Source organism: Sus scrofa, chromosome 2 (assembly GCF_000003025.6).
Source record: "Sus scrofa isolate TJ Tabasco breed Duroc chromosome 2, Sscrofa11.1, whole genome shotgun sequence".
Taxonomy (NCBI): Eukaryota; Metazoa; Chordata; class Mammalia; order Artiodactyla; family Suidae; genus Sus; species Sus scrofa.
This window is the reverse complement of record NC_010444.4, coordinates 25,603,393-25,891,750: the sequence shown is the minus strand read 5'-3', so window position 1 is coordinate 25,891,750 and position 288,358 is coordinate 25,603,393. Positions and strand designations below refer to the sequence as shown.

Sequence of the window (288,358 nt, the reverse complement as noted above, 5' to 3'; positions counted from 1 at the left end):
AGCTTTTATACTGAAAGTTGCCTCATTGTAAGTGTCTAATTTTTCAGGTGGCTCTGAGAATCCACATTCTCCACCTTTTCCGTTAGTAGCCTCTTTTCTCCCTTCCCAGCTCTAACAAGAGCTTCTGAAGGAGATCTTCCTTCCTAAAACAAACTGACTGGAATAAAATTCAGTGGAAACTAAGACTCAATGGACTTAGCATTTTTGCTAGATCAAGAATCAGAAAGGGATCAAAATTTTCTATCTTTACATCTCTTCATGACAAGAAAGATTTTAAGTAAAATGAATGTGTGGCCTTAGACAAGTCACCGAACTTACTGAGTCTTGGTTTGTTTATCTGTAAAATAGGAATGAACTTTTCATAGGGTTGTGGTGACAATTAAATGGCACTAGGTTTGGCATGTACTAAGCACTGGTGATTGATTATAGTGTTTTTGTTCGTGCGTTTTTTTTGGGGGGGGCCACACCTGTGGCATATGGAGGTTCCCAGGCTAGGGGTCAAATTGGAGCTACAGCTGCCGGCCTCCACCACAGCCACAGCAACATGGGATCTGAGCAGCCTCTTCAGCCTACACCGCAGCTCATGGCAACACTGGAATCTTAACCCACTGAGCAAGGTCAGGGATCGCATCTCCATCCCCATAGATATTAGCGGGATTTGTAAACTGCTGAGCCACAACGGGAACTGTTATCTGCAGTGTTCATGTGACGGTGGTGGGGGGGGGGACGGTAGTAATAACGATGGTAGCAGTGGGGGTGGTAATGATGGTGATGACGGCTGTGGGGGGGGGTGGTTAATAGTGGCAGCAGTGGATTGGTGATGATTAATTATGTTAACAGTGTTTCAATATTGCTCAGCACCTAATAGTCACACAGTAAATGGATGAAAAAACAAACATTTTCAGACACTCCCAAGGATATTAGCCACCATTATATATCAACCATGGATGTGACCAAAGCAAATCATGCTTAAATCTTCATTAATGCAGCTCTCTTAAAAACTTCCAATAGATGTTTAAATAGCAATTTGTATGATGTAGAGAGAAGATGAATAAATAAGAATTTTTGTTACTACATGTACTTAAAAGGAATACTTACATTTCTTTTCAATAATAATACCTACAATACAGACTCACTTGTCTTCCTCCTGATTAGCTTATTACATAAAGTTACACATCCTAAATTCAAATCTCATCTCCAAATCTCATCCCACATCATAAATTCAAATCTCATCTTCAAAAATTCCCATTTCTGGAGTTCCCTTCGTGGCTCAGCAGAAATGAAGCCGATTAGTATCCAGGGGGATGTGGGTTCAGTCCCTGACCTCGCTCAGTGGGTTAATGATCTGGTGTTGCCAGGAGATGTGGGTAGGTCGCAGATGCAGCTTGGATCCCGTGTCGCTGTGGCTGTGGTGTAGGGCAGCAGCTGTAGCTCTGATTCGACCCCTAGCTTGGGAATTTCCATATGCCACAGGAGCGGCCCTAAAAAGCCAAAAAAAAAAAAAAAAAAAAAAAAAATTCACATTTCTAAATTATTTCTAAATTATATATTTCTAAATTATAAGCTATGCAATTGTGGGATCTGGTTCCTAATGGTGTACCATTTCAAGGTCTGTGTAAAGCCCTTTGCAACTGACAAGGACATACCTAGAATCCATAGGCACCCCGTCTCCTTGGTCTTTCCATGATGCACCAACTACTCCAGCTGCCACAGTTTGAAAGCCTTAGTAATCCTAAAGGTTCAGCTCCGCAGTCACACTTGGTTAGCTCAGGACCAATTAGTCACACAATGTTATTTATTTATCGTGAAGATTGCTTCCCAATGACCAGTTTATTTAGACTTCACTAATAATTATTTCATGAGAGCTGTTTCACCGCTGCTCGTGTGCATGTATAGAATTCACATGGTGATGGTGCTCAAAGAACGGATTTTTTTTTTTTTTTTTTTAGTTGAAGCTGAACCAGAATGGCACTTTTTTTTTAATGTTAAAATGGGGGAGGGCACTGTTTCTTTATTTTGCCAGATTTTGCTTCTTCTCTGGGAGAGAAGAATTGAATATTGTCCCTTTAAAAGAGCCTGGTGGTTTGCCGTGTTCTTAATCCTTGAATTCCATGATTCCGTATCCTGTCTCCCAGCCTTGCTCCACACATGCCTGCTAACATTTGCTTTAGATCTGACTTCTCTTTGCTTAAGAAGAACAAGATTTATTCCCAGTCAGAAGCCAGCAGGCCTCAAAATTTTAGGAAAGCAAAACAAAACAAAACACAGTCTAGTCTGCCAGAGGGAACCACACTTGAGATTCCTTGGATCTTTGGAGGGTGGTTATGATGCTGCTGCTTGTGTTTGTCTAAAAAGTGTCATGTCATCCAAGGGCTTCTACCTATTGGCTTATTGATTCCTGATGTCACCCCCTAAAGCGTGTTGGGAGGAAAAAGAACAACAATTATGCAGGCATTTGTGCAGTGTTTATTTACTGAGTGCAGTACAAACACCAGAGACAAAGAGTTGTCAGGCATGGAGAGCTGAGTATGTACTGGAGCCTAAGATAGACAAGGCACCAAACTCAGGTATCCTGGAGCAGTAGGGCTGTAGCTCTATGGGAGAGCATGTGCTTAGCATGCATGAGGCCCTGGGTTCAATCCTTGACACGTACAGCTGAGAGGTCTTTTAGTTTCTCACTCAGGTAGCTGTGGAGCTGGTAGGTCGTGGAGTCCTGATGTCCTCTTTCACTTGCTGCTCAGGACAAACTGAGAAAGTTCTTACTAACTTCATTTTGTGGAGATTAAGTGACTGGAATAAAGTCACTGGCAGGGGAGCTGGGCTGCAACAGGGGCCTCCTCATCTAAGGCTGCTGAATGTGTCCTGGATTCTTCCCAAAGAGTATAATCTCACCTCGACCAAGAACAATTCAAGCTCTCTTTTTCACTTTTCCCACATTGCATGCTTTGGCTTTAAAAAGTGTCTGCCACATATTCCAGCAGATATCGAGCATCTAAAATGATCGGTTTTGAGGATTTAACCTTATGGGGCTCAGAGAAGAGCAGAAGGAAGTCTTGGCGAGACCAGCCTCGTGGGCAGAGAGGGGGTTCTCGGGAGTGGAAAGGGGTTGGGGGAGGGGTCAGCTCAGATTGGTGATCCCGGATTTCCCAAAGGCTGGCCCTGACTCAGTCAGTCATCAGGTCAGTGTGAAATGAGTCACTTGTGGCATGGGAGGGGGGCAAACAACCTCCATCCCTCACTCAACTTTCGGGAAGCAGGTGGGCCAGAGTTCCCCTGGGAGGAGAATCCTAATTTACAATGCCGAGAATTTGCATGCCCCTCTACAGTTTGCAGAACACTTTCACACCCTTTTCTTTACTCACGGGATTGTTTACGGCCCAAGTGCAGAAGGGGCCAGGGTTCAAGATGACCTAGTCTAATGGTTTTTCTACATTTTTTTTCAAAAGTAAAATCCTTTGTCAAAATGAAATCTCACTCAGTAGTCTAAAATTGATGCAAGTGGGGCTTCTGTGGCTGAGATGGGCACAGTCATGGGTGGGGGAAGAGAGTCCATCTGAGCCTTTTTTAAAAACATTTCTTTTGAGAGTTTATTGAAGTACAGTCGATTTACAAGCTTGTGATAATCTCTGCTGTACGACAAATAGATTCAGTTATACATAAGCACATATTCATTCTCTCTCAGATTCTTTTCCCACATAGATCATCACAGAATTTTGGGTGGCGTTCTCTGTGCCATACAGCAGGTCTCCATTGCCCAATCATCCCACACACCTCAGGGTGCACATCCCAGTCGCAAACCCCCAGGCTATCTTCCACTTTCCACCTGTCCCCTTTGGTAGCCCTAAGTTTTTCCAAGTCTGTTTCTGCTCTGCAGATAAGTTCATTTGTATCCTTTTTTTAGATCCCATAGATAAGTGATATCATACATGGTTGCCTTTCACTGTCTGACTAATTTCAGTTACTATGATAATTTCTAATTGTACCCATGTTGCTGCAAATGGCATTATTTCCTTCTTTTTTTTTTTTTTTTATGACCAAGTAACATTCCATTGTCTAAATGTATCTAAGCCTTTGCTCTGACCTCTGTGGTCTGTTTCTGAGGGGGTGGGAGTGGGGGCTCCAAGGAACTGTCTAGTTCCATGAAACAGAAAGACAAACATTGTTTCTAGGGTTTCTAGTGAACATAAATACCCAACCCATCTTTCTTCCTCCTCCAAAAAAAAAAAAGAAAAAAAGAAAAAAAAAAAAAAAAGAAAGAAAAGAAAAAAGAAAGCTGAAAGCCCTGTAAGTGACATGAGGTGGCCAAGGCCATTCTTGTCTAGTGTTCTTTCCATGGAACTCACCAGGGCTGGTTTCTCAGGTGGTCAGAGCCTGAAGATCAACCTGGGAGCTAGTTGGTGCTCAGATGTTTCAGGAGAGAGTCCTCTTGGTCAGAGACAGCAGCATGACCAATTCTGCTGCTATAGGCAGCATTTTTCTTTTTCTTTTCTTTCTTTTTTTATTTTTATTTATTTATTTATTTTATTTTTAGGGCTGCACCCAAGGCATATGGAGGTCCCCAGGCTAGGGGTCAAATCAGAGCTACAGCTGCCATGCTGGCCTACACCACAGCCACAACAACACCGGATCTGAGCTGGGTCTGCGACCTAATAGCTCATGGCAACGCCAGGTCCTTAACCCACTGAGCAAGGCCAGTGATTGAACCCACATCTTCATGGATCCTAGTTGGGTTCATTAACTGCTGAGCCACGAAGGGAACTCCCAGGCAGCATTTTTCAACGTGCCTGCTGGGCAGGTGGGGCTCAGAGGCACCCTCTTCCTTTCAGATGGGCCACCCTATGAGTGGTTTGAGTGTTTGGGGAGTAGTAGGTCCAGTGATTTTTCGGCCCCCAAACCTTCTCCCTGAGAATGCAAGAGGAGTAGCCTGTAGTCAAGGAGGCTCTCCCCAGCTCAAAACCTTACCCTGAACTAGATAGTGTTTATTAGCTAGATGTTTGCTTTTTTTTTGCTTTTTAGGGCTGCACCTGTGGCATATGGAAGTTCCCAGACTAGGGGTCCAATTGGAGCTATGGCTGCCAGCCTGTCAGGGCCACAGCAAGGCAGGATCCGAGCTGCCTCCGTGACCTACACCACAGCTCATGGCAATGCTGGATCCTTAACCCACTGAGTGAGGCCAGGGATCGAACCCACAACCTCATGGTTCCCAGTCGGATTCGTTTCTGCTGTGCCAGGAAGGGAACACCCCCCCCCCCCATAGATTCTTACGTTGAAATCTTAACCCCAGTGTGATGGTATTAGGAGGTGGGGCCTTTAAGAGGTAATTAGGTCATATGGGTGGAGCCCTCATGAATGGGATTAGTGCCTTTATAAGAAGAGACACACAAAAGAGCTTGTCCTCCTCAAGCTCCCTCTCTCTCTGCCCCCACCCCCCGCCCCCCTGCGAGGCTAGGAGAAAACTGACAAGATGACCGCCTGCAAACCAGAGTGTTCTCACCAGAACTGTACCATCCTGGCACCCTGATCTTGGACTTCTCAGCCTCCAGAACTGTGAGAAATAAATTTCTGTTCTTTAAGCCACCTAATCTATAGTATTTTGTTACGGCAGCCTGAACTAAAACAGTGCTTGCTGATGGCTGCGTAATTTTGTGCCTGTACTAAACGCTACCTAATGACTAGCATGTCAAATTTCATGTTATGTCTATTTTAGTACAACAATAATAATAAGCTTATATTAGCTCCCTATTTCTTAGGAATCAAGCTCGATCTTCCCAGTAAAACTTAGAAATGGCTCACCCCACTAATTCTCATGTCTTGCTGGCCCCCCTCAACCTCTTCCTCTGATCAAATGTTCAAGTCATTCCAAACTGCTCTCCACAATCAAAAGGTAATTACTTTCCCTCAGAAATTCTGGCACAGCTCCTTCAGGGTCTTTTTTGTCAGAATCACTGGTAACCACTGTCATTTTCTGTATGTCTCACCAGGCAAGAATTCCATTAAGATTTACTTTCAGTAGTCCACATGAGCAACAAATACTGCTTCTGCATTTCACATATTAAATCACAGTATATTACGGATAGATATGACAGTGTGATATAAGGTAGGGTTTATGCCTCCCCTGAAGAATATGACAATTTCCTCCTCCTTTCGAGATTTGTTGGGTAGCCTAGATGGAGGAAAGTGGATTAACCCTTGCATAGATAGGAATATACATGGCAGCAAGAAAGAAGGGATAGACGCATGGGTGGGTGAGAGGGTGGATAAAATGGTGAATGGATATGTGGAGGATGGATGGGTGGATGGGCGAATAATGGATGGATACATGTATGATGAGATATACGGGTGGATGGAAGGAGACGAGGACAGTGTATAGATGGATGTGGATTTACAAAGAAATATGAGGAGTTCCCGTAGTGGTGCAGTGGTTAAAGAATCCGACTAGGAACCATAAGGTTGCAGGTTCGGTCCCTGCCCTTGCTCAGTGGGTTAACGATCCGGCGTTGCCGTGAGCTGTGGTGTAGGTCGCAGACGCGGCTCAGATCCTGCGTTGCTGTGGCTGTGGTGTAGGCCGGTGGCTACAGCTCTGATTGGACCCCTAGCCTGGGAACCTCCATATGCCGCGGGAGTGGCTCAAGAAATAGCAAAAAGACAAAAAAAAAAAAAAAAAAAAACAAAAAAAAAAAACAAAGAAATATGAAAAGATTAAGGACAGCTGGATGAGAAGCTGGATGAGAGGGTGGTTGGAAGGATATGTGGTTAGATAAATGCATGGAAAGAAGGATGGATGGCTGTGAGTGTCTACTGGATGGACAGATGCACGAGCCCTGGAGGGAGGTAAGGTAAGATGGGTAGAGAGATGAATCAGTGGATGGAAGGATACTTGGGAGGATGAATGAGTGTGTGAGTGAGTGCGTGGATGAATGGGTGGATGGTTCCAGGTGCCAGCCTGAGGCTGGATGATAACAGGTGGGTCAGTGGCTGGTTATCATTAGCCTTCTCTGAGTGGTCCTGATAAGAATCAAAAATCCACCTGAGGCTGTGAACTTCCTTCTCCTTCGAGGGAAGAAGAATGTGCACTTCCTCTCTTCCCTGGGAAGAATCACAAGCTCCCCATCATGGGCAGGGAAGCACCACTCTCCAGGGCAGGACCTGGCTCTGTCCCAGCTCTTCTCCCAGAATATCCAGCTGCCTCTGAAAACCCAGGGAGAAGAGCTCCCCAGCCAGATGCAAAGAGAAACAGTAAAGAGGAGAAGCCAGAGGCTGATCCCAAAGGGCTGAAGTTTTACGACTCAGTCATTCCCTGCTGCGTCCAAAGGCTGGGCTCCCAGTCGCCTCTGGAGCGGAAAGCCGGTGCCTCCCGGTACGATGGAACCCCGCGGCCCCCCGGGGCACCCGCTTTGGCACCCGGTGTTACCATCTCCGTGGAGAAGGGGGCGGGGGCAGCGAGGCCAGCGCCAAGGAGAGCCGGTACGTCTTTAAACTTCTGCCGGCTGCTTAGTCACAGCCCCCTCGCTTGGGTGTGTCCTCCGCTCGCTCCCTCCCTCTTAGGTCACTCACTCAACCCTCGAATAAAAACTGCACCCAACTTCCCAGGCGCCCTCACTGCCAGCCGGACCCCAGCCTCGGACAGGTTCTGGCGCCCTGCTCGTCCAGTGCTCTGCCGGCCCCCGCCCAGCGCCCCGGCCCTTCCATGTCACCCGCTCACTCTCTCCGTCGTTCCGACGCCATGGACACCTTTTGGTGGCGCGCAGCTTGGGGACTCTGCCTCGTGCAGCTGAGCCTGGCGCAGATCGGTGAGTGCCTGCCGAGGCGGTGGGAGGGAGTGACAGGAGTGGCCGGGACCCGCCGGCAGTCGCGCGGGTTGAGTTGGCCCTGGGGCACCTGAGTCAAGTGGGCGGCGAGCGGCTGGGATTTGGGGAAGGAGAGCCGGGCACGGATTTGCGCTAAGCTGGTGGAGAGCCTGTTGGTGGAAAGCACCGTTTTGTTGAAAAGAGAAAGAACGAAGAAAAGTTTGCTGGGCAGGCTGCCGGCGGTGGCGCGCAGTTTTGGGTGAGGTTGTTGGAGCCCTAGAAGCACAAGGCAGAAAGTAACTGTATTCCTGGGCGCGCACAGCCCGCGCGTCTGGACTAACAGGCTCTGGTGCCCAAGGGCGCTGGAAGCCCGGCTGGGCTGTGGCCGGGCAGAGCTGGGCAGGGCAGGGACAGGGGCTAGGGCAGAGGCAGGGCTGTTGGCGAGGTGGCCATAGAGGTGGGCACAGTGGCTATGTGTGAGGGCTGGTGGCCATGAGCTTTCTAGAAAGGGGTCCTGGGTTCCAAGGCTCTTACAGTTGGCTCCAGTCACTAAGGATCTTAACACTGTGGGAACCTGAACCAGCACTGTGGCAAGGTTCTGGGTCTCCACGAGGTGCCAGCCTGGGTCAGGGAGTGTGAATAGGAGAGGCACTGACTGGGCCAGCTGCTAGGTCCTGGCAACCTCCTGCTTCTGCCGATCAGTTAGGGGAAATCCAGCCAGCAGCGATGTGGCTCGTATTCCCTGCCTGGCAGCCTCTAGGCAGGATGGGGGAACCTGGGCACCAGGGTGGCATCAGGAATCCTGGATCTGGGGCTGCCAATATCCCATCCCAATAGGCTCCATGCCCTTCAGTGGCTGTTGGGGGGAGAGGCTGTGTGTGATGTATTGGTGAGGCTGAACTCCAAGCATTCCTTTCTTTTGTCTATAGAGGTACAGATAATTACATGGCTGATTTGGTTATCGCTAGAAAAATTAATTATTTTTCTTTTAAGAAGTGCCAGCTGGGTCATTAGAACAGCTCAACCTATGGTTAATTCCACTCAGCAAGTGTTTATTAAACACAACCCTGGGAGTACCAAGAAAGTAAAAGACACAATCCTAGTTGGGTGCATTAGAAGGACATGTGGGGATCTAAGATGTAGATTCCTCAAACAGAACAAAAGTAATCACCGATCATAATAATTAATATTAATAGGGATGACTGCACTAGCTACTATTTCTTATGCACTTTTGCTGTGCCAGGCACTGTGCTGAATTCTTGACTTGGGTTATCTCATTTCACCCTTGTGATGGCCCAGTGTGGTGTTGTTAGCCTTTTTTTTTTTTTTTTTTTTTTTTTTACAGGAGGGAAACACAGTGAAGCTCAGAGAGGTTAAGTGACTTGCTGATGTTCACACAGCCAGAAGGATGGGTGGTCGTGTGAACCAGACCCCTGAGCCTATTGCTTAATCAGAATATGTTAGGCTGGGTGTGTGGCATAGACAGACTCTCAGAAAAGATTTTATGGAAGGTGGGGTCGTGGTGGACCAGAGCCCTTAGAGGAGGCTTTCAAAGGCAAGGAACTAGACCTCCAAGGAGCCGTGGAAAGGCAGAAATGCTGGGGCGGGGAGAGAAGAGGGGAAGATTCCAGGGGGAGCCCTGAGCCTGGTCTCAGTGAAGAGGAACCAGGTTGGTGTCTCTGTGACCTCTAAGGAAGTTTATTTGTACATTATGTTCCTGTGTCATCTTCTGCTTTGTTTCTGAGAATTCTGACTCCTGACTCCCTCCATCCTGTAGCCCTGATTCTTCTTAAGGGCCCCATCCCCCAATATTCAGCACTGTCTTGACCCTTGAAGTTCCTCCCCAGACCAGCAGGCTCTCCTGCCCGGAGTTTTTGTGGTCCCTTTGGGCAGCATCATTTGGAGGAAGCGCCCAAAAGTGCCTGTAGCAATAACTGCTGGGGCCCAGGCTTTCATGTGCTTGTAAAGTTGTTTGAAAGGAACTGAGACTTGGAAAGGAGACGTGACTTAACAGCAGGCTTGGGCTGGGCAGGCAGAGAAGGGAAGGAGAAAGAGGAGGCGGGGAGGTTCTGCTGTTGCCCCGCTGCTAGTGGAGGCAGTGGGCTCTGGAGGACAGTGAGGAAACTGTGGGAAGGGGCGAGGCTTCGGGAAGGAAGAAAGCTCCCATCTCCCTACTGGAGAGCAAGAAGTGGCGATGTGGCCGAATGCACTCAAGCAGCATTGGACCCAGACTCTTTAAGCTGGAGAATAGATCTCTTGAACTGGGTGTCACAGTGGGAGGAATAAAGTAGCCCTGGGTGGCGGGCATTGGGGGGAGCCCTCGTCCCTCTCCTTCTCCTCTCCTCTGTGGGTGAGAGGTCATTGCTAAGGAATTTCACTCCTGGTGTTTAGAAAGAGGGGTGCATCTGACAGTAGTGGGGTTTGGGGGTGGCAGGCAGCCTGCTGATCCCTCTGAGCTTTAGAGACCCCCTCTTCCAGGAGTTGGACTTTGGCTGTGTTGTCCCAGGCAAAGAAGCAAGGAAGCAAAACTCCATCAGTGCTGAGGTTAGTTAGCATCAATTACTTCAGATGTTCCCCAAATAGACACACAACGGACATCTTACTTCCTGCCAAGGCAAGGTGCCAAGTAGGTGTGTTTGAGGCTAGCAGCTCATAGGAAAAGTTTCCATTCTTTTTCCAAATTGCCCCACGCAGCAGAGGATGCTGGGCGGCATGAAATTCTTAGTTTATGACAGATCCCCTTCCATTCATTCAAGAAATATTTCTTGACTCATTGCCATAGACTCAGAGATGGGGATTCCAAGGATCATTTAGAAAAACCCTTTCTTTTTCCCGAGGAAGAAACAGATCCCCAAAGAGAAAAGTGACTTCCCCTCTCTCGGACAGAGAGTGAGCGCAGGACACTTTCCCAACCTCAGTTCTCTGAAATACCTCGATCCTCCAGGACTGCTGTGAGCCCCACCTCTGCCCTCGTCAGTGGGCAGGAGAGCATGGGTCCACTGATGTTTGTTTCATGCCTTGAATGCTATCTTAAAACACTCAATACAACTTTGCATTTTCCTCCACAATATTCCCAGTTTGACTTTAATATAAGAATAAGGAGCTATCTTATTCTCGATGATAGCTTATCATCAAGCAAAATTGCTTCCTGGGGAGGAGCCTCTGCACTGTCCAGGGTCTCCTGGAGTGTTGTTGCTGGAGAGTGTTGCCAACTTTAAATTTAAATGCCTGACACTCTGCTCCTGTGCAAAGTAGGGCCCTAAGTCCCCAGCAAATATCATTTACTCAGCACTGACTCTGGGCTAGGCATTCATCCAGAAGCTTCGAATAGGTTATCCTGTATAAGCCTCACAGCAGCCCTATGCACGTTTAGCACTTTCATTTTTTTTTTTTTATTATTTTATTGGCGTATAGTTGATTTGCAATGTTGTGGTCATTTCAGGTATACAGCAAAGTGATTCAATTAGACCTTTGCACAGATCCATTCTTTTTCAGATTCTTTTCCCATATAGGTTATTTACAGAGCACTGAGTAGAGATCCTTGTGCTGTTTAGCACTTTCTAAATTCCATTTTCTAGAGAAAGAAACTGATCTTGGGATAGAACATGATGGAGGATAAGAGGAGAAAAAGAGTGTATGTATATGTATGACTGGGTCCCTTTGTCATATGGCAGAAATTGACACAACATTGTAAATCAACTATACTTTAATAAAAACTTAAAAAAAAAAAAGAAATTGAGGTTCAGGGAGATTGCTTGCTAGGGAGTGGTGGAATTGGGGTTCCTCATGGTCTGACATCCTCCGTGTTAGACTCCAATGCCTGCTCTCCTTTGATTCATTTCTTTGCCTCTGGGGGACTTTGGAAATTATGTGAGGCCAGCAAATGGGAAACCTGGTGTGAGCAGCTCTCCTCTTCCCGCTGGCAGGCTGAGGCCTTTTGGCTGCCCTGCTCTGCCCTGGCCTGTCTCTCTCCAAGCCTGGCCCCAGCTGTCAAGAGATGCCAACCTAGTTATTTGTTACTAAAATAAGTCCATTCCCTTATCAGCGTCCAGCTGCCCTTCTAGACATGCTCTCATTTGCAGCCTTGGAAAAAAAAGGGAGAGGCTGTTCCTTGTCTAAGAGACAAGTCAGGGCAATGCCTTTTGACTGGGGATTAAGAAAGAGGCCCTGCGGAGGCTCTGACCTGTACGCATTCTGGATGCAGTGACCAGGAAGCCCCCTCGCCACATGCTCCGTGGAAACCGGCAGTGTTGAGCAGGTTGTGCGTGCCCCAGGGAGGGTGAGTCTGGAGAACCCCAGTGATCCGGTTCTCTAGGAAAGTCAGGGATCTTGAATGGAAAGTCAAGGTGGGGCTCCAGGGGACACGTGGCCACTCAAGTGAGATTTCAGTTTGGCTTCGGGTGCCAGACCGTTTCCGGGGGTAGGAGGGTAACTGATGGAGAGGAGGTGGTGAGAGGGAAGCCCGCTTCCTGGCCATCCATCCTGGGTGAGATCCGGGCTGTCCTTGTATTTCCCCCGCACCTCCTTTTTAGCCAGCTCCACCGGAGCCTGAAAAGGAAGTGGCTCTTGTGAAAGAATGAGCTGAAGCAGGTGGCAGATGCTGCCAGACAAAGATGCAGTTCTCTAAGGGGATCTTTTCTGTCTGAGAGAGAAATTCTGGGGGTTTGCACCGCAAGAAGCTGATGACTCAATTTCCTTTGTGTCCCCGCTTGAATGGGAAGCACACAAGTGTTCTTTAGAATCACCAGGGTAGGCTGGTGCCTCCCACCTTAAATTGGAACCCCACTGTCACTCACTGTGCAAGCTGACATTTTCCTTACCGAGTGTCCTCCCCCAAAGCTGGCCAGCATGTTTGAGAGGCAGCCTGATTGGCCAGCCTACGGAAGCGGGGCTTTCCTAAAGGTTGCGCTTGTGCAGTCTGGCTTGGCTGGGACACAGTGGTTGTGTGCGCCAGATTTTCCAAGAGAGTCAGGATTTGAAATATGCAAATACTCGACCAGTTGAAACAAACAGGGTGTATAGTTTGGCTAAATATTTACATACTATTCTACAAATAAGTGCATGGCTTTGTGTGATTAGAAGTCAGAAAGTTGCATGGTTTTTTGCTTGGATGAGTTCACATCTCTACAACTTCTGAATCAGTCTAGTGTCCGATTATATGGAGATGTGTTCCGAAAATATGTACTTTTGGAAAGGAACACTTAAAAACCTCTGCTGTCCATTTCTGGATCACCCCAATTTGTGAAAAAAGCTACATACTGGATTCTTGCCTGCTAGGTGTGGACACGTGCGTGTTATCATTGTGATCACAGGTGCATACACACCTGAATGCATGTGTGTACACGTGATGTGGGTTTGGCAGGTCAATCCTTAGGCATTTCTAAGGTGTCTTCCATGGGTCCCTCGCTGTGTTGAGTATCTCAGGGGAATTAAATGTGTGAGACATGGGACTTCTATCCAGGAACCTTACGGTTATATATGTGTCACAGTGCAATCAAGTGACAGCCTGGCCCCCCCCCCTTTTTTTTTCCTTCCCCCATCTGTGCCATATGGAAGTCTCTGGTCCAGGGACTGAACCTACATCAGGACAGTGACCCAAGCTTCTGCAGTGACCATGCCAGATTCTTAACCTGCTGTGCTACAGCCTGGCCATTTTAGGCTGTAAGGCTAACAGCCCTGCTGAGCTAAGGCACAGCTGGGAAGGCTGGGAAATCACTGATGGGAGGAGGTGGCAGAGTGTGGATGAGAGAGGATTTGAATATCTGAAGAAGACGGAATGAGATGGGGGCATGTGTATTTATTTCTATTTCCCCGCTGTTCATTTACCCACTCTTCGAGTAAATTCATTGCCTGGACAATATGCTCAACAAATGTTCAGGCACTGCCTATTCAGTGCTCCCAGGGGTTATGTCCTGAGAGCTTGTGGTCGGCAGAACACAATCCTTGCTCCCAAGGGGCTCACTATCTAGTGAAAAGTTTCCTAGGTTATAGCTGACTCTGCGTCTCTAGCTTCCACATCCTAGATTCTGGTAGTGCACCTCCCCCAACCCCGCAATGACAACCATAATTGCCTCCAGGCATTGCCAAATGGGGGGTGGTTAAAAACCACCCTCAGTTGAGAATCCCTGGTGTAACTAGGTGGTGGCCGGTTCCCAGATTCCCAGTGAATTACACTAAAAGCTGCACCAGAAAATCAAGATAAATAAGTATATTTCTCTTTGGGGACCAAGGGGTGCTAATGACCTTCACACTTCTCCCTGAAGGAAACCCCAAACTGGACTCTCTTCTGAGTGCTACAGGAACCCCTGACTCCAGGGATTGTATTGTGGTCCCAGATCCCAGTCTCGGCTCATAGTTGTTACCAGTAACTGTTGAATGGAAATGAGTGCCCAGCATATAGAAATGACGGGATCCATGTATATATGAATATGAAAACCTGCTGGACAGTCTGCCTAAGATGCTGATGCATTTAACTGTCTGTGACACCATTGGCGATGGCCACCTTGTTAAGGGCAGGGCTGAGAAGGGCACTTGGTTGGCCAGCTGCCCACCATAGGGCTTGTGCTTGGTCTGCCCAATCAGAGGGATCGCCCGTCTGTTTGTGGCTTTGGTGGCTGCTTGCTGTGGCTGGGGATATCTGTCTAAGGACAGGGTGACTAGCTTCTTGGGCCAAGAAGGCAGTGGGAGCCAGGCAGGATGATGACACCAACCCCCAACCGGAAGCCTCAAAATAAAACCCTCCCAGGCTATGGCCTGCTTGAGCTTTGGTTATTTTAGAGATGCTGAGCTGAGGTTGGACTCCTTGGGTGATTGGCCCACACCCTCCCTTCCATCCTCCCACACCTGCTTCTGGAAGGTGGTAGCAGGTGGGAGAGAAGCAGAAGTTCTTCCCAGAAGGTTCTGGCCTTCGCTCTGGGTCTCCTGCAGCTGCTAAAGGTGTTCAGGGAAGCCTGACATCTGCTGGGGAGCCACGTGGGCAGCGGTAAACCATGCCGCCTGTCCATGGACCTTCCCAAGCGAGAAGTTGCCCACAGCTGGGGCAGGACCTGCCTACTTGCCTATCTGCCTACAGATCATCTGCTCTGGGAAGCCTGGTGACAAGGAGATGGGGGTGGGGATAGGATCCCATGCGGCCGGATCTCCCTGAGCTGGGGGTGTCCTTCTGAGGCAAGTGTCCATCCTAAGAGCAAGTGTGGGCAGACAGGTCCCGGGTGGGTGCGGAGGCGCTGAGTCACCAAGGGGGTGATTTGCAAAACTCAGAGCCCCCAAATCTTTCCCGGATCTTCAGCTTTTGAGGGTAAACCTTAATTGCAAAACTCTGGGGAGAGAGAGACCAGTAATTTTGAGCATTCGCTATGCTGTCATGGCAAGTCTCCTTGAGCTGTGCCTGAAAGTGCAAATTTCTTCCCCTTGACCTTTTGCGAGGTAGAGCTCGTGGACTTTTTGTATTTGTTTCTCTGCAGCTAGTTGTATGTATCTGAGATACCATTCCTGCTGTTAGTGAGACTAACCAACCCAGGGTACCATCCACATGGGGGCCCATCCTAAGTGTTTCCTCTGTACTAACTTGTTTAATCCACGCACTAACCTGAGGAAGGAGCGCTATTGTTGTCGCTCTTTTACCTCTGAGAAAACCAAGGCGCGGAGAATTTAAGTCACTTGCCCAAGGCCACAGAGCTGGGAAGTGATAGAGCAGGGATTCAAACCCAGGTGGTCCAGCGACTGGGTTCATGCTCTTGGTCACGGCATTGCTGTGCCTCCCTAAGTGTATCAAGATGTCAGGGCACCCCAGAAACCCAAACAGTGATACCTGGTGGTACCCTGGTTGTCTTCATAAACCTGGTTGAAGAATCTGAGGCAGGCCGGACCATAACAACCACAGAGTGGGTTTTGCTCTCCTTTTTACACATGATGCCCGAGGAAGGGGCTGGAATTGCAATCGTGAAGGAGAACGAAGTTGAAATGGAAACCTCCCTTTTATGCTCTGAGTAGCTCATTCATTCCAATTCCTGGCTAAAAGTTCTGCTTTCTATTCAGCTGATGGGGGTGGGGGCGGTGGGGGAGGGTAGTGATGGACAGGGTAGGACTCCAAAGGACGGTGACTTGTTTGTTCATGACCGCTTTAGTACTGTCCCCTGGCTGGAAGATGAAGGTTGCTGATTGGTCTCTCTATCATCTAGGCGCATAGGAGGATCAAGTTGGGAAATGAGCCAATCAAATAGCAGCAAAAATGTTTGCCCTCAGCTTAAGGGTCCTTGGTACCAGGGCCTCCTCTCTAGCAGCTAGAATCGGTAAGGGAAAGAGGGAAACTTGGGAGCGAAGGCCATCAGGAATCAGGCTACGCTCACTCCGGGCACAAGGAATAGAGCAAAAGCTGGAAGTGTGCTGTGGTCCTTCTTCCCAGCCCCGGCACAAACCCTGGCTTCTACTGGGCCCAGCAGGTGACTTTTGCATGGAGGGGTAGGGGTGGGGAGCGTTTCCTCTGGGCGCCCTGCCTGAGAAACAAGCCCCCTGGAAGGGAGGGGGCAAAGCCCCCTAGAGTCATCTGACTTGGTCTGTAGGAAGGGCAGGGGCTCATCACAGGTGCCCATCTGTTTCGATTTCAGTACATCTCTTTGCACTGGAGGAGGTCGGCAGTGCCTTCGAGAAGAAACCACACACCAGTGGTGGATCTAGGCACCATCTTTATCTACTTCCTCTCTCAAAGCGAACCCAAAGTGTTAGAGAGCAGATAAGGTTTCTCTTCGCAAGTGTTCACCATATGCAAATATAGACGCCAGGGAGAACTTAACAATTCCACGCAGCTCAGACCTGGTCTTCTGCCTCTGGCCCAGAAAGTCATTTTTATCCAGGCCCCTGGCCCCAGTCTTCCTTCACTTCAAAAGTATTAAATGAGCAGTTACTCGACCCGGGTCACAAGTGCCGCCATCGTTGAATGTGTCCTGTCACCAAGCAGATTCTGGCGGAGCTGAGCACTGTCCTAACAGTTGGCAGGAGACCAGTCAATGTCACTGAGTCCGATCCCAGAGCCACCGGTGAGTTTCAGGGCCACACTTCCCTACAGGGGGAGGACAAGTGTCTAGGTACCCACCAGAGTGACAGTCACACAGGCGCAAAGCAGAGTTTAGAGAGAGAAGTAACACTACTATAGAAATCTCCTGCCCAGAAATTCATCCTTGCCATGGCTCCTCTGTGATGGAACGAGTTGATTTCCCAGTGTCAGCCTTAGCGGTCAGGGGCATCCCTCTAGACTTCCCAGAGTGGCTTTTACTTCCCCCCGTCATCTACATGTTGTATCTCCCTGCCACTTCATAAAATCGCCACGAGCTTATCTCTTTCTTAAAAAGAAGTTCAAGGGATGCTTCTGGGCTGTATCATGATGCTCTGTTCTCTTTCACTGGTGAGCATATAAGCTCCTTAGGGTAAAGCTCCTGCTTTATGTGCATTTCTGTATATTCTGTACAGTGTCATTTTGCTGTAGTCCCCAGCTGTCAGTTCCTCAGTTCTGGTAGATGTTCAATAAATATTGGATGACTGAATGAATGAAATTTCTAGATTTGGCGAACAGAGCCGTCTTTATCATTTACCATCTGTGATCTTGATAGGTTCTGGCTAATTCTTCTTCATCCCTTCTTTCCTTTCTGGTCTATATAAACCTTTTAATTATTCTTTTTTTCTAGTGCCTCATATACTGATTCTCACATTTCCTGGAAATCACCTTTCTCTGTGTTCCGTCTAACATGAGTGTATCTTTCTTCAAGCTGGACATGACAGGCCAGGTGAGAGAAGTTTAGTGCTCACAGAGTTTTGTCCAGGAAGCCAGGAATCTTCTTGATTCCCTAGAGGTCTGTCTACCTCTCTGCCCCAGGACTTCCCTCGTGTATAAAGAACCCCAAGCCTCAAAATCATATTCTCATGAACAGGAAAAGAGGTTGCCTTTTTGGCTGCTGTGTTAAAAGGGGGGAGGAAGGGGGAGGAGTTGTTTATTTCAGTGGTTTAAAGACGACTGGTGCTGAACCAGCTGTTTGGTGGGGTGGGATGGGAATGAGGAGGTTGGCTTTGGAGGAGGGCCATGCGGAAGGAGTAAGGCCTGTGAAACAGGCTGACTCTCCCTGCTCAGGTGGATGGAGGGCAGCGGGAGCCTCGGCGGCCGCACATGGTAAACATCTAGAACAATGTTCGGCACGTAGTACTAAGTGTCCGGGACACAGAAGTTGCATCAAGCGTAGAAATGACTGTGCTGTTTTAGTTCCTCTCTGTTACTGATCCACTAAGTGATGCCGAACCAACCATTTGTTCCTCTTCGCCTCCAGTTTTCCATGGGCGAAATGGGACAACAGGGTTCTAGTCGATCTGTCAAGTCTTTTCCAGGTCTCATGTTCTACAAGCCCTCATTCTGCAGGCCCATGAACACCTGAGCCTCAGAAAACTTAATGGAAAGAATAAGGTGACTGTAAGGCAGTCTCCACCCCACCCCCAACACACAAAAGTGATGCGTGGCTTGTGTTAAATGTCAGAAGTGAATTATTAAGCCACCCCGGGAATAACAAGCATGTGAACCCAGTTGTACTCTAACCTGCAGAGGGAAAGGATGCTTCCGGGGCCAAGGGGCTCTGCTCAGAGGACTCCACCGAATCCTCTCAACCATTTGCCAGTGAGCAGATAAAGAAGCTTGTGCCAGAGAAGGTAGCACTGGGTCTCAGTCACACAGCTAATAACTGCAGGAGGCCCGTCCTAGGATTGTCTGCACGCTCAATCTTCCTTGCTTTATTTCAGTGCAGTACTCTTTACTTTGAGCAAACATTGCTTCGGGAAGCCAGAAAAGCCAACCCCCAAAGAAAAGCTCGTGTCCTTCATTTCATCAACACGTTGAATGTCTCAGCTTCCCTCAAGGGAACCCTGCCACATGTCAGTGCAAAAGGAACCACGGTACGCAGCCAAAACCGTGCTAAGAGGACAAGTTCCAGTATCCTCAGGAGAATCACTAGGGTGGCCGTGGGAATCGAAAAAAATAATCAAACCAAAGCAATCAACAGACAAATAAATATGTGCGTGTGTGCGCGCGCACACACACACGCCACCCCCCCAAGGCACCAGGCAAAGTAGACCTTTGAGATAGTGAGTTGCTGCTTCTAGATTCCTACTGAGATGTTTATTTCTTTTTCATGAGACCAGAGAAGCTCTTCCTGCTCTGCGGGGAAAAAAAAGGCGGGGGGGGGAGAGTTATAAAGACTGCATTATTTAGGATTTCAAGTGGTGGGTCAGAGACTAAACACCATGTTGGGGTCTGACCTTCTACGAGTCATTGCACATCCTTGTCAGACCACACTCCATCCTGGGTGTGTCAATCTTATCTGGCATCCACCAAACAAGACGCTGAAATCCAACACCAGATGAATTCAGTTCTCCTCTCCTAGGCAGTGCCCGCAGTGATGCTGGACATGGTTCATTCATCTGTATCTCCAGCCAGTCCTCTAGACACAGTGTTTGAGGAGAAGTGAGAACCACATGTGGCTAGCAGAGGCTCAGCATTTCTCCATCTTAGTCACAGGATGACCGTGGGCAAGATTCTTCCTTTATTGGTTGCCTCTATTTCTCCAGCTGTAAAATGGGGATAAACTCACCAAGTCCTTGCATAAAAACTATTTATGTGGAAAGAAGTAGAGAAGCAGAAGGGCTAGTTCCTGTCCTCAGAGAGCTTACAGATGGATGAAAGAAAAGTGAAGCAGATGAAACAATGATACAGGATAGCAGACATCTCCTGCCATAAGTGTCATTTGTGTAGCGTGGCTTCATGGAAGGAGTAGAATTTGAGGATGAATTGAACGTGGGAAAGATGATGGCCAGAGAGGGGAGAGCCACCCAGGGAAGTAGAAAGGATGAGATGAAAGTGGGGGAAATAAGTCTGGTTTGACTGAGGTTATAAGGGGGCTCGGTCTGCCTGAATAGGAGAGGCCATGCTGAAGAACAGTGAGCCATCAAGTGGACAGATTCCAGGCATCAAGTAACAGTGGCACCATCTATGAGACTCTGTTTTCTGCCCCAGAGACGCAGAAGTTCTCATGACACTCTCTTCAGACAGTGCTGGACAGAGTTCAGAAAATGGCCAGCTCCGACATTGGTTGAGATTAAACTTTGGCAGCTTTGCTGGGGTGGTAATTAAGAGAATCCAAACAGGCTCTAAGGCAGGACAGCAATAGCAGACAGATTTCAGCTCCTGTCCCATTTCCCATTGATTACTAGAGGCTGCCCCACAGGCTGTGCTAAGAAGCCAAACCTTGGCTCAGCCATAGAGTGCTGTGATCCATTGGTGATGTCTGCCATGAGCACAGTATGGTAGAGGTGATCTCTTGTATCACATGGACATCACGTGGTAAAGCAGTAGGCTTTTCTACTCTGCCTTTCTGATAGTTGTGTGCAACTCTGGGAGTTTAGCCTGTTGAATCCAGTCAACTAGCCATACGGTGGATGCCACCTCCTTCCAGAACAGTATAAATGCAGTCTCCTGAGCCTTCTCTTATGACTCATTCACACTGTTTTCCCATCACCCCAAATGAAGTAAGATGCTGGGAGCCCGGAATCTCCTCTGTTTGAACCAGGGCCAGACTTCCTGGCAAAGGGCATCTTCTCACATCAGCTTCTCCATCTGCAAACTGAGAAGACAAAAATGATGCCTCACCCATGGGGTGATAGGAGGCATAACTAGCGAATGTGAGTAAAGCCTTTGAAGATGAAAGGGTTATATGCACACGTTAATTACAACTTTTATCAGCCCTGGAGCCTCTGCATTCTCAGCTGCCACTGGGGCTCTTCTTTGCCTCCCAAATGCAAACGGTAGCAGCATTCCACAGACTACCCCCCCCCCCCCAGTTCTATTGGCAGCATCCAAGTCAAGAAGGCTAGATTCTGAACTCAGGCTGGTCAGCCCACTCTGGGCCACTCAAGTTTCCCATTCTTCAGCCCCAAGGGAAAAAACAAGCTCACTACCTGGACAGGTAAGATAAGATAGAACCAAGGTATAAACAAAAGGCTCCATGAAGAGTCTACTAGAAATAGCCCCTGGGTAAGATTAGGACACTCTGCTCTAATTCCCACCATGTCAAAGCCTAATTGTGTGACCTTGGGCTACTGGCTTTATCTGTCAAATGCTTCTAAACACCACCGTGAACCACCTGGGGATAATAATCCGTCTGCCTCCCCTAGACCTTTCCACCTTTGCCTGCTGGTGTGAAAGTGTTTTGTGCGGGTAGGTAGAAGCACGTGATGTAGACCTCCAAGGTTCTATTATTACCGGAGGTTACTTTCACCTTTATCTCTGTCTCCTGTTGCTGGTTGACCCCAATCATTGAAACTGTATTCTTCGGAATGCTTCCCCATCTCCTCCCAGCTGCCAGCCCCTCCTGGGCAGGGCTCACCTAGGGGCCCTGGAATGTGCTTAGGTTCTTGGTTGTGCTGTTTCCTGAGGCAGGCAGAGGTAGCCAACCTGCAGGGGACTGGGGTTACCCAGCTGAGTTGAGACCCAATGCCCCTGGCTAGGGTAACTCAATAAAAGTGCTCAAAAAGGGTAGGAGGGTTTTCAAATACCTTGTTGGGGCTTAGAAGGTGGGAGGCTGAGCTGGGTCCCTCAAGCAGCACTAAAGTACGGATCCAAAGAGGAGAAAGGGAGAAGAGCCTAAGTGAGATGTTCTCATGAGCTGGTGACACAAAGCCAATGATGATAGCATGTCAGGTGGGGGAGAAGTGCTAGAAATTACATAGTCCGCTTGTTTGATTGGACAGATAAGGGAAGGATGTCAGGAAGACAGAATGTGACTTGCCCAAGGTCACATCACTAGTTAGAACCAAAACCCTGGTTTCTGACTCTCAGTCCAGTGCCCTTCCATTGCATCCTTTGAGATGATAGAGGAAAGGCACTAAACAGGAGGACAGTGGCTGACCAGGGCAAGGAGACTTGGAGTGACAGAGAGGGAGATGAAATGGTCCTGTGGTCCTGTTTTTGTTTGGTTGGCTGGTTTTTTTGTGTGCATGGCACAATGGGAATAGTGTAGGTGTTTACACTCTGCTGGGCCTTTCACTGTACCTAGATCTGGTCTCCTGTGCAGTATCTTATGCATCCGTATTTGGTGTTCATTTTGATCCTTTTTGACTTAATGAGCGTTTGGAAATCAGAAGGCCCAGCATACCCTGGCCTAGTGCTGGCCCAGCCTCTCTGAGCAACAACTGATCTTCACGTGAGCCATGTTCACTCCACACATATTTATTGAATCCCAGTATGTGCCAGGCATGTTGCCAGGTGCTGGGAATACAACTTGAAATAAGAGAGACGCAGTTTCTGTTCTGATGGATCTTACGGTGTATCAGGGAGACACAGTAAACAACAAATTACCCCCTTATTTAATTACGCTTATGGTCAGAGCTCAGAAAGGAGCTTGTGAGAGCCTGTCCCAGGGAGACCTCATTTGATCCAGAGATCCGGGAAGGCTTCTCAAGGATGAATAGCAGTGACTGTGTTTGCAGGAAGCCCACAGTTCCTTGGGTAGGGGGCCTACTTGTCAGACTTCTCAACCCCACCAGCTCTCAGACCAGGGACAGTCTGGTGAGTGGGGTCAAAACTCCTCAAAGCAACTCCAGCAGGGCAGCTTCTGCTCTGGCTGCATCACATGTAGGTCATCTGAGTAAAAGAGCAGAAAAGAAAGTTCTAGTCCTCAAAATTCTGTAAGCAACTTGTTTATCTAAACTGCCCTGCCACAGACAGTGGGGGAAAGAGAACCCCGGGAAGCCCCAGACTGACTCAGACTTTTAGAAGCACGTGTTGGGGGAGCAAAGGAACTCAAAATAAAAGGTGTCATATGAGGTCAGAATTATTTTAAGCCATGGGGGAAAAATTCATAATTTGCTTGGGAATCTTGAGCGTTCGGTTTTGATTTAGGGTCAGATCTCATCCATTTTATTGGAAGTTTTGTGGTCTTGTTTTGAGCTCTTTGGTGGCGAGCACTTGGGCCCAGGGTTTAATTGATATGTGTGTTGACAGGATGACTTCAGAAGCTGTGCAGGTGCAATGGCCAGGTGGGAGGAATAGGCAAGAACTCTGGGATATGGATGTCCAACCATTTGGCTACAAGAGCCTCACTCTTTTATCTCCTTTGTTGGTGGTAACTACTAGGAAATGCCCAGAGTGGACTCTATCAGAAGAGTGAGATAGAGGTGGTGAGAAAAATCAAATCACTTAGGATGGTTTCAGATGAAAGTGAACGTAATGATAACGCTATGTATCCATTGGTAGATAGAGGCACCCGTGCTCCAAATGGTCCATTATAAACAACTGGGCCTTGTAAACAAGAAGAGATTCAAGATATTCTCCCAGTGATGATGACATCCTTTCACTTTTACTCCGATGTGCTTTCTTGGGTAGGAGGGATAAGCGTAGGGTTGTATCTATCTTGATTGAACATCAGCCGCAACCCATCTCTGCATCAAACCATAGTATGTCTCCCCATGTAATTGTTATCTGTCACATGTTTCTGGGTGTATCCACATCAATGCCTGCCAGCTGGGTATCTCTGAAAGTCACGGAATAATCAACCATCATAAAATGTTATCTCCCGCAACAAGAAGTATGGAAGTCGGGCTCTTCCGGGGCTCAAAGATCCAGTTGTCTTTCAACTTTCCCTTCTGCCCCTCTCAAGTGTTTTCCCATAGTTTAGCCTCCTCCATTGTTCCAAATTGATTGCCACAGTTCCAGGTATCCTATGATAACAATCTATATCCAGCACCAGCAAAAGGAATGCTTATTCATAAGCATCTCTTCTGGGGGAAAAAAAAATGGAGGAATGGCTTTTCCATAAGGCCTTAATTGACTTCCCTTTACCTCTTGTTGAAAGAATGGGGTCCCACTTCCTGAATACCCACAGTGAGCCCGTCACAGGCAAGGAGAACTCTGACCACAGTGCTTGGCTTAGACCAGTCATGACCCACCCATTGGAACTGGGAGCTGGGGTCTTGCCTCCTCTGTAGCACAAGTTGAGAGTCTGAAATCAGTGTTCAATTAGAAGAATTTTACTGCATTGGTCACAATGTCTGTTACAATGAGTAGAGCCCCAAAGGGAATCTATGCACCCGGTAGAGTTGTGGTTTGAGACTCTATAGAGTCCAAAGAAAAAAAGCAAAGCTAAGTTCTTGTGTTCCTGAGCCACACCTTCAACCTTATCCCGAGAAGACACACCTCACAGACTGAGTTCACAAGGGGGACACTCTGCAGTTTGAGGCTGAGATGGTCCAGGCTTGTCCTCCATCACAATAGCTTTAACTGCATCCTTTTCTCTCTCCAACAAAAGCATATCAGGGGATAATCTTAAACCTGCTACAATTTATAAGCAGCATTCCATCTTTTGCACATTTGAGTACTTATTATTAGAAACTCATTATTGCAACCCATCTCAGCACTGCTGGGGCTGCACCGCACGTAAGGACCATGCATCTGTAGTGATCCACTTGAAAAGAATTACTATGACCTTGGCTGAGCATCTCTTCCTGTAAATTATGAGACGATGACCCTCAAGGGAGATGACCTGCTTCCCTTTTCAATAACTACACTCCCGGAGTGTTTTAATGTGTGTGAAGTGTTTGCAGTGCCATTATCAAATCCAGCCCTCACATTAACTTCGTGGTTAGCATTGTTCCACTCCTGTAGAGAAGTTTAATGACTTTCCCAGGGTCGTATGGCTAAGTGGTGCAGATTCAGGATTGGAAGCCTAGTTTCCCACCCTCAGACTTGATGTCTCTGTCACCCGGGGGATCTGACTTGCTTTCAGGGAATCAATAATTGACTGCTGCGTTTTACATTAATAATTGCTCTTTCATAAGCCGGAAAACTCCTTCCTAATAGTTTCTTTGAGCCCAAAGCTCAAGGGCCCAACATCTCAGCATTTTCACGAGCCTAAAGAGAAACACGTGGCTTTCTGGGCCAGGGCCCTTTCTCCGTGCAGTTCACCATGGATCAAAGAGCGTGGAGAGAAACATCAGGACTTCTGTTTTGTTTCATGTTTTTTCCATTCCTTTTTTTTTCACCTAAATATCATTAAAGGATTTATAATGACTGAATCCTTTAATGACATTCAAGAGAAGCCCAGGGATGTTTAATGTGGACCTCAAGGATGTGATTGCTTCTTACACAGGAAGGGAGCTGCTTCTTTTCAAAATACAATAATGAAAGAGCTAGAGGAAATGGGTTCTATCAAATTGAAATGATTTATGCTTTATTTTGAGGGTGAATTTCCTGAGCGTGAGGCCGGCTGCACCTGGCCTGCTGGTTCCCAATCTATCCTTCCTTCAGTTGTCAGCTGAAGTGGCACTGCCTCGGGGAGGCATTTCTCGGGAACAGCCAGCACCTTGGGCAGGAAAGGCTTCCCTTTAGACTAAGCACGGAGCACCCTGTGCTGCGTTAATTGTGCTGTGCTGTTGACCTGGTGAATGTCTGTCTTCTCCCCTGGACCATGGTCTCCATTGCGACGGGGACCTTGCCAACCTTGTTCGATGCCTTTATCCTAGTGCCCAGCACCGTGCCTGTGGGAGGCACCAAATGAAACCTTTTTGAATGAATCAATTTGGGATTGGTGTTCTCTTTTCTGAAGGCCTGTGTCCACTTTAATGTTTGGCTGGATTTGTGGGATTGTGGCTTACCATGGTGGATTCCGGCTGTGATGTCCAAGTTCAATTAAAAAAGCAATGTTATGTATGTATGTATGTTTTCATGTATCTCTCATCTATCACCTATGTCGTCTGTCTATCTATCTGTCTCTCTATCATCTATCTATATATCTATCATCCATCTCTCTATCTTTCTATATCTGTTGATTGGAAGAGACAAGTACTTAAAAAGCAAATGAGGGTTAGCAAGCGGAGCCCATACTTTCTCGTCTCTTGATGGCTGTGCTCCACTCCCATTCCAATCCCTTTCCCTTGGCTGGCCTCACCGAAGAAACAGTCTCTTCTACTCACCAAACAGAGGCTGAGTATGTGCATTATTTGACCACTCAGGATGGATGTGAAGGACAGGGAGGAAACATGCCCTGTTGAGGGATAGGAATGATGGGGTAAGGTTAGGAAGTAAGCCTTGGACACTCTAGACTCTTCTTGCTGGACACAGAGGGAGGGGCTTCCTGTGGCTCCCTTCCGGAACATGTTTGGGCAACTCTCTCCTTCCAAACATGCATCATCAGATAATCTCCAGCCTTCCTTTAGGACTGTTTCTCAGGGTAGAGGAAAGGTACCCTATTATCTGTTGGAGCTTCCTGTTCTCTGTATTGTTTGGAAGGCTAAAGTCAACAGCTACTTCTGTATTCTGCATTGTTTGCATTGTTAAAACTTTTAGAAAACTCATCCGGTTCCTTCTCCAAATGAGCTTCCCAGGCCCCCTGGAAGATATTTAAAAACAGGCCTCGCTTCACATGGGCCAGCAGGGAATATTGTCTCTCAAAATCAAGTTTTCTATCTTCCTCTAGAGCCTAGATTTGAGAGTCCTTACTCATCCTCTGTAGTTCAGCCTCTGGACCGAGCAGAGGGCTCAGGGATGCGCAGAGAGGTCTGAGTCTGGTAGCTCAGGCTCTCAGAAAGCCATGTGGGTCCCAGGTTTGAGTTCTGCCCCTCATTCCTGATGTGGCCTGAAGCAATTTGCTTAACACTCTGAGCCTCAATTTCTCACCTGTAAAGTAGAATAATGATTAGAGTTCCCATTGTGGCTCAGCGGGTTAAGAACCCAACATAGTGTCCAGAAGGATGTGGGTTTGATCCCTGGCCTCGCTCAGTGGGTTAAGGATCCAGCATTGCCATGAACTGCGTTGTAGGTCGCAGACACAGCTCGGATCCTTTGTCGCTGTGGCTGTGTCGTAGGCTGGCAGCTATAGCTCCCATTTGACCCCTAGCCTGGGAACTTCCTTATGCTGCAGGTGCAGCCCTAAAAAGCAAATGAATAAATAAATAAATAAAGTAACGGTACCTACCCGCAGAGCTGTATAAGGATGACAGTGATCCCGTGTGGCATAAGCATCATGTGTAATCACTACCATCACCGTATTATTAGACCTGGGACGTCTCCCTTCCCATTCAGCCCTAACTTTGTTCCTGCTGCACTTGAGAAAATCTTTGGAAGAGTTTCATTCCATTGCTGGGCAAAACCTTCACCCCTAAGATCTCCTTTAACTGGGGTGGGGGGAGGGCACGCCAGAGTGCTGACACCCACGTGCTTACTGGAACAACCACTGCCCTGCAGATAGAGCAGATGGGACGTTCCGGGAAGCTTGGCTGTGGCAGAAGCTGGGGAGAGTGAATGAGGAAACGGGCTCCAGGTCCTGTCTTTACTTGCATGGTGACAGTCAGTCTCCCTGGGTTGCTTGTCTCAGCAGGATCTGCCTCTTCCTGCCTGGCAGTTAGCGGAGGGGCCAGAGGAGGAGATGGGATTGTTCCTCCCTCTTGGGTAGAAGTGTTTCTCTCCAGTGCTGTTCCCTGGCCACCGAGAATTACCCTTAGGGGCAATTTCATGCAGTCGCTTCCTTCTCATTCTGGAAATTTTGATGTTTCCCGATGCCCACTTCTTCTCCAGAAGCCAGGCTTGGAATTTCCTGGTTGTAGATGGGAGACCAGCTTCTGAGCGCATCAAGTGCCCACCCACCAGTCATGGCGATGTTCAATTCTCTCATCTCCCGACATACCTCTAATTGCCTTTAACTGCTTAGTTCTGCTCTTCTGCTCGCCTCTAAAGAAAGAAGATCGAGCCCCTCCCAGCCACACCTCAGAAGTGACTAAAGCTTTTGCACCTTTTAATAGGAGTGTTTGCATTTGGGTCCAGCTCTCATTTTGTTTTTGATTTCACGAGAGCGAGGTTGCAGACTGTTCCGGCTAAACGGAAGATTATCAAACACAAATGGTTGTTCATGGCATACATACACTATCAGTTAGAACCGAGGGGTCCCCTTGGTGTCTGAGGGAACTGTGGCCAGTCGTCCAGGGGTTCATCTTCCCGTGGGAGAAGGAAAAAGATGGACATTTCCTAAGCCCCTGTAATGCACCACATTCAGTGCTGGTGCTCTCCTTGAGTTGATTATCTAACTCCCATAAACCTTCCTTTGAGGTACAAATATCCTTTGACTAAATGAATGGCTGAACTTCCCCAGAGCCATTTTACAGGCTGAGAAACTGAGGCTCGTAAAGATGAGGTAATTTGCCCAAGAAGGCTCTGCTGTCCTGTGGCAGGGCTGGAACTCAGTCCAGGGCTCTGCTCTCCCTTTAACGTTCCCAGCATTCCCATTCAGCTTTAAGGGGCCCATCCGTTCCTCCATCCCCAGGACTGGAGGCCTTGAATGCTCAAGGCCTTTTCCTGAGAATCTGGATGTTTCTTGAAAGTAAAGGGTCTTGAAACAGTTTCGTGCCACTGAAGGTTATCTTGGGAACAGGAGGTGCCTCTTTGCTCTTTGCCGGGGCAGTGGGACCTCCGAGACCCAGAGAAATCAGGGAGCCAGTGGGGGTGGGTGTCTCTCCACTTCTGGTTGCACAGGAGGGGAGCACCTTGCTTAAGGATTGTCTCACAGCTAAAGAATGATTTGCATTGGCCCGCGATGCCGAAACTCACTGCAGGGAGTGCTGGGGCTGTTTGCAGTCATTTAGGAGTAGTCTCTTTAAGGAAATCAGCCATCCGCTGTGTTTCTGTTAATTGAAACCATTTTTTCCCTCCAGCTTCCATGGGGCAGGTTCTACTCTCTGTGCTGGAAGGCATTTCGTTGGTGTAATTGGAGAGCAGGGTGCTGCTAACACTCTGTTGTGTCTATTGTTTCTTTTTGTTGGCCTCTCCAGCCTGTGTGAGGCATCATCACACCACCACCGCCTTGATTCCAGAGGGAAAGGCCACCACCCTGCAGGCCAGAGGGAGCCACTCTGGTTCCTGGAGTGTTTAGAGAACAAATTACAAAGAAACTTCTGGAGTGTTTAGAGAACAAGTTACAAAGTAGACTTCTCCTTCTAGAGGCAGTGCAGGCTTAGCCAGGGACCTAGTGATCACCAAAGCCAGCTTCTTCCTGGTCAGTCAAGAAACTGAAGGCTTCTTCAAAGTACTGACAGCTAATCAGTGAGAAGTGCAACACTAGACCTCAGGTCTCTGGACTCAGTCTAATGCCTTTCCCACTAAACTAAAGAGCCATCCGTTGCGCACCATATTGTACACCAGACGTGGTGGCTGTGAAGATGCACAAGGCATGGTCCCAATACACCCCGCTTTGATTATATGGGTTAGTATCACTCGAGGTAGACTTCTTCCCAGAATAGTGTTTTTTATAGATAGACAGTGTCTGTCTATCTGTCAGTCATCTATCGATCCATCCATCCATTCATCTATTTATTCATTCATCCACGTCTTTTTCTTTTTTCTCTTTTCTTCCTCCCTCCCTCCTTCCTTTCCTTTCTTTTTTCTTTCTTTCTCTTCCTTCTTACTTTCTTTCCTTCCTTTCTTACTGTCTATTCATCTATCCATCCGTTCATCCACTTTAGTTTTCTTTCTTTCTTTCCTTCTTCCTTTCTTCCTTCCTTCTCCCTCCCTTTCCCTTCCTTCCCTCCCTCCCTTCCTCCCTTCTTTCTTTCCTTCCTTACTGTCTATTCATATCTATCTATCATCTAGCCATCTATCTATCTAGAACATATATTCTGTAGAGTAGGAGCTCATGTATCTGGATAATTAGGCTCCTGGCTCCTAACTGGTGGCCTGGAGTGGCCATTATCACTGAGTAGCTGACCAGTTCATCAGAATTGTCATAGTATGAGGCTCTTATGTTTAAGTTGCCTTAAATACACTTTAACATTTGCGATGGTCGGCTAATGTTGATCAAGTACCAGCCACTGTGCTAAATGTGAAGTACTTTGCTAAGTATTTCAGGTGCATTTCCTCATTTACACCTTAAAAGCAACCTGCCATAAGTAGGCATTGCCTTCACTTTACTCATGAAGAAATCTGGCTAAAAGATCACTATTTAAAGTGTTTTCTTTATCACTAAAAAAACATGGCATGCCTAACGTTCTACAGGAGCCCAAGCTGGGCTTGGACCCAAGTCTGTCTGATATGAAAGAGCATGAGCACGGCCACTGTGCCATCTTATAACACCACAGGCGTGGATCTCCCCATCTCCAGTTACCAGGAACTGTGAGCTAAGGGAAGCCGAAGATTCCAGGAGCCAGGAGATTCTTCTGAGTCCTCAAGGGCTGGTGAGTGGATGCATCACCGTTGCCCTCTGAGGGACTGTTCTGTCACTCTGATTTGGCTCCTTGAAGTTCAGACCATGACGCAAAAGGGGCAGATGCATACCCCACTTGCATCAACTCTGCACCCAGCCTCTGACCCAAATGGAACTCTTGTCCCCGAAGCAGGCCATTCAGCTGCCGTAGCCTTTGCCTTCCAAGTCTCCCATGTCTACCCCACTACATCCAAATTCTAGGGACATTACCTTATGGATCAATTCCAAATCCGATTCAGTGTGTGTGTGTGTGTGTTGTGTGTGTGTGTGTGTGTGTGTGTTTCCTTTCACTGGGTATCTGATCTCACTAGGAGCCTCACAGTAAATAGGTAAAATATGCCCATGAGTTCACAGAAGAGTGAGCGTCAGACTGGACATACTCTGACATTCTCTACTACAGCGTCCCCTTTTATTTTTGTGTCACGCTATCACTCCCTGAAATTGCCTTCTTTATATGCTGATGGTTTACTGTATACTTTCTGTTTCTCCACGCTAGAACACAAGCTCTTTCAGGACAGGGACCCTGTATGTCTCTTCAACACCCTGAATTGTATCTGGCATGTGAGTCGTATCTTCTAGAAGGTGCTTGGGGTAGACGCCTTGCCCCGTGCCCAGGGCCTGGGGTGGGGTGGGGACCAGTGATGATTTGGGAGGTACAGCCTTCATAGGAAGAGGTCGCATCCTCATCCTGATGTTTTCTAGAATGCCTCTCATCCTAAGGGGCATTTCGCCTTTACCCAGATGTGGTCTCTTGTCATTTTGGTTGGCCATTTATTTGAAGGAAAACCAAGATCTTATTTTCTTTGACAACTTCACAGCAGGGTCATTTGTAACTTCCTCCATTTCCCAGCCTCCTGGCTTTTTGCATGAGCCATGTTCCTTAAAAGCAGCAAGTTATGGTTGGCCCATGCCAGCTGTGTATGAAATGGTAAAGATTTTGATCCAAACCTTGTGGCTTGAGTCGGATTTAAAAGCTTGTCAGAAATGAGTTCTCTGGAGCCTGGCATTTGCCAGTGGCATCTGTGGTTACAGATGAGATTTCCCAGATTGAAAGTTCAGGAAGAGGTGTGAATTACAAGCCGTTAACTCCCGGGGCCCTTGGAACTGTACTGAGCCTGGAAACCTTTTGGCTCAGATCTTTAAAAATATCTCCACAATCCAGCCTCTTCCTTTGTGGGGTTTCTGCTTTAAAACACTTGTGTGACTCTTAAAAGCATCTGAAGAATGAATAGTGGGAGGGGGCTGGGACTAGGAAGGAGGTGTTACTCCCACGAGTGTGCACACACACCTGTTCTCATTTTAGGATCTGATAGAAGGAGAGAGGGAGAGAGGGAGAGAGAGAGAAAAAAAATGAGGAAAGAGAGCAACTGAGTCATTAAAATATGACCTGATGATTTCCGAGCCCTTCTGATTCAGAATCACTGGAAATTCAGACCTCTCCTTGGTCACTTGTGATACTTGTTGCTGCAAAGAAATACTTTTGCAGCTATATCACTTCACTGCTGACGTATTTGAAGAGGAAAGGGCTGCCCTAAAGGCATGGTTCTTGTTCTATCACAACCCACCTGTCGGTCTAGATCAGTTGTAGGTGAATTGTAAGTGCAGAGCTACTGGCAACTGAGTGCCAAGGGTTATGAAAGACTTTCTTTTCTTATAAACTGCAGCAGACTCATGGCTTTCCTAGAAAAACATGCATGATCCCTCACTTGCATTTGGGTAAGATTCTTTTTTTTTTTTTTTTTTTTTTGAGTGACAGGGAAAGAGGCCACTGGGGATGGCAAGGCACCTAGGGTCCATTGGAGTGTGATGGCATGGTCCCTCCTATGAATGGAAGCGGTGCTGTGAGGGAAAGAAGGTAAAAGCCATCAATCTAATGAAGCAGGTACCGTCCGTCATGGACAGAGCAGAAGTATTGAGCTGCTGTCACAGGCAGGTGGAAATCCAAGCCATTCATTAGGCTTCGCCCCTGACTGTGGTCCTGAGACAGTCACCTCTGTCGAGGGCTCTTAGGTCCCAGGGCAGGTCTGGTTTTTCCATCTCATTGGGTCTAGTAGTTACCCGGAGGGGGAGACAGTAGGAACCAGCTCCCATCCACCAACGCTATTAGCATGGCCCCAGCAAATACAGATCCAGGGGTGCTCAAACCATCTGCCAAGAGGCATTATCCTGCGACTCCCTTGGCATCTCCTGAAATTAAGCAATGAGGCAGGCATTTCTGTGCTGATGTCTGAGAGGGGCCAGGCTGCCTGACCCCCTAACAGTGTAAACATGGATCAGTTTCATAACTTCTCTACACCTCAGTTTTCTTATCTGTAATAAGCTCTGATGTCAATAATAGTCCTTCTCCCATATGTGAATTTTGGGGATTAAATGACATAATCAGAGTGAAGCACTTAGCACACAGTAGGTGCTCCAGGAGTGTCAGTATTGCCGGGGAGCCCAGCCACAGGCTGGCAGGAGGACCTGTCCCAACCACAGCCCACAGGGCCCTTGCCTTTCCAGCCCCCAGGTGGAGAATGTGTCCCCAACAGAGGGGTGTGGCTTTGGTAAGCAGCTGGGCAGACTCCCATCAGAGACCAGGGAGCGTCCCAGCATTTGACTCGGCACCCTGCCACTTTCACAGAGAATGTTGAGTCAGTTGTGATGTGAGCCTCCCTTGTTCTGTCTGCAAAATGGGGTGAATGATGTGACCTCTCAAAGCTGTGCTGGGGATCACAAGGTATGACATCTGTCACCACCACTAAGGTCTGATGAGGAATAGCAGCTCCATGCATTCCGGACTCTTTTCTTTATCACTTGAGAAGATGCTGAAAGAGACAGGAAAGAGGCAGTCAAGGCCAAGCTGGAGACACCTTGGACTGCACAGTGATGCTGAGCTCTGTGGGCCTTGGTGGTGGCCTTTTGCTCCCCTCCATCTGGAGGGCTCTGGCGTGAAGAACAGCAGCCTGCTCTCAGTTTCTGAATCTATAAATCCTGCTGAGTCCACTGTTCTCCAGCCTCTGTCCCTACAGAATAGAGTTGGGAAATCAGACTTTGCTATCTCCTCTCTATAAGGTGAACCAGGGGTCGTCTTTAAGAAGAACTTTAAATTGCAAGGTGTTTTTATTCTTGAGACTGGGGGGGGAATAAAACCATAATACTAAGTCCATAGAGGTTTTAAATTGTCTTTATACAAGGCATTTCATTTTGGCTGTCGCCTTTGAGCTGCAGAGCCCTGTGTCACTTACTTAAACCTCTGACTCTCGGCTTCCATGGCTGTCATATCGGGTGAGTAACCGTCTTAGATTCTCCGAATGCTTTGGAGGCCCTGGCCCATTGCAGGCCTTGCCAAATGGTATGATTCGCCCCTGTTGCCATGATTTCCAGAATGTTCCACGCAGCCTTGGAGAGCATTGTGGAGGGTGTCAGGACCATTGGTGGGGTGGGGTGGGGGCTGGGCAAGGATGAGTAGCTGGTGGATGCAGGGTTTGGCACCTGCCCTCCCCGCTCCCTCCAGCTCCCATTGGGGCACTTCTGCTGTCCCCTATCCTCAATATTGCAGTTTCACCTGAGAGCTCATGGGGCGGGGATAGGAGGAAAAGTATGAAAACCATCGCTCTTGTCTCCGAGGGCTGCCACTTTACCCCTTAGCTTGTTTGACAACCCAGGACGGAAAGGACAGCACCGCAGGTAATGGGGACCATAGGAAGACCTTGAAAATCTGGGTTGAGGGCTTGGTTTTACTCCAGCTCTGTAAGACTTTGGAGTCACTGCATCTTTTGCTCCTTAGTTTCTTCATCTGTAAGATGGGGCCATAGTACCTACCTGATACTTTTGGACATGGAAGTGCTTCCTAATTGGAAAAGGAAATTCCCCCACAGGGAGATGACTGACGCTCACTTATTCTGCTGGGTTTGGAGCCCAGGGGTGTCTTAATTAATACTGGATTTGTGAGAAGCCATCTGAGGTGTTTCTACCATGCCAGGTGTGCATGGCACTCCCTTCCCTTTATCCCACCAGCTCTAAGCGCATCCTAACTTATTTCGTCCTGGGAGGTGGGTGTGAACCTGGGAGCTAGAATGACTCATTCAAGGGCACACAGCTTATGAAGAACAGGGTTTAGACTAGAATCCATTCATCCTTGACCCAGAGGGGGGCCCCTGGCTCTTCAGCATGTCAGCGACCCACTAACCAGCCCCAAACACTGCCATTCCCTGTGAGTGACAGTCTCAGCCTTGCTCAGCTTCCTTGAAGAACTTCCTCAGACCAGACTCAGCCAGTTCCTCAAAGATCTGGTGACAGGCTGGAGCAAAAGCTGTACCCAGACTAGGTGATGTAGCCATACCTGGAACGAGCCCCACCCCCACGCCCAAATCTAGTTATGAAACAAAATAACTAGGCCTCTTTTTTTTTTTTTTTTTTTTTTTTTTTTTTTTTTGACTTGCAACAGGAAAAAACCCCATGTGGGCCCCTGAGATGCGTTTTCATTTCGTTTACCACATCCTGGGGTTTGTGTTCATCAGCCTGCTAAATAGATACGATCTCTCAGGGCCAGAGCCAAACATGTCCCGGTTGCCATGGCAGCACGCAGGGGCACACGTGATGGTCCCCTTCCGCCAGCTGCCTTCCCTTCCGGGAGACTCTCTCACCAAAGACCACCTGGCCTTGCAGAATTGGGCACTGAGCTGACAGTCTTAGGACCCACACTGTCCTTGGCCAGAAAGTCTGTTGGATCAGGAGTGGGGGCCTTAAAGGGCCTCCCCCCCCACCCCCCCCACCCCCTGAGTTCCCATCACCCCACCAGGAGGTAGGGGTGGGAGTCTTTCTTTCTTCAGACTCTGTGAAAACAACCAAAGAGCTGCCCTGGGCCAGTCCTTGGGTGGCCCCCACTGAAGGGCCAGAGTAGCGGCTGAGAACACCACCTGGTGTTCCACTCTCCTCTGACAGAGTGGATGTGACGGGCCCTTGTTGGTTTCATGTTGGCTGCCATGATGGGCTCCTTGAACAAGAGGCTGAGAGGTCAGGGGGTCCATCCAGGCGCCAAGAAGTTGGGGTGCATTTCCTTTCTGAGTGCCAAGAGTTGAATAGCTCAGTTGAAAACAACCCGGGATACGTTCTGGAGGAAATTCTCTGGGTATGATGGTGTGCAACTATTTTCTCTGCTCATTAAACCCTCACCCACCCCCAGGGCAATTCCGGGAGAGACTGAGTCACTCAAGACTCATGGTCTGCCCGGGCAGCCAAAGGCGATTCGGCCACTGAGTGTGATGTTGGCCTCATTCAGGAGTGGATGCTGAACAATAGACCCTTTCACCGGGCACCCATCACATGGGCGTCAGAGGATGGGGGCAGCAGGAAGGCTGCCAGCCTTCTGGACTGGCAGGCTGGGTGGCAGCAGGGGCTATAATAGCCAGGAAGACTCCCAGATGGAAACTTCTGGGCTGGGAAGATATCAAACAATTACAGTGAGGAACAGAATGGCTTCTTCATGTCCCATTAAGACAGTGGATTGTGACTTTATTGGAACGGCTTGCTCAGGCCTCTTATAAAAGCAGTTCAGTAGTCAGAGCGCTGGACTGGGGGGTCAGGAATCTAGCAATTAAGGACTCCAGAGGTCCTGCTGTTCTCAAAATCTGGCTTGAGACCGTCTTCAGTCATTGTGGGTTTTGTTTTCTGTTGTGTCTCAAGAGAATTTGGGTAGAAGTTGTCTGTCATCCCTCTTGGCTTTAAACACAAATGATCCAATTAGCAATAGTGCTTTTAAAAAAATACTGGCCGTTTCTCGGCCTCCTTCTGATCAGAATCAGTTTGGTTGGATTTGCGAGTTGCATAACATTTTTCAGACATGAGCTCAGCAAATCAGAAGACAGAAACAAAATCCTGGCTCTGTCATGATAAACACCATAAAGATGAAAAATGTGGAGCATCCACCGGTGCTCTTGGCTGCCTCTGCCCAAGAGGCTCGCACGTGACCGACTCCAGGAGCTTGATGGAGTAAGATGCTGTTGGCCTGGAGTACCATGCTCCAGCTAGCACAGCCTGGTCTGTGGAGAGTTTCAGGTTGGGCAACAAACATCTCCAAATATTGTGAGGACATCTCGTGGTCTGGCATCCCAGCCTTGGGCCAGCCCTGAGTCCGGGGTCCTCTCTTCATGCTGCCGGACCTCAGCCAGAGCCCTTGGGCTGTAAAGGGCAGAGGAGCCCTGAGGCTGCAGCTGGGGCTGGAGTCTCTGATCCCCATGGGGATCCTGGGAAAAGGATCCTCTCCTGAGAGACCCGGCCTTAGAAGGGAACCCATGACAAGATGGGAAAAGCGCAGAGAGAATGAGAGCGAGTGAGCCAGCCCACCACTGGGGAAAGCAGCGTGCCTGGGGGCCTCAGAATCTCCCCATGGAGAAAGGGGATGGTCCATTAGGGCAGGTTTTCCCACTGCTGTCTTACCAGGCTCTTGGGCAAAGGGCTCTGCCCTTTTAAGCCTTAGGGTCCAGAATCAAGAGACTTCTGATCTAGAAATAGTATTTAATAAGCTCACATTCCTCTCTCCAGGGCTCTCTTTTAATGGTCAAGTTTCTGCACTTTAAGAACTACATGGAGAATAAGAGTGTTTCCTGTCACGTAGCATCTGTCCCACGGCCAAGATGTCACTTAACTACAGCGTGATCTGGGGCAGTGCCCAGTCTGAAACCCTGGTCCACCGGCCCCTTGCTCGGGTTATTCGTGTCTTCTCAAAGAGTTAGTCCCCTCCTGCATAAAATGGGCGTAATAAAAGTGCCTACCCCGTAGGATGGTTGTGAGAATGAAATGAATTCTTAAGTGTAAAGTGTTGGAAACCTCGTAGGGGCCAAATGAGGCACTGGGTGAGTGCCTGCAGTTGTTAACACGGCGGTGGGAACCACACAAGCCATGGAGTTGCAGGAACTGGCTTTGTTCCCATCTTCGAGAAGACCAGCTTCCCAGACACATAGACTACTCGAGACCAAATCAGTAGGAAGAAACAAAAAATCTAATTCTGCCTCATGTCTCCTGAGGAGATGATAAAAGGGACCAGGAAGGCATATCTAGGTGGCGCCTGTTGGAAAATACATTAATTCGTTTTGGACCATCTGGGGAAGTCTGGTTGGGAGAATGAAGAGCGTCTGGGTGCAGTATGATCATAGACCGTCTTCGGTGGTCCTTCTCTGGGACACACTGCGTTTGCCAAACTCTCCTGAGAGACCCGGCCTCAGAAGGGAACCCATGACAGGATGGGAAAAGGCCCAGCTCATCTCTGAGATGACAGCTGCCAAGTCCAGGCAGACAGAGCCAGTCACAAAATTGCAAGTTGGTCTCTGAAACATTTGCTTTCAGGGCAAATGCACAGGTTCTCAGAAGCAGACGCTGCAGGTTAGAGACATTTGAAGGGTCCACTAGGGAATTCTCAACCAGGCCCAGCTATATTTCTTTTAGACGTGATGTGGAGAGCGAACCTGAGCGCTGTGTTCTCTTTGCATCCCACAGTCTCCTTGTCCTGTGTGTGTGTGTGGGGGGGGGGCCGATATTAACTCATTCATTCATTCATTCATTCATTCATTTGTTCCACATGTGCCTGCTCTGTGTGGTGCTGTGCTGGGTCCTGAGGACACAGGCTGAGGGAGACATGCAGTCCCTACTATCAAGAAGCCCACAAGGAAATTCCAAAATGCCAGAATCCTGGAATTTCTAATTACTGAGAGACCTTAAAGATAATAATATCTTGTAATTATTTACATGTGTCTGGCATCTTTGAGAAGCTGGTAGAAACTGAGGGATGCTGTATCCATCAAAACCCCTACACACACACACACACACACACATGCACGCACGCACGCACATACGCACACACACACATGCACACACATGTAGAATACCCACGCAGTCTTGCATGTCATTTCACAGGTTTATAGACCCTCAATGATCAACTCATGAACTCCGGGTTGAAAACCTCTTGTCATTCAGCTCTGCTAGTCAGCCGTTGGACACCCCTACCCCATCCCTATGCATCTCTCAGAAAATTTGGAGGCATGTGGATAATGGCAAGTTGAGTAAAAATTACACTGTGTTCTCCTCTCAGCAGAGGCTGGGATTTTCTGCCACTTACGAAGTAACTGGGGCAAACCAAGAAGCTATTCATCTCAGGCCCTAGGCAAGGTTTTGAAATGTGTTGGGGTGACTTTACTAGAGAGATCTATTTTCCTTGGTGTGAGAAAACATCAAGGAAAACATAGGTAAGATTAATGGTGTATGGGTCAGCACTGGTTTTTCCAGGTAAGAATGAATTTATCCAGAACCCTGCACAATTGGCAGCATAGCACAGAAGTTGGAACCTTGACTCTCCGACTTGGGTGACTTTGGGAAAACTATCTGGCCTCTCTGTGCCTCAGTTTCCTTGTCTCTACAATGGGTTTAGCAATAGTGCCTACTCCCATGGCATTTTTTTGGTGAGAATTAATTTAGCTGCAATGGATCAGTCACCTCATAAATATGCAATACCCACTGGCTCTCTTTAAGTGCCAAACACCGTATCAAGTGTCTGACATACCTTATCTCATTTCACAGTCCCACAAACCCGGATGGCATTGCCATCCCATCATCAAGAAGGCTGAGTGTCAGCCAGGTTAGGAATGAACTAGCTGTGTCATCTGGAGTGAGAGCAGTGTCGGGATTTGAACCCAGCTTTGGGTGGATCTCATCTAAGCGGAACTGTCAGCCTTCATGTGAGTTGGTGCCAGAGAGTAGGTTGAACTGTTCTCTTGGAGAGCTCCTTTTTTGGGGTCTCCCTGACAGGTCACGGGAGGATCTGTTCCTGTGTGAGCACTGAGATCGCTTGGTGCTGGGCCCAGGACCCCTCTATCCTCCTAGCAACCCCCTAGCAACAACAACTCGCCCTCCAGTGAGGCTCCACCTTGAACCTGAAAGTGGCTTCTGACAGTTCATGTTGAGTGTTGGGTCTCTCGGAGGGAGGAGCGTGGGATCATTCCTTTGTTACATGACACAGGAGATTTATCAGAGACAAGCGGGCTCAACGGAAAACGTTCTTGATTCATGTCCAGTTGGAGAGGCTTGTTTGAGAGATGCGATGGGCCATTTAACAGTAGGCTCTTGAGTCCCAGCCGATCCCAGATCCCAGAGGTCTCTGTTCTTCAGGAGAGATGCACAGATATCTTGGGAGTCCTGCCTCTCTGCAGGGTTGCACTGTGGCCAATGCCATGGCCGAGAACATGAATGCCATCCAGTGGTCTGTGGTCTGTGGCTACTCATGCCTAGCCCTACTCTAACTTCACCTAAACCTTGGAAATATTCTCTGCTGCACGTGGGGAGGTCGAGAGGGCATAAAATATTACCTAAATCAGGGTCAGGAGTAGCAGGCTGGAGGTTGATTAAGCCTGTGGACTCCTGGTACCAGACTGGCTGGGTTTGAATCCTGGCTCGATCTTTACTAGCTCTGTGAACTCCTGAGCATGTTTTTTCTCTCTGTGTGCCTTAGTTTCTGTATCTGGAAAGTGGGGATAATAATATCACCTACCTCATAGGGCTGTTTTATACATACAATGAGTTAATACTTGTCAGATGCTTAGAAGAGTGCTTGGCATATACACATAAGTACACAGTATGCCTTCGCTGCTATTATTGCTGTTAGTATTACTAATACCCTTTGGGGTAATAATTTCCGTTTGCGTAAGTGTTAAGGAAGCTTGTTGGAAAGTCTTCATAAATTATTAGGACTTAACTAATACACAGCCCTGAAGGCTTGGTCCCTTTTAAGGCCCGAGGGATGCAGAGGGGAGGAACCATGAACACTCAGAGAGAGTTGACCTGAAATGAAGCTTTTGGCACCATTTGTGGAATTCCTAGATGGCGAAATGCCACCAGGGTTAGGAGTTGGACCCTTTTTTGTGAGATTAAAGATAAATGGAAGCTGTGAAGTTGGCACACGGCATAGAATTTCTTCATTCATTTCGCAGCCCCTTGCAGATCCCCAGTGCAGGCCCTGTCGAAGCCTCACAGTCCAGGAAGGTTGCAGCTTGACTACATCTGTCCCTTCCTGTCTCGGCTGACGGCAGCACACACAGCACACACTCACAACTTGCATGCACAGCTAGACACACACACACACACACACCTGTGATGTTGACTGCTTTCCCTAGAACTCAGGGGAGTTCCAAAGTCTCAGGTTGAATTGTTTTTTTTTTTTTTTTTTACATTTGCATATTCTGGGTGCCAGGTGGCAAATGCAAATTCATTTTAATAAGACAGAAACTTCCATTCAGCGCCAAACCGCCATCCATGCCTCAGACTCTATTTTCAGCCCAGGAGCGACAGCAGCCACCTGATATCTACTGAAGTCTCCCTTCTCAGCCTCACCTCTAAGAACTGATTGGGAAGTGGCTTTGTTTTTCTTTTGTAAGCTGCACACAGAGGGCTCCCCCTCCTCCCCGGAAAGACGGTCACCCAGCGTGACAGTTTCCTTTGGTGACGATTGGCCAACAGAGGCCAAAGCTGAAAATGTCAGTAAAAACAAACAGTATCTACAGAGGGCCTTGTGCGTTTCCCTCTTCTGCACTCCCCTTGCCTCTTAGCCAAGTACTGTGTGAGCAGCTTCAGAGAACACCATTAGATCCCAAAAGAAATGAATGGCATGGGAAGACAGTGTCTCCATTTCACCTAGTTCAGAGGCTTTTAAAAAGCACCTCTATGCTAATGATACAAAGAAAAGAAAACCATGTGTTACTGGCTTATGTCTTTTCAAACCTCCGTGTCTTGTTTATTCTTTGACTATTTTCAGAGTCGAGAAGGTGGTACAGAAGTTTAACTGTCCCCTTATCTCGATTTGCATTTGCCAGACAGTTTTCTTAGTGGTTGGAACTTGCTTCCTGCTCAGAAAGGAGAAAGCGGTTGTTGGCTGCACATTTCCGCAGCACTGACTCTAGCTTCGTCAGTACGTGGCAGTTGTTTAGGTGGATCTCCTCCCTCCAGAGCCCAGACCTGCTCTAATGCGATGAAGGGGTCCTTGGGTACGCAGCAAAGTGATCGCAGCGTGGGTTTTGGCATCAAACAGACCTGAGATGGAATTCCAGCTCTGTCACTTACTAGATGGGTGACGGGAAAGGCGTTTCATTTTCTGAGCTTCAATTTCTTCACCTGTGAATAATATGTACATTCATACATACAAACACACATACAAGGCACCTCTCAGGCTTTTGTTGTTGTTGTTGTTTTCTTTCTAGGGGCAAACCCACAGCATATGGAGGTTCCCAGCTAGGGGTCCAGTCGGAGCTGTTGCTCCCAGCCTACGCCACAGCCACAGCAATGAGGGATCTGAGCCGTGTCTGTGACCTACACCACAGCTCATGGCAACACCGGATCCTTAACCCACTGAGTGAGGCCAGGGATCGATTCCAAAACCTCATGGTTCTTAGTCGGATATGTTTCCACTTACCACAATGGGAACTTCTCAGGGTTCTTGAAAGGTGATGTAACACGGAATCCCAAAGGTGCTGCAGTCATCGGCCTCCCCTCCCTGGCTGTCAGCTCAGCGATGTAGAACAAAGTAACAGGGATCCGGGAAGGCAACCACAGCCTCTGGACAGCTGTTCTTACTTCCTTGGGCAACTGACTTTTCTGAGCCTTGTTTTTCTCATTGACAAATAAGCAAACTCTCCTGACAACCTCTGGACCCACCCACATGAGAGAAAGAGGGTCTGAGATAAAGCTAAATCTGTCTAAATGGAGACTGGCCCGGGCCTGGCACAGTAGCATCTGGTCTGGCACATGGGCCATCATGTAGTGGGCCCAGAGTCAAGGTCAGCAGGCTTCCTGAGAGGACTGTCTTTGAGACTCAAGGCAGTGCTCAGGCTCCCCTGGGACAGCTTCAAGGACATAGCCTTTCTGTGTTGGTGTTTACTCAAGTGCAAACGGGACGTTCTACAGTGAGTAATGAGTTTTCTAATGTCTCTGAAGTCTTGAGATTATTACAAAAGGATCAGGTAGCACCAGGCGATTCTTTTCAGCCCCTTATTGAGAATTCAGATTCATGCCTGCCAAACTCACAGAAGTGCTAGGACAAAATCATTTTTTAACTGGTGGATAGCAGGTTTCATTTTGGATGCCGTTAACTCTTGAGAGCAAAGAATAGGCCTTGGACTCTCTGTCAGTGTGTTCAAAGTGTGTTCATTTTTTGAGGAAATTCCAATGAGTCCTTTGTTTATTCAGCAAATATTTATGGAGCATCTACCCCTTGTCAGCCACTGTTGTGAGTGTTAGAGAAACAGCTGTGAATGGGCAAAAGGCCCTGCTCTCTTAGAGCTTCCATCATGGAAAGGGCAGAAGGACAATAACCACAAACACAAATAAATAGGGAGGTTGTTGTGAGGACATGAAAGCAGAGTGAGGTGAGAGAGATGCTGAGGGTTGAATAAGAATGTTCAGGGAAAGACCCTAAGATGACTGGGAAATCAGTCATAGATGTTCAAAGGTGGGAGAGAGCTCAGAAGGATCAAGGAACTGAAGGAAAGCTTGTGAGCTACTTAAAGGTTAGAGAGGGACCGAGTTCCATTTTGGCTCAGCGGTAACAAACATGACTACTATCCATGAGGACTCGGGTTCGATCCCTGGCCTCGCTCAGTGGGTTAAGGATCCGGCGTTGCCGTGAGCTGTGGTGTAGATCGCAGACATGGCTTGGATCTGGCGTTGCTGTGGCTGTGGTCTATGCCTGCAGCTATAGCTCTGTTTTGACCCCTAGCTTGGGACCCTCCATATGCCATGGGTGCAGGCCTAAAAAAAAAATTCGAGAGGGAGGGAGGGCCATGTCAGGTGGGTCTTATCAGCCATGATAAAGAAATTTATTCTGGGTATGACTAGAAGCTGTTGGAGGCTCAGCCAGGGAACACCACCATGTGATTATGGGAAAAATACTCAGATTAAGTGGGAAAAAGATTTCTACATCTCAAATTGTATATTTAGATTCTGATTCTTTCAGATTCTTTTTGTATATGGGTTATTAAAGAATATTGGGTAGAGGTCCCTGTGCTGTGCAGCAGGTCCGTGTTAACCATCTTTCCAAAAAAGGATGTGTGTATATCCATAACTGCATCACTTTGTTGTACAGCAGAAATTATCAGAACATTGTAAATCAACTATAATACAACAAAGCTTAAATAAAAATAAAAGTACCAATTCAGGCAAACTATTATATATAGAATGGATAAACAATAAGGAGGTACTGTATAGCACAGGGAACTCTATTCAATATCCATAATGGAAAAAATATAAAAAACAAAATTGTATATTTTGTACCACTTAAACTATGCCCAAATGTATTTGTATATGTATATATACACACACGCATATATGTATATATATATATGTATATATACACACACCTTCAGAAATAAACTGAAACAAGATACAGCAAAATATTTGTTGCAATAGTTTTATTAGAGGTGGACTTGCTTTTCCTTCATTACTTCCCTGAATCTTGTAAGTTTTCCACAAGTTTATGGTACTTCCGTAATCAGAAATAAACCATACGCTTTTTAAAACCTGGGTTGTGAGTGGTATGTGGTGGGAGTGTAAGAGCGATGCTACTTGATCGCGTCTCATCTCAGATTTGAGCTTGAGGTAGTGGCGCTTTGAAATGCTGCAGTGCCTGTTGAAGGGTCTGGCCAGGAGGGAAGTTTGTTTGGCTTTTTAACGAGGCTGCTCGAAAAGAGACTTATTACTCTTTCCAAATGATTCATGCCGAAGAATCTAACCTTTTTGTTTCACTTCATAGATCTGAATATAACCTGCCGATACGCAGGTGTATTCCATGTGGAGAAGAATGGTCGCTACAGCATCTCGAAGACTGAGGCCGCTGACCTCTGCAAAGCCTTCAACAGCACGCTGCCCACCATGGCCCAGATGGAGGCGGCCCTGAACATAGGGTTTGAGACTTGCAGGTAAGGGACCAGCATGGTGCACAGAAGAAAGCTGGCGGCCTGGGCCCAGGGGGCGGGGCTTCGACCCGGAAGGCTCCTCCCTGCCAGCTGAATGGCTGATTGCCTGAAGAGTCGGCCCCACCCATTAATTTGGCCACGTCAATCTGGAACCCGTATGACAGCTGAAATTGAAGGCCGGCTCTAGAAACCTTTGTGAATCATGGCGGGGTTGCCGGGAGGAGGCCATTAAGAGGCACGGGTTGGACTCCGCTTGCCTGAAGTGCTTCCACAGCGCGCTCTCCGGGCTTTGAAGAAACGTGCAGTATCATTGTCAGAACCACACGAAAACAGTGTTTAAAATAAATAGGTACCTGGTGGAGTCTTGACCGTGTAGACTTGGCTAAGGCTAGTTTTTCAAACTACTCTGCATTTTATCTCTCTTCTGTGTTGCTCTGGTTTGCGAGAAAAGGGAGTGAAAATTGTCAAGGTGTATTATTACCAGTGATTGGAAAGCGACCGTGGGGTAGGGGAGGGGGGACCAAGAGAGGCCTCCTGAGATGCCTCCTAGCAGATATCAGGGTTCTCAAGGAGCCGTCCTCAGACTCTTTGGCTCCAGGACGTTCCAGGCGGGCTGGCCCTTATTGTTTAGAATTTCTCTTGGCCCCGTGGTGAGTGGGACACATTAGGAGCGAGCAGTGGTGAGCCCTATGGTCAAGTGTTTTGGTTTGGTTTGTTTGCATTAAAAGAGCTCTGGGAAATCTGGACACCTGCTCTCTGCTGCTTCCACCCCAGCCTGCGGCTCCCGCTCTGTGCTTTTCCAATGTGATGTCCTTAGGTAATGGCGTTGGTTCCCTTTTCTCCTTAACGGGTGCGCGCATACCAAACACAGACTACTCCTTAAAAAGTCAAGCTGCAGAACTCTTTACTGAAACCATTAAATGTGAGCTAAATACATCTTTCCCCTGGACTTGGTTACAGAGTAAGCCACCCAGGGTATGGGTGGGCGCTGAGTCTTTTGCTGAAAAAGATAAGGAAAACCTTTACAACTGCACTGTCTGGTATGAGAGCCACTAGCCATAGCTAGACATGGCTATTTACACTTAATTAAAAAGAAATAAAAACTTTCTGTCTTCAGTGGCACTAGCTACATTTCAAATGCTTGTCTAGCTACAACATGGCTAGCGGCTACTTGGACAACATAGATTATGGAACATTTCTACTGTCGCAGAAAATTCTAGTGAGCCGCACTGCTCTAAATCAAAGAGCAGATGTGTACCGACATCTGTAGCTGTTCAGAGCTAGGTCTAGGAGAATATAAAAGGAGCAGAAAGCCCTGGTAGCTGCTGAACCTGAGCTGTAGGCTGCAAAGAAGGAAACCTAATTAGTAGATCCATTTATTTAATTCCAAGGCTAATTGTTTAAATATGGCCCTGACTAGGCCAGTGGCCTAAGAAAGTGGATTTTGATTGTGAAATGCAGACAAGGCAAACTTAATGAAATAGGGAATGTTTTCTCGTAGGCTGAAACAAGGGAAGTCCTTGCTTTCCCCCCGGCCAATCATGGAACACTTATTAGAGGTGGGCTGCCCCCAGCCCACCTGTCCACATCTCTCACTTAAACCTCAGACTGCACCACGAGTCAGTTATGTTACCCCACTTTATAGAGGAAGCAACTGAGCCTTAGTCCTGCAGCCTGCCCTGGGCCACATCACTTGTACAGGCAGGAGTCCGGATTCCAGACCTGCTTCTGAGCCCAGGGCTAGATTTCATGACCCAGCCCTCCCGAAGGACTGAGAGCAAAAGGGAGATGGAAGTATGCTGCATGGGTGGATTTGCTGAGTGTTTCTTTCCTCCCTGGGAACAGCAGCCCACGCATGCTGCATACACACGTATACATTTGAATATCCCCAACTCATGGACAAGGCGACATGTAAAACGGGCAGTCGACATGATGCGGAATAATTTACAAAAGGAGCTAGAGATTCTAGAATGTTGGTGCTATAGGAACTAATTGAATGTGTTGGGAGTGGGTGAAGAGAAGGCTCACTAAGGAGTATTATTAATGTAAAAGGAAGAAGAAAAACTGTGCTTAAGATACCTATCGTTCCACCCATAGCTGCTTTTAAGTGTTGCAAAACTCATTTCCATAATTTCACTCAGGTAGCTATGAATCAGATGCCTGCCATAAGACAGATGGGAGAGTCTCACAGGTGACGATTAAACCTGAGTAGCTATTCTCATCTGTCTGCCCCACCCCGATTAGTAGCAATTCTCAGATCCCGGGAAACTTATTAACATTGAATTGCGCCCCTCCTCCCACCGAGCTCAAAAGTCTTTGCAGAAACCAGTCTGGCCGTTCAGATGAGGCATTAGTCATGCCCTGCTTTTGCAACTTAGACAGAATGAATTCTATGTGCTTAGAAAATTCAAGTTCACAGCCATTTCCCTGGGTCTTTCAGGATAATGCAGTCTGTACTGTCGCCCATGTCAGGGAAGATTAAAAGGATTTGCGCTATGCATTTTAGGCGGAGTTGCATTTTCAGAACCCCGTTGGATTTAGCTTCTCCCTCTCTGCGCTCCCCTTGCCACCACCTCTTCCCTTGCAAATGGTATTTTCTCAGCCCACATCTCATTTTTTGAGGCATTTTATATTTGAGAGAAATCGTGCTTTGCGTATGCAGCCATTGCAATGCTGGTGGAAGAGGCTGGGTGTTGTGTGTTATATCTGCAGGCTTCCAGCTCCAGCATGCTCCCAGAAGCATCTTGACGGGGACAGGAGCTTAGGTACTTCTCTTACTGCTGCTTTTGGAAAATTCCTGGGCTCATGAGACATTGCTCTCTACTTAATCACGATTACTACCATTTTAATGACAATTTACTTCCACCAGCCATGGAATTATGCTCATGGGGCATGAGGCTTTGTATGTGGCATACAAACAAGGATTCATCTTTAGAGCAGTGAGGTCCGACATGAGGAAAAGGGAAGGCCAGGAAAGAGGAGGAGGGGTTGGGAAACAGGTTTGCCATTCAGGAACTGAAATGGAGAGCCGCCTAGTCCCATCTGATGGGAGTCGGTCATTTCCTGTACTTTCTGGAAAATGGGAAGGTAGTGGTGGGCCAGAGTAGGTCTCGCATCATGACCTGATCATTCTATCTGGGACTTGGGCTGCTCTCTACTTGTTCAAATTGGCCTAACTGCTGACCACAGATTTTATTTGGAGCTAACCTTTTTTTTTTTTTTTTTTTTTTCGTTCAGAATCTATTTTTTTAAAAGCCTTTTATTAAGCTCTTAAAAAAAAAATCCCACTTTGTCTCCATCAGGCGTGTTGATCTCCTTCACGGTCCTTCTGCTGTTATTTTTGGCTTCCACATAACTCAGTTGTCAAACCACTAGCATCCCTCCCTTGAAGGAAGCCTTGCACTGCAAGAAGTGTCATTCATGGGTATTATGAAATCCCTGGCTACAGCCTTGCAGGTGGATAATCTCTGGATTTTCTTTTGCAGGTATGGGTTCATCGATGGGCACGTGGTGATCCCCCGGATCCACCCCAATGCCATCTGTGCTGCGAACAACACAGGGGTGTACATCCTCGCATCCAATACCTCCCAGTATGACACGTATTGCTTCAATGCATCAGGTTGGTTCCAAGTAGACAGGCTTTGTGTTGGGGTTGCCTTGGGCCTGCCAGCCTTTGGCAGCGTGGCTGCAGATTGCCGCTGAAGCAGGGATTTGTGTAGCCTCCATTCATATAAGATAGGCTTGCTGAGCATCTTCAGCAGGAGAAAGGTTCCTGTCTTCAGGGTGCTTACCTGCTAAGTGGGGAGGCCAACTGTAAACAAATAAATAACTTACATGAAGTCAGAGAGTGTTATAAAAAAGAAAGCAGGACAAGGAGCTACAGAGTTTCAGGGTCCTCTTGAGTGTCCTCACACGTTAACTGAAAACCTAACAACTAGAGAATAAGAAAGCCCAGTTAGGATGTATATTCTGGGCAGCTGGCCAGACCCCCTTCCCTGTGTAAAGGACTTGTTTCCAACTACTAGCCTGGAAACTCATGCTTACAAGTCTAACAAAGGCCCTAGAAAAATTTTACAATTCTATACATCATGTGTCTTCAGAGGTCTTCTGAGGAGAGTTAGATCCATTGGTGTCAAATTTTTGAAAACCAGCAATCAAATGTCTTACTTCTTAAACTAAGCCTTCTGTTCCCCTTGAAGGTTTAAGATTGTGTGAAGGGGTTTATATGAGGAATCTAAAATATGGCACAAATGAACCTATCTACAAAACAGAAACAGACTCAGAGACATAGACTTGTAGTTGTCAAGGAGGAGGGGAGAGAGCGTGGGATGGACTGGGAGTTTGGGGTTAGTATATACAAACTGTTACCTTTCGAATGGATGAACAACAAGGTCCGACTGTATAGCACAGAGAACGATATCCAGTCTCTTGGGATAGAAAATGATGGAAGATAATACAAGAAGGGAATGTTTATATATGTATGACTAGGTTGCTTTGCTGTACAGAAGAAATTGGCACAACATTGTAAATCAGCTATACTTTAATTTATAAAAGCAACTAAGCACATAAAAAAGATGATCATGTGAAGGGGAAGATGAAGTCTTTTTTTTTTTTTTTTTTTTTTTTTTGTCTTTTCTTGGGCCACTCCCGCAGCATATGGAGGTTCCCAGGCTAGGGGTCAAATTGGAGCTGTAGCTGCTGGCCTACGCCACAGCTCACGGCAATGCCGGATCCCTAACCCACTGAGCAAGGCCAGGGATCAAACCCGCAACCTCATGGTTCCTAGTCGGATTCGTTAACCACTGGGCCATGACGGAACTCCAGAAGATGAAGTCTTAAGGTAAATTTAACCCATCTTATTGACACTGTCAGTTTCCTTAAGATGCGAAGTGGATGTCCAATTCGCTGGAAAATGACTTGACATTATCTATGTGAGACAGATATTATGACATGATGACTTATGACATTGTCCTCATGCATATAAAGTCTGCATGGACCTTTAAACTTAAGTAGGGGCATCTGAGACGTTGTGAGATCACCTCAGTAGCTTTGGGCTATGCCGCCACCCTCCCCCCCCCCCCCCTGCCCCCGCCCCTGCGGACTGGGTGGAAACTGCAGAATGTTTACTCTTCTATTACATAAGCACAGAACATAAACAGAGTTTGAGTCCACCTGAGGCTGAACAATACATGATTGATACCCAGTCCCCATCGCATACCAGAAGGTCCATTGCAATGACTTGATAAAGAGAAAGACTCCATGCAAATAAAAAGGAAAGAGACACAGAGCAACATGTGCTCGAGCTATAGCTAAGCTTAATGTCAGAGGTTGGAGGAAGGCTTTGGAAAGGCTTAGTGCTTTAGAGGAAGAGGTTGATCATGTGAGAAGGCTGGTTCAAGACTGCCTACTCTCCAGCCTCGGGCCCTGCCTGTTGCTTCTCCCGCTGTATCTTGCTGGGTGAATGTGTACAACAAATTATGTGGTTGCGTATGCATTGTCTCATCTGTTTTACAAGTTGGTATCCCTTGCTGGAAAGAACCTCCCTCAAAAAGGTAGAAGCTCCTACTATTTTATTGCCTGGAGTTCAAGCCATCTAAGCCCATTGCTCCTGACTTTTTCCCTTGCTCTACTTTTTGGCCATAAGGTTGGGCCCATCTTCAGAAAAAAGAGTGAATGGTACTGATGAACTTTGCTCTTCTTTGGGAAGTTAGTTCCTTTGAAAAGCTTGAGAAGTCCGGGGGCATTTTGCATCCCAAAGTAGCTGTATTAAAGTTTGCAGTGATGGTTTTCCTTTTCTCATAAGCAAATTCATGCAATATGGTTAGAGTGCTTTTTATCAATTTTCTATACGTTTTTGTTTGTTTGTTTTTTGTCTTTTTTGGAGGGCCACATCTGCAGCACATGGAAGTCCCCAGGTTAGGAGTCGAATCAGAGCTATGCCATTGGCCTACGCCACAGCCACAGCAATGCCAGATCTAGCTGCATCTGTGACCTATGCCACAGCTCATGGCAATGCCAGATCCTTTAACCCACTGAATGAGGCCAGGGATGGAACCTGCATCCTCATGGATGCTAGTTGGGGTCATTATCACTGAGCCGCAATGGGAACTCCCTAATTTTCTAGATGTTTTTAAAACTATGTATTGATCAACTGCTTATGCTCAGTACTGGGCTGGGCAGAGTGAAATGAGAAGGAACCAGAGGCCATTATTTCTTGTCTTGGGAGTTAATCTTGTTGAAGTAATGAGATGAAGTATCAAGGAGCTGGGAAGAATGTTTACCTAAGGATAAATGAATCCACAATGTCTTGGTTTGGAGTTGCATGAAGGGAGTGTTAAGTGAGCTACAGATCCTGAGAACCTTCTGGTCTATGCCAAGGCTCATCTTGGAAAGATCCTTGAATCCAGCTTAGCCTTGTGCCCTCCAGCGGGTGATCAAGACTCAGTGATGTGATTCTCCCACACACTGGCTACAGGGAGCCATGCCAACTCCACCTTAGCAGCTCACTTCCGTAAGCTTACAATTTTAGCAGTATTTTTGTAAAACATGGCCTGTGATTTTCAAATGAACATAAAACATGACCCTGAAAAGCCTTGACAACTTTTATTGCCTCTTTTCTGTGGGGTCAGGCCCAGCCCAAGCTTGGTAACTTCTGTGTTAACACAGAGAACTGACCTGAATTAGTTCATTTTTGAAGTGTGCTTTCAGTAAAATGTCTCATTCTCTTTTGAAGGAGGAATTTAGGGGAAGCTTCTACATTCATTTACTTAGTCCTTCGCTCATTCACTCAGCAAGTATGTACTGGCTACCTGGACTGTACTGGGCATCCAGGAAGGTGTCTTTCTCTCTATTGAGAGCCTGGCTAGACTGAATAATTAACATGTCTCCTGGCTTTTTTGGTGGAGGCAACGTTTCTGAGATGCAGAAGCTCACCCCAGAGTCTTTCTAACAAATCCTTCAGTTCAGGAAAACCTCAGCAGGCCTGATTTTTCCAGCAGTGCGATGCTCATTAAACAGAATGAACGGCCGCCCAAGGAGGCCCTGCTATCTGACATGCGAGCGTGCTGTATTAACTGAACATTTGGGTCACTGTCCTTCTCCGTGTGCTTGCCAGACTTGATGTTCGTTATAAAAGTTAGGGTGAATTGGGGCGTGAAGGGGCTCCATTTGAACAAACGCTCTAGCCATTGGCAAAACTCTCTTAGTGATTTTGACATTGTGCTTCATTCTGTTACAGCTTCACTCCTGGAAATTCCCAGGGCACTGCTGTTACCTGCAGCTGTGCTTGAATTGGGACCCGCTTATTCCATCTCTGCCATTCAGAGGCCAGCATCCAAAGCCTGTGGCTGGGTCTGTGCAACCCAACCATATCAGGAACATCTCACTGGTCAGGCCCCTTCCTGGTGGTGTCCCCAAAACAGATCTGGTAGATAACTCTTCAAGATCTCTCAGGTTGGCTGCTTGCCCTGATTTTCAAATCAGGGAATCACTGAGAAATTTTTTTGAAAACCGTACACATCTAAAGAAATGGTCGTTATTATTGTCCCCCGTGACCTGTGAATTCCTCAGAAGTAGGGACAGGAGCACGTTCAGCTTTTTGCTCCTTGTTGATAAAGTGATCTGTCATGTGTGTTGAGTGAATGCCAGAAATGAATAAAGAAACTGATAGATCTGAAACTTCCTTTAGTTCTTATGGCCTTGTCATTCAGGGTGTAATCTGAATGTTTCTCGGTCTGTTTGTATTTGCAGACCACTTAGGTATGTTTACTGGAAGAATAGGCTTCTGGGAAATTATATTGCTTTTTTTTTTTTTTTTTTCCCCATCCTTTCAACGAATATTTGAGTGCCTCTCTATCCCCATCACACATATATGTTCTGGTCAGTAAAGATGAGGTTACTACTTAATCTTGTGGAGTTGACATATTTCTATGGAGGTGGGTGGGTAGCAGAGGGCAGGGGATGGGAGATGTGCCGTCAAGTAAAATGAACAAGATACTTTTCGCTAGTGATGAGCCTGAAGAAGAAATGAGAAGAAATATGTGATGCTGGTGTGGGTGTAGGGGAGTAGTGAGGGGCTGCTTTAGATTAGGTGGTGAGCCTTACCATGGCGGTGACTTTCTCTTTGAAGAGTCTCTCTTTTGAGAAATCTTGTAATTAACCCTTGCAAGAATAGCTGTTTCTAAAACCTGCTTTGTTTCCAGTTGGATATATAAAGCCGTCAGTTAGTTTCACTGTGAGGCCAAAGAATAGGCAGGTAAAGGGTATCCCCTTTATCTGTGGAAAAAGATGCTCCTAGGAACAGAGAAGCCATCAAACCCTGCTGTGTTCAACTTGCGTTTTTGGTCCAATGTCACGAGTACCCAGCAATTGATGGCAGGACCCTTAAAATACTTGTGGTAACAGACTTCCTTGTGATATAAATCTGCCTGCCTGCCTCCGTCTATCTGTCCACCCATTCATCCATTTTTCTATTTATCCATCCATCCATCCATCCATCCATCTCGTTGTTCCTTCCTCTTTGTCAAGAAACAACTCTGGAAGAAACCAACCTAACGAATAAGTTTCCATTTTACACAAACACACCCACACAGAATAGAAATTTAATACACAAGGAAGGTTTTCCAATGGGCCTGGAATCACTGCGGAGAGATTGGCGATAGTTCCCTGTGCTATACAGTGGGGTCTCATTCCTTATCCATTCTAAATGTAATCGTTTGCAAAGTTCCTAGGTTGAAGAGCGGTTCAGAAAAAGGTGATTTGGGATGAGTTATAATAAACCGCCGTCCTACCTAGTAGACATGAACATCAATTAGGCTCATATTTTTCAGCGTTCTCATGCCTTTTTTTCTTTTCTGCATCTTAGCTCCACCTGAAGAAGATTGTACATCAGTCACAGACCTGCCTAATACCTTCGAAGGACCAATTACCATAAGTACGTATCGCTTCTAACCTGGATGGAGTTTCTTCATCCTTGAGGAGAGAATCAGGCGCATTTTGTATGTTTTGTATTTGGCTAAAGTAGCACTCATCTCCCTAAGGCTAGAGACATGGACTGTGATTTACTGTCCCTTCCCCTTTTCCTTCTGTGACTTGGACCTGCTCTCTGGTTTAGCCCAATGCATTGTTCCCCGATGTCAGGCATTTGAAAACTCCTTTCACATGTTTTAGCATCTCTGTGGACACAGCACCATCATTTACTTGATATTTTTTATTTAGTTGAGCTATTCCTTTCTACTTAAAATACATTTTTAAAAAGCTTTCAAGTGGAAAACCAACATCCCTGGTCATAAGTAGAAGGTAACCTTAAAAATAAAGTTAAATGTAGGAAAATTTAAATACTGTTCTTAAATTCTAGCTGATGGGGGCTTTGAGTCTGAGCTGTGCTCTTGCTCTCAGAGATGGGGATTAATAAGTGTTAGGGGTAGGGGTATTCCAGCCCCCTAAATTTTCTGTTTGATTTAACTGGAGTGTGGAAAAAGGATAACAAAGGGTACAAACTTCCTGGAAATGTGTTCCAACATTATTTACACCACCTAAAATCATCTTGATTATCCTCAGACGTAGGCATTCAGCACTGCAAGACAGGATACTTCAGCCAGAACTTTCAGATAGGTCCACCTATTAACCCTGATCTGATTGCCTCTGAGCCTTATTTTCTGAGAAGTATCACAGCGACGAGGAGGCTGGACTTCTGCCTCCTAAGAGCCAGACTCCTCGGTATGCATGGGGGCAGTGGTGGTGGCCGGGGAACCAGAATCTTCCTGGACCACACAAGTCCAGCCCCCCATGGTTAGTAAGAGATTCCTCTTGGACTGTAGTTTGCAAAAGGAAGGGGAGGCCTGCAGGGTGAGGTGTGCTGAGTCCATCAGGCCTGGCTGGAAATCCTAGTTCTTTACCATCTGGGTCAGCTGAGCCTCAGTTTTCTCTTCCGGGTAATGGAACAATGTATGAGATTTGCCATGAAAATGAAGAAAGAAAATGTATCTGATGCCCTGCCCATAAATGCCCCATTTTCTTGGTCCTTACAGATCTCTCTCCTCTCTCTCTCTCTCAGTCCAGACATGTTCAGGTTTGGTCATAACTTCTTATCAGAGCTTCATCTGTGGAGATTATTAGGGCAAGTGAGAGTTGGCATGTTTTTTAATTTCTGGTTTATTAATACCTCTACTTGGACAAGCTGGATAGGGCAACAGAGGAATCTTTAGTCCTACCAAGGCAATACAGCAGAAAATCATGTCAGCTAAAGGTACCCTTGGACAGGGAGTGACCCGTACCTGAAAGCAGATAACCCATTGAGAGGGGAAGAGTGAACAAATTCCTTCTTGCGCTTTCTTCTCCTGTCATTCTAGTCATTTGCTTGTTTAAACCAAAGATTTCGATCTTTTTAGACCCCCATACTTCTTCATTTCAGGTTGAATTTCACAGGAGATGACAGAGGCTCTGTCAATATTTAAGTACACCAATTTCTTAGCCAGGATGGGAGTTCATTTAAACTGACAAATGGGCCCCTTAGAAAGAAAATCTCGTTCTTCATGACTCTGCAAATATACAGGCTTACCTTGGAGATATTGCAGGTTCGGTTCCAGACCACCTCAATAAAGCACATATTGCCGTACACTTTTTGGCTTCCCAGCACATATAAAAGGTACATTTACACAACATTGTAGTTCAAATGTGCAATAGCATTATGTTTAAAAAAAAAAAACAATGTACATGTCTTAATTAAAGATATCTTATTGCTAAAAAATGCTATCTTTAACCTTAATTAAAGATATCTTATTGCTAAAAAATGCTAACCATTATCTGACAACACAGGGTTGCCACAGACCTTCCGTTTGTAAAAAGCACAATATCTGTGAGCTCAATAAAGTGAGGCACAAATAAATGCATTATGCTTGTATATGTCCTGTTGAGACCAACAGTCTCTCTGTCGCCTGTTTCAAATTCTTGCTTGAAATAGATGAAATTAATAGCAATACATATTACATGTATTGAGAAGGGAGGTAGGGACCAGGCGGGAGAAAGACCATTTATTGAGCACCAACTCTATTTTGAATAACTACACCAAGCCTTTTCCATGCAGTGTATCATATCGTGCTCATAATTGGAGGTAGTGTTACCCATATTTTACATAAGATGAAACTGAAGCTCAGAGAGTTACCCACCTTGTCAAGAGCCACACAAAGTGGGATTCCAGGAATTCCCTTCATGGCTCAGTGGTTAACAAACCCAACTAGGATCCATGAGGATGTGGGTTTGATGGTGTAGGCAGGCAGCTGCAGCTCCGATTTGACCCCTAGCCTGGAAACTTCCAGATGCCCGAGGGTGCGGCCCTAAAAGAGCTCTAGACACCCTCTTTCCCTGTCCCCATTTCCAGGGTGGGTGGGTGAATGGGGGAAGGTTCATGTTCATAGTGCACTGTTCACTCTGTGCCCCCAACAGGAGGTAGGTAGTTAGATGTTATTTTGCTTAACAGAAACAAACAAAAACAGCTTTGAAGTCACTGCCTTATAGGATAAGCCACAGTCTTTCCTATAGTCAGAGAGTGTCAGCGGCCAAGTTCTGAAAGTGCCTTCTCTGTCTGCCAGCTATTGTTAACCGCGATGGCACCCGCTACACCAAGAAAGGTGAATACAGGACCAACCCCGAGGACATCAACCCCAACATGGCTCCGGAGGATGATATGAGCAGTGGATCATCCAGTGAAAGAAGCACTTCCGGGGGTTACAGCATCTTCCACACCCACCTTCCGACTACTACGCACCCAGACCAAGAAGGTCCTTGGGTCTCTAGCAACCCGGAGGATACCCCAGCTACCAGTAAGGAGAATGAATCCCTGATCTTTCCAATAGCGATTCGTTTGCAAAAACAGCTCTGATTTTCCTCGTGCGTTGATTATCCCTGTCTCTAGAAAGTGGTGACGTCATGCGGCGGGGCTCCTGTGGTTGTCAGTGCGCTGTATGCGTGGACAGCTACTGCCAACAATTTTTTTTTTCTTTCAGTATACTGGAAGTGGCATATTGGAAGTTTTTTAGAAGAACTTCCCTTGTTCTCTTGTCCCAGAAATATGGGGACAAGTCAAGCCTGATGCAGAAACTGTTTTCATTTTTGCAGGTTTCCTTCTTGTTCTTATTCATTTATGGATAAGATTGTTTTCACAAATTTGGGATCATAGTGTATGCTTACCATTTCCATTTGCTACTTTTCTGCAGCTTAATTTTTTTATTTTTATGTTTTAGCCTGATGTATAGTCATATTAATTGTGTAATAATTTGTCATATTCACTACCCATGATCTACTAAACAATTCCTTTGTTTTTGGTCTAAGGAAGCATATCTGAAGGAGTTATCTGGTCAAATCAAATCTCCTTCAGAAACTATATTAGTGCCGTTGGAACAATCAATTTGGTACATTGGTGAAAAAAAATCTGCTTGAGTTTTATATTCCAGCTGGTGGGGAGAGGCTCTTAAAACTTGCTTGGTTTCGTCTGTGAACTCATTACTTTGGGACTGCTAGAGTGGAGATACGTAAACATTGCATAAGATTTCTTGGGGTTCTGGCCCCTGGTGCTTTACTTTCATGGGAAAGTGTTTACATCTTCCTCTGGTCTCCTTCTCTGCTTCTCTCTTTTCTTTTTCCCTATGGTTTGTTTTCAGACGGGTTTCCAGATTGGCCGTGTTCTTCTGTGCAGGATTATTCAGACTCGAATAGGCCATCTGCTTCTTTAGGAGCTTTCTTAGTATGATGTGGATTTTCTCTTTCCCTGGCTATGGCTCTTGAGGGGTAGAACTCTGGGCTCCAAAGAGTGTGGTGGAAATCTTCTGGTTTGCAAATGCTCAAGACGGGGCCCTTTTCTATTCCTCACCACCCAAAAGCCAGGGAATTGGGAATTTACCAGAGTGCTATGATGTAATGCAATGTTACTTTCTCAGCCTTTTAAATTTCTGTTAGCATCTGGCTGAGGGGGCGGTACAAATAGGGTTGGGTTCTGGTCATTCTCCGTAGATGCTTTGAAACATTCCAAAAAACACGTTTTTCAAATTTCCCATGATTTCCTGGAGTATTGGCTCTCTGGAGATTGTTCCACTGTATTATCTATAATCCCATGGACCACCCTTCTTGAGAGAGAAGCTTCTGCAAACCAACCGTGTGGGGCTGCCTGTTACTCGCTGCTTCTTGACTTCTCTGCCTTTTGCAAATTAGCCACATCGAAGGTACTTATCATCAGGGCACGTGATTTTGTCCAGTGTTGGCAAACATGACAATTAGAGGTTTCAGCAGGAGGCAGATCAGATCTGTCCTAAAGGACCATTTCCCCCCAAAGGAGAACATCGTGGCAAAATATGAAGAGGAAATGAACATTTAAGCTGCTAACAGACTACATAAACTAGTGTGCATTTCATATGTGCTTTAGAAAAGGCAATGAGGACATTTTATAAATATTCATAGCACATCTTTTAAAGACTGCACCTTTCCTACCAAAGTTAGTCAGCAAATATATTTTGAAGACCTACTATGTACCAAGCTATTCTAATGCTTGGGATCCAGTAGTAAACACCATTAGAAAATAATATTGAGGAGATGTAAGGATTATTAAGCTAGTCATTCATTCAACGGATATTTGAGGTCTTCTCTGTGCCAGATGTTGCTCTGGTTCCTGGGGACGCAGAGTTGGACCTACTTTCCTGGAGCCTATAGACTGTTCAAAAATCAAGGAAAAGATTAAGCTTATCATATGTTTCCTTAATAAAACATAGTTCAGGATTTCAGTTGAGAAAAGAATCATGCTTTCCTCTTTCAGAGCACGTAGGTAGCTAAGTTTCTTTTAGTAGTTTAGGAAGAGAGAGAAGTCTGTCCAGCAGAGTCAGTCCAGTGCCAACCTGAGAGTCATAGTGGAGTTCTAGGATCCAATATGTCAGCTCCAAATAAATCAACTCCAAGAAGGTATCAAAAAAAAACCAAAAACAATCAGGTAGAAACTTAAACATAGCATATGGCGTACTTGAACAAGTTAGCGCTAAAAAGTTCCTGAATAACCATATTTTCCAAGCCCAGTGAGGAGAGTGCCCAAACCTCATGATTCAGGACCAGGTGTTGGGACTTACTGAGAAGGAATGATTGCAAATCCTCCCTAATGCACACAGGAGGGCAGAGGTCAAGAGGCGGGCTGCCTGAGCACACAGAAGTGCGTCTTTGGCTTATGTAGCTCAGTCCATCCTTAAGGGTCCTTAGTGGGTGGCAATAGGGAGAGCCAGTGCGAACAACCATCTAGGTAGGTTTTGACTTCCAGCAAGCTTTTTATTATAAATGTTTTTGGAAGTGCCTTCCTGGAGGAATGTCATCAGCCTCTTTTCTGTTGGTGATCTGGAATTCTTTGGAATCCAAAAACTTTGGATTCTTTGGAATCCAAAAACTAATTTGGGAAGTAGACTCCTGCCTTGGAAAACCCTTTCCTTGTCTTCTGGTTGTAAAAGAAATATATGTATGTACATATATTTTTTTTTCTTATTCTTTTTCTTTTTTTTTTTGGTCTGGCATGATCTACTCGGTTGGAGAAATTGAAAACTTCTGGTGAAGCAGCAGCTTTTTTCATTTTCCCTGAATATCATAAAACTCATTTTAGGAAAACAGAAATAATGCCTATTTCTGTCTTTCTCTTGTATATTTACCTCCCATTGGTCTCCACCTAATGGGCAATGGTGGCTGGAGTTCTGCATCTTTAATAACATTTCTGAGGTACCAATGGGTGTCTATAGATTTTCCAGGGAGGATGTCCAGGTTTATCTGAGGGCATCACTGGTGGAAATGACTTCTATCTCTTTAGTCTGTTCTGTGCAAATGTGTCCTTTGTAGCATAGCACATATTGTGTAGGTGGTTGACATTGGGTGTGTATAGCTTTTAACCTGGAGTAGGTTCTAGTAGTTATGACAGGCATTCAAGAGCCACCAGAAAAAATACGCAAAATGTTGAAAATATGTGTGTGTAGGATCTCGTTTTAAAGAAGAGAAGCCATGATTTATGTCAAGTTTTCAAAGGTGTATGACTCGAAATAGTTTTTAAAAATCTCAGCTAGGGAGTTCCCGTTGTGGCGCAGTGGTTAACGAATCCGACTAGGAACCATGAGGTTGCAGGTTCGATCCTTGGCCTTGCTCAGTGCATTAAGGATCCGGCGTTGCCGTGAGCTGTGGTGTAGGTTGCAGACACGGCTCGGTCCCGGTTGCTGTGGCTCTGGCGTAGGCCGGTGGCTACACCTCCGATTAGACCCCTAGCCTGGGAATCTCCATATGCCGTGGGAGCGGTCCTAGAAAAGGCAAAAAGACCAAAAAAAAGACAAAAAAAAAAATCTCAGCTAGTATTGATGTTTATCCTGATGATCTTTGCCATTCTTCTTCTACAGGGAAAACGTTCTGGATTCAAGTCCAACTCGAAAGTCTAGTGGGAGATTTCAAATTGCAAAATCACACTGATTATTCTTGTCTAATTCAAATAGAGTCCAACATTTCTCTCATTTGGGCAGTTGTGTTTCTTTTCTGGGAACACATTCTGAATTAGAATTAAGAGGGACGGAAAGTGACGGATACTTGAGAAAGCTGTGTCTGATTTCAACACTTTGAACACATACCCTTTGCAAAATTCTCACTCAAGTAAAAAACTTGACTTGAGATAAATGAGTGTGGGTGAAACTTTGAAATGCTAGTTGTCATCACAGGATACCTGGATAAAATGACAGACCCAAAAGATATAAGCAAGCACTTCTGAAAAAAAAAAAAAAAAAACCCTCCAAAAATAAATGAGTGAAAGCAACTTTATGAAATGCTGCAGAGAAGACTTTCAGTTGATGGCTGGATTACCCAATCAAGTAGATACAAAATCTCTTTTCCATCATGGGTTATGAAGTTGCTACTTGATATTGCTCCCTGTATCCAGGGAGCTCAGGTGACACTGGGTAGCACTGAATTGATACTCATACAGAGTTTGCATTTCTGAGTTGTGCTTAACAGTCTAAAGAGTTGTGCTTAACAGTCTGAAAAGATAAAATCAGTCCTCCGTCTTCTTTCTTCTCTAATCTTTAGCCTATAATAAATGCATATATTTTATATAGATGGGACTGAGAGAAAAGGTTTTCTAGAAAGACCTCACTAAATATTTTCATAATTGATCCAGTTACTTCAGCTGTGCCCTCAAACAGCCATACAGCAGCTCACATGCCATACGGCCGTACAGCAAATAATTGGATGTGGTCCTGGTTTGGTAATTCCCAGTCTAAGACTCAGGATCAGACAACAACCGCAACGACAGGTAAACTGTTATGTCTCTTGCTTATCTGTTGTCCAGAACCCCAAGCTTTTCAGTGTTAGGGGAGAGGACACCTACGATCATGTCAAAGTTTCCTCCCGATGCGCCATCACCGTCCCGAGTGAGGACAGGGCCTGGGACCCTTTCATTGATCAGAGTGGCCCATGGATCTGGAGACATGACTGGATGCTCCTGAGAATGTCCTCCTTGGTTTCCCTTTGTCAACATGCACAAAAAAATTCTAATAGAATGATTTTTCCTTCCAAAGCTTCAATGAGGAGATTGTGTTCTCTGGAAAGAAGTCTCTTAGAAAACGCATACTCCTGCTTTCTGCTGATCTAATGATCACAACCAATAAGACTAAAGTAAAATACTGATTTACGGATGGAAAGTGTAGGCCCTGGACACTTGTGTGGATGTCTAAAACCTGAATTTCCAGTGTAGGAAGTGACCTGTTGCTTTATGTCAGAATCTAGGCCTCTAACAAGCTCCCTGGATGTTTGACTGTTAACTGTAAATCACTATAAGTGTTTTGACTTGAGAGCTTTTTTGGGAAAAGATTCTAAGTCTATAACAGTGGGAGAGTTCTCATTTCATTTAACTTTTGTTGATGGAGGATATGGCCATATTTCAATATAATTAGGTGTATTTTTCTGCAGAAGAAAAGTTATAAAGTGGTCGTTTGCATTTGCTTAGCTGCCAATGCATTGAATAAATTGTATATTTTATTTTGACAAATACCCCTAGGAAAATAGTGCTGATGTTAAGTTGCAATTACATATAATTAAAATAATGCTGGGGGTTGTTGAGAGAGAGAGAGAGAATTTAAAATGCAATTTTAAAATGTTTACAATGTTTATCTTCCTAGGATAAACATTGTGAAGGAAGAGGTCTTCTTGTCAGTACTTCATCTTGGGGCCATTTCTGGGCTTTCTTGATAGCTGGAAAAAGGAACTCTAATTCACCTTTCTTTTGTATTTGGGAATTTAATGATGGTTTTGGCCTCTTGCTTGAATTTTTTTTTTTTTTTTTAAATCTACTCCTGTCTATTGTTTTTCTGATGCCCGTCATGGCTGCAGAAATGGCAGTCTTTGAAGTTTGCAAATCAAGACTCTTACCTCTGGTCTTGTTAGTGAGATCATTGGGTCACTTTGCCTCTGTCTGTCTTTCCCGGCTGGTCTCCTGCTTTCAAAAACGGGGTCTCAAAATGTTGCTTCTGCTTTGCAAAATCTGGTGTTGATATAAAAGTGACCATGGGCAGGGCTGCTAAAGGATTTGGATTGTAAATGGAGAAAAGTGAAACAGCATCTTTTTCAGTCTTCTACTTCATGTGTCACTCTGCCATGTGTCTGGGGTTGCTGGGGCTGCGTGTCTGGGACTGCGGGCAGGAATGTCATACCCTACATTCTTGGAGGATGATATCGGTTGACCAAGACAGAGAGTGTGGAAGATGAAGGGCTAGGACTCTGAAGAGCTGGGTTTTAGAATCAGGGACTTTCAGATTTGGAGAGGATCTTAAATGGTGTCGTTCAGTCAACACTTCTAATCGTTTAATCGCCGACACAATTTTCCTGCTAAATGATCTTTCTGGTGGTGGGGGATATAATACTTTATGTAAACCCTCATTGTTGGAGAGTTCAGATTGTTACCTTTTAAAATCCAGCATCTGGAAGGATAGTCATCTCCCTGAAACCTTACCACGTGTCCTGGTTTGGCTTTGGACACACAGACAAAAATTTAACCCTTCATTTACATTATAGCCTTCAAAATTCAACAGCAGTTCTTGTGCTGTCCTCAAGACCTGTTGCTTAATGGTTCTAACTTCAGACAAATCATGGTCTACCCAGCACAGTTTTATTCATCTTCAAGATGAGAAGTACGAACCAAATGCTATTTAAGGTCCTGGCCTCTCTGATATGCTATGAAATCCCGTTTTCTTTGGAAAGAAACGGAGCTTCTGTGCGTCTTCCCTTGCTTTCTGCCAGCTATGTCAAGTAGAGATGACTCTTGAGTAAGAAAAGAGTGAGAGCATATACAGTGCTCTTTCTTAGGAAGTGATAATTAACCTTTGGCAACCAATTCAATTATGGTCACAACAGCTTTGGTGAGCACTAGCGGTACAACTTCCAAAACTGCAACCAAGAGGCACGAAACCCAGGACTGGTTTTCATGGTGGTTTCAACCATCAGAATCCAAGAATCATCTGCACACAACAACAGTGATGGCTGGTAATGAGTTATTATTATCATCTCATTTCATATGTTTTCTTGACAGTCTTTAATAATTCTCATTGACCTTCGGGATACTCTCAGAGTGTACAGTCCATGCTGGTCTCCCACATGTTTCCTTAAGATTTATTTTATTAAAATACAGTTGATTTACAATGTTGTGTTAATTTCTACTGTACAGCAAAATGATTCAGTGATATATATATATTACTTTTCATAGTCTTTTGCATTATGAGTTATCACAGGATCACAGATGTTTTTGATGACTTTAGAAAGATCACGAGCTCTGAGATCTATGTTTGATTTTCTAGCACTAAGAAGCCGATTTCTTCTTTCTTTTCTATAGCATTAATGTAGCCCAGGAGGAAGCTAATATGAAGGAGCTATAAAAGGGGGCTGGGTCTTTCTTGCTGACAGAACAAAATTTTGACTCTGAAAGCTATTCTCCAGTGATCAAATGGATACAATGTCTTGACATTTTATGGGAAAGTAAAAGAGCAGAGGTAGAGCTAACAAAATATGGAAAATCTCCATCATCTCCATCAGTGGAATTGTTCTGGGATAAATACTCATAGAATGAAAAGACAAATGGTCATCTTGAAAAGAGCATGAATCTCATTCAGAAATATAGGAAACCCCTGTCTAGTGAAGAGACCTCTACAGCAGCCACTGACAAGACGTGGAGGTGGTCATCTCTTCCTATGCTTGCATCCAAATGGGAAAAAAGTGAGCGTTTCCCCAAATACTGGCTGCAGACCCCTCTAGTCAACTTTTTTGGTTGATAAAAAAATGCCAAGCATGAGTTCTCTGTTAATTGACTACCTTTTTTTTTTTTTTTTTTCCTTCTGTATGCCAAATTATTGTTGGGAACTGCCACGTAGCTGTCATTTGCATTCGGAGCTACCTTGATCATGTGCTAGAGAAGAGCAAAAAGGGAATTAGCAAACTGTGAATACAACCAGGGGATTTTAGAAATGATTGACGTGTGTTTTGATTCCAAAGTTTTTCTGAAGGTGGCTCAGCAAAACAAAGGAGCATGTGTGAAACCTTTTCATTCTATTCTTGACATCCTAGCTTTCCACGGCATATGCTTAATAAGTTAATAATAAATGCATCTGAAAGCATGGGGGAGTGTTTATTAGCCTGTTTTTCTTTTACTTCTTTGGTGGGTTTATGTCCATATTTATTATTTTAACTTCCCTAAGGAGAGTGTTTACTTGTAAAAATTATAGTCACATGTTTTTAGATCTATATATTAGCTTCAGAGACCAGAATATAAGAATTGGGGGTATACAAGTCCAAGGTCGCCCTTTTTTTCTGTTAATCTTGGGAATGCCGTTATACATTCTGTGCCTGATTTTCTTCCTCTGTGAAATGGGTTTCTTGGCATCTAGCTCAGCCACTAACGCAAGTCACCACAACAGGTACGGATTCAAATATCATCTCAGCAGGCTGGGAGCCAACTGAAGACAATGAAGATGAAAGAGACAAACACCCCAGTTATTCTGGATCAGGCATTGATGATGATGAAGATTTTATCTCCAGCACCAGTAAGAATAATCAATTCCTGTAGAACCATCTATGCCAGGCTTCTCGATTAATCTGAGTGATATCCAATGGTATCTATCTTAGAAAATAGTTAATACGAAGAATGAGCATAAGCCTGTGATCACAGGTTAGTTATACCTTGATGAGATTGTGTTGGAAGAAATTGATTTTTTTAATGGAAGCCAAAACATCTGTAGAGGAGAAATGGGAAAAATATCTTTTATAAAATTCCTAATGCGTCATGTACTTCCTGTTTTCTTTATTTCTGTGTTAAAGCTGAGCTGTTACAAAACAGTGCCAATTCTTAAAAAACAAAGAGTGAAACTTCTGCATAATCATATCCAAATTTGTGACAATTATAAAGCTTTTTGAGACAGAGATGGAAATTGAGCTGAGAGGTCCTTAGAAAAAATTCAGAGATTAGTCTAATACTCTGCTCTATGACTGAGCTTCCTATACTTATTGTAATGATCTAAGATATTGCTGAACAGAGATGAGAATCCTGAGCCTGATTCCATCATAGCTTTGCTTTTTTTTTTTTTAAGAGAAGATGTGCCTTTGGGGTGCTACCTGAGATCTGCCAGGTCACTGAAGTCCTGTCTGTCCTATTGAGAGCTGAGAGTTTTGCCCCCCAAAAGACAGCACCCCAGGAGGGAGGGATCCAAAAGAATAGCTTCAGCCTGAAGGCATCTGAGTATTCGATATCAAGACAGAAAATACTGGAGATGAACTAGATGCTTATAGCCAAGCTTTTAAGCAGTGGGTTCCTCAGCTGGACACCTCTGCAGACCTTTGTTTAGAGAACAAGGAACCTCTCTTTCGTAACTTTAGGAAGAAAACCAAATAACCCAGATCACTGGAGCTTTACTATTATACTGTCTCCTGGGTTCAGCATGTGGCCACATCTCCTAGGTAGGGCCATCGGTAAAGATGTGGCCTTAATACTTCAGAAATTAAACTCTCTTGGGCAGCAAGCCCAACAGATCAACCTAGAAATAAATCATATGATCAAACTCCAGGGGAAAACTTGGAGATGTTTGTTCATCTCTGTGGCATATTTTCCAATTTTAGCTCACTTTTCTTCTTGGCACCTGTGCACATCATTCAGAAGGATGCCCCCTTTCTTCTATAGGGGTGTGGTTACCACCACTTTTTCTTGCTTATTGAGAAGGTGGTTAATGATTCTAAACCTGATTTTATTAACCTATGAAATAGAGCTGATAACATTCTAGGTCTGAAAAGAGTTTTGTGTTATTTGGGTATCAAAATAAAGTTCGAAAGAATCAGGATGGACTCACAAATAACCTTTCACAAAAGGCATTAATTCTGATTTTGTCATGCTCCTTCTGTCAGGTGCATCTCCTCTTCCAGCCCTATCATTTTGGGTGACAGTATCAGGGCACTGGTGGCTGTATGCTTCTTTTTATTTTCGGGGAGCTGCTGCGATGGTGATTGGGTTACCTGTGGTGTTTTTCTATTGAATATGCTCCTTGGTCTTCTTTCATTGGCTCCGAATGGCTTGATCATGAAATGCTTTGTATTTGATGAGACTACGATAGATATTTGATAAATATTCAGAAATGTATAGCTAAATCATACAGCTGTTCTAGGCAGACGTTCTTTCCTAGAATCATCCATGGGAAAGCTCTGGCTGCTTGGGGTGGTTCTTTCTCCGCTGAAACTACTAACGAAGCAAAGTGGCGATCGTGGTAGAACTTTCAGGTCTCTACTCTTCAGCCTGAGGACCTCCATGTAGCGCAGTTGCCAGTGATACAGATTTCTTGGGCTTTCAAGTGCAGAGGGTCATTACAGACTGCATGGACGGGCAAAGCTCTGACGTCTTTGGTTATCCTCGGTGGAGGGCTGGTGTTTTCAAAGCTGTTCTGCCTCCTGCTGCAGCGTCTCTGGCTGCTTTCTCTGGAAGATCTCATGTTCTGACTCCACCGTGTTCTCTCACAGAAGGCAAAGGACACTGACATGCTTAACAGTATGGCTGAATCAAGCTGAAGGCACTCCTGCTTTTCCTCCGTTTCTACTCAACCATCTATACAGCCTGGTATAGATGATTTACCCTGTAGACTGAAGAAGGGAGAAATGTGCAAAACACGTGGTGAAGGCTCAAGAAATGGCATTTTCCTAACTATTTCAATCATCATTATCACAGTTTCAACCACACCAGGGGTTTTTAACCACCTGCAACAGAATGAGGATTGGACCCAACAGAGCCCAGGCCATTTAGATCCAGAAGTATCACTTCAGACAACCACAAGGATGACTGGTAATGAGTTATGCATACTTAAAGATCCTTTTTCCTCAAAATCTTTGATGCTGCAAAAGTCAACCATTGGGACACAGTGGGAAATGTAGTTAATATCTCATTACAAATTCTTAGTGAACTTTCATGAGGATACTCAGTTGAACTTGGGAGTCATTTATTAATTATATCATCTGGGCACAAGATATTTTGTTGCTTCACTGTCAAAATGAGCATGTTAAAATGGTTTGCAGTGCTGCCCTGGACAAAGTGGTTATAGTGGAATAATAGGTAATGGTTAAGAAATTCCATGTCTGTTGGTTTTCTCTTGGGAGAGATTAGTGAAGTCACTCAAAAGGATTCAGAGGAGATGCTCAGAGGTACTATTGAGATGGCATGTCCTTTAATGGAAGAACAGAACCATCAAACATTGGTTGATAAAGTCACCATGTATTTAACCGTCATCACGACAGATATGGACAGAAGTGGCACCAGTGCTCATGGAGAGAACTGGACCTGGGACCCACACTCTTCTCTCAGTCACCATGAGAATCATGACGAAGAGGAGACCCAGCATCCTACAAGCACAAGTAAGAAGGATGGCGGTCGGCAGTTCTGGTTTAGAAGAGTTAGTGAAGTCAAATTGGGAAGACTTTCTGGTAGACATTGGCTGCATCTTCTATTTCCACGCGTGATTTCTTTTATGCCCAGAGCATGAAAAGCTGCCAAATATGCATATAGTTTCTTTAAAAATGGGAAGAAAAATGATCATGTGTCAGGTTGCCCCAAAGGCCAAAGTGTTTAAAAATATGTGAGATGGGGTTTTTGTGTTAAAGATTTGCAGAGGTTCCACTTGGGTAATTCGTGTGTTTTTACGGACAAGTATGATGAAGAGTGTGTTCTTTCGGTGCTTGGTAGTGAGATCTGGAAAGAAAGCGTGACGAGTGCAATGATCTTTGGAATCCTTTTTTTCCATGATGATCTTTGATGTATCCAGATTCTTTTTCACATTCCGTTCCTCAGTGCATTGTAGGAAAGCAACTCTTGTACTCTTTGGAGGAAAGGCAATAGCTCAGACGGTCTACATTGAATTCCATGAGTGTTCTTTCTGTTTTTAAGCTCTGGGTAACTTGGGGAGGGCTTCGATGCTGTTATTTACGTGCAGACACCTCAGGTTTCTTAAAACATTGTCAAGTCTTAGTACTGGCCTATGAGGATAGGACATAAAAAAAAAAAGAAGAAGTGTATACTCTTTTTTTTTCTCTCTCTCAGGGAGATGCCTATGGTGTTTAGAACAAAAGAAGCTTTATTTAGGATGGGAGTTTGTAGCATTTTAAAAATTATGGTTCAACCATTGTTCTCATAGCCTTGAATACCCTTAAAGCAAACGTATAAGCAAAAAGTACTTGGAAGCCAGGTTTGGTTGGAGGATGTCTTCAGACAATAAAAGAAACGTTTAACACATCAGTTAGCACTGAATAGGTTCACAGGTCCTGGGTGTTGTACCGAATATGCCCAACAGACCTACATCTCATTACTTATCCCAATAGATTTGATAGACACGTGAGAATTATGGGCTGAATTATAAGAGTCTTCTGCTAGAAGAAGGAAATGAGAAACAGAAGTCTCTTCAGAGTGGGATTGTGTACCCATCCCTTTGGGTCCAAACAGTAGGTCTTAGAAATTATTTAAGACAGTTTGTGCTTGAAAAGCAGAAAACTATTTCAGAGGCTTGGCGTTAATGAGCCTATTGTCAAAAGATGGTGGGGGAGGGGCAGGGTTACTAGTTGAAAAATGGGACATGACAGATCCTAACTGGGAAAGCAGCAGCTGCTAGAAGAGAGCCAACCTTCACATTTCCAATGGAAATCCTATGCTTTGCTGACCCATATGTTGAAAACAAGAAGGGATTTACTGGATATTTAAGGGATCATTGTGTTTATGAAGACAGTGATAGGAAGAGTATAGGACAGTGTGTGTGTGTGTCTGTCTGTCTGTCTGTGTATTTTCTTTTTCTTTCTCATTTTAGAATTTAAGTGGGGAGTCTATTTTTGGATTAATTTTTCTGTTTTTGTGATTACACCCAGTAGTTCATTATTTGTCAGGAGGTAGTGATTTAGCCAGAGGTGAGGGAGAAAACTTAAGATTTGGGTTTTTGTTTTGGGGATTTTGTTTGCTTGTTTGTTTGTTTGCCATCCCCCTGGATAAGCAGTTATCCCCAGGAATGTTTTGGCCAATGCAAAGGTAAACCAAGAACAGAAAGTTTTATTTTTTTTAATGTCTTTGCTATTAGCAGATCACACATATTTTATAAAATAATGGAATAAACCAGTTTTACAAGTTGCAAAATTCACTTTTACTTGGCAAGTTAATACACTCTCATTTTCTCGATGAACTAAAAATTTGCCATTAGTTGCCATGGATGATAATTTCAACGGCTTTTTGGTTTTTCTCAAAGGCACCCTGATGCAGTTTATTTCATTCATCCTCTCCTCTTCAAACCTGGGCAGTTATGACCCTGAGTATTTGAAGTTTTAAGCCTGCCACACACTCTTCTTGTTTATACAGTGCCAGACTCTGGCTAGAGAAGTTTTCTTCCACTGAATTAATTTTGTTAAAAAATAATCTTGGCACTTTTAGATGCTCCATAGACAGAACCTCGTACTCTGTCAGCGGAGTAGCCTCGCAGTCATTCCTGACAGCTCTCATCCTGGGCAGACCCCCTGCTGGTGCAGTTCCAGGGTGCGATTGTGAGTTATGTGACCACACTTAAGCAGGTGGCCGTCTAGGCTGATCTTGTCGTGATTTTTTTTTTAATTTTAAAAATATTTCTTTTTATTTTCTTTATTTTCTTTGTGGCTGCACCTGTGGCATATGGAAGTTCACAGCAACGTGGGATCCTAGCTGTTCTGTGACCCATGTGGAGGCTCGTGACCATGAGGGGTCCTTAACCCACTGAGAAAAGCCAGGGATTGAACTCACAGCCTCATGGACACTATGCTGGGTTCTTAACCTACTGAGCCACAATAGGAACTCCTGGTCATGGTTGATATATAATGTATTGCTCCCTCCAAAATCACTGGAAACAAGAGGTCAATTTTTTTTTTCAAGACCACACCTGTGGCATATGGAAGTTCCCAGGCTAAGGGTCAGATTGGAGCTGCCATAGTTCATAGCAATGCCAGATCCTTAACCCATGGAGTGAGGCCAGGGATTGAACCTGAATCCTCCTGGGTACTAGTCAGGGTACCCCTGAGCTACAATGGGACACTTCTAATTTTTTTTCTCCTTGGAGTTTTTATTTTTAAGATTATTCGTGAATTATGTAATTTCAAAATGATATTAATCTTTAGGAAAATGTGAGGAGTTGACTTTTCTTTTTTTTTTTTTTTGTCTTTTTGCTATATCTTGGGCCACTCCCGCGGCATATGGAGGTTCCCAGGCTAGGGGTTGAATTGGAGCTGCAGCCACCAGCCTATGCCAGAGCCACAGCAACGCGGGATCCGAGCCGCGTCTGCAACCTACACCACAGCCCACGGCAACGCCGGATCCTTAACCCACTGAGCAAGGCCAGGGATCGAACCCGCTACCTCATGGTTCCTAGTCAGATTCGTTAACCACTGCGCCACGACGGGACTCCAAGAGTTGACTTTTCTTTAATGCTTTTATAGCAAAAGGATTTAAATTTTTAAATAGGGAACATTTTGCATTTAGAGTACATTTTGGAGCATCTAAGCTTTCCCTCACTTCCTGGACACAAGGATGCAAAGATAAATAAGACATAGTTGAAGACGTTAGTTTTTTTAATGAATGGTCTCCCAGACAGGATAGATGTGGCCATATACTCTAGTACAACAACAATAATAATAATACTAGAAACTCATAGACTGTGGCTAGATGATTTTGTACAAATTGCAGCGTCTTTTGGCTCCAGTTTTCACATCTGAAAAACGAAAGGTTTGAGCCATTTGATTTCTAATATCCCTTTCAGAGCATCTATGGTCTCTCTCCCAACTGCTTTCCTGTTCTACCTTCTCTCCCACATGTATATGCTCTTGGGGTAGACAGTTATGTGTTGGCAAGGAAATCATTTGCATGATAACAGCTCACACTTGACATTCTTCTCACAGCCCAGGCAATCCCTAGTAGTACAACAGAAGAAACAGCTACCCAGAAAGAGCAGTGGTTTGAGAATGGATGGTCCGGGGGGTATCCCCACACACCCAAAGAAGACCCTCATGCAACAGCAGGGACAACTGGTAATGCATGCTTTCACAGACAAACTTGGGTGAAACCTTCCTCTGGGGTTCAATGTTGGGCATTGAGAACAGTGAACAAGAAGAATCTGATGGAATCATCACAAGATGTTAAGGTTCCCTAATCAATGATGATGTAGAGCCAACCCTTAGATGCTTGTAACACATCACCTGAACAGAAATGGATACAGGCACATAAAGTCACACCAAGCATAAGCCTTTGCATGTGTCACTTCCAGATCTAGTTTGGGGTATCTCCTAGCGAGACCATAGCAGAGACTCTGATCTTATAAAATACTCCCCTTGCTTTTGTAAGGGGATTGATCTATTCCAACCCAGTTCTGTGAAATCCGGGCTTGTTAGAAAGCATTGTTCAGAACCCCAGCAGTCAAAAAAATGGAGCCAAGCATTTTGAGAAAAATAACCTATCTGGTGTCATGTTTGGCCCCCATGTCATGTTTGTTTGGAGGTTTCTCCTTGAATGTACAATGTTTTCTTCTTAGAGCCATAAAAAAAACACCTCTTTTTTCTTCTTGAATTGTGGGATGGGGAGATTGTCATCATTTCTAAGTGATGCCAGATGACTTGGCTCTGCCACCTCTTATGTAGGATTCTTTTGTCTGTGTGACAGAAACACTGACGTGCACCCTGCCTTGTAAATGCATGTGAATTACATATTCTTACTTGGTGTCCGTGAGAAATACTCCTGTGCGTACCCCTGCAATATAGAATATTACGCCTACTTTTCTTCTGGTGTGTGGAACTTCTGAATTCATATCTGGCAGAACAGTGGACTCGGTGACTGGCTATGTGGTGGGGTTAATGCAAAGGGCCGACTGCTGTCATCTTTTCTACCTGTACTTCTTCTTTGGCTCAGAATGAAGCAGGAGCATGTCTTATCTATCACTTGTGCCATTCATCTCCTTGTTAGAAGGTAATGCTTCTAATGGATTCCATTCATGTTTTTGAGATGAATGGGATTTGCTTTCATGTGTGTCTTCTGGGAAGATGTTGCCTGATTCCTTTGCTAAATCACTACCAGCCTAATGTGCGTTTCACTGGGATGTGGTTGTCTAGGAATGACGTCATGTGTTTCAGCGCTCACACCTCCTCCTTCAGGGGATGGTGACAGCGTGACATGGGTAAATAGCTACTACTTCTCCTCATCTTTTCTTAATGTCTCCAAATTATCATCTACCCACTGGAGAAATCATTAATGCTTTTCTGTCCTCTAGTTCACATGCCTATTGCCGGGAAAATGAGCATGCATGAACCCATAACTTCCAAAACATTCCTCCGCATTTCTGCAGCTTCCTGGCCCCCCATACCCGGAAGGCGGTTTCATTGTCTTGTGTAGAGAATAAAGTCTTTAACAAAACCAGTGTATCCCTGGCCAAATGTCAACTAACACTTTGACAATTGCTTGAACTGCACTGTCACAGCAGCCTCAGCCCATGACAGCCATCCAAGTGAAAGAGCGACCACACAGAGCCAAGTGGACAGTTCCTGGACCCATTTCTTCGACCCAGTCTCACACCCAATGGGACGAGGTCATCAAACGGAAGAAAGGATGGGTAATAACCTCTGAGCTTTTTTGTATATTATGTTTTTGAAAGCCACAAATGGCTAAGTTTCTTCAAAAATGAGTTTTCTTGGTAAGAGTGATAATGCACATTTGTCTGAATATGAAATCCTGGGTGAGAGTGGAGGATTTAGCAGGAGGGTTAAAGAAGAATTAGTCCTAAGGTGATGGGAGTGAAAGTCATTTCCTCTGAAGAGGAGCAGTCTCAAGACTTCTTTTCCATTTACTTCTAAGTGCCGTATTTAAAAACGAGTGACGTGATGGATCCAGTGACTCTTTCCATTATAGACCTAAAGACATAACTTGTCTTTGGCAGAGGAGTTCTGAAATAATAACAGTTAAAATAGTAATAATAGTACCAACCTGGATTAATATTATTGTAATGGCAATAATAATAATAATGAATAGTAGTGATTAATAATTATTAATTATTTAAAATTAATAGTAATTATTATTATTAAATAACAGAGTAAGCCGCATCATGTCCTACTCTTTCCTTTTTACATGTAAAGGCTACAGTGTAGATGTGGGTGCCTGAGAGTCCAGTGTTTCCCTCTGGGGTCATCTGGAACCGATTAAATCTCCCCAGAGGCAGCAGTGTGGGTGGACTCTGAATCAGAGAGCCAGCAGTAATGACGGTGTTTATGGCTTGTGTGGCCTCTATTCACATAAGACTTGTTATTTCAGCAGAATCGATTTGTGATCACTCTTAGAAACAGCTTCTATAACTATTTCCATGAAATTTCTGTACCCTCCCTGATCATTGTACACATTAATTGCAAAGACATCTCCTGCTTGTGTTTATGGGAAGAGTGATTCATTGGCACCCACTGCGTCTTGCTTCTTGCCCTAGAATATCCTGTGGCCTCCATCTAGGTAGGGTTGGATGATGACTTTATGTTTCGTGAAAGAGGAGCAAATGTGGGAAGAGGGCTGTAACAAAAGCTCTTTTGCCACGTTGGGGGGATGTGACAAATGGTGCCCGAACCAGGGTCCTCTGTCGTTCCTCCACGTGTTAGGTGGCGTGTATGGAATGGACAAGTCACACGTGGCTTGTCCTTCTGTCGCTCTGCAAGGCTTGGGAGACTCATCATGGGTTCATTAGCATCCTTCCAGACTCAGCAAAAAATGAGCAAAAATCGTAGCTTTCGTACCACTCAGCCTTTAAATGAAAGCTGGTTGCTTCTCGGGCTGCTCTTTTGGAAAATGATCATCTATTTCAATTCCGGGGACGTGAATTTGTATGTGCTTTCTTTCCTCTTCCCCAGGTTTGAATGTAAGAATAATTTGTCTCTAGACCATAAACCACCCGCAGATTGTAGTTAGAAAACCACGCAATAACACTGGTTTAATTCCTTCAGATGAGGACGCCAGCCATAGTACCACGCTTCAGCCTTCTGCAGATCCACACACAGGTTTGGTGGAAGACTTGGACAGGACAGGACCCTTTCAGTGACAGCTCGTAAGGATAACAGCCTTCAGTCTCCCTCTTGACCTGTCTTCCTGCTTCAGCTCTTGCTCTCATTGGTGGCGGGATGGCCCACGCGGTGCGGTGTGGCTTGGCTTGTAAAAGCTGAGGCCGTAAAAGCCATCTTCATTGTGTGTTCTTGGTGGTTCTTTAAATCTGACCATCCCTTCCTCTTGGTGCTTTCCAGATTCCATGACTTCATGTTAACACACAAATAAAAAGGCTGTGGGGCTCCATTCCTCTTGATTTTCCTTCTCTGAGTAGTTATGTCCGTGAAATCCACGACCACGGTGAGGACAGTGGGTTCTCTATGGTTTAACGGACCATCTCCTTTTGATTCCCATCTCTCCTCGAGGCTGAAGAGAGGTAGGATTGTCTCGATGGTCGTAAAAAGCTGTCTGGGGGCCAGATAATCGTGAGAGTAGGGAAATCATCACCCAGAGAAGCAAGTCATGCTGACAGGTGACCTAAGCGGCAGGCCTGGGAGCAAAAGAAGAACACGGGCTCATGTCTCTCCCTATTACTAAATATATGGTAGAAACAATGTGAAACTTCCAGTAGATTTACTGTCCACTCTAACTACAGATACAGCTATCCTAGAGATCACCATCATTCATACTTTCTTGACAGAGATGAAAGAAATCTAGAATGAAGAGGGCCTCCTTTCACTGCTAGCTGCCTGTAATGGGCAGAGGTTTTTTTCCTGTGAGCCCTTTGAGACAAAGGGAAAAATCAGGAAGCGTGTCTTGATTGTCAGGAATGTAAACAGCATAGTGTTAAGCATTAGAGGAGATGCAGAGAAGCTTAAATATGGTCCCCGCCGATGGAGGGGCTTGTATTCTTACTTTATGTCCCTGTTGATGTTTGTTCTGATGTTGGGTTTGGTGTTGGGTGAATGTCTTTCTCCCGTTGTAGCATTCACTTGGTGGTGGACCTGGCGGCGTGGTGTGCCCTATGGAATACTTGCACCTGTAACTCAGAGGTCAGTACCTTTCTTAGAGGAACGCTCAAGAAATGAACTCAAAGCAGTCAGAGCCATTTCGGACATGGGCAAGGGTTCAACCTGAAATGGATAACCTATCAGTGAGGGCCCTGCGTTTGCCCAGACAAGCATCTCCTGGCGTTTCAGGGCCGTGATGAGAATCCTCATCCAGAGATGAGATCAAAAGCCTAAAACTTGAGCACCATGGTAACTGAAGTTCATGTTCTTTGAAGCGACTTAAGTGTTTCCTTCTATAAATTTGATCTGAGTTACTTGAGCAGGTTATTCTACATGAACGTCTTCCTCTTTTGTGGCTACAAGTGTTCTACCTGCTGTGATGGTGTTTATTTTCGCTACACTCACACTTCCTGACACACAGCTAAGGTGCTCTTGACGTTGGTGGGAACACTGGATCCAAACGTTCCTTTCTCTATCTCTGTGTGTTGTCTGGTTTTCTGGAATAACAGGAAGCAGTGCTATCACTGGGCCAGGATGATCCGGTGGTGGGGGGGGAAACAAAGTTTTGGCTGTGATTTCACCTTGGCCCTCTATCTTGTTGATTATACTGGAAGACAAAGCCAGTTGGGGGCAAGGCAGAATATCCTGGTGCGTTTCTGTCAATCAATCAAGGAGGATGGTGTACACAAACTTTGGTATTCCTGTGTATCTACCCATGACCAGACTCTAGCTAAATTTCCCCCACCCCCATCAGCAGATAACAGAGGGTTTATTTCATGGCTTCAAATTAATACTGGATTCATCCTTTACTGAAACAGAGCAGAGTGATACTCAGAGCTCTTCTACATCACATGGAGGCTTGGAAGAAGACAAAGACCATCCAGTGGCTGCTACTCCAACATCTAGCAGTAAGGACTGTAAAGCCCAGGTGGCTTCAGCTATTGAAAAAAAAATCAATAAACTCGGTGCTTTTGCAGTGTCTTTGGTGGAGTTATATCAGCTGGCTGTTGTTAAGCTGTTCCTTATGATCAGAAGGTGTGGCTGGTGATGGTTCTCTGCCTTCTTTGCTTTGTAGATCTCATAGAAGCCTCTGTGCATTAAGTACAAACTTAATTTTTTAAATGTTTTTAAGGTTGGGTTTCTCAAACTCTAGAGTTAGTGTCTTCATTTAAAAATAACGAATCACTTATATATGATTTATAATTGGGGAAAAGATCTGAATGATATCACTTATTTTCCTTCCATTCGTATTATTTTGCCATTTATCCTCTGGGCCATAAATCCATAGTGCTGGTGACTAGGAAGCAGTGCCCTCTGGCAAAGGAGAGAATAATCGAAGGCTCATGTCTTTGAAGCTTTGCATTTGCTTCCAATGGCAGGTAGCAAAATTTTGCCTTTCAATTCAGTAACGTACGTGTTTCTTCCACTTCATCAAAGGTGGATCCAGCTGATAATAGTCAAGATTATCTAGTACCTGCATTGACGTTAAAGTAACAGTTCTGGTGGCATAAACCTTATTTTAATAAACCCAGGCAGGTGTTGCACCAAATGTCTCTTCTGAGTATTAGGATCACCAAAATCTCTTCCATTGAGTGATACCCAGTTGGTGTTGATTGCAAAATATCGATTCTGTTCAGTAGTGTAGCAAACTGCACTGCTCACCGCTCCGTGTTCACGAAGAACAAGTGGAAAGCTTTTGCAGCAATTGCACATTCTGAAAACCAGCACATGATGGGTAGTGGTCTTACGGGTGTGGGTTTACCATTGATTCCACCTCCGCACAGATAGGAATGATGGCAGAAGTGGAAGAAGAGGTGGAAGTCTTCCTGAAGACTCAGCTACGTCCGTGGAAGGTTATACTCTTCATTCTCCAGACACAAATGAATATAGAACCCTCATCCTGGTGACCCCTACCAAGACTGGGTCCCCTGGAGTTACTGAAGTTACTATTGTTGGAGATTCCACCTCTAATGTTGATCTTTCCTCATCAGGTAATTTGGCCGTTTGTTATCTGGTTTGCTTTCTAGAGGGAGAAGCAACACATACTTTCATACTTAGGGATCACTTCTGTGTAGGCTACGATGAGATGGATTTGTGACATGGGGATGGTTTTTATCACACATCATCATTCTAGTGCAAGTCAACATTTATTTTAAATAATGTTTTTATGTGCCCATGTAATCTCTGTTTTTTGTGACTTGGTTGTTATGGTAGAGTTTCTTTCTTTTTCTTGTTCCTGATCTTGTGACATATTTAGTGAACCATATGAAACGGATATTTTTGTGAGTAAAAGTAGTCCAGTATTAGCAATTCCATTTGATTCAACTAATATATGCTGCCTATGTAGCAGGGTTTTACCCATCTTGTGAATAATTTCTGTATACTGATGTCTTTGCTCTGAAATTATTCTCTTTTATTGGTGATGGATTGGTGAATTTTACTTTTGGTGAAGGGCTGGTGGGTAACTTCTTCTAGTTATGGTGCACACTTAAAACTTGATGATTTAGTCTACTGTTAATGAGCAGGCACCATTTCTCTTGTGATGGCAAAGAGATGACCAAAAATGACTTATTCAATTAAGTTAGGCATGCACCCAGCATGAGCATGTAATTCTTTTCCCTCTCAAATAAGCAATCTTCCGGAGTTTCCGTCGTGGCTCGGCGGAAATGAACCTGACCGGTATCCATGAAGACACAGGTTTGATACCTGGCCTCGCCCAGTGGGTTAAGGATCCGGCGTTGCAGTGAGCTGTGGTGTAGGTCACAGACATGGCTCGGATCTGGCATTGCTGTGGCTCTGGCGTAGGCCGGTGCTACAGCTCCTATTCGACCCCTAGCCTGAGAACCTCCATATGCCGCAGGTGTGGCCCTAAAAAGCCACATTTTTTTTTTTTAAAAAGCAATCTTCCCTACTTCTGCTTTTATTTGTTTCTCCATTTGTATTAAGAAACCAATACTCAAGAAAAGAGAACTGCAAAATACCTTCGCAGGCTAAGAAACTAAATTCAAACTTTCTCCTCCTGATGCCAGTTATGAAAGTGTCCTTATCACTCAGTCATAAAGGTATATTAAAGATTAGTGATATTAAATTATATATATATCATAGCAGTTAAATATATTAAATATATATTAAATTATATACGTCATAGGCATGTATGTATGTATGTGTATATGTGTATAGATACACATACATACACACATGTATAGCATAGGTCCTTTCCCTTCTCCCTCCCCCTCAAAAGAAGAACAAATCTTGTGAGAACTCAATATATAAAACAGATGACAGCTGTGATGCTCTGACTGGTGTGGAACAGAAAACCCAGAATGCCAAATGCTTGGCCTCTTTTCTCTGGGCTGCCCATCTCAGGGCTTTAAGGAAAACCATTTTGAAAAATGCTAATCCTAAAGCAGTACTGGCAAGCTAAAGCCCCCTATGCTCATTGGTTCTTTATTCAGTGGGGTTCTACCCTCCGTTATTGAAAATTCCAAGTAGCCTTGTGGGGGTTCTTCTGGAGAAATGACTCTTAGAGCCCTGCCTGGTGTCTCGGCAAATCAGATCTGTGATGCCACCTAATGAACTTGAATTTTAAATGGCAATTTTAATAGTTACTATAGCCTCAGAGGATTACATAGCCTATTTGTTAGTAAATAAAATGCTTTCTAGAAAATTGATATTTCCATACCCTGATTCCTTCTACATTCCGCAGTGGTACAGACAGATTTCCCATGGTTCTCATGGATTAAAAGATCTGACTAGCATCTTTAGTTTTTTTTCCAAAACACTCAATTAAGACTCATTTCTTCTCATACATTTTTTCCCCTCAGTCTTTATGCTTAATGTTAAGAATGAAAACACGTGGAATTGTGGGAGTGGTGGTGGTGGTGATGGTGCGGGTACACGATGGTGGTGGTATTGGTGTCGACATTTCAGCGAATGCTCTTTTCAGTTATTCTGACCATCAGCCAAGGAACAAAAACCTGTCTCCTCTGTTCCGTTACCTGAGAGATTACATTGCTTAATCCACCTGCCTCCACTTCTCTAAACAAGGACATGGCGAAGATCAGATCACTGTGTATTCCTTGTGGGCACCTTTCATAATGGGTGACAATAACCATTTTATGAAACTCTTGTCCTATTTTGCTTTAAGATTTCATTATAGTTTTAGAAAATGTATTGGGGGGGGGGAGAAGAGCAAGCATTTCCATGTGCTGAATCCAAGATTTGGTCTGTGGATGCAGATTTTTAGCAATTCATGGACTTATCCTTATCTAAAGCCTTTTGGTGATGGATGTTTGAGAAGATGGGTTGTCTTAACTCTTGGTGTTGAACATCCAGGTTTAATTTTTGGAAAATGTTATTTGAAACATGTTCTAATAACCAGGTACACCTTGGGCTTATGCCAGTTCTCGTCTCCCCATGTCTTTCTCAACTTATTTTCAGACTCGTTTTCTCTAAATAAGCAGTTGACTTTTCTCTCGGAATTCTCACACAATTCAACCCCAGGATCTTTTACTGCACACCAAAACATTTTTCTGTTTTTCGCTTCAGAGAAATCTCTTAAATGTCTCATACCCTAAACCACGGAGTACATCCATTCCCATTTGTCATAATCCAAAGCATATGATCCTTTGTTCAAAGACACAGTGTCAAATTCCAACCTCTGACTTTCAAAACCTTATAATATTTTTGTTAGAGTGTTACAGGTTGCGGGTTTCTACTAAAGCTACACTTCTATGGTCACCTTGATGGACTGTGTTGTCCCAGTTTTTTAAATTTTGATTTGAGCTCTAGCCCACTCACAGGTGGATTAAGTAATTCATATCGTGGACCCATTCAAAACTCCTTTGTCATCTTTTTTGGTTACCTTTAAAAGACCAAACAGAATTCCTGCTGTGGCAAAACAGGATTGGAGGTGTCTCCGCAGCGCCAGGACGCAGGTTCAATCCCCAGCCCGGCACAGTGGGTTAGCGGATCCAGCGTTGCTGCATCAGCCGCATAGGTGGCAACTGCAGCTCTGTCTGATCCCTGGCTTGAGAACGCTCTATGCCATGGGGCAGTCAGAAAAGGAAAAAAAAAAAAAAGAAAAAGGCTAAACTTTGTGATGCGCTGCATGAAAACGCAGATATGAGGAAACACAAATGGCAGTGCCACTGAACACACAGTACTAAACCTTTCCTTATTGCTCTTTACAGAAGACCAAGACCCCTACTTTGACCCCAGCGGGAGGTCCTTTACTACTCACGGATCTGAATCAGCTGGTGAGTTTGAACTGCTTTAGTCATTTACTGTTCTCCTCAGGGAACCTGCAGATTATTCATGACGTGTGAGTCCGTGTCTCCCGAAGACTGGTTCTCATACATTCTGTGTACGCATCACCACCACAGGGAGGGCTTATCCAGCTGCATTGCTGGGCCCCATGCTTAAAGGTTCTGATGGGTGGGTCTGGGGTGGAACCTGAGCGTTTGTATTTCCAGTGAGTTCCCTGGGGATGCTGATTCTGCTGGACGGGGACTCCACTTTGAGAATTACTGTTGTTGAGAAAATTCTTCCCTGTGAGAGGACCAGGAAGAATTCAGGCAGGGTCTCAGTCTGACACTGCATCACACCAGGTGATGAAGAATGTGGATTTTGGAGAAAGAATGGTGTGGGTTTGATTCCAGTTCCTCCACATGCTAACTGGGGACTCCTTTAAAGGATCTGAGAAGTGGAATGATAATCATTGTCACAGGGCATTGCTTTAAAGTCTAAATGATGTATACTTGTAAAGCGTTTAGCATAACCCCTCGGCACATGGCACGCTAGCTAGCGTTTATTGAGAATTTACTGTGTGCTGGTGGCATCGTTCTAACACTTTACACATGTTAGATTGGACCATAAGAAACTGCCATTTCTGTAGGTCAACAAGTATGGGTGATTTCATGTTTCATCTATTATTAACTCATTTAATTATGTCAGTACTTTTATTTTCCCAGTATTACAGATGAGGAAACTAAGGCTCAGAGGGGCTAAGCAACCTGGATGAGTTGGCATGACTAGTGAGCTGAGGGGTGGAGCCAGGCTTCAAGCCCAGGGGTCTCATATTACCTCTCAGAAGCATGATCTGGAGAAAGTACCCTGTGATGACCATAATCACAGCCGTAATTACTGTAATCATCACACCCCTAGAACTTAACTCCAGGCAGCAAAAGTCTGCCATGAGGCCGGGTGACTTGTGATGACAGATGCTGGGGCTACTGAAAGGTTCCGCAGGTGCTGTCTGCCTGTGGTCTCCCTGAGCATCACTGCACCAGGTGGCTGCATGTGAGCCAGGTCCTCCCCTTTATGCCCAAGTGGGAAAGGGTTGCCTCCAGGCTTAAGGGTTCACACACTTAAAGCAAATATGAAGATGGATATTTACATGGCAGCTTCAGTAATAATCTATTACCTAAGAGCACAGGGATGTAGAGGCCCAGTAGAAATGCTTCTAAAATAAAGACAGGCTCTCTGGGGGCCTTGGGTGGGGGCATTTAGCCTTTCCCAGCCTCAATTTCTTTGCTAGTAAAAAGGAAATCAGAACTTTGGCCCCTGTTACCTCCTAGAGTTCTTGTGAAGAGCAGGAGGTATCCGGACGAAGAAAATATTTTGGAAATGATAGGGACTTAACGACTAAAGGCAGTACTCTCCAAAGGCGACAGACCCCAGCTACTCCAAGTGTGGTCCTTGGTTCATCTCAGAACTGGCCAGCAATGCAGAATCCCCAGCTCTCCCAGACCCACTGAAACAAGGGCTCCATTTAAGTAGACCCACCCCATCCCACCACCACTACGTGGTTTATCTGTATATGAAAGCTTACGAAGCACATCTTAGACTGTTGGGTCCTCACAGCGGAAGCTGGAAGCCGGTTGAGTTCTCTCTCTGCACATGACGCTAATTGGACCTCACTTCCCAGCTGCAGTGTCAAGCATTCCTCTTTGCAGAACTTGCTTTCCCAGCCAGCCCTACCCTGGGTAGCTTTGCAGAGACCTCTAGGGCAGGAGGTGAGGCCTGCTGTGTCTCGTCCATCTTCTTTGGCTCTTGCTTGAAGTGAGAATCAGGTGGGCGGGAGTCGCCTCTTTTGTTTGACTCCTGTGCAGGTGTCTATTGTTCAAATGGGAGTGTTCAGCTGGTTGTACACACACCCAGATCTTTCCTTGCTGGGAGCGCTTCTTTTGAAAATCAAAATAAAGAGATTATGATCCATTAATGGCCTCCCTCTCGAATATCAAAAGGCTGCTCTGAGTCAGAGAAAGGCCTACAAGAGTGACTGTACCTCTTAGGTGGTTTTCAAGGCCAAAGAGCTCCAGTTTAGATGGCCAATGTCCCTTGACCCGGGCAGGTGAACACTTGCCAATAATGACTAAGGCAGCTAGAGAAAGGCCCTTGGACTTCTGAGGTTTGTCAAGTAAAAGACCGCTGTCAAAATGGGAAGTTGAAACAGACAGACCTCTGGTAGAATTTGTTTTGCTCAATTTTAACAAGAATGTCAGATTGCATCCACAGGAGCCATTCTACCCAAAATAACCATGGCCATCAGCATTTCACAGTCCATTGAGCAGAGTCTACACTTAATCTCCTGAGAAAAGGCCATTTAAGACCTGGCCATCTTCATCCATTGATTAGCCAAACAGACCTCTCAGTTTTTTTCTTCCCTTGGCAGCTTTCAGGGGATTCTGCCATGGGTTTCCCATTGGGTAGGGGAAAAATAGTTCATTTTGGTGGGAATTTTTCACATTCTGTTTGGAGGCACTGGAGGAAGCACAACACACACGCAAGCGCGCACACACATATTCCCCAAACTTTCATTTGGGTGAGTATCTTCACAAGAGAGCTTAGACATTTCTTTTAAAACATGATTGCCCCTCCCCCCCCCACCCCCCCAAAATGAAATTCTCTTGTGCCACAGCGGGTTAAGGATCCGGTGTTGTCACTGCTATGGCTTGGGTCACTGCTGTGGCATAGGTTGGATCCCTGGCCTGGGAACTTTTACATGCTGTGGGTGTGGCCAGTAAATTTTTTAAAAATTAACAATACATAAAACATGACTCCTCCCTCACTTTGATGAACCTCCTGTTCTGACTCGTAGATTCTTTATCTTGTGATACTTCCTGCTCCCGTCCAGTTTGAGATTCTTTGTCTCCTTATTTGGTTGTGTAGCAGTAGAAAATGCTGTCCTCTAAAAATTCTGGGGCTGCATCAGTAGACACTCTCATTAGGGTGATTTTGCACCGACAGAAAGGGCCATTGCCCTCCCCACCACACCCAGAATCCTTATTATTATTTTTTTTAAATGTGTTTTTTTTACTTACTTATTTATTTATTTATTTATTTGTCTTTTTTGCCATTTCTTGGGCCGCTCCACGGCATATGGAGGTTCCCAGGCCAGGGGTCGAATCGGAGCTGTAGCTGCCGGCCTACGCCAGAGCCACAGCAATGCAGGATCCAAGCCGAATCTGCGACCTGCACCACAGCTCACGGCAACGCCAGATCGTTAACCGCTGAGCAAGGGCAGGGATCGAACCTGCAACCTCATGGTTCCTAGTCAGATTCGTTAACCACTGCACCACGACAGGAACTCCCAGAATCCTTATTTTTTTTAATATTTATGGTTATGTCCATTGAAGATACTGGATGTGGTTTTTAGATTTGCTTCAGGCCATCTGGAGCATTTGAAAGCCCTAGGCATCTCGTTAAAATGAGGATTCTGTGGTTTGGGGGTGGCCCGAGACTCTGTATTCTCAGCAAGCTTCCATGGGCTATTGCTGGTCCTGGGCCCATGCTTTGAGTGGCAAGGTCCTAAATTAAAAATAGAAAACAGTAGCATTGCCAAGTCCAAGATGGTACTGCTCACCAAACGACAGGCCAGTAAATCAAGAGACAAGTTGTTACAGCAAAGAAAAGCAACTTTATTCAGAAAGTCATCAGGCCAAGAGATGGTAGACTCGTATCCCCAAAATCCTTCTTGCCTGAGTTAGAATCCAGGCTTCTTTTATACTAAAAGGGGAGGGAGTAAAGTTAAATATTTCCTGGTTCCGGTCAGCCTCCAGAGGGGATGTGTTTGTTCATTTCTTCCTTTCTGCAAGTGTGCCTGGTCAGGATGTTTCCTGTGAGCTAAACAAAGGTATTTTAGCTTCCAGCTCATTACCTGAGAGGTAGGGTTCCCTTTACTTGTATAATTTATATATTACACAGATAATATTATGTATAATTTAAGCTTATACAGCAACATCCCTTCACTGATGAATTTGTAATCAAATATACAGATTCTTCCCTATTACAGTAACTGCACACAGTTATCACGCTTATTCGCCTCTTCAGGCCTCTGAAAAATGGTGATGAAGCGGATTCCTTTATTCCCCTATTTTATAAGTGACAAAATAGACCTGGAGAGGGATGACTTGACCCAGCAGCGGTTGCTGATAAGAGACAGAAGTCGGATTTCCTGTGCTGTACCCTTGGAGTGAATCCTCGTGCTCTTGTTGAAAAATAACATGTCCAGACCTTAGCCTTAATCAAACCAACTCCTCTGGGGAGATATTTTTCATGCGACGTATTATGAATGTCTGTGGCTCGAATCTATAAATAGCTTTGCGGTAATGCAGCCCCACAGCGGTTGGCCCTGTGTGCTGCTCTGTAAGGAACTCGTGCTTGTGTGTTCCAAGTTCTGGTTGAAGGATGTTGTTTTTTCTCTAGGCCACTCAAGTGGGAGTCAAGAAGGTGAGGCAAACACAACCTCTGGTCCTATACGGAAATCTCAAATTCCAGGTGAGTTTTGAGCTGTGACAAAAAAATTAATGCTAAGAGGAGGTCTCTCTCGGAGGTCCCGGAAAGGAAGCACACGCTCCTAAATGTCTCACCTTGAACCTGATGGCCCTTCTGTGCAAGCTAAAGGGTGAAGGGGAACAGGACAGCCCCTTGATGGGAAAGAAGGGAACATTCATTTTTTTTTTCCTCCATCCTATAGATTGGCTGAGCTCATATTCAGACTTGGCCCTGGTCTGTTCCAAAGAAGCTCCATGTTAGTTTTTAAAGCTTCCTTCCCAAATGAGTGATCACCCTGGGGACTCTGTGCCATGCCCAGGTCCTCCCTGTCCCAGTCCACTTCCCTTCTTCAATCGTGGGTTTGGGGGTGAAGCGTGTAACTTTCATAATACAGACAGTGAGGAGATACAGGGGCTGTGTGTGTTGGATGGAGTGAAATTATTCCTTTGGCTCCAAAACTACCTTTTCTCAGGGACAGTCTTGACCAATCCAGACAGAAGAAAGCCTGAGTGTGTTCCACGTGCAGCGAGAGGGCTGGGCCCCTTGGTTCCCTTGAGCATCGAAATTTAAGGCATTCAAGGCAAACGCTTTATTTGACTTAGGCTCAAAACTGAGCATTTGTCAAGAGAAATTACGAAAAAGGAAGGCTTTTTTTTTTTTTAGGATTTTAAGTTATTCCTTTAAATCACTCCTCTTCAGAACTTTCCTGGGGGAGAGGGGAGAGGGTGACGTGGCTTTGTCCCCTCGCTCGGCTTGTCTGAGCAGGACATGAGAAAAAGAGCAGCAGGCTGAGCAGCTGGGGTTGGTGGGATGCACTTTGCCATAATTAGGCAGCGGGATTTTTCCCAGCTATGGTGGAACATCTCAGGGCTGGAAACCTGGGGAAAGACCAGAAATGGTACCTTCCTACCAGCCTCCCCCATCTGGATTCTACTTGCCTCCTCAAATTCACCTAACCAAAGAGAGCTCAGGCAGAGGAGGTGCTAAACAGGAAGTCAGGAGAATCAAGATTCCCAAAGAAGAGTAGCTGATGAATGACTTCCCATCTTCCTTGTTCCTTAAGCTTTAGTTCATGGCACGGATATACAACTCACTGTGCAACTGAATTTATTCAAATGGTCAAGTCGTATTTCATTCCCAATACAGCTTGGTTTTAAAACATGTCTGTAACACTTTATTGGTCTACAAGCAATAACATTACTTATTGGAGATGTTTTTCAAAAACACAGCTAAACAAAAGGGTAAAAATATGGATCCCCTATTATCTACCTCACCATCCAGAAATACCATGGTTACCATTTTCATGTATGGCCTTGCTGTCATTTGTCAATGTAATTTCTATTCAAACATGTAATTAGACACACTGTTTATTAGTAAACTACATTCCCAACTGGTTACCCCCCCCATAGCCTTCCAAGGTTATTAAATATTCTTTCCCTGTATCTTAGTAGATGTATCCTAATTCACTTAACCAATCCCTTACTGTTGGACATTAGGATGTTTCCAGCTTTCACTATTGTAAATAGCACAGGAATAAACACTTTATAGCTAATTCTCAGGTCCTATAAAGTCTTAGAAATGTAGCTCCTGGATCAAAAGCGCACACGTTTTGAAAGCTTTTGACAAGTTTTACCAAATACCTGCTCCCACCACACACACACACACACACACACACACACACACACACACACACACACACACAGAAGATATGCCCTTTTCCCACTAGTATGTGGCCTCCACTTTTGCTCCTTCATAAAATGTAGCATGATTTCATGTAGGAAAGGAGTCTTCCTTTTAAGGGATGTTCTTTTAATCTATTTACTAATATTGCACCAAAGGCATTTACAAGTTTCCGCAGGTCATTCTATGCTTTTCTGGAAATGTATTTCTCCTGGAGGGACTTGGAAATCTCCATTGATGATAAGGGGTGAAAACAAGAGGGCCGTCAGACAAATAGCAAAAGTATTCTTCCCATATTATCTGGCTATTGGCTGGGCCTTTGGTTGGACCTACGCGTACAGCGGACTATAATTCTTGCTTATACCAGGTCAATCTCTAAAATGTGTCTTTGTCGTCACAAAGCACATTTCCCAAGCTCACTTATGCTTTTTGCTTCTCTCACACCAGAATGGCTGATCATCCTGGCGTCCCTTCTGGCCCTGGCCTTGATTCTTGCAGTTTGCATTGCCGTCAACAGTCGGAGGAGGTAAGGGGATGCTCCTCAGAGCCTTCAGCTTTGAAAGGGCATTACCGAAACTTAGGCTGTATAACTACTACCTATAAAGTAGATAAGCTACTGGGATATGGCGTACAACACAGGCAATATAGCCAGTATTTCATATTTATTTTATATAGAGTAAAATCTAAAATATATTGAAGTACTGTGTTGTACACCTGAGACTCATAGAATATTCTAAGTCAATTATTCTTCAATTAAAAAAAAAATCTTGGAGTTCCTGTCATGGCACAGTGGTTAACGAATCCAACTAGGAACCATGAGGCTGTGGGTTCGATCCCTGGCCTTGCTCAGTGGGTTAAGGATCCGGCAGTGCTGTGATCTGTGGTGTAGGTCCCAGACGTGGCTTGGATCCTGAGTTGACTGTGGCTCTGGTGCAGGCCGGTGACTATAGCTCCAACTAGACCCCTAGGCTGGGAACCTCCATATGCCGAGGGAGCGGCCCTAGAAAAGGCAAAAAGACAAAAAAAAAAAAAATCTCGAGTTCCCTGGTGGCTTTGTCACTGCTGTGGCTTGGGTTGCAGCTGTGTAATGGGTTCCATCCCTGACCCAGGAACTTCTGCATGCTGTGGGTACAGCCAAAAAAAAAAAATCACAAAACAAAACAAACCTTAGGTGATTTTTCCTTGTTACACAGAGTGGAGCTCCTGGAACCAGCAGCCTTGGTACCCTGAGAATCTTTTGAGAAATGCAGAATCTCAGGCCCTAACCCAGACCTCCTGTATCAGAGAGTATGTTTTGATAAGATCCCAGAGATTCGTGGGGACAGTACAGCTTCCTCCAGAGAAAGGAGACTGTGATTGTTTGCACCTCTGCTTTTCAATAGTGGTTGACTCTTTTGTGGGGTTGGTTTTTGTTTGTTTTTTTTTTATTACTCAAATGAATTTATCACATCTGTAGTTGTATGATGATCCTAACAATCTGATTTCACAGAATTTCCATCCCACAGCCCAAGCACATCCCCCCACCCCCCAAACTGTCTCCTCTGGAGACCGTTAAGTTTTTCAATGTCTGTGAGTCAGCATCTGTTCTGCAAAGAAGTTCCGTCTGTCCTTTTTTCAGATTCCACATGTCAGTGAAAGCATTTGATGTTGATGTCTCATTGTATGGCTGACTTCACTTAGCATGATAATTTCTAGGTCCATCCATGTTGCTAAAAATGCTAGTATTTCGTTCATTTTAATGGCTGAGTAATATTCCATTGTGTATATGTACCACATCTTCTTGATCCACTCCTCTGTCGATGGACATTTAGGTTGTTTCCATGTCTTGGCTATTGAAAAGAGTGCTGCAATGAACATCGGAGCATATGGTTTTTATTCTTCAGTTTGTTAATGTAGTGTAGCACACTGATGGATTTGCGGATATTGAAGAACCCTTGCATCCCTGGGATAAATCCCACTCGATCATGATGTACAATCCTTTCAATGTATTATTGGATGCGGTTTGCTAGTATTTTGTTGAGGATTTTTGCATTGATGTTCATCAGTGAAATTGGCCTGTAATTTTCTTTTTTTGTGGTATCTTTGTCTGGTTTTGGTATCAGGGTGATGGTGGCCTCATAGAATGAGTTTGGGAGTATCCCTTCCTCTGCAACTTTTTGAAATAGTTTCAGAAGGAGAGGTGTTAGCTCATCTCTAAATGTTTGATAGAATTCGCCTGTGAAGCCATCTGGTCCTGGACTTTTGTTTGTTGGAAGTTTTTTAATTACAGTTTCAATTTCAGTTCTTTTGATTGGTCCATTCGTCTTTTCCATTTCATCCTGGTTTAGTCTTGGAAGATTGTACTTTTCTAAGAATTTGTCCATTTCTTCTAGGTTTTCCATTTTATTGGCATATAGTTGTATATAGTAATCTCTTATGATCCTTTGTATTTCTGTGATGTCCATTGTTGCTTCTCCTTTTCCATTTCTAATTTTATTGATTTGAGTCCTCTCTTTTTTGCTTGATAAGTCTGGCTAAGGGTTTATCAATTTTGTTGATCTTTTCAAAGAACCAGCTTTTCGTTTCATTGATCTTTTCTATGGTTTTCTTTGTTTCTATTTCATTGATTTCTGCTCTGATCTTTATGATTTCTTTCCTTCTACTAACTTTAGGTCTTGTCTGTTCTCTCTCGAGCTGCTTTAGATGTAAAGTTAGCTTGTTTATTTGGGCTTTTTCTTGTTTCCCAAGGTGGGCTTGTATTGCTATAAACTTTCCTCTTAGAACGGCTTTTGCTACATCCCATAGGTTTTGGAGTGTCATATCTTCATTGTCATTTGCTGCTAGGTATTTTTTAATTTCTTCAGTGATCCATTGGTTGTTTAGTAGCATGTTGTTGAGTCTCCACGTGTTTGTGTTTTTTGCAGTTCTTTTCTTCTTGATTTCTAGTCGTATAGCATTGTGGTCAGAAAAGATGCTTGATATGATTTCAATTTTCTTAAAGTTACCGAGGTTGGATTTGTAGCCCAGGATGTGATCAATCTTAGAAAATGTTCCATGTGCACTTGAGAAGAATGTATATTCTGTTGCTTTTGGATAGAGTGTCCTATAAATATCTATTAAGTCCATCTGGTCTAATGCTTCATTCAGGGCCTGTGTTTCCTTATTGATTTTCTGTCTGGATGATCTGTCCATTGCTGTAAGTGGGGTGTTCAAGTCCCCCACTATGATTGTGTTATTGTTGATTTGTCCTTTTAAGGTTGTTAGCAGTTGCTTTATATATTGTGGTGAACCTATGTTGGGTGTGTAGATATTTAAAATTGTTATATCTTCTTCTTGGATTAATCCTTTGATCATGATGTAGTGACCTTCCTTGTCCCTTAAAATATTCTTCATTTTAAAGTCTATTTTGTCTGATATGAGTATTGCCACTCCAGCTTTCTTTTGATTCCCGTTTGCATGGCATATTTTCTTCCATCCTCTCATTTTCAATTTGTATGTGTCCCTAGAAGTGAGGTGGGTCTCTTGAAGACAGCATATATATGGATCTTGTTTTTGTATCCATTCAGCCAGTCTACATCTTTTGGTTGGGGCATTTAGTCCATTAACATTTAAGGTAATTATTGATATGTATGTTCTTATTGCCATTTTATGAATTGCTTTGGATTTGTTTTTGTTGCTCTTTTTTCTTCCCTTCTCTTGTTTTCTCCTCTTGTGGTTTGATGACTATCTTTAGTGCTGTACTTGAGTTGACTTCTCTTATTTGTTTGTGTATCAATTGTAGATTTTTGGTTTGCAGTTATTCTGAAGTTTTGATCTGAGTCTGTGTATCTATATGAGGTGGTTTTAAGTTATTGGTCTCTTAATTGCAAGTGCATCTCCAGTGTCCTGCATTTGTACCCACCTCTTCTCATGATTTCTGATTTTGGTGGCATAATTGTGCATGGATGATTTCGTATCTTTACTGTATATATACCTTTACTGGTGAGCCATGTCATTTGTGGTATATTTGTTTTCCTGTTGCAGCCTTTTCTTTTTGGCCTAGAGAAGTTCCTTTAGTATTTGTTGTAAGGCTGGTTTAGTGTTGCTGCATTCTCGTCACTTTTGCTTATTTGTGAAGCTTTTGATTTCTCCTTCAAATCTGAATGAGAGCCTTGCTGGGTAAAGTAATTTTGGTTGGAGATTTTTTCTTTTCATCACGTTAAGTATATCATGCCACTTCCTTCTGGCCTGCAGAGTTACTGCTGAAAAATCTGCTGATAACCTTATCAGGGTTCCCTTGTATGTTATTTTTTTCTTTTCCCTGGCTGCTTTCAATATTTTCTCTTTGTCTTTAATTTTAAAAGGTCAGTTTGATTAATATGTGTCTCAGGGTGTTCTTCCTTGGGTTTATTTTATATGAATTTGAGCAAGTGGTTCCTTTCCCATGTTAGGGAAGTTTGCAGCTATTATCTCTTTGAATACTTTTTCTGTCCCCTTCTCTCTCTCTTCTCATTCTGACACCCCTATAATATGGATGTTGGTGTGTTTAACATTGTCCCAGAGTTCTCTTTTGTTTTCTTCATTTTCAATCTTTTTTCTCTTTTCTGTTCCACATCTGTAATTTCCACTAATCTGTCCTCCACCTCGCTGATTCATTCTTCTGCCTCCTGTATTCTGCTGTTAGCTGCTTCTAGTGAATTTTTTATTTCAGTTATTGTATTTTGCATCTCTTCTTGTTTAAGTTTTATATCTTGTATCTCTTTGCTCAGTGTTTCCTGGAAGTTATCCACCTTTGCCTCCAGTTTATTTCCAATGTCTTGCATCATTTTCAGCATCAACAGTTTAAAGTCTCTTTCTTGAAGGCTGAGAATCTCATCACTTAGCTGATTTTCTGGGGTTTTTTCTTTCTCCCTCATCTGAGTTATAGTTCTCTGTCTTTTCATTTTTATAGGTTTTTGGTGTGGTGACCTTTTTACAGCTAATAGAGTTGTAAGCCTGTCTTACTTCTGGTGACTGCCTCCCTTGTGGCTGAAGTCAGTATGGGGGCTTGCTGTAGGCTTCCTGATGGGAGGGGCTGGGGACCGGCAGCTGGGAGGTATGGGGTTGTTTATATCCTACCTGTTGATGTGGCCGCCTCTTCTTCTTCTGGGTGGGGCTTAGTCTCTGGATGGGATTAGAGGCGGGTTGTGTGCCAGAGAGGTCTTTAGGCAGCCTGTTTACTGAGGGGCGGGGCTGTGATCCCACCTGGGTTGTTGTTTGCCCTGGGGCTTCTCAGCGCTGATGGGTGGGGCCAGATTGTCCCAAAATGGCCACTTCCCAGAGAAAGGCAGGCTGCTGAATATTCCTGAGAGCTTTGCTTTCATTGTCCTTCCCTGGCAACAAGCCACATTCACCCCTATTTTCCCAGGATGTCCTCCAAGAACTGCAATCAGGTTTGACCCAGATTCCCATGGAGACTTTACTTTGCCCTGGGACCCAGTGCATGTGAAAGTCTGTGTGCACCTTTTAAGAATGAGGTCTCCATTTCCTCCAGTCCCTTGGAGCACCTGTGCACAAGCCCCACTGGCCTTTAGTGCCAGATGCTCCAGGGGCTCTTTCTCCCAGTGCCAGATCCCCACACATGAGAGTTTGACGTGTGGCTCAGAACGCTCACTCCTGTAGGTGAGTCTCTGTGAACCAGTTAGTTTCCAGTCTGTGGGGCTTCCCACCTGGGAGGTATGGGGTTGTTTATATCGCGAAATCACCCCTCCTACCTCTTGATGTGGCCTCCTCTTTTTCTTCTGGAGTAGGATATCTTTTTTAAGGTTTCTGGTCCATTTGGGTGAAGATTGCTCAGCCTTTAGTTATGAATTTTGTTGTTTTAAGGAGAGAAGTTGAGCTCTAGTCCTTCTATTCCACCATGTGCGGGTGTGCATGGCCAGGCACACTGGGGACCAGCAGCTGGGCGATGGACAGCACGCCTGGCGCAGATGCAGAGGAAAAGAAGACACATGCAGTTGGCACGAGGCAGCTGCACTCTGCTTCCGGCACTGCCTTGGCTAGGGGCTGGGGAAGAAGGTCTTTTTTTTTTTTTCTTTTTTTGTCTTTTTGCCTTTTCTAGGGCCACACCTGTGGCATATGGAGGATCCCAGGCTAGGGACTGAACCAGAGCTGTAGCCACTGGCCTACACCACAGCCACAGCAACGTGAGATCGAAGCTGTGCCACTGGCCTACACCACAGCTCACGCAATGCCGGATCCTCAACCCACTGAGCAAGGCCAGGGAGCGAACCTGCAACCTCATGGCTCCTAGTCAGATTTGTTAACCACTGAGCCACGACAGGAACTCTTTTGTGGTTCTTCATTGGGGGAGGTTTAAGCCCATCAAGACTCTATCTGATGAAAGTTGTGAAACAGCTCACCTGGAAGATGTAAAAGAACAGACGCATTCATGGATTCATTGGACAGATATTAAGGATATTCACAGTGCACAAAAACATGGCATAGAGATCCAGGGGTTGGCCTTTTAGCCTGTCTGAGGCCTCCTGCACACTTCTAGAACCTTATGGAAAGCAGGAATTGGGTTTGTGTTCTTATGCATCGGTTTTTGGTAATGACATCATTTTCCACCCTCTGGAAGCTGGGATTGAAAGGCTGCAGGTTCTGGCCGAGGAAGAGTTCCCTGAGAGTGAGGTCTACAGCCTCCTTACTTGGGAAAGTCAGAATACAACCAGTCAGCTCCCCAGAACTGGCATGTGGGCTCTTTTCATCTCGTCAAAGGTTCCTCTCTCCCTCCCTCAACCAAGCCCTGTTGTTTTGGAATTTACACGATGCATATACTGGATTGAGCTGTGACCAGGCTCCAAAAATAATGCTACCTAAAGTGACAGGAAGGAGAACAGTTATTCTAGCATCAGAGGAAATGGGTTTTCACAAGGGTCCTCCAGGCATGCAGGTCTAAATGTCCTGTTCAAGAGCCTCTAAAGATGTGTAATTTTTCTCTGAGCAAATGCAAAGGGATGTCAAATATTATGTAAATGCCCCTTAGAGGTTTCTTCTTATAAAGCCAAAGAATTTTATTTCCAGGGAGTTCCCGTCGTGGCTCAGTGGTTAACGAACCCGACTAGCACCCATGAGGACGCAGGTTTGATCCCTGGCCTCGCTCAGTAGGTTAAGGATCTGGCGTTGCCGTGAGCTGTGCTGTAGGTCGCAGATGAACCTCAGATCCCACGTTGCTGTGGTGTAGGCCGGCAGCTGTAGCTCCGATTCGACCCCTAGCCTGGGAAGTTCCCTATGCCGAGGGTGCGGCCCTAAAAAGACAAAAAAATAATAATAATTGTATTTCCAAGTGGGGCCACCTTTATTCAATCACTAGATCATCCACCAGGCTAGAGAATGCACCCCCCCCCTTCTGGTAAAGACCTGGAGAAAATTTTTGTTGTTGGTTTTGGAAAGCAAGAAACTTCTGGAGTTCCCGTCGTGGCGCAGTGGTTAACGAATCCGACTAGGAACCATGGGGTTGTGGGTTCGGTCCCTGGCCTTGCTCAGTGGGTTAAGGATCCGGTGTTGCCGTGAGCTGTGCTGTAGGTTGCAGACTCGGCTCGGATCCCGCGTTGCTGTGGCTCTGGCGTAGGCCGGCGGCTACAGCTCCGATTCGACCCCTGACCTGGGAACCTCCATATGCCCACTGGAGCGGCCCTAGAAAAGACAAAAAAAAAAAAAAAAAGAAAAGAAAAGAAACTTCTAATCCCATTGCCCTGTGTGTGCAGCCCGTGCAGCATGTCTGCTTATCAGAGGAAATCAAATAATGCCGTTTTACAACGAGAGTGCTTTTAAAGTCAAAGAGCCTTTGTTGTTATCTGTACCTTTGGGGACATGGTTTTTAAAAAATTAATCATGATAGCCAGTTGTTTAAGCAACAAACGCTAGTCACAGAGATCTGAAGGACCTCCTAGAAGTCTCCCAAGACTAAAGGGAAAGAGATATATATATTTTTTAGTTGAATTTAAATAATGTGACCTGGGGGGAGCCCTTACAAAGCGTGTCTTTATACCTTCTCTCGGCCTCTGTGTGTTCTCTTAGATTACTTTCAGGCAATTAAATATGAATTTCCCTTTGGCAATCAGTCCTTCTGTCCCAAGCCATAGATAGCATGCACCACTTCTGCTCACATATACAGTCTGTAAGTTTTGCGCATGTCGCCATAGAAATGTTGGCCTCAGATGCTCTCAACGCGGGGGAGACCTCGGAGAAGCATCTCAGCTGTCCCCAGAGCAGCTGGAGTCCCCGCAGTGTGGCTGGTGCGCTCACACGTCGGCTCTCAGCCTCAGCATGCCTGCAGCATGTCTGCAATGAGCCTCCTCACTTCCCCCCCTCACCCCAAGACCCGCGGTCACCCTAGCAACAGGCAAACAGGGACACGCCGGGTCCATGGAAAAACATCTCCCGGGAAAGTAGCCGCTTGGATGCCATAAATCACTATGTCCTGATGTGATAATGGAAAACAGACTTGCCACGTCACTAAAGGGTGGTTAACAGCTGCACCAGCCCCTCGATGCGCACTGCTTCTAAAGCCACCAGCCTGTTTCTAAACCTCCTAAAAGGCTGGGGCCTTTCTGCTTTGAGCGTTGCGTTATACAGGGATACAGAACCCGAGCTTCCTCAGAGAAGGTTTGGTTGAAGATAAGAGGCCTACGACAGGCGTTCACTTATTCAACAAACGTCTTTTGCGTGGCAGCTCCTGCTGGCAGCCCTGCAGAAGAAGGAAAAGGGTACCTTCCTTTCTCTGCACAAATCTTGAGGTTTCATGGCAGTACTGGCCGGCTGCATTTTGAGTCGGCTAATGTGTATTGAGAACATACTCTGGGCCAGGCCCTGTTACATGAATTATAGTTAAAAGATAGAAGTGGAAAAGCTTTCATGGCTGAAATTGAGATTCAAGAGGTTAAATGTGGGCTTCCCAGAGGACGAGATCTGTGAATCCCATTTAAAGATGCGGATTTAGGAGTTCCCTAGGGTTGCACCAGGTTGTCACGGATGTGACTTGGGTAGCTGCTCTTTCCACATGCCTCGGGGAAGAGGGGGAAAGATGCTGATTTAGGGATCCTATCTTTTTTTTTTTTTTTTTTTTTAATCCTTTTTAGAGCCACATCAGCAGCATATGGAGGTTCCCAGGCTAGGGGCCCAGTCGGAGCTACAGCTGCCAGCCTACACCACAGCCACAGCAATGCCAGATCCGAGCCACATCTGTGACCTATACGACAGCTTATGGCAATGTCGGATCCTTAACCCACCGAGCGAGGCCAGGGATCAAACCCGCAATCTCATGGTTCCCAGTCAGATTCGTTTCCACTGCACCACGACGAGAACTCCCCTATCATTTCTTTAGCTTCTCCCCACCTTGTCATAACCCACATCAGCTTTCCTTGCTGTTCTTCCTATAACCAGAGTCCTTGAATTGCAGTTTTCCTGTGGAGTTATCACTTTATGCATTCTCCCGAAGAACCAACGATTGTTCTAGGAGTCAGTTGGGCTGATAACTCTTGGACGAGGCCCAAGAGAATGTTAGATGCCTTTCCCTTAAGTAATTTATCTGATTTGTCTGAAGACAAGAAAAAAGGTGAGGACCTGGCCAGAGAAGGCTTCACGAAACAGGAATGAGTAAGAAAGTCTTCTATGTTGATTGTGCAGAAAAGGCCTTTGCTGGCTTTCACTTTCATGGGAATAACTGTCTTTTCCGTACAGCCTAGAGGGCAGTCATCTGCTCTCTGCTTGGTATGTCCCCTCTGCAAAGCGCCATGATTTAGAAATGTCTTCCTAGGAGTTCCCTTGTGGCTCAGCAGGTTAAGAACCTGACTAGTATCCCTGAGGATGTGGGCTCAATCCCTGGCCTCCCTCAGGGGGTTAAGAATCTGGCATTGCCGTGAGCTGTGGTGTAGGTCGCGGATGCGGCTCAGGTCTGGCGTTGCTGTGGCTGTGGTGTAGGCCGGCAGCTGCAGCTCTGATTTGACCCCTTCCCTGGGAACCTCCATATGCCATGGGTGCGGCCCTAAAAAGCAAAAAAAAAAGTCTCCCTTCTTTTAAATTGCAGTCTAGCTCACTGTAATCTGTACGGACCCAGCCTCCTTCTGCCCTGTGCAGCAGAGCTGTCTGGTTGAACTCTCTGTGATGACAGACGTGTTCCGCCTCTGTGCTAACACATAACCACTAACCACTTGTGGCCACTGAGTGCTAATACTGTGGCTAGATCAACTTGAGAAGGGAGTTTTTATTTATTCCTTAAGATGATTTTTTTGTTTTTCCATTATCGTCGGTAGAAGTGGATTTTTTATTTTATTTCATTTTAAGAAGTATAAATTTAAATAGCCATATACGGCTGGGGGCCACCGCATGGAATGGCCAGCTCTAACATAACGCCAAATAAATCTCGAAATATCTTTAAGGATCATCAGGTCGAAGAGACCTAGGATCAGCTGTTGAGTTACCTCCCTAAGTCTTTCTAGATCAATTCCACCATGCCCTAAAGGTACCTTACCTGGGTTTTAAACCCCACCCAGCCCAGCCAAGCTTCAGTTGGGTGTCTTCCAGGTTGTGGCCCCTGCATCGTCAGCTGACGCCTGGGATTTAAGGGGAAAGGGGATACGAGCAAGATGCAGTTCAGTAAAGACCTCTGACCTTTAGAGTCAGAACGTCTAAGATGCAGAGACTACATAGGTCCTCCCATAACTAGCAGGGTAGTTTTGAACGTCGTACCTGACTTCTTGGACTCAGAAAAGAGGTTGGCTGGATCACCTCTGAAGTCCCTTTATCTCTGATCTTCCTTTCAAAATTCCTCTAACTAAGAATAAAACAATGAGAACTTGCTTTGTAAAGCTACTTGTAAAAGGCCCGAAGCACCAAATACTGGGCTGAATTATTTATGAGCATCACCCTACACTCCTGAAGAAACTCAGACAGAAAACAGCGACCCAGAAATCCAAAGAGAGACAGGGCAGGACCAAACCCAAGCCCCCCCCGCCCCTCCACTGCTAAGCCCTGCAGGTCGAATGTTTCCCACGTTCCACATCAGCTTTATTTAGGGTAACAACACAAATCCCCACTGCACCCCTCCTGCCTGGACAGTTTTTATGATGATAAATCATTTTCCTGAAATAGTTTATCAAACTTCTCAAGCAGTTATTAGGCCGGTGCATGGAATTAGTTGAATAAGACACCTTTTCTCTAAAGAACACCTGTGATACCCCTGGTAATTTGGAAAAAAAAAAAAAAACACAAGCAGTGTTCCATCTTTTGCTTTTTACATCATGTGCATGGTAAATATAGCAAGGCGGGCAGAGGTAGTTAGAAGAAACAAACCAAACCCGTTTCATGTGGCTCTGGTTATGTTAATGATTACAGAGAGTGCTTTTTGAACATTTACCGTGTTCCAGATACTGTTCTAAGTGCTTATCCAAGGCTTTGGTTTCCTCATCCCACAATGTTTTTAGAAGAGCAACAAATAAAACTGCTGTGGGAGTTCCCATCGTGGCTCAGCAGTTAGCGAACCCGACCAGCATCCATGAGAACGCGGGTGTGATCCCTGGCAACACTCAGTGGGTTAAGGATCCAGCATTGCCATGAGCTGTGGTGTAGGTCGCAGATGTGGCTCGGATCCCGTGTTGCTGTGGCTGTGGTGTAGGCTGGCAGCTACAGCTCCAATTAGACCCCTAGCCTGGGAACCTCCATATGCCACGGGTACAGCCCTAGAAAAGGCAAAAAGTCCACATAAATAAATAAATAAAACAGTTGTGGACTCATATATCCAATGCCAGGATCTGTTTCAGGGGATTTTCACAATGCTGTGAGACTAGTACTCTTAACAGCCTGATGTAACAGATAAGAAAGGTAGGGCTCAGAGCAGTTAAGTGAGTTGCCTCAGGTCACACAGTAGTGAAGTCTAGACCTTCCATGTGCCTGCTCTTGTCTCTGTGGACTACATGCATAGCCTCAGTCCCACCAACCTGCACAGGCCGGTCGAGCATCCTTTCCGCCACCCGTGACATTGTGCCAGAGGAGACAGGCTCGACCTCTCACTCAGGAGGTAGAATTTCTACTTCCCCAAACAAGTGATTAAAGTTTATGGCCCTGGCAGTCCTAGAGAGAATGGCCCACGATCATGAATAATGGAAGCTTTGTCTCTACAACTCCAAACATCCAGCGGCAAAGTGAACAATTCCGACTTCATACCTTTTCCAAGTCTCCAGATGGTTAACAGCCTGAATAGAGCGGGGCAGAGCTTTTATGATCCAAAGTCCATGAATACGGACGCTGTCTCTCTTACCAGCTGTGTGACCTCAAGTTAGTTACTAAATGTCCCTGAGCCTCAGTGTCCACTGCTGTACAATGGAGTAATAGCGGTTTTGCGAGATTATGAAATTCCTTGTAACGCGCCTGGCATTCAGGAGGTGTCCAATAAATGCTAGCCCATTTCTCCTTGTCCCCACCCCACTTCTTGGTTTGAGCGTCTGCAACTGTGCTTTTGTTTAAGCAGCATCTGACCTCTCGATGTGGGGCAGTGATCCTGTTACAGGAAAGAGGAAGCATTGTGTCAGGCTGGGTGGGGTCAGGCAGTGCTATGACCCAGCAATAAACTCAAGGTCATGGTCTACAGAAGACCTTTTTTCTTTTTTTGTCTTTTTGCCATTTTTTGGGCTGCTCCCAAGGCATATGGAGGTTCCCAGGCTAGGGGTCTAATTGGAGACGTAGACCCCGGCCTACGCCAGAGCCACAGCAACGCCAGATCCGAGCTGCATCTGCAACCTACACCACAGCTCACGGCAACGCCAGATCCTTAACCCACTGAGCAAGGCCAGGGACCGAACCCGCAACCCCATAGTTCCTAGTCAGATTCGTTAACCACTGAGCCACGATGGGAACTCCTATAGAAGACCGTCTGTGTTTGAAGCTTAAAGTAATGTTACCGAGGAATCTTAAAGTAGTAGCGAACAACTTGTCTTATGTGGTTAAACCTCCTATATTCAGGGTTATAGGGCAGTCAACCAATGTTAAGGGAAAAAATCAATATGGCCTATACGTCTAGAAAAATGGGGTTTCATTCTCCTCGGGACCTGCAGCTATTAATTGTGACAAGGCCAACAAAGTGTTGACTGGGAGAGGAAGTTAGGGGACTTTCTTGAATACACAAATCAAAATGATGTACAGTCGTGTCACGCTGATGGTTTGTTGGAGTCCGCGGAAACTGCTAAAGAGTTTAAAAGAGGCAAACATTTCCCCAGACCAGTATGATGGAAGGAGAGCTAGACTTGGGGGGCAGACACACCAGGGTTAGAATCCCAGTTCTTTCATTACTTGTTGAATAACCTGGAACATGTTATGGATGTTTCTCAGCCCCAAGATTTCCTTAGCTGTTGGGGGGATCACAATAGTACTGGCTTCCCAGAGTTGTGACCACTGACTCTCAAATTCAAGGGCACATCAGAACAGCCTGAGGAGTCACTCACTACACTATAGACCCAGGGCTCCACTCCTTGAGTTTTCTGATTCCGTTTGTCTGAGGTGGGGCTAAGAACTTGCATTTCTAATAAGTTTACAGGTGATGCTTTTGCTGCTGATCCAGGGACCTCGCCTTGAGAAGTGCCAATTGTTAAGAGTCAGGATGATGAAACATACTCAGACTGCCATGAACCACAGTGATATGGCAGTGACAGTGACAACGATAATTGGGTCATTGCACTGATGTTTCGCCTTTGATTTTTTAAATAATTAGGTGTGGGCAGAAGAAAAAGCTGGTGATTAACAATGGCAATGGACCTGTGGAAGAGAGAAAGCCAAGCGGACTCAATGGAGAAGCCAGCAAGTCTCAGGAGATGGTGCATTTGGTGAACAAGGAGTCGACAGAGACCCCAGACCAGTTTATGACGGCGGACGAGACACGGAACCTGCAGAATGTGGACATGAAGATTGGGGTGTAACCACCTGCTCCGTGACCTTAGAACGAAAACTGCCATCAGAGACACAGCAATTACAGGGAGCTGGGACATTTCACAGATGCGGTGTGCTACTGATTGTTTCATTGGGGAATCTTTTTTTTTTTTTTTTTTTTTTTTTAAGCATAAAATTTTCTATTCCTTTTTTGGGTTTTTTTTTGTGTGTTTTGTTTTTTAAAGTCAGATCCAACTTCTAAAAACTGCATTGCTTTCTGAAACGAGGGCCCCTTTATAATCGGCACAAATTTGACTGTTCCAGTTCCTGCCTGGAAGCCTCTCACCCCCTGGGGTGGGCTATGGATGGCTTCTAAAAACCTCCGCAAATCCATCTTCTCGATCCCTAACTTTCCCTCCACCCCACCTTCCAGGTAGCAGCCACCTGCTAAGGATGTTCCCCAGGGCTAAAAGGGATTGGTTCTTGGGAGGATTTTTTTTTTTTTTTTTTTTAACTTTATGGGAGGAAATTTGAACGGGTCTATGTTGCCCTTCCAGCAGCCCAATCCCTGGGCATGTCTTTCCCGTGGGGTAGGGGCTGGGGGTGTACTGGCCCTGCATCCCCTGCTACAGACCCCCTGGGACATTTTCAGATGCTTCTGGGAAATACCCAAAGGGTGCAACTATTTATCTCTAACAAGGTATTTATCTATGTTTTTGAACTATTAAACCCTGGAGGTCCTTTAATCAGTATGATTTCTGTTGTTACTTTGTCAGAGACCTAAAAGGGTTTTCCTAATAAACAGCTGTACTTCTCCCACCTTAACCCTTTGCGCTGTGATCCCTCAGTTTCTTCACCAGCAAAGTCTGGGTCCCAACAGCTCGTCGGGAAGACGTGAGAAAGTCTGCCTCGAAAGTCTTATCTCAGATCTGCTGAGCCCCCATTCCAGCGTCCCTCAACCAAATCTCGCAGAAGGTCAAGGCGGCAGCACTGTTTTCTTTCTGAGGCTCTTGAAGACGTTCTGTCCTGTCCTAGAACCGGGATTGTGAGAGGAGGAGCTTCAGCTGCTGTTAAGGATTAAGAGCTACCGATTCCCTCCTGCCGAAAGCGATGAAAAATCACATGACATGTGCATGACTGACCATTTGTGATGTCCCGTCCCATGTCCTAGATGCTGACCCTGTGAGTGATGTCCAGAAACAATATGGAAGTGCTTTCTGACCTTTTGCAAGGCAAGGAGAAGCCAGTGGAAATAAAAGAGCATAGACAGCGGCCAATCGATTGGCACAGGTTAGGGGAGCGGGGGAGGGAGCAGTGTAGATCCTGTTGGAGGATTTTTATGGCTGAGTTTATTTGTAGTTTACCAAGCCAATGGTCTGTCCCGGATGCACTTGCTACTCAAGGTTAAGGGAAATGCCTGGGAAATCCCTCAAAAGGTTACAGGGCTTCCCACCACTGGAATCTCATCACCACATCGGCAGGCTTATGGCTAAATAAGAATGGTTTTATCTCTTGCTTGACAAGTCCTCTGTGCCCTTTATTTATTTATAAGTTCAGGAGGTTCCATCGGTCCTGGAACTTCCAAAGGCTACTTGTAATAGAAGAAATGGAATCTGTAAAATAAGGGTCCCCATAGAACGGGATCTGCTTTCTTAGGACCCCATAAAAAGTAACCTGTTGCCTAAACTGATATGCTTCACTGGCAACTGATAGGCTTCAGCCCAAATAGGAGGAGGAGGAGGAGGAAGAGAAGAGGAGAAAGGGCCGATAGAAATCAGGGGTGCACTTACACCAGGAGTTGAGTTCGAAGGAAATATTAAAAGAGAGAGGCCAGCTTTCTGCTCCTGCCCAGCCTCTGCTCTCCCCGACCTGCCCTCCCCTTTCCCCGTCAGGGTCTTTGAAAACGGCCCTTCTCCTCTGTGAACATTCTCGGTCAGCTCCATATTCAGCGGATGTTCTTTTTTATTTTCAAGTTGAATGAAAAGAAAATAGACATCAGGCCACGCTCCTGTTCCTGCCACTCATGGCCAAGCCCTCTCGCTTCCAAGCGCTCTCTGGGTCTCCTGCAGACCCAGACAGGCCCGGGTGGGCTCTTTGACGCAAATGTAAAAAGCCACTGCAGGGTCAAGTTCAGGAGGGCCACGCCCGGCTCTACCAGTCCCCCAGATGCTCTTGGGACCCTGGACAGTCACACACGTCGCAAAGGGATGGATGGTTTTCCACCTCTTCTACACATTCCTGTCAAAATAGGCTGAAAGAGGAGCTTATCTTCTATTTTATTTTGGAATCATTAAATATGATCTTTTATTATTGTTTTCCTTTGCTTGGATATACCTCTGTGTTCTCAAGATGGGAAAAGGGTTGGTCTAGAGCCTCCGTCTTTGGTTGGATGCGACACGCCCGCAATATCACCTGTGCTCACAGAATAGGATCTGCTCTCTGCCATGAGAAACAATGGCATGACTCCAGAAGCACTGCTTGACCACATGTCACCCCTACCAGTGACTTGCCAGGTGGCCTGGGCTAAGTTATTAAACTGGGCCTTGTTTGGAAAGGAAAGGGGCCAGCATTTTATTATTTTCCAAAGCTTAAGAGTGCAAAGTTGAGAGGTTTGCAAAGCTAAGAGCTTAAGGTAGAATTATTCCTAGAACTGTAAATCTTTTGTCTCTCTTGAGGGCTTCTTTTAAATGAGCACTGGGTGGAAAACAACACGGGGCCAAAGACACCTTCATATCCGCATTTTGCAGATTCTAGTGGGGCAGAATAAATGTCTTCAGCAGAATCTCTCAAAAAATTTTCCATTGAGACCATGCCACCTAGAATCAGTTTCATAGGCGACCCGTATTCGATCCAATTCAGCAGAGGAGTAAGGGAAAAGAATCCTTGACTTCTTTACAAGAGTGAAGTGTACTCAAGAATTAAAAACAACATTCACCTTTGTGTCACAGGTCTACCTTTTCGTAAATCCCTTGTGTTGAATTTTCAAAGAATAGGTCATTGTTCATGCGTGTATGATAACCATGGCTTGATTTTTCAGAGCACACTCTGCCTTTGATTTTTGTACTTCTTGCGATGGACTCATAATAATGAGGAAGGCATGATTTGTATCTTGCCAAGTTGAAAGCACATATTGGAACATATGAAAAAGCTACTATTAAAAGGCTAAAGGAAGTGAACTCAGGAGTCTCTGATTTAAAGGGGTGGAAGTTCCGGGGGGTGTGACAGAGCTGGGATGAGATGCCGTCTGGGTAATTTAGACACATGAGGCTAAAGGTATATGAGGTGGCTGAAATTTCACACACATCTTATTTTTTTCTAAAAGGAAAAATGACATGAATTTCTATCACTTGAGAGTCTTCTTTTGGAGAAAGCTTAATCTTCCATAGAGAGTGTGTGATCCGCACAGGTCAAATTAAATGAGATACCATGAAGTGTGCGTTCTTTAAAGACCAAGGACTACCCTTGGCCTTGTAGTTAAAGAGAGGAGCGTGAATATGCTCACCTCCATTCCCTCATGCCAGCCTTGAAAAAGATAAGAAAGAGAGGTTGCAAAAAGGCATGACCTAATGGGGTCAAAGAGAACGGAGGAAGACCTATCAATAACAAAAATCTGAAGCGGGAAAGCGATAGTTCCTTGGTATCTGTGCAAATGTGGGAAAGTGAAATCCTAAGGCAGCAGTGGGAAAAGCTGAGAAGCAACCAGATTTGTGCAGCGGAACCCCCAGAGTCACAGGAATTGGCAGCACCAGCTACTTCGAGATGGGGTAGAGAAAGCAGGGCTGAAATTAGGACCATGGGTTTAAAGTCTATTTAAGATGCAGACAGAAGCCCAGATCTTCCCCACCCTAAGTAACTAAAGGATTCTTCTTCCCCAACCCCAGCAAAAGACTGAAAGATTCTTCTCTGAAGAGGGCAAGAAAGACTTTCTGGCTGAGGGACAAGACACAGACAGTTGACATGAGAAGTATCATGCTGAAAAGTGAAGCCATACACCAGGGGTATCAAGTCCCCCTGGGCTTCTTCCCCACCTTGGCTTCCGGAAGGCTGGCAGTCGAGCACACGTGCTCCAGGCCAGACTGTCTTTCTAGGGAATCTGATAATCAGAGCAAAGCTGAAAGATGCTAACAGGATAGTTCCCCAAGGAAATAGCCCAGCAAAGCAAGCTACAAGGAAGATCTCATGCCCCACCAGGCACAAAGCACTCTTAGATTTCTATGGCTCACTTTCACACAGGATGAGTGGAGATAATTCACTGAGAACCTGAAGAAGAAGAAAAAAAAAGATCATTCATAATCTCAGTAAGAAAAGAGGAGATAATGTCTATCTATGAAGGAACACAATGCTAGGGTAAAAAGGAACATTCAGCAAACACCTAAAAAAGAAGCTCTTTAAAATTTAAACATGAAGCCACAAATTAAAAAAATAAACTTAACAGAAGGTACGGTAAATAAAGTTGAAGGAAAATCCCAGGGAACAGAACAAAGACAAAGCAATGGAAACAGAGGAGAAAATATATGAAAAGTCTAGGAATAGGAATTACAAAAAGAGGAAACAGAGGAGTTCCCTGGTGGCTCAGTGAGTTAAGGATCCAGCATTATCACTGCTGTGGCATGATTTGATCACTGGCTCAGAAAATTCCACATGCCAAGGGGCAACCAAATTTTTTTTTTTTTTTTTAAAGAGAGAGGAATTCCTGTCGTGGCACAGTGGAAACGAATCTGACTAGGAATCATGAGGTTGCAGGTTCGATCCCTGGCCTTGCTCAGTGGGTTAAGGATCCAGTGTTGCTGTGAGCTGTAGTGTAGGTCCACAGATGTGGCATGGATCTGGCGTTGCTGTGGCTGTGGTGTAGGCTGGCAGCAATAGCTCTGATTAGATAGACCCCTAGCCTGGGAACCTCCATATGCCGTGGGTGGGGCCCTAAAAAAAGAGAGAGAGAGAGAGAGAGAGAAAGCAGAGAGCACAAAGAAGTCATCCAAGAAAATAAATCAAGAAAATTCCCCAGAATTAAAAATGAATATCTAAAGGACTGAGTGCTTAGCACAATGGATGAAATAGACACACACTAAGGCTCATCATCTTAAAAATTCCTAACAGTCAAGGCAAAGAGATTATCCTATAGGCTTCTGAGGAGGAAAATGTTATGTCACACAGAGGATCAAGAATCAGAATAGGAGTTCCCGTCGTGGCGCAGTGGTTAACGAATCCGACTAGGAACCATGAGGTTGCAGGTTCGGTCCCTGCCCTTGCTCAGTGGGTTAACGATCTGGCGTTGCCGTGAGCTGTGGTGTAGGTTGCAGACGCGGCTCGGATCCCGCGTTGCTGTGGCTCTGGCGTAGGCCGGTGGCTATGGCTCCGATTCGACCCCTAGCCTGGGAACCTCCATATGCCGCGGGAGCGGCCCAAGAAATAGCAACAACAACAACAACAAAAGACAAAAGACAAAAAAAAAAAAAAAAACTTTAAAAAAAAAAAAAAGAATCAGAATAGAAGTGGGCTTCTCAACAGCCACCTTGAAAGAGAGTACTGAGAAACAACACCTTTGAAATTTTGAGGGAAACATTCCCAAGCTAGAATTCTAAGGCTGCTGAACCACCAAGTAACTGCAAGAGTGGGGTGAAGACCTTTCAGGTGTGCCCTGTCTCCTAACCCATTCGCCCATTCCCAGGCAGCTCCTGAAGGATGTTCCCCATCAAAACAAGGGAGTTACCACGCGAGGGGAAAACAGGCGATTCAGAAACCAAGGTGAAAACGATGATAAAGGGAGATGCTGAGATGACCACTGGACAGCATGTCTGGGGAACAAACAGTCCAAACTGGACTACTGATGAATAAATGAAACAATACATGTCTTGTCTTGCATAATTGACCTCTAGGTTAAAAGAAAATCACTTTTTGGGCGCTCCCATTGTGCCTCCGCATTAACGAACCTGACTAGTATCCACAAGTCATGGGACAGCCAAAATTTTCTTTTTGTCTTTTTAGGGCTGCACCCGCAGCATATGGAGGTTCCCAGGCTAGGGGTTGAATTGGAGCTGTAGCCGCCAGCCTACACCGCAGCCGCAGCATCACTGGATCCGAGCCACATCTGCAACCTACACCACAGCTCACGGCAACGCCGGATCGTTATAACCCACTGAGCAAGGTTCCTAGTCAGATTTGTTAACCACTGAGCCAGGACAGGAACTCCAGCCAAATTTTTTTTGTATCCATGAGGATGAGAGTTCTATCCTTGGTCTCACTCAGTGGGTTAAGGATCCGGCATTGCCTTGAGCTGTGGTGTGGTTGGAAGATGCAGCTCAGATCCTGCGTTGCTGTGGCTGTGGGGTCAACCTACAGCTGCAGCACCAATTTGACCCCTACCTTGGAACTTCCACATGCCATACATGCAGCCCTGAAAAAATAATAATAATAATAAAATTTTTTAAATTACTTTTTGGTTTTACCGGCTAACTCGATGCATTTAAAACTACTTCAAAACATAGTAAGCCACTTAAAACAACAAACATCGGCTATTTCTCAAGAATCCACCCACTGACTGGGTGCTTCTGCTTCTGGCCAGGGCTCCCTTGAGCATCGACTCATGCACTTGGCTGTGGTTAACAAACAGGGCAGCTAGACTCACAGACATTGAAAAACTTATGGTCTCCAAAGGAGGCAGTTTGGGGGGTGGGAGGATGTGCTTGGGTTATGGGATGGAAATCCTGTGAAATTATATTGTTATGATCATTATACAACTACAGATGTGATAAATTCATTTGAATAATTTTAAAAAATTAATTAATTAAAAAAACAAAACAAACGAACAAACAGGGCAGCTAGAAGCTGGCTGATGTACCATGGCTTATCTGGGATGGCCAGGATCATTGGCGTCTCTTTCTGTGGGTCCCCCACAGGCCCTCAACCATCGCATGCAGGCCTGGCAGAGTTCCGAGTGAGAGCAGATGCCCACGACACTTCCGGAGGCCAAGGCCCAGAACTGGCACTTTGCCACAACACCGTAGACTATCAGCCAAATCGAGGCTCGAGAGCAGCCCAGATTTGAAGGCTGGAAAACAGACTCCGCCTCTGAATGCGAGGAGCTGCACGGTCCTATCGCAAAAAGCGTAGTTACAATGGTCAAGGCCAGTGATCAGGGCCATTAGCACAATCAACCTATGACGGATGCTTTGAAAGAGCCTTATGCTCAAGGGCACCTCTCACGTTTACGCTTAAGACACACACACCATGTGGGCCGTGTTGATAATAGCATTCATTTGGAAAGCCAGAAACAACTTCATAAGAAAAGGAAGGAGCAGGATTCTGTGTTAAGTCTTGTTTGGGAGGTTACCTGGTACGGTAGCAAGAGGCCCGAGTTCTGGAATTAGACAGACCTGAGATTTATACTGACTCTACTGCTTAACAGCTTAAATACTCTCGAGTCTTACTTTTTCCATCTATAAAAAAGGGACAATAAAACCTTTACAGGGTTGTTAGGACGATTAAATGAGGTAATAAGTACATGACAATGCCTGACATGTATCAGGTCCTCAAAAATGTTAATTCCTATCTGAATATGAATTCATCTTCCACAGGCACACTCTAAGTACTTAAGGTCTCTCTCCACCACCCGCCTCTAATTTTCAGAACTCTCATCAACTTTTAAATACACGTGGCTACTAACTCAGGGTTATCTGGAACCAGAATATTTCAGAATCCAAGGCTCTCACGAGGGATGAGGTTTCTGCTAAAAGCTCTTGGATTTTAACAGAAATGCCTTTTGTTTTTCAAGCAAGGCTGAAGCTCCTGCAGACCAGGAAGCAGATTAGCTGGTGTCCCTTGATGAAATCTTGGCTAGTTGAGCTGTGGCTGCAGATTAACCAGAGTTGGGGCACCACCCATGGCTTTGATCATGACCTCCAGGAAGGAGTCTCACCCACTCCCACCCAGGCAGAGCCCTCTCTCTCCTCTCCGAGCCACCTCTTCACCTTGCCCTGAAGCAGGTCGTACTCTGCCACCTCATCAGTTTGCCCATGAACCTGTCTCTGGACATAGTGGGTCTCTGGAGGGCAGGATTTGGCTTTGTCTCTCCAGCACTCAAGGGAAGGTCCAGCTCCATACACCTCAACATGTGCCATCTGCTGAGCATTTACGGGTACCCGGGTGTACACACCTGTCTCTTCCCTAAAACCCTTGAAGGAGAATTCTTATTTGAACAAGTTTTTAGGACCCCCAATTACAGGAATAGAAAGGGCTCTAGCATGGAGCTCAGCTCCTCCCAACGTCTCTGACTTAACGTGCTTTAGTGCCTATTGGCGGAAGTTCGGTAAATTGAGCCTGTCAGAGTTGAGATGGTCTCCAAATGCCACCAACCAGGTCAGCACGCCCTCACTCTCTGTGCCCGATGGGGCGGAAGGAGGTGTTCAGAAACCACAGGAAGGGCTTAGGGATGAGTAAGTGAAGATGCAGGCACCATCCGGGCGCAGGGGTGATAGCACTGATTTAGGAAGCCATGAACGACCTCATGGAAGTCGTGCTTACCAGAAGTGGAAGAAGCTAGTCACGCGTTACGTGTGATTTTTGCCGTGATGCCCTGGGGGAAGGGTCCGGGGAAACAGCAGTCTGCCTGAGCCATCGTTCTTTCCCAATAACCCACCCCACCCCTTGCCCGTGTTGACATCTGGTCTTCATCACCAGTAGTTTGCCCATTGCCCGCCTCCTCAATCCTGCCCCTCTCGGGTTTCCAGACTGCTTGCTTCATCGGAGGATGACTACTGTTTTCCAGGAGTCTTGTCCAAACCACTTCCTCCTTCCTAACTCCGTAAAGAGGAATGGCAAAAACCTCATGAAAGGCAGCTAATGTTTAGTTAGAAAACGGGGGTCTTTAAAATGAGACTCTGAATTCAAATCCAACCCATGCCACTTCCTCCCTTTATGACCTTCACAAGTTCTTGAATGGCTCTGTGCCTCAGTTTCCTCATCTGTAAAAGGGGAAGAGCACTTAGCACCAGAAAGAGGGCTGGGGGATTAAATAGAATAATGGGAGTCGCATGCAAGGAATATGATAGCTGTGCACAAGTTTCCTCCCTCCTTCCCGATATCATCCTCAATGTTTTTCTTGCGAAAATACATAGCAGGGACTTAGAATCGGAACCATGATGACGGGGAAGTCAGAGGTAGTCCAAGAATTTCAGAGCCCCTCCCAAACCCTTCTAAGAATTTGGGTCCCGAGAACCTCCCACCCTGAAATGGCCAAAACACCATCAGAAAGGAAAAAAAGTTTCCCTTCCTGTTTTCTAGGGAAGGGTGAAATTATCAAGGCTTATTAGTGACCACAATCTTACCACGCAGAGGCCCTGCCAGAGCCAAGCTTCAGGGTAGCTCCTAGATGGGAAGAGAGAGGAGATGGGTTGGAAGTGGGAGATGAGGTTGGAAGAGGAGATGGTTGGGGCTGAGCCGAAAAGATCCCGGGCCCAAACGTTGGGAACCCTTCCAAGCAGAAGTGGAGAGACAGGTTTCCCGCACTCAAGGCTTAAGGGCAATTCAAATTTCAGGCGAGGTTACTGAAGTTCAGGAAGAGCTGTGCTTTTTATTTCCCCTCCTCCTAGGATTCTTTCAGTCTCATTAAGAAATGACAGAAATGTCAGGAAAAGCTGTCAGAAGGATACAAATATTGGAAGGCAAAGACGGACAAGACTTGAACAATTGCTCTAACAGAAATAATGTTGGTACTTATTTACTGAGGACCATCAGCACAGAGCAGATACAGAAATCAGAATAAGCACGCGGTCCCCCCGCCCAAAGTCCCAATAATGGCAGCATCTCTTCTGTGATTCTCAGTGAGGTTTGCTGGCTGCACTCCCAGGGCAGGGTGGATTCTGCCCTCTCTTCCCTCTGCCTTCTGAAGCCACTTTTTCAATGGGCTCTGGGGCATAGCACATTTGGAAGCACAAGATCTGCACTGGGCTACAGAGTCACTGGCAACGTGCAGCTCTGTCTTAGGGCAGCACCAGGCTGGGATGTCTTGCAAAAGACAAGAATTTCCTGATTCCTTATTTCAGTTGGTTTCATTTTATTATCTTATTTTATTTTTATTTTTTGCTTTTTAGGGCCACATCTGCAGCATATGGGATTTCCTAGGCTAGGAATTGAATCGGAGTTGCAGCAACTGGCCTAGGCCACAGCCACAGCAACACAGGATCCCAGCCGCGTCTGCAACTTACACCACAGCTCAGGTTACTGGCAAGGTTACTGGAGTTCAGGAAGAGCTGTGCAATGCCGGATCCTTAACCCACTGAGTGGGGTCAGGGATTGAACCTGAGTCCTCGTGGATACTAGTCGGGTTTTTTATCACTGAGCCACAATGGAAACTCCCCTTGATCCCTTATTTTAAACCACTTTTCTCCTTTGGCAAAAGTTAGAGACTTGTGTAACATCTAACTAAGGAGAGTCCTGTGTGTTCATCTGGCAAGCCAGGGATGGGACCAATGGAAATTCTCCCATGGAATTTCCATCCTTGCAGAATCTGATTATTTTCCTTGTTAGTTTCAACCACTTTGTTGATAATGCGCCCCCTAGAGGACGCATTGGAATCCCCCCCAACAAGGCCAGGTCCAAAAAGAGATGGAATCCTGCTACCTGACTGACTTCAGTTCCTGAATCCTCAAAGTAGAAGCAGAAGGAAGAAGGTGAAGGTGAGAGTCCATGTACGAAAGGATTGTGGGGTGGGAGTGGAACTGGGTCACCTGGATGGTGGCGGCAAGGGTCAGGGTACACTGATTGTCCACATTTTCTTTTAAAACAGTATCTTATACACAGGATTCAAAGATCATTAAAGGAGTAGGAAATATTAATTAGTTGCCATTCAATCATAATACTGAATACCTCCTCTGTACTAGGCACTGTGCTACACACCTTTGTCTGCAGGATACAGGCAACTGCAGCAGAGGTTCCTGCCAGGACAGCGGGATGTGTAGGAGGGTATTGACGTAGGATGGCTGACGTTACTTACCATCCACCAGACACAATGTTTAAAACATGTGGTGGAATGGAAGAGACCTAAGTCTCCATCAGGAGATGGATGGAGAAAGATGTGGGGTGCGTGTGTGTGTGTGTGTGTGTGTGTGTGTGTGTGTGTGTGTGTAAATGTTACTCAGCCATTAAAAAGAAATGAAAATTTGCCATTTGCAACAACATGGGTGGACCTGGAGGGTATTATGCGTAGTGAAGTAAGTCAGACAGAGGAAGATACTGTATATTTTCACTGATATGTGGACTCTTAAAAAAAAATAAAATAAATGAACAACTACAGCAAAATAGAAACAGACTCACAGATACAGAAAATAAACTAATGGTTACCAGTGGGATAAGGGGTTCAGGGAGGGGCAAGGGAGGAGAAGGGGATGAAGAACCACAAACTACCAGATATAAAATAAATAAATGCAAGGATATGGCACAGGGAATATAGCCAATATTTTATAATAACTTTAAAGGGAGTATGAGCTATAAAATTATCAAATCACTGTGTTGTACCCCTGAAACTAATATAACCTTGTAAATCTTTTTTTTTTAGGGCCACCCCTGCGGCATATGGAGATTCCCAGGCTAGGGGTCCAATTGGAGCTGTAGCCGCCGGCCTACGCCAGAGCCACAGCAACGCCAGATCCGAGCCGCGTCTGCGACCTACACCACAGCTCACGGCAACGCCGGATCCTTAACCCACTGAGTGAGGCCAGGGATCGAACCAGCAACTTCATGGTTCCTAGTCGGATTCGTTAACCACTGAGCCATGATGGGAACTCCTCAATTCTATTTCAATTAAAAATTAAACTTAAGGAGTTCTGGTCGTGGACCAGTGGAAACGAATTGGACTGGGAACCATGAGGTTGCGGATTCAATCCCTGGCCTCGCTCAGTGGGTTAAGGATCCCGTGCTGCCGTGAGCTGTGGTGTAGGTCGCAGACGCGGCTCGGATCTGGCGTTGCTGTGGCTCTGGCGTAGGCCGGCGGCTACAGCTCCAATTGGACCCCTAGCCTGGGAATCTCCATATGCTGCAGGGGTGGCCCTAAAAAGGCAACAAGACAAAAAAAAAAAAAAAAATTAAACTTAAAAATTTTAAAGGTGGTATGTATTAACTCAGTTATTTAGCCTCTCTTGGCTTAAACAGATCATAGAACGGAGCTTATAGAGTTGTTAGAACTAAACCAATGAACATCTTGAAGGTCTTGGAACAGCGTCTGGCACAGAGTGCTGCATAAATATAGGGTTAAGTAAGAAAATGAAATAAGACTCAGCCGTGAGCTGTGGTGTAGGTTGCAGACGCGGCTCGGATCCCGCGTTGCTGTGGCTCTGGCATAGGCCGGCGGCTACAGCTCCGATTAGACCCCTAGCCTGGGAACCTCCATGTGCTGTGGGAGCGGCCCAAGAAATAGCAAAAAGACAAAAAAAAAAAAAAAAAGAAAAAAAAAAGAAATAAGACTCAGAACGACCATGTAAGAGCAAGTACTCTGTTATCCGCATGTCACAGACGGGGAAACCAAGGCACTAGGCTAGCAAGTGGCAGAGCCAGGATGCCAATGTGAGCAGCCAAGATGCCTGCATGTACTGCTTCTGCCTGACATACTGATCTTTTCCCAAGGAATGATTTTCATTACAGCTTCAAAATATGCTGGCATCAACACTGACCAGCTAGTAAAAGAGTTTCAGCATCATCTGGGACTCTTAACACAGTTTATGCCTATTAGTGGGTTCTAAATGCAACACATGTTACTGGTTTGTTTGGTGTTTGGGGAAAAGTTCAATCCCATACCAAATTTTGGCTCTCGATTTTGGCCTGGAATTCATTCCTCTTGGCTTAATGAATTGGCTAAAAGAATCTAAGGCTCCTCAAAGAAGGGACTGGCTTATTTAATGTCTTAGATTGTTCCTTACAGAAAATTAACTTTAAAAATACAAAATTGGAGTTCCCTTGTGGTTCAGCGGGTTAAGAATCTAGCATTGTCACTGCAGCAGCCCAGGTTGCAGCTATGGTGCCAGTTAGATCGCTGACCCAGGAACTTCCATACGCCACCAGTGCAGCTTAAAAAAAAAAAACAAAAACAAAACTAACAAACAAATCCAAAATTAATGGTCTACTCCATTATTATAGAAAGGTAAATAAACAACCAAACATCTGTTTTCTGGAAAATTCTTTATTTCCAGCAGTTTTATACCGGAAATGTTTTCTATTACCAAAAGTATCCTCTAAGTTCATTACCAACGTCAGAAATGAGTTAAATTTTCAAATAACAACAGTGTAAGTGGATGAACTGAGATCTCCTCCTGCCTTCATGGTTTCAGGAAACATGATCTGGATAAGATATTGTCTATGTCCACTAAGAGTAAGGTGTCTGATAAATTACCTCTGAGGCAAGGCAGCTGTAAATGCTCTAGTAGCGTATTAAGTCCAGGGTATTAATCCTGCTAGGAGGACTGTCGAGGTGAGTGGAAGAAAACCGTATTTGTTGTTCAGGTCAAGACCAGGTGTTTCTGAAGGAAATTAATCCTGGAGGTGATGAGATAGGTTTAGTTTTAGGTAATCCGTTTAGAAAATGGACGACACCAGACATTAGGTGACAAGGGAAGAAGACGGTGGCAATTTGTGAGTGCTGATCAACAAATGTTTCTGGATCTCCTCCATTCCGAGAATGTGATGGGACTGCATGTCACGCTCCATTGAAACGGTGTGGGACCATGTGTTTGTTCTGGTCAAAGAGTTGGGAGCCGAGAGGACATGTGGCTGATCAAGTGAGGTCGTTCCTAGAATTCTTTCCATGGCAACAACCCCGTCTAAGCTAGTCACGGGTTTATCATCAAGGGTTCCTGAGTAACTGCAATGAACAGGGTAACCTGCAGACCTGTGGGAGAACTACGGTTAAGTCAATAATAAATGAACCTTGCTGAGGTCACCAAGACTTGGGTGTTGTTTCTCACTGCAGTGCAACTCATCCTGACTGCTACAATTAAGGGTGGCACATGTAGGACAGACATAAAGCCCACCCTCTTCTCTCTCCCTTTGCAGTCATCGGTAATCAAATGTGAGTCTTTCCTGGTGAGTGCAGATAGCACCTGGGAATCCCCCTCCAACCCAGTTAATCAGTGTTGACTCTCAAGATGACACTCAGTGGCCTGTTGACTTAGCCAGCTCTAGGGAGGAGAATATGTTCTCACTGGCTGGGCCAGCTATCACAGCTATACCTTGGGGCTCCTTTGAGATCTTCTCTTTACCGTACATGGGCGTCATGTCTCCAGGGAGGAGGTTTAAGTAAATGATGCAGGACCTTATGGGATGACAAGCATGATCAATCCTCTCTGAATGCCCTAGAGTCTTGAGCATAATTGGGCCTCCAGATTAGACCTCAAGGAGTATTACACTCAGCCCAGATGTTCAAATACCATTAAAAAGTTGATAATGTGGCATTACACCCTGCTGGATTATTTGGGAAAATGGAGCTAGTACAGGGGGAGGCATTGAGACTAGAAAGGTCAGTTCCTTCTTAAGTATATGAGTTTCTGAATCTCTGTTCCATTATCTGTAAAGTAGGGAGGATGATAGTGCCTGCCTCCCAGGATTGTTGGGAGAACTAAAAGACTGAATGTGCACAAGAGCCTGCCATGTGGTAGGCATGTGTGGAATGAATGCCGTAGTAGATGCCACTGGTACTCTGCCCTTCTTGGGTTGGTGCACCCATCCCCTAACTGCCATGTTGACACCTAACAGCTCACGGCTTCCCTCCCTTCTCTAGAGAATGGCTCTCTGCAGCTGCCTTACCTGGAGGTTCCTTACCTGGAGCTGCCTTACCTGGAGGTTCTGCCCTCCTGCTCTAAGTAGCCCACAGCCAATGACTGACTGATATGGGTGCCAAAGACAAGTCTCCTTTCTTCCAAGGGGACAACTCCAAGGCTGACTTTCCCTGAAATTATCTTCTTGCTTAGCTCTTTCCCCTCCTTCTCCCGCTCCCTCCAGGTCCTTACAGGGTTTCCTGAGAAGTGGTCCCTCAAAAACATCCCGTGAACTTGAGTTCTGTCTCAGGTTCTGTTTCTAGGGATGCCACCTAAGACAATAGCTACTATATAATTATTGACAGCAGGCTCCTAAGATTGTGGCTATGCCCTGAAGCTGCTGTAAAGTATAGCGAGGTGCCGTGTTGAGTTGATTCCAGCACAGCAATGGATGAGTTCCCCAAACCAAAAGGCTCCCAAAAGTTTCTCCCAAGTTCTGTTTTCAAACCGTTGAGGGAGAACATGAACATCATTCATGAAAGAAGACAGGGCAAGGGAAAAGAAGGATGCTGGGAAGGGAAGCTGCTGGGAATAGTCTTAGCCAAGGGAATTCTGGAGGGTCCTGCTGGGGTGGCCACATTCCATAGAAAGAGCCTTTCTCATGACATTTGCCTCTACTAGTACATGAGCTAGGAAGTCCCCAAGGGACTTCTGCAGTGAAGAAAAGCGTTGCTTCATTTCTGAATGTCCTGTTTCTCTTCCTGTTGGAAGAGCCATTCCAGGGAGGGGCCACTTTGGCCAGGCTGAGATTCAATTCCTTTCTCTGAAGAAAGCCAGTGCCTTACCTCACTGCCAAGAATCAGAGCTTTTGCAATTAACAGAAGAAAGTGCAGAGGGGCATCTGGAACATAGGACAGGCTCATTGTGTTCACGAAGCTTCTCTAGGAGGAAAGAAGAGATTACCCCAGGCCAGGTCAGAAGAGGTCATGGGCCAGCAACTAAGCTCAGATTTTTGCAAGGCCAGTTGAGCTTTGCGTTACAAGCTATCACAGTCCATGTGATATGACTGAAAAAGAAGCCAAAATGGGAAAGAGGAAGCAAGGCTTCCTCTAGCTTAGTTGCTAAGAAGTTTTGACTAACAATGATGATAGTGACAGTGACGATAGCTATCATTGACTGAACCCTTACTATGGCCAAATCTTGTGCTAACTAGGTTTTTGGAGGTTCTCTCATCAAAGCCCCTATAGCACAGGCATGATTAGCCCCATTCCACAGATGAGGAACGAAAGGCTACATAAACACTCCGATGGCGTGCAGCCAGGAAAGGTAGAGAACCAGGATTTAACCTGGGTTTGCCACTGTGTTACCTCTAATTCATTTTAAATTATGGTACCAATTTCCTCATCTGCAGAAAGGCAACTGGAGAAGGGAGACTGTTCCAGTTGAACTTTTCACTCAGATGAAGGCCATTTGGAAACTCCATAGCCCCTCCTCTGTGAGCAGTACGTTACTCAGACCTGGAAAACATCTGAGAAGGGACGGAAACCGTTGGAGAATTCCAAGAAAGCCAGGTCATGCAACAAAAAGCATGTAGCACAGACGACAGCAGTTCTATATTTGCTTTTTTTTTTTTTTTTTTTTTCCTCCTTCACCGGAGGCCACTAGATTTTTCCAGACAATATTTGGAAGGCTGAAATCACAAATCACAGACAAAAATCACAGACAAAAATAGATCTTGGCATTTTACATATTCATTCTGACCCGATCAAGAGAGATGGGTGAACGCAGTGATGTTTATTTGTCTGCTCTATGGAATTCAGAAGAATTTTGAAGCCGTTGCTTTTGAATGTTGGCGAGTAAGAACAGTATTTATATTGGACAGCTTTATTCTCTTTCTACTGTTTCTGGACAAGCAGTGTGGACCCAGTAAACACTCCTGAATTTCAGCCTGACTCTGAGGCTCAGTTTGACACGGGAATTAAAGCTGGCCTCTCATTGCCTCAGTAGGAGGATGAATTAACTGAACTTTACAAATTACCAGGAAGGAAAGTATTATTTGCCAGGGACTCCACAGTCTTCTCTTCTTGCATGGCCTGCGTTACATGCGTGGGCATCTCCACCCACGCCTTCCTGTCTGGGCTGAAAGGTGACGAGTGGGGAGAGCACCTCATGAAAGCTTCCTTGGAGGTACCAGAATCTTCTGTCACCTGTGGTTCTTTGAAGCACAGAGTCCTGGCTTCCTGTTTATGTCACTGTGCCTGGAAGGAGAGGTGCCCAGAAGGTTCAATGCCTTAGGTGGCAGCCACAGAGCCCATTCGTTGCAGAGACACTGCCCTTTATGGCGCTGTAATCCTTCACTGTGGAGGAAGGGAGTAGAGCTAATGGGGCTACTAGTGGTTCTTAGGGTAGGCGGAGAAATTTCCTGTGACTTCCTGTAACTTCTTCTGTCAAGGGACTGCCTCCTAGCACACAGCCTGCTGATGTCTCATTATGGTTCAAAGAAGAGGTCAAAGACAACGGGCCCTGCTTGGCTACCACCAGATCTGTGCTCAAAGGCCGTACCATGTGAGCCCGAGGCTTCGGCTTTAAATTTAAATTCCCTTCCTTAAAATGCCCTAGTTCTGTCTGCGTTGGTGTTCCTGTTAGAGAGATGGACTCCATTCAACAGCCAGCAGTGTATGGATTCCCGTGGGTTCCAGCGATGGTCTACAAGTGGGTCCGTGGAGAGAGCCATGGATAAATAGGCCCAAGATTGGAATAGGAGCTTTTCAGGCACATGCGCACCTATGTACACAGGAGATACACAGGCACACAAACGCACATGGACACACAAACACAGACACACATACACATAATTTTTTTTTTTTATTGTATCTAGGAGCACACATGTCAAAGCCTCCCCAGGGTTATACACCCAGGAAACATACAAAAATGTTCCCAGCAGTGCTTTTTGATATAGGAAAACAACCGGAAACGAGGCAAATGGCCTTTGCTAGGAAAGCAAATAACCAAAGTGTGACACATTTCACCTACTATGTTATTATATAGTGGAGAAAAGGAATGAACCACAGCTACGAGTAACAATATGCATGAACTGAGAAACACAATGTTAAATAGAAAAAAAAAAGACATGTTGGAAAAGGATACATGCAGTGTGACACACTTTTTATAAAGCTAAGAAATAAGCAAATCTTGTTGAGTCATGTTCATGTGTGAGATAAACCTATTTTTTAAAGTAGGGGAAGGATGAACACAGAATTCCTTGTAGCAGCTTCCTCTGGGGCATAAAGCAGATGCGTTGGATAAGGAAGGAGTACAAAGATCAAGGGAAATTATTGGTGATGCTGTAGATCTCGCACTGGGTAACAGATTTATTTGATCCTATATAACTTAGACGTAGGTTACATATGTTCTTTTGTGTGTCTGAGAGAGCATGTTAAAACAATCAGATGAAAAAATAAAACCATCTATAGTCATGATGACTTACCCAGCTGATGGAATTCAAATTCCAGAGTTCAAAAGCTTAGAAATTACCTATTTCGAACCCCTACCTTACATATGCCAAAATGACTTCCAAATTCCAAAGGGACTTGGTCCCAGTTGCACAACTCCTTAGTGACTTGCAAAGATCAGAACTTCTCTTTTTTTTTTGTTTTTTTGTTTTTTTGCCTTTTCTAGGGCTGCTCCCGCGGCATATGGAGGTTCCCAGGCTAGGGGTCGAATCGAAGCTCTGCCACCAGCCTATGCCAGCGCCACAGCAACAGGGGATTCAAGCCATGTCTGCAACCTACACCACAGCTCAGGGCAACACCGGATCCTTAACCCTGAGCAAGGCCAGGGATCGAACCCGCAACCTCATGGTTCCTCGTCGGATTCGTTAACCACTGAGCCACGATGGGAACTCCAAAGATCAGAACTTCTGTCTCCTGGTTCCTAGTCCACAATTCCTCCTTCTGTTCTCACCCCCTCACCCCCGCCAATAATGGTAATTCTTCTTTTTTCAGGAAGTAAAAGCAACATTTAAGTGGTCTTACAATGACAGCAGGTAGACTAAACACCTCTGTTCCAAAAGAAAGGGTAAGAAATTAGATCATATTCCTGAGCAAGCAAAGTCAAGTATCTTTTGGTTTGTGTCCTCTTTTGAAGGAGTGGTTAATAACAACCAAGTTACATCCATACGAAAGTAAGTTTACTTCAACTGTGATCTGTGGCTCTTTGCTATCTTAAAACAAAATGGCAAGCCAGAAATTTACTGACAAGCATATTTCTTTTGTCTTTTTGTCTTTTTAGGGCTGCATCTGCGGCATGCAGAGGTTCCAGGGCTAGGGGTCAAATCAGAGCTGCAGCCGCCGGCCTATATCACAGCTACAGCAACACCAGACCCGAGCTGTGTCTGTGATCTACACCACGGATCATGGCAACTCCAGATCCTTAACCCACTGAGCGAGGCCAGGGATCAAACCTGCGTCCTCGCAGATACTAGTCAGGTTCGTTTCCGCTGAGCCACAACAGGAACTCCAGATAGGCATATTTTTGTAAATAAGATTTTAATAACGTCTTGAATATGCTTGTCACTTATTTCCATAGCAATGATTTTTCCAATCCTAGAAAAAAACTTGCTGTATTGACTTACTGAAAGACTTGTACACTATCCTTCATGAGTGACATAAGGAATTTCTATGGCCTAATAGTCACTAAAGCCATTCACCAACTATTTCCAGTTTTATTCCTGGGCGCCTGGTAAGGTTGTCCTCCTTTCTTGATTTCTTGACGTAGAGCCATGTGTTGTGTTCCAGCCACTGAAAGAGGAGAAGTGAGGTGCACAACATTTGGTAGGAAGCTTTAAGAGTGTGTGTAGTATTTGCCACGTTCGCCTTTTCCTGCATTTGGGAAGTGCAGAAGCATGAGGCGAAAGTCTCTTCTCAGATTCCCTCAGTGAGGGTGGCATGGAGTAGGGCCCCTCAGTGATGCCCAGACTGTAATGGGCATATCACATGGGTAAGAAATCAACCTCAGTTGTTTCAAGCTCCTGAGATTTGGAGCTCAGGAGCTCCAAAACAATCCATACTGGCTGATTCGCAAGGATCATTTTGATAATACATCATTTCTGTCCAATTCATAACTTTATGGCATAAAGTGTCACACCATCACATATTCAGGATTCCCAGAAAATAGCCAAGTAAACACCGTGTGTTTCAATCCCCAATCCCTTTTTCCAAAAGGGACACTTGGAGACACTTACTATGTGACCAGCTCTCAGTTAAAATAGGAATCAAAGAAGAAGCAACAACCAAGAGAAATTGGAATCCACATTTATTGATGAGAGATATATACATAAAGGTTAAAACACTTAGTGACATATTGGATTTACAGATTATTTCCAGTATATAAAGAACATCCAGTTATTTTACACATGACAGTTATTTTACACATGTTAAAGTAATCAGTCCACATTGTAAGAAAGCTTAGAAAACAAAATATTTCAACTACTCAAAATGTGCTTTGCCACCAAGGCATTTCCTAGTACCATATAGAAGAAAACCACCCCCAAATTAGTTGACATTTTTATCTCTTTTTTTTTTTTTTTCGTTCATTAGTCTTTAAACACTATGTGCTATAGATGCTCTGAGTGACATGACCTTAGACGAATGGGGATTGGGAAACATGAGGGAAACAATTATTCTTATCTTTCATTCTGGACACATGAGAATCTTCAGAGGGGATTCCGCCTAAAAGCTAGCTTGCTTTCAGGAAGGTTTCTATCCTGAATTTGACAGGAATTGAAGAAACCACATTTTTCAGAAAAAAGAAAACATGTGCCTGCCCACATTCACATCCCTTCTCTCCATTCATTGGAGAAGCCACTGAAAATGAACGTGTTTTGTATCCTCAGAGGATCGCCCAAGTTTTGCTCCTCTCGTGAAAAGAGAAGGGCACTCAGTGGTCCCAGCTGCACTTGGCCATTCTTCTCTGTCCTTATGGAGGCAAAGGGGGTTCCAGGAACTATAGACCCCTCAGCGGTCCACTTAGTGATAATGAGAATGTGTGTTTGAGAGGCAAATATATAATGTATTAATTAACCTCATCTTCAGCCCCTTGAGACACGCGGACACACAGCCTACTAGGTAGAGGTCCTAGTCCCGTCACATATGTGGGATCTGTGCTTCATCAATTGGTTTTTTTTTTGCAACCCCAAAGCTACACACCGACCATTCCTGTGCTTCTCTATTTTTCTAGAGACAACTGTGCAGTTTACTGCCAAAACGTGTGCTTCTGTGGGGTTTCTCCTGCTTGGCAGTTAGTCAGTGAATGTCTTTCTTGTACCTGACTCAAGGGGACAAGGCTCTTCAGAACCTTTATGTCATGAGCATCATGACCAGTATTTGGCAACCAAAGAGACAGACCTTTACCTAATGACATGAGGCTGACAAGCTCATGCTCAGAAGCAGACCAGCCCTTCCTCTCTCTGAGCCCACTCCACCAAGTGAAGGAGGGCTGTAGATAAATATTCTCATTCGAACTCTACCTAAGCCTAGATAAGCCAAAGTTCCACAGCTGCATTCACTGTGCTCTACAGAGGTGTCAGGTGACCTTTCCATAAGAATCATGACACACAGCCAACCCTCCCTTACCCTGAATTGCATATTTACAAAGATACTGGACACACACAGACATTCAAATAATCATCGATACAAAGGATTCATAGATAAATTCTTCACCGATATACATTCCCAAGTCACAGTAAGAAAGAGGAGAAATGATTCACGACGAGCTATCTAAGAAGGGTTTGCAAAACATCCATCAACAAGTCTACTGCACTTAGATTAAGAGCCAAAAATGGCATTTAAATTAAATTACAATACATCTATATACCATTTCACTGAAATTACACAGATACCTACATTATAGCTACACAAAGTGCATAGGCACTGTCCTTCATGCGTGAACCAAGTGTTACTGTGTGCACACAAGAACTTCATGCTTGACAGCTATCTGTACTTGAAAACCACAGATACAACTGTTGCCAGTTGAGGGCACATCTAATCTGTTTGCTTACTGAGGAGTGGGTTCAAATACACACCTGTACACTTTCTATGTAACTATTTTCCTAAAACATAGCAAAAATACTATAGCCCTACAACCATATCAGAAAGTGTGTTTGGCAGAAGGAAGACACCCCGCCACCCCCCACCCCCCGTCTTTGCAGTGGTTAGTGATCGCCTTTGGGGGAAATTTACATGGATTGTTACTCACCTGAGGACAGAATCTATCTGGGCTGCTTCTAAACAATTCTGATGTGACTCTAAGCCCCAGTGATAGAGTATTGCTTCACGGCCGGTACTAATATTTTTGTTCTTAAAAATATGTGCTGAATTTATTAACAATGCAACAACTACACTGCCAATTTTCTTGGTGAGAAGGAACAGTGCCAAATCTGTCCTGATTTGCTTCTGAGCCCTCGCCCTCAATCTCTGCCACTGAAAGTTGTACTAAGCTAATTTTCCTGTAAACTAGGAAGGCATGGGAAATTCTGACATAGAAATGATCCCACTATTATCACTTTATTTTTCCTTCTTTCCGGGGAAAAAAGCTTAGCTGGAAAAACAAGGCCTGGTGTCAAACATGAGTCAGCACCATTCCTCAGGTTAAAAAGATGAATTACTGAAATACATATCCTAACCAGCTAAGGGATGAAGTGATTTGTTGTTCTTGATGGTCATTTTGTTCTTTGTGTCACAAAGAAGTGTGTTCTTAAAATTTTCAAATGTGGCTGTATGCTCAGGAAACAACGGACAGCTCTAAATTGCTGTAGAGATGTCCTGTGCTCTATGTAGTTATAATTCTACCTGTGTGGTTATATAGAAAATACTGTATGAAAATATGTCTGCAAAATTACAGATACTAAATAGATCAATTCAGTCTACACTGAGTTCTTTATGGTTTATGAAGAATAGATACAAACCTGTAACATCATTAAAGGCTAAATCAATAGGAAACATAGACTCTCCAGGACTCCGAATACATTTTCTCATGCTCTTTATAAATAATAGCAAAGACGACCCAGGGATTTGTTTTAAAAAGAGTGTAAGGTTGAGCTGGAGGAATCAGTGAGTCTGGGGTGCAATACTGATCAGAGGGCAATATATTATCCCTGATCACATAGATTTTTACCAGGAAGCCAAAATATATCTGCTGGCAGCAAGATCAGATTAGATTCACCGTGTGCCAGCTCTCCCCTCAAGCTGTAGAAAACAAAGAGAAAAACAATATACAAAAATCCTCACAAAAGTAGTTTTCTATATACAAATCTAGATCTATAGTGACCAGATAACCTGATCTGTCTTGTGCAACATGGAGATGCAATGCTGAGGTTTCCCAGAGGAAGGAGGAAGGGAGGGAGTGAAGGTCATTTATGGAAGGATCTGGATGCCAAGGGATGAGTTCCTAGTTCCTGGAGAAGCAAACCAGAGTACCAATGTTCTGATCCTACATCTCAGAGAATTTGCTCCATGGGAACGAAACCTCAGAGACATGCTAGACCAGCTTCCTTGGCTGGTGTGTGCCTTTCTCTCCTACCAAAGGCAACAGGCTGTTTCTAGGCAAGCTCAATGGTTGCCATGAGAAGAAACAGAGCCCCAGAAGGAGCAAGGCTCCCACTGCATCATCCCCAGCTCCACGGGGGACAATGACAAGAGTAGCAGTCAGCCGTTATGTTCCAACACTCACCCAGGTGTAGGGGGGTGTCTCCAAGAGGAACAGACCTGTCGCTACCAGGGCTGTAGGTCCAGGGCTGACTCTGCCAGACAGAGGGATCTGTTCCAGAAGCAGGTTTTATCCTCAGCATAAAAGGGCCTTTTGTAACAAGCAGAAGGACTTTAAAAAAATATCAAAGTGGATACTTGCTCCAGAGTTAAGAAGGAGAGGCAAGACCAGACATAGGGGAAAAAAAGGTCTGATCAGTAATTACTTAGGAGATTATTGAGAGTGAATGAGATAAGAACTTGAGGGCTTCTCTTGCTTTTCTGTATGTTCTTATCTAGGTCAGTTAAGAAATATCTTCTTCGTGATGTTCTTTAGTACAGAAGTCAGATCTTCTGCACTAAAAATTTAAACAAACCAACAAAAGAACTAAGCCAATTCTTTTAGCACTAGCTTTACATCTCTCGCCCCCAGATCTGCAGAGCTGCAGTCTTCTCTGGCAACAAAGGTGCTTACAGTACATGAATACCAAACCTATTCCGTATTTAGCAGAAATGTGGACAAACAGCAAGGATGCAAACAGCAGTCCGTTACAGAGGTACCAGAATGTGCAAGATATTGTTCAAAGGCCATGGCTGGCGACATGCACCTTGCAGACAGACCATGCATTTTATCCACCCTAGAAACTCTGGGCCTTGAAGAAGGCAATGATCACCAATACAATGCCACTCTTGTAAGACAGACCTTCTCCCTCTGGGATGTGGTGGCCACCATAAAAGCAAACCAAGAGGAACATCTGCAAATGAACATCAAACATCCCTACATATCTCCCCAGAGAAAAGACTTGGCCCCAGGGCCCACCCTATGCGTGGATGTGCGTGCCTGCATACAGGTAGAAAGAGAAGGTATTTACAGAGAGTTGCTGTTATTGTGTAAGTCTTGCACCAAATTTCATAAGCATGTTCAAGATTATTTGCCAAAGGCTCCCAAATTCCCATGCTGGGTTGGTGATTAGGACCATTTAGGAGGAAATTGTGTGTTTCAGGTATTCAGCATCAGCTGTGTCGCTACAGCAGGAATGATGCAAGACCTTGTGGGAGGTTATAGACCCATCCTGGCCCCTCATGGTGACTCTGGCAGTATCTCTCCCTGAGCTGAACTGCTACTTCTATTAGGACAGTGCCTTAGCAAAAGGCGGTTTTATAAAAGGATGTTTGTTTGTATCCCCACACACCGAAATGAACATGGCCATCTTCCAAGCTTGTTGTCAAGTATCAAAAGAAGAGAGAGGTTTGAATTCAATGTCTTCCAAACTGACTATTCACTCTTATGGGCGCCTATGACTTAAAATATAAATAAGTATATTTTTATAGTAGTAAGCCTGTTATGAAAGAAGAAATTAAAGCAGAGATCATTATAGCATGGTGTCTTAGTGCTGAAAGGGGAATTTAATCATTCATTGAGTCCTTCACTTTTCTTCAATGGGGCTCAGGTGGAAAGTGACTTGTGTAAGTTCCATGATAAAAACGGGCAGAGTCTAAGTCAAAAGTTACCTCTACCCAACTGCATTATTTCTCATCTTTATGTCATTCCCTGCATTAACTGTGTTGTGCTATGAAACTAGATACTACTCAACTAAGATGCTCTGTTATCTTTTCTAAAAACAAGCCTTGTACTAACTCAGATGGTCACTTACTATACTGTCTCTTAAGCGGCAACAATGATCATTGGAATAAGAAGAGAGGAAAAGGAAGAGCCGAAATTGGGTTTTCTTTTTGGAAAAATCATAAACAACTAGTGCCTGAGCAGCTTTAAACGTATTCCATCCAAAGAGACCAATCTGCCTACCGTGTGACCTGCCAGGGTTGGCATTCGGTGGACCTTCTTGGTTTTAGCCAGAAATGACCAGATATAAGACCATTCATCTTCTGTGACAACTAGATTTACAGGACTCTCACTTCAGAACTCCTTCAGGCTCTTTGCTTTTAAACCTAATCTTTTTAGGCTCCTAGACCACAATATCTTCAAAGAACAAGTATTCCAATAATTGAAAAAAATCTCACTTGGTCCTTTTTCTTGGCTTGAAATGAATTCATTTAGAGAGTAAGCAAAGCCAAACTAGCAAGCCCTGCAACAGCACAGCCCTGAGTGTTGAAGAGCAGTGACGTGGAAGAGCCACTTCCACTGGGTGTAAGTGCTGAGCATTTAGTCACCACACCAGGCAGGAGCTGCCGAGGCTTGCTTAGCAAGAGGAAGAACTATGGAGAATTCTCTCTGAACATGTGGGCACCTAGTTGGTTCTTTGCTGTATTCCCGACAGCTGCTTGATTCAGATCATGAAGATCTGCATGATCTAGACGATTGCCTTGATTGTCTGGCGCTCATTGCATGGAAAATATAGCACAGACAGAACCCTTGATTCAGACAAAAATGAAATATGGTACAGTAACTTTTGCTATTTGGAACAAAAGGAAGTGTGGTATTTGCCAAAACATGGCAGGATTGGGTATCCTTTTGGGGACCCTGTAGGCAAGTTACTCAACTCCAAAAGGGCTTCTTGACTAGATATACACTTGTAAAGGATATATTTCTCTATGCACGAGTCCTCTGATCTACCGGTCATTGGGATTCCTGACCCATACCTACCAGGAGAATATCTCCTGTAAACAGAATTTCCCCTAAGCCTTTCTCAGCTTCCACCAGTCTATACCCAAATGCTAGGCATTTTGACACCCTTTCTTTAGCCGTTCATGAACATCCAAGCTTATGAGTAGAGAGAGGTAAATATTTGTATTTTATGGAACATGGTAACTTCTGCAGGCAATGAGACCATAGGTTGAGTTTCCACACCCAATGAAAAGCAAAAACTGAATCTAGTAGCTACTTGGTTCAGAACTTGTCATCTGAAGTTTTATATGGAAGGTCTGCACCATCTAGATGACTGCCTTGATTCTCTGATGCTCTTCGCATGGGAGGCACATCCTCAGAGATCTAAGGTAAGGCTTTACCTTGCAAGGTAAGCCCCTTTTTTCACTGATTGGATTGGATTCATTGAATTTTAGTAGGTATTCCAATGATGATGATGCCATTTGGGTTTCCCAAAGGATGAAAATGACAAAGGGGAGAATAAGAGTCTACTTAGTTGGTTTTCTCCTGAAACTATTCTGATGCCTAAAAATATCAAATGAGTCCATAAAAAAAGATAGTGTCGCCAAAGCCCTAACCTAACAAAACTTACAGGATGCAGTGTATGTATCTGGCCTGCCATGTCTGTATACATGTATAATATTTATGCATCATCAAAAATTAATGGACTGTTATAAGCATTCATATTTGTGTTGGACCTATTAAAATAAATCTATGCATATAACTGATAGGTTGTAATATCCTATTTAGAAAAAGGAGGTTAGAGGTATATTCTGGATCTATTTGTTTTGTTTATGGCACATAGCCTGGCAGGGAAAATCCCAATGGGCATGGCATAGGAAGAATGAACAAGACCTAAAACACAAAAAACAAAAACAGAGGACACACTCATATGTCAGCTCTACATACGTTTTAGATTTTCAGGTTAGTCTTGAATTTCAGAGATTCCTTTTTTTAAACTATGATTTTGTTGGACTTCCAGACAAATTGATTTCCTAAGTACATTCTTAGGAAACTTATTGCATACAGACTCAAACCAGAAAAAACTTGCTTTGTTAAGCTGTGCACCAAGTTTCTTCTGAACATTTTGTTCTCTTATATACTTACAGGCTAACTCGATCACTAGGAAAAAGCTGAAGACAAGGGAAGAAGGAAGACTTTTAGGCAGAGTCTTAGGGAGATGATCCTGAGACCACGCCTTCAAACAACACATCGGCATGCACAGGTGCTAAGCTGACCTTGACAAGCAAAATCACAAGCTCCTAGGTGCCTTGCCTAGAGCCTTCTTCTCATCATAAAAAAGCTCTTGGGAGCACCACTTAAAGACCCTCCTTAACAGTTTCATAGTTAAATTCAGGAACTGTCTCTTCCACCCACAGCATCTGCTGTAAAGGATGCACTTTTCTGTTACTACATTTCAGCACACCCTCAGCCACCCTTTCAACCAGCCAGCCAATGAAAAGGAAGACTGATGCCATTTTTTTTTTTAAACAGCAAAAAGCTGCTTAATACTGCTCTCCAGTGATTCGTCTCCCAAAGTAACTAGGGCTTAAGAGACAATACTATTAGAATTTCATGTCTCTTGGATGTTCCAAAGGTATCTGGTTTGGAAGAGAAAAGACACAAGGAGCAGGTAATAAAGGGTATGTGAAGTCTATAAGCATCTTCTCTTCGAGAATTTGGGCTCCATGATTATCCATGAATGTCTTGTTGCCCATCTGCTGGCCTCAGATGACCACCCGACTCCCTCTCAGACCAAGGTTCTACACACTCCTTAGAGTTAAATGTGCTTGATTTCTCAAGGATTCATGTTCAAGTCCTTAGCAAACTCCCAAAGCCAGCAACCTTGGGAAAACACTGTGGGTTATTCAGTAGAAAATGACAGGACAGACATGAAACAATGTCCCTTGGAGGTGCCTACAGCTTGCAAGGCGCTGTGCTAATTCGATTATGTATTCTTTCCACCTTTCACAGCCTTGAAAAGATTCCATCTGTAAAATTCTGCAGAGCCATCCTTTGTTCCTACTTCATGGCTCAAGGCAGCCTTGACCTTGCCATGGGAACGTCACCTTTGTAGGAGTTTGCATGTGTTTGTTTTCTGTTCCTTTTCACGGAGAAGACTGAGGAGGAAGATTGGCTCTGCTTCCAACTGTGTCCTGGAACTGGGTTTAGGTGCTTTGATATACTAGAACAAGAAGCTTTCTACATATTAGGTAACTAACAGCATTTTGGTTTTACCAAGAGATTAGTACTAAAAGAGGTGCAGCCCACACAACTGTCCTCCCTCTGTGAAGAGGATACAATGATTAAGCCTTCCAGTTTGATGAGAATATGATTGAAATGATTTGAGAATTAAGAATGCCTTTCTTGAAGGGTAGAAACCCAAATAAGAATTTTATAGATGAAACAAAGAAACGGAAGCATAGATCAAATAACCTCATTTGATTCGACTACGCCAGGTGATGCAAAACCAAACACAAACAAATCTGCAGCTTTGAATCTGGTCAAAAGGTATGTTGAGTGTGCTCTCTGACTTTTGTCAGTATATACAGCAGTTATAGGCAAATAGAACTGCCACAATATACAGCAGTTATGTGCAAACTGCATCCTAATCCATTATCGAATTTAGACCCAATTATGAAACATACTTTGAAATTCCAACAATTATGCCCGTAGACGAGACGGGGTAGAGCAGAGGCTCAGAGGGTTCCATGATCCGCTAACTCTAAGAGTGCGGCTCCCACTCCAATGCTCTTTGAAGCATTTAGTTTAAAGAGTGTACAGAAGACAAACTGTCCAAGTTCCCTGCGACAGACACTTTCTTTTACTCAACACCAGGGCAAATGCTATGAGACATTTAAGGGGATTTACTTCTAGAGGCTTCCAACAGAATCTCTTGTGCATTACAAGGCGAGGCATGGAGAACACTGGAAGAAGTAGCACACTGGGTGTCTGCTCATGATTCCAAAACCCTGGCACGTGCCACACGGCTTCAGTCCTGTCTCCTGGGAAAAAGAACATCCACAGTTCTGCATCTTGAGAGAAAAGGGAAGCTGGCAAGAACGTGTCTTCGATTCAAACTGATTCCTCCAGCAGCATCCAAAGGATAATACACGTGAGAAAATTAGACAGTTACGAAGCATTATTTGGCAAAGACACAGCACCGTGCCTATCACTGATTCGCAACGGACCTTCTAAGCCTCAGCTAACAGAGTAAGTAAACATAGAAATATATGCTTTTTTCTTTTTAAAGAAAGCTTGTTTATATCCTCTTTTTAAGATAGGCTGGGGAGTTTATTCAAGAATTTGATGAGAGTCATATCTTTATTTTTCACGTTTCCAAGCTTCCTCCTCAACGCTGCAGTCGGCTGACTTTCCATTGGCTGCCAGAGTTACCTGGAAATAATTATCACCAACATCCAGCTTACAGGCCATGAACCAGACCCCCCCACACACACCCCCGGGGTCATGTGGAGGAGCACCAGGCCCAGGTTCATATTCCATTACTTCAGGGTGAATTTTAAATGCTGTTCCTTCCTAAACGATTTTGAGCTTGGTCTTGGCTTTTAATGCGGATTTGTGAGCATTAAAAAATACATATATATATATATATATATATTTGCCTTGTGGGGAGGGTATTAAAGGACTAGAGAGACTTTGTGAGTTGGGGGAGAAATAACTTCTACTATGCATTTAGGGCTGTGAGGGTGTCTGATTACCCCTTGACCCCTTATACAATAATGCAGCCTTTAAGACACGGTGCTACTCCAAACAACCACAGAGGGAAAAAAAAATTCCAGAACTAGGCATCTAGTTCTACTCATGCACGTGAAAGATTCAGTTGCAATGAGGCCAGGTGTTTTTTCTGTGAATCCATTTTTTTTTTTTTTTTTTTTGTATTTTCTAGGGCCACACCCGCGGCATGTGGAGCTTCCCAGGCTAGGAGTCAAATCAGAGCTGTTGCCGCCGGCCTACACCACAGCCCCATCTGCGACCTACGCCATAGCTCACAGCAACGCCGGATCCTTAACCCACTGAGCAAGGCCAGGGATCGAACCCGCAACCTCATGGTTCCTAGTTGGATTTGTTAACCACTGAGCCATGATGGGAACTCCAAAGTTTTTTTTTTTTTAAGGCTGCACAGGCAGCATATGGAAGTTCCCAGGCCAGGGCCCGCATCTGAGCTGCAGCTGTGACCAAAAAACAGTCACAGTTAAAACCCACTGTGCTGGCCCGGGGATCGAAGCCACACCTCCACAGCGACCCGAGCCACTCCAGTCAGATTCTTAACCGACTGTGCCACAGTGAAAACGCCAACACATCCAATTTTAAAATCAGAAATCATGAGGGTCTGGCTCTGTCATATAAGCTACCCAGGCTTTTAACATTAAAAAAGGAAAGGAGGGCCTTAAAAACCTGAGATCTGTGACAGGCATATCCAAATTAATTCGATGCAGATATTAATTAATCAACTGTAATCACCAGATTGTCCATATTATGCTTCCCTGGCTCTGAGCGAACTGAACCCTTACACGGAATGGGAGGCTTTTTCCCTCCTCTTCTAAGTCGTTTTCCTAGCTTACCTTCCATCTGTCTGTCCTCAAGGTCATGTGCAAACTTAAACCCACGACTGATATTCCACATAATGAAGAGACTGGATTTATGGAAGCATTAGGATATGGAGACATGACAAACGCAGCAATGTTTGAAAGCAATCTGACCTTCTTCGTACCCATGTGGAAGTGAGTCGCATGCATTAGGAACACACACTACATGCTAGGAACAGAAAACCGAGGGCTTTGCATGAACCAAGCAAATGAAAATTGTAAACCGCTCATTCCTCCAGTCCCCATGAGATCCCCACATCTTTTAAAAAAGAAAGACCATGCAACAAGCAATGACAGCATCACATGCAGTTATTCTGATTAAAATTTAAAAAAAAAATTGCATTAACTTCAAGCTACGATTACAAGGCAAGAGTTTGAAAATAGACAGACCTACATGACATAACAATGCTTAAAGTGGTTAGAGGTATGACCAGAGTGACAGCAAATTTGTTCCCCTTCAGTGAACTGTCAGAAAAGGCTGCCAGGGACAAGCTGTCTGCCTGGAGCAAGCTGCCTATTCACCATGACCTTGAATGTACCTGTTTGGCTTTCAGTGACGAACCAGATCAATAGTTGTGCCAAATTATAAATCACAGTGTGGTGCCTTTGGAAACCAGACAGAACTCAGTGTGGAAGGCGGGGGTGGGGGGATTGTTGTTTTCAAATACTGGGACCTGTGTTTCAAAAGTAGCTGGGACAGCGGGGTATTTTGATTGTTTGTTTGTTTTTTGTCTTTTCAGGGCTGCACTTGCGGCATATGGAGGTTCCCAGGCTAGGGGTCGAATCGGAGCTGTTGCTGCCAGCCTACACCACAGCCACAGCAACGCAGGATCTGAGCCATGTCTGCGACCTACACCACAGCTCACAGCACCGCCAGATCCTTAACCCACTGAGTGAGGCCAGGGATCGAACCTGCAACCTTATGGTTCCTAGTCAGATTCATTTCTGCTGTGCCTCGACAGGCGCTCCCCCTTTTTTTTTTTTTTTTTTTTTTGGCATTTCCTTTTTTCTGGCTGGATTAAGGAAAGGGGGACTCTACACCCCAATCTATTCTACCCCATTCTGTTCTAACACTGGGTAATAGAAAAGCAAAAAGGGGAGAGGACTGGCAGTAGGCATTGAAGGCTCCCATCTCAGTTTTCAAAGCAGCGAGACTGGGAATGGACCATAAGGAGGTTCAAAGACAAAAGTAAATGTGTCTCAGATATTCTGGGAAAGCTCGAAAATTCATCTCCATAGCCCTGGCTGCCTCCTCTGCACTTTGGTGTCAACTCAGTTAATTGGTCTAGAGCCAACAGGGTCAATGTGCCTCACCTATCAACTGAGCTGAACCCAATCACTTCACTAAAAAATGCAAACGGCAGAATAGTTGTTAAACCAATATGGCCATTTCATCATTTCCATGATCTGCTCAGTTTCACCACTGGACCATCTAAATACACATTCGCCAATGAGTTGCAGGTGGTTGCTTTGGTGGTCAGTCTCCTAGAGAGACCGAGCTACTATCTCTATGGAATTATCCAGCAAAAAAAAAAAAAAAAAAAAAAAAAAGTCTCTGAATTAATGCACAAGATCAAGATGCTAAAAGGATACACTCAGTAAATATTTCTGAAGAGCATACTGCATCCCTGGTACTCCTTTAGGGCACAGCAATGATAAATGGGGACATATGGGGACATTGCCTCTCTCCTTATGGGCTTACTTCCTAATGAGAGGGGCAGTTGACTCATATTTCCCTTTAGGGCTTGAACTGTTTTGCTTTAAAAATGAAGCAAATGTGTCCTGATGTGCGTCATGTTTTTTAAAGGAAAAAAGTCTGAATTTTAAAGGTATCTCCACACCTACATACCTTCTTCAAAACATATCCTATACAATATTAAGAAGCCTGTGAGATGCTCTGAAAGGGCCATACCAAAGGTAACTAACCATTAGGATTCTTTTCATATATAACATATATAATTTTATTTTGCTTCATAATACTAGTTTTCCTTGTATGGCAGTAATTGGGATCAAGTTATATCTCCTCTATGTAACTGTACCTTCCTTTTGCTGTCCTCCAATGCCAAATTCAGGGCTTTGCAGATTATGGGCACTCAATAAAACTTGATTAATAATTAAAATATAGGAAGTCCTAGGAATAAGACGGGGGTGCTCAACTAAACCCCACAAGGCACACAATAAATACTCATTAACAGGGCATACAGCCATTTCATGGAATGCTGACTCTTGTTGACCAAAGCTAACATTTTGATGGGGAATAATCCAGCACATTCCTTTAGATGTGGGAAACACTAACTTTTCAGCAGAATGGAGTATGTACCATTTAGGTGCATCTGAATTTCCAACAATTGTAATCATTTTCCCTGAGTCAATTAATTTAGGCGATTGCCTCTTGATGGGTGGGGCCCCCCCTCTAATTTGCATCAGAGCCCTGGTGTACCCACACAGGTAGCTGGTACAAAGAGGGTGAGCCAAAGATGGTGGCTGGACCTAAGCTGCAGTCCAATAAAGACAGTTGCTTCTGGGTCATCCCTAGTTGCCTGGGCAGAAGCCAAGACGTATATGCGGAATGACCCAGAAATAAATGCAGGGAGAAATGAACTATTAAATGAGATCTTGTCAACAAGAGTCAAAAAGGTATCAGAAATCTGTGTTGGGTTCAGATTGTCCTCAGTTGTTGCCTGGAACCATTTTTAGCAACCCAACCCCCAAAGTTGACCCCAATCACCTGCCAGGGTTTTTCCAAGTTTGTTTCACTCTGGTCATGACACACGGTCTTTGACAATGTAAGTTAGATACAATGAAGGCTAGACAGAGCCCATCAAGCTTGAAGACTTAAGCATTCAACAGCTTGGAAAAGAGTCCAGAACATCCATGCTTCAGGAAAGATGGTGCTGCCAGGCAGTGTCTGACACACGGTGTTGTTTAAAAGACATCTATGGATAATTTCCCTGAAGGAGAGTTATTCTTTACTTGAAAATACTTCACCATTTTTGGAGCAAAGTCACTGCCAGATCAAAACTCACCTTCCCACGAAAATAAGTGAGAGAACGAAGCTGCACAAAGTTATGGGAGCACATTCTCCACCAATACATGATATTCAGCAAGGCGGAATACTTATGCCATAAATCATATGATTCTGAGTATTTCTGTTCGTGTTTCACTTGAGGATTGGAAGAGTCGGAAACCAGGAAAGCCCTAAAAGCCACAAATTCTTGAGCACAGTATTCAAAGAGAACTGATTGAATTTGTGGAGTGGGTGGGTGGGGGAACCAGAATGATTGTTTTCTATCACACGGACGAAACAAGCAACTGATTGGCTCTTTCACTGTTAGACGTGTTGATTTCCTATCACGTTAGACACAGAGTTGGATGATCTGGGACTCGCACAAGCTTGAGTTACGTGATTCTTTAGAAAAATAAATACGATAAGAATCCATGCAGGGCTTTTGTGTTTGCAGTAAGAAACTGAGCATGCACTATTATATACAGGTCTCAATATCCATGAATGGGAAAGGTACCTTGCACTCATCTACTATGACAGAGTTGTGTGCAGCATAGACACACTGGTTAGAGTTGCTTTCTCTATGGTTCTTCATGTCATCATAAATGGACTGGGTCTTGGTCATTTCGATATCTTCATGCACTCGGTGCTGGGAATCAATGGTTTCCAGCTCAGACTTGGAGAGGTGATAGACTATCCCAGCCCCAAAAGAGTCCCCCACGACATTGACGGACGTTCTCATCCTGTCCCTGGGGACGAAGAACAGAACGCGTTGAGTGAGGAAGCAGTACAATGCGATGGTTGGGTCAAGGTCTGGAACGGAAAGACCTGGGATTGAGTTCCGGCTCGACCTTCCCTCCTGCCTGGTCTGGGGCAAGTGACTTAACTTTTATGAACCTCCGTTTCTTTACTGGTCATTTGGTGACAACCGTCATACTTCTCTTGCACGCTTGTGTGAAAATTAAATGAGATCATGTACAATAAATTGCTTAGCAAAATGTTTAATGAACGGTAAACACCCAATAAACAATGGCCACGAGAAAGGAGAGGAGAGGAGGAAGAATTCGAGGAAATAATGTGCCCAGATCTCAGAATTCGTGCCCACACTGCAGCCATTCCTAGCTGTGCCCAGCCATTTCTCTTGATTTGAACTATTCTTGGAAAACTCCAGATTTTCTCTAGTTATTTATTAATTAACAGGAAAGAGTAAATCACCTGTGAATTTCCCCATAATAGAAAACTCATCTTTCTGGAAGGATCAAAACTAATGCTCCCTTTTCTCCTGGAGCCCGGTTTCTCCACGCAACACACATCCACAGGCACAGCTGCTGGGTGAGAAACTCCGTCACAGTGTTGTCCCTGACCAACGTGCAGAGTGACTGTGTATCCTGAGAAAACCAGAATATTTTCTCTCACTTTCTCTATTACCTTGAAAAAAATTAAACCTTCCAGAGGGCCTCTTGAGCCAGGAAGGTTTGAGAAAAATCCATCTGCAAAGCTTGTTTCTCAAGTTCTGACCTAAAGAATAGGATGGTTGATAACTCTCCCTCCTAAAAGGTCAGCAGCAGGAAAAGGAATTAAGTTCTTAAGAGTAAGTTATATTCTCTCACTTGTAAGTTTATTTATTTATTTAATTTTTTTCAGGGCCACACCACAGCGAATGGAAGTTCCCAGGCTAGGGACTGAATCAGAGCGGCAGCTGCCAGCTTACACCACAGCCACAGCAACACGGGATGTGAGCTGTGTCTGTGACCCACACCACAGCTCATGGCAATGCCAGATCCTTAACCCACTGAGCAGGGCCAGGGATCGAACCTGCATCCTCATGGATACTAATTGGTTTCTGTTACCGCTGAGCCACGATGGGAACTCCCTCTCACCTGTAAGTTTAAATCAGTGCAGAGTCCTTTTGACCACATTTATTCCATATGCAAAGTTCTAAAAAGGATTCTAGAAAAACCACAAAGGAACAAAAAGAGAAAAGAAGAGAAGAAAAGAAAAGAGAGGAGTTTAGGTCAAGATGCTGCTGAGACATTAGTCCAGACACTAGCCTTCCATCAATTCAAAATAAATAGATGAGGATACTAGAATTAGTTTAAGGCAAAGTGGAATCCTTAATTGGTTCTTGGAACAAGGCCCTGAAATAAATTCTAGCTGCTATAATCAAATCTATTTCTCATTAGAGAACAATAACAATGAAGTTGCACTAGGAAGAGGCTGGCCTGGTCCTCGTGCAAGGAGCTTGGGAGCCAGCTGTCCTTCTGGTTTCAAGCAGGAAGATGCTGCCCATGAAAAAAATAAAGATCAAAGCCTGGCCTCCACTCTCAAGGGCATCTGTCCATCTGAAAAAGCTTGTTTCCTCTTGTCTGCTTTAGAAGATCTGCCTCAGAGGGACAAAGTCTATACATGAAGGAAGACTGGGGTCTTGAGGTCACCACAGAATCAGGCAGAGATCGCTAAGAAGCCCCAGTAAGAGGGGATGACAAGGAATACCCGAGAGTGGTCAAGAAAAAGCATGGCCCTGGAGGCAAGCTGACGGAGATTCAAAGGCCAGCTTTTCCCCTTACCTGCTGGAAGACCCTGATCATACTTACCTTTGTAAGCCTTCCTTGTCTCATCTATAAAAGAGAAATAATAAAAATGTTTCCTACCTAAGGGTGGGTGTGAATATTAAATAAAATAACAAAATGCTTAGCACATTCCAGACATATAGTAAGAATTCCAAGAAAACAAACAGGATTATGTGATGTGTCCTTTAACGCTGCCATTCATCTTATCAAGTCGATTCAACTGTATTTTTGACAGTTCCCAGGTCAAGCATCCAAACATGCCCACTTAAGCTACTATTTCCCCCTAAGAACATTCACCCTCTATAGAGGAGCATCCCCATGGCAGCATTCTCAACTAAGCACCTGCACGTCATGCAAGAAAAGGAAAAGAAGTGACTCTTGGTTTTAGCCACAAAGAGGTCTTTATTGAGCTGGCAATCAAGTTTCTTTCTTTCTTTCTTTCTTTTTTGTGTGTGTGTGTCTTTTTAGGGCTGCACCTGCCACATACGGAGGTTCCCAGGCTAGGGGTCAAATTGGAGCTGCAGCTGCCAGCCTACACCACAGCTCACGGCAACACCGGATCCTTAACCCACCGAGCAAGACCAGGGATCACACCCACAACCTCATGATTCCTAGTCGAATTCATTTCCACTGCGCCACGACGGGAACTCCATGACCTGGCAATAAAGTTTCAATACAGAAGCAGGGACAGAAGCCAGCTCACCATCGGTAGAAAACAGAATGAGATGTAAGGAAGGGAAGATACTATGTAGGATTGACTTGTTCCAGGAGACTGACTGAGAAGGTGAGGACAGGGCATGGCAGCTGGTGGCAGACAGAAGAGAGAATTGAGGGTTTGCTCTCCAGGCCACCAGGGGAATATCCGACCAACGCTGGGAAAGTCTGACTCTGGCCAAAAGCCGGAAAGGGGGATTTATGGTTCACATGTGGAAAATTTCTCCACCAGGCAAAGACTTGCATTTTTCCCCCCCAACTGCCTCCACTGTTCATGACACCTTGCTGACCTCCGCAGTTTTTAGGCTGCTTGGTCAAGAGAATTTCAGAGTGCCAGCTGCTATTCTTGGGTCTGGATATAGTGTCATAGGACCGTGAGAAGGGGACCGAGGTGAGACAGAACCTAAAAGTGCAGACCATATAGCTCGCCTTTGGGGGCTGCTGAGAATCAAAACCAAGAGGGGCTTGACAAGGTCTTCCGCGTGGAGGCCCTGGGTCTGGTTCCCTGGAAGAAAAGCCATCAGCCAAGGTGCTGTCTCTCGTTTCTCCTCAGCCTGCATCTCCTGGCAGGGAGATGGTGAGATGGTCTGAAAGTCCTGCTCCCAGAAACACAGAGCCAAGGGGACAAGGTCACTCAAAACTCATCGGGTCCCTTGTACTGGAGTGACCCACAGGAAATTGCCAATTTTTATGAGTCCAGAGGGCTATCTATTGGCAATTTCATATGATTCAGCTTAACAGCCATAGAAACCGACCCTCAGGTCTGCCTCTCAGAATGAAGGGTGTACGGTGCGGCAGAGGAGTCCCCTGGGGTCCTGGACCTTAAGCAGGCTGGCACAATGCTGGGCATCTGAGGGCTCAGACCACCTGGCATTAGGGAAGGGAAGGAAGGCCCACAAGAAGCACTGGTGAAAAGTGTGAATTCTGGATTCCAGCCTGGACGGCAATCCCACTCCCGTGGGAAGAGTTGCTTAGCCTTTTCGGCTCAGCTTCCTCATTTGGAAAATACAGAAAGTAATACCCGTCTCCAAGTGTGTGGAGAAGATAACAGCTGCTAACAAGTATGGAGTCTTGTCCTTGGAGAGGCCCTCGGCCAGACTCTACTCCGCACTTAAAAGGCTTGACAGAGCAGCCACGATGAACTCAGCCTAAAAACTCAGCTCAACCTTCTGTGCTCATCACCATTATTAGTATATGGTGGGAAGTAATAATAACAGTCACCTCCTATTATTCGGGGAAAAGGGGGAACCTCCTCTGTTGTTCTTCCATCAAGTCTTATCCGTTCTTCTTGGGCACTTAGCGCACCATTGGGATTTTTTGACCTCATCCGCCCCCAAACTAGACTATGAGCCCTTTGAGAGGTGATGCTGTATTTTATCTGTTTATGACCTGGGCAGGGCCTGGGGAAGGAGGCAGGCAGGCCTGGGAAGGAGGCAGGGTGGGGCTGGATTGTTAGTTAAGAGGTAGAAGCAGAATTAACTCTAGAAAGAGAATTATCTTTTGTTGAGCAGATATCTGGTTGGGCATTTGGGTGGTGAAAAGCTAGGACACAGGGCAAGATCTGAAGAAGGAGGAAAGACACACAGAGCACCCCGATTCCCTTGCAGGGGAAACTGAGAGGGGTGTCTTGGGAGCTGGGGAAAGACGTGGTGGTGGAGGGGGGGTGGCCCCAGCAAGGCAGGGAGAGACTGGAACTAAACAAGTTTGGTAAGAGATTCCCAAGGGTTGGGGGCCACCAAAAGATTTCTTTTTTAAGAACATAGATGCCTATTATTAAATTTTTAGTTTCCATAAATTCTTATTAGCAATGATTACTTCAGAGAAACCAGACTTGAGATTATTGGGCTGGAAAAATTTTCCCTTCTTCCCTTCTAGAGTCTTTGACTGGTCTAATCATGAAATTGACATAAGACATGGCGTTCCCATCACAGTGCAGTGGAAACAAACCCGCCTAGCATCCATGAGGATGCAGGTTCGATCCCTGGCCTCACTCAGTGGGTTGGGGAGCAGGTGTTGCCGTGAGCGGTGGTGTAGGTTGCAGAAAAGGCTCGGATCTGGTGTTGCTGTGGCTCTGGCGTAGGCCGGTGGCTACAGCTCTGATTCGACCTCTAGCCTGGGAACTTCCATATGCTGGGGGTGTGGCCCTAAAAAAAACAACAACAACAAAAAAAAATTGACGTAAGACAGATTAACAGTGAAATTTAACTTTGTACATCCCTGAGCCTTATAAAAATAGGAGCCTCAAAGGCAGTCAGCAGTCGAGGTTTACCTGCCAGCCTGGGCAAAGGAAGGGGCCGAGGGTCTGGGGTTTGAAAGGGGAGGAAGACAGGTAAGTCTGTCCAATGAAAAAGTTCTTCTTGGTAACAGTGCTCTTCCTGGCATAGGCCTTCTAAATTCTTTTAGGGAGTTCAGGGGGAGGTTAAAAAGTGTCTCCTGAGTCTGCTGGGTCTTGACTGCCTTCACCTTAAAATAACCCACACACCAACTGGCTTTTTTTTTGGGGGGGGTCACATATTCTGCTCCTTCTCAAGATTAGATTGTAGGTGAAAGGAGACCTTTTTTCTTCTTTTAGGGCTGCACCTGTGGCATAGGGAAGCCCCCAGGCTAGGGGTCGAATCAGAGCTGCAGCGGCAGGCCTAGGCCACAGCTATGGCAATGCCAGATCGAAGTGGCATCTGCAACCTGAGCTGCTACTTGTGGCAATGCCAGACCCTTAACCCACTGTGTAAGGCCAGGGATCAAACCTGCATCCTCATGGATACCATGTCAGGTTCTTAACCCACTGAGCCACCACAGGAACTCTGGGGATGGGAGACTTTTCTTTCTTGTTTTAAAACTCCTAAATTTTGTCCTCCCCCTCACTGGCATGTCTTTCTTTTATGATACAGTAGAACATGACTTTGCTGTGTGGAAAGATAACCCCACCTCCACCCCACTCCCCTGATGGGCACTTACACTGTGTTAAGTCAGGGACACTTTGGCAGGGAGGGAAGGACTTAGTTGAAAAGGGGTACATTCCATGCTAAGGAGGACAGAGAATGAAGAGGAGGTGAGATGTGGAAAGGAGGAGAAATCAGTGGAAGTGGGAAATCAAAGCAGGAGGTTTAAGTATAAGCCCCCAGAATCTTCAGATACAGGAGATGTAGGAATTGGTTTTCTTTCCCACCAGATATGCTATGGTGGTTAAATCAGTTGTGCATGTGTAAATATCAGATATGTGTGTGTCTCAGATAAGAGAACAAGAACCCAGATGGGCAAGCGTGGAACACGCAAGTAACAGCCCCATCATCTCGGCTGGAATCCCAGTTTGGTCATTTAATATCCACTCAATTGGGATAAGTCTCTTTGCTCTGAGCCTCAGTTTTCTTTACAGTTTAGGGATAATATTTCTACTGCCTCATAATTTTCCGCAACTTTTTTTTTTTGTATTTTTAGGGCCATACCTGAGACACATGGAAGTTCCCAGGCGAGGGGATGAATCGGAGCTACAGGTGCCGGCCTACACCAGAGCCACAGCAACTCGGGATCGGAGCTGTGTCTTTGATCTACACCACAGCTCACAGCAACACCAGATCCTTAGCCGTCAGAACGAAGCCAAGGATTGAGCCCATGTCTTCATGGATTCTAGTCGGGTTGGTTACCCCTGAGTCACGACAGGAACTCCCTGCTGCCGCTTTTTAAACAAGCCCATGTAAAGTGCTTAGAACAATGTCTGACAATGAAGGGGCTCTCGCTGAGTATCAGCTGTTAGAGGCCTGTGGCTTTTTGATCCAGTTTCACTGAATGGATGCAGAAAATGTCAACTGGTGCTTAGAAAAGAGTAGAGATGCTCATCATAGCACAGTCAGGAATGCCTGCTCCCCCTTCCCTACCTCTGGTCCACTGCTTCTGAAGTGAGGTCCCTGGACTAACATCCTCTGTGTCACCTGAGAGCATGCTAGAAAACCCAATTCTCAGGCCGCTCCCCAGATCTCCCGAATCTCCAGGAGATGTTGGTGCATGCTCACATTTGAGAACCAATGCTCTATTCCCTCCAGCAAGGATTGGGGGGTAGGGGTGGGGCTTTAGGGTCCCCCCTGCGGGATGGAGGTTCCTTTAGGCTTCCTTGTAAGTCCATCTCAATTACACCATCCAGGAGCAAATATGTCCCCAGAAACAATCTGACCAGCAGATACATGGGCCATACATCCACCTGGCTCTCTTCCCACCTGTGGCCAGACCCAGCTATTCGTCACCTCTCCCTGGTATCATAAGTTCCCTGTTTTCCTTCCATCCTGACTCCTTCAAAGAGAGGGGTGTCAGGGTTGGGCAGGGGGGCTCTGAAAAACATCTTCCAAGGACTCCTGACACAAAGGACTTCCTGAACCCTGGGGAAGGTTCTGGTTTTACCAGCCCCACCCATCCAGGGTTCTAGGACTCAGCCACTTCTCAGGGCGAAGAAGCCTGGTTTTCACCATGACATTGACAGAGCAGCTAAGCCTGCCCATTGAAAAACATCCAGGACTTGGTGGACAGTAATGAGACTGGCTGATCTCCAGGAGCTGGCAAACACCATGGCACATTAAAAGTCACTGAAGGCTTTGCTTGGTTTTAAATTAAAAATTGCTGGAGTTACGAAAGCTTGCAAACCTTGCCTGGAGAGGGAAAGAAACACCCCCCCCCTTTCCTTTGTCTCTGCCTTTCCCCCACCCCGAGATGTCTTCACCTGGGAATGACCAGCCACCCCCCCGCACCCCTCTCTCAGCTCATCCCCCTGCCCACGTGCTGATGGACACCCAACAGCCATGAAGCCCACAACCAAGAGCGTGTTTCCAGAACTCCTCTCGCTAGCAAGAAACCAGTGTGGAACCAGTGTTAATTCAAAGCAGATCTGACCTAGCTGCCAACCCCGACACACACGTTCCCAGGATCCTCTTCCCTTTTTCTTTTCTTCTAAAGAGGAATATCCATGCTTATTTGTATACACACAGCCATCACCAGCAGAATCCTAGTCCGGATTTTTTTTTTGGTCTTTTTGCCATTTCTTAGGCCACTCCCATGGCATATGGAGGTTCCCAGGCTAGGGGTCTAATTGGAGCCGTAGCCACCGGCCTACACCAGAGCCACAGCAATGCAGGATCTGAGCCGCGTCTGTGACCTACACCGCAGCTCACGGCGACGGCGGATCCTTAACCCACTGAGCAAAGCCAGAGATCGAACCCAAAACCTCATGGTTCCTAGTTGGATTCATTAACACTGAGCCATGATGGGAACTCCTAGTCTGGGTCTTAAAACTAGAAGGGTGCTCAAAAAGCCCGGGGTGTGCTTTCCAGCTGGGAAGGGACTGCTCCCATGGCTGAATCCAGAGAGGAAGTATTACTTGTCGGCAGTTCCACAGCAAGTAGGTGCAATGGTCAGACCCACACCTCCTGCCTCTGCCTTTCTTCCCTTGATCACGGGGCCTCTTTCCATCTGAGATCAGACCCTAGGACTAGAGGCAAGCTCTTCATCACTCTTCCCTTTCCAGCTGCATCCTGGGGTAGAGTTTTCTCACATGCAATTTCATCAGGAGAACAAATACAAATGTATTATTATTTTTTGTTTGTTTGTCTGTTTAGGCAACTCCCTTCTCCCAGCACATTTCAGCCCTGGAGTCAAGACACCCTGCTCTCCGTGCAAGTGGGAGCATGTGCGCACCCCTTTGCTCCCATTTAAGTCAGGAGGAGGCGAGGTCTTGAATGTTTCATGAGCTGACTGCCCCCCAGCAGGCTTGGAAGCAGATGACGACCAGAAAGACCAGGGCCCACAATGACTGACCTACGAGGGCTGCAGGACTGGAATTCTAAGAGAGGCTGAGACCTTGTGTGTACCCAGTTTGTCCCCGCTTAGCCTTTTTATTTGGTTTTGTTTTAATCCCGGGAGAGGAAAGAAAAACAGGTCAGACAAAATGTTCTCTGGTTAGTATGTAGAACCAGGGGTGACCCTTATGGCTCTGTCTTCCCCAACCTCCCCGATTCTGGGCCCCTCTCCTCCTCTTCCCCACTGTTAGGCTGCTTGATACCCACTAGGAAGCTGTGTGGGGTGGTGGAAAGGGCCCTGAGCTGGCCACACAAGCTCTCCTGTGCCTTTTGACTCCTGGTTTCCTCATCTGTGAAACACACCATAGCGACCTTTAAAGATTCACTCTAAACAGATGTAAAGAATGTGGTGGTACCTACCAAATACAAGCTCCTTTTCTTCATTCCTGATAGGACAAGTGCATTTTTTCCCACTTAAATGCATTCGCATTATAATGGGGGCCAGCAGCAATTATTAAAGAGATGACTCTCTAATGGTGGATTTCAGGCCTCAGCAACAACCCAAGAGGAGACAAAGTGACGCTGTCAGAACACGCGAGGGATGTTCAATGATCACACAAGTGAAGAACCTCCAGGGGCAAAGAGGCAGAGGACTCAGTAAGCCAGAGTCACAGGGGAAGCGACTGGGACTCTAACAGCTTCTTCACATGTAGAAAGGCCCCTGGTTCTCACACAGCAGCAGCTCTTTGGGTAACTTAAGCATGCATTTTTTTTTTTTTTTTTTTTTTTAGGACTGCACCTGCAGCATATGTAAGTTCCCAGCCCAGGGGTCGAATCAGATCTGCAGGTGCCGGTCTATGCCACAGCCACAGCAATGCTAGCTCTGAGCTGCGCCTGCAACCTATACCACAGCTCACAGCAACACGGGATCCTTAACCCACTGAGCAATGCCAGGGATCGAACCTGTATCCTCATGGACACTATGCTGGGTTCTTAACCTGCGGAGCCACAATGGGAACGTGTAGCATGCATTTATTGAGCTCCTACTGTGTGCTCCGTCTCCAGGGGGTGGCCCGTGTCTTCATTCCCACTGTGCCCTCCTCCAAACCCAATCGTAGCCCACCCTTTTGTCTCCTTCACCCTATCCCCTCCAAAGCCTTCCACCCTTCCACCACCACCGAATCTCAGGGCCCCCAAGACTGCCTTGTCTGAATGGACATCATGAGAAAAGCTGCCCTCGGGAGCCAGCATGGGACACAGAGATCAACCAAGCTGGCGCGGAGGACACGCCACCCCAACCTGAGAGAGAAGGGCAGAGACAGGTGAGAGTCCTTTGCTTCGCTTTTTCCCTCCCACGCAAGGCATTTCCAGAGCATCTCTCCGGTGCTGGGAGAACAAGTCAGGAAGCTCTGTGCTCCTCCTCCCAGTGCTCCTGAGTTGAACAGATTCTGGCCAGGAGGCACTTCTCATTTCTAATCTAGACCACGAGAGCAGGCAAGTTTTCTGGAAAGATCATGCTTCCCTCTAGCCTTCTCAGATATTCTTTTTCCCTTCAGCCACTTGCATGTTTCTCTCTTTGGAAGGGTGATTGCAGAGGGATAGCACTTGTTTTAGCATGGAGGAAACTTGAGTCCATAAAACGTGGCTTACAGCTCTTAAAAATCTATATCAATAAATATCAGAAAAATAGCCGCTGGCGTGTCGGGCAATTTAATAAAATAAGCACTTTGACCTTGGATCTCTGCCCCAGCACTTGTCACTCTGAACCTCCAACATGGAAGCCACTGGCATCCCCCAGCCCCTGTCCTTTAGCTCCAGGATGGGCCAGGAAGTATCCGTGTAGAGCCCACAGAACCTCAGAGCCCCACCTCGACCTCAGCAATCTCCCTATCGGGCGGGGGGATGGGGGGTGGAGGCGGGGATGCACCTGGCTAGACCGGCCAGCCTTTGTGAATGGGCAGTGGGTCGCACATTCAGATAATGCCCTTCCCTGCGAAAGGCAGCTGGGCTCTGTGTACACAGCCAAGTTCAAGCACCTCTGCGTGGCTTCAAGGCTGTCCACCTTGCCTCACCTTACCCTCCTTGCTTCACACTTACACATGCCCACACAACATGTTGCCTTTGTGCAGGCTGGCCTTGATTGGAAGGTCCTGTTCCTCCCTCTACCTGGGTAACTCTACCTAGCAGTCACAAGCCAACTCAGCAATCACTGCTTTTAGAAGCTTGCACATGGCCTTGATTATCAATGGGCTGGCCTCCAAAACCAAGTCGACCTAGGGCCAAATCTCTGTTCTTTCTCCCAAAGTCTCAGTTTTCTTATCTGTAAAATGGAAGTGATAATAGCAAACTTTCAGGGTTGTTAGAGGAAGGTGTGAAGGGCTCCGTACACAGTACTGTGAAGGGCTGGCACCCAGCAGGCACTCAAATTCCATAGCCATTTTCCCTGTTCCTTGATTTCTCCACGCTGACCTTCCATCTGGATTGGGATAGGGGTCTCGCTCTGTCTCTCGCTATCCTTCTACATGCAGGCTATTTTTAAATCTATTTTACTGAAGTGTAATTTACATACAAGAAAGTGTACCCATTTCAAGGGCATGGTAGGATGAGTTTTAACAAATGTGGGCACCTGGGCATACCTGTATATATGGACTATTTCTCTCACTCCTAAAGCTTTCCTTGTGCCCTTCCCAGTTAATTCTCATGCACTTACCCCTGGGAGGAAACTACCATTACTTTCTATTGCTAGAAATGATACTGTCTTTCCTAGAGCCTCATATAAATGGATTTACACAGTATGTATTCCTTTGTGCTTCGTGCTTCATTCATCCAGCACAGTTATGCATGAGATCCTTTGCGCGCATCAGTAGTTGGTTCCTTACAGCTTCGCTTTGCATTTTGTGTCCTCACTTATCTGATTCCTCCACTAGACGGTGAAGCCCTCAAAGATTCTTTTTCTTCCCTAGTTCCCAAACAGGCGCTCAGTAAATGTTAGAGGGAAGAAAGAAAGGAGGAAAGGAGGGAGTTGCCATGGGGACCGCCGAAGATCTTGGCTGCAACCATGCATCTTGTCCTCCCCTGGGAGGCAGTGCTTAGACCCTCAGCAGGAACCCCCCTCCCACCCCGCCCCTGCCGCAGACACTTACAGCAGCCAATCCACAGCCACCAGCAGGCTGATGTCCTCAGTCGGCAGGCCCACCGCTGTCAGAATGAGGAGCATGGTAACCAGTCCGGCACTGGGGATACTGGCTGCACCAACGCTGGCCAGTGTGGCTGTGAGGCTGTGAGAACAGAAGAGGCCGGGTCAAGGGAAGAAAAAGTAGACTTGGCAAAGCCTTCCCTGGCAGGCAATTCTAGGCACTAATTTTCCCGACAGTCATAAAATCCCTTTTTCTTTGCAAAGAATAGAGAAAGCCGGAGTACCAAGACCCAGGAAAGAGGGTCGATTTGGATTCTGCTCCATCATGATGGAAGCTTACACATTCAGGGCTTAGAGTCTTACCCCTCGTGACATTCGATTTGCCTAATATGCCACAGGGCTCAAGTAAGGTAAGCATGGCTCTAAAAGCGGGCACGGAAATATTAAAGAAGAAAAACAAATCACCCTTCATCCTCCCACAGGAACACCACTGCATTCATTTCTGCTTACGCCTTTATGTCTCGGAGAGAACCAGAGACGTCAAGACTATGTGGCGAGAGTCTGAGGAGACCATTGCCAAAGTTAACATGGGAACGCGGGATAGCAAATATCCAGACTCAACTGAGTGGACATCAGGGAAACAAATCAACAGAATTCCAAATGACATTAAGCTTCAAATGCCTGGACGTTTCACCCTGGGCTGGAAAATGCATTACTCAGAAAGGGGATGCCAAGAAAGGATAATGAAATAACGGGAGGCTTTCCTTCTGAAGCATCTCAACCCTTGCTTTCCAAGTAATGCCAAGGGCACACCCAACACCATGTGGAAGTCTCTGGAAGAGGGTTTCATCTAGGGTTCAAGGGCTCTGTCTTGACACCAGGGAGCCTCTCTGGTCCAGCAAGGGGCAGTGACTTTTTCAGTTCTTTTCTGGACCCCATGTGTAAAAGCTGTTCTTTCTAAATGGAACAATGCTTCTGAAAATACAGGTTCCCAAGTTGCTTTTCTGTCTGCTGAAAAGAAAGGGGGGGGGTGCTGTTTTCTTCATGGCTATACAGTTCCAGATTTTTTAGAGTAGGTCTTCTGGTTCCAAACTAAGAATAAGAGTCCCAAATGGGTTTGACCATTGGTGTGCCCAGGCACCGAATCCTGGTCTCACAGCTGGGAGGGACCTGAACTGACCTCAAGGAAGGTCCCAGGAGGTTTTGTGGTTCACACTGGTTTTTCCATATAACCATCCTTCCCACATTTGGGCTTGGCTCAGAACAGACACTTCCCTACGTGAGATCTACAGAATGCATCTTTGCTTTCGCCCTGGCTCCGTCCATGTAGAGCTGGGGTCAGCGTTTCAACAACTCTGTTTTCCTTGAATCCATCTAGGACGGAGGAAGTAGTAGTGTGCAGTGGTTATCAGCAAAGCTTCTGGAGTTGAACGACCTAGGTTCAAATCCCAGCTCTGCCACTTAGTAACCACATGGCTTTGGGCAACTTACTTAACCTCTTTGTGCCTTGACTTCCTTATCTGTCAAAAAGGAGCTATGAGTGGTGTGTCACTCTTGGAGTCATCGGGAGCTCATGAATCAAAAGCCCTTAGAAGAGGCCGGCACATTGCAACCCCCTAGTAAATGGGAATCGTTATTCTTACTGGGAAATCTGGGCAGGGTGAGGCTGCTTTGCAATGAATACGTCCCTAAAGTCCCAAGGCAGGTGGGACATTCCTGGCAGGTGGGAATTCTCAGTCATTTCCCTGAGATGGATTGAACACCAGGGAAGGGGAACTCCCCAAGTTCCAAGGACCTCTCGGCCTTGGCCGTTTTATTTACAACATCAGTAGCTTCTGCTCTATGAGTCACTCTGACACATCCCTTTGTACTGTGGCCACATTGTCTCGTTACCCCTGGGTTGTGTGAGACAAAGTCCCATAAAGAATTCTTCCTGGAGGTTGGTTCCCTTTCTGTTCCTCCATCCCAAATATACCCTCCTCCAACCACAGGCTCCCCAGGCAGTGACCTCCCCTCTGTCCCTTTATCCTTTCCTGCTCATCCAGTCCTTCTACTCTCCTGGCTCACTTCCCTACGGTTAGTTCTTGGATGCTGTGCAAGGAACTACACACACGTTATTCGCAGCCGGACCTCTCAGCCCTACACAAAGGCACAGATGGTGGCACCAAGGAGTGGATCCAGGGTCACAGAGTTTGAACAAGGTCTGCTGGGATTTGAACCCTCGTCTGCTTGATTCCAGTGCTGCACTGGCTCCTCATGTCCCTCGATCCTTCCTCACATTGAAAACTCTATGATTAATTAATGCATTTGCTGAGAATTCCTGGCCCCTCTTTCCCTGAATACAGGGAAGTGAGGTGAAGAAAGTACTTGGAAGCACAGCTATGAACCTGGACTTGGCTCTTTTTCTCTGATTAAATTAGAGACAGTGACCTACATATACTCTATGGGGGCAGGAGATTTCCACCCCCCACCCCATAGAGACAGCCCTTGGGATGTCTACAAATATAGCAGGTTTCACTGAACTTGACAGGGACACAAGTATTAAATATATTTGTTCCAACTTCATCCTTTTTTTCCAGGGAAAATTCTCAGTAGTATCATTATTAAAATAAAATAAATCTTGGGTAGATAAATTTAAATAACTGAGGCACAATCTCAATCAGCTGGTCACTGGACCATCCTCCCATCTCTAAGTTCTCATCTCGAGGTGTGAACTTGATGGAAAGCATGACTGCCATCAAGGCCAAGAATTCAGGGACACCAAGGAGCTCCATCCATCTTTGAATTTTTAAGCAAGGGAGGTAGGCAGTCTCACCTGCAATCTGTTAGGAGGACATGATTTAGAAGCTTGATAAAATGACCTGAAGCATGTTTTCCACTGACTAACATCATGGCACTTGCTGTATCAGAGTCACATTTTTCTTTCATATTCTAGGAGTGTTATATGAAGCATCAATAGTAGTAACGATACTCGTAGCAAACATTTATTGACAGGTGACAATGCACCAGGTACAAAGCTCTCAACCACACCTGAATGTGTGATGACTGTCCCCCTCATACAGGAAACTGAGGCTCCCATAGAGTACTGCTCTGGACTGAGCGGTGTCCTCCCCAAACCCACTTGCTGAAGCCCAAATCTCCCATGGGATAGAATTTGGAGATAGGAGCTTGGGAGGTGATTAGATCATGAAGGTAGAGCCCTCGTGATGGGTTTAGTGCCCGCCCTTATAAGAGGAGACCCAAGAGCTTGCTCCCTCTCTCCATGCACCAAGGAAAGGCCATGTGAGCAACATCTAGAAGGCAGCTGTATGCAAGCCGGGAAGAGGACGGAGCTGAATTTGCCAGTGCCTTAATCTTGGGCTTCCCAGCCTCCAGAACTGTGAGAAATAAATGGCTGTTGCTTGAGCCATATAACTATGGTATTTTGTTACAGTAGCCTAAGCTCACTAAGACAAATACCTACTTCATCGGGTGGCTGTGAGGATTAGATAAATTAATATATGATCTTTAAATTTACAGAGAAGCAATGTGTTTTTAATGACCTCTTGGGAAAGTATTATTTCTGATTTTTTTTTTTTTTTTCTTTTTAGAGCTGCATGTGTGGCATATGGAAGTTCCCAGGCTAGGGGTTGAAACCAAATTGCAGCTGACAGCCTACATCACAGCCACTGCAACTAGGGATTTGAGCTGCATCTGCAACCTATACCACAGCTCACAGTAATGCTAGATACTTAACCCAGTAAGTGAGGCCAGGGATCAAACCCAAGTCCTTACAGATACCAGTCAGGTTCATTACTGCTGATTGACAATGGGAACTCTGCTTTCTGAATTTGTTTAAATGATGTATATACCTGGTAAAAATAGCTTTAGTAAGAACAAAAAGGTGCTATTTATTTGTAGAAAATGGTATATGTTACACTAAGGAATCTTTCTCCCAGTATTTCATCATTTCCGCTATCACCCCTTGGTCTGGAGTGTCTGGAGTCTCCCTTGGAATGCTGAAGGGAGCACATTTTAATGAAAGAAAAACTGGATCCAGAGTCAGTTGATGTTGGCCCCAGTGACAACCCCACCAGCTCATTACTAACAGTATTAGAGCCTCAGACAAAACACGCAGGCCCCTTGAAGCCTGCGTCTCCTCATCTATTAAATGAACATAGCAATGACTGCCTTGCAACCTCCCGGGACTGTTAAAAATAAAATAACATCAAATTTATGAAGCAATTTCACATAGGCAAGACAGAGAGGCATTAGTATGAGCCTGCCAATAGCTCCTCTTTCCTTTTATTTCTTTCACCATTCTTCCACCTGGACAAGCAAAATTCAAGTGGCTGCTGTGAAACAGAATTAGCCTGGAAGGGGATAGGCTAATAGGTTGTTTCAGGGCTTCCCCAAAACCACTGCACTCACCTTACAGTCACAATCTGGCCTCCATCGAGGACAACGCCATTCATCTGGGCTATAAAGATGGCGGCCACCGCTTCATAAAGGGCTGTACCGTCCATGTTAATGGTGGCGCCAACTGGAAGGACAAACCTGGTCACACGTTTATCAATCCCTAGATTTTCTTCCAGGCAACGGAAGGTGACAGGCAAAGTTCCAGCACTAAGGGACAAAGAGAGGGAAACAAGAGTTATGTCCCCTTTAGAGAAGTAGGACACAGGACAAAGGGAAACGCCATTCAAGGTTCTGGTTCTTTTGTTCCAGTCAAACAGAGTGCCTTGAAAAAAGCAGTGTCTGGAGTCCAATTAAAAACCACCAATTTGGAGGCTCAAATTCAATCTTAGTAAGATGCTAACAGGCAGCAAAATATTTTTGTTGGTTCCAGTTTTTGAGGTCTACTCAGAGGTTCAAGTTCTTATGTCCCTTTGGTCACTATTTCCACCTTGGATTCCATATTGAAGCCCATCTGATTGCCCACATTAATTGGGCTGCAAAGGAAAGTGTCAGAAAAGGATCGGCTATCAACACTAAGATGGAATGAGGAATTTGTGAATGACCCATGATTTCATGATAGAAATGCTGTTTCCAACAGGATGACTACATAGGTTGAATCCAGCCCCTGGGAATTGCCCTGTGCTGGGTTTGCTCATTTTGAGCTTGCTGGACAAACATGTTTAAGATCATTCGGCAAGAATCCCAGCTTCAAGAAATTCACCGGAGACCCTCACAGACAGTCCAGTAAATAAATGGTCATTGGCCAACCCTAAGGTCTCTCCAGCGACAGAGGGCAGAAAAGCAGGTGCTCTGTAGCTAGTCAGAGGCCAATATGGAGTGACTTCACCCCACCCCTCCCAGGCGTGGGATGGGAGTTCATGACCATATGACTCAATCTCAAAGGCCAGAACTCCTGACATATTCTGTGTCTTCTGAAACAGGAGATCTATAAGGATAAGGGTTGCTGAAAGCTAGAATATTATTTCCATGGGACTAGAGAGGATGGGAGGGCAGGTGGATTTGCGTCAACGTTTAAGTAATATGGCAAACAATGCAGAACATTCCAACTGCCATGGAAGTGCCTTGTGGCCCATTCTCTTTTTCTCTTATTCAAAGCTTAGCAAAGTCACTTGGGAAACCCCAATGCAGACAGCGCATTTTTTTCTCTTGCATTTATAGCCTGAGTCATAGTTCCCTCCTCGTGCTTGTCAGAATTAGGGGCTCCAGCCAAGCTGGACAAAGACACCTGCAGTGATCTCAGTTTCTCAGAGAGTGAGAGAGGATCATCAGCATCAGGCACACTAAATAAAATGTAGATTCCAGGGCCTACCCAGACCAGAGGACTCAAAAAGTCTCAAATTAGGTCCTTCTAAATCTGTATCATATCAACCCACGGACACACAAGCCCTATTAACAACCTTACAGAAGCCAGAGTCATCTTACTGGAAAATTCCTTGTGATTTCAGGTCAGGGGTCTAAAGCAGGCCTCCTCCTTGGTCTTAGGCAGGGAGAAGAAATGGATATTTGGAGGTGGTTCATGACCACAACCTATAAAGCCAGGGAGCAAAGCTGGAGTCTGGCCTCATTCACATGCAGGGGCACCATCAGACCTGGCTTGCTGCCCCAGCTGCTTTAATGAAAAGTTAGTGTCCTTTTATTCCTCTTACCCATACCCCAGCCCTTTCCTAAGACCCCTCTGAGGTCACCAGGACACCGTCATTGGTCTGCAGTGGTTGCTCAGCTGCGGGTGGCAGGTGGCTTCTCAAAGGTATGATTCTAAGGACACCGTTGGGAAGACTGGACTATATCCATTGTTATTATCCCATTCATTTCCCCATGATGTCATCAAAGGGTCTTTGGATGCTACAAACAGATTGGAGAAAACTATTTTTTTTTTTTGTCTTTTGTTTTTTCAGGGCCGCACTAGCAGCATATGGAGGATCCCAGGCTAGGGGTCTAATCGGAGCTGTATCCACTGACTACACCAGAGCCACAGCAGCGCCAGATTCGAGCTGTGTCTGTGACCTACACCACAGCTCACGGCAATGCCAGATCCTTAACCCACTGAGCGAGGCCAGGGGTTGAACCCGCAACCTCATGGTTCATAGTCGGATTCCTTTCTGCTTCGCCATGATAGGAACTCCCAAGGGAAAACCACTGCTAAGGCATGAAAATATCCTAATGTCACTACTGGACAGGTTTTGTGTCTTAAAAATCCATAGGTACCCCTTCAGTCCAAACTGGGACTCGAGAATTTTAACTCTTTCCTCAGGTGACAGGCTGACATTCTGACATGGGTTTTGTTGGCTCCTGCCTCAATGGCCATGTGACAGACTCCAAAGGTTGCTAATAATAACTGCCTGGTACTTGAGATTCCTCTTTTTCAATCTAGATTCATTTTAATAACATGTACTGAAGTCACGGGGATGCAGAGAGATGTGTCCCGGGCCATCCCTGACACCAGCCTCTGTGCCTACTGAGAAAAGAGGGTCAACCACTCCCCTCCATGTCCCACTCCATACTGGGTCTTTGAGTAGCTACAGAGCACCTGCTTTTCTGCCCTCTGCTGTTCCGTCCAAGGCCCAAGGAGGTGGAAAGTATATTTAGCTGAATGCCCAGGGCTTTTCCCTGTGGTCATTATGGCAAAGAAAACCTTAGTTAATTCCTAGTATGTGACTCCTGCCACAGTGACTTTTTTTTTTTTTAAAAGAAATTCCACATCCAGACAAAAGCCACAGTTTAACCAAAGATTAAAACCATATATTTTTTTTCAAGTGAAATACAGGGTAACAGAGAGAAGTGAATCTAATATTCATGGTCTTGGCCAGACAACCCAAGAATTTGTCTTTGATTTAAATACGAATTTGGGGTTTCCCTATGCTTAAGAGAGGAAGGGACTGGGATACTTGTCTACTCATTCAAAAAAAAAAAAAAAGATAATGACAATATTTCGAAACACTGTAGCTATCAAAACCATGAAGGTATGTGAAAGACATGTAAAGTAATATTTTTATCATCTTTGGTAGAGAAGATACTCCTAAGCAAAATCAAAGTTCTAAATGCTAAAGGAAAATATTGGTAACTTTGACCAAGATACAAATTAAAACTTGATAGGGGCAAAGAGCACTGTAAACGTTTAAGACAAATGTCAAGTGGAGGGGGACAGTATTTGCAACACGTGACACATAAGTTGATATTTTTACACATAAGAGAGCTGAGAACCAATTAGGAAAGGATGGATCCTCCAACAGGAAATTAAGCCCATACACCTTCTCAGGGCAGGGGAAGGGAGGGAAGGAAGCACACAAAAGAACACAGAAAGATGTTTCCCCTCCCTAGAAACCATGGACATGCGAATTCACTGAGATCACTTTTCACCAATAGGATCTGGAAAGCATTAATGTGGCTGGAAACGTTCAGGGTGGGTGAGTAGGTGGGGAAAGACACACTCCTACACCCAGTTAGTGGGGACATAAATTAATACACTTTCCTAAATAATAACCTGGTGATGTGTTTCAAGACCATCAATGCCCTCACCATTGGACTCAGAAATTCCACTTGCAGAAATTTATCCTTATGGGATCATCAGACATCCTTGCAGAGATGTATTTACAAGGATGCTTGTCACAGCCCTGTTTAATAGACATGCCTTAAATGTACATTTGGGGTGGGGGTGGATTGTAGTATATACAGTATATTATAATGCAGTTTTTATTTATTTATTTATTTATTTATTTATTTATTTATTTATTTATCTTTTTAGGGTTGCTCCCACGGCATATGGAGGTTCCCAGGCTAGGGGTCGAATCGGAGCTACAGCTGCGGGCCTATGCCACAGGCACAGCAACGCAGGATCTAAGCGGCACTTGCGACCTACACCACAGCTCACAGCAATGCTGGATCCTTAACCCACTGAGCAAGGCCAGGGATCGAACCCTCATCCTCATGGATACTAGGTGGGTTCGTTAACCACCGAGCTACAACAGGAACTCTGATGCAGGTTTTAATATCAGTAAGAGATATATAATAAGAGGTATAGCAAGAGCTATATTAATAGATATAATTTAACTTTTATGATATGTGGACCAGTGAAAAATAGCAACTTATATAATATCTACACATACTAAGAGCGGGAAATGTACATAACGATAAATATTAACTTTAACTAAAGGGTTACTGTCAGTTATCAGTGGGGACGTTCCTTTTCTCCAAAATTTTATTCCGTCTGAACTTTTTCATAATGAGCAAATACCATGCTCATCACCAGAAAGCAAACATACAACTAAACAGGATTGTTTTTGTTTTTGAAAAAAAAAAAGTTAATTTTTTCTCCCCAAGGAGAGAATCTTCATGAATAGAGATACTTAGCCATAAGAAATTTACAGGACCAAGAAGGAAAAAGGACAGGAGTATTCCCCTTCATCTTGGGAAAGTGAATGCAGAATCCAGGTCTCCCAGTTGTATATATTTTAGCTTTTTCTGCAACCTCACATTCTACTAGTAAAGAATTCTCATTGATTTGCAAGATGGAAATATAATTTGACTTCCCAGGCTGTCATGACTATTGGCCTGTAAGGTCATTTAAGAAACACCTGATTGGAGTTCCCGTGGCGACTCAGTGGTTAACGAATCCAACTAGGAAGCATGAAGTTGCAAGTTCGATCCCTGGTCTTGCTCAGTGGGTTAAGGATCCGGCATTGCCGTGAGCTGTGGTGTAGGTCGCAGACGTGGCTCAGATCCTACATTGCTGTGGCTCTGGTGTAGGCTGGCGGCAACGGCTCTGATTAGACCCCTAGCCTGGGAACCTCCATATGCTGTGGGAACGGCCCTAGAAAAGACAAAAAAATAAAAAATAAAGTAACATCCTATTACACTCTTTTGGAAAACATTTAAAACTAAACCAATGCTATATGTGTCAAATTATGTGTAGATACGAAGAGTATGTTTTCATCTGGGAAATTTAATATAAGGTCATAGATCCAAGACAGCTGTGTACCAGCAAAAAGTTCATTAAGAGAGCTCCAAAGTTCCTAAAAGGAGCCAAAAGTACGAACTATCCCACTTTTTCAAAAATATTTTAGTAATATGCAAAAAGTGTTCTCATCGAATGTTGTGATCGGAGGGTTTTGAAAAAGAGAAAGAGGCAAAGTAGTTAGAGGAGTGAGCAGAGAGAAACGAGAGTGATTTCTTATGTTCTCTACCTGGAAGCGGTACCCAGGGCAGTGATCCAAGCTTGGAAAATGCCAGCAAAAAAGGAGAAAGGGTTTTTCCTGGTCACTAGAAAGTAAATCAAGGGGAGAAAGATTCCCCCGTGGATGATGAGGCCGACAATCACCGTGATCATGTACATCCCTAGTTGCCTGGCAACCACTTCTAAGTCCTTGATTGCAATGATCTTCCCACAAATTAGGCAGGCGATACCCAAGGGAGAGTACCTGAAAAACATAAAAGAAAAACAAACAAAAAAAAGCATTGAAGAGCTGGTTATGGGATTCAGAATTTAAATCTGGGCTCTCCTGTGTACCACACCTGGGATTTCTATACAAAGAGTTTTGCTGAATGAGGACCATGAGATTCAATAGATGCTACATTCTGCTTTAGATTAACTGTATTATCTGAAATCTTTCCCATGGATCGAGTGGCCCCTGGTGTGATGAAAAATCCCAAGGAAAATCTTGTTGCTTCATTGTAATTTTTTAGGGCTGGCGGAGATAAGCTTTACCATCTCTCTCTTTTTTTTTTTTTTTTTTCTTTTTTTCTTTTGGGGGCTGCACCTGCGGCATATGGAGGTTCCCAGGATAGGGGTCTAATTGGAGCTGCAGCCGCCAGCCTACACCACAGCCACAGCAATGCCAGATCCGAGCTGCATCCATGACCTACACCACAGCTCACGGCAACGCTGGATCCTTAACCCACTGAGCGAGGCCAGGGATCGAACCCACAACCTCATGGTTCCTAGTCAGATTCGTTTCCACTGTGCCACGACTGGAACGCCATCGTTACCACCTCTTAAGAAAGCACTAAGCTAAAAGTTGAGCAGCACCCAGGTTATGTCTTTGAGAATCTTGGTTGACTTCTCTGCTCCATTATCTCCTTTAAAAATGGATAGTGAATTTAGAGTTTCTCAGAGACGCTCACAAGAGTTTCACCAAGTTATAAACGGGAGTTTTTCAACTGTGCATTGTATTCACATTGGAAGGAATTTAGGCAATACAGAGTGACAGGGAAAGAGAGAGATCTGCCAAAACAAGACAAGCAATCTGAGCCAAAGAGTATGTTTAGAGAAATGTGGTTTCATTAATTCCAAGTCGGAAAGCATCTCTTTCCACACTTACTCCAATAACACTGGCCACCATTCATCACGTTTCAAGCAGTATGGGGAGGGCTCCACCCATTTCATTCTCACCACAACCATAACATCAAGGTCATCATGCTTGTTTGGCAAATGAGGAAACTGAGGTTTGGAAAAGTTCAATAACTGGCCCAAGACCACAAAACCAGGAAGGAGGAGGAGAATAATTTCAGATCTGTGAAACTCCACCACGGGGGTTCTCATCACATCAGCCAAATCACTTCTCTCAGAGGAGCACTCATGGCTTCTGGCACCTAAGCAGACAATTTACCATCTACCAACCTGTCCTATATAAGCTTATTTTATATTTCTATATTGGTATTATCTTATAGGGAGCTTGAAAACAATTCACTGTTGTCCTCACTCTTTGAGTCAGCTAACCACGCTCTCTCTCACATTTTGCATGCGTGGCAACACCCTTTTTTAATTGCCTCATCTGGTGCTGTTGGAGCATGAATTTGTTCAGCCTGTGACACTTCCAACTGAAATGAAAATGCTTGTGGAAAGGTGGATACCTTTTCAAGAATTATGAACATATGTGAAAGAAAGACTGTGGGGCTCCCAGCTGAGGGAGGGGACGTCAGGAAAAAGAGAGGAATTCCTAAGCCAGGTTTGGTAGGTTCTTTTGCAGTTGTGTCTACAGCAAGCACTTCCTGGGTAAAAGGTAAGCCAGGAGGAGTAAATGAGAGATGTATACAGAGTTACATGAGACATGGAGCTTGTCCAAGCACTTACCAGCTATGTGACCTTGGTTGGTGACTTAAGCCCATTTTACAGATGTGCAAGTTGAGGCTTAGAGAAGCTAACTGCAACCTCACGGGGTTGCTGTGAGGATTGTGTTTTTATACCTCTTGTCTCCTCATCATCCATTCTTAAGGAGTCAAGTCTGCGTTTCCAAGGCTAAGTTATCTCACAGGCTACTGCCACCCAACTGCTGATGGTTTTCTGAACAAGATATTTCCTCAAGAGGAAGCCTTCCCTGGAAGAGGTGATTTGTAACTGACACTAATTAGTTAAAATATCAGCATAGCTATTCTTTTCCCTGAGGAGCACCTAGCCTGTAGCCTCCACTGCTCCGCTCCTGGAGGCAAAGGCTGGCAACGTTGGAGGACCACTTCCCCAGGAATTAGGGAGTCTGGCCAATAAACCTTCACCTCTCCTGCCATTTTACAGTCTCTGGGTGTGCCTATCTGTACTCACAACATCTCAGCATGGCTCTGTGCTCCTTGGGATTATAAATAAATAAGCAGAAGGCACTTTTGGACTCCGAGCTGCATCTGCAACCTACACCACAGCTCAAGGCAATGCCAGATCCTTAACCCACTGAGCAAGGCCAGGGATCGAACCCGCAACCTCATGGTTCCTAGTTGGATTTGTTAACCACTGAGACACGACGGGAACTCCCTCGGACAAAAAGCACTTATCTTCAGAAACCAAGAGATTCATCCTTTCTCAGGCACCAGTCACCCTTCAAAGGTGTTCAAAAAACACAAATTTCAGAGTTCCCGTCATGGCGCAGTGGTTGACAAATCCGACTGGAAACCATGAGGTTGCGGGTTCGATCCCTGGCTTTGCTCAGTGGGTTAAAGATCCGGTGTTGCCATGAGCTGTGGTGTAGATCAAAGACACGGCTCGGATCTCTCGTTGCTGTGGCTGTGGTGTAGGCTGGCGGCTACAGCTCCAATTAGACCCCTAGACTGGGAACCTCCATATGCCATGGGAGTGGCCCTAGAAATACCAAAAAGCCAAAAAAAAAAAAAAAAAAAAAAAAAGGAAAAAGAAAAAAGAAAAAAAACCCCACAACTTTCAGATGTTTGGGATGCCATTCAATTTCCCTGCTCTTCTGGGACAAGCAATTTGTAGAATGGCCAAGCAAGACCAGCTATAGAGACCCCCTGGAGAAGACACTGGAGCTAGAGTTCGATGGATTAGAGAGGTGATGGGTTACCTCCAGAGCACTCAGCTTGCTGGGAGGAAACTGAGTTCCATAGAGAGTGTTAGTCAAAGGCCAGAAGGTAGTGTGTCAGGGTAAATAAACATGGCAAGCAGGGGCCCGAGTTAACCCAAACACTTTGGTGTCTGGAATTTGAATGAGCATTAATTAGGACAAGGGAAGAACCTTTTCTCTGTGATGGGTTTTACAGTCGCACCTGTTTCTTTTTCTTTTCTTTCTTTTTTTTTTTTTTTTTTTTTTTTTTTTTGTCTTTTTGCCTTTTCTAGGGCCGCTCCCGCAGCATATGAAGGTTCTCAGGCTAGGGTTTGAATCGGAGCTGTAGCTGCTGGCCTACACCACAGCTATAGCAATGTGGGATCCAAGCTGCATCTGCAGCCTACACCACAGCTCACAGCAATGCCAGATCCTCAACCCACCAAGCAAGGCCAAGGACCGAACCTGCAACCCCATGGTTCCTAGTCTGATTCGTCAACCACTGTACCACAAGGGGAACTCCTTGCACCTGTTTTTAAATCAGGTAGCTTAAGCCTCTAGTTCCTGGGTTTCCACATTAATGAATCATCTTGTTTAAAAAATGACACTCCATGGAAAAGAAAAGGCAAATGTCCAAGTTCAAGTTCACTGCTCAACGTTTCTGAGATGAGGCAAACAATCAAAGCCATAAACCAGAGCAAATAAAGAGGCTAAGGGTGGAAATAAATCCACATACCTTTGGTCAACTAATCTGTGACAAAGGAGGCAAGAATATACAATGAAGAAAAGGCAGTCTTTACCAAGTGGGCCAGGAAAACTGGACAGCTACATGCAAGAGTGAAATTAGAACACTCTCTCATACCATACACAAAAAATAGACTCAAAATGGATTAAAGACCTAAATATAAGACCGGATTCTATAAAACTCTTAGAGGAAAATACAGGCTGAACACTCTCTGACATAAACCACAGCAGTATCTTCTCAGATCCACCTCCTAGAGTAATGAAAATAAAAACAAAAATAAATAAATGGGGCCTAATTACACTTAAAAGTTTTTGCACAGCAAAGGGAACCACAGATAAAATGAAAAGACAAACCCAGGGAATGGAAGAAAATATTTGCAAATGAAGCAAATCACAAGGAATTAATCTCCAAAAAATACAAATACCTCTTTCAGCTCAATATCAAAAAAAAACCCAACCCAATCCCCCCAAAAATGGGCAGTAGATCTAAACAGTTGCTTCTTTGAAGAAGACATACAGATGCCCAAAAACACATGAAAAGATGTTCAACTTCATTAATTATTAGATCAATGAAAATCAAAACTACTACGAGGTATTACCTTAGCCCAACCAGAATGGCCATCATCAAAAAGTCCACAAACAATAAATATCAGAGAGGGTGTGAAGAAATGGGAACCCTCCTGCACTGTTGGTGGGAATGCAGATTGGTGCAGCCACTATAGAAAACAGTATGGATGGAGTTCCCGTTGTGGCGCAGTGGTTAACAAATCCAACTAGGAACCATGAGGTTGCGGGTTCGGTCCCTGCCCTTGCTCAGTGGGTTAATGATCCAGCGTTGCCATGAGCTGTGGTGTAGGTTGCAGACGCGGCTCGGATCTGGCGTTGCTGTGGCTCTGGCGTAGGCCGGTGGCTACAGCTCTGATTCAACCCCTAGCCTGGGAACCTCCATATGCCTCGGGAGCGGCCCAAGAAATAGCAACAACAACAACAACAACAAAAGACAAAAAAAAAAAAAAAAAAAAAAAAAAGAAAACAGTATGGAGGTTCCTCAGAAAACTAAAAAGAGAACTACCATATTATCCAGCAACATGATTCACCCCTTCTGGGCATCTATCTGAAGAAAACCATAATTCAAAAAGATACATGCACCCTGATGTTCACTGCAGCACTACTTACAATAGTCAAGACATGGAAGTAACCTAAATGTCCACTGACAGAGCAATGGATATAGAAGATGTGGTACATCTATACAATGGAATATTACTCAGCTATTAAAAAGAATGAAATAATGACCTTTGCAGCAACATGGATAGACCCAGAGATGATGGTACTAAGTGAAGTTAGACAGTGAAAGATGAACATCCTATGATATTACTTATATGTGGAATCTAAAAAAGGGATATAAATGAACTTATATGCAGAAAAGAAACAGACTCACAGACTTTGAAAAACTTATGGTTACCAAAGGGGGCAGGTGGAGGGCAGGGGGAGGAGTGGACTGGGGGTATGGGATTGGCATATGCACATTGAGGTATATAGACTGATTGACCAATGGGGATCTGCTGTATAGCACAGGAAACTCTGCCTAATATTCTGTGATAACCTATGTGGGGAAAGAATCTGAATGAGAGTGGATATGTAAACACGTATAACTGGATCACTTTGTTGTACAGCAGAAATTATCACAAGACTGTAAATCAACTATACTTCAATAAAACTTTAAGATATGAAAAAATAAAAATACAGAGGCTAAGGGCTCCCATGAAAGTTCAGTAATCAAATGATACCCAGTAATTATGGGACCAGTTTCTAAGTTGGAAGAACATGACTACAGAGCTGGGGAGGAAGTGGCTCCCATACTGCCCTGAGATGCGCTGTATCCTCAGCTCTGGGCATCACTTCCAAAGCCACTGGTTCATCCGGGACTGGCCTTTGAAGTCTCTTCCTTACTGTTGCTTCACCCATTCTTGTCTCTGCCCACTTGCACCTCAGTCCTTGTCATCCTAAGATTCCCGCCAGGATGCCCCCTCACCTCTGCACTCGGCTCCACAAAGATACTCACTCACAGCACTAATGAACTCAGAACTCAGTCAGTCCATGCACCCACAGACTCCTGCCTCAGAATCACCTGGCCTGCCTGAAACAATATGGATTTCCTAGACTCATCACGTGCCTATTGTGTTAAAATTTCCTGGAGCTGGTCTTGGGGCATTCACATTTCAAACAGGTTCCCCAAGTAATTTTTTTTTTTTTTTTTTAAATCTATTTAGGGCTGTACCCATGGCATATGGAAGTTCCCAGGCCAGGGGTTAAATTGGAGATGTAGCTGCTAGCCTATGCCACAGCCACAGCAACACCAGATCCAAGCTGCGTCTGCTACCTGCACACAGCTCATGCAACGCTGGATCTTTAACCCACTGAGCGAGGCCAGGGATCGAATCCAAGTCTTCATGGATACTAGTCAGGTTTGTTACCACTGAGCCACAATGGGAATCCTCCCCAAATAGTTCTGATGTGTTTGGAAATCAATGTTTCCAGGAATAAAATCTGATCTGCAACTGATGAAATACCGATATTCCTTGGTCAGTCTTTGGAAACCATTTATTTTAGCTACAGCTTATTCAAGGCCTTTGGTCTTAACCCACTGAAGTGACTAATTTGGGACTTTCAGGCACAGGACAGATGGTGGGCCAGACACGTGGAGTGCAAGTAAGTAGAGGGACTTTCTCAGGCCTGCCGTCAAGCCACTCAGGTTCTGGCCCATGTAGCAACACCAGTCTGCCAGTTTGGGACAGATTTTAAGGGACCTCAGAGTTGGAAGAGTCTGTCAAGAAAGATGCATACATTCCAAGAGTTAGCTAAAGATGCTATTGGTACTCAGGGTCAGAAAATAAGGCAAGTCTCATTTGTCCCAGTCCACTTAGGGAGAGGTTCTGGCTATCTGAGGAGTGACTTCTGCTCAAAGGATTAGACCTTTTCATCAGGATAGGGTGCAAGTCAGCTCGTAGAGACTCCAGGCTCCATTATATCAACAGTGCCTAAAATTACTTTAGGCACAGAAAAAGTATTTATGAAGTGAAGGAATGAATGAATGCATGAGTCGATGGGTGGACTGGTGGGTGGATGGATGGTGGTGGTGATGGGTTAACTGGGAAGAGAATTGAAAGAGTGAGCAGAGATTTCACTTCTCACTTTATGTTTCTATAGTGGTAAGATTATGCCAAGTTTTACTTTCTATTTAAGTTGTGTAGATTTTGAAAAAAACTTTGCAAAAAATGAGGATATGAAAATCATACCAAAATTAAGAGTTTGTCTTTCTTTTCTTTCTTTCTTTCTTTCTTTCTTTCTTTCTTTCTTTCTTTCTCTTATAAATCAGAGGGCTTTGCAAGCTTCTTAAGGAATTTATGCACACAGAAGCAAAGGTTACAGACTGAATTGATGATAATAATGGTAATTACAATATAACAAGAATAAAAAAACTAGTCCATATAAAGTGCTTAGGCAGACACATAGGAAATGCTCCTATGTGCAGAAATATTGATCATAATTCCACTTAGTTCTCATAACAACCCTATCAGTCCATTTCACAAATGAGGATGAGAGGTTTAGAGTGTGTCTAATTTACCTAAAGTCACAACAGCTAGTGATAAGAGGATCCTGATTTCAACCCAGAAGTTGAGTTAGGTAGTACTTCTCTATAACATGCATTACTCAGGCTGTGCAACAAGTTAACCTCTGTGCTAAGTTTTCTCAACAGGAAGATTGGGTTCACAAAAGCACCTCTATTTGCTAGCTATTATTGTGAAAAAAAATAAATGCATGGAAAGTACTGGAATAGTATTAAGCATAGAGCAGGAATCTGTAAATCTGTCATGACTTAATTTGGTACAGTGCAATAATTGTAAAAATACTGAGCATATTGCAAGAATTTAGTAATTCTGTTATAATTTCATACTGATGATTATTAGAATAATAGTAATCTCAATGATATATTTTGCTATTATTATTGTTCTACTACCACATAGAGAAGACCACGAAAGTCCTCTGATGACTTAAGCTTCGAGGGTGTCTTTTAGGGACAGTCTGTTGGCTGTTTTATCTAGAACCTTCTCACACACATCATTCTCAATCACTGACATGGCAGCTGAAGAATGAAAGAAATGTGTAGCGTTGGAATCTCTCACCATATAACACCCTCCGGACTGTTCGCCTGGATGAGGTAACGGAACAGCTGTCAGAAACTGTTCCGTGGGTCTTCTTCCTAACTCACGACTGCTTTTATCTCCTGGGATATGATGCTACATCTTTAGGATTTCGATTTCAGTGGGTAGGACACTTCCTGACCCACACCCACTCCATCCGGGAGAAAGGAGGTTACACTTGATCCCATGACTCATCTGATTTCCTCAAAGATCCCTCGGCTTCAGTGGCGATGACATTGGTATGGATGAAGAAAGGAATTTTCATACCTTGCCCAGATCATAATGCAGGAAAATGAACTGCCTGTTTAGAGTTTGGGTGTTCACTCTGCTAGAAATTCTAGGGAAAAAAAGGCAGATCCTAATGTTTAATAGAAAGAGGCCTGGTCGGCTTTATGTATTACCCTTTACCTCAAACTCTCAGTAAGCTCGGAACAATTTAAAAGGCTTTTAAAATGTTTTTACACGGAGCTCCTGTCGTGGCGCAGTGGTTAATGAATCCAACTAGGAACCGTGAGGTGGCGGGTTCGGTCCCTGGCCTTGCTCAGTGGGTTAAGGATCGACTGGCATTGCCGTGAGCTGTGGTGTAGGTTGCAGACTCGGCTCGGATCTCACATTGCTGTGGCTCTGGCACAGGCCGGCGGCTGCAGCTCCTATTGGACCCCTAGCCTGGGAACCTCCATGTGCCACGGGAGTGGCCCTAGAACAAGGCAAAAAGACAAAATAAACAAATAAATAATATAAAATGTTTTTACAGCGGGACATGGCATGTGACTTTAAATCTTCACACAAAAGAAATAGTCAGACATCTAGCATTGCCTGGGAAGTTGAAAAATCAGTACAATCATTGAAAAAGGGACACAATTTTACTAGCATCCTTTCTGTTTCCAAAGTACAATAAAGTAATGATCAGAACAAGCCAGATTTATTAAATCAGGTTGATGAAATCAAGAGGAATACCTTCTTGATGTGAGACCCTGGGGCCTTCGGCAGGCCCACTCATTCCTCGCGTTTTAGTAAGAACTTGCTATGGGCACATCTCCATGTTTGGAAATAAAATATAAGTCAAGGGGAGATTCTGCCCTTGTAAGGTGGGAGTAGGGGCCAAGGAGAAGAAGAAGAGAGAAGGTTGGGTTTCAGGGGAAGGCAGCACACAGCAGTGGAGGAGGCTCAGAGGAGGCGGGGGGAACAGGTGGGGAGCACTGGAGTGGGCAGAGTCAGGGAGTCTGTAACCCAGCATTCTTTTTTTTTTTTTTTTGTCTTTTTAGGTCCACACCCATGGCATACGGAGCTTCCCGTGCTAGGGGTTCAATTGGAGCTGTAGCTGAGGGCCTATATACCACAGCCACAGCAACACAGGATCCAAGCCACGTCTGTGATCTACATCACAGCTCAAGGCAACGCCGGATCCTTAACCCACTGAGCGAGGTCAAGGAGCAAACCTGCATCCTTATGGATGTTAGTCAGATTTGTTTCTGCTGAGTCACGATGGGCACTCCCGTAACCCAGCATTCTTATGGCACAGAGCACACACAAGTGGTTTGGTCTCCTAGTTATTTTCTTTCTAGGCAGACGTACAGGACCATCGTAAGGACTGGAAAAAAAAATGCATGTAAAAATCTTTCTGATAGAAAAGGGACATGAGATGGTTCCCGTGACCAGAGGTGACACTGTATCCTTGGTGAAGGAGGGACTACTCACAGTCTCCTGAGCTACCCTAGGTCTCAGAACCACTGACCATGAACTCACATGGAATGAAGTAGAATCAATATTGCTTAGATGATTCAAACAAACCCACTGATGCACCAAAGATTTTTACCATCAGTATAAACTGCAGCTCTTCCTCTCCCTTGTGATACAATGTTGGGCAAGTTCACTCATGTCAAGGAGCCTCAGTGATCCTTTCTGTAAAATGGGAACCCTAACGCCATTTTTGCAGGGTTGTTGGGATTGCATTTGATAGGTATGAAGCAATATCATGGCTCTTGGCAGATAAAAAGAAATCAATAAAAGAGAGTTTTTTGTGATGATGATGATCAGGATGATGTTAAAGAATCAAGATTTAGTGTCTCTGGACCATAGTTTTCTCTATTGTAAAACCAGAGGGTGGAACCAGATTTCCAAGAGCATTTCTTGTTCAATCCTCTGTGATTTCACTTTTTTTGCATGGCCTGACAGTTGTCTCGCTCTGTCTTTTTTTTTCTTCCCCCACATGAGTCACGAGTAACCCGAGTTTAAGATCCATTGCTTACGTACACCAGCATACGGAGCAGTGGTTCTTCCACAGGCCCTGGGCCCTGCCATATCCCGGGGAGTTTGGCCCTATCTCAATGTTTCCTGAGAGCTTCAGGTTTCAGGATTCCTGCTTGATTTTTCCAGTGTTTTTTTTTTTTTTTTTTTTTTTTTTGTCTTTTCTCACAGGGCAAGGATGGGCAGACTTTTTATATAAGGGTCCAAAGAGTAGATATTTCAGGCTTTGCAGGCTACATACTCTTGGTCAGAATCCCTCAACTCTGTCTTTTGGCACAAGAGCAACTGTAGACAATACATGAACAAACAGGTATGAGGCTGGGTTTCAGTAAAACGATTTATGGGCCCTGAATGTGAACTCCAAGTAATTTTCACGTGTCATGGACTAGTACTACTCTTTTGATTTTTTTTTCTGCAAAGTAAACACAAAAGACCCATTCTTAATTGTCAGGTCATACAAAACAAATGGCAGATGAGATGTGGTCCATGGGCTGGCTATAGGTTTCCAACCCATTTTCTGGGGAACTCTCTAAAAGAGAGGTTTTTCAGCCCTTTCTCAGTCCTTCCTGAGAGCCCTTTGCTTGGTTCACTTGGTTCACGCCCACCCACTCTTTGCTGCTGGGAGGGTTCCAGCGTCCTCTGGGGGACCCCAACACCATCTCACGTCCTCTCCGCAATGAGGTAAGAAGAAGCCCACTTACCACATGATCATGATCACCAACTTCATCACAATCTCATTCAAAATATTGAAGAATTCCACCATCAGCTTGGCCTGCTCACCCATCTTCCCCATGGCGATGCCAAAGGCAATGAAAAACCCTATCAGACCTGTTGGGTGAATCACATGACACAGAAGGACAAATTATAAAGAATGTGTTTCTTCTCCCGTGGGCTTTCCCATTCCCCAAGTAGGGAGCCCCGTTCTCACCGCCTGTTACCCCACGAAGTAAGCATTAAAAGACAAAAGCATTAGGTTTCACACTGAAAATACCTTTCCCCTGGATAATTACGGCTTTCCTGAATATTTTCCACATGAGCAAGTTGGAGTGTAAGCAGGTTAGTTCCTTGGAGGAAATAAATTCATGTTCCTTCCAAACGATAAAGTACTCTCTTCTTTCTCGTCCTTGCTTTTGAAATCATGTGTGAGCAGATTCCTTTAGCATGTAGATTAACAAAGCAAGGCTTGTTGGGACTTGGGGAGTTTTGTGCAAATTTTGGAGCCAATGTTAGAAGAGCAGAGACCAATTAACAACTAAGTCTCTGCCAGGGTTATGTCTGTATTGGCTTGGTGTTATCCCAAATCAATGCATGGCTGGTATAGTTCACTCCAGGAACACCCTAAAGATAAAATTATTTTCCTATTGCCTAATTTGAGAAGGAGGAAAAATGACAAAAAGGAAAAAAAAATCAAAGAGAAAGCAATGAGAAATACAAAACAGTTGGGAAAACCCCAAATGACCCAGTTTGTTTGCATTCAACCTGTTATTCATTAATTCATCACCATTCTTTCCATGGTCAAAAAAGTTTAGAATGCTTTCTTTTTTACTGAGTTTTTTCCCAGGATCATAAAGAGAAAACATAGTCTTTGTTATTTCCTGGCCCCTCAGCCATCTGAACTCCTTCACTTGTTATCACCTGATGTCCACCTCAGTGTAACCCCATCCTGGCCCCAGGGTCACTCCTAATTCTCGTCCAGGAGGATTTGAGGAACAACTGAACACTGTCTCCACCTCTTGATGTCAGCAGCAAACTGCACTAGGTCCTGGACCAACTCCAACAGCCAATCTTGGGTCTTAGTTCTGGGCGGCCTTTTGCCTCATTCTAAGTATCTGTCCTGGGAACCTGCCTGATTTGTTAGTTTCTCCAAGACCTGGCTTTTCTTTCCCCAAAACATTCTCTCCGCCACTACTCCCCCTACCAGGTCCCTCCCTCAGGGTCTCACTCTGGAGTGTCACCCAGACCCTCCCATGTGTATGGCTAACAGATGTCCCCATACTGCCTGGGGCTTTCTGGGTTTCTGATTACAAATCACCATGTGCCTCAACTCCCAATCTGTTTTCCAGTCTTGGGGCTCCAATTCTTTTTTTTTTTTTTTGCCTTTTTGCCATTTCTTGGGCAACACTGGATCTTTAACCCACTGAGCATGGCCAGGGATCGAACCCGCAACCTCATGGTTCCTAGTTGGATTCGTTAACCCACTGAGCCACGATGGGAACTCCCTTGGGGCTCCAATTCTGATGACTTGCATGGACTATAAATCCGTGTCATTGTCCCCTTGACAATGGGACCTTGCTCGCCCATCTGACTTTCTCTGAACCTCTCCCTCTTCTTCCCCACACCCACCCCGTCCCGTCATTTCCAGTCTCTCCCTATTCTATCCAGTTTCCTCGTGTGTCTGTTTAGGCCTGCGGTCTTGAGCTGTACCAAGGTAAACTACAGCATTATAATTTGATTCTCTTGGAGGAAAAGTCTTTCTCTCTGAACCTCTGATTTTACCTTTTCCCTGGTCGCCAAAACCTCCCACCTCCCCACAGCAAGCACATATCAACCCAGACTGTTCAACCACCAGACCCTCTCTCTAGCTTCAGCAAAAAGAACCCAGAACTTGCACTAAAATTGTTAATCCTCACTATTTAATAGTTCCCCTTCTCAGCTCTTGGCCAGAAAGAGCGACAAGTGACTTACCAGTGAGCCGTTCTGGCCACAAAAACAAAGGCTTAGTGAGAATTAAAGTGACCCAGAATTAGAGCGACCAGGGAGAGTGACCTAGTTCTGCAGGAATAGAGGACATCGCAGGCAGGCTCTTCTCAAGCCCGTGGAGAGGCGTTTGCTAGAGGAGAACTGAGCAATAATCTGTGAACATTCTGGCTGAGAATAGCTAGTTATCACTTGGTGAATTCCATTTGGAAATTTTAAAAGAAAATGCTCCAGGTCTCAAGGTCCCAAAGAACTAGCATAAAACAGCTCCCCCGGTGGGGTCTGCAGAAACTGGCCATCTCTGTGCATACTACAGAGATGCTGAAAGGAGCCGTCTCTCACAGGAGTTGATTTAAGTGGTTGAGATTCGAGTCCAAAAGAGTCTGCAAGTTTGCGGCGTAAAGAAATGAGTGTTTCTATGGAGTTCCTGTCATGGCTCAGTGGTTAATGAATCTGACTAGGAACCATGAGGTTGCGGGTTTGATCTCTGGCCTTGCTCAGTGGGTTAAGGATCTGGTGTTGCCGTGAGCTGTGGTGTAGGTCGCAGGTGCGGCTTGGATCTGGCGTTGCTGTGACTGTGGTATAGGCCGGTGGCTACAGCTCTGATTAGACCCCTAGCCTGGGAACCTCCCTATGCCGTGGGTGCGGCCCTAGAAAAGGCAAAAAGACAAAAAAAAAAAAAGAAAGAAAGAAAGAAGTGTTTTAAAAAGTCAGAGGCCAGATTTTATCTTCACTATTGCAATGCTCGCTCTTTGGGACTTTCCAAAGCCAAAAAAAAATAAAATAAAATAAAACAACCAAAACCAAAAAAAAAAAAAAAAAAAAAAAAAAAAAAAGCCACTATCTTTGCCCTTGGAGGACCATGGAAAGAACCTTATTTCAGCCATGATTTGTAAATGGGAAGTTTCTCAACCGTCTGACTTCCCTCAGCTTTCCAGACCTCAATTTGCACTTGGACACCTGCACCCTGTGTAAACCGCTTCCCTGTGTAAACACGGCCTCGTTGAACACACTCACTGGGACGGGGGTGTTCCATTTGAACAGAGCCCTCTTAGATTTGGTCACCGGGGTTGAGAGAGGAGTGAGTGGGGCTGAAACTCCCCAGGACCGTCAAAGGCCATGTGACTTCCCAGAATCCACCGAGAATCTGGAAAAGACCACAAAAGTCTTCGGAATGATTCACCTCAAAGCCCTGGCCCCATTACTCGTGGCCAAAGTAGAAAACTGTGGGGCCCCTTGGCCCTCAGGTCTGGGGGGGCCAGGGGGAGCTGGGAAGGTCCTGAAAAGGTCACAGATGTCTGGAGAGTGGAAGAGAAGAGCCACACCGGCCTGGATGCTGAGGATATTTGCAAACCCTCCTTCTCAGAGGCATTCTCCCACTCTCTCCTCTCTCCTTCCTCTTCTCACCTCCCACTGATGGTCAACAACCAACTCATCTTCCATTGCCTGGCAACCTAGTCAGCTTATCTCCTCCCTCATTCTCACCTCCTCAACCCACTTCCTGCCAGGCCAAAGAAAAGATCCCTCACTGAAGCTTCCACTTTTCAGTGGCTGGGCAATCCTGCTTCCCCCCAGCTATTTCTCCACTATTCTGATGAGTAAGGAGAACGGTTATCAAATCTAGAACAAACAAAAGAACAGGACACCCAGTTAAAATCTGAATTTCAGGTAAACGATGACATTTTTTTAGTGTAAGTATGTCCCAAGAAATATCTGGGATATTCTTAACACTTAAAAATTCCTAGTTGTTGGAGTTCCTGGTATGGCACAACAGGATTGGCAGCATCTCTGGAGCGCTGGGATGTAAGTTAGATCCCCAGCTTGGCACGGTGGGTTGAGGACCCAGCATTGCCACAGCTGTGGCATAGGTCACAGCTATGACTAGGATCCAGCTACGGCTCAGATCTGATCCATGGCCTGGGAATTCCAAATGCCTTGGGGGGACCAAAAATGAAAAAGAAAATAAATTCTTGTTGTTGATCTGAAATTCACTTGTAGCTGGGTACATGCATTTTATCTGGCAGCCCTACCAAAGAGACAAGGGCATGTAATCTCCATGGAAGGAGCCCAGAGCTCAAACTTTTCTAAACAGCTCTCGTTCAAACCCTTAGAAACCTCACTTGTATGGACCAACATACTTCACCTGCATAGTTTCCCCATTTTTCCCATCTTATGACCAAATGTCTCTCTTTCTTGTTTGGGGGACACCATTCTAACAGTGGGTAGGGGTTATGGTGGGGAGTGAACCCAGGGTGGATGAGCAAACGAGCCACCCACCTGATGGGGAGTCTCTGTCCTCTGTGGGGTGTTTTCTTACTGAGCATCTCAGCGCTCCACCCACCTTTAGTCATGACAGCAACTCGCATGAATGAAGCTCATGCATGCATCTCTGTGCCCTACGTGCACAATCTCACTGAATCCTCATAATGATCTACAAGAGAAGTGCCAACCCCATGCCCTCTTTACAGATGAATCTTGAGAAGTGGTGCAACCTGCCCATGGTCAGGTAACCGGTTAGTGGTCTGTAACAGATCCAAACTGGATTCAAACTTGTCTAACTGCAGAGCCAATGAAACCCCTGGGATGTCACACTTGAAAGGCTCCCTGCTCGGGGAAAGGGCTCATTGGGATCCCAGAAAGGTAAACAAGACAGTCTCTCTTTCTCTCTCTCTCTTTTTTTTGGCCACACCAGCAGCATACGGAAGTTCCTGGGCCGGGGATCAAATCTGAGCTGCAGCTGTGCCTGTGCCACAGCTGTGGCAACGCTAGATCCTTAACCCACTCTGCCACAGCAGGAATTCTGAGACAGTCTCCTTTATTGAAAAAAAAAAAAAAATTACTACAGGGAGTTCCCGTCGTGGCGCAGTGGTTAACGAATCTGACTAGGAACCATGAGGTTGCGGGTTTGGTCCCTGGCCTCGCTCAGTGCGTTAAGGATCTGGAGTTGTGGTGAGCTGTGGTGTAGGTTGCAGATGCGGCTCAGATCCCATGTTGCTGTGGCTCTTGCATATGCCGGCAGCTACAGTTCCGATTGGACCCCTAGCCTGGGACCCTCCATATGCCTCGGGAGTGGCCCAAGAGATGGCAAAAAGACAAAATAATAATAATAATAATAATAATTACAGTTGATTTACAATGTTCTGTCAATTTCTGCTGTACAGCAAAGCAAATGTATATATACATTCTTTATTTTCACATTATCCTTCATCATGTTCCATCACAAGTGACTAGATACAGTTCCCTGTGCTATACAGCAGGACCTCATTGCTTATCTACTCCAAAAGCAATAGTTTGCATCTACTAACCCCAAACTCCCAGTCCATCCCACTCCCTCCCTCTCCTCCTTGGCAACCACAAGTCTGAGCTCCAAATCCATGAGTTTGTTTCTTTTCTGTACATAGGTTCATTTGAACCTTATATTAGATTCCAGATGTGATATCATATGGTATGTGTCTTTCTCTTTCTGACTTACTTCACTTAGTATGAGAGTCTAGTTCCATCCATGTTGCTGCAAATGGCATTATTTTGTTCTTTTTATGGCTAAGTAGTATTCCATTGTATGCACATACCACATCAAGATAGTTTCCTTTTTTTTTTGTCTTTTTGCCTTTTCTAGGGCTGCTTCCACAGCATATGGAGATTCCCAGGCTAGGGGGTCTAATTGGAGCCATAGCCACTGGCCTACGCCAGAGCCACGGCAACGCCGGATCCTTAACCCACTGAGCAAGGCCAGGGATCGAACCCGAAGCCTCATGGTTCCTAGTCGGATTCGTTAACCACTGCACCACGACGGGAACTCCAAGATAGTTTCCTTTTTGGCAAGCTCCTTTAGGCACCGATGTCAACACTTTTGACTTCTGAGAGCACTGCATTTGTTTATAGACTGTGAAGGCTGGAGGTGAGGAGGGCACATGCCTAATGCCTAGCACAGAACTGGTATGTGTCCAAGGGCAGCTTGCTGCTGGTGGGGGGAGGGGAATGCTTCAGGCATGGAAGCCTTGGATGTGTAACTTCATGAAATGGAGCACTGGGGAAAGCGATTTGCCAACACCATGCAGAATGTCAAGGGATGTGCCCTTGAATGTCAGTCCCGCACCTGCATTGCTCCTGTTCCCCCCCTTGCCCTTAATCTTTCAGCTATCAGTCCTGGTGACCCTCAGGTTGCTCCCTGGAGAGAGCTGTATGCTTTCTGAGAAGGACGCAGGATGCCCAGCTGCTGACCTGCGGGAAAGGCTGGCCACGTGGCCCCGGCAGAGGTGCCTCCCTGAGGAGGTGAATACCAGGTTGCCTACCTAAGACATTCATGCCATCCTTGAACTCCAGGCCCTTCTTGATAACCACCTGCGTTTCCTCAGGACCCTCAGTCACAGTCTCGTTCAGGAGCGAGATGACAGCGTTGGTGGCATTGCCATCCTCGTCTGACGGAGGGGCCACCAGGACTTTCTTCGTCACTGTTTGAATCTAATGGGGTGGGGGAAAAAAAACATAACGATGAGAAGGTTGGGGTAAAGGGCCATCAAATGAGCCTGGCCGCTTACATAGTTTTAAATTCCCAATGTGTCAAAGGTAATTAAGAAATGCCCAAAACAAGGTTATGAAAGCGGAGAGTATTTTATCTTTGTGTTTGACAGAATGATGCTTTAGGACACAAAGACAGCACAATACGATTGTCCTTATCACACAACAATTAATAGGATTTATAATGTTCTTTTGTAACTACTACAAACAGTATGATCCACTAATGGGACACAAGTTGCACGTTCAGGGATGCACATCTGATTCTCTCATTATCCTGGACAAAATAGCAAATGTGAGACCCAGGAGTTCCTGCTGTGGCTCTGTGGGTTAAGAACCCAACATAGTGTCCATGAGGATGCGGGTTCGATCCCCAGCCTCTTTCAGTGGGTTAAGGATCTGCCTGGGCTCTCTGTTCAAGCCTGTCTAGGCTAGCCCACCCCAGCTGGGTGCCAACTCCACTCCCCTGAGGCTCCCTCACCTTAAAACCTGCAAAACCCCGGTCACTGACCCCGCACCTCCTCCTCCTGGCTATCTGCCATCGCCAGCGGTGTGGCTACCTAGAGCTCTGGCTATATCCACAGCTGCCTTTCGAAAACAGAGGACCTAAATTCTCCTGGAATAAGAAGCAGAGTCTGACCCTGGCCCCAGGTCCTCCTGCACCCACTCCACTCTCTGTCCACGTCTCCCCTCCCCGCTCCCTTCTCTTCTCCAAATGTACCAAAAACCTGCCAACCTCCGAAAGTCTATGTTCTGGCTTAGTGGGCTCTTCCCCCAGTTCTTCTCAGCCAGGCTCCTTCTGACCCGTTATTCCCTCAGCTCAGACGTCTCCCCCAGTTACTGCCTAGCCCATCATCCTGCCTCCAGCCCTCCGTGCTCACATGCCTTAATTTTTAAGTATCTTGGGTGTTTACCTGTTTGTTCTGGTCTATCTGCCCCTGGTCCCCGAAGGCAAGTAAGCTCTATTGGGCAGGGACCCTCATTGGATCATTCCCTGTGGCGTCCTGTGTACAGGAGCACACGGCCCCCAGGAGGTGCTCTCAAGAATCAGCGAATGAGCAAACACAGGTCACCAAATTCCCCAACAGCAAGGCCTGAAACCCCGTACTATTTGCCCTTTAGCCCGCAGGCCTCCCCTCAGTCTCAAAAGGCTGACTCAAGAGTTAGTGATTCAGAGTTCCCATCACGGCTCAGCAGTAATGAACCTAATATTCACAAGGACTCGGGTTTGATCCCCGGCCCTGTTCAGTGGGTTGAGGCTCCAGCATTGCCATGAGCTGTGGTGTAGGTCGCAGAAAGTTCATTGCTGTGACTGTGGTGTAGGCCCGTTGCTGCAGCTCTGATACAACCGCTAGCCTGGGAAGCTCCATATGCTGCAGGTGCAGCCCTAAAAAGAAAGGGAGGAAGGACGAGTTAATGACTAGGAAATATTGTTACAGCTAAAAACTACTTAAAACAGTCTCCTGTCCTGCCTTGGCCCATGAACTTAGGACTAATGTTTACTTCCTAGTTAGAGTTCTATTGTACCTAGTGTCCAGTTTTTCTCAAATGATCTTTTCCCTGCTTAATTGCTTTCTTTTACTACTGGTTACTTTCTAGTTAGAGTTCTATTACACCGAGTGCTTTCTTTTGTAACTGAAGCACTCCCTAACACCATTTCCCTGTAAGCAATCTTCTTTCCAGAGAAAAGGCCAAGGAACTTTCCAGAGAAAAGGCCGCCACGTGGCCCTTCTCACTGGGCTTGACTGCATGTGGTCAGGCCACACAAGAGAGCCTGTTGTTGCCTTGGAAACCTCACTTTGGTTCAGGGTCCGCCCAAAGCAGCGAACAGGTGGCCTCCCTGTTCTCAAAAATGCAGGTCCTGCCACTTTGGGTGAGGGGGCCTGTGCTCTGGGTACTGTGCACCTTTTTTTTTTTTTTTTTTTTTTCCCCAACGTCTTTATGTCTAACTCTGGTCCTGAAGCCCCCTCCACCCAAGAGAGGCTATCTGAAGCCAGCTGTACCCCAGGGTCACTGAAACCATCTTCCAGCACCCTTCCTCCCCGGGTATGCCATGACACCCTAGGAGTTACCTTTCTTCTGACTCTCGTCACGGCCTCCTAAGCCCAGGGGATTGTACCAAGTTTAAGTTCTCTTTCCCCTGGGCTGCCTGCAGTCTAGCTTAAGAATATGCACCTCCCTCACCCTAAGGTAAAATATTCCACATGCTTTTCCTGTGACTGTCTTAACCCAAAGGGACCATGTCCCTGGGCTTAGCTGGAGGACTATGGGCTCACTCCTCGCAAGAATTTTGCCAGTGGGGGTGGGGAAGGAAACAGCTCTGTGTTCAAGCCTAGTGACCCCTAGTGCCTCAGGCAGTGACAAGACAGCAGAGACTGCCCATCACTAGACAGGCCAGGGAGTGTGAGCGGTAGTGTGAGCTCAGCTGACAGGACAGACATTCACCCCTTGCCCAGAGTGACAGCTCCGCTGCCTGCCGGATTCTCAGTCCTGCCTCACTGGCTTGGACCAAAGGGGCTCCTTCTTGCCTGGAGCGTGGTTGGGACTGAGCACAGGAAGGGGGCCCAAATCTGCACGCCGTCACTCTCATGCTACCAGCTCCTCCACTCCCGACCTTCTACCAGCTCAGCCTCCACGGCTACAATTCCAGAGCGCTCTTTCCAAAATGTCAAGAATAGACTTAGTACCCCGTTGCATCTATCCCTCCAAAGCAAGCAAATTCATCATTCTAGGCAGGCTGCCGGAGGGGGAAGCTCATTATACAGAGGGGGTCCCAGTAAGCACCCCTTCCCTAGCCTCTTTCTGTTCACTCCCCACTCAATTTCCCCTGCCTTTCACACAGCTCCCTGCTACAAGTGCCTCCAAAGTGGCCTTGGGCATCAGAGAACACATTACAGATTTACCCAGAGTAAACTGAGCTCAGCAGTGGTTGGTAATTTGGGGCCACTGGAAATGCAGACTTTTTTCTTTGTGGCCTGTTTCCTAAATTTATTCTTCTATGATTTCCTGGAAAGAGCTGAGGGAGGTTCCTTGGTTCTAGTTTACTTCCAACCAGGGCTCATGGGAACTGAGGTGTATTCTAACCTAAATTAGCCATGGGTCTGGACAAGAGGCTGGCAAGTGGAGCCTGGGTGGCTAACTCAGTGGTTCCACTCAGCAGAATCAACTGCTTTTAAAAACCACGTGTTAAAAAATAGCTATGCCTGTATGAGGTTGGTAGGAGTATACCTGGCTACGAATTTCATAGGGCCATGTCTGAAACATCCAGCAAACTCAGAATATCAAACTCTTTGGCAAGACATTTTTGCTTCCAGGAATTTATTCTTAGAAATACCACACACCAATGAAAAAGCAAAGAGAGCAATGGCACTAAAACACACTTAAATGAAAAAGCAAGCTGCAACATGGTGTGTGTAACGCAGTACCATTTGGGTTGTTTTTTTGTTTGTTTGTTTGTTTGTTTGTTTTTGGATGCACCCAAGCATGCAGAAGTTCCCAGGCCAGGGATTAAACCCAAACCACAGCAGCAGGACAAGCTGCTGCAGTGACAACGCCAGATGTTTAACCTGCTGGACCACAAGTGAATTCCCAGGCTGAATTTTTTTTTTTAAGATTACGCATATGAACACATGCACATGTGACCAAAAAAATACACAAGGGGAAACATGAGTTGCTCTAGGAAAGGGACATGGGGACTTGAATTTTTACTTTGTGTACATCTATAATCTTTAAACTTTCCTCAGTTCTCATGTACTACTTCTAGAATTTGACAAATACCCAATCACTGGGCCACCCTGGAGATTCAGATTCTGTAAAGCATGCGGATTTTAAGATGTGTCACATGTGGTTTTGCTCCACTGCTAAGATCGAGAACCACCAGGCACTCAAGAGGGTGTGGTGGGCTAGGTGATAAAAATATGCCCTGGGATGACATAACCAAAAATGGAGAAAAAGAGATCCAAGAGAAAAGGAGAAGAGGGCTCCCAGAGCAAAATGCTATGAAGTGTACTGCAAAAAAAAGGAAGGTTCAAAAACAAGCAAACAAAAACGACTCAACCCCTGTCCTAAAAAATCTGCTCCAGAGGACCTCATACCACCCCGAGGCAGAGAATATTAAATATTAAGAAATTGCTCCCCACAGCTGGTTGGTTGAAATGGTCTCTAAGTTCCCACCTTGGGAACTTAGGAGTTTGGAGAAGTGAGAATATCAGAGCTCAGGGTTACCTGCTGAAAACAAGCTTGGACGAGGTTTTCAGGGAAGAGATTTCGAATGAGGTCGAGAAAGGCATCCAGGCTGGACACTTCGTCGTTCTTCTTCCCAGGCCCCAGCTGCTTCTTGAGTTTGGGGTTCCCTGGATGGATAGCCAAGACCAGGATGACCCCCAGCACTGCGGCGATGATGGTGGTGGACATGTAATACACCATAGCTCTCGTGCCCAGGCGGCCACTGGCTTTAGCATCCAGGCCCGACAACCCTGGATGGAAAAGAAACCCAGGAGGAGGAGTTCCATTATGTTCCTGTGAGCTGCCCATCTCTGCATAGCTGTCACCAACCCGCAGCTTCATCCCACTCAAAGGCATTAATGGTTAATCGAACCTCCTTCTTACTGAATATCTGTCAACTCCACAGTTTACAATTCCATTTTCCAAGGATGTTTTTGAAATTCTAGAGAAGTGGGCAGAGGTGGAGATCGTTTGGTTCCAGCTTTATAAACTGGTCAGGTGACTGCTTTTTATCAGGCTGCAGTAGTGAGTTAAAGCTGAATACTGTGTTCAATGGTTAATTCTGAGATAATGCCCTTCCCACTTATTTGGTATGAAGATAGCCTTTATGAAGTGATGGTTCTGGTACATGCTAGGATTTTTGTTTGCTTTGTTTAGTTTTTTGTCAATTATACTACATATTTTATTTATGTTTTGCATATTTTTCACCAAACAATAGGTGATTTACAATGTGGTGCCAATTTCTTCAGTCTAGCAAAGTGACCACTCATATATATATACTCCTTTTCTTATATTATCTTCCATCATGGTCTATCCCAAGAGACTAGATATAGTTCCCTGTGCTGTACAGTAGGACCTCATTATGTTTGTTTTAATGTCCTCACTTAGGAAAGTAAAAAGCTGGTAGCCCTATGTATTCAAAAGACATTCAAAAGACTAGTCATGAAATCAAGAGTCTGCAAAAGTGATGTAGCACAGCCCTCTCGCTCCTGAGGTCAAGCCTGATGGAGACCGCATTTTCTGACCTCGTGTAGGGATGTGACAACACGTGCAAAAAACACCCAGCATAGGTGGGAGCTTCGTCTGTATTTCAGGAGCTCCTGTGATTGTTAGTGGAAATTCCAAGCAAGTCACAAAAACCCCAGCCTTCACTGGGTTTTTTTCCAGTAATTTCTTTAGTCTTTCTACTTCCTGGTTTCAGTTCCTGCTTTTATGAGACCAAGAGATTGCAACCCTTTCTGAGGATCAGTCTTTTTTGCCTTTGGGGAGGAAGTCATTATTGATGTTAAGTTTTCTGAATGAAGCTGACCCATGTATGACCCACTTCTTACAAAATGAAGTCTAATTCCAGACAATGGAAGTAAGGTCTCCTTACCAGGTTGGCCAATGAACCATCTGTTAAACAGGCATGGAGAACATTTCCTCTGGTTTCAAAAAGAGCATTTAACATAAAACACAGCATTACTCAATAAGGGGCTGAATGATACTGAGTCCAGCTCTTTCCATCACTGGGTTCACTGGTCAACCATCTATGAGACTGTAGCTTCTGAATCTCATGGAGTTATCAGAGCTTCTCTATCTTCGTAAGGTGAAGAGTCCAGAGGACAACTTTCTCAAGGTCACCCAGCTTGTTGGCAGCCAGATATAAACCAAAGCCCTACTCATTCTTAACTCTGAGCCTAGTCTCTAAACTACATCAACTTAGACCTTGTTTGACTAATATTATTTGGTAAGGAGGAAACTACCAGTATAAGCCCATGGAGGGGAAAAAAAATCTTTCAAATAAAACAGTTATTTCAGTCAATAACTAGTGAACATATCCAACAACATATCAAAAAGATCGTACACCATGACCAGGTGGGATTCATCCCAAGTTCACAAGGATGGTTCAACACATGCAAATCAATCAATGTCATACACCACATTAACCAAAGAAAAGTCAAAAACCACATGATCATCATCATCTCCATAGATGCAGAAAAAGCATTTGACAAAGTCCAACATCCATTCACGATCAAAACTCTTACCAAAGCGGGTATAGAGGGAACATTCCTTAACATAATCAAAGCCACTTAACAACAAACCCACAGCAAACATAATACTCAATGGAGAAAAGTTGAAAGACTTATCACTAAAATCTGGAACAAGACAAGGATGCCCACTCTCACCACTGTTATTCAATATAGTATTAGAATTCCTAGCCACAGCAATCAGACAAACAAAAGAAATAGAAGGCATCCAAATAGGAAGAGAAGAGGTAAAACTGTCACCATATGCAGATGATATGATACTATATAGAAAACCCTAAGGACTCAACCCAAAAACTACCTGAATGAACTGATCAACAAATTCAGCAAAAGTAGCAGGATATAAGATTAACATTCAGAAATCAGTCACATTTCTGGATACTAACAACGAAATATTAGAAAAGGAATACAAAAATACAATACCCTTTAAAATTGCACCCCAAAAAATCAAATACCTGGGTATACACCTGACCAAGGAGGTGAAAGACTTATAATGTTGAGAACTATAAGATATTAATCAAGGAAATTAAAGAAGATGTAAAGAAATGGAAAGATACTCCATGCTCCTGGGTTGGAAAAATTAATATTGTAAAAATGGCCATACTATCCAAAGCAATATACAGATTCAATGCAATCCTTGTCCAATTATCCATGGCATTTTTCACAGAACTAGAACAAACAATCCAAAACTTTATATGGAACCACAAAAGATCCAAAATTACCAAAGCAATTCTGAGGAACAAAAACCAAGCAGGAGGCATCACTCTCCCAGACTTCAGGCAATCAAGACAGTGTGGTACTGGCACCAAAACAGATATACAGACCAATGGAACAGAACAGAGAACCCAGAAATAAACCCAGACACCTCGGGTCAATTAATCTTTGACAAAGGAGGCAAGAACATAAAATGGAAAAAAGACAGTCTTTTCAGCAAGAATTGCTGGAAACCTGGACAGCTACATACAAATCAATGAAACTAGAACACACCCTCACACCATGCACCAAAATCAACTCAAAATGGCTGAAAGACTTAAATATAAGATAAGATACCATCAAACGTTTGGAAGAGAACATAGGCAAAACATTCTCTGACATCAACTTTACAAATGTTTTCTCAGGTCAGTCTCCCAAAGTCACAGAAATAAAAGCAAAAATAAACCAATGGGACCTAATCAAACTGACAAGCTTTTGCACAGCCAAGGAAACCAAAAAGAAAACAAAAAAGACAACTTATAGAATGGGAGAAAACAGTTTCAAATGATGCAACTGACAAGGGCTTAATCTCTAAAATATACAAGAAACTTATACAACTCTGCAGCAAAAAAGCCAAGAACTGAAAGGAAAAATGGGCAAAAGACCTGAATAGACATTTTTCCAAGGAAGATATACAGATGGCCAACAAGCACATGAAAAAATGCTCAACATCCCTGATTGTTAGAGAAATGCAAATCAAAACTACAATGAAATACCAGCTCACGCCAGTCAGAATGGCCATCATTAATAAGTCCACAAAGAACAAATGCTGGAGGGGGTGTGGAGAAAAGGGAACCATCCTGCACTGTTGGGGGGAATGTAAGCTGGTACAACCACTATGGAGAACAGTATGGAGGTACCTTAGAAAACTATACATAGAACTATCATATGACCCAGAAACCCCATTCTTTGGCATATATCTGGACAAAATCTTCCTTAAAAAAGACACATGCACCTGCATGTTCACTGCAGCTGTATTCACAATAGCCAAGACATGGAAACAACGCAAATGTCCATCGACAAATGATTGAATTAGGAAGATGTGGTATATATACACAATGGAATAGTATTCAGCCATAAAAAAGAACGACATAATGCCATTTTCAGCAACATGGATGGAACTAGAGAATCTCATCCTGAGTGAAGTAAGTCAGAAAGAGAAAGACAAATACCATATGATATCACTTATATCTGGAATCTAATATATGGCACAAATGAACCTCTCCACAGAAAAGAAAATCATGGACTTGGAGAATAGACTTGTGGTTGCCAAGGGGGAGGGGGAGGGAGTGGGGTGGTTGGGGAGCTTGGTGTTAATAGATGCAGACTATTGCCTTTGGAATGGATAGGCAATGAGAGCCTGCTGTATAACACTGGGAACTATGTCTAGTCACTTATAATGGAGCATGATTATGAGAGCAAAAAGAAGGTATACATGTGTGTGTAATGGGTCACCATGCTGTACAGTAGAAAAAAAAATTGCATTGGGGAAATAACAATAAAAAAAAGAAATCCCTTTCCAGTAGAGCTAAATTAATTGAGTGACCATAAGACTCATTTGAGAAGAAACTGCATAATCTGCTGGTCCTGATATGTACATACATAAGAGAAATTAATTCAATTTCCATCTAAGTGGATAGTAAATTTTTAAATGTATTTAAAAAAAACTACTGAACATGATCTATACATTAAGAGTATCTTTCTTCTGAAAAACTGGAAGGGTTTCCCATCTAGTATTTCATTTATTTTTAATACCCATTTCCCTCTATACCCAATTAGACAGTAAAGAGAAAATTTCCTTTTCTTTCTTTCCCTGTCTTTCTTTCCTTCTTTCTTTTAAAATGGCTGGACCTGTGGCACATTGAAATCCTCAGGCCAGGGACTGAATCCGAGCTGCAGTGGTGACCTACATCCCAGCTGCAGCAATGCCTGATCATTTAACCCACTGTGCCAGGGCGGGGATTGAACCCGTATCTCTGCAGTGACCTAAGCCACTGCAGTAGGATTCTTAACCCACTGTGCCAAAGCAGGAACTCTGAGACAGTTTCCTTTTTTACTTCTTCATTTGTCAGTTTCTGAACAAAATACAATTAAGAAAATGAGAAAAAACTACACTTTTAAAAATTATGATCCCTACAGATATGATCACTTTTAACACGTGGCCATTTCCTTTTCATCTTTTGTTGCCTGACAAACAGATGGACTGATGAATAGATGGCAAACTATTGTTTGAGGGTTGATTATCCAGTTTTAGGGACAGGAAAACTAAGGTTCTGCAGTGAAATGACATAGATGATCACATTCATTCATTCAACCAAACTGAGATTCTCTGGTCAATTCAAAAGCTGGAGCAGGAGTATGACCCACTGTGGCCAAGCGCTTGAGAGGTGATCTTACCTGTGATTAAACTGGAGATGATTAAAGGGAGGATAAGCATTTTTAGCATCCTCATGAGTATATCCCCTGGGAAGGCTATTAACATAACCACATCAGGGTGGATAGGAGATGCCAAGCGAAGAAATCCTCCACATACTGCCCCCAGGATGACACCTATAAACAAGGGGGAAAAAATCTGAATTTATTTTTCTGCCCTCATCAAATGCATAGCTCTAGGGACTTAGTTTAGTGACACTGACCTTTCTTATACTTCTCCATTATCAGATGATGACTAACACATAACAAAAATACCACTAGACAAGTGAAGTTGATTTTGATGACTCATAAGAAAAATTTTTTTACTTCCTTTACTGTTCTAAAAAGCAGCATTGGAAGAGCCAAAGAGAGCTTTCTCAAGGCTTTGGGGAAAATATAACCTGGTGACTTGCCTAGAATATGATCCACTTCCAGAGTCATAAGTTGTCAGTAGAAATAATCCACAGTGGCAGATATCACTTCTCCTCACAGCCCAGGCCGGCTGTGTGGCAAGGTTTTTAATGTATTTCTTCCTTTTTTTTTTTTTTTTTGGTCTTTCTGCCATTTCTTGGGCCGCTCCTGTGGCATATGGAGGTTCTCAGGCTAGGGGTTGAATTGGAGCTGCAGCCACTGGCCTACACCACAGCCACAGCAATGCGGGATCCAAGCTGCGTTTGTGACCTACACCACTGCTCATGGCAACGCCGGATCCTTAACCCACTGAGCAAGGCCAGGGATCGAACCCGCAACCTCATGGTTCCTAGTTGGATTTGTTAACCACTGAGCCACAATGGGAACTCCTATTTCTTCCCTTTTTAAACTGAATACCAGATAAAAGGAACATTTAAGTGATCCAGCTGGGGTGAGTTTTCTTTTTTCTTCTATTGACTACCAATAATTTCCCCCGGCTCATCCTCAAGAAGTTTTGTCTTTGACTTGTGTGTCCTTGTACATAATCTCTAGACTTGCCGACCTTAGAAGAGATCAAGGAAGGTGTCTAAAAATATATACTTTGCGAGGAAACAATTTGGGCAGAGATTCTAGCAAGAGCCTTTCACCTTTTGTACTTTGGGAGCCCACAAGAAAAACCTGGATCTCTCCAAACTGGTGGCCAACATAATCCACCTCTAGGAACCACAGATGGGGTCATAGGGTGACTGGTATAAGGAAGGGACAGAGGGAGGTCCTAGGTATGTGGCTATGGTGTCAACTCTGGAGATACAAAGGGAGAAATGTGGCCTAAAGTCTGATCTTTTTTCCTTCCGCGGGTGAAAAACAGCCTTCTTTAAAACCTATGACGAGTGAAATTTGCTTCTGTGGAAAGTAACTTTTGGAAAACCCTACCATGCTTGTGATTTTCTTCTTATTAAGTGAACTGAGCTGGGGCAAATTCCCAGTCCTAACTCTAGTCCACTGACACCCATGATGACTGACTTGAAGGAGAAGCCAAGTAAGAAGTGGTGTGTGTGGGGGTGTGTGTGGGTGGGTGGGTGGAAGGGTGGGGAGATTACCTCTGTGTGTAGCCTCAGAAGAGTTGAAGAACAAGGAGAAGACTGAAAAAGGAAATGATCTGATTGTTACTACAAGAAACTTGGGTTTTCAACCAGGGTTTCCTGAGAATGGGGAAAAATGTAGTTTCTCGTAGTGAACAGGACACCCAGAGCTCAGGTGAGGCCTGAAGCAGGGAAGCAAGTCTTTCAAGGTGGAGCTGGAGTAGATCAGGCTTCAGGCTGAGCGTCTTCCACTCCGACCTCGTTAGTTATTGTGCTAATGAATCTAAGTTAATGAAGTGCCTGGAGAAGGTGAGACCTTGGGAGCCCTCTTAGTAGGGTTTTTGGCAACTGATGCCTTTCTCAGGATGCAGGTGCTTCTCTAAATGACCCTCTGCTTTGGAATCACCTAGAAGGTTTGTTAAGATGCAGATTCCAGGGTCTCACGCCAAATGGCCCAAAGCAAAGTCTCTCTGGGAAGAGCCTGGGAATCTGTATGCTAACGTACCCCCGGGGATGTGCATGCAAACTGAAATCTGAGACCCGCTAGAGTCCTAAGGCAGAACACAGCTAGGACAGGTAAGTAGGAGGATTAGATCACTAAGGCAGCGGGGCAGAGCAGGTGGCTTGCTTTCCAGCAGGAGAGCTGGCTGGCAGAACCAGCTTCTTCGCGGAGGCAGGAGAGATCCAGGGAGGAGGGTTGGGTGGGGCAGCCCCTACCACCTACCGAACACGGTCAACGTCAGCAGGAGATTCTTCCCCAGTTTGTCGCACAAGCGCAGCCCCAGGTGCCGGGGCTTGGGCTCCTCTGAACTGAGGTGGCTGTCGTGCATCCGTACTTCCACCTGCTTGGGCATGTTGTTGGCACTAAAACAGAAGGGAAGGCAGTGGTTAGAGTCTGCTGGGCACCTCCCCACTGCAGTTGGAGGGGCTCAGGTCGTAAGAGGGGAAACGGCCTTCCCCAGGCGTAGCTGGGAATCTGGGACCATTGACAGGAAAACAAAAGCCAGAGCAATGCAGGGTACCCTGAATTTCTGTTCACCTACAAGCAGGACACTAGGACACACTGAACGCCAACATGCCAGGTGTTCTTATCCTTATTATCTTGAAGCATCACAGAAAAGGCACCCCACGGGCAGAGGAAGATTTTTCTCCAAGAGTTGCCCACTGTGGTATCCCTGCCCCGTTTAACAGGAAGTAACTTGCCCTGGTTCATGAGGCTAAAAGGAATGGAGAGTCAAACCCAGGTATGCCTGGCTCCAAAACCTAAGAACTTTCATTCTTGTATCCACAGCAAAAAAGATGACTGTTGGATAATCTAGGGTCAGAAGAGCCCTAGCCTAAATCTTGCTAAATAAAAATGCCTCTGAGTTTAAGCCTTCTCCATCCTAGATGCAGAAAAGAGTCATAGATGCTGGGAGTTCAAGTTTTACCTTTTTTTTTTTTTTTATCCAAAAGATGGCTTATCTAGTTTTTAAAAAAATTCAGTCCACTGTTTTTTTTTGTTTTTTTTTTTCTTTAGGGCCACACCTGCAGCATGTGCAAGTTCCCAGGCTAGGGGTCAAATTGGAGCTGCAGCTGCTGACCACAGCCACAGCCACAGCAACTCAGGATCCAAGTCGCATCTGCGACCTACATCACGGCTCACGGCAATGGCAGATCCTTAACCCACTGAGCGAAGCCAGGGATCAAACCCACATTCTCATGGCTACTGGTTGGGTTCATAACCCACTGAGCCACAGTGGGAACTCCCTGTTGTGATTTTAAAAAGTGACTCGTATTAGAGTTCTCCTTTGGCACAGCTGGTTAAGGATCCAGCGTTGTCACTGCAGCGGCTCGGACTACTGCTGTGTGGAGGCTTTGATTCTTGGCCTGGGAACTTCCACCACAGGTGAAGCCAAAAAAAGGTCACTGTATTATCCTATAAGCTGCCCAAGAGTCATGCTACTCAGTGTCAATGAAGTGTGGCTTTAGGAAGCCTGTGATCGCCTTCATCCATCGATGCACCCCAGTCCTCTTCCTGATAAACTCCATGTGGACCCAGGCTATGCTAAATCTCAGCCAATGGAGCCCCTGCCAGGATAACCAGCTTCGCCATTTCCCAGGACAATAAGATTCCAAAGTTAAGTTTCAGGATCGACATAGGGAAGCCAAGTTTTCACTTTGACATCTTAGGACATTTTTGTTAGCTGCCCTTACAATCACTAGCACGTGGCAAACCAATGGAAAAAAGTCTGTAACACCTTGAAAGACAAGTCACAGTCTCTGAATCACGACAATGCCTTCCAGGATAGGCAGGTGTCAGCCATACCCAGACAGTCTCAGCACAGACTGGAGAGACCTTCCTTTGGAACCAACACCAGTCTGCAGACCAGGGGTTTGGAATCACCAGTTCTAATGGAAAGAGCGTGGGTTTGTGGAATCAGAGAGGCTGGGATATAAACCATGACTCCATCACTTTGGCAGCTGTGAGGTGTGTGGAAAGAAACACTCAATGCCCACCTTGTAGAAGGTAAATAGCCTAACGTATGTTAAGGGCCATGCGCACACCTGACACAGCTGGTTCCTTTCTCCAGGGAACATAGAAACACAATACTCATCAAGTTCATGACAAGAATGACATTAAACTTAGGGGACCTACCCAGTTACACCATCATTCCAACAAGACACCAAGCTTAGCTTCCAGAGTCTCAGAATCAAGACCGGGGACCCAATACAGCTACTTACTTTTTAATATACTTGCTTCATAGTGGTTTTAAAATTGGGAGTAATGTGGCATGGCCGGGTAGAATATCCAGATAAAAACATGAGTCAAAATCCAAGCTTCTTTGTCTCCCCTTAGTGGTCTACGTTCCACTCATCTACTTAGTTTAGGGGCAACCTCTGACCATCTGGCATATGTCTGTGTTAATGACCATTCACATCATCTAAAAAAAGAAAATAAGGGCGTTCCCCCTGTAGTGAAACAGGACCTGGAGTGTGTCTGCAGCACCAGGATGCAGGTCCGATCCCTGGCCCAACACAGTGGGTTAAGGATCCGTCATTGCTACAATTGTGGCATAGGTTGCAACTGTGGCTGATCTCATACCCGGCCCAGGAACTCCATATGCCATGAGGCAGCCAAAAAAAAAAAAAAAAAAAAGAAAGAAAGAAAGAAAGAAAATAAGGCATGAAGCTCACAGCAAGCAGATGATGTCTTTCTGATCTTCTGATCAGTAGCAGCAAATACTACTTCCTCTCACCACCAAGCGAAACAGACAGAAATGTTCTTTTTATAACACAGCATGGGAAAATGATCAAAACAATCTTTTTTTTTAACATGGATAGACCCTATTTCTATGCTTGCATGAGAATCTTTTTACATTTTTAAACATTTCTCCAGCCAGTAATCTGAGGCTTTAAACCAGGAAACTGCCAGCAAAGAATGGAGGTCGTGTTCTGAAATAGTGAATGCATTCGTTAGCCAGCCCTTGGCAAAAACTCTAGGCTCCCCTTGAGATGGTAATCCCCTGCCTTCTGCTTCATTTGAAGCCCTCCTGCCATTGACGTGAGAATCAGGCACGTGGTGGGTATTTCAGGGAGACTAACAAGTATTTAAAGCAGACATTCTGGCAAGACCTATATGATGTAATGAAAGCGTCAGGCATCAAGTCAGCCATGCCCAAGTGAAAACACACACACGCTAAGCTAACGTACAGGCCCCATCCAGCAATGTGGTTGGATGCCTGCTGGCCACACTTCTTAGCTGCATAAGATCGCTGTATGTTTAATGGTTTGTTTTTTAAGCCATTACAAAATGTCTCTGAAGCCCTGAATCAAAACAACCACATCAAAGTGGCAACACCAAAATGTCATGAACCCGCAAGTATTTATTGAGAGAATGTCTTGGACTTGCCCTCTTGGAATTAAAGCCATGCTCCAGGCTCAGAGGAGTTCGTAACATCTGTGCATAAAAAATCATTGTTAAAGTACATCAGGGCCTCAGCTTGCCTCTGGGGATACAGAGAGTCCCCTAAGAACACTGTGTAAAGATTCTAGACCAGTCTAAGTGATCACTGTATCCCCCGGACCACAAAAGAGCCTGAAACAGACAATAACATACAACATAACATTAAATACTATTGTAAAGCATCACACAGAGTAGCTTCTCAGCCTTATATTTAGCTTCAGAGGAATGGATGTAGTTTTGTTCTGGTTTCTATTTATCATTTCCAGTGATCTTTATTCCTTCCTACAGTTCTGGGGTTTTTTCCTTCCAGTGTTACTGAGATGTAATTGACACACAGCACTGTATAAGTTGAAGGTATATGGCATAGTGATTTGATTTACATACCACATGAAGTGATTATCACAATAAGTGTAGTAACATCCACCATCTCATATATGCACAAAATTAAAGAACCAGAACAAATGTTTTTCCTGTGATGAAGACTTACTCTTTTAACTTTCATATATAACGTATAGCAGTGTTCATTATATTCACCACGTAATACACATTGCATCCCTCGAAGGACAGACAGACGTTTTGTTTTGGTTTGGTTTGGTTTGTTTGCTTATTTTACAGCCACACCCAAAGCACAGAGAAGTTCCCAGGCCAGGGACCTAGGCGGACACTGAATCCTTTCATCCTCGGCACTGGGCCAGGGATCAAACCTGCACCTGCACAGTGACCAGAGCTGCTGCAGTCGGCTTTGTGACCCACTGTACCACAGTGGGTACTCCTTTTTAATTTTTTTCCTAAAGTTTTACGTAGAACAGAGAGAGTTTTTAAAATAAGACCACACACTCGCACAGCTATGTAAAGACTGGTTACTGAATGCACATAGTAACACTGGCAACGACAAGGGTGGCTGGTATTTTCTGAGTACTCTGTGGGTCTGACACTCTAGTCAGTAATGAGTAAGGTATAATCCTTGCTCTTAAGGAGCTCTGAAGGGGAAACAGAAAGCACACTGTCTGGTACTTGTCTGCTTTACATACAGGCTGTGATAAGGTACAGATGCTTTGGGACACAGTAAGGATGATGCCTCATCCAGCTTTGGGGAAGAGAGTTCAAGACAGTCTCTTGGGAGAGGCTGATAATAGAGTTGGATCTTTATTTATTTATTTGGTCTTGTTAGGGCCGCATGCATGGCATATGGAGGTTCCCAGGCACCAGAGGTCGAATCAGAGCTGTTAACTCCTGTCCTACCCCACAGCCATGGCAACACCAGATCCAAGCCACATCGGCGACCTACACCACAGCTTACAGCAACACCGGACCCTTAACCCACTGAGCGACGCCAGGGATCAGACCTGCGTCCTCCTGGATACTAGTCAGATTCATTTCCACTGAGCCACCACGGGAACTCCCCAGAGTTGGATCTTAAAGGATGAATTTAATTTAAATGTCTGCATCCTCCACCAGTCTTCGAACCCTGAGAGTAGGATTGTGACCTGGTATCAAGTGCTTGATAAATGTTTGCTCAAAGAAATTAAGAATCAGAAAGTAGCTACAAAGGGCACTGTGCTTCCTCCTGGGAAGGAGGCCCTTCTAGAGTAGACTGGCAGCATACCACCTAGCATACCACCTGGCAACCCTCATACCATTCCACAAATTCCTACTGGGCGTCTGTGACAGGCCCCATGCTGATCTAAGTACTGAAACATCACAAGAGACAAAATAGATAAAACCCTTGCTCATGAGATATATATTTTAACGGGAGAACAAATAAATGAATAAATACATTTCAAGTGGAGTACATGCTAGGAAGAGGGTGATACAGGAAGAAGGCAGAACTATTCTGCATCAAATGGTCAGGGAGGAAAAGAGAGCTTCTGTGATCAGGGGACATTTGAACAGAAACCTAGAGGAATGAGGGGGTCTCCTAAATGAAGCAGGCAATTTGTCCAGAGCTCAGCAAATAAACAGAATATACACAGTCCGAAATCCATTTGTCCAAACTAGAGCCTGACGCTCACCAGATGCAAGTCCTGATGGCCACGTGTTGGTTTTTTAGCACAGGCACCAATTCAAATGAATGTCAAGGCAGGAATGCTGGGTCCCATGACCATTAGGAATAAGGCGGAGTTTCAATGACTGTCCCAGCTCCCAGCAAATAAAGGGATACCAGGGAAATGCAAGTTGGCCACAGGAGGAAGGCCTGAGGTCCCAACAGCCTGCAGATTTGTCTCCCTGGCAACAAACAGAAAGGGCAAGACTTGATCTGGGTAAGTGCACGGGCTAAAGACAATACGTTACTTCAAGTGAGCACACGCATCCCCTTCTTAATACCTCCTTCCTACAACTGGTGGCTGTGTAGGCAGAACCAAGCAGAAAGGACGACTGAGAGCCCAGGTGTGGCTTGGTTATACCAAATCCATCAAGCCCGATGCCCTCCCCACACTGTTCACTATTTTTTTCCTGTGTGCCTTCTGGATGAACAATCTAGCAACACGATTCCTTAATACTGGAAGGTTCTGCAAGCCACTTCCGCCAGCCCTCTCCCCATTGCCCAACAAATTAAGGCTGTGTGATGGGACGGATGTTTGGATAATTAAAAACTTGAACAATGAGCCTATAATTTCCTTCAGCCTTAGTCTCTCCACGGAATTATTTAAACAGCTGTTAATTTTGCACTCGTCACCCCATTTTTCCTCACACGCATCCACGTGGTCCTGTTTCAAAGACAAGCTCAGCTTATCGTGCAAAACATCCTCTGTGACTCTAAAGGGAACATGTAATGGGGCTGGGGCTAAGTTTTCAACTATTCTCAGAATCTGCTTTTCATTTGCATTTGTTTTCCCTTGTTCTGCCAAGAGCCTCTCAAAATAGGCTCATTAGATGTAGTGCTGGATTCAGATTTCCTGCCTGCACACTTCTGTGTCACCTTCTCTGCACCGAATTATTTTTTCTTCCTTCACTGGTTCGATGAAGTGACAGCAGAACATTCCCCAGGGAACCTAAAAGCAACTGGTGTGTTTCTGCCTAGAGGATGTGAGGTCTCCAAGGGACCTCAGCCGCCCAGCCCTCCTCTGCTGGCTGCTTCCTCAGGAAGCACAGAAAAGGCAGTGTCCACAAACTGCCCTAGGGTCAGACCCTCAAGGACAAAAACAAGGTTTGTGGAGGGGGCTTTCCCCCAAGGTGGTTTGGAAAAGAATGCCGGAAATACCACTGGTGTCAGCTCTGAGTGCCACGAAACAGTGATGACAGCTGTGACTGCCCCATAGCTGGGATTTCCCTGGCTCCCGAGAGAACGGCACCCCAGCAGGGAAAGGCACTGGAGCTCTGCAACAGCTGGGAATTTCCAACCACCAGCCCCTCCACCCTTGCTGTGTCCTGTAAGACCTACTTTAACCATGTCAGGGATGCTGGCTGACCAAGAAGTCAGGATCTCTCTGACAGCTCCTGTGTCCTCATCGATCCCGAGAAGGAATGAAACCTACAGGATCACAGCCTCCACATCTCCGTCCGTCTCACTATAAGACACCAATAGGGTGTAGGGATCAATTTTGGCAGGTTTTTTTTTTTTTTTTTTTTTTTTTTTTTTTTTGTCTTTTTGTCTTTTGTTGTTGCTGTTGTTGCTATTTCTTGGGCCGCTCCCACGGCATATGGAGGTTCCCAGGCTAGGGGTCCAATCGGAGCAGTAGCCACCGGCCTACGCCAGAGCCACAGCAACTCGGGATCCGAGCCGCGTCTGCAACCTACACCACAGCTCACGGCAACGCCGGACCGTTAACCCACTGAGCAAGGGCAGGGACCGAACCCGCAACCTCATGGTTCCCAGTTGGATTCGTTAACCACTGCGCCACGACGGGAACTCCAATTTTGGCAGGTTTTTACTTTTTTAGGTCCCAGACACTTAATCTGTAAAATAAGAAAGTTGGATCAGAGATCTCTTAACATTCTAAAAGTCTGTGATTCTCTAATTCTCCTGGGGTGGGGGAGAGGTGGGGGATAGTAACAGGCTTCAGTTCCAGGATGCTGCCTCCATTCTAGTCTACCCAGGACTGACTAAGCTTAGCGTTGATGGGTGACTTAGAAACAAGAGACAAACCAACACCAATAACCACCGTTTCGTTACATCTTTCCCTCCACTATTACCTTTCCTGTCTCTGCTACAAAAGCATGTTTCTCCAGTGCTGCTAAAGCTGAGTCAGGGGTCAAATTCAGTACGTAGTTCAGACACAGGCCTCTTCTTCATCTTCTGTCCACGCTTGACCAACTCTTGAGTCTGGACTTCTAAAGATGGGCAGCTCAGTGCCATGGGAATACAGTCAGACAGGTGAACTGGCACTGGGAGCAGCCAGCTGCCAAATTCACCACTGAATCACTGAGTGATTCATTCACAGTCAAGTTCTGTGGAATTGGACAGGAGGCGTTCGCAGACACTTTCAGGATGAAAAACTGAGGGAAAGGAATCCTTTTTCCATATCACGTCCTAGGCCAAGACTAGCTAATGATAAACTGGCTAATGACACGAATGGCAAACAGAGTCAACGGGGGCTTTGGGGTGTCCTCACACAAGAGGTAGTAGGAGAGGAGGAAGAAGTAGTAGGAAGGAAAACTGTGAAGGAATAAGTTCATTTTGCCGAGAAGCACAAGTCAAAACATCAGCTCCTAGGAGCAGCCATCAGAAGGCAACTTGGTGGAATGCAATTACATAACTGCATGGGCATGGGATTCTTAGTTGGAAATCTGCCTTTTCTAGCTATGGGTGAGACAAGGCATTCCTTTATTTTCTTGGACAATAACATTCAACTTGCTGGGGGTCATTATGGAGCTTCAGTAAGATAATACTTATGAAAGGACCAAGAGTATTTAACATATAATTGATATTCAGTTTTAGATTCTAGATATAAGTGATATCATATGGTATTTGTACACTGTAAACTAGCTACAACAGAAAAAATAAAAATATTATAAATCAATATTCAATTTTAATTTCCTTTCTTTCTCCTAAAGGCCTAAAATGGTGCAATGCAAAATGACCATGAAGATAGCTGAGCTACAGAGTTTTAGCAAATCACTTTGGCAACAAAGGATACATGCGCTTATGACAAAAACAAAGTCCCAGAAGGGCCCAAGTGGGTGGGAGCCTGGGAAGTTCCCAGTGCTGTAAGCTTCCACACTGTGGAATGGGCTAGACAACCTCTCAAAGAGCATCAGGAGTAGAGGTTCAAGTATAAAACCTCTGGAATTTTGAGACATCCTCCCCAGAGTAGAGACTCCTTGACCAGTGGAATCGCCCATTTCCAGAAAGACTCACCACCCAAAACAGAAATAAGACACCAACGAACAGTACATTTCCAGGCCCGAGTGAGAGACTGGGGTGGGGTGTTTGATCATCCCCAATTGGGAGCCCCTTCTAAAAATAAAGATAGAGCCATGACCCAGGAACACACTGGCCGGCCCAGTCCCAGACGCATGTCAATTCTGAAGGAACTGCTACCCCCTCTGGCTCACAGAACAACATGAAGATATATTTGAACACGTCATATAATTTCAACAAACTGGAAGCGATTCATAGGGCATGCACTCTGGGTTTGAGCCACAGGGAACTTGGCCCCAAGGCCAAGTCGCTTCAGGCTAAAATGTCCTCTCCACCCCGCTTTCCGACCCAGCCCTTGTAGTCTAAATTCCATTTCTTCTTCAAACTCAATTCAAGGAGTTCCCTTGTGGCTTAGGTGGGTTACGGATCCAGTGTAGTCAACACTGCGGCTCGGGTCACCACTGTGGCATGGGTTCGATCCCTGGCCCAGGAACTTCCACATGTCACGGGTGTGGCCAAAAAATAAATAAACAAACAAACAAAAAAAAAAACTCAGTTCAAGTATGACTTCCCTCAGAAAGTCTTTGTTGACTCCCAAGAGTGCTTTTTGGATGCTCCTCCTGTGGCTTACCTGAGCTTACCTGTACTTACCTGTGCTTACCTCTCTCAAGGTATTTATTGCAATGTACCTGTCTGTTTCCCCACTAGAATATAAACCCTTTGAAGGCAAGTTCTTGACTTACTTGACTCTGTCTTCCCCACACTCAGCATGGTTTCTGGCATGTAGCAGAAAAGCAATTATTGTATGTTAAAAAAGTGATTGAATGAGGGAGTTCCCATTGCAACTCAGCGGGTTAAGAACCCGACTAGTATCCATGAGGATGCAGGTTCGATCCCTGGCCTTGCTCAGAGGGTTAAGGATGCAGTGTTGCCATGAGTGTGGTGTAGGCTGGCAGCTGCAGCTCCAATTCAACCCCAAGCCTGGGACCTTCCATATGTCATGGAGGGGGGAGTGATTGAATGAATAAATGAATGAATGGGTGACGAGATAAAAATAGAGGTTCTAGTCACAGGTGGTGTGTGACACTTGGTTCTAGAGGAATGTTCTAAAGACTAGGAAATCTGAGGAGAGGCAAGAAAAGACCCCCGAAGCACAAACACCTGCATTAGAAAAACCAGTAGGTGGCAGCAAGGCAGCAGGTCAGCACCACCCAGGGCTGGTCCCTCCCAGCTGGTGGTTTTGAGCCAGCTGCCCTGCCCAAGGATGCTGGCCCCACTGTTGCCAGCACTCTTGCGGGGAAGGAGGAGCCATAAACCAAGCTGGGTTCAGCGAACGAGGCCATTAGGGGAAATGGAGGAGGACCCAGGAAGATGCCTCAGGACTCGACGGCCAAGATCAACACCCCTAAATGTGATCCTCCAAACATGATCCTTCAACTTCAAAGAGTCCGGGCATGCATCCCCTTCCCAGGAATCGATGCGATTCTGATTCTAAGGTGCCCTCTTGATGAACAGAGCACTGCCTTTGGCCCCGAGGCCTTGGAATGTTCTTCCTCTGCCCCAGAAGCCTTCCCAACTGCCTTCCCAATCAGTCCCCCAGACAGAGGAGTGTCTGAGATGGTGACTCAGTGGCTTCATTAGTGGCAGCACCTCCAGGCACCAGCAAAAACTGGGCGAGGAGTCCAGTAGCTGAGACATTCTGGGCATTTTGGTCACACCCTGCAACTGCTTTTCTTCAATGCAGTTCTCTCCCTTTGTAAGCAGAGAAGTCTACATGTGTCTTTTTCACCCTTTCAGACCAAAAAAGCCAACCTTGCAAGGCAGTGTCAACTCCAAACTAGAAAGCAAGTCACCACCATGACTGCGCCAAGGGTCAGATTTCCTGGGCTGGCACTCCAAAGGTTATATTGTGTCTTTATGGGGTGACACGTTGGAACTTCCTTAAAGTTTCTCCAGAGCTCTTCAAAGTCACATACATCTGACTCCCAGAGGCCTTGAAATGCCTCCTTGAGAGAGACCTGTCCCTTTGCATCCCCACAGGAGATCAGATTAAAGCCAGACATCCAGAGAAAAGCACTCGGGGACACCCCAATGTGATGGAGTTTCTCAGATCTCTGCCTACGAACAGGACTTGCTGGGGAAAAACCCCTTGACACAGGTCCTGGCCAGACTCACACCCAGAAGCCAGATGAAGGAGGGGAAGCCAGGAAACTAGACGTTACCTTTGCCAATTAGACTCTAATGCCCCAGTCAGTTCTGAAGCCACTGGGTTCAAAACTCTGTGGCCTCAACAGGATTTCGTGAAGGCCAGAAATTTTCTTTTTCTTTCCTTTTTAAAGTTTGGATGTTAGTTTCACATGTGTGTTTTTAACCTTTAAACTTTCTACAAACTTTCAAAAAAATTAAACCCATCAAAAAAAAAAAAACCAAAAAACAAACAAACAAACATCGTGACTTAGTGGTTAACGAACCCAACTAGCATCCATGAAGACGTGGGTTTGGTCCCTTGTCTTGCTCAATGGGTTGAGGATCCAGCGTTGCCAAGCTGTGGTGTAGATCAAAGACATGGCTCGGATCCCACGTTGTTGAGGCTCTGGTGTAGGCTTGTGGGTACAGCTCCCATTCAACCCCTGGTTTGGAAACCTCCATATGCCGCAGGTGCAGCCCTAGAAAGACAAAAACAAAAAACAAACAAACAAAAAAAACATACAAATCTCCAAGCCCTATCCCTGAACATCCCAATTCAGCACATGGGGATGAATCCTAGACCTTTGAACTTCTTAGAAAGCACCCAGGTGACTTTGCTGTTGTCAGGCTGATGTCTTGTCACCACCTCAACAGCTGCAGTGAAAGCAGGGGAGCTTATTATTTCCCACGTCTCACCATCTTGCCACTGGACAGCTTTGACTATTACAAAGCTCTTCCTTTGTTCCCCTGTTGCTTCTACGCACTGGTTATTTTTCTACCCCACGGAACTAGTTGATAATAATAACAGCACCAGGCAATGTCCTAGACATTTTACGTGTGTTATCTCATTAACCACTTGAAACACTTTCTTGAGGCAGGTAGTATTATTATTCCTTCTTTATAGGTGAAAAACTGGAGGTTGGAGAGGTGAGGTCATTTGCCCAAGGCTAGGCAGCTGATGAGTGGCTCAGCTGCATCTGGAACTCAGCTCCTCCTGTGCAAGGTGCACGCGTGTAACCACGACACACTTGTATGAAGCCTAATTCCTCCTCCATCCACCAGCTTTCCAGGCACAGGAAGGCAGCTCTCCTCTCTACCCAGTTTTCTCTTCCTCAGGTTCCTTGCGATCCTGGTTGCAGCACCTCAAACCACTTACACCCCCTTACAATGTGCCTCCTAGGCTGGACACGATCCTCCAGGAGGGGTGTGGCCACATCTCCACCCCGGTGAGCCAGTCGAGGGCAGGATTTCTAGAATCTACCAGAGCTGAGGCTTTGGTTCTGCATTTGAAGAATGGAGGCCAGTAGGTAACTTCACACTCGAGAATGAAGTTACTAGGAGCACCGGTAATAAAACAAGGACCATTGATTGACTTTTTAAATTACGTGCAGCATATTACATACATCATACATATAGAATAATGGCCCCTCCCCGCAAATGGCCATGTCCTAATCCCCAGAAACCATGAGCATGTCAGTTGCATGGCGAAAAGGAATTAAAAGGAATTAAGGTTGCTAATTAACTGACCTTGAGATGGAGCATTTATTCTGCATTATCCAAGTGGGTCCAATATGATCACAAGAGTTCTTACACAAGTAGAAGAAGGAAGCAGGAGAGAGAGAGAGAACTAGAAAAATGGTAGCATGAGAAACACTCAGCCCAACATTGCTGGCTTTGAAAATAGAGGAAGGGGGAGTTCCCATCGTGGTGCAGCAGAAATGCATCCAACTAGGAACCATGAGGTTGTGGGTTTGATCCCTGGCCTCCCTCAGTGGGTTAAGGATCCAGTGTTGCTGTGAGGTGTGGTGTAGGTTGCAGACGTGGCTCAGATCTGGCATTGCTATGGCTGTGGACAGCAGCAACAGCTCTAATTAGACCCCTAGACTGGGAACCTCCATACGCTGCGGGTGTGGCCCTAAAAGGACAAAAAAAAAAAAAAAATAGAGGAAGGGGCCATGAGCCAAGGAATGCATGGGTGGCTTCTGGAAGTTGGAAAAGCAAAAAAACAAATTCTTTTTTAGAGCCTTCAGAAAGCCTTTCTGACATTTTTAGCCCAGTGAGATCCATTTTGGATTCTGACCTCTGGAATTATAAAAATAAATAAATAAATAACCTTTCACTGTTTTTTGTTTGTTTTGTTTTGTTTTTAGGGCCACACCCATGGCATATAGAGATTCTCAGGCTAAGGGTTGAATTAGAGCTGTAGCCACTGGCCTACACCACAGCCACAGCAGTGCCAGATCCGAGCTGTGTGAGCAACCTACACCACAGCTCACAAGAAGGCCAGATCCTTATTCCACTGAGCAAGGCCAGGGACTGAACCTGCATCCTCATGGATACTAGTTGGATTCGTTTCTGCTGAGCCATGGTGGGAACTCCCCACTTTCACAGTTTTAAAACACTCAATTTGGAGTTCTGTCATGGCACAGCAGAAACAAATCTGACTAGGAACCACGAGGTTTCAGGTTCGATCCCTGGCCTCCCTCTGTGGGTTAAGGATCTAGCATTGCCTTGAGCTGTGGTGTAGGTTGCAGTCGCAGCTTGAATCCTGTGTTGCTGTGGCTGTGGCAAAGGCCTGCAGCTGTAGCTCCAATTTGACCCCTAGCCTGGGAACCTCCACATGCCACTAGTGCGGCTCTAAAAAGCAAATATATATATATATATATATATATGCATATGTATATGTATATATAAATAAAATAAAATAAAACACTCAATTTGTGGTAATTTGTTACAGCAGCAATAGAAAACTAATGTAAGTTTCAAACACTAGGCTAAGTATGTGATGTGTAGAATAAGCCTAAGCAGCCAGGGGGCAGACATTGAGAGTTTCCCATCAATACCCAGTCCTCTCTGTCCAGAGAGGCAGTAGGCTCAAATACTTGCTTCCCAGCCTCTCTTAATGAGATGCAGGTGGAATTCTTCGACATCACCCTCCTTTCTTTCAACTTTGAGGGAAGCACTGGATAAACACAGGCTAAAGCAACATCTTTCCTTAATTACTAACTTGTTTCAAAGTCTGGTCAACATCATGTCTCTAAATGGCTCCTCCTATCACCTGCAAAAATTAATGAAGGGAAACCTCACTACAATGGAGTTAGGACGCCAGGAGGGGGGAGCTCTCATGCACAAACCAATAGGAAGAGACACACCCTGCATCTCCAGTAGGGAGAGACACTGCTTTATTACCCTCACAGGAGGAAGAAAGATTCTGCTTGCCCACCAACAGCTCAGCCAATGAGAGACTGTAACAACTCAACCAATGAAAAGCTGCTATACTTTGAACGCTCAGTTTCCTCCAGTGGAATTTTTGTTTATAACAGCTCTCCTCCCAACTTCCCATTTTCCTCTATAAAAGAGGATCCTCTCCTTTGCTTAACCAAACCTGCACATAGTTCTCTATAGCTGCATATCCCAAACTGCAATTCTTCACTGCTCCCTTGTAAACCTGTTTTACTGGTAAAAACAAACAAACAAACCAACACCAAAACCAAAAACCCAAAACCCCAAACTGGCTGTTGATTGTTTTAGGTTAACACCCAAGGAAGCATTTTCAGGGTCTGCCAGATGACTTGTGTTTTCTCTTACTTTGGTTCTTTCTAATGAGCTGCTACATTCACCGTTTGTGATCAATCAACTAAATATTCAGTCCTTGCTAATTCACCAGATTGCCCAATCCCCTCTTAACTAATTTTATATGTTCACTTCTCAAGTGATAAACTGAGCCATTCAATAATTACTAGTGGGAACATAACCAGGAAAATTCCTTCTTAAGAGAAGAATGCGCCCTTTCTCAAACTGGAGCTGATGGAGGTGGGTTGGGTTCACAGTGCTCCACAGAGACATGGCCCAGTCCACACATGGACTATAGACTTTTCTATTATCATTTCCCCCTTTTTAATAGCCAGATGCATTTCATGGTGTTCTAGGATTGTATCACTCCTTACATTAGAACCTGAAATCTTAACTGATGCTCTGTTGTTGCTCCTTTGAATAATCCTTTCCTGAGCCCCTGATCTACTTTGCAGGCGTGTAAGATCCTACACGTCACTTTGTCACATTCAGATTGTCACCTTAATGTTTGAAAGTCTTCTCCACTAGAAGAAGAAACTTAACTCTGTGAGGGAAGAACGTGTATCTACCCCTGGACTCAACACCTATTAGGTGCTCATTAAGACTTTGTTGAAAGACTAATAATTTGCAGGTACTAGGGGGACTCAAGTCTATAGGATCTAGGAGGTGACTTTGGCAGCAAGTGGCAGGGGCCTTCCCAGCTCAGGCACAGAATGAGAGGCTCCTTCTATGGGAATGAATTTGGAGAGGAGCCTAAACAAAGCACAAGGAAAGTATGTACAAAACTCCTTAGCCTTAAAGTCAATTGGAGGCTCAAACTCATGTCCGATGACCTTGCCAAAAGCAACCAGGGCTTCTAATTACCACAAGCAATCATACCTTGACTTTTTATGCATTCCTAAAGTCATTCCAGCAGCAACACTCCTGGAAGTGGTCTGGCATATTAGCCTATTGGACTATCAACACCACTTCACTCCATGGCAACTGAGGTGAAAGTCCTTCGTCTCAGGTGCTTGGGAAGAGAAGCTTAATCTTGCTCAGCTTGAAAAATCTTTCATTTATTTCTGAATGTGGTTTCTTCCTGTTCAAGGACTTATCTGGTTGGCTCTAAATCATGACATCAGAACAAGGATCATGGCTCTCAGTGGGTGTGCCCTGGGGCCTCTGGCCCCACAGTGAGCCATGCCTGACCCCCACCTCCCTGAGAGACCCTCTAAGACCCACAGGGTCCCTGTAAGAAGAGGAAATGTGGACACACAAGGAAACAATGGCGAAGCATGAAAACAGAGGAAAGACCATGTGAGGACACAAGGAGATGTCCATCTTCAAGCCAAAGAGAGGTCTCGAAAGAAACCAAACTGGCCAACCCCATAATCTTGGACTTCTAGCTTCCAGATACTTGAGAAAATAAATTTCTGTTGTTTAAGCTAGAAAAATAATAATAATAATAATAATAATAATAGTGAGTTCCCACTGTGAGACAGCAGATTAAGGACCTGGCATTGTCTCAGCAGCAGCATGGGTTTGATCCCTGGCCTGGCACAGTAGGTTACGGATCTGATGTTTCTGCAGCTGTGCTGAGGGTCTCAGCTGCAGCTTGGATTTGATCCCTGGCCAGGAACTTCCATATGTCGGGGGTGTGGCAAAAATAATAATAATAATAATAAAATTTAAAAATTATATATAAGTATATAAAGTGTGTCTATATATATGCATATATATATATATATGAAGAATCACGTCCCGTATTTCCTAGAATTCACTCTATAAGGGCCTGCACAATGCCAGGCATCTAATAGGTTTTCAATGAAAACTAGTAGATCAAATTCGGTGTTAAGGTAAAATATGGTAATAGCTGTTGGGTAAGATCTAGAGTGTTCCTTGGAGTTCCCGTCATGGCGCAGTGGTTAATGAATCTGACTAGGAACCATGAGGTTGCAGGTTCGATCCCTGCCCTTGCTCAGTTGGTTAAGGATCTGGCATTGCCATGAGCTGTGGTGTAGGTTGCAGACGCGGCTCGGATCCCGCATTGCTGTGGCTCTGGCATAGGCTGGCGGCTACAGCTCCAAAAGACCCCTAGCTTGGGAACCTCCATATGCCACGGGAGCGGCCCTAGAAAAGGCAAAAAGACAAAAAAAAAAAAAAAAGAGAGAGAGAGAGATCTAGAGTGTTCCTTGAAATCAGTTCCCTGGGCTCCAGAACATCCTTGGGCTTTGAGTTAACACAGAAATGGCAGGCTTTCTTCCCAGGGCGATTCTGCCTCCTTCCTCCACCTGCCCCATCTACCCTAAGGTCATAGTCTGCTCACACTCAGCCCATTGTCCCGTCCTTGAAAACAGATCCAACTCCACGATCCATTGCGGAGGAGTCGCTACTGTAGGGTAGGGGGAGAAGGGGAGGTTTTACTTCACCCCTACCCAGCGAACAGGGAACAGAAGTTCCCTATAAGCATCTTTGTTCTCCTTCCTTGTACCACCTAAAGTTTGTCACTCTCAGCTTTTATAATCCACAGAGCAAAACACAAGCCTGATGCTTTGTCCAACAGCTGCCCAGCTGCTGTTCCTCAAGCATGCTCCTTGGAGCAGATCTCTGTCCCATCCCTACACAGCTTATCAAGTACCCCCAGAGAGGCCTCTTTCTCAGCCACTAAGAAAATATAACTTTTTCCTATATTTCGTACACTAAAAATCATGGAAGGAAGTCACAGAAACCACTCACTCCTTGAGGCAAGTATTCCTTTTCTTTACTCTTCAGTAAGCAGTAACTTTAACACTGTTAATGGCTACATTTTGGGATTTAATTCTAAAAATGTCTTTTAATTTGCAGTGACAATGCCAATAAATTGTTCATCGTTAAAATTTTTCTTAAACTTCAATGTTCTTTGTGGTTGGACTTCAAGGCCCCTTCAAGGAGATTGAACTCAAAGCCTCTGGCCAAGACAAGAATTATGAGACCCTTTTCATCCCCACACCAGTCTCATGATATTGCCCCTTCCCCCACCTTGAGCACCCTGGCCTACTCCTTCCTGCCTTCTACTAGGAAAGGTATGTGGTCCATGCCTCACCCTGCCCCAGTAGGGCCCTTATATGCCCCCAACCAAGCAGAAAGTGTATCCCAAGACCCTTCTTTCCCCAACCGATCAGCAGGTCAACAGGTGTGTCATAAGACCTCCTTTCTCCCTGGGCTATAAAAACAGACACAACCACATGCTCATGGTCAGCTCTCCCTGAGTGTCAGGAAGTCGTCCTGCTGCAAGTGCAGCGTCTCTTATCTCAATAAACTCTACTTTCTCTTCACCTCGCCATGCCAGAAATTCTTCTTCTGACCCACGTGCACAGACCATGACATTTGTTTCAACCTTGTCACTGAGAAGTGGTAAAGGTGTTTGTTCACTTTCTTGCCTTAGTAGGTTAAAGCCTCAGGGACATGATAAAACTAAAATGAAACAGGCAAGCTTTTCCACTTGGAGAGCATTGCAAGAAATGCCATATACAATTTTTGAGGTGTTAGTCTACACGGCCATCTTTCCCCCCAACTTGGTTTCCCTCCATCAGTTTTCCCTTTTGGTCTATGTAAGCGCTTATGAGCACAAGTGCAACACACCATTGTTGTTACTGTTTTTTTAAAAAAAAATTGTATTATTTCATAACAATATTTAAAAGCTAGTAGATTTCACAACAAAATCCAGATTTCTGTCTCTTAAAGTACTAGAAAAATCTAGCTGTCCTCAAACTCAGATTCCTGAGTGGCAATAACCAGCTAGAACTAAGAAGTGATTGTCTTTTAGGAGTTCCCATCGTGGCTCAGTGGTTAACAAATCCGACAAAGAACCATGAGGTTGTGGGTTCGATCCCTGGCCTTTCTCAGTAGGTTAACGATCCGGCATTGCCGTGAGCTGTGGTGTAGGTCGCAGATGCGGCTCGGATCCCACCTTGCTGTGGCTCTGGCGTAGGCCAGTGGCTACAGCTCCGATTGGACCCCTGGCCTGGGAACCTCCATATGCCACGGGAGCGGCCCTAGAAATGGCAAAAAGCCAAAAAAAAAAAAAAGTGATTGTCTTTTAGACAGACTTGTTTTCCAGTCTGCCACAGTCCCCACCAGTCCCTGCTGCTCCCCAACACCAAGACCACTTGTCATCATGCTGGCATTGCTCTTTTTCTGAAAGAAATGTTCACAGGAGAGTAAACTACCTCCTGATTTCATTTACACCCCTGTCTGGCTCCTGTTAAATTAGCAGGCTCTGTCCTTGTTTCATTTTATCATTGTATAGATGGGGACTTTCCCTGTGTGCTTAAATAAAATCCCTATGCAAGGAATGAATATTTATTGGCCAGGCTACAAAGGAGAGTATGATTTGAGTGAATCATGGTGTTACTAAAGATGTCACATAATTTACAACTTTGAGCAGAGTTTCCCAGGGAAAAAGGGTGAAAACATAAAAGCAAGTGACCTGCACCCTCAGCTTCCCTGAGAGCAGGTAGCGGCAATGCAAGAGGAACAGTCACTGTCAGGCTAGCAGGTTACAGAGGGCGGAGTAGGGCTTACACTGTCTTCTCAGCAGATCCCCTTGTCATCACAGGCCCCAGGATGAGAACCCGCTGGAGCAATGACTCAGTATGTGCTAAAATGCTGAGAATGACTTCAGCCTTTTATTTTTCTCACAAGTCGACAGTGAGGGATGGGGTATGTATATTTGGTCATTTGGACTCTAGCCTGCACAGTCCTCCTGGTCCGCAATTATTTGCAGCATCTTTTAAAGAGAAGTGATTGTTCATCGTTTTTACAGATGAGGAAGCAAGATTAAGCAACGTGCCTGCTGTCAAACAGCTAGGAAAGGGCAGGGCTGCAATTCATGGCCTGATCTGTCTTCATTCAAAACCCAATCATTTTTCACCACAATGGCGGCTACAAGAACCTGGAATGTCCAGATGAGAACAACATCCTTAGCTACTCCTTTAATTACTGCATCATAGACCTGACCTTGAATTGCTCCAGGTAGTGTGTGTATGCGTGTGTGTATGTGTGTGTCTGTGTGTGTGTCAAAGAAAATGATATTGTTTTGCATGATGTTTTGTGTTGCCACTCTCAAGTAAACTCTTCATTCCCCAGTCTGAGCCACACACCCAACCTCAATCTCATCACTCATAATTGTTCTGCGATACCTAAAAATTTAGTTATTGAAAGCTACATTCCCCAGTGTGGAGGAATATTACTCTCAAAATTACTGGAATATGGAGAATATAGGTGGCTTGGGGCCAAATTCTTTCAAGCTTCAGCCACGGCAACAGGAGTTGCAAAATCAAGGCAGTGTGATGAAGTCACTGGGAAGTAATTAGCAAGGCCTCCTGGGGTGAGCGGTCCCTCCTCACCACTCATTTTCAGACCAGGTTCACAATCTGGACCCAGAGCAGGCCATTGGGCTTAACTCTCTGACTGAAGGAAATGTTCAGAAAAGGAATTTTATTTTTGTTTTTTAATTATTTTGGCTGTACCCGTGGCATGCAGAAGTTCCTGGGCCAGGGAGTGGGCCCGCACCATAGCAGTGACCCGAGCCACAGCAGTGACAACACCGGATCCTTAACCCACTGAGCCACCAGGGAACTCCAGAAAAGGATTTTTAATGTAATATTTCCTCTAAATGATGTAAAGGCTCATTTTTTAGAGAAAAGAAGGTGGCCCATCATGAGTTCGCACCAAGCTCCTTGCAGCAATGCAAAGCAAATCTGACCCAGTCTCAGATTTTCCTCCATAGACGATGATAATGAAAAGCAGTTTCTTGGCATTCCCCACCTAGTTCCCTTTGAAGGCAAACAGGTCAATTCCTCAATTCCATGCTCAATTCCTTTTACTCATGTATCTGGCTTACTGATAACAGTGCTAATAAAGTACTACTATCATTTAGAGAGCATACCAGCTCTGTGGCAGGTGACTTCCTTTGCTTGAGCCTCACAAATTACCAAGGGGAGACTGTTATTATCTCCATTTTATAGACAAGGAAACTGACATACCTACAATTACCCACTAAGCAGCAGAACCACAGACCTAAACCTCCATCTCCCCAAGTCTAATGCTCAAGTTTTTAAAGACTGCATTCCAGTAACTGGGCAGCCAATCCAAAGACTCTGCCTTTGGTCTGCTTTTTATAACTATCTAGAGCTTAGAGCGGGAGTTAGCAAATCATGGCTCACCAAAGGGACCACAAAGCATAAAATATTTACCATCCGATCTTTAGAGGAAAAGTTTCCTGACCCTTGGCTTAGAGGAATGGTAAACAAAATCCCAGATGTTCCATTCTGTTTACTGAGGTCTCTGAAGTACTTGAGACCAAAGAATTCTGTGGCATGTTTTCGAGTCATACAAATTTTCTTTTCATTGACTGATGTAAATGACCCTGAGTAATGACAGTTGGAAAAAAATTTGCCAAAAAGAAGAAAAAACAGCTAAAAAGATGTGGTTCTATAATATCCACCACTTGGATCACTGCAGGGCTATTTATTGGTTAACCAAAACCACAGAAGGTTTCGCTAGCCATGAAGAATTTGCCCAAAGGCTATAACCCTCTCAATGAAGATCAAAGTGCCCACAGGCCTCTCTGTGTCCATGCTGATGGGGGCTTTGAGGGGAACCCTTTCACCAGCATACAGCCAAGTTGGAAACTAGCTGTTTGTGAGGGCTATCAGCATGCTAAACCAATAGAAAGAGTGACAAATAGGGTGGTAAGAAAGGCAATGACTATTCATTTCATTCATTGTTTTCAAAAGGAGCAAGAGGTGTCTGGTAATCTTCGTGTAGAAGAGATATCTGAGTCATCCCAACAGCAGGGCATTCTCACGAGTCATAAAACACATGCTCCAGAATAAGGTCTCACCACAGCTCAGGAAAGTGCCAAGAATCATATAGATACTAAGTCACCCCACTAGCCAGTTGGGATCCCAAATTCAATGAGTATTTATGGTCTGACCTGATTCTATCTCTGTTTTATTTATTTTTTATTTATTTTTTAACTTGTTTTGTCTTTTCTAGGGCCACACCTGTGGCATATGGAGGTTCCCAGGCTAGGAGTTGAATTGGAGCTGTAGCCACCAGCCTACGCCAGAGTCACAGCAACGCGGGATCCAAGCCAGGTCTGCAACCTACACCATAGTTCACGGCAACGCCAGATCCTTAACCCACTGAGAGAGGCCAGGGGTCAAACCCACAACCTCATGGTTCCTAGTCAGATTTGTTAACCACTGAGCCACAACGGGAACTCTTGATTCTATTTCTGTTTTAAAATGAACTGGGTGTACCATGTATCTACAGGACAGAGTCCTTTGAGACTACAGGAGAAGGGCCAGGAGTAGCAGCTGCCACTAGTTGTCTGTATGAACTTGTACAGGTGTCATCTCTGGCTGAGCCCAAGATTCTTGGGTAAAATAAGGCATTTCCATTGGACACCTCTGTGGTGCCTTCCCCCTTTGAGTATGTGGAGTGGAAGTTCCACCAACAATGTAGAAACACTCCTGGAATACATTGCTGCCATATTACTAATAATTCATTATGTCTCATTATCCAATTAGTATTATTATAACTAGTGTCAATAGTATCATTGTTATTACCCTCACTTACAGCCTAAATAATACTAATAAGCCAGCATTTGTTAAGTGCTTTGTATGTGCAGATGTCCTTTGTTGACCTCTCTGGAATATGTGGGAGAAGATTCTGCACTTTCTATCTTTTTAGAACAGGAGTCAGCAAACTCCAGCTGTGAGCCAAATCCAGTGCACTGCCTGTTTTTGTAAATAAAGTTTTATCAGAACACAGCCAAACCCATTGTTTATACTGTCAATGGCTTCTTTTGCACTGCAAGGGCAGAGGTGAGTAGGTGTGGAAAAAAATCTTGAAATATTTGTTACCTGACCCTTTATAGAAAAAAAATTTCTGATCCCCTCATTGCAGACCCCCTACTCTACAAACTTGCTGCTCTTGCCTATCTGGTATCCATACACTACTTTTTTGGTTCTGGCTTCTTGATTTCCCTAAGGGCACCTCCTCTGGTGACCCTGTGGTTTGGGTGGAGCTGACCCACTGCCCATTTCAGGCCTAATGCATCAACATACTCCATTGCTCAGTGGTTAACAAATCTGACTAGAAACCAGGAGGTTGTGGGTTTGATCCCTGGCCTCACTCAGTGGGTTAAGGATCTGGTGTTGCCATGAGCTGTGGTGTAGGTCACAGACATAGCTCGGACCCCATGTTGCTGTGGCTCTGGCGTAGGCCAGCAGTTACAGCTCCGATTAGACCCCTAGCCTGGGAACCTCCATATGCCATGGGTGTGGCCCTAGAAAAATACAAAAAAAAAAAAAAGATACTCCATTATCATGACCACTTAGTGGAGTGGGAATTCAGTGGACCACATTCAGGAGTGGGAATGTGATTCAGTTCTAAGATTTTTCCTGTTAATAACAAGAAGGAGAAGTTTGTTTTTCGTTTTTTTGGTTGTTTTGTTTTATGCTTTTGGTTTTTTAGGGTTTCTTTCTGTCTTTTTTTCCCTCTGAGGTTTCTGAGTTGCTAGGATGCAAGCCCAGAGCTCACAAGAGCCTGCATGGAAATGAACTGCCCAAGTCTGAAGACAGAGAGATGGAGAAAGAAGGAGTCCTAATGATAACATTTGAGCCTCTGGATCCACCTCTGCCTGAAGCTAACTCTAGATTTTCAGCTAATAAGCCAATACTTTCACATGTGTTCAAGTCAGATTAAGTCAGGCTTCTATCACTTGCAACTAAAGCAAAACAATCTGTTGAAAGAGACATAATTATTCTCCCCACTGAGAGTTACCTGCCTAAAGTTACATAGCTAGAAAGTGGCAGAACAGAGGCTAAGACCGAGGTGTACACTGAGCTCTATGAGGGGAGGGAAGTAGAATCCAGAGCTCCCCAGAAGATCAGGTTAGGACAGAAACAGAACCAACAGATGATCTTCCTGTGTGTGACAAGAAATCTTCCAACCCACATCTCTGCTCTGCAGAGGGTAGGTCTTTGGGGATCATCCTGTTCTCTACTTGTGACTATCCTGTGATAAGGCCCAGTAGAGTCCTGGCTTCTCACATGGGATTCAGATGAAGCTGTAATAAAAGGCGGTGTCTTAGCCATTTCTCAGCCCTCCATGCTCGACATACTCAAAGTGGGGAAAAAAAAGTATTCAGGGGAGAAAAACTCACCTCCTCCTGTTGGAGCATAGGACTGTTTAGCAATCAACGTATGTAAATAGGTAGTCTCCAGGTAGGGAGAAGGAAATTAAGTCAGGACCCTTCTCTAGCAAGGGATAAGTCAGGGCAGTCTTTTTTTTTTTTTTTTTTTTTTTTCCTTTTAGGATCACACCTGCAGCACATGGAAGTTCCCAGGCTAGGGGCTGAATCAGAGCGGCAGCTGCTGGCCTATGCCACAGTCACAGCCATGCCACATCCCAACCACATCTGCGACCTACACCGCAGTTTGTGACAACACCACATCCTTGACCCACTGAGGGAGGCCAGGGATTGAACCCTCATCCTTGTGAATACTAATTGGATTCTTAACCCAGTGAGCCACTTTGGAATCCCAGGGCAATCTTTACGGAAGCAAGGATTTCATAAGATCTCACCCAACTGGACCATCCATCTCACAGAGCATGGTAGGGGAGAATATGCCACCCTAAAAATACGCCTCTTTGGCATGAGGACTAATTTGAGTCGAAAGCCAGCAAGACCCAGCACACTCAGTTAAAGGTTTTCGCTTCCCCCTTAAAATACCTGAAAGAATTAAGAAAGGAGGCTTGTATCTCTGGAAGAAAGCTATTACCAGAGATAACTTTTTTTTTTTTTTTAAAATCTGAGAAACTTATGTGCATGCCAGGGCAAACATTTGTTTACCAAACACCTGCTCTTCTTCTCTTCTTATGAATTGCCTTCCTCGCCTTTGAAGCCCTAGAGCCCTCGCCCTTTTCTTAGCTCAGGATGGAATAAAAGTCTCAATTACCTGGATGCCTTTGGGTCTCATATCTTTGTCTCATATCTTTATATGTGTGCGTAAGTAATTAAATTTGTCTTTCTCCCATTAATTTGTCTTTTTATTACACAGAGGTACCAGCCAAGAACCTAGAAGAGTAGAAGGGAAATTATTTCCCCCATCAGAGCATCTTCTTCTATTCTGCTCCAAAGAGAGGGACAGACTCCAGGAGGAGAAGCATAGAGCAGGGTGTGGAAACACTCTCTCTCTCAGGGAAGGGGGTCTTTGCTTGGTATGTGACTCAGTGCTCCACCTTTACCAGCTGGCGGACTTTATAAGGAGGACTGGACGTCAGACAGGTATCCCAGGGGACACACAAGACCTTCTGTCAGGGTGTACTGCTCCCAACACACCAAACCAAGATGGCAGAATAAATTTGAGAATTTCAAATGAACTTCGACCACAAGAGCATAGGTTGGAATAGAAGAATGGGTGGACAGACGGATGGGTGCTTAGATAGATAAACAGATGATAGATAGAAACAAAGTATACACACTTGTTATTGTATACACAAAGATTACAGATATTTCTGCAGGATCACAGGACACTGTTAATAATGGTGGCCTCTGAGGAGAAGAATGAGTAAATGAGCATCTCAGGTGAGAGGAAGACCCATGACGATTGCTTCCTCTTTAGCACAATTTGAATACGTTGCCATGTATCTTCATTACTTTTTCCATGTAAGGATTAAAAATAAGAGGGAATTATAACAAATATATTTGATGAAAAACCCCTCTAATTTCATCTCCCAATGGCCCTAAAAGTTAGATGACCAGAACCCCATTTCCTAGGGCTTCCCGGTTAAGCTTTTTCATTGTGGCTTAGTGAGAGTGGCCCTAGAATCCTTCACCCTGGGTTAAGCTCTTCTCCATTTCACTTCTCTGAGCAGAAAGAGAAAAAGCAGTGGGACTCAGTTTGTAACAGGCAAGCATGTTACCTGGGACCTGCTTCTTTGGGATCTGTTGTAACTCTGAGGAAAAGGTGCAGGAGGCATTGGGGAGCCCAAGTTCCAGCCACCAAGCCTCCAGTCCATCTGGGCATAGCCTGGTCCAGGGAGGTTATCGCTGGTAAAGAGATGAAGGAACTGGCTTCAACCTGGCCCCAGAGACGCTGGAAGTCCTCAGAATGGTATGAGCTTCATATCAGCTTTAAGTCAGTGGGCAAAGTTTGGTTCTAAGAAAATAGGACATATGAAACAGCTGTCCAGCATGATTCTGAATCACTCATGCCTCCCACAACACACACACACACACACACCATACACACACAGGCACATCCTATAAGAAGAACCTGGATCTGGCTTTACAGCCCAAGACGGGTACCTCCAGCTGCATGAGCCTCAGCTACTCACTTTCATCCCTGAAAGCCTCAGTCTCCGTAGAAAAACCGAGGATTGCAAGGAAGATTGAATTAGATAAAATAACTTCGAAGCGTCTGCCACAGAACAGCAGTACTGTCCTTTCTTCTTTCCCCTTTCCTTCCACTAGTTCTGAAACAACAAGATGCTCTTTAAAGAATTCTATTGACCAAAAGAGACAATAGGAACCCCTGTCAAAAGGAACTTTCAGACTTCTCAGAAAACTCGGCAGACACTCCAGTGAGCCTCGGATCTCTGGACTCTTACGTAACAAGTTACATAAGGGGCATCTTATTCCCCTAATGTGCCCTCTCGGATTATGGTGTGCAGGCTCAGGGCAAAAGGAAATTATGTAAGTATAATCCTGGGAAACCAGCAAACAAAGCAAGGACCAGTTCGAGAAACCAACCAGCAGTAGGTTACAGTGAAATCTCCAAAGGCCAGAAACTTCCAAATGTCTTAAAACATAGGCAGAGTACATTTGGTGCAGAGAAGGGGAGAGAATGATCCAAACATTTTTGGGGGGTCTTTTTGTTGTTTTTTTTTTTTAGGGCTGCACTGGTGGCATATGGAGGTTCCTAGGCTAGGGGTTTAATTGGAGCTACAGCTGCACCCTTCGCCACGGCTACAGCAACACAGGATTCAAGCTGCATCTTTGACCTACACCACAGCTCACGGCAATGCCAGGTCCTTAACCCATTGAGTGAGGCCAGGGATCAAACCTGCAACCTCATGGTTCCTAGTTGGATTCGTTTCCACTGTGCCATGACTGGAACTCCAATCAAAACATTTTAAAATGGTACATTAGGGCACCAAACCGTCTGAATAGAGGCTGGGACTTCGACAGAGCGGGGTCTGTCGAAAAGTCACCTGCAGCACTCGCCTGAAGACCAACCACTTAACTGCTGCCTCCCAGACAGGTCGGGCACAGGGGACCCGAGAGCCAGGTGATGGGTGAGCCAGGGGATTGAGACTGGAGGTCGGAGCACTCTACCAACAAATATGAAAGGATTTATTTCTACCAAACGTGTGTCAGCCCTGGAGGAGAGGCTTTTCTGAAATGGTCTTATTAATGAAAAAGTTTGAGAACCATGTGAAAAACCCACCAACATAGAAGGCATCACAAGAAACAGACCACAAGATTCTCAATCACCTTGGAAATCAGGGCAAAGCAAAAGTAAACAATATTTTTTGCACATCAAATTGACAAAACATTTTAAAGTTATAACGCCCAGGATTGGCAAGGGCGTGGGAAATTTCACATGGGAGTCTAGATTGGAAAAGCGGGGTGGCGGGATGGTTGATGCGGCGGTCTATCAAAACGAAAGGTATGCAATACCCTTTGAGCCCCCCAATTTTTTGCTAAATATCTGTCCTAGAGAAACACAGACTGAGCCACAAACTCCGCGTGAGCACAAAGATATAAATTTTTTTTGCACAATTGTTTGTAGCGGTAAAATCAGAGAAGTAACCTGAATTCCATCAATATGAAATGGCCAAATACATTCTGATACATTCTGATGCAATGAGAGACTATGTCCTTGTTAAAAAGAAGATGTATTGCTACTTGGGAAAATGTCCAAGATATAAATATGTGACAATTGTATCCATACACATACATTTATAAAGCATGGAGAGAAATTCTGGAAGGAGAAGCAAAAAAATATTTGCAGGTATTAACTCTGGGACTGGAAGAGAGGCAGGAGTGTGTATATATATATTTTGCAGGCCTTTTTAGTAGGTTTTGATTTTAAAAACAATGCTATGTTCATGTACCATGCTTCATAATTCAAATTTATTTTGAGGAATGGTGAATCGGCCATCTAAAATGTTTGGAAGAGGATAGAATATTTTTTTTTCCTCCTTTTATGGCTGCACTTGCAGCATATGGAATTTCCTGGGCTAGGGGTCAAATTGGAGCTACAGCTGCCAGCCTACGCCACAGCCACAGCCACACCAGATCTAAGCCACAGCCACAGCCACACCAGATCCAAGCCACATCTGCGACCTATCCTGCAGCTTGCAGCAACACAGGATCCTTAACCCACTGAGTGAGGCCAGGGATTGAACCTGCATCCTCGTGGATATTAGTTGGGTTCATAACTTGCTGAGCCACAAAGGGAACTCCCCAAATATTTTTTTTTTAATGCAGGAAAGCATTAACTTTTTAAAAGACAAAACTTGGAAGCTGTTCTTTAGAAAGGAGTTATCAGAGAGGTTATAAAATCTGTGTGCTGAATTTACACCCAAGCTCACGCAATGCAGATACTGACAAAAGATAACCTTCTGTCTGAAATGATTCTGAGGTTTTTGCCCAGAAAAACAAAGTAAATAACCTATTCAGAAGAGACCAGAAGGGATGTGCTTCCTGGAAAGGTGGGTACCTTTTACCTTCTCTTCTAAAATGAGAGGAAAACGCAGAATCTCTTTTCCTAGTCTTAATTCCGCTTCTCCCTGGTCAGTAACAGAGGCAGTTGCAGTCCATTCACACAGGAGATGTGTCAGAAAATACTAGCCCCGCACTGGTCTCGGTCCCTTACGTCCAACCCTGGGGACGCTTCCCCAACATGTAATAATAATGATTCCAGGATGGGGCTGCAGCTTGCAAATGAGACTTACGCCACTGCCCTGCTTTGACACACTGGGAGGACTCAGACAAGTCACAAAAACCACACAGATGTTAGCAGCCCATCTTCACGGGGGATAACCCATTATCTGTGCACGAGAATAATAACAATTAATAATAATAGCATTGGTACACCAAAATCTGACCCCTTCATGTTGACACACACACACACAAAGATCTGGTAATTTCAAAGGACTGATGAAATCGATGATAGATGCAGCACTGTGAAACTCCTAGAAAGGCTTCTGCCTCAACGTGCATTGCAGGGCCCAGGTGATCCTTTCACAGCAGAGGAAATGCTTGACATCCAAGGTACATGACTGAGAAGGAGCCCCACTAAGAACTCAGACCTTCATTTTCCATCATTTAAAAAAATACTCTTTGAAGTTCCCCTTGTGGCTCAGTGGGTTAAGAACCCAACTAGTATTCCATGAAGATGTGGGTTCGATCCCTGGCCTCGCTCAGTGGGTTAAGGATCTGGTGTTGCCGTGAGCTGTGGTGTAGGGAGAAGATGCATCTCAGATCTGGTATTGCTCTGGCTGTGGTGTAGGCCTGCAGCTGCAGCTCCAATTCGCCCCCTAGGCCAGGAACTACCATATGCCCCAGGTTCAGCCCTGAAAAGATAACATAAAAAATAAAAATTAAAAAATACTTTTTACACCTGAGATCCAAATACGATCCACGTTATCAATTTGTTCCTTCACTTATCTCATCAGAAGCTATCTACTGAGCATACAGTCTGGGGCTGGCACCATTCTTCATGCTACAGAAAGCAGTAAACACAATAGAGGCTCATGTAGAGAGAGAGAATGAAGAATTGTTGTCATACAGTAATAAGTACTGTAACCTACTGTGAAAGAACCAACCTCAAGTGATGCAATGGTGGGAGAGAGTGATGGAGTACTACTGTATATACTACTGGTCAGGAGGTGACAATGGATCAATGATTTGGAAAAAAAAAAAAGTGTGAACTGAAAATGCTACCTGTTGCACCCAATGGGCCTCTGCAGCCACACACACACCCCCCGCCCACCCCCGGCAAGATGTACCCGAAGGAAACTCTCAGGATGAGAAAACATAGGATACTGGCCCCCAAAGCTAAGGTGCATATAAAGGAATGATGTCATGAGTCCAGACTCTTGCATCTTCTCACACAGAGAAAAGCACTAAATTCCTTTACTTGAGATTATCTGGTTTTCTTTAATTAACAGTAATCTCTTTTGTTCTTTTCTTTTTTTAGGGCTGCACCTGCAGCACATGGAAGTCCCAGGCTAGGGGTAGAATTGGAGCTACAGCTGCCAGCCCATGCCATAGCCACAGCAATGCCAGATCTGAGCTGCGCTGGCAACCTACACCACAGCTCACAGTAACACCGGATCTTTAATCCACTGATCGAGGGATCGAACCTACATCCTCATGGATACTAGTCGGGTTCATTTCTGCTGAGCCACAACAGGAACTCCGACAGTAATCTTTTGACGTTCTGACTATCTGGTCCCTGTTTCAAAGACTCCTATGTGTCCTGGCTCCCCCCTTGCCTCTTCAGAGCAGTCTCTCAGAGCCACCTGAGAGGTGTGTCTCCTAGGCTTGAGGTCCCCAGAAAGTCCACTGAATAAAACATAACTCTCAACTTTTAGGTTGTACTTTTTTTTTTTTCCAGGTGACAAAAGTAAGGGTCAGCCCATGGAAGTCCCTGGGAAATGTATTCTGAGAGCGTGAACAGCAAGTGCAAAGGCCCCCAGGCAGGAGCAAGGAGGTGAATCCTAAAAACAGCAGGGAGGATTTCCCCTCCATCATGCACACAGGCAAACTCTGAGCACATGTTTGATGCGATTCAAAGAGTTTCCCCCTGAAAGAGGCACATTCAGAAACATCTTCCTTACAACGTAAGACTCCTGAAGCCTCTTTTGCATGGACCTGGTTAAATACTTCTATTCGACTCCAACCGCTGAAGATTGTTGCTTTGGAGGGAGCGTGGCTCCAAAAGGCTGAGGTGAAAGAGACAAAAAAGGAGGCTGCGACCCTTCTTCATCCAACAGGCTGGTTCTGAGTTTCCAAAAGAGTCGGAAGCCCTTCCCTCAGCCTGGGGGGGCTGAGAAATTAACTTGGGGCAACAGCAGACTCCATCTCCATCGTGGGCCTGCTAACGGCCCAGCCCTCCTCTGTACGGGAAGGGCTTCTGACTCCTAAGCGCTGGTTGGATCAGATCCCAGGGCACTCGGAGTTGGAAGCGACCCAGAGGCACTTTCAGCCTCCAGAAAATGGTAAGAGAATGAGCCTTTCAATTAGGCTTCGCAGCTCTTTTCAGAGAGAGAGCAAGTCACTGACAAATAATTCTGGTTTGTCTCTGAGTTGAGTTTTGAATGCCCCAGAGTAAAAAACTAATAGTGGTCATTTGAAAAAAATAATAAATAGGCAGATTTAAGCAGCGTGCTGAAGCCAGGCAACCCATTCCATGACGTTTACACCTCCTGGTTCCCCAGCCTGTCTCTCTCAGCCACCTCCCCCCACCCCCAGGACTCTCAGTGTTAAGACCATCACACCTCATAATTCTTGCTAAATACCAGGGTTCCAATTACAGCTTCACCATAAAACACTTCATAAAACACGCAGACTTTGCCCCTGCTTTTGCAGACTCAGTCTGGCCTTCCCTCCCTCCTTTCTCCCCTGTGCTCCATACTTTCCCACTCTCAAAGCCCTCTGCCCAGACCTCAGGATTCCTGACCCGGTGCACCTGCTACTACACTGATCAGTAGTGAGTCCTTGTTGCATGGGAATCCTTGGGTGATTTCATTCCTGTTCTCCTAGGCACCAAGCATGACACCATCCAGGAAGGTTGGAGCTTTCACTGTGAAACTGCAGGAGATGGGCACATCTGGGATTGCAAGCTTACCTCCCCTACACACAGTACACTAAGAACTCCACACACACACAAACACAAACACGCGCACACACACACACACACAGAGCAGGACCCAGTGGGGCTAACTATGATCCCCTTACCCACCAGACTCTTTCTTCGTCTCTTAAAAAATAGTTTCATTGTTGGAGTTCCCATCATGGCACAGCAGAAACGAATCCGACAAGGAACCATGAGGTTGTGGGTTCGATCCCTGGCCTTGCTCAGTGGGTTAGGGATCCGGCGTTACCATGAGCTGTTGTGTGCGTCACAGATGTGGCTCGGATCTGCTGTTGCCGTGGCTATGGCGTAGGCTGCCAGCAACAGCTCTGATTAGACCCCTAGCCTGGGACCATCCATATGCTGTGGGTGTGGCCCTAAAAGGACAAAAGACAAAAAAAAAGTTTTATTATATGTTTCCCAGATTACATAAATAATATGCACTTTGTTTACAGAAGGATATAAAAAAAGAAAATGCCCAGTAAATCCCACTGCCAGGAACGTCTAAGTAATAGGGCTTATACCAAGCATTGTTTTAACGGTTTTACACTCATTTAAACCCATTTACTTATTTAAACCTCACAACCACTCTTGAGGGGTGACATTTTTAAGACCCATTTTGCTGATGAGACAATCAAGGTCCAGAGAAATTAAGTAACTTGCCAATGTCTCTTCGTTATTAAGCAGAAGAGCTGGAACTCCAACTCAGACCATGTCCTTAACGCATTTTAATCATGACCATTTTCCATTCGAAGCATCCGTTTCTAAGCCAGATTCTGCTATTCTGGGGTCCAGCCTCACTGGGCTGTTCCTTCTCCAGCCGGCCCTCCAACCCATTCCGAGCTCCCCTAAGGACCACATATCTACCAGACTTGACAGCAAACCAAACAGGAAAAGGGGGCACTTGGTGTGTTCAACAGCTAGTACGTGCACAGGGCTGTGGGGACACAAGGGGTTTGGTCTAATGGCAGAGGCGTGACATATACACAAGAACAATTAACTAGCAGCAGAAACCTGGCCAGGCTCTAGGCTCCTTGAGGGCAGGTTCATGTCGTAATCACTGTGACTCTGAGGAGGCTATTAGGAGCTGTTTGTTGAATGACTGGAGGGGCAAGATAATAAGGGTCTCCGCCCTTGGTTCTTCTCTGAAAGCATAAAGAAGTTGGGAATGACTTTCCAGGTGAAGTGACAGTTCAGCTGAAACTCAGAGGCTGGATAGGTCGTGACAAAGCTGAGAAGAGGGGCAGGGTCGTGCCAACACAAGGGGGCAGGACCCCCATGGCTGACTCGACAGGACCTGGACCCAGGTGCTCCCAGCAGTGGTTCTGGAGGCCCGGAGCCAAGAGTGGGGGGCATGGAGCAAGCTGAAAAGCCCAGTAGGCTCAGGTCTTACAGGTGCTCCGATGCCACAATGACAGAGGTGAGGCTTTGGAAAAAGAGGTATCTGAAGATAAAGATTTGGGAGTTAACCACTTCAATGAGCTCTCCAAGTGAGAGAACAGACAAGAACAAAGACCTTAAAAAGGAGGAGAGTTGAATCTCAGAAAACAACTATTTCTATTTCTGCGGGGAACGAGGAAGAAGAAGAGTCCTCCAAAACACAGACAGAAAGGGGCCGTGAGAGAGCAGGCGAGGCATGAAGGTGTCATGAGAAGTGAGCTTGGGGGGCTTCCCCAAAGCTGGGTTGCTTGGGAGCACTCCCACTAAAGGATCTCCTAGGCTGCACCACCTGACTGATGGGCTGACAACTCAGACTCAGTAACTCAATACAATGAGTTCCCCTTCCTCTCTCAGTGGCCTTTAGACCACCTGAAAGACAAGAATGGATTACACGGCCATCAATTCATGGGAAAAATCCAATCAGCAAGAGTGGCTGTCTATCGCTGAATCCAGCTTCAAAATGAATGAGTCAGGATTAGCAATGAGATCCTGCTGTGTAGCACTGGGAACTATGTCTGGTCATTTATGATGGAGCATGAGAATGTGAGAATAAAGAATGTATACATGTATGTGTAACTGGGTCACCATGCTGTACAGCAGAAAAGTGACAGAACGCTGTAAACCAGCTATAACGGAAAAAAATTAAAAAACATTATATTTAAAAAAAAGAATGAGTAATGATTGATGGGCAATGTCTGCCATGGACACAAAGTTGAGGAGTGGCCATCTATGTGCCCATATTTGCCATCCTTCCCTCAGTAATTTGCATCCACTTTATTTCTTAGCTAGGGACTCATTTAGAGCAAAGATTGTCATATTTATTTTTGTGTCAGGTGGTAGGCACTAGGGAACAGAGACCTCTGTGCTTAATAAATGCTTTTTGTTGTTGCTGTTTTGTTTCTTTGTTTTTATTTTTTATCTTTTTTTTTTTATGGCTACAGCATATGGAAGTTCCCAGGCCAGGGACTGATTCTGAGCCACGGCTGCAGCAACACCGGATCCTTAAACCCACTATGCTGGGCCAGGGATCAAACCTGTCATACCTCAGCACTAATACCAGCTGCTGCAGGTGGATTCTTAACCCACTGCACCACAGCAGGAACTCCTCAATAAATGTTTGTTAAATAAATAATCACACTCATTTATTCCTAAGAAAAATGATGACTAAGAAGCTGGGTGCAGGGGCCCAGGGAGTGAGGAATGAGGCTGGAATTAAGGTGTGGACTATACAGGTGAAAACAAAGATAAAAACCGAGGCCATGGAGTTCCCATTGCAATTCAGCGGTAATGAACCCAACTAAGTATCCATGAGGATGCAGGTTCGATCCCTGGCCCCACTCAGTGGCTTGAGGATCTGGCGTTACCATGAGCTGTGGTGGAGGTCGCAGACACGGCTTGGAGCTGGTGGTGTTGTGGCTGTGGTATAGGCCAGCAGCTGTAGCGATTCGACCCCAAGCCAGGGAACTTCCATGTGTCACGGTGTAACCCTAAAAAAAAAAAGATTTAAAATTTTAAACCAAGGGCACGTTAAAAGGGAGCATTGGGAAGGAATCACAGGTGCAGCGCGAATAAAAGGCCAACAGAACCCCGAGAACAAGGTGTCAAAGGAAATGATGGATTCAGTGGCAGTTTTGTTTGAGGCTTTAGAAACAAGGATTCTTTATGTGGTCTGCAGACCACCAAACCTTGTCCAGCAAAGGCCTGGGGCCTGAAAATCAATAACACAGAGGCTTTTTTCTTCTGAAACCAATGAAACAATCTTCTTCATCTCTGCCCCTTTTCCTCCCTTCCTTTTGTGAGGAAGCAAAAACAAGGAAAGGCCCTTCCCCTCCAGATTTTCAGTGCCCTTTGCTCTGAGCAGCCACCCAGGGACCTTAGAAAGTCCTGGTCTCTCTCATAGTGAAGATGAGAATCTAATGCACTTGCTGTTCACAGGACTCTTGCACTTAAAGGAAGCCTGAGTCAGATGCTTAGATGTTGGGGGTGTGTTTGTCCACAATTCCCTATTTGCTGCCTGCCTGGGAGACGACAGTGTCCGTAACACAAATTCCTTGGGCTTCAACGGGCTTAACAATTGAGCAGCTGAAAAGGCTAGTCTGTTGTGCACTCATTGTCTCCAGCAGGGGGCGGAAGTCTCTAGTTATGAACCTGGTCTCCAGAGGCAGAGACCAGAGTACATAGCCCAGCTCCTTCACTTACCATCTGAGAAACTGGGAGTGAGTTTCGTTGTGTCTCCAGGCCTCAGTTTTTCTCCTTCATGGAAGGAAAGCCCAGAATGAGATGACCCTTGCAGAGGGCTCAGCACATGATATGTATTCAATGGCTACCTGCCAGGAAATAGTGGAGGCTCACTACTGATTTTTAGGACGGACAATCAGAGCACAAGACATCACTCAAACTCCAGAGGCTGAGGGAGCCTTTAACTCTTATTAACCCTTCTTATTCCAGCTTCTTCTTCTTTTGTCTTTTTGCCATTTTTTGGGCCGCTCCCGCAGCATATGGAGGTTCCCAGGCTAGGGGTCGAATCGGAGCTGTAGCCACCGGCCTACGCCAGAGCCACAGCAACGTGGGATCCAAGCCGCGTCTGCAACCTACACCACAGCTCACGGCAACGCCAGATCGTTAACCCACTGAGCAAGGGCAGGGACCGAACCCGCAACCTCATGGTTCCTAGTCAGATTCGTTAACCACTGCGCCACAATGGGAACTCCCCCAGCTTCTTATTTATAGATGGAGAAACCAAGCGACTCTCTTCTTCTTCTTCCTTCCTTCACATTTTGCAGCATGTGGGGGGTGGAAGAGGATGTCAACATTTGTTGAGCAATCTACCAGGAGGCCAGCCAGCATGGTGCTAGGCACCTCCTAGACTCATCTCTTTTAATCCTCACAACAACCCACAAGGTACAGACGCTTAACCAGATCAAGTGAGAAGGTAAAGAGAGACTGGGTCTCTACAGCAGAGCTGAGATTCAAACGCAGGTCTCTCCAACCACCTCCGATGCTTCCCCACTCCTGACTAGAGCCAGAGCTGAACCCCGGTACCTGGGGATGCTTCCACAAAGGCGCATGAAGATGAGATTCCATCCTGGCTTGTCCATCTAAGGTGCACACAAGCTTGGCTGAGCCCAACAAAATCTCTGATGCTCTATTAAAATACTCTAAACGGCCCGTCAAACCCGATTAGAAGATGCCTGGCTGGGGTTGGTGCCTGTCTCTGGTCTGGATCCAGACCCTGGGTGGGTGACCTCACAGCTGGTACTGGAAGCACCCTCCCCTCGAACTTCGAAAGCATCACGCCTGGAAGAAGTCTTAATTCCACTCTTTAGACCACCCATCACCTTGACCCCACCACCTCTCTGGAAGAACGTGTTAAATCCCACCTGCATTTTCACTTCCTTTCAGAGATTTTCTTACAGAATGAACCCATTTACCTGCTATCTGCATAGAATGGAATCAGCTGACCCAGTGCCCATCTGAGACATTCATCATAATAGTATCTACCACTTCTGAGTACTTATCCCGAGCCAGGTCCTGGCCTCCAACGACCCCAAGAAATATGTATGATCATTAGTTCCGCATTATAGATGGGAAAACTGAGCTCTAGAGGGTGGGGTATGTTTATCAAAGTCAGGTTAGCGCGGAGACAGAATCCAAACCAGAAATGCCTTCCCTAGGAGCCCACTGCTCTAGCCAGTGTGTCACGCTTTCTCCGAGGAAGCTGGGGCAGCCTCTCACCCACTCCCCACCTCCCTGCTTGACCAGAGTGTCTCTGATCTCACAGGTGGCACATCGCTTCCTCCTGGGCTGCAGGGTCTGTGTGAACACTCCTGCCAGTGCAGTTTCCAACCAACGCGGACGCATGTGCCACCATTCCTGTTTGCTCAGCCCCGGCCACCGGGAGGTTAACAGACTAAAAACCATCTGGCTTTCAAGTAATACTTCATGACCTCATGTGATACAGTGTCATTGTGAGTACTTTGTGTGTACTTTTCAAATGCAAGATAGAAAACTGCATATGATCACAGTTTTAGGAAAACTGGGCATTGCACCAGGATGTAAAACACACACACACACACAAAATGGCACAAAAGGTTTCCAGTGACTGGAATGATGGGACGATGGATGGATTTTATTTCCTTACTGATCCTCTCCTTTGTGTTCAAACTTTCTACAACCAACCTGAATTAACTTTTAGAATAAGAAACAAAAACGTTATAAAAAATAAGCTGATTGACTCCCTTAAAAGTCTACGTTATTCAGAGTAGAGACAAAGCATACCTCATCTCTAAGTAGCCTCTCCGGCACATGTGCCCGCCCCTGGCTGCCCTCACAGGGTGCCTGGTTATGAATTTACACTCCACGGAGCACTCCTGGGTTTCCAAGCCTGCCTCTGACACTAAGAGAAGAATGCCAGGGCTGGGAAGGAATCACCTTAACCCGTCCATGGCCCCCTTCCGGTCTGAGCCACAGCCTTCTGCAGAAGGAGGGTTTAATTACCGAAAGCCTGGTGATGCGGTTGGCCTATTTTTGGCTGGCGGGCGGGGCAGGTTAGCCCTTTATCCACTCCTGCCTTGGCCAAGCCTCCGAGGTCACAGTGATGAGGCATTTTCATCCTGTCCTGGTGCCAAGGTTGTCTTTCTAGAAGCCACCCCAATGGCTGAGGAACCAGCCAGGCTCCAGCTGCAAAGGACGGGCACAATTTCTCCTCCTAATATCATCTCCAGCTAGATTTGTAAAAACGTCTCAGAGTGAGCTGTACCAAACCAGAGAGACAGAGAGAGACAGAGAGAGGGAGGGAGGGGAACTGCCCTCGTTTTGTAATATACCCTGATGGACACATTTCAGTCCCAGGATTAGGCTGCGATGGAAGGTTGGGAGTGAGCAAATGCAGTGGTTCAAGGGCGCTGCAGGGGAAGTCGATGGGAATTCAGGGCCTTGGGAAGAAGTGATCCAGGGAGGAAAAGGGAGAAGCCTGACTAAGGACAAGCAGGAGCCTATAGAGCAGAGATGGCCAGTGAAGACTGTCCCAGCTGGTAGGGGTGGCCAAGGGACCTTCAGAAATAATAACGCTGACAATAACAATAGCAATAATAATAGCGTTGATAGTAATGATAGCTAACATTTCCAAAACACTTACTACAGGTATCCTCCCAAAGCACTGTAGACCCACCACCATCCTGTGAGGTAGGTAACCCTCTTAGCCCCGCTCCACGGGTGAAAAAACGAAGCACAGAAAAGTACAGTGATCTGCCCAAAGTGACAGCGTGAGTGGGTTCTGAAAATCTCAGCCTGACTTCAGAAACTGTTCTTACCCACATCGCCTGGCGGTTTTTCCCAAAGAACAGAAATGCCGAAGGTGCCACTGTGTCCTGTTTGCTATGTGGTCCTGCAGTGTAAGCGCCTTGCTGCCCTCTGTCATGGCTGCAGCCTGGAGGCTGAGGAACATGGGGCACGGGGCATCAAAACGGCTTCCAGGAGTTCCTGTCGTGGCTCAGCAGTAATGAACCCAACTAGTATCTGTGAGGACTTGGGTTCGATCCCTGGTCTTGCTCAGTGGGCTAAGGATCCGGTATTGTCGGGAGCCATGGCGTAGGTCACAGATGCAGCTTGGATCCTACATTGCTGTGGCTGTGGTGTAGGCCAGCGGCTGCAGCTCCAATTTGACCCCTAGCCTGGAAATTTCCATATGCCTCGGGTATGGCCTTAAAAAAAAAAATACAGCTTCCAGGCAGGGAAGGCGGGGTGGAAAGTAGCCTGCACAGAGGTGACAGGGTGGGGAGGGAAAATTCCACAGAGGCAGGACCCAGAATGGGAGGTGCCTTGGAGAGATGCAAGCTTTCAGGAATCCATGGAAGAGATGCTCAGTGTAGGAGATCAATGGAAACTCGTGTAAATGATTACATATTAGAAGCAGAGAAACACAGTAGTTTAAAACATTACACATAAACACTAATAGACGATGAAGCATGATGTAAAATATGCTTGAATTCCAAGGACAACGTACAAAGCTCCAGAGAATTTCTCCCTTGCAGCAGGCTCCTTCAGCCTGTAAGTCACGCTCCTCCACCTCATTGGGAGAAAAGTTCAAAGCACAGACTTTACTCTCAGGATGAAAAGCAACCAATAGCCAGAGGGTCTGTGAGGAGACCAACCCTGGTGGGCTTGCTTTAATATCTCCTCTTCCTGGAGTTCCCACCATGGCACAGCGGAAACGAATCTGACTAGGTCCCCTGAGGTTGCGGGTTCGATCCCTGGCCTCGCTCAGTGGGTTAAGGATCCAGCGTTGCTGTGAGCTGTAGTGTAGGTCACAGACGTGCCTTGGATCTGGCGTTGCTGTGGCTGTGGTGTAGGCCAGCAGCTGTAGCTCTGATTAGACCCCTAGCCTGGGAACCTCCATATGCGTTGGGTACGGCCCTAGACAAGGCAAAAAGACACACACACACAAAAAAAACCCCTCCTCCTCCTGACCCTCAATGCCCTCCTCCTGCATCTCCACCCAGCTCAGCTCAGCCCCACGGGCCCTTTTCTGTTCTCTGATGGCAGCATTTCCGGTGGTTAGCAATTGGGGGCCTTTGGAGGCTTGCTGGCAGGGGAGCCTCCCTGGGATCCTGTCTGCCAACTATCTTGCTGGACTGCACGGGAGCTGCAAAACAGCAGGGAGTGGCCAACACAATGGCTCTGGAGCGAGGGAGGCCAGTTACAGACCCAGACTCAGCACCTTCGCAGACTGTCTCCCTCGACAGGCTTAAGGTACCTTGGCACGGCTCCGTTTTCTCATGTGGAGAATGCTGGAGGCTGCTAACAGCATCGCCCACTACAGAGCTGCTTTCTTCTCTTTAGACGTAAAGACAATGATCAGGTGAAATACACAGCGCATGGCCGACTGCCCACAATGGTTGGGTCTTCTGAGCTGGGTGTAAGCCATCCAGTCAACAGAGGTTCTAAAGGCACCATAGCTTCCTACTGAGTCAGGGTGCCCCCGAATGGGCTGAATGCTACCTAATACACCTAAATTGGGGGAGCCTGTAATTTTTTTTTTTTTTGGCCACATTCATCCTCACAAACCTACAATCAATCCATACAATATGACCAAATGATTTTTAACAGAGAAAGTAGGGGCTTGTGTGGCTTGGTCCTATAAAACGTACAGGGGTGAGGTCCTTGTCCCCATTGGTGTCCCTGGATCGTAGAAAGGTTCAGTTGGAGAGAATTCACTGATATTCACCTGGCTCTCAGGCCAAGTGCTACGGCTGTGCATTTGCTAAGATGGACTCCAGGCAATGACCAGGGCTCACCTGGAATCCTGGGCAGAAGCTTTTGGTTAGGACGTGAGCAGAGAGGGGGTGCCTTCCACAACCGCCGCTCTGGGTCAAGAACATGTTGCATCTTTTCTCTCTGAGGCAAGGAAATTCAAGGACCCTTCTTTGCCACTTGAAGGGAATGGGTTCTGAAGGTCTAAAAATATCACCTCTTTTGTTTAGTCTTGCCTAGAAACATTTAGGGCAAGGAGGTGAATGGCATTAAGAGGTGTAAGATTTCTGACAATTGGGGGAGAAGATAAAGAAAATTAAGGGAAAAATGAAAATGGAAGCAATTATTTCGGAGCTTTTCCCAAACATGTCACCATGTTAATTTTATTATTTAGCAGAAACTAACTTTCTAATAACACATTATATATTTTAAAGTATTGTTTATTCCAGTGTTCATTACCCACTCATCTAATTTACACATTTGGGGGGGCAGCATTGTAAGTACCTCTGGTTACTGAAAGCGTTGAGGTAAATTCAAACCTATTTAATTTGGTATCCCTATTAAGGCAGCAAATATAAATATAATGACTTAAATCAGACAGGATTGGGGCAAACAAGTACATTTGGTCAGCATGGCTGGCAATGTCAGTTGGATTTAGTAATTACAGAAAGAGGTAACAAGTATTACAAATCTGTTTATATGCATGGGTCTGATAACCTCATCTTGGGAAAAATCTCCAAGAAGAGTAAATTCAATTCAGACAAGGATGGTCATTTGAAGCACTATTTATATACAACAAGAAAATGGGAAACAACTCAGCTCAATCACTGTGAAAAGGTTAAGCAAATGATGTCACATCAGCCGTGAAGTATAATGGAGCCACTAAAAGATGTAATTTCTCATCCATATTCCTAGTGGTGACCTAGCGTATGCCCACACAGCTGGGCAAAAAGCCAGTCCTCTATACCATCCTGCACGCAGCAGATATAAGAGCAATCACAGGACGAGAAGGGACCTCAGAATAAGAATTTACAGTAAACTGATTTGAATTCCTTTTCTTAAAAAAAGGATGGAGGAGAGGCAACGTAAAAAGCACATGTAAGACTAAAGATACATAACACGATCTTAGGCACATATTGTCCTATTTTACATCTCGAAGGGATGTGTGTTAACAGTGATTATCTCTGACTGAAGGAACTGCAGGTGACTTATCCGCCTTATTTACACGTTAAAATATTTTAACAGTTCTCTGTAGTGAGCATAGGGAACTTTTAAAATCATCATATTAATATTTTTTTAAAAAATGAAACTACCAACAAAGGAACCTTTAGGAATCAGTGTGAAAGTGAGAGAAATGGGTCAAAATGTGAACAGAATAAGTCATTTATATTACGAGAAAAAAGGAAAACCACAGGGTTTTTCACACACAGCTCGGCATCAACCACAACATCCAGTCCATACCGAGTCCTCGCTCAAAATCCACCCTTTCCACAACTGAGCGCCTCTTTCGGATTTCCCGAGTTACAGCTATCAGCAGTTTCTGATTCCTTTGACTTACTATTTTTTTTTATCATCTTTTTGGGCTTCCAAGAACAAAAATCAATGTGTTAAAGGATAGAGTATTTCAGTCATAAAAAAGAATGAAACAATGCCATTTGCGGCAACATGGAAGGGCCTGGAGATTATGGTACTGAGTGAAATAAGTCAGAAAGAGAAAGATGAATACCATATGACATCACTTATGTGTGGAATCTAAAATATGATACAAATGAATTTATCTGTGAAACAGAAACAGACTCAATACACACAGAGAACAGACTCCGTAGTTGCCAAGGGGAAAGGATGGTGAGGGAGGGATGGACTAGGGGTTTGGGATGCAAATTATTCTATGTAGAATACATAAACAGTGAGGCCCTATATACAGAGTGGATAAACAATGAACTATATTCACTATTCTGTAATAAACCATAATGGAAAAGAATGTGAGAAATAACATATATACTGTTATTTCATATACATTATGTCAGTTTTATATACGTAATATATACGTATATATATTATGTCCATTTTATACATATTAACTGAATGTTTCTGTACAGCAGAAGTTAACACAACATTGCAAATCAACTATACTTAAAATATTTTTATTAAAAATAGACTATTTGAGTGAATATTGCTGTAATTCTGGTAAACCCTAAAAGCACGACCACAAAACATAGCAAACGCTCAACAGATATGACTGAAGAAGAACTGAATGAATATCAGCCATTGTCTTCCCAATTCCAGAAGGGGAAAAAAAAAGAGCAATTTGAAGGAGAAAATAGCACGAGTAGCTGGTGGTCTATGTAACACCTACACGCTTTGTTGCGAGAGAGAGAAGAAATGCTAGCAGATCCCAGAGTAGAACATTGGACCAAATATCTTAGCAATGTCAGAAAGTATCTTTCCAACATGAAAACCAAGCCTGCTGACTTTCCCAACACACTGAGTGCAGGTTACAGTGGCAACATCATTTATACTTTAGCTTTTGAATCTTTGACCCAAGAGTCTTGGCAGCAAGGTTAACTGATTGACAATGCAGTCTTAATGACTGCACTTGCAAGGGGAAACAGAGCTATCACACAACAGGTAAATGGCAAAGCTAAAGTGCATGGACTTTCATCTGGACCAATTTCTTCAGCAATGATTACTGAAGATGCTAACATTAGAACCTCTGGGGTTGAATGCAGAAGACATACTCATTAAAGACTATGTCTCAGCCTTCCGGGTGCTTAAGTTCTTTAAGCTGCGGTCATGGATGATGATTTTGGTACAAGGTACAGTTTTTCCAACCCATCACTATGCAGCTTATTAATATGCTATTTAAGCGAACATCTAAAGGAGAGAATACCTAGATGGATGCGTATGAATATCATGTATTCATTCATTGATTCACTCCGCACGTTCTCACTGAGAACCATATGCCTGGTTCATTGCCAGGCACCAGGGTGCAGGGACCGCACATTTTCTTCTCCACCCGGAGACATTTCAAAGTCAATTGTGTTTCTGATGAACAGACTACGTTTCCTAATTTCTACTCTTTCTTTCTCGAAACCTCTACATTTCTAGCAGAGACCTGGTTCCCAGAAGGAAGCTTGGAATGCTAGAATAAGTGATGCTGGAAAGCTGACTTCAGAGGCTTCTGACCCTGAGAAAGGCCAGCTCGCAGGACTGGAGTTGAATCAGCTTTACCTTGTGATGACACAGCATTCTGAGTTCAAACGGACCTGGCTTCCTGCCGTCCACCGGCCATGGACTGCTCTGATTCCCTATTTTCTCATTCGTAAAAGGCTATAATTCCCACCTTATGGGATTATCTTGACAACTAAAGACAAGCAACTGTCTTTGCCAAATAGACGCCAGTGAGTGTTTTATAATAAGCCTATTGTTCCATATTTTCTTTCATCACTTCCTCCAGGAATATAAAGTGACTCCTTCCTTCTCATTGCTCCGCAGAGCCCACCCCCACCCTACCCACGATCTCTGACCTGACCATCCTGTCGTCTCCAGGAACGCACTGGCCACCCAGCCCCGAAATGAATTCTGTCTTTCATCTCAGTGCTGTTATACCTCGGAGGAAGATCTGTCAGGTGCTTTCAAGTTTACCTAGCCAGTGTTTTGATGTCACAGAAGTAACACACTGTCCTATTGACTGCTGTCATTTGGCTGAAAAGCTCAAGGTCACTAAGTGTTTGTTTGACATTGTGTAATTACAGGAGTTAAAGACCTTACCGGGATCATTTTAGGGCTCCGACAGCCCTTTCCCCTCCATAAGCAAGGACCATACCCATTTCCTATCCAGGTTCTGTGACTTTCCACTTGGCAAGTATGGCAGTTTGCTGGCAAGCCTCTGAGCCCAGTTGCTGTCACCAGACCATCCTCCCTTGGCGCTTGTCTGCCTCAGTCACCATACCTACAGCTACCTGTGACCATTAACCATGTCCCCCCCAGCAGCCTTTCTCCCTGACACTTAACATAGACTCAGCCAAGTACTGTGTCTTTACCTAAGTCCCAAAGTAAATGAAAGAAACCCTCTCCTTTTAAGGTCTGGAGATGTTCCAGCCTTCCAATTCTAAATGTTCAATCACTGCATTTCTTCATGTTGTGATTTTGTGGTGGAACCTCTACATAAAGTGAAAGGTTAACTTATTGCTTGGAGATCGATCTGAACACCAGTCCCCATGTCGCCTTCAATGGCTTCCATGGATCAGAAAACCAGTTCTCAGAATGTGCCCCTTGGAGCCCACATATTCCCAAATGCTCCTGGATATAAAGGGTAGGGGGCCTTTGCAGGATCCCTAGACACACCCCTCATCTTATTTGGGGCTCTTTCACAAGCTGTCTCCAGTTTTACCCAGAGTCATTTCAATACTGATCTGAAATTTTCACAAGCGCTGTTGCACTTGGAAAAGACTGTTTTATTTGGTTCCTAATCTCAGCCATAAAGATGTCTGCAGCATGCAGTGGGCCATCTTTGGGGCCTTCGCCTGAAGTTTCAGTCCTCCTCCCGCCGCTGAAGAGCTGTGTAATGCTTGGAAGGCTCCTTAACAACTCTGAACCTCAAATTGCTCATTCATAAATAATAATATCTCACAAGATTGTGGTGAAAATTAAATCACTCGACAGACATTAAGCTGTTAAGCACCTAGAACATGGGTAGCATGCAACACGTGGTACCATTACTACCACCATTATTTATTCATTTCACAAATATTTCTCTTTTTTTGTCTTTCTGCCTTTTCTAGGGCCACTTCCCGTGGCATATGGAGGTTCCCAGGCTAGGGGTCTAATCGGAGCTGTAGCCACTGGCCTATGCCAGAGCCACAGCAACACCAGAGCAGATCTGTGTCTGCAACCTATACCATAGCTGACAGCAATGCCAGATCCTTAACCCACTGAACAAGGCCAGGGATAGAACCTGCAACCTCATGGTTCCTAGTCAGATTCATTAACCACTGAGCCAGACGGGAACTCCACAAATATTTCTTAGGTAAAAGAGCCATTGCCTTTATGAGCCATTTATTTATCTATCTATCTATTTATTTTTAGGGCTGCACCCACAGCATATGAAGTTCCTGGGCTTGGGGGTTTACTCAGAGCTGTAGCCACTGGCCTACGCCACAGCAATAGCCACAGCAACTAGGGATCTAAGCTGCATCTGCAACCTACACCACAGCTCACAGCAACAGCAGGTCCTTAACCCACTGAGTGAGGCCAGGGATTGAACCCATGTCCTCATGGACACTAGCTGGGTTCTTAACCCTCTAAGCCACAATGGGAACTCCTATGAGCCCTTTAATGTCCTTGGAACAACTTCACAATTGAGAGCTGCCTTTAGAATCCATGGCAAACCCACAGCCGACAAGAGTTTTGGATCTCAGACCCCTTTGGCAGCTTGACTGCATTCAAGCACTACTTGAAGCATCTCTGTCCTCTTTTGATGCCACTTGGTACTGTAAGATCTTGCCATTGGCTAACCTTCATTGACGACGTATTATACACCAGGAACATTCTCAATGCTTTTCATATGTTTGGCTTATTTAAATTTTTCAACAATCCCATGAAGTCAGCACTACTATTACTTCTATTTGTAAACCAGGAGAAGTCACAGAAAGACTGAGTAACTTGCCCAAGTTCCCACAGCAGTTCTCTGGCCGAGGTGAGATCCAAACTTTCAAAGGCTGTGCCTGTAACCATGGCACAGCCCTACCTCTCCCAGATGGGCTTCCTGTCTCTCTAGAGAAGGGGTAGTGTGAGACATGAATATCCAAGACAGACTAGGAAGTGAAGGAGGCAGGGTTGGGTGCCAGTGAGAAGAGTAAAGCCATCTTTGGTGTGTCAATCAGAGAAAACAACCAGCTAATCAATTAGGCAGGCATAGGCGGAGCCGCATTCACATTCTGCCCCAGAATGTTCTGGGGTCGCCGCAGACCCACGGACATCCGAGGAAGAGACAGACAGCCGGCTGCTGCCTGGCAGTGAGGAAGGGGCCCCAGCTGGAGCCTGGGACACAGCTAAGGCGAGCAAAGCTGCTACCGATGCCTCTTTTTCTAGGCTGCCAAGGGTTTTTCACTTGCAAATTAGGGGCTCACCAGAGGGTTTCAAGTTGTCATTTGGGACACAGAATCAGAGGGTACCTTAAGATCCCTCCAAGCTGTAGGACTCTAGGATGCCGGTCCTCCCCAACTCCCCATGGAAATCAGCCAACAGATCCAGCTCCATCTGGAAATGACCGAAAGAACTTCCAGGGAGCGTACTTTCTATGAGCCAAGCGCTCTGGGCTGGCTTCTTTCAGCCGCCCTCAGCGTGGAATGATCGTCCTCTCCGCCTTACCGATGGGGCGCAGCACACAGGGGGAGGAGTTAACCCCAGAACATGAAGCCAGCAAGGACTGGAGACATCACCTGAGCCGGAGATGGGAGAGACCCATACCCAGGTGTAATTTAGGGGCTCTGTAGGTGGTGTCAGAACTGAAGGAGCATCCACACCTTTCACGGGTTTTGTCTTGCTGGAGCCCCTCTGATGGAACTACACGTGGCAGACCAGGTCTGCACCCTCACCGAACTGTATCTTCTGTTCCGACAAGGAAAGGCCACCAAAGATGACAGCTTAACGAGAAACAGGGCCACAGGCAGAAAGAGGGTGTCCCCCAGACCCTGGGACCCTGTGCTGGTTTCTGTCGCTGTCACTCTTCACCCAGAGGCTGGATTTCAAAGCAGCTCTTGAAACAGAATCTGTTCCCTCTAACACCAGGAACACCATACGTGTCCCCGTCACAAAAGGAGAGAAGACACACACCCCCCCCCCCCATCCCCTGCTGTTCTGGACCTTCTGTCCAGGAGGCTGGCAAACAAACTGCATTTTTTTTTTTCAATAGCCTGGGGGTGGGGCTGGGGTGGAGGCTGTGGGGAGGGTAAAGCAACTGAAAGTTTCCCTCTGTGTTGCTCTCTGCAGACATTTCTAGAAGGAGTCAGTGTTGGGTGATGCCATCATCTACCCAAGTAGACTCGCACTGAGATGCCAGCTCAGATACTGTGGTTAAAATAAGTCTCTGCTCGCCCATCTTCTTCTTAATATTCTGTAAGTGTACTAGAGACCTTCAACCAACAGTGAGAAAAGTTCATTTTCCCAAAAGTTGCTACACTGGCTCCCATAACCTGGTAAAAATAACTTCATAACCAAGCCCTTGGTTTCTTTTCAAAAAGCTACAGGGAAATACCAACTACTTAACAATCCAGCAAAGCGACTGCCCCTGGCATTTAAGTACCACTCACCCATGGTACGTATTACTCTGTGCCTTCCCTTCTTCACATATAAAACGGAGCCAACGATCACAATCCCTACTGTACTCATAGGTTATTACATATAGGCCCTTACGATGGTGCCTGAAATGTGACACTCAATATGTTAAGTTAGCTGTCATTATGCAAATTCAGCCTATTTCCTAATGTTTATGGTAATGATTAACTGTCATTTATTCCTCTCGTACTGGGTGCCAGGTACAGGGCTGAGAGGTTATAGCTGCAGCATGATTTAGTTCTCAAGATAATCCCATAAGGAGGGAATTTTAACAGTTTACAAATGAGAAAATGAGGAATCAGAGCAGTCCACAGCCGGTGGATGGCAGGAGAGGGCTGGAAGCCAGGTCCACCTGAACTCAGAATGCTGTGTCATTGAAAGGTAAAGCTGATTCAACTCCAGTCCTGCAAGCTGGCCTTTCTGAGAGTCAGAAGGCTCTGAAGTCAGCTTTCCAGCATCACTTTTTCTAGCATTCCAAGTCTCCACAATCATCAAAGATTATATTTAACTTCTACATGCAGCATCACTTATTTGGAAAACTCCTCTTCATCCTTCAAAGCCTTGCTCAGCTATCTCAGACTCTATACAGCCTTTCTTTTTTTTTGTCTTTTGTCCTTTTATGGCCACACCCGCAGCATATGGAAGTTCCCAGGCTAGGGGTCTAATTGGAGCTGTTGCTTCCAGCCTACGCCAGAGCCACAGCAATGCCAGATCCGAGCCACGTCTGCGACCTACACCACAGTTCACGGCAACGCCAGATCCTTAACCCACTGAGCAAGGCCAGGGATCGAACCCACAACCTCATGGTTCCTAGTTGGATTCGTTTCCACTGTGCCACCATGGGAACTCCAATATACAGCCTTTCTTGACCATTTTCATCCTTCAGGAGTGGGATGTTTTCCACTCCTGAACTATGTCTATTTCTTACATATTTCAAAGTGCTGCAACACAGAGCAGTTTGCCGTATGGTTTGGATGTCTGCTTGTCTCCTCCATTAGGCTGTGAACCCTCCATCCAGACACCTCTAGTGTATTTTAATTCTTTGGGAATAAGTACTTTATTGAAAGTCTCTGGGAATTAGCAATGCCTGCATGATCTACATTAGTGGTTCTCCGTGGGGGTGCAATTTTGCTCCCGGGGGGGACACTGGGCAATCTGGAGACATTTTTGATTGTCACGATTGCAGGTGGGAAGATGCTACTGTTATCTCATGGGTAAAGGTCAGGGGTGCTGCTAAACATCTGACAACGTGCAGGACAGCCCCTCCAGAGCAAAGAATCATCCAGCCCCAAATAGTGATGGTTCCAAGGTCAACACACCCTGGGTTACCTGGCAGCTCTCAATTCAGCATCACTCATCCTGTTGAGCAAAGAGTTTATTGCAGAAAAAAGTATTGTTTCTAAATCAAAAGTCTGTGAGATTAAAATGCAATGTGCAATTAAATTAAGTCTATTACAATAATTGAAAAAAAAAGTCTACTGTACATACATCAGAGCTCAGCACCTGATGCAAATTGCATTTCCAACCTTGAATCCTTGCTGCACCTCTGTGGCAGAATTATGTCTCTGTCTCTGATGACTTGTTTGCCTTTTGGCTTTGGTCAGCGGAAGGAGAGATGTCCCAGGTATTCTCTGTGCCTCAACCTCACCACTCACCTACCACTCTCACGCAGCCAGCTAACTTCCGACCACCAGCGTATCTCATGGCCTGAGGGCTTTCTCAGAAGCTAAAAGGCCACCTAGGCCAGCTGTGCTGGGGAATTAAATGCCCCTGCCAAGAGCAGCCCTCAACCAATGACTGGCCAGCTTGAAGGCGTAAATACATCAGCTGCCTCCTTCCTGCCGAGGATCACGGGACACAAGATTTGCCCAATCTCAGCAGCTCTCCCCATGGGTTAAACTGGAGTTTCCCACAGTGGTAGGAGGCTTGACAACCCACCCTCTCTTAGGTGTCCTTCCACTTCCCCCTTTCTTAGTGGTGTTCCCTGTACCTCCCAAATAAACTATGGATGCTGGTAATCCTTGTGCTGTCATCTGCTCTTAGGTACCCAAACCAACACAGATTAGAAGTAACACATATCCCTCCCCAGCAGAAGCATCAAGAACCTGCACAGGATTCTGTCGCTGCTCTTTTTTCCCTCTGCGACAAGAGTGGCACGACCCAGGCGAGGGCTGCGTCTTCAGCCTGGGTCCCAGATGGAGGGGACATAGTGGATACTTGCAGCTGGCCTGCAACCAACGTGGAAAGGCGCGAGACACAAACTTCTGCGGCTGTAAGCCATGGGGATTTGGGAGGTGTTGTTACTGAAGCGTAACCTGGGTGGAAGCTGACGAATACAGGGCTTCTGACTCCTAGGGGAGCCTTCCTATTGGACGCTAGTCTAGAAGACCTGGGCTACTTACCTCCCAAATGATGCTCTTCTAAAAGCAAAATCACACAGCAGAGCCTCACCAGCTCCTTGAGGCTGGAGATGGTTATTTTGTTCCCCTTTGTGGAGTTTCCTGTAACGCACGGTGCAGTGCTGGTAACTGGTGGGCACCTAGACACTGGTGGATTGCACCCTGAGCCATCTGGGTTTTACCGCCAACTAGTTCAGGCGTGGTGGCTATTTTGGGAGAAGAGACTAAGATGAGGCACTTGGCCTAGAAACAGATGAACACATGGGTCACACTGCGGCTGCTCTCCACCTGGGTGACCTTGGGAAACCCCCTTCCCCCATCTGGAGCCTCCCATTTGTAACGCAGGCTGGGACTCTAAGATTTAAGGTGCCCGGCCAGCACGCAGCCTCCGTGGTTCGTGGACGACCAAAATCACCTGCGTTTTCTCCATCCTCTGCTTGATCCATCAGCCTTTAGAACAGGCTCACTTCAGACCCAACATCTCAAGGGAATGACTGCCTCATGCAGTTTAGCAAAGCTCATGTCTTTTCTCCTGTTCACAGATCAGAAGGGAGTGTGGCATCGTCCCTCCCCTCTGTCTTTGACATTTATTGAGTAAGAACCCCATGCTGCCCATCAGGCTGGAAACTACTCATGGTCGATCACAGGATTTCTCATGCTTGAGTCACTCGCAGCAGCTTTTGCTATTTTTACCCTCATCGAATACCACCTCTGCTAGTGATGACTTAGTAATGTTTAGCACTGATGGATTTTTTGTACTTAAATACATGTATCAATGGAGGGATTTTTTTTTTTTTTTTGTATTTTTAGGGCCACACTCAGGGCATATGGAAGTTCCCAGGCTAGGGGCTAAATCAGAGCAGCAGCTGCTGGCCTACACCACAGCCACAGCAGTGCTGGATCCGAGCCTCGTCTGGGACCTACACCACAGCTCAGGGCAACGTCGGATCCTTTACCTAATGAGCAAGGACAGGGATTGAACTTGCGTCCTCATGGATACCAGTCGGGCTCATTACTGCTGAGCCAGGTTGGGAAATCCCTCAGAGGGATTTTGACATGACCACTATCAATGAAAAACCAGTATCACTCGCCATAAATAGAAGGTCGGCATGAAAACAAATGTGACAGCAAATTTCTTCATTGAATGCTTGCTGGATGTCTACCGAAGCCTCAGCCTCCTGCTCTCTCTGTGTTTAAGAGGGAAGTTGGAAGGTTTCAGGACAGTGATAAAGGCCTAGTAGCACTTAACCAAAGTTTTACCTGTGCCATAAACAGAAAGGCTGGGAGAGATTGAAAAGGGGGTAAACTTGTCACCAGTGCACAATCATCTCATGTGTCCCCTAAAATTGTCTTTCACTTCATTGCGGCATCTGTTTCACACTTTTAGCAAAGCTGTATTGTTGCCCTGGATCCTCACCACATACGGTTTCAGTATTTTCTTCTTCTTTTTTTTTTTTTTATGGCCACACCTGTGGCATAAGGACGTTCCCAGGCCAGGGATCGAATCAGAGCTGCACCTGCGACCTATGCCACAGCTTATGGCAATGTTGGAGCCTTAACCCACTGAGCTAGGCTGGGGATCAAACGCTTGCTCACAGGGACAACATCAGATCCTTAACCCGCTGAGCTACAGTGGGAACTCCTGGTTTCATTATTAATGGCATAGATTTGAGTCCTGCTCTATGACTTCCTAGCTGTGCAACTTTGGCAAAGTCACTAAACCTCTCTGAGGTTCTGTTTCCTCACCTGCAAAATGAGGGTAATGATAGGCCCTGCTTTGTAATACGAAGACCTTCGAAAAATGCAGTCAGGCTCAATAAATTATGGCTGTCATTATATTTATTATTATTATTATTCTTTTTTTGTCTTTTTGCCTTTTCAATGGCTGCTCCCACGGCATATGGAGGTTCCCAGGCTAGGGGTCTAGTCGGAGCTACAGCTGCCGGCCTATGCCAGAGCCACAGCAACGCAGGATCTGAGCCTCATCTGCAACCTACACCACAGCTCACGGCAATGCCGGATCCTTAACCCACTGAGCAAGGCCAGGGATCAAATCCAAAACCTCATGGTTCCTAGTCAGATTCATTAACCACTGTGCCATGATGGGAACTCCAATATTTATTATTGTTAACTTACAATAATAAGGTATTTTGATGCCCATTCTACAGATGAAGAAAGGAAGGCCCAGCTGAGTAATTCATCATGGTCATACAGTCTTGCTTTTCCAACTCTTATGAGCAACTGCCTTAAAGAGCAACCAGGATTATATTTTAAGATATATATATATAATTTTTTTTTTTTTGGCTGCACCTGTGGCATGTGGAAGTTCCCAGGTCAGGGATCGAACCTGCACCACAGTAGCCACCCTAACCGCTGCAGTGACAACAATGGATCCTTAACCTACTGTTCAGGAGAATTCCTAAGTGGGATAGTTTTATTTCTGCCTGTTTTATTTTTTCCTAACTCCTCAGGCTTGCTTGGCTGCCTCCCACTAAATTACATAGGGTGCTGGTGTCTGGACCTAAGCAATGAGTTGGAGCAGATTGGGGCCCAGTTTGTGATGGGCCTTGCTGTGTCTTTGGCCCCCATAGTGTGCCAACCTGTCCTGGGGTTAACCAGCATGTGGGGCAGAGACCTCACCTAACACCACTTGGAGATGCAGTGTCACATGAAGGAGCCCTGCCACCTGTCGTCATGGGGCTGAGTGTGGATGAGGCTGTCATTCCTGTTCCTTTTCTTGTGTCTTTCTAGGGCCGTACCCACAGCATATGGAGGTTCCCAGGATAGGGGTCAAATCGGAGCTACAGCTGCTGGCCTACACCACAGCCACAGCCACAGCCACAGCAACGTGGGATCAAAGCCTCCTCTGCGACCTCATGGCAACGCTGGATCCTTAACACACCGAGGGAGGCCAGGGAGTGAACCCGAGTCCTCATGGATACTAGTCAGGTTTGCGACCACTGAGTCATGACAAAAATCCCCACTCCAGTGTCTTTTTATTTTTAATGTTCCATTTATACATGCCTCTTAATTTAACTCTACTTCAGATCACCACCTGCAGAGAACACTTTCAAGTGATAGAGAAATCTAAGACTGGAAGAATGAGCATTCTACACATGTCACTTTGTCACTTGCCTTGCCTTCCCTTCTTATGCCCCTCTCTGCCCTCTCTGGTCTTTTTTAATTTGGCTGCACCTGGGGCATGTAGAAATTCCTAGGCCAGGGGCTGGACCTGAGCCACAGTAGCAACCCAAGCCACAGCAGTGACAACGCCAGGTCCTTAACCACTAGGCCATCAGGGTATTCTCCCTCTCTAGCCTTAAAACACCGACATCAAGTCCTTGCCTGGAGTTGACGGTGGAGAGGCAGCAGAAACAACACATCCTAGAATGGATTTTTCCTCCCTACTGCCTTCCCAGAGACTGGAGGCTCCAGAGACCAAAGCAATAGCCAGGGCATGGGTTTGTCATGGAACGCACTCAAAATGGTGGCGGAGTTACTCTTTTTAACATAAAAATTACAAGTTCTTTTTCAGCATCACCCATAAGGTCTGTGTCACAGACGCTCCATCCACAGAATGTGTTTACAAGGCTCCAGGTTCCTTATCAGAAGCCTCGCACCTGCCTGTCACTCCTGGACTGAAGCAAAACAAACGTGCAGGGAGTGAATGGAAACCCAGGCTGGAGGCTGCAAATAAAGACAGGGGGACCTTGGAGATAAAGGTCCACACAGTCTGTGGAACCGAGGGAGAAGGGCCCTGCCCTGCTCTCAATCCGCCTCAGGGTCACACCCAGAATGCACCCAAGAGTCTCCAGCTGAGGTCACGAGCCCCAGAACAGGTGGAACAGTCCAGGAAAGCCACTCTGCTTCCCTGGAGCCTGCTGGATGCTCCGGCTTGGGTTTGATCACTTGCTTCTGAAGCAAAGGACAGGACGGACAGTCTCAGGTCTTAGCTAGCTGGCAGCCTAAGGATACTTCGTGCTGTGGCTAAAGACATCCAAGGTCACAGACAGACATTTGTGGGAAGCAGGGTGGGTAGGTTATGGGTGGAAATTTAGGTTCTTTCATTTATGAAAATGGCTTTGTCGGTGCCTATCAGAGCACTGGTCCTGACACAAAGCCCTTGAACCCTTCAGAGTACGACACGGCCAGAGACGGAGCCCTGAAAAGAGCTTGGCATTTCCACATCAGGATGTGATACATTTATTCTGAATTTTCGTGGACTGCCTTCTATGCTGTCCATTACAGGCCAGAAAGGACTAGACCTCACCATCTGAGAACTCATCACATAGTTGTTGGAGTGGTATGTATATGTGGTGAGACAGGGGGCTGGGGTAGGATGGGATGGAAGTAACTCAAATACATAAGTGATGGTAAGTATCATTATGATATGACTATGATAAGTATCCTGAGGTAGAAACGTAAGAAACAGTCCATATAGGAAGACAGCAAGGAGCACCTCTGGCTGCGGAGATTGCTAGGAGAAGGGATGCGAGAGGGGCGACCGTTCCACAGCCCCTTCCCACTCTTCACTGGAGGTGGTCCACCTGCAGGCCACACAGGGCTCAACCTCTGACACCAAGACTCTCCTGACACAACTGAATGACTTCAGCTTTCACTTGAGCAAGGATGATGCTGGCGTAGGGGGAACGATGCCCCACCAGCCGCAAGAGAAGCAGCCTGGAGTCTCAACACCCAAGCGACCAATAGACAGGATTTGTGGGTTGGCAGAGGAGACCAAAGAATGGAGCAGGTGTTGTAAGGCATCCCTGCGGTTCCACGGGAGGCAGAGGGACTCTTCCGCATGGAGCAGAGAGTGAAGAGAAGGGCTGAGCAGGGGGAACGGGGGCCGTGCGGGGAGAGATGGATGGCCTTTCATTCCATCTGAACAGCTGTCTCACTCAAGCACATGGCTGGGGGGAGAAATGTAGGGGTTGAGCCTCCTTTCCCAGCATCCTTAGTGGCCAATTAGAGCTTTTATAACCTCCCAGACCAAGAACAGAAGGGGACGAAAAGATGGGCAGAGTGGATGGAAGATGGCAAACTGCCCTCCCCGACGGTCTGTGGGGGCACAGAGAGCCAGAAAGGAAGGCACCCCCCTCTCCCATCAGCCGGTTGGGAGTGTTAAGCTCTTCTCTTGCCCAGACAATGAAATGAAGTGACTCTCCCATATTGACTCTGGTCCTGCACCTGTAAGTCTAGTGCTCCCTGAGTGAGCACTTCCTTCCTCATCCATCCTGAGCAAGTCTCCTCCTCCAGCCCACCATGGACACTCCCGGTATGGGTCCCGATCCCTTGTCTCCTATCATTCCATTCACCTCCTGTCTATGGCCTCCCCTCACCACCTGGACAGGGCACCCACTTGGCCATAATCCACATTCACTCCCTTCCTGTTGACCTGGACGAGTATCTACTGTGGTCCAGGTGAGCCCTCGGAACCTCATCCCTCAGTTACAGTGGATTTTTCTCAAGCCCTTGTCAGCGCTTGCATATGACTTCAGTGGCTGAGTTAGAGTCCCCATCTGTGGATCAAAGTAAAGCTGACTGCTCCCTGCGAAGCTGATTTTGAACCTAGAGCCTCATTTTCCTCGGCACCACCAGATGAGGGGACATGCCTGGGAAACTTCTGCTAAGGAAGACGGTGACCTCACTGCATGTCTTGAGGAGGAGGCCACCTCTTCAGGGATGGTGGAGGCATCGCTTTTGTAGCTTGAATGCTTTAGTGAACAGTCAGAAGTACCACTGGCTGAATGAATGTGCTCCTTCTCTTAATGGGTATTCCGGCAATTATCACCTGGGAGATAGAAACCCGCAGAGTCTCAGGCTCCGCCCAGCCCCGCAGACTGAGAAACTGAATTTCTAACAGCATCCCCAGGTGATTCTTAAACACTCTGAGGTCTAAGAGGCGTTACCCTACCGGATCTTGAAACTCATTTGACTAGGCTGCTGGTCTAAAAATTTGCTAGGTTGAAAAAAAACAAAAATAGAACAAAATAAGAGTAGCCCGAGAGCTATGAAGCCACTCAATGTCATGGGAAGTTTAGGAAGGAGCCCTGGGGTCCGGCCTGGCTTCTCCTTCAGCCCTTGGCGTCTTAACTACTGTCTGCAGCTTCCCAAGATGGGCAGAGTATAGCCAGGTAGAGGGGCGAGCAAAGAAGCGACTTGGAGAGAAGGCAGAGAAGGAATGGAAGGGGGAGAGAAGGAAGTGTGTCTGGTGAAAAGTCATGATGAGGCTGCCCGCCCCACCCCCACCCCATCATCCCTCCAGGCAGCTGAGCCTTGCTCCCTGCTGTCTTTTCTCATAGAATTGGGTGCTTCTTTCCCTCATGTTCAGCTGGACCTAGAATCTCATCACTTCAATCATTTTTTTTCTTTTTTCTTTTTAGGGCTGCCCTCAAGGCATATGAAAGTTCCCAGACTAAGGGTCGAATTGAAGCTACAGCTGCTGGCCTACACCACAGCCACAGCCAATGCGGGATCCGAGCCTTGTCTTCAACCTACACCATAGCTCATGGCAGTGCCAGATCCTTAACCCACTGAGTGAGGCCAGGGATCAAACCCACATCCTCATGGATACTAGTTTGGTTCTTAACCTGCTAAGCCACAATGAGAACTTCCAAATTTCATCACTTCATATAGAGCCTTCATTAATAGCTCACATCACCCAACTGATGGCCTCATTCAGTTACTGTTCTCCTGCAGTTTCATCGTGTGTGCTGGTCCCATCTCCTCTGCTTCTGTGGTTCTGGAGCCCAGGCATGGAGCTCACATTCAAACCCTCTGAGCTAGATTACTAACTTTTTCACTTTTCTTCATAGCTCCCAAGTACACACCCCATACAATTTATTTGAGATATTTATTCTCAAGTCCTCAGGTACTTAGTGCAAATTTATTGTCAATAACCAGGAAGGACCTAGGCCGGAACCAGCTGCAAATATGAGTATGATGCTATCGGTAGCCTCGAAAAATGCCCACTAATAAAAATAATTATAATCAACACTTTGAGCTTCCTTAAAATTACTTTGTGGAGTTCCCATCGTGGTGCAGCAGATGAATCCGACTAGGAACCATGAGGTTGCGGGTTCGATCCCAGGCTTCACTCAGTGGGTTAAGGATCTGGCACTGCAGTGACCTATGGTGTAGGTTGAAGATAAAGTGCGGATCCCGCGTTGGCTGTGGCTGGGGTGTAGGCTCGCAGCTGTAGCTCCAATGGGACCCCCTAGCCTGGAAACATCCATATGCCTTGGGGATGGCCCTAAAAAGCAAAAAAAAATTACTTTGTAAGGTGAGTACCCTCCTTAGTAGATACATTTTACAGATGAAGAAACTGAGGTATAAGGATTTCAGTCTCCTGCCTGAGCTCGGTAGCTTTGGCGCTTGGTGGTTAGGGATGCAAACGCAGGCAGTCTGGCTGGAGCACCTGGACTTCACCCACTACATCTCCCTGATAACTGTGTGGTCACAGATTTGGGCCTGTGTATACCCTGGGTGGACAGACTTTCAGAAGCACTAGGATCTGCCAAAGTAGGGCCTGAGCTGGGCCCTGTCTCAGACACAGTGACAGGAATGGAGCCTGCGGGAACACAGGGGCCCTCCAGTCACAGAATGGGAAAAGGGCTTCCTGGGCCCAGGGAACAAAACGCTGGCTGGCTCCTGTTCCGTCTCTCCTATAGCTCTTCTTCTGCACCTTCTCCTTGAATACCTTCTTTCAGACCTCAAGGCCCAAGGCCAAGTGCTGCTATTTCCATAACAGGGTAAAGTCCCTTCATGAGTGGAGCAAACCCAACGGGAACAACAGTCACAAGGATTCACCTCGGACTGTGCCACACAACAGAGGCTGAGCCGAGGACAGGAAGAAGCTGGTCCAGGGTAGGTATGAGGCCAGCTGTGGGTGAGGGGGAAAAGGCAGAAACAGGGCCAGAGAAGCAGAACCAAAGGTCAGAGGTGCAAGGTGAAACTAAATGGAAAAGGAGTGAACATACTAGAAACTGAGTAGATCAGAAACAGAGGACTGCAGGCTGGGCTGTATCAAGGTGAAGGATTGTGAGGGAGCCTATCTGCTGGGTGGGGGGCTGTGTGGCTAGCACAGAGTGAGTTGGAGGTACATTGGTCTGGGAATTGGACAGGGTGTTCCCTGCGCGTGGTGCAGAGTGCCGGGTCCAGGACCCAGACATCCTAGAAGCTGCAACACTGAATCGCATAAACCATGAGCCTGAGGAAGCAGAAGTCAGATCATGGGATTAGTTACTGTTCAAGTTTACTGAACTTTACTAAAGTGTTACAGAAACCCACCAAGACCCCAGGCAGCAAAGAGCACAGTGAATGAGAATGTGAGTTCCAAAGCCAGGGGCAGGGTTTGAATCCTACTCCTCCATCTCTGAGCTCTGTGATCTTGGGCAAGTTACTTAAACCATCTCTCAGTTTCTCTTCCGGTAAATCCAAAGCTTGTTAGTAGTTACATCATACAGTTGCAATGAGGACTGAATTCAACAATAGAGGTAACATTTAACACAATGCAGCTCAGAGAATAAAGCCTCAGTCACTCTCCCTGTAATCACTGTTACTATCATTATTAGCTCCTTTCAGAGACAAAGAAACCACAGCACAGGGATCTAAGTAATGTGAAAGGGATGGGGCTGGGAATTAAACCCGGCCGGCCGGTCTTTCTAGAGAAGCAGGTATGTAATCATCCTGCCTCATATCCTCATCATCCCACTTCATATCAATTCTGAGGATGAAGGTGAAGAGAAGGGACCACGGTGAGAGGCCCAGAAGAATACAGAACAGAGGAACAGAAGCGCAGAGCACAGAAAGGGAGCCTGGAGAGAGTGCAGAGCAGAGCCCAGGGCTGCTGGCACGGGTTAAGGGTGGGAGATGCGACACGTGCATCCGAAGAGCAGAGCACAGCCAGGAGGCCCTGGAGACTGAACCTCTACATGATCCTGGCAATCTGGGTTCAGTCATTCAGTTGAAATGAGCTTTCTAGATGGGACCTGAGGACCCGGTCCCTAAACCCTAAGGGTTTGCTGCAAGGTCATCACTCTGGCCAGAACCACACCTGAATTTGCAGACCTGAGAAGTGACACCGAGAGAGGACTGGCCCTGAGCTTCATAGGAAGGGGCCACAGAGGCTGCAGCCATGGTAGCAGCTGAGACGTGCTGAGTGATGACTACATGCAAGGTACTGTTGGAGGCAGCTCATGATTTAACTCAATCTCCACCACAACCTGAAGAGACCGTTTCTATATTATGCCCATTTTGTAGATGAAGCCATGAAAGCACAGAGAGGTCAAATAATAGTCACAAGGTCACAGAGCAGGTACATCACAGGGGCAGAAACAGAACCCTGGGACAAAACTCAGGCTCTCTGAGTCCGGAGTCTATACTCTTAACCTGTAGGATCTCTAATACACAACCAGGCTCATCTCAGAGGGACAGATTTATGATGCCTTGAAACTTTCATTTATAAATGGCTTCTCTGCCTGAGTCATCAAGGATATATAGAGCAGTCAACTAAAAAGCCAGAAATGGAGCAATTATTAGATAATCCCAACTTGAGAGGCATTCTACCAAATAGCTCATCAGTCCCCTTCAAAAGTGTCAAGGTCAAAAAGGACAAGGAAAGACTGAGAAACTGTCCCAGATGGGAAGAAAAGAGACAGCTAAATGCACTGGGGGATCCTGGATTGGATCCCAGCACTGAGAGAGGACCTGTGTGGAAAACCGGGGTAAATCTGGAGTTCCCGTCATGGCGCAGTGGAAACGAATCTGACTAGCATCCATGAGAATGCAGGTTCGATCCCTGGCCTCGCTCAGTGGGTTAAGGATCTGGCGTTGCTGTGAGCTGTGGTGTAGGTTGCAGGTGTGGCTTGGATCCCGCATTGCTTGGCTGTGCTGTAGGCCGGTGGCTACAGCTCTGATACATTCCCTAATCTGGGAACCTTCATGTGCCACGGGTGCAGCCCTAAAAAGACAAAAAAAAAAAAAAAAAAAAAACCTGGCGAAATCTGAATGAGTTCTGATAGTATTGGGGCAAGGTTAATTTTAGTCTTAATCAATGTTCTGTGGTTATGTAAAATGCTACCCTGACAGGAAGCTGAGTGAGGGGCATACGGGAACTCTCCGTATTATTTTCACGGTTCTTCTTTAAGTCTAAAATTATCTAAAAATTTTATAGAATTTAGTGTTGAAAAAAACACCCCAAAAATACAAATGACAAAAGGATCAAAACCACTGGCATTCTCAGTTTATAAACTCAGGTGCTTAATCTTTGTCATGGTACTCAAACTGTGTTGCTCCCTCCCACGCCTGTGAAAAAGGACTCATCTTGAATGTGACATGAAATCTGTTTGAAATTGTGAAGAACAGCAGCGAAAAGAAGCTGACAACGATTAGATGGAGAAACCTGGATCTTCTTCAGAAGGACAGATCACTTCAGTTTTACAGGTACAGACATACTGAATCATTATGTCGTACAGCAGGAACTAACAGTGTTGTTAGGCCAATTTCGCTTTGAAAAGCAAACAAACTCATAGGAAAAGAGATCAGAGTTGTGGTCACTGAAGGCAGGGGGTGGGGAAGAGGGAGTTGGATGAAGAAAGTCAAAAGGCACAGACTTCCGGTTCTAAGACAAATACACACGGGGGACACGCTGCACAACATGATGGATATAATTAATACTGCTGTATGTTATATGCGAACGTTGGTGAGAGAATAAATCCTCAGTTCGCATCATAAGGAAAAAAAATTTGTCCTATCTTATTTTTTATCCATATTAGATGATGGGTGGGGTAATTATCACTTCGCGACGTATATAAATCAAATCATTATGCTGCACACAAACTTACACAGGGCTGTATGTCAATTACGTCTCAATAAAACTGGAAGAAAAAAACATCACGTATACATACTTCAAGATGTGACCTTCTCATCTTTCCCTCTCTGAGTCACATTTTTTCAGTGTCCCCACTCCACAGATCCACTTAATACCCACAGGCTGATGGCCACTGCCCAGGAAGGTCCTGGGTCCCTTGGAGGTGGAAAGACCACTTTGTGGGTACAGGTGAGCTTCCCAAAATGCAGCAGGTTTGACACACACGGAGGACTGGGCAAGCCAGGAGGACCCAAGTCTTCATGAAGATCAAGAAGGAGGCAGCCAGAGGGGTAAAAGAGAAACAGAGGTATAGTTCCTGTCACTATTTGTAGAGCACTGAGGTAGACACTGCCTGCATTGGATTGTTTAATCCTCTCCACAGCCCTAGGAGGTAGGATCCGCTATTGTTATTGCCACTTCACAAATCAGGAAATCAAGGATCAGAGAGGCTAAACGACTGCTCAAGGTCACACAGCAAGTTAGCAGTAGAAGCTGGGATATAGCCTGAAAACCATGTTACCACAAGAGACTATAGGCTTCTCTTTCTTTATTGACTTTTTAAAATTTATGGCAGCAAGTGGAAGTGCCTGGGCTGGGGACTGAACCCACAACTCTGCGGCAACCCAAGCTGTTGCAGAGACAGAGCCAGATCCTCAACCTGCTGCACTGAAGCAGAAACTCCTTTCTTGACCTTCTTATTTCAACCACGATTGGACTGGCTCGCTTTATCAGATCATCCTCTGGTTTGTCCTCATCTTAGAAAGTAAGATGTGGGAGTTCCCGTCGTGGCGCAGTGGTTTATGAATCCGACTAGGAACCATGAGGTTGCGGGTTCGGTCCCTGCCCTTGCTCAGTGGGTTAAGGATCCGGCGTTGCCGTGAGCTGTGGTGTAGGTTGCAGACGCGGCTCGGATCCCGCGTTGCTGTGGCTCTGGTGTAGGCCGGTGGCTACAGCTCCGATTCAACCCCTAGCCTGGGAACCTCCATATGCCTCGGGAGCGGCCCAAGAAATAGCAACAACAACAACAAAAGACAAAAGACAAAAAAAAAAAAAAAAAAAAGAAAGATGCGAAACGAAGCGGGTGACCATCACGGAACCCACGCTATGTACCAGATGGTCCACATCCGTCATTCCACTTGATCATCGCCAAAAGGGAGTAATTATCAACTCCATATTCAAATGAGGCAACTGAGGTTCCAAAAGGTTACCAGAGAGCCAAGGGGCTACGCCAGACTTTTTAAGCCTCGATTTTCCTGATGGCCAAAGCCCCCTATTCATTCTATTTCCAAGGAAGACTCATAAGGTGCAAAAAAATCAAGTAGGCAGGAAGAAATAAACTCCTCTTGGAGTTCCCGTCATGGTGCAGTGGAAACGAATCTGACTAGGAACCATGAGGTTGCTGGTTCCATCCCTGGCCTCGCTCAGTGGGTTAAGGATCTGGCGTTGCCATGAGCTATGGTATAGGTCACAGATGCGGCTCAGATCCTGTGTTGCTGTGGCTGTGGTGTAGGCTGGCAGCTGAAGCTCCGAGTGGACCTCTAGCCTGGGAATCTTCATATGTCACGGGTGTGGCCCTAAAAAGCAAAAATAAATAAATAAATAAAGTTAAAAAAAAAAAAAAAAGAAATAAACCTCCTCTAAGCAGCCCCTGAAAAGTAACCCTGAAAGATAAACCTGAACAGGCATCTTCATGCAGCTTTTGCCACGGTCCCTGATGGTGCCTGTCACATTGATCACATCAGATTATTCAGACCCTGAGCAATTAGAGTAGTTTGTGTTTGTCTGTTTTGCTTTGTTTGTTTGTTTTGCTTGTTTTCTTTTGTTTGGGGCCTATGTCTCTTACTTGAGACGCTTCCATGACCTAAACTATCTAGAAAATCGCAAACACCTCTCTCTCTTGCATTCCAAGGTGGGTTTTGCTTTAAGAAACACAAATTCACAATCCATTTTGCAAAACAGGCATTTCTAACTGGAAACACTTGCACATGGAAAACAGGACCGGCACGGCACTTGGAAGTTCCTTTACTAGTTTCAGCCAGAAGAAAGCCACACCAAACCAGACAAGCTGCCCTAAATGCAAGTCCAGTCCACAGGTTTCAAACCTGGAAATAGCATCAGCAGTTATCACTGCCTCCTACCTCAAAAGTGCATTTGCAGTAGAGGATTCCATATTCTGAAAGGAAAAGCAATGTGCGGATTTAGGAAAAGACAGAATCCCCAGATCCTAAGCCACAGGCATAGTGAAAGTGGCCGATGCCTTTGCACTGTGGTACCTTGGGGACCGATTATTCCAAAACATTGTTTGGGTGATGATACACAAGACACGCAAGGGACCCTGCCTCCTAGGAAGACAGCAATCCCAGAGCAGTTCGCTGCTGCACACTGCGCATCTTCCCACAAAGGCAGAGGCAAAACCAGAACAGAACAGTAATGACTGGTCTGAAGCAGTTGGAAAGTGTCGCAAACCTGAACTAATTTGTCAAATATCTTCATTTCTGAAAGTGTTCACCCTTTCCGTTCACACCAGCAATCTGTGTGTTTAGGAGCAACCCTAAAAGTCCACTTCCCTTTTTTTGCATAATTTTTTTTTTTTTTTTTTTGCTTTTTAGGGCTGCACCCACGGCATATGGAGGTTCCCAGGCTAGGGGTCGAATCGGAGCTACAGCAGTTGCTGGCCTACGCCAGAGCCATAGCAACGCCAGATCCGAGCTGCACCTGTAACCTACACCACAGCTCACGGCAACGCCGGACCCTCAACCCACTGAGCTAAGCCAGGATCGAATCTGCAACCTCATGGTTCTCAGGTGGATTCATTTCCACTGCGCCACGATGGGAACTCCTGCATAAAACTTAACTACTTAGTATAAAATAAGAACCTTTCCAAAGTGCTGGAAGTGAGAAGGGCAGAGGGAACCAAAAGAGTCTTTGTCTGGAACTAAATCTCTCAATTGGATTGATAAATGGTAAGCTTTGAATTTAACCACCCACAAACCAACGAGAGTGTAAAAGATAAGTGTGAGTCCAAAGGTGGGAATGTAAACTGGTGCAGCCACTATGGAGAACAGTTTGGAGGTTCCTTAAAAAACTAAATATAGAACTACCATATGATCCAGCAATGCCACTCTTGGGCATCTATCCAAAGAAAACCATAATTTGAAAAGATACACGCACCCCAGTGTTCACGGCAGCACTATTTACAACAGCCAAAACATGTAAACAGCTTCAATGTCCATTGACAGAAGACTGGATAAAGAAGATGTGGTACCTATATGCAATGGAATATTACTCAGCCATAAAAAGAACTAATGCCATTTGCAGCAACATGGATGGACCTAGAGATTATCACACTAAGTGAAGTGAGTCAGACAAAGACGAATATCATGTGAGATCACTAATACGCAGAATCTAATTTAAAATGATACAAAAGAACTTATTCACAGAACAGAAATGCACTCAAAGATTTCAAAACGAAACTTATGGTTACCAAAGGGGAAACGCTGGGGGGAGGGATAAATTGAGAAGTTGTGATTGACATAAACATACTACTATATATGGAATGGATGAGCAACAAGGATCTACCATATAGCACAGGGAAATCTACTCAATACTCTATAGGACCTACATGGGAAAAGAATCTAAAAAGGAATGGATAAGTATATGTGTAACTGATTCACTTTGCTGTACACCTGAAATTAACGTAACATTTTAAGTCAACTATACGTCAATAAAATTTTCCTTAAAAAAGAGTGAGCCATATAACAAACATACAACATACGGCCCTCTTCAATTAAACTCTATTAAATCAAATCTGTGTGGATACAGTTAAAAGTTGGCAATTATCTGGCCATCTTGGAAAGGACACATAGGCACTCTGGCTAATTTCAGCTCTAGAAGGAAGAGCAGATAAAGGGATAAATCTTAAACCTCACTGTTTGTAGATTCATTGCATTAAAATCTGTGACACAGAGAACCGTGTCTGGCATAAAGAAAGAGCTCTAGAAATATTAGTTCTGGTTCCTGCCGCTATCCTTATTACTAATATTGTTATTAAGCTGCCCAGATTCACAAAACTATTAAAAACCACTGCCACATTTAGGCAATTCAACTTAAATAAGCAATGGAGATGTTGTAAAGAAGGCAGAACTGAAACCCTGAATGAGCCAACTCCCACCCACAAAGAGCAAGGCACCCCTGCCTCTGACTCGTTCCTTGGGAGAGACCACCTAGCAATTCGGGAGCTTAGAAGCCTTTACTTGAGGCTTGAAAAGATGCCAAAGACTTTCCATGAGAACCAGTCCAGAGAAAGACATTTGATCGCATTTTCCAATGAGAAGCACATGTCCAGGGTACATATGCTTCCTCCACTCACGTATGGATGGAAACAATGCTATGTACGTTCTGTCCCAAGAACTTACTCACGCTTGCCCTACAAGGCTGAACTTTTTCATTTAAATCCCAGCATCCTGCCATAAACCAGCCAACTGAAAGGTTGCTCTGAGAACAACTTCTGGGCAATCTATTCATCCAACAGCCATTCCCCAATCGCTAAAACAAATGTTCGATGTAGTCCAGACATCCATAGAGTTGGTAAAAAGCTGTGGGTTTTTTCACCCTGCTTTTCAGATTCGATTAAGCACCAAGAGCAAAAGACCTTACTCACATGCTTCTACTGGGTTCAAGTTCATTATCTCAAAGAGACATCTGATTCTTCCAGGAAATCTATAAAAGGTCAGGTCTGTAATGACTCATATATTTTCATAACCCATCTGATTATATCCCTTAATCCCTTGGCCCGGTTTCAAACAAGCCAAGCGCTCACTGGTTTGATAAGACAGCACTAGGCAGGGTCCCAACCCACGTGATGCCAAGACGCTCGGCTCCTTAATCCCACAAAACGAGACGCCTCCTTGAGACAAAAAGAGCTCGGTTCCCTGGCTGCTCCAACTTCACCTAAGAATTTCACAGAAAGGGGATCGGGTTTGGCTTTGCTTTGGAAAAATAACCCAGGTTGTGGCACTATTTTTGTGAGCACTAACCTTCGCATATGGTCCTCGGGTCTCTCCATGAACACATACGTGAGAGTTATTCTAGGTGACCTCTGGTTAAAGAGTTTTATATTAAATCCCCGCTAATCTCTGCTGCTCCCTGGACTGGGCTGATCTCTTGACACATCTTAGTTCAGGTCTACAGCGAGCTGCGAAACGACAGCGTGGACCAGTGTGCTGCTTTCTCTTCCCCTTTCCTCCAGTCGGTTCTGCACCGTCGATCACCTCTCTTTTTCTCCCCTGCACAAGCAGTGGAATAGGTGAGCCCACACTGAAAATAAAGAAGGAAGAAGAGAGCTGACGGAGCCAATGGCTGTCTTTCCAGTGGCAGCACTGGGGCAGCGGAGGAGCCCAGCTGGGTCGGCGCCTGCGCACGCCGAGGCCTCACTGTTTGTTTCGAGGGCCTCGGGGTATTTTTAGAATCTGTAGGGAGAAGTTAAGCTGCACAGGGTGGCTGTTATGCTACTAATGACACCCTGAGCTCGAAGCAGCAGGATTCACACACAGCCACTGCTGGAGCTTCAGGGGATGGAAAGCCACCCTTAGAAACCACACATCCATGGAAGTGGAGGTGGAAAAGAAAATGATTCTTCATAAACTAAGCTGGAATTAAGTATTGCAGGGCTCAGGTGTGAGTCATATAATCATGAGGTTTTTATGACGCTATAGAGGCCATGCATCTAACTTTTTCTTCCTTCCTCCCCTCCTGCCTTCTTCCCATTCTTTCTGTCTTCCTGGTATCTCCTTAGGGAACTGCTCCTTTCCATATGCTCCTAGAAGTGAACCCAGTGATCTCGACCCAGTCAATCCAACAACCTTTCCTGGGAGTTCCCGTTGCGGCACAGTGGAAACGAATCCGACTAGGAACCATGGCCTCGCTCAGTGGGTGGAGGATCTGGCGTTGCCATGAGCTGTGGTGTAGGTGGCAGACGAGGCTCGGATCCTGCGTTGCCATGGCTGTGGTGTAGGCCAGCAGCTGTAGCTCTGATTAGACCCCTAGCCTGGGAACTTCCATATGCCACTGGTACGGAACTAAAAAAATAAAATTAAATTAAAAAAAAAAAACCTTTCCTAAAATGATCAGACCAGGAACGGGTGTGCCTGAGAGACCAGCTAATGAAACTATTCCCTGGGCCTTTTCCTGGGGGCATCAGGAAAGAGGCACTTTTTATTCCTGAAATTATCCACGGTGAGGAGGCTGTAAGCCTTGAGCTGCTAGAAGCCATCATTCCCTGAAATGAGGATAATCCAGAAAAGTCCAGCCAAGAGATGAGCAGGAACACAACGTCCCTGATGGCTTCTGTGCCCTAAGTCCTGCTCCACCTGCAGCCTAGTGACTCCCTAAACATCCCAGTGACCTTAACCAATAGAGTTCCCCCTTTTTTCCCTTTGAATGGAGATCCTACCAAGAGCACCCGAAAGGTTAAATGCAAAGTGATTTTTAATTGTAAACTTCTAAAAAAACACCAGAGGAATGCTGAAGTACAAGCTATAAGCCTATCCACTCCTGCACACCCTGTCGTCAGAGGTACCAGCCCTGCCAATACAGGGCCCCAAACTGCCCTCGTTTGCCTCAGAAAGCAGAGGGGAAATACCAAGCCAATACCCCTTACACTTCAGGAAGCAAGTGTGATGATCCTTTCCCAGAGCTGTCACCTGGCACCCTTTCATTTGCTGTCATTCCTGGAAAAGCAAACCTCCCCGATGGTTTTCAATGCCACAGCAGCGTGTGGGCCCCGACCTCGGATCACACAATCCCCTCCATGGAGTGATGCTGATGCTGAAGAAGATGATGATGAACTTTCAGTAGCCCAGGGCCCCTCGCAACGCAGCCAGCCAGCACCACTTAGACTTAGACGATCTGGTTAAATCCTCACAACAACTCTTTGAAGCAGGTGTTCTCACAAGCCCATTTTACAGATGAAGAGACTGAGACTCAGACAGGTGGAACAACTTTGAGATCACACAGCAAGTAAGAAGTGGAGCTGGGCTTCTGCCTCCACCCCATGGACCTCCAAAGCCTGAGGTCGACCCCTATCTATTGAACCACCACGGTTTGATGGTCTTTTGCTTGCTATTTATTTCACACTGTGTTTTCCCTCCTGGCCTGTCAGCCTCTCTGCATTTTCACTCTCACAAAGTTCCTACTAAATCTGTGTTGTATCTTCCTGATCCTCTTGTGTGTGATTCTCCTTCATTCCACTGAGTGATTCGTCAAGAGGGGTGAGGGGGGCACCCAGACCAGCTCCATCTTGGTTTAGGTAATCCTTGGTAGAGCCATGCATCCGTTTCTCAGGAAGAAAATTCCCCATGTTTCCAAGTGATGAAGTTTTAAAATTTTGTCCCTAAAAAAGTAAAAGATGACTTAGATCATCCCTAAGACATTTATAGTATTACTAGTTCTCAAGCTCTCCAGGAGAAAAAAGAACCTAAATGGTTCTTTGGAACTTGATTCTGAAGTCTGGTTCTGTTTTCCTGACCTAAACACCACAACCACCTAAAGAAACGTCAAACGTAGATGAAAAAAGGTGTACACAAAGATGTGCGTGATCATGTAGTTTATGACCGTGAAATGTAGGAAATAACCTCAATTCCAACAATAAGGGATTAGTTAGGTCAGCTGTGCAGTGGAAGCATGATTTGAAAACATCAAACCAACTGAGCATTAAAGTTATGTTGAAGAAGAATATACTGAAGAGAAACAGACCTGACATAATCCCCAGTGAAAAAAATGCAGATTTTAAAATGTTTATTTTTACAAAAATGAGAAACGCACAACTTTAAATGACATAAACTAAAATGATAATAGTAGTGGGCTTTATGAGTAATTTTGGGGGGTTTTTTTTCCACCTTGTTTTTAGGGTGAAAGATTTTTTTGTTTTTCTTTGAGAACACTTTATAAATGGTTGTTTATAAGAAAAAGACTACGAGGATTTGGACGGTGAAGATGCTACTGAGGTTATCAGTGAAGAGGAAAGTACAGGCAGGATATGCCAGCATAGGAGTCGGACTTAGGTCAACTGCCTGGGTTTGGATTCTGGTTCTGTTGCTCTTTCACTTTCTAACTGACCAAGTTACCCACTCTCTCTGCATTTCCATTTTCCCACTTAGAAAATCGAGATGAAAATGGCAGTACCGACCTCGTGGCGTTGTTCTGAAGGTCACATGAGCCAACACATAGGAAGCATTTAAAGCAATGCATGGCATAGAGTATATTCTACATAAGCTGTTGCTGTCCTTATAGTGTAAACCACTCAAGACCAAGGTCCTTATCTTATCCATCTCTATATTTCTAGACTGTATCACAGAGTCTCACACACAGCAGGTATCGGATCAATGTCTATTGAACGGTGCTCAGTTGGATTCCAGGGGGGCAATGCTAGTGTTTTGAGGAGCAGCCACTATGCTACCATCTCACTCAGGATAAGTATTGCATCAATCTCCCCCCAGATCTTGTCCTTCGGGCTTCTAAGTGCTGAAGGGTCAGCAGTTGTTCTGATGGCAAGTATGGAGCACTGATGGTTAACAGAATAAAGGGGACAGTTGAGAAATGGCATGGCCACAACCCAGTAAAGTTGAGCAATAGCCTGCCATCTTCCCCCACTGTCCTGTTCCGGACTTTTTTGGTTGTTTGAAAGACAAATGCACTCATACACAACAAAAGAAGAGAGTGGAATCATGTGAGGTAGGGGTATCTCAGGAAATCCAAGTACAGAGAACAAAACAATGGTGAAAGCTGTCTTGCCAAGTGCCCATTTGGATCAGTGGTTAGATGGTTGGTTGGCTAGAGCTGAGAATGACTTTTCGAAAGATCATAATACTAGAAATATGTTAACTCAAAGTATATGGAAACATTCATTTGCCAAACTCTGGATGACATCAGATCCCACATGGAACATGGAAGATGCCTGTTCTCACCCACATAGCTTGCTCCTAGTGTGTCTGAATTCTGAACTCATCCTTAGAAATCCCATGAGTTTTAGAAAAGTAATGTACAGATAAATGAATATAAACTCTTCCCTCTTGAACAAAGAGATCAGCCCAGAGGCCATCTGCTCAGCATACGGCCATAATTCAAAATGACAAGCATGTGGAAGATGCAAGAATATTAAATGAGTCTCAGGCAGTTCCAGCTTTAGGCTCAGTGGATTCGGGAACATCAGTTCGTCACTGATGCTTTCTCTCTTGCTGAGATACCTATCCAGACTTGAACTGTGGCATATTCATCAGTGTCCCAACTTCCAAATCTCCAGAAGATTCACCAGCTTCAGGGAAGTTTGGCCATCAGCTTGTGCTATTAGACAATTACACAAAGAACTGAGAACTTGAACCATAGAATTTGGAGGATGTACAAGCATGTTAGAAACCCAATCGCCAATCTCATATTTTACATATAAAAAATAACAATAAAAAAATAATAAAGTTTAAAGGAGTCAAGAGGATGTGCCAAGGTCAGGAGGACCATAATCAGAGTCTCAGCGCACATGGGTTTCCTGCCCTATTGTGTACTCAATAGGTAACCATCTGCCTAAATATGGCACAACTCATAGAGAGGCTCTTAGTTAAATTTCCCAGAAATATGCTGTATGTACGAGAATAAGCTAAGGAAGTATGATAATTTACCCACATGCTGAATGATTGACAAGATCATACTATAAATGGGCCTCAAAGTGAACAAATGAGAGAGTGAAACAGAAATATTCAAAAACAAAAGCTCTTCCCCTCACCCCTAAGTGTAACTAGAAAGACCAGTAAATCTCCCAGGTCAAACCATCCCTGCCTTCCTCTTTATGAATTAGAGAAACAGCTTTTCAATACACAAGAGGAATAACAGATTTTGAAAGCTTACAACATGACAAGCACATCATAGATTGTTTCCCACTGCCTCCTCATCACAACCTTACAAAGAAGATATTATCTGCCTTTTTTCAGATGAGCAAACTCAGGCTCTGAGAGGTTAGGTAATTTCTCCAAGGTCACACAGCGAGTTTGTTCAGTTCTAATGCATCCAAGTTTTGCAGTGCCGTGTCTCCCATTCTTCCCAGGCAGAAGATCCTACAGAGGGGCATGGCTGGCAGTAAGATGGTTTTTTTGGAATTCCTTATAGGCACACCATTTGGGACCTGTAAGTTATCTCAGAAAACCAATTCCACCAGGAGCCAGGCTAGCCCATATGCTCTCCCCGGATTCATCGTCTAACCAAACTCCTGTGATAATTTCTTTCTTTCTTTTCTTTTTCCATTTTTTTTTTTGTCTTTTTGCCATTTCTTGGGTCACTCCTGAGGCATATGGAGGTTCCCAGGGGTCCATTCGGCGCTGTAGCTGCCAGCCTACACCAGAGCCACAGCAACGTGGGATCCGAGCCACATCTGCAACCTACACCACAGCTCACGGCAACACCGGATCCTTAACCCACTGAGCAAGGGCAGGGATCGAACCCAACCCGCAACCTCATGGTTCCTAGTTGAATTTGTTAACCACTGAGCCACGACGGGAACTCTTCCTATGATAATTTCTTTATCTTGACCCTACAGGTATTTGTCTCATCAAAATTAGAAGAATTTAGGCAAAGGAGACAGAAAGCAATGAGGAAAAACCAGCCTTTAGACATTGTTAGCTCTGGGCCTTACCTACATTCCTTGCTATGTTTCCTCCACATGGCCAGGTTTTTCTCTTCAGTGGAAGACCTAAATTCTTAGGCCCATCTTGCCTTCTCTCATCTCTCACTCTTTTACTGTGTCAGTAAAGGTGCATGTCTTTTAAAATGCACAGGTTTTCTAGATACCTTCAGACACTGACACCCTCAGACACCATTTCAATGAAATTCGGAGATGGTTAGTAGAAACCAAAATTCAATACTGAAGAAAAGGCATCAGTATGTTATGACTGGGGTGGCAGTGTCTGGCATTTTCTTCTGAAAGAAAGTGAAAGAAAATCAATTCTTAGTTTGTTTTTGTTTTTGTTTTTTTTTGTCTTTTTGCCCTTTCTTGGGCCACTCCCGCAGCATATGGAGGTTCCCAGGCTAGGGGTCCAATCTGAGCTGTAGCCACCGGCCTACACCACAGCCACAGCAACGCCAGATCCTTAACCCACTGAGCAAGGCCAGGGATCAAACCCGCAACCTCATGGTTCCTAGTCGGATTCGTTAACCACTGAGCCACGACGGGAACTCCCTTATTCTTGAAAATGAAAATAAAATCAGCTTTAACAGGCTTTTTGTTTGAATATCCTAATAGATTTCAGGAGATTCAGCGATGTTAGAGAAATACGGATATATGGTGCAGGGATCAACCAGTTTAAGAACGGCAGCTACTAAAGGCTTACTGAGGGCCAGGAAATTTGCTACATGTTTTCTATGCATTTACCCTCGCGACCATTCCTAAAAGATTTGGTCAACCCTATATCACATATGTAGAAACTGAGGCTCAGAAAAGTGAAGTAAATGGGCTCAAAATGACCTCGTCTGAGAAGCTTTTCCATGGCAAATGGGTCGTGCTTCTTGTTAAAATAAAAACAAGGACAGGAGTTCCCGTCGTGGCTCAGTGGTTTATGAATCCGAATAGGAACCATGAGGTTGTGGGTTTGATCCTTGCCCTTGCTCAGTGGGTTAAGGATCTGGCGTTGCCGTGAGCTGTGGTGCAGATCACAGAACCGGCTTGGATCACGCATTGCTGTGGCTGTGGTGCACGCCGGTGGCTACAGCTCAGATTGGACCCCTAGCCTGGGAACCTCCATATGCCATGGGAGCAGCCCAGGAAAATGGCAAAAAAGAAAAAAAAGAAACAAACAAACAAAAAAAACCCAAACAAGGACAGCCATTTCTATCTCAATAAGTTGCAAACATATACTTCCTGACGTTCTCGGCTTCCAGTGGCCTCCCCGCTCTCTCCCGTGGAATTTGTATACGAATTTGTGGCTGGTCAACCAAACACCATGGATGGCTGTCTTTTTTGTTGTTGTTGTTGTTGTTGTTGTTGCTATTTCTTGGGCCGCTCCCGCGGCATATGGAGGTTCCCAGGCTAGGGGTCGAATCGGAGCTGTAGCCACCAGCCTACGCCAGGGCCACAGCAACGCGGGATCCGAGCCGCGTCTGCAACCTACACCACAGCTCACGGCAACGCCGGATCCTTAACCCACTGAGCAAGGGCAGGGACCGAACCCGCAACCTCATGGTTCCTAGTCGGATTCGTTAACCACTGCGCCACGACGGGAACTCCCTGGATGGCTGTCTTAATTTCTGGGAAGGATTATCTGAGCAGGAATGGGTCAACCCTTTCTGGGAATGAGAGAAAGTGCTCGTTTAAAGCATCTTGCTTCTGGAAAAGTGACTCAGAGAGGCACTCAGCCTTGTAAGCACCTGAAATGCCAGGAAAACAGACTTTTTGGCCACTGAAGAGGATCTCATGCAAATGGCTGGCTCATTCAGGTCTTTCCCTGTGGACGGAGGCTGAGAAGCAAGCACCCCCCCACCACCACCAACTTTCCCAGCACTGCAACCTCACTCTCCCTACCAGAGTCATACAACCTTCCCCTTAGAACAACCTGTGTGTTTACTGATAAACAGTCCTGGACGAGCTCATTAATAATTTACTCTGGGAGTTTCCACTGTGGCTCAGCAGAAACACACCCAACCAGCATCCATGAGGATGCAGGTGTGATCCATGGCCCGGTTCAGTTGGTTAAGGATCCGGTGTTGCTGTGGCTGTGGTGTAGGCTGGCAGCGACAGCTCCAATTCAACCCTTAGCCTGGGAACCTCCATATGCCGCACCTGTGGCCCCAAATCTGCACCCCCCCCCAAAAAAAAACAAAACAAAAAAATAAATAATTTACTCTGGATAATGGGCAGGAGAGGGTTTGGCAGTCATGGCAACAACTCAAAGTCCTTATTTGTCGTGGTTTATTTTTAAGTATCAGAAAAAGAGGCCATTTTTTCCTCTAACATCGAATTCCTGATGGAAACTGGATATGTGTGAGAATGAGATGGGAACGGGTGGAGAAAAGATATCTTAAAAATGCAGTCATTAAATATCAGGACAGGAAAATAACTGAAAGAAAGCATTTCTTGGCCTTACACTGCACCCTTCTGGAAGGAAGAAGAAGTGAAAAAACTACATCATTTCTATACTCAACTTCGCTCTATTATTATGAAAACATATTCATATCAAAAATTCAGATATAAAAGCATTTTTCCACACTTAAACTATTTTATCTTAATATACATTTCCCCAACTAATCTTTACTACAAACTTATGAGGCTAAAATTATTATCTCCATTTTATGGACAAGGAAGCTGAGCCTTAGAGACCATGGCTAAGTTTTACCGCCCAGATGCTGTGCAGGCAGGATTTGTACCCAAGTCAGCCTGAATCCAAAATCTGTGTTTTTTTCTACATCCCAGTCCTGTAGGAAAGGAAGAAAACTGAACCCAACCAGGAGGGGGATATTTCAGAATTTATTTCAGGAAAATGGACCTTAAATACTTTTTACTATACAAGTTATTTAAAATGTCTTTCATCACACAGCTAACGAGGGATTGGGTGTGCAGGGGTTAAATTTTATCAATGTCCTATTTTTTTTTTTTTTTTGTCTCTTTAGGGTTGCACCTGTGGTATATGGAGGTTCCCAGACTAGGGGTCTAATCAGAGCTACAGGTGCCAGCCTACACCACAGCCACAGCAACGCCAGATCCGAGCTGCATCTGTGACCTACACCACAGCTCATGGCAACGTCAGATCCTTAACCTGCTGAGCGAGGCCAGGGATGAAACCCGCAACCTCATGGTTCCTAGTCAGATTTGTTTCCACTGTGTCGCAACGGGAACTCCCTCAATTTCCTATTTTCATTTCTTATGAAGTTATGAACCAAATGCAACAACATGCTCTCCTCCGCTTCCTCTGACACACCTCCTCTGACACACTCCTCCGCTTCTTAGACACACTTGGAAAGACAACTCTCCTTCTGGATCATGCACTGCTAGAGCACCAGAGCCTGAACCTACTTCACTTTTGGTTTTGAATGTTCAGAAAAATGTGCGGAAGAATCAATGAAAGAATCAAGACGGGCATTTCTATCATGACTCAGTGGTTAACGAATCCGACTAGGAACCATGAGGTTGCGGGTTCGATCCCTGGCTTTGCTCAGCAGGTTAAGGGTCCGGCGTTGCCGTGAGCTGTGGTGTGGGTCTCAGATGGGGCTTGGATCCCACTTTGCTGTGGCTCTGGCATAGGCTGGCGGCTACAGCTCCGAATGGACCCCTAGCCTGGAAACCTCCATATGCCACAGGCGCGGCAAAAAGACAAAAAAAAAAAAAAAAAAAAGAATCAAGAAGAGAAGGAACGACTTCAACACAGTATCTCTTTAACTTTTGTTTCTTATATTCCAAAGTTCCAAGCAAAATACCTCGTGACACTTAAGTCACCAGGTGAGTTGGCCCAGGTGTCCATCCACATGCACAGGTGGACACGTGAAGCAGGAGCTGTTCCTGAGCTGGACCCAAGGCTGGTCTCATTTTTACCCTGAAGCACGGCTCCTGTCTGGGATCTTGATTATGCATGCCACCTCTCGGGTTTCTGTTCACTATCTGTAAAATGAGGATCCTTTGAAACTAAGCATAGCGATAATAAAGTCAAACTTTTAAAAGTTGAGAATTCTGATTTGTATTTTTGAAGTGGTCAGCCTGACATTTAGTAACTGGTTTGACTGGTTTTACACATGTCACGTGGTCAATGGATAGCTTTGGCACAGCCCTGGCAAAGCTGCTAACGCCTCAGCCTGATTTTATTTATTTATTTATTTATTTTTGCTTTTATTTACAGCCACACCTGTGGCATATGGAAGCTCCCAGGCTTAAGGGTCAAATTGGAGCTACAGCTGCCATCCCAAACCACAGCCACAGCAACTCCAGATCCAAGTGGCATCTGCGACCTACACCACAGCTCACGGCAATGTCAGATCCTTAACCCAGTGAGCAAGGCCGGAGATCAAACCCTTGTCCTCATAAATACTAGTCAGGTTCGTTACCGCTGAGCCACGACAGGAACTCCTCATTTAGCCTGATTTAAAAAAACAACTTGATTTTCATCTGTCAATCAGTCAATTTCAAGCATGTTTGACAATGACCCACAGGAAGAAATATAGCCGATGTTCCTCAGTATGACCCAGCACACACATACATGTAAGCACACACACATGCATATACACACAACATACACGCAAGCATGCATACATAAGCACACATCCATACATGTGCAAGCATACACACACACACACAATCGCAGCAAATGACCCACACTCTTTCCATACGAAATGTTCTCTGATAGATTCTATTCTTCTATTCATTTTTTTAATTTCACTTTTTTCTAATAAATTGATTTCTTGACCCACCGAATGGTCAGGACACACAGTTTAAGAAGCACCACCCGAAGCTGTGCTGTCCGATTTAGTGATGGACCACTGGAAACGTGGCATGACGTGAGAGTGGCCTTGAGTTTCAAATAAACGGCAGACGTTTAAAAAAATCCTACCAAACATTAAATACCTCATTCCTGATCTTTCACATTAATTGCATGTGGCAGCAACAACAGGTTGGATAATTTGAAGCAAATAAAATATTTTACTAAGACTAATTTCACCTCTTCCTCTTTATTTTTTTCCTGGGGCTACAAGAACATTTAACATTATCTAGGAGGCTCGCGTGAAGGTTCTTTGGGACAGCAACAACTGTCCATGGTCAAATCCACCCTGACATCTGTTTTTGTAGATAAACCCTTATTGGAACACATCCTCCACCTGCTTCATTCACGTGTTGCTGAAGAGTCGTGATACAGACTCTGTCACCCACAAGTCCTAAAATATTTACTGCCTGGCCCTTTGCAGAAAAAGTCTGCTGAGCCCTAACAGAGCACTGGGTGCTTATTATCTGCCAGTCATTGTGCCATGTCATATATAAATACATCTATATACATGTATACGTGTGTGTGTGTACGTGTGTGCGTGCATGTGTGTGTTACTGACCTGATACTGATCCTGCTAGAGGAGTTTCATCACCACACTTTACAGATGAGGCTCTGAGCAAGTGAGCAACTGGCCTAAGACCACCCAGCTGAGCATCGAATAACAGAGCTGGGATTCGAACCCGTGCCAATCTGACAACAAGGCCTGGGCTATCATTTCTACCTTGTTTGCACCATCCCCTCCCCCCACAATCCCTTCCTGGCTGGATGGAGGGCTAAATTCCACCTTTTTGTGGCTGGGAGAACTGGCCCGTCTGTCAACGGTCCAGAGGGACACGGGAGCAGGTTGTGCGGAAGACGGCCTCTCCTTGGGGAATCGAAGGGTTGCAACGATTTCTCTAGTTTTAGGGAAAGTGACCTGGCTCCCACACACCATGGAAACACACACTGCTCAGACACCACTCTTGGACTGATCGAAATGCAATCATTCAAAGCCTCTCCTCACCTCAGTTAGGACTTTTTGTTTTTCATCTTCAACCCTAACACTTTAGGGCTTCAAACTTCAGATTTGACAGTCCTAGATATCTAAAGACACTTTGAAAAAAATAGTATGGGAAAAACTAAAAAGTTCACTAGGGTTTTTTGTTTGTTGTGTTGTTTGTTTTGGTTTGTTTGCTTTTTGCTTTTTAGGGCCTCACCCTCAGCATAGGGACATTCCCAGGCTAGGAGTCTAATCGGCCTCTACCACAGCCACAGCATCACAGGATCCAAGCCGTTTCTGTGACCTAAACCACAGTTCACGGCAACACTGGATCCTTAACCCACTGAGCAAGGCCAGGGATTGAACCCGCATCCTCCTGGATACTAGTCGGATTCGTTTCCGCTGCGCCACGACAGGAACTCCCCACTAGGGTTTTTATTAAATGAAAAAGCAAATAATAAAATTACTTGCAGAGGATTATCCTATTTTGGTAAATAAATAAAAATTGCTTATAATTGTCCGTGTGTGTGTGTGTGTGCGCGCGCGTGCACACAGGCGCTTATTTTAGGGCACTGCCATCCTTCCACTGATTCCTCATAGGAATGCACAGAGAATATGAAATCGCATAAGGACAAAGGAACCTGGATGTTCAAGGCTCAGGCAGCAAACCCAGGGAGGACCTCCAGCTGTCTCTTGAAGAACAGTGGGGCTGTAGCGCCCCCCTGTGTCTGGGGTAGGAGATGTCAGCAGCAGAAGCAGCAGGCAGAGGAAGCCTGCCTGTAGTGCTCTGGGCCAGGGGTCCTGCTGGGCAATTCCATACAAACTAGGAGAAATGCCCAGGGCCAAACAGTATTTACGCTTATTGAGTTTGTCATCCTACTTCTGCTCACCAGACAAGTGAGCTCGAGCTCCAAGCCCCGCCCTTTGGCCCCCAGAAGCAAACGCTTCCCAACTTCCCAGGCTTCCTGGTGGCAGTGAAGGGGCTTGGGACAGCCACCTGGAAGGGATACTCTGAGTCCTGCCCAACATTCATCCAGGCGTGGCATCCTCAGGAGTGCCCCTTCTGGAAGATTCAGTAACTGCAAGCTGCACGTGTGTGCTTGAAGGAGGAGAGCGTGCAAATGCAGTGTTAATACACTTTGAAGCTCTTACATGTCTTGGAGGCGGTTTTAGGTGTTCCAGAGAGATTTAAGCATGACTGTGCTTATATGGTAATAAGTTTTAAAATAGCCACCTTTTCAGAGCACCTGTTTCTTCCAGCACTGGTCAAATGGCAGATGACCTTCATTGCACCACCTCTGCAAGGCAGGTGCTATGATGTTTATTAAAAAAAAAAAAAGTTTTAAGGATATTACAACGACATTTTAAAGGATCCTTTGCCTAACATGTGCAGGTTTTAACAGATGCGAGAGAAAAGAGACTCCTTTTTATCACCGTGCACGTCTCTTCCTCTTTCACAATTTTCCTCTTCCTCCCCCGAGGTTTTCTTCTTGTGGGAACGGCTAGAAGAGGTTCCAGGCCCTGGAGACCTTTTGATAACTATGACCTATCATTCTCCCATCCATGTGGAAAAGAAGACATCATACTCTAATCAAACCCTTCTTCCCTCAGCAATTTGCAAGCTTATTGCCCTTCTGTCACCAAGTCCTACCCCAGCCCTGAACAAATCCCAACCTTTAACCCCAGGAGTCTTTTTTGGGGGGGGGGTCTGCTCCCACAGTATGTGGAAGTTCCCAGACCAGGGATTGAACCCACACCACAGCAGCAACGCGAGCTGCTGCAGTGACAACACCAGACCCTTAACTCACTCTGCCACAAGAGACCTCCAACCCCAGAAATCTTGAAAGGTCAACTCCTCTGTCTTGTACAAGGTCCCCTGCACAAGATCCTTCCAACCCACCTCCCTTGTGAAGGCAGTGGGGGTGTCCTGGGCTGCTAGAAATGTCACAGCGAAGGCTGAGATCCACCCTTTGTTCCCAAACATGCACGTCAGAGAACTGCTGCATTGCCCTGGACCCACCAGACGTCTGTGCCCTCAGGCCCACTGGACGCACAGCTTTGGCAGCCGGAGCCTGCTGGAGCCAAAGACTACTTACCAATTGCATGAAGGTGCAAACAGCTCATTTAACAATCCTGCTTAAAAAGTAAGTCCTTTCACTTGAGTCCAAGAAGCATGAACTTTTCAGCCAGTAGCAAACGACGGGGTGACTCAGCAGCGAAAGGCCGGAAGGGCCAGGCGGGCTGAGCCCTTCTTTTCTACCCTGGAGCGTCACCCCCACCGCCTCCCCTTCAATTCCTGTTCATCCGCCAGAGGGCCACCATCCCACCAGCCAAGAATGCGATGGAATTCCAGGAAAAGTCAAACCTGTCCATTCTGATCGAGTCAGTGCAAGTGATCAGGGCCAAGTGACCCCGGGGCTTGGAGAGACAGCTCCGAGTCCCATTCGTGCTGCACAGTTAAGCTCCGGGAATGACATGGAAGCCAGGAGACGAGGAAAGGACGATGCATCATGAAACCAAATCCGCTCTCTGTGCTGGATGAAGGCTAACATACCAGGAGACGTACCAGGAGAGCCGCCTGGGATGTTACCTTTGACAAAAGCACTTCTTGCCCCGGTAGGTATGGAGGGTGCACTGCCCTCTTGGACCGCTGCTGTGCCCAGGAGCCCAGGTGCCCTGTGAGGCGAGCATGGGCCGTGGCCAATGGTTTCTCAGAGCATCCCAGAGACCCAGGAGGGGCTGAGCTCTTGCAGGGACCAGAGTGCCTTCCGCACTGATGCCGCCACTGTGCTACCCAGAGTGAGCACCTCTGACATCGGGAACACTCCACAGTCCTAATGCAGGGAGGGTGATGGAGACCCAGGGACAGCATCCAGGTCCCCGTAGGCAGGAGTCGAGGGGTTCCAAAAGGGAGTGGTGCCTGCCCACCTGGTGAAGGACTGAAGGACAGGGGCCTCTTTCTCTGCATTCAGACTCCAAGCCAGCGCCAGGGGTGACTTCAGCTCTCAGGAGGCACCCTGTCAAAAGTTTAGGATCCTTCTCTCTCTCTCTTTTTGCTTTTTTTAAGGCCACGCCCATGGCATGTGGAAGTTTCCAGGCTAAGGGGCAGATAGGAGCTACAACTGCCAGCCTACACCACAGCCACAGCCACACCAGCTCTGAGCCTCATCTGTGACCTACACCACAGCTCATGGCAACACCAGATCCTTAACCCACTGAGCAAGGCCAGGGATCCAACCTACATCCTTGTGGATACTAGTCGGATGCATTTCCGCAGTGCCATAATGGGAACTCAGGGTTCCTTTTCTCTTAAGCATTGAGAATAGTCATTTTTGTGGCTATCTTTTCTTAAATCAGTATTCCTCTGGTTATTCCCGTACCTTCAATAGACTCCTTAGAGTTACATCCCCCTTGTACGTGAGAGGCTCTGGGGCGCTAAGACTCACCTTCCGCCAAGACTGAAGCAGGAGTGGCACCACCCCCAAGGGACAGTCACTGTCCCAGGGCCCTGGAGTAGCCCACAGTGAAGGGAAGAACACAGGTGGAGCTCACACACCAGGAGGAAGACAGGCTCAGAGGATGCCTGAACCACAGTTTCGACCGCCGGTAAAACCTCATTTCCTTCTCTCTCTCAATCTGTAAAGTTCATGGAGCGCATCATGAGACAGAATGGATAGATTTCTGGTCTGGAAGCCAGTAGCAGAGCAAGGACCAAAACCCGGATCTCTCAACTCATTTTGACGCCAGGCCTCAGGCTAAGGAGAGGGGGCGGGGGGCTGGGCCAAATGTTCTGGAACATTCTGAGTCCATGCTGATAACAACAAGAAGCACCTGGTTATCCTTAATGGGACACAGAAGCCGATTCCGCATTCATTTCCAAGGCAATGTCACACATGCACCGACCCCTCTCACTTTCGAAGGGGATGGAACCACGTATAGTCTGAGTTTGGCCCGAGGAAACACTGCCCGAACTTGAAGGGCTGCCCCTGGGGAGCAGTCCAAGGGGTACGGCACCTACAGCCACTCCACACGGCGTTAACAAAGCCTGTTCAAATAGATGTTGGAAGGCCACAGTTTGGAGGGTAATGCAAAGCCCGGCCACCGCCTCTCCCCCTCGGGGATGTGCTATGAATTACCTAATCTTAAGAGAGCTAAATAAAGGTAGCGTCTTACCCTAAGCAGCAGAAGCTTAGCCTCCGCCTCAGCTCCACGGGGCTGTGACACACGTGAGACGGGGAGAGGCCATTCAGAGCCTCCTGGACGGCCGCTCTAGGCCTGCGGGCCTGAACGGAGCTGCGTCCCCACCCACCCCGAGGAGAGACCCCATTTGTGAGTTCATGTGCATCACCTGCAAGGTACTTGCAAAGGAAACATTTTCAGCTGCCTCTCCTCCTACCAGCCTGGAAAGAGCATGCTCTGACCCTCAGCATGTCCAGACTACTCCCCTCTTCCCTTCCCCCCACTCCCTGAATGGCTCCCCTCCCTGTGGAGTCCCCCCCTTCATCCGTAAGGAAGGCAAGAGCTAGCCTTTAACAGACTGGATGTCCCTACAGACATCTCCTAGGACATGCGGGAAACTAAAGCAAGCACTTTTATTGTATTTCTTTCTTTATTTCTTTATGGCTGTGCCTAGTATACAAAAGTTCTCGAGCCAGGGGTTGAACCTGTGCCACAGCAGTGACGACACCAGATCCTTAGCCCGCCAGACCACCAGGGAACTCCATGCAAGCGCTTTATTTATATATTTATGTATTTATTTATTTAATCTTTTTAGGGCCGCACCCAAGGCATATGGAAGGTCCCAGGTTAGGGGTTGAATCAGAGCTGAGCTGCCGGCCTACACCACAGCTCATGGCAACACCGATCCTTAACCCACTGAGTGGGGCCTGAGATAGAACCCACGTCCTCATGGATACTAGCCAGGTTCTTTACAACTGAGCCACACACAACAGGAACTCCATCCAAGCAAGCACTTTTAATGACTTGGTCTCAACACCTTAACTTTGATCTGCCCAGATAATGAAGACAAATAGGATGGTTCTCCTAGTTTGAGTGTTAGGAAGATGTCACCTCCATAGAACTTGGGTACAAAATCCAGATGACCACAAGTGGAGCCAGGGAGGTGGCTGGGGTTGGGGGCAGGACTGGATCTTGAGACAAGAGGGTTAAGGAAGTGAGAAGCAGGGCTTGCACGATGCCAGCATGGAGAGAATGCCTTCGCCAGTTGTATGCAACTTGTACGAACATCTATTCCTACTTGGTATTAGATGGGATATTTAGTTCTTTCCATCTGCAGCAAAAAAGACAGAACAAAGGAGCCCCATCATGGCACAGTGGAAATGAATCTGACTAGGAACCATGAGGTTGTGGGTTCGATCCCTGGCCTCACTCAGTGGGTTAAGGATCCTGTGTTGCCATGAGCTGTGGTGTAGGTTGCAGATGCGGTTCTGCTCTGATGTTGCTGTGGCTCTGGTGCAGGCCGGCAGCTATGGCTCTGATTGGACCCCTAGCCTGGGACCCTCAAAAGACAGAGCAAAAAGGAAGAAGCCCGCCCAGAGTAGTCAGGAGCCACCTTTCACAAAAAGCACTTGGGAGAGGACCGATAACCCCTTAGAAACACAGGGTGAACTCTGCACAGTTACGAAGAGAAGGGTTGGAGGGTTTTGTTTTTCTTTTTGTTTTTGTTTATTTGTTTAACCTGAGCTCCAGTGGTGACAGCGCCAAGTCCTAACCACTAGACCACCAGGGAACTAACTCTCTCTGCAGTTACAGATAAAGACATCACAAGAACATTCTGCAATTTGTGTCAAGTCTCTGAAACAAAGCATGTGACCATTTCCACAGACTGACATGGGATGTTAAAGAGGACACAGGAAATAGGAAAAGCTGACACAGAAAAAAAAATTTTTTTTAAACAAGTGCAGGACAGAGACATTTCTCAGTCTATACACGGCTCACATTTTTGCCAGGAATTACACTTAACCACAGAGCCATCCTGTATCACGACTATAATTAATAGATACTGCAGTGAGGTCAATTTAAAAAGACAATTGCATTCATTCTCTCCATCTCCTGTCCCACCCCCAGTCACTGCACAATTGGGAAATATATGCCAAATTGATAAGTTTGTTCATCATTTGACCCAGCAATTCCACTTCTGGAAATCCACCCCAAAGCAATAATGAGATGGGTTTGCAGAGCTGTACCTACAAAGATGTTTATAACAGTGAAAAATTGGCAACAAGTATCTGACAACAGGAGACTGGTTTTGAAAGTTAGAATATATCCACAAAATGGAAACTACATAGTCATTAAAGTTTATAGATTTACTTATAAATAGATGTTCATAACACATTGCCAAGGCAAAAAATTAGTTTATAAGACAATCTGTAGGTCATGCTTCCACTTTTATTAAAAATGTATTGACATGTAAATATGCATAAGCTCCAAATGAAATATACCAATATTAAAGATTTTTATAGCTGGTTATGAGATAATAGGTATCATGGACTTTTTAGATCTTGTTTGTATCTAACCAGTATGGATTTCATGTATAATGAATAAACTTGTAATAGATAAACTCTCCAGTCTTCCAGAATGCTGTCTTCATATAGCTTATTCCTGCCACACATTATATAGAATATCCCTGAAAAGTCAGAATCCCATGGAAATTTTAACAGAGATAACATTACAAAGAAAAGGGGGGAAAAACATGTAAGTCTCTCTATTTGATTTTCCTTGAAGATAACCCTATAGTAATATTTTAGTGACCAGCTGGACACGACTTTTTGTGTTTTATTTGGAAGATAGAAGCATTCTTTCCTACAGCACACAGAGGCTCCTTTTACCCCCTAAACCAGCTCACCCAATAAAAGAGTAACATTCTGTCACATGATTTGGCCATCTACAGTGGCACTACCACACACCCATAAGATGTTTAAGATGGTTAATTATGATGATGGTTATACAACTGTAAATATAATAAAATTCATTGAGTTATTTTAAAAGGTGGTTTTAAGGTGCTGGAAAATCTTGAATCCTCAGTCGTTGGAGTTGATGGGGATAACGTCACAGAGGACATCACAGACCCTCGGTGTTAGAGGAAGCAACGCTCACCCACCCTCCTTCCAAATCTGGGCTGTCTTCCACGGTGCCCCTGCCTGACAGAAGTCTGACCTAGGCTGGATAGGCCTCCTGCCCCCAGCTCCCTGTCCAACATCGCCTGAAACAATCCATCTTATCCTTAGACACGTTCAGAACGCTTGAATGAGAAGGGAGCAGAAGGCTTCTAGCTTGGGGAGACCATCCTAGTACAGGATTGTGACACAATACAAAATAAATATTTGGTCTCTGTCCCTGATTCCTGGAGGGATCACAGCTCCCCAAATGGCAGGACTCTCCAGGGGGATAAGCGTGCCTTTTGTAGACCAATGAGAAGACTGGTGGCTGGGGATCCTGCCCCTTGGTAGCTTTCTTGGTCATCAGAAAGACCAAGGTACAATTAGAGGTTGGAACTTTCAGCCTCCCCTCTACCCTGACCCTGGGGGAGGGGAGGGGAGGGGAGCTGGAGAGTGAATTACTAACCAGTGGCTGGTGATTTGATCCATCGTGTCTACATAAGGAGACCCCCATAGAAATCCCTAAAGGATGGATGGCTTTGAGAGCTTCTGGGTTGGAAACACATCAAAGTGTGCCCTGAGGCGGGGAGGCAACATGCCTCCCCCCATACCTTGACCTGTGCCTCTCTTCCATTGGCTGTTCCTGAATTGCACGCTTTATAATAGGGTGAGTTCTATGAGTGGGTCTAGAGAATCATCAAACCTGAGGAGGGGGTTGTGGGAACTCCCAGAATTTATAGCCTGTCAATCAGAAGTATAACTTTGCCACGGGCACCTGCAGTCACGTGGGGGCAGTCTCTTGGGATGGAGCCCTTAACCTAAGGGGTCTGACACAAACTCCAGGCAGAAGGATCTGATTTGAATTGAATTGCAGGAAACCCATCTGGTGTCGGAGAGTGTGGTGGAAAAGGTGCCACGCATTTTGAGTCAAATGTGTTACAAGTAAAAACTAGTTCAAGGGTTAAAAGCACACAAAGAGAAAACTCTTCAAACGAATCTCCACTAGTGCAAATACCACCTCTACAAGAACAAAGAAGTCCAGGCCCTACTTTCTAATCTTATCACCTGTGGCTCTATGAGAAAGAATTAGCAAACACACTTGTGGGTACACACCAAGGTTAGCAACCTAATTTGCAAAGAGCCGGATGGGTAACCCCGCCTAAGTCCAGCAAACTGAAAGCAATACAGTCAGGCTATTGCAAGAAGAAGAAGACAGTCATTACAGGGTGTCCTCCAGGTCTCACGCACTCTACCAAGTGCTTCACCCACATCCTGCCTTAATCCTTCCCAAAGCCCTATCAGGTGGTGATATTGCCCCTACTGAACAGATAAAGAGTCTGAGAGGCCAATGAACTTCCCTGAAGCTATACTGTTAGTAAGCCGTGGACCAGGCAATTTTGCCTGAATATCAAACACATCCAAAGCATGAAAACAGATACACAACCACAATGCAATGCTGGCTCCAGAAGTTATTTTATGCAAAGCGTCTCATTGTCATAATAGTGCAATGCAAGAGACAGATATTTTCAAGGTTATCATTTTCATCATGTTCACTATCACCGTGAACAGCAGAAATTCACACGGCCCTGTGGATATGTGGCTTCCCTGCAGGACTAGCCACCTAATAGGTGGGGCCCGGTGTGAAATTAAAAGCCAAGGCCTCTGTTATTAAGAGTTTAAGGATGGTGATTGCAGAGCATGAAACCCAGGAAAAGCCCCTTCTGAGCCCAGGGCCCCAGGTGACTGCCCATCACACACCCATGAAACCAGCCCTGTTTCTCTTAAAGGAGGACTCAGAAATTCTTGTGGTAAAGAAATCACCCAGGGAACTTTTCAACTGATTTTCTTTCTTTCTTTCTTTCTTTTTTTTTTTTTCAGGGCTGAACCCACTGCACATGGACGTTCCCAGACTAGGGGTCGAATGAGAGCTGCAGCTGCTGGCCTACACCACAGCCACAGCCACACCAGATCCAAGCCTCATCGGCAACCTACACCATAGCCCACGGCATCACCGGATCCTTAACCCACTGAGCGAAGCCAGGGATCAAACCCGTGTCCTCATGGACATTAGTCGGGTTCATTACTACTGAGCCATGACAGGAACTCCTCGACGGCTTGCATTTATTTATTCCCTAAATACCCTGCAATTCTATGACACGAGAGACTCAAAGGTTAACCTAAAATGCCCCCGACTAGACACAAAAGTCACGGCTGCATGGAAGCATGATTTTCCTGCTCCTGGAAAACTCAGGAACCTTTCCCTGCCGTTGGCAGCTCAACAGTGAACAGAAACATCCTCTTTCAAGCAGCATATGGACACGTGGCTGAGTCCCCGACTCCTCCTCGGCCTCCTCCTGAGGGAGTGAGCCCGGTAACAAAAGCACAGCATTTTCATGCCTATTTTAATTTTGTTTCCTGCTTGCAACTGGGTTGGAACACAAGCTGGACTTTGGGGGGGCTGGTTAGTCATGTTGAAAAGAGGAGTATCTGTTTTCATGCTTCCATTCTTGCACTGTTTATTCTGGGGCCCTTCCAGCCCTTTCCAAATGTACTTTTCCAGCCCTCAAGTGTCTTTTTCCTCCCTCATTAAAGGTCTCCCTTCTTTCCCAGGGTTGCCCCTTCACTTTAAAAAGTCGGCCAAGAACCCAGACCCAACCAGGTTGGACATACCAAATCTTGTTCGAATCCCACGGATGACTCTCAGGAAGAAAGACCGGGAGGGTGAGGACCCAGGACCAGGGTGGTATTTGGTGGTGACAGCTGTCAACTGGCTCTCAACCTCAGGCCTGTCGTCCCAGGTGTGGCCTTGGGCTCCAGAGCCCCGGTCCCCTGGTTGTTTTAACAACTCCAGGTCACTTGGAATGTAAACAGTCAAAGCGGTTGGGTTTCTTTTCCCAAAGGGAGGTAACAGCTGGGGCTGGCCTGGGGATGCAGACAATTGCCCTCCAGCTCTCGATTCAGGGCAGCAGGAAAATCACCCTGGCCCTGCAGGTGGCCCATGGGAGGCTCCACAGCACCCCCTGCTGGACAAACTGTTGGGTCTGTCTGACCATTGAACAATTAATTACATGTGGATTGTGTGTGGAGATCTGGAGGTCACGTTCTTGGGGACTTACTGGGTGTCTTCAGAGGGAGAGAGAAAGCAAAGAAAGTAAAAACACAATCCACGGATGCTCCAACTAACAAAGAGTTCTAGACAGAGGAAATTAGAAAATATGGCATCTCTGCCCTGACTCTATTTTCACATTAAAAACAGCAGTTTGAATGCCCCAGTTCTGAATCTAGGAGGAATCTAGCATTTTCCATAAGGATGATGAGGGCACTTTCAGCTGAAGGTTTTCTCTCCTAAGGTTCAGAAAAGGGGTTCCAGAAACTGGCCCTTCATCCAATCATAGACTTCTTCCTAAATGGATCCACAAAAGAGGAAGATGCAAAATCAAAAAAAAAAAAAAAAAAAAAAAAAAGAATTCTTCCTAAGAGTCAAGGAAGAACATGCCACGCAGAGTCTTTATCCTCTTATCCCACCAGGACACAACAAGGACCCCTCCATATAGCCCGCTCCCAGAAACCTCCAGAAAACTCCACTTCAGGAAATACAGACATATCACACATTCTCATTTATATTGCCAGAAAATATACATACCAATGCCAAGTCATATTAAGACCCCTGGCTCTTTATTTTTCCCCTACCCCGACCACGATAGGAAGCCAGAGAAGAGAACTCTATTGGGAATGATTAACTACATTCAGAATCTCTGCAAACATTAAAAAGCATCAATTTACACCAATGTTGTCAGCTTCTGGTAACTTTTCCTACATCAGTTTCACAAGCAGTTGTACGTTGAGCCTTGGATTTATTCACTTATGTAATTTAAACATCATCTTTGACCCCCATCCTTCTTTGTGTCTGAATACCAAGTGCCTGCTAGCTTCTCCTTGTTTTCCTTCACAAGGAACAAGGAAAAGGACTAGAGAGACATCACGCTGAGAGGAAGCAGGTGGTTTGGGGGGGAAATGCAGGAAGAGGTGGCGAGTGGGCTCAAAAAAAGTCTTACCTGATTACCTTTGATTGCATTTTTTTGTTGTTGTTGTCTTTTTAGGGCCGCACCCAAGGCATATGGAGGCTCCCAGGCCAGGGGCTGAATCACCAGCCACCAGCCTACACCACAGCCACAGCAATGCAGGATCCGAGCCGCCTCTGCGACCTACACCACAGCTCACAGCAACACTGGATCCTTTACCCACTGAGCGAGGCTGGGATCAAACCGGCATCCTCACGGATACGAGTCGGGTTCATGAACCACTGAGCCACATGACTGCATTTTAAAATAACAGCAGCTATAAGAGTTTGTAACCTCTTCCAGACACCAGCATGGGACCATGACTGACTGTGACAAATACATTTTTGGCTTCCCAAGATGAGCTGCTGCCCAATTAATTATTCTTACAACCTACTTGAACCCTATCAGCCCTTTGCAGTTAAAAGGCTGGTTATTGACGGCTAGGCAGGAAAGTTCAGCTGAACTTTAAAGGAGGACTTGTTCCAGCAAGTGAAAGAACGTTTTTTTTTTTTTTTTTCAACTTTGGTCCAGCTGCCCCCTTAAAGCCATCCCCCTGTGCCCTCTATGTCCTTGCATGTCTCTTTCCCAAAGTAGACAATTCGATTATACCAACATACATCGCAATAATGATAAGTTGGGGCACAAAGAAATGTAGTCCTGATCCTCAGAGAGATACCAGGATCGTGAGCAGACAGACAAGAAAATATTTAGCCTGCTCTGTCACAATTAAATGCTGTAATAAGTGTGATGGGGACAAGCTTCCTGGAAAGGAACCAGCTCAAATGTCACCTTTTTTGAGATGTCTTCTCTGCATCCCCAGGCTGAGCTGGACTGACTATTCAATCAACAGATGCTGATTGAGTTCAAGCTAAGAACTGAAGGATGCACCAGGATAAGAGGATGCCAGTCAAGCAAATGGCAGTAGGTGGAGGGTAGGAAGTGGTCCAGACAAAGAGGGTGGGCACTAAGGTGGGCCAGACCCTGGGATATTTGAAGACTAAAAGGTAAGAGGCTTCGAAGAAGCCTCCACTGGGGCAATGACATTTGTCTGGGCTCATGTGATGGCCACAGCAACGGACAGAAAAGGTACATTCAGTACATTTTGCAATAGAAGAGAGAAAGCTTGTAGGTTGGGACTGATGGAAGAGAAAAAAAATCTGGGGTAATATCTACATTTCTGGCTTTGAATCTCTAGAGAAACGTGCGAAGTAGGGATGAGGCTGTGGGGGAAAAAAATCAAGAGTTCCACTGTATCATGGTCATTTTGAGATGTCTGTGCATTGCACAAATGGAGATGTGCAATAGGTGGTAGGTTATATGAATCTGGAGCTTTGAGAAAAGGTCTGAAATAGGAATGCACATTTGCGAGTTACCACGATACATGCAGGATGCAAACGCCCAAGGAGTGTCCTAAGAAAAGGCAGAGCCAGAAGAGTTCGGACCAAGAATGAGACCCCGGAAGTGTCACGAGCTATACATACAAGAGCACAAATGAAGGATTTGGGAGAGAGAGAGAGAAGAAATCCATCTAGGGAGACTTAGGCTGATGGAAAGAATAAATTGAAACAACTGCCACTAAAATATAACCAACTCCAGGTAGCTGCCTCCTCTGTCACTCAAAGGATCACCAGAGTTGACCGCATGGGTCTAGCAGTCCAGGAAGGAGAGCTTTTCCTCTCCTCTGTTCTGAGTTGGCCTTCTCTGTGCTGTGAGGTCAGTCAAACAGGAAGACTGCAGGAAGATTTGGCCAAGCACTCCCAGAGCTGCCCCGTCCTCCTCTGCAGGAACCTCCCAAAAGCAAACGATCAGTTACCCTCTGGCTCTAATTCTTTCCTCCCTCAGCTTCTTCCACAAAGAGTACTCATGCCCTTAGCATCACTAAGCAAACCTTTCCCTTGATATATTTTCTTTTCTTTTTTTTGCAGCCGCATCTGCAGCATATGGAAGTGCCCAGGCCCCGGATCAAATCTGAGCCTCAGCTGCAACCTATGCCACAGCAGCAGGAATGCCAGATCCTTAACCCACTGTGGCCATGGATCAAATCAGTGCCTCTATAAAGACAAGCCTGATCATTAACCCACTGAGCCACAGTGGGAGCTCCAAAACCTTTCCCTTAGCATATGAACATGCTTACCTCACACCCACTCGGAAACTAAAAAGAGTAAGCCAAAGTGTAATCCTGCTCTCCCATCCTTCCCTTGATCACCGCTCTAGAAAAAAAAAAGTGCTTTTATTTTTTCTCCAGCCATTCTCAGCCCACACCAACATGGCGACAACAGCTATCACATTGCTCTTAACTCTGGTCAGTGATGGCCTTGAAATTGGTTGATCCAAGGATGCCTTTTCAGTACTCACATTATTTGATGTCTCTGCAGCAGGTAGCAGCATCAGGCACCCCAAGAGCCCCTGCTCTCCCCTGACTCCCCTCCTCACTTCTCAGCATCCTATGTACCCTTAATCACCTCTGTCCTGTAGACATAAGAGCACCCTAGGATTCTTCCCTCAGCCCATCTTTCTTTGGGCTTTATGCTCTGTCTGAGTGAGTTCATTTATTTCTAGGATCAAAAATGTCACTCCTTAAGGCCCCAGATTCTCATGCACCCAACGTCTCAGGGAGCATTTCCACCCGGTGTCCCACAGAAATAGTCTCTCCCAGTGTCTGAACTAATTTCATGACCTTCTCCTTCAAACTCGCCCTCTCTCTCTTGAACTCTCTTTCTGTACTCTCCCTGCCCCTCACCTCCATCAGTGTAAGCCAGAAGCCCAAGAGAGGGCTATATGCCTCCCTCCCCGCTCACCCACCACGTGTGCTTGGTCTCCGAGTCCTTCTAAGTATCTTAGGAATCTGGTAATACACAGGCATCCCCATATCCTAATATAGATCATATCTCCCACCTGAACCATTGCCATCACCTTCTAACTGGTCTCAGTCATCAGGCCAGATGAGGGGGTGCTTCGTCCCCCTCTTTAATTCATATCTCACCCCTACCATTGTTATAATAATCATAGTCACAAAGACTTGGAGATAACCTAAATGTCTACCAATCAGGGGCTGTTTAAATCAATTATTACATAACCATACAGTGGACCATGATATATATATATATGAGATATATGTATCTCATATAATATAAATGATATATATATGTGCATATATACCTAGAGGTATCAAATGAAAAGGAAGTTGTAGAGGAGCTCCTGCCATGACGCAGTGGGTTAAGAATCCGACTGCAGTGGTGCAGGTCCCTGTGGAGGTTTGGGTTGGATCCCCAACCTGGTGCAGTGTTAAAGGAGCTGGCATGGCTGCAGCGGCGACACAGGCTGCAGCTGTGGCTCAGATTCAATCCCTGGCCCAGGAACTTCCACATGCCACGGGTCAGGCCATAAAATAAAATTTAAATTTAACAAAAAAGCAAGTTGGAGAATAGTCTGTATAGGATAACACAGTTTGCATATTAAGAATAGGATGTTTACACGGGACATAGAAAAATATCTCAAAGGATAGACCAAAAAATGAGTATTTCTAGAGAACAGGATTGGGGTGGGAGGCAGTCTTTTATTTCTTTACACTATTCTGTAATAGTTGAAGTTGGGGAGGTGTTTTTTTTTAATAATGCCATTTTTTTTTTTTTTTTGCTATTGGGAAAGCAAAATTTTAAATTTTTTTAATTAAACTTTTTTTTTTTTTTTTTTTTTGCTTTCTAGGGCTGTACCCATGGCATATGGAGGTTCCCAGGCTAGGGGTCCAATCGGAGCTACAGCTGCTGGCCTATGCCACAGCCACAGCAACGCAGGATCCGAGCCATGTCTGCAACCTAGACCGCATCTCACAGCATCGACAGATCCTTAACCCACTGATCGAGGCCAGGGATCAAACCCACAACCTCATGGTTACTGGTTGGATTTGTTTCCACTGTGCCACAACGGGAACTCCTAAAACTTGTTTTAAATCATCAGTTTGACAGTGGATAGTGAATTCTTCATACTCCTTTATTTGGATGATATATTCTTTTTAAAATCTTATTGAAGTATAGCTGATTCACAATGTGTGTTCATCTCTTGCTGTACAGCAAAGTGATTCGGCCATAGACCCAAGGCTGATACAGTCTATGTGCAAAATGTGTTGTCTAAAAGTAGACTGACTACAATCAGTGTGGCTTTACCCTCACTGGAAGCACGCATGTTATCTACCTGCCATTGTAAATAATAGGTGTGTGTGACTCTTAAAAATAGGTAAGAAAAGGAAAGTCTCAATGTGGGTTACTTTGCCTTCGATGACTCTGAGCTGTCATGCTCATAAAAACACAGAAGCATTGATAATCACTGTCCTGGTTTCAAAGCAGACCAGGTCTCACCTGCTACGAGAAAACAAGGGGAAATACCCACAGAGGTATAATCTGCAAGGGCTTGGATGATGTTCAAAAGCGTTCTTTCGTCTCCGAAACACATCTTAATATTTACCAAGGGAACAGAGCAGAGCAAAGTCAACATACAAGCACCTCAGGCCGGAGGCTGACAAAATGCATGACTTCCTAAATCAACAGAACAATGCAGCGGATATTCCAGAAAAGAGAATAACTGCCCCCCACCCCACCCGCCGCCACCCTTTTCCCAAGGTGAGGGCTCCAAGGGAAACACTGCCGGTATGTGTATAAAAACAGCTGCTGTTGGAGTTCCCGTTGTGGCTCATCGAAATGAATCTATCTAGTATCCATGAGGATTCGGGTTTGATCTCTGGCCTTGCTCAGTGGGTTAAGGATCCGGCGTTGAGCTATGGTGTAGGTTGCAGATGTGGCTCGGATCCTGCCTTGCCGTAGCTGTGGTGTAGGCTGGCAGCTGTATCTCTGATTTGACCCCTAGCCTGGTAACTTCTATATGCCTCGGGTGCAGCCCTAAAAAGAAAAAAACAGACAAAAAAAAAAAAAAAAAAAGCCCAGCTGCTGTGAACACTGGAAATATCAATAATAGCTATGTACATTCCAGTTCCCAGTATATTTATCTATTGCTCTTTCTGGCCCCTTCCATTCACTAGAATTGACTTCCCTTTCTTAGGCAGCAATGTGAAATGACCAGCCTTGCTGGACCAGATACCTTTGGAAGGTCTGGACAAAGAGAAAGGCTGTGTCATCTGTCTTTGGGGCTGTGTGGGTCACAACTAAAACTGAGGGAGGGGCTGCCTAATTCTCCCTGCTTTGCCCACTGGGATCCACCCCGACCCATTGCTCCAACCACACCCTCCTTGTAAGGGAGAGGATTTCATTATAGAAGACGGCTTGGCGGAGGCCTGGATGTTCGGCTGGAAAGCAACAGAACCCATTTTTCTACTCTCTCTCAAACGTTTAATTTGGAGATGATTGTGGGTGCCGTGGGGGTGCTCCCCTCCCCTCCACGCCCCCACCTTCAGGACTGAGGGATTCATTCATCCCAGCTGCTGGGGGGGGGTAGATAAGTGACAACCCTTACCCACTATACCCCCCTCTAAGGCCTTGCCGTGTGTTCACCCAGGGCCATGCCTGCTGCCTGACCACAGCCCCGGTCCAGGGGGCTGATTGGTATAGTGGGAGGAAGCCACTTCCTCCATTCAGGACTGTTCTCCAGGCTCATCTCAGCCCTTCCATAAGGATGAGGGCTGAGGGCTCTGTCGAACTGTTTCAACCTCTCCCTCTGCCCACCCTTGCTCCCTGCTCTCTTCCACGGGGATTGGTGGAAGCGGATTGATGGGAGCCCATGGGGACTGATGGGAGCACCCCTCAAGCAACTTTGTGCATACAAGTCTCCATCTCCAAGAGTCTCCCAGGACCAACCAGCAGCAATGCCCCAACCCCAATGCATCAGTGTCTTGAAAAGATCCCACATTTGAATCTTCTCAGATGAAGAGATACACTCCTACCAATGAGTAGCTCTTTACTGAGATGTTAGCAATTAATCATGATAGAAAAATCAATGGTCCCTTCATTGCTTCTCTTCTGTAATGGTTTTACTAATGTCTGCTGATTGATGACTTTGAATCCTGGAAGAAAAAAAAAATCTAAGGGAATAGATTCAGTCTATAATTCCATGACTCCCTATACTCTTCTTAGAAAAATATTTTTTGACCCCTTTTCTGGACCATATGTTGCATCTAAGTAGAAAAAATAGTAGCTGAATCCATCACCCGGAAACCATCAGTCCCTTTAATGTCGGAGATGAGGGCTGCCAGGTGACATTCATCCGTTTCACCCTTAGAAAAGCTGTTCTACGTCTGCTTTGTACATGGACTTCAATCCACTTTCCTAACAAAGCTGCCTATCAGATCACAACTGTCCTTTGAAGTAAAGACTGAAATTAAAACAAAAATACAGTTTGGTCTGCTGCAGTTGGCTTTGCCTGATACCTAATAGAGAAGAATGCTTTCCTTCTTTCGTCTGTTTTCTTCTGCCTTGTCTCCTGTCGTGCACTGCAACTGCTTCTTCTATTTGAAATTCTCTGGATTAACATCTACTAGCTCAGGTCTGATCATAGTTCGCAGTTGCCTAAATGTATTCCCACTTTTTTTTCTCTTGACTGTCACATCTCCATTCAAAGATTAGTTAGCTTCTCTCTGCAACCATTGCTCTTCTCTTACATTGTCTCTTAAATTCTCCTTCATCTTTTTTTTTTAGGGACACTTGGCTATTTTGCTTCCTTAGACCGAAATGATTGGAGACATCCATGGGAGCAAAGCCAAACCAATAAACAAAGGGAGGGCTTATGAAATTTTAAAGAAATGTGAACTCACAGCAAAACGTGGGTAACATGAAACAACAGAATTAGATGACAAAAAAAAAAAACCCTGAAACAAAAACCATGTACCCATAATAGTGTAAAATCAAAATATTTCTGAGCTTCGTCTGTAAAATGAGCATAATATTCCACAAGAGTTTCTCAAGGACTTAATGAAATCATATATGTAAACTTGGAATAAGTTCAAATAAATAGTCCTATTTATATTTGTTTATGGTACTATCTATAAACACTGCTGATATGTGACCATCAACTCGCCAATATCAAATGATATATTTGGTGGAGACATTTTTGAATCAAAAGAGAGTGGGATACTGTGAGGGTGGAAACTCCGTAAGGACCAAAGGGAGTCAGACCACTAGTCCGAACAAAGTACTGACATTTACTGCCACCTATTGGACGATCCGTAAACTGCATCACTCTTAAAAATACACAGAAATAAGGCCTCTGAACTACTACTTCCTCCACTTAAAAGGCACTCCCAGTTATCACTGTTTGCATGTGTTACCAAAAAAAGAACAAAACAAAAAACCAACAAGAACATCAGCTGCATTCCTAAAAGGATAGGACAAGTAGCTGTTTTAGGAAGAGTCAATAAGTTGAATCTCAACCCTAAACAGTTCACACTTGAAAAATCACACAAGAAAGAATAAATTCCAGGACCTGCTAAATGCTCGGCTACATCTTCCACTAAGAAGTGTATGCCCAAGGCTCAATATCCCAAAGGATTTTGGACCCATGTGGTCACGACAGGGGCTGTTTCAAAGCACATCTGGGTAAAACAGTGTTACAGGTGTCCTGACAACCAACACTTAAAAAGGACTCGTCATTAAGAACAAAACTAAAGGAAATAACAAGAAGGTAGTGTTCAGGGAGTTAACCCAAAAAAGTAGCAGGAATTACCGTAAAAATGGAATTTTGAAGAACGCTTCCAATCCACAACCCTTAGGCAGTGGCCCACCCTGAGAAGACGAAACTCAAGCTCTCATTCTCTCGATTGGTGCCTTAAAGTGGCAAAGGATCAGGCAGGTAATGTGAGAAGTAGTCTCAGAAAAGACTGTTCCCAACCTGCCAGGCACATGCCCTGTCTCAGGGGACAGCCACTTTTCAGCTCCAGGTGACTTCTAGCCCTGAAGGACTAGGCAGTGTAGGCTAGAGGTCAGGGCCATGGGTTCCAGAGCCAGGCTGCCTGGGTTTAAGCCCTGGCTTTGCCCCTCACTAGCTGTGAAACCTCAGGCAAGTTACATACTCTTTCTGTGCCAAGGTTGTCACACTTGTAAAATGGGGATAATACTTTTATTATAAACATTGCTGCGGGGATGAAATCAATTAACACATGTGAAGTTCTGGTAAAAAAACGATGGGGTTGTAAGCCTTCAATAAATGATAATAGGACAAAAGAGCAGGTCCTTTGTTATCAGATTTCCCAATGTTTGAGAGAAGCCAGAGTAGGATTTTTTTTTTTTAGGTGAAATATTTTTAAGTATAAGCAAATAATTCAAATGTGTTCAAAATCCTGTGTGAGCTAAAACATACAGTTCACAGGCACCTGCTACCTCCAGTCTGGTGCTGTGGGAAGAGCAGCTTGAGAGGCAGACAAGTCTCACCCCACCTCCCACTTGGCCACCACCTCAATGATCCTCGGGTACAGTGGCTGGGTACCCAGGACAGAAAGTTCTGTGCCAGATTACAAAGAGCAAGTGACAGATGGCATTTCTGACCCAGTGTAACAGAAGAACGTCCTCTTGGTGGTTTAAATGAAGCCTCTAAGATACAGGGGTGTGTAAGTGTGTGTGTGTGCTGGGGGGTGTTGTCTCCTCGCCTTGACCCCAGGGACTTCCTTCAAGGTCTTTATGGACCACCGCCTACACTAGAGGGATCCGGATTGACAAATCCAGCCACCAAAATAGAGTTCATTCCACTTTTAAAGGACAGCCCTTACTCAGCGAGCCTATAATCCTGAGCACCTGCCAAGACTGCCAAGAACACCAGACGGACAGCTGTTCAGCAGACAGCCTTCCTATGTGCTCATCTCAGTGACAAATTAAACAGGTACACGAATCAAAGTAAAAAAAAAAAATCAACATCATTGAAAACAGCCACACCAAAAAAAAGCACTAAGAAAATAAAGGTTTTTCTTTTTTTCAAGTTTAAGGATCTACCCCGTCTTTATTCTCCTTGAATATTACCAGCCCATTGTTTTTTCTGCCATCATTTGAAGCCAACCAGACAGATTGATAACGAGATGCCAATCCTTTTCCATTCTTCTGACAAATACGCAGCCCATCTGCCTCCCATCAATGATGAAGCACGTGGAGATGGAGCAGTGAGATATTTTTAAATACTCCTTTAATTAATTCATTCCAAGGACTCGGCGCCTGGTGATGCGAGGGGTGAGGGGCCGGCAGGGGGAGGAGAGCTCGAGCTCCCGATCTGGTAAATAAAGAGATTTGCCGTAATCTGGATCCTAAAACCCTTGCTATGAAACATTCTGTTTGCCCCCAGCAAGCTGTTACAGGCAAGGAAGGAAAGATGACAAGCCAGGCGGTGTAGGGCATTTTGCTGGCTTTTTCAGACTTCCAGGACAAGTTCCGAAAATGCAAACAAAATTAAAATTTCATGTTGAGAATGACTTCTACCTACTATTGCTATAGAAGATTTTAAATGGTCAGTGTCTTTGATCAAAATAAGTAGAGCAGGTGATTGAAATGAGCAGATTCAGTTCGTTCCAAAAGGCAAGCCGGTCCCGGGGGGGGGGGGGAAATCAATCAGTATGGAAACCAATTTAGTTTGCCTTTAAAAGGAGGAAAAAAATCAGACGTCTGGGCATTTTGCGATACAGCCCTGGAGAAGGGTGGGGAGGGGAGATTTTCATTGAAATCAACCTGTGTTGAGCTTCAAACTGTCAGTTTTGCCATCCTGGAGCTGTATGATTTACGGCACACTGACCCAGAAATCTCACAACTTCGCTGTTAAATATTGCTTGTTTCTGCAGCTGAAGCACCACCATCTCTTAAAGACTTTCCCTTGTCTGACAATTCCCTTAAATCTGAAGCCAAAGGAGACAGCAGCTAATCCTGTTACATTAAAGAGGAAAAGAAGCGGCCATTGATACTGATGGGCAGAACTGTCTTTGGATTTTTAATATCTTGGCTTTTCCCCGTCACAAGCTTCATGTGGATTTAGAAATTATTTCTTGAGAATTAAGCTTTCAATTACTCGCAAGAGGCGGTCTTAGTAAACCTGAACTGGCTTTCTCATGTGAGTTTCACTCATTTTTATTTTACCCAAGGAGGTTGATTTTTATATGCCTGAAAATGAGAAATGAAAACTGCCATGAAGCCCGAGGCATGCCATGTACAGCCCCCTGGACCCCAAGCCTCCTGCCTTCCATGCCCTTCCCAGTAAGTCCATCTCTTGGGCTCTTCCTCCCTTGACCTCGACTTCATTCCCTTCCCAAGGGGAGGCGGGAGAAGGCAATCCTTGTGTTTTGTTTTTGTTTGCTTGAAATAATAAATAAATCCAATAGTCTCTCTTGCCCGGTTTTTCTGCAGTCAGCAGTTTTCTGTTTCACTGGCTTTCTAAGTCAAATTGAAACCCAAGCCCTTGCACTTGGCTTTCACTCTGACCCCTTTGGCTCCTGGGAACTGATCAGAAGACAGACTGCTTGGGGTCCCCGACATGCATGGCGACCTAGCTGTGTCTCACCCCAAAACATAGTTCTAAAATTCCTGCCTCTACAGCATCCAATGCAACTGTCTATAATGGGCACTAGCTCTCTGCCACCAACTACTTATAATTTCTTTCCAATTTGGGTCAAGGACCAAAACCCATAATTCTAGCCAGGTCTGAGGACTTAGAAAACCAGAATGCTCAACTATCACATTAGATCTTGCTTGGCAGGAAAATACCTTTCAGGGCCTGGGAACTACCAAAGAGTCCACTGCTGAGTTTTCTAGGAGCTGGATGCTAACAAGCCCAATTCCAAATAATCAGAAACCTCAAATTACCAGACCGTGTTCGAGTATGCTTGGCAAAGGCAACGACCAAGTGCACGGGCTGATAATAAGAATATTTCAAAAGGCAATTTGTACAGCATATGCCAAAGGTTTGAGAGAAAGCTGGTAATCTCCTGCGCCAGACATGCCTAGCACACACTTCAATGGGAACTGGTGTTTCCAGACGTTTCCAAGTTCTGCTAAGTCCTGGAATTTTCCTGGAAAGATGAAATTACATTCTCCATCATTTTAAAGTCCATCCTCCACTGGAATGCCTACTTCACAGTTACTGGAAGAATCAAATGTGATAAGGTACCAAATGAGTGTTGAAAAGGAAATGCTAAACAGACATAAGATATTACTGGCGCTTCTAATGATTCTTTCAAAATTGATGACTGGCAGATGTCACTGACTCTAAATATACCCCCAAATACATGGTAACCCAAGTGGTCGGTCTGCCAAACTTTTCCATTCCCCAAACATTCTGGATCAAACAGAATTGAACTGAAAATACGTACACTGACTATGACTATACTGCTATGTTTGCTTCCTTCTCAGCAATGTATTCCTGTTAGAAGACACAAGCTAACAAAGGCAACCAGCCTGAGGATTTTTAATGAACTTCCCTTTTCCCAAGCATATTAACCAAAGATATCAGAAGAGGCAAGACAGTCTCACTAAACCAGAGCAATGATTTACTCATTAAAGTCCTTGATTGGAACCAGCCTTCTACAAGCCGGTTCCTAGACCATCTACGTCTTGTCTTTATCCGCCCAGAGTGCCTAGCAGGTGAGGTCCCACCAACAAGCACTCAGTAAATGCACCTGGAAGAAAAGATGGACGAACAGAAGAGATCAGGGCATCTGAAAAACGTCACCTGCTCATCAGTCGCTGCTCTGAAATGATAGTGGGTCTTCACGCTTTCTATATTTGTTTTCCAGTCTTTCACGTTTTCTCAATTGTTTCATCACCTAAATACAAATTTCTTCGCCCAATCTTTGCTTAATTATGCACAGGGCACAATATGGCATTCATTGAATGCGAGTCTTTTAAAGAGACTGATACTCACTTCTGCTCCATATTTAATGGCAAATCCTTTGACAGCTCTCATTTAGGACAAAGGTAAGGTAAACACTGAATTGGGGGGTTTCTGTTGTTGTCTTAATCTCACTCTTTACTATCTGACCATCGAAATAAGGACACAGGATTTGAAAGACTACCACCACCAATCTCTTTCCCAAATGTTTTCCAGATCTAGCCTTCACAGGAAGAGAGATTTCTCTCTCTTTCTCTAAGGGACCTGCAGGCAGCCAGAAATGCCTTTATATCTTTTCTAACATGAAAGACTATTTAATTAAGGAGGCGAAAAAATTGAGGTTGAGACAAACGAGCTCTTAATAGTTAATTCTAGAGGTCTGTGTTAGCACAATGTGCCACCTCCCTGTACACAAGTGTCTTTCTGGAGCAACTTTTTTGGAGAAGTAATAATCAAAAAGGTCTACATTGCTAAACTGTTGGGCCAAAAAAGAGAAGGGCAATCTCACACTACCACAGGATGCCGGTCCCCTATTGGAGGAACTCCAGGGGACAGGAAAGGGATGAATTCTTTCTCTTGGACACAGAGAGGTAGTTGTAGAAATATCTGCCCTTCGTTGGAGGTTGATGTCTAGAGATCTGACTTTGGAGCACCTCTACACTCCTACTTAAAGGTGCATACCTTTCCCCCAAAACAAGCCTCCAGAGTGGGTAAAATTTATTAGAAGTTCTGGAAAGCTCCAGAACCCAGGACTCTCCACCTGTGCTCAGAGGATCCCCTGGTATTTGCTTTCCATTGAAGGTAGATCCAGTGGTCTCTTGCAAGGGGTTAGTGCACTTCTGTGAATTAATCAAAGGTCTGAGCTGCCCAACCCGTTTTTTAAGACACTCCCAATCCAGGAAAGTGTCCTAGGAGACACTGGTCCGGAGACTTTGTTCTGGCCCCTTTGAGACAGTCAAGGGTTCCTTGCAGCTCTATGTCCCTTTTGCTAAAGACGGCTGCTTTGATCACTGTCAGCATTCTCCATCCAACTGCAGCCTCCGGAGGCAGGAGACAAGTCCAAGACAGAAGGCAGAACTGTCCCTGCCCCAAATCACTCATTTTCCCGCCTCTTCCCGGGAAGCACCCAAATCTCATCCACTCTTCCTTAAAGCTGGCCAGGGAGATTCCACCATCCAGGGACAAGGAGAGATCAGAGAAGGCCCGGCATCTACTCCGCAACTCTGCAAATCTGACATTCAAGGCCGGCGCGCAGGTCCTCGCCCCGCCCCGGCCGGCCCCGGTCCCTGTTTCCAGCTCATTCATTTCGAGCTGGTCCCCCACCTTCCAGCCGCCGCCGCTCTCCAAGCGCTGCTTCCCCCGGGCAGTGTCTGCTGCTCTCAAGGTGCCCGACTGCTTATTGTTTTTAAATCTCAAAAGTAACCTCAAGAGGATTTTTCGTCACTCTTTTTCACACCTCCACCGAACCTTTTTAATTAAAATAAAACAAGCCTTGGTCTCTCGCGTCTTTAAAGGGTTAAGGAGCAAGCTTCGGGAAAGGAAATCAATTCCTCCCCACCATTCCACTTCCAGCAGAGCCATCGTTTTGCCACCATCTCCGAGGCCGGGCGCCGGCGTCTCTCGGTTCTCATCCCGGATAAGGGACCACCACCCCGCACGCACACCTCCCCCTTCCCTGCGAGTAGAGAGAAAAGCCCCCTTACCCTTCCGTGGATGCCATGGCTCGGGGAACGCCCCCTCCTCTTCTGCAAGGTCCGGCTGCGGCGGACGAGGAGCGACCGGGTGCCGGGGGAGCGCACGAGTGTGGCGGAGCGCGGTATTTAAGGGGGAACCTCTCCCCGCCCTTCCACCCGCCTCCTGGGTAAGCCCTTTAGCGCCTCAGGGGGCGCGGGAGGCTCCAGCCGGCGCTAAGCCGCGTCTCCGCTCTCCGCTGCGCGCGTCCTGCGCTCCCTCCGCCGGCTCCGGTAGTGCCTTGCTGGGTGCTTTGCAGGCTCGGAGGGTGGTTTCCCCCAAGAGAGAGGCGCCGCCTCCGGGACTGCGCGCAGGGACGACCTGCCGCCGCTGCCACCTGTGTTTGGTGTGGGGCGCTTCGAGTGGCGGAGCGCGGGCTCGTGGGGGGTGGGAGGGCGGCGAGTGCGGTAGGTGTGCAAGGGAACGTGTGTGTGCGTGCGTGCGTGCGCGCGTGTGCGGTGGGTGTGAACGCCGGGGGAGGCGGTGGAGGTCGCTGCGCCCTGGCTCAGCGCCGGCCGGGGAGGGGTTGCAAGGTTTAGCCCCGCTGGAGCTGGGGATTTGCGGGCGATCCCTCTCTATTTTAGTAGAGAGCTGACATCACCAGCGCCTCTGCTTCGGGAGACTCCTTTAACTGCCGCCCCCTCGCCCCCCAGCTCCAGCCGCGGTCCCTCCTCCGCCATCCCGCCCCCGCCCCCGCCCAGCCTCTCGCCATAAACTAGCCAAATAAGAAGCCCCGCTGGTCTCCTGGGAAGGCCTGGGCCGCCGGTGGCAGGAGCCCAGGATCTAAGGAGTCGCTATTGTTTCCTCTCAAGCCCGCGTGGCCCGGGGTCACCCGGCTGTGGGTAAAACGCAAGCCAAGGCGTGAAGACCTGGGATGCCCCTCCGTCCCCGCCTCCCTCGAGCAGCCCCCAGCGCTACGCCTCACTCCTTGGCACACTTGCTCAGACTCACATTACTCCCAAGCTCATCCTCACAGGCTGCACACCCGCCCCAACTTCCCACGTCCTGGGTACCAGGCCCCGCGGAACCCGAGCGGCCGAAGCTTTTGAGTAGCGCGGCCACAACACAGCCCAGCCGGGCGCCCTCCCCCACCGCGGCCCGAATAAATCTCTGGCCTTCAATTATGCATGGGGATTAATATTAATGCAGTTCCCTAGGGGCCGCTGGCGGGGTGCTGGGGAGGCCGCAGTTTTTTTTTTTTTAAGCCGAGGGAGGTCGGCCTCGGGGGCGCTGGCGGAGAAGGCGCGGAGCGATGGCGAGGCAAGCGGAGAGGAAGGGTTTCCACCCACTCGGCTCCGTTTGCCGTCGGCTTCTGTGCCCCGGGGGCGGCGCGCGGAGACAGATGGGCTCGGTCAAGGGAGGATTGGAGCTTCCCCGCCGGCTTTGCATAATAATGACGAAATCCGTGCAGGTTTTATTATCTCTGGGACAAGGCGGACACCTCCAGCTCCACCACTTCCCCACGCTGCGACCTACGGGGAGAGAAAGACTCACTTTCCTCGTCTGGAAAATGGGGCCAAATTAACCCCCTTTGCTGGGCCGAAGTGAAAATTAAAAGGGCTCTCTCTTGAGAGAAAGAGATCTGCAAAGTGTCAGCGCGCCGATGTCAGTGCGGCAAGCCAGTCCCTTAGAACCTGCGGGGCTCCTCTGGGCAGGGTCTGAGATACGGGTATCGTCCTCCGTCGCCGCCTCCCTAGTCTTATTCCCAGAAAGAGGCGCTTTCCAGCTCTGAGGCTTTTTCGAAGACCGAATGCAGCAGCGGGCCACGTAGAAGCTCGCGGAGTTTATCCTGGGGACTGTGCCAGGGAAGCCCGAGTCCCAGCAGGGCGCGCGCGGCTTCGTGGTGAAGTGCCGACTGCTGCTATCCGAAAGCCTTAGTTCTTCACCTTCCCCTGGAGTAATCCGGGAGGAAATTCCTCAATTTCTTTTCATCCCATCTGCAAAATGGGAGTACCGTTCCCAACCTCTCAGTGCTGAAAAAAAGAAATGAAATGTAAAAGGTACGCAAATCTCTTCCACTAGAGGCTGGCACCCGGTAAATGGCTATGTTTGGGAACCTTGACATCCCATCCAATGCTTTCGAAACATTTGCATTCAGCTGCCCTTAAAGAGGCGGCCTGTTAAATTATGTGGAATATGCCACAGATAATTCTGGATAA

The 288,358-nt window shown here is 45.5% G+C and overlaps 2 protein-coding genes and 1 long non-coding RNA gene across 19 annotated transcripts; 1 reads left to right on the top strand and 2 right to left on the bottom strand.

Annotated features, from left to right (window-relative positions):
• Positions 7,542–103,052, top strand: CD44 (CD44 molecule (Indian blood group)). 12 transcript variants are annotated; one of them, XM_021085284.1, is made up of 18 exons: positions 7,591–7,790; positions 43,827–43,992; positions 47,475–47,608; positions 52,853–52,921; positions 55,578–55,808; positions 62,386–62,514; positions 63,939–64,064; positions 66,227–66,340; positions 66,790–66,906; positions 70,447–70,575; positions 72,015–72,146; positions 73,516–73,603; positions 75,364–75,470; positions 76,347–76,553; positions 79,755–79,820; positions 84,271–84,342; positions 86,467–86,545; positions 99,722–103,052. In XM_021085284.1, exons 1-18 carry the CDS (start codon positions 7,688–7,690, stop codon positions 99,924–99,926), a joined length of 2,274 nt encoding a protein of 757 aa, XP_020940943.1. In that variant the 5' UTR covers positions 7,591–7,687; the 3' UTR covers positions 99,927–103,052. The 12 variants fall into 12 exon arrangements, with proteins under 12 accessions (XP_013849879.1, XP_020940939.1, XP_020940938.1 ...); XM_021085285.1 differs by lacking the exon at positions 62,386–62,514; XM_013994425.2 differs by lacking the exons at positions 70,447–70,575; positions 72,015–72,146; positions 73,516–73,603; positions 75,364–75,470; positions 76,347–76,553 and adding an exon at positions 60,155–60,289 and having other exon boundaries at positions 7,542–7,790.
• Positions 119,911–287,859, bottom strand: SLC1A2 (solute carrier family 1 member 2). Of its 6 annotated transcripts, none has more exons than XM_005660995.3 (11): positions 250,051–250,416; positions 184,523–184,662; positions 182,291–182,443; positions 177,114–177,364; positions 172,667–172,835; positions 166,379–166,505; positions 155,407–155,640; positions 150,179–150,373; positions 145,776–145,910; positions 134,089–134,320; positions 119,911–129,356 (listed from the first exon to the last, which is right to left on the bottom strand). In XM_005660995.3, exons 1-11 carry the CDS (start codon positions 250,077–250,079, stop codon positions 129,285–129,287), a joined length of 1,737 nt encoding a protein of 578 aa, XP_005661052.1. In that variant the 5' UTR covers positions 250,080–250,416; the 3' UTR covers positions 119,911–129,284. The 6 variants fall into 6 exon arrangements, with proteins under 6 accessions (XP_005661052.1, XP_003480756.2, XP_020940937.1 ...); XM_003480708.4 differs by lacking the exon at positions 250,051–250,416 and adding an exon at positions 286,172–287,859 and having other exon boundaries at positions 126,984–129,356; XM_021085278.1 differs by lacking the exon at positions 250,051–250,416 and adding an exon at positions 271,282–276,378 and having other exon boundaries at positions 126,984–129,356.
• On the bottom strand, positions 252,123–264,646 carry LOC110259680. The gene is made up of 2 exons (XR_002342049.1): positions 263,590–264,646; positions 252,123–252,404 (listed from the first exon to the last, which is right to left on the bottom strand). It is a non-coding gene; the product is annotated as an uncharacterized LOC110259680 (long non-coding RNA).

What these genes read in the sequence shown, in the direction of transcription:
- CD44 (XM_021085284.1), top strand. Translation starts at nt 7,688, where the DNA reads ATGTCACCCGCTCACTCTCTCCGTCGTTCCGACGCCATGGACACCTTT. An exon ending in GCTGAGCCTGGCGCAGATCG is followed by an intron (nt 7,791 to 43,826) that starts GTGAGTGCCTGC and finishes TTCACTTCATAG; the next exon opens with ATCTGAATATAACCTGCCGA. An exon ending in AGATTTTATCTCCAGCACCA is followed by an intron (nt 64,065 to 66,226) that starts GTAAGAATAATC and finishes TCATTATCACAG; the next exon opens with TTTCAACCACACCAGGGGTT.
- SLC1A2 (XM_005660995.3), bottom strand. Translation starts at nt 250,079, where the DNA reads ATGGAGAGACCCGAGGACCATATGCGAAG. An exon ending in CATCTCCAGTTTAATCACAG is followed by an intron (nt 177,365 to 182,290) that starts GTAAGATCACCT and finishes TTTTCCATCCAG; the next exon opens with GGTTGTCGGGCCTGGATGCT. An exon ending in GGATGGCATGAATGTCTTAG is followed by an intron (nt 166,506 to 172,666) that starts GTAGGCAACCTG and finishes TTCACCCAACAG; the next exon opens with GTCTGATAGGGTTTTTCATT.